The following is a 288,358-nucleotide window of genomic DNA, read 5'->3' as shown; positions in this document are numbered from 1 at the left end:
CTAACTGTCATTACAAATATCATTAATGAAAACAAATGTACACTAGTAAGAACAAGTTTGTCATCTTAGAACAATATTAAAAATGTATTCCTCCTTTCATGACATGGATATAGTTATATACGCTTTAATATCTTGCCACTTTGATTAATGCAACTCCTCACATTAGTTATCATTCATAATTCTTGCTCCCCTCTGCAGCTGGTCCAAAATGATTGGGGTAATTAAGTGTAAAACACAATGTTGAAGAAGAAGAAGAAGAAGAAGAAGAATAACTTGGATTTATTTACCTTTCATGAAACCAAAGGACACTTACATTTATGATACTATTTAATGAGAGTAGTAAATCAGTCAGATTTAAACCGAACACCATAGGAGGGAAAGAAGATGTTACAATTATTGAGAATATATATTTTTAATTTGATAAATTACCTGTCTTCCTTCATATGCGAGTTTGACAGCATATTGATTTATGTTTATGGATTATGATTGTTTTCTACTCTAGATATCCAGCGCAGCTACATTGGAGGAACTACATGCATCAATCGACAGAAATTCCAGCTTGTTGCAGACTGCAGGTTGCTTGCAGTACCCTGATGGTGTGGATGACAAAAACGCAATCATAAAGGATTTCATGCAGTGGTACATCATTTACCGCAACCATTTTGCCATACAAAGGTAATGTTTCTGCACTATTTAACCTAAGTTCAATATATTTTAATTGTTATCGAGTCAAACACATCACCATTTAGATGTTAAAGCAAGGTTATAATTTATATTAGCACCATTCAGACACAAAGCAATTCCAAGTGCTTTACACTTTCAGAAAATACAAAAATTGCATTTAAAACATCATTAAAATTATTAAAAGCAGTGTATTGTATTGAAGCTCGGAACAAACATTTAAAGATAAGAAAAGCCTAAATCAAGCGTTCTATGACCAATTGTGATACCAAGGCAATTGAGGGTTTACAAGGGTAGAGTTGCATCTATCGATTCACTGGACAATCCTGCTATTAAAGTTATTCTGACTTTATTTAATATACGTTATTGGTCTTGGTGAAAAGTAAAATATGAAACAGAAATATGTAAAGATGATTGATTGATTTACTTTACTGCATGTAAAACCCAGAGGTCATTAAGAAATGAAGTAGATCTAAAATTGGTTCTAATACTTTTTTCAGATATTGTTACTAACCTGGCGATAGGTGATAGTAGATTGATGGGTCTTTGTGTCTAATGTTTCCTAGATTCAAAGACGGACTTGAAGCCTTGGATGTGATTCATGCTTTGGAGCAGCATGGACGTGTTTTCAGAGCTTTTATGTGCTCAAGTGTGGTAGAGCTGACTTCTGCCACATTGGAGGAAGTCTTTGAGGTTCAGCACAGCAGCGAAAAAGAAAGCTCAAGACGCCATGAGGAAACCAGGGTGTTGGGATTTTGGAGAGACTATCTCCTTGAAAAAGAAGGTTTATTTGAGTTCCAACATTGTTCACATCTTAAAATAATTAGCTATTAATGGCAGTTCTATCAATCTTGATATTTAAAAAAAAACAAAAAAACGTAATACTACTTTTTCTTCTCAGAAAAACGAACAGAACTCCTCCTCAGTGACATCCTGATGTTCTCAACAGGATTAAACACCCTGCCACCGTCTGGAATCCAGCCGAGACCCCAATTGGTTTTTCACCGGACATCTCGCTTTCCAATCGGCAGAACCTGCTCAAACACAATAGAAATACCAATGTCAAGCACCTACTGTATGAACAGTTTGAAAGCAACATGGACTTTGGAATCCAAAATTCGCCTGGTTTTGGACTTTATTGAAAACTGGGCTTACAATTTACAAATTAGCCATGTTCTTCATAGTTATATAGTTCGCAACACAAGACTCCCAGGTCAAGGGTTGCATTAGACCACTCGTTCTTTGAAGGTTCTCAAAGTGTTCCAGGAAGTGGTCGTCTCCACATGGACTGTTGGTCGAGTCCAGAACAAACTGGCCCAAGTCGTCTTGTGGGACTGGGAACCCACAGTCAGTTCCACCGTACCTGGATGTGCAATATGTTCAACAGTTATTATTCACATGTACACAATTGTTCTTGAAATGTTGTTTTGTTGTTGAACTTCTTTGAAAATTAAAAAAGTTACTGTCACTTAATAGTAGACATTATTTGAGTAATAACTGACTGACTGAGGTGACACAATCTTAATTTATAGTGAAAAATGTACTTTGGGGCAACTGATTTTTTCTTAGAATTTTAGGCAGTTACTAAAAATAAATCTGAACAAAATTGAGAAATATGTTTAATTGATAGAAACAAACCTGTGTGGCAGGTTGTACATGACATCTGGTTTCCCGGATGGACAACGAGACTGGTTTACAGGTCTGATAATATGCGTGTTCCACTTTTCCCTGCATTCGTCAAGGTCCCTCTGTAGCACACCCATGAAGACAAACCGCACTAGGCATGTGTGCGCATGACTGCCACTGAAGTGATGTTTTTCTCTCAGGTCATTCATGAGATCCATCCAAAATTGAGACCTGAAGAAACAGATTCAAATGAGAGCTGTTTTTTTTATACATTGATGATTTCCATGTAAAGGGATTCAAAATAAATATAACAAATAACAGTAAACCTGTGGTATCAAATAGTCATATTTATAAGAACTGTATTAATTAAATTAAAAGGAAATCAGCAACCACATTAGGCATACCATGTTTTGGCTGTGCCTGTGGTGCAGAGTTTAGTTGTAAAACAATTATTGTAGGAGATCGGAACTAATACACTGAAAATATAATTACATACATTTTTATAGATATACTATGTTCACTGTCAAGGATGTAAAAAAAAAAAGAAAGAAGCACCACACCTCTGTTTTCTGAAGTACGACCACCAGCTTTCAATTCTTTGATTTGCTGTTGAAGAGCCATACATGTGACTGGCAGCCCCAGCAAAATGGTCAGTGTGTCTTGATCTTAAAGCACACTGGATGGCTGCCATTGTGCCGTTTTCAGTGCCGCAGTCTGTACGCAGCCTCATAGGTATGACTCCATGCTCTGTGACACAACGTATGTAATTTTGAGCAATGACCCCAGGGTCATTGTTTGTTGCTCCACACTTCAACCACAATACTTTTCTGGAGTAGCCATCAATACATCCGCTGATGGCCAAACCATAGGGCAACCCCAACCACATCTGGCATGTTGATGGCTATGATAAGCTAAAGAGCTTATCATAGCCATCAACATGCCAGATGTGGTTGGGTCCTTCAGAGCTGTATGTTCTTCGTACAAATCTTCTATTACTGCGAAGTTGAACTCCAGAGGGATCAAGCTCTCTCATCAAGTTCATGACCTCATCCCTTTTTACAGTAAGGAAGTGCTTTTGCCGCAATGTCTGACACTTCGAGCGGTAACCGTAATGCTGGCCAGGTCCATTTAGCTCCTCTTGAATGGCAGCACGTACATTAGCCAGAGGGGAGTCGTTTTTTTTCCTTGATAATGAAAGACTTTTTAATTTACTCTTTAAAGTACGCAGACTCATTTTTACATTGTGGGTAGTTTCCAGAAAATCCAAAATGTCATCGTAGCTGAAGCCATCATGAAAGTATTTACGAATGAGGTCCTCTTCTGTGGGGCTGTCAGATGCTGATTGTAAAAAAAAAAGAAGAAAACATCATGTCATGGCTCACTGTCTCAAAATCTGATTCTAAATGTATAATGTTCTCTATAAAGATAGAACTAATACACAATTATGAATGTATAATATAAGCTGTTTTGTGTATTTAATCATGCATTGGTCTACAATTTAATGATGGCTTCTACATATTTCACATAAACAGACAATGAAAAAATGTGTCCTTCATGCTGATAATTGTAAGGGAAACTTCTGTGTAGCAATGCAGTGGGAGTCACCGACTCAGGAAAGAGACACGGGAAGAGCAGGAGCTTTGATGTCAAACACTGATGGTTTATTTGGAGTTTCGGCCGGAGAATTCACATCACAAGTCACAGCAGCCACGATCTGACTGCACGGTAGAGTTGCCACGTCAATTCTGAAGAACTCTACCCCAGACCCATGTATTTAGCTAGTTCCGAGAGCATCATCAACATGCTGCATAACAAGATAGAATCATAACACCTCTATCAGCTGACGCCAGCAGGCAGGAACATAGAATCATAACACCTCTATCAGCTGACGCCAACAGGCAGGAACAGGGAGACAGAACACTGAGAGCACAGCAGCCAAGGTTACGAGGTGCGTGTGCTTAGTCAGGACAGTTTGAACTGATAAACTGGGTCAAAGTTATGGGCCTTGGAAAATATTCCCCAACAATAACTAGTGTATGCATCTGCCAATTAGTATTCTAAACAGAGTAGTGTGTTGAATCCTTATTTCTTGCATTTGAAACAGATACAATACAAAAAAGTGAACTTACTGTTGTGTTCAACTTCTGCCAAAAACTGTACATTTTTGCCACAGGAGCCACAGAACACTTGAACTGTCCCCAGATGTTGGCCACAGAAAGGACAAAACATGGCAGCCTGAAAAGACATACATTGATGTAGTAAATCCATTTAATCAAGTCAATCAAAAACACAAAGTCTATATTGTGGTTAGCTAAATAAATAGAAAGATACATCATGTTTACCATTGAAACTGTGTTTTGTCTCTCTCTCCTTGAATGTCTTCTCTATATATTTGTTCTAATGCACACTACTATCCTGTCATTACTTTGTCCCTCTTCACATTTTGTCACTTCTCTCTCTCTCTCTCTTTCTCTCTCAATTCAATAGCTTTATTAGCATGACCATAGTTACAGGTAATTGCTAAAGCTCTGTATAGTTGCAACATCTATACACAAATACAAATGTGACCTGCCCCACCGGGGAGGGGGGGGGCTGCGATAATAAAAGGGGGTTAGGATACTTAACGCTAACCTGGGTTCCCCAATACGAGCCCTTAGGACAAGTCACGCAGATAAGAATAAAAGGATGGACAGGGACGCGGCCTCAAGTTCAAATGTTTACAAACGTTTATTATATAAATAATCAAGTAAAAGTTCAGTAATATAAAATGCAGATTAAAACTTATTCAGCTTTCTCAGTCGACACACATAAGTCCCACGATTGAAGGCTGGCTCTGACAAGGAGAGAATAACTATAATAATTACAATATCACACATAATGATAGTTAAAAAGTGATTCTTCTGGCCAACTGCTGAGGGTTTCCCCAAAACCACAATATCACCACGTGTAGCTGTATTCAATCAAACACTCACTACAAATCAACCATATCTGCATGCAAAAAGTGCCCAGCAAACCACATGCTCCACTCCACAGTATGGCCAGGATCGTCACTGAAGAAGTATAAGCACAGAGACAGTATTAGACCTTGTGGGACAGAGTGGGTCGTTACAATGAGGGTGCTGTCGCTTTAAAGATTAAATCACTAGTTTGTACACAATACAACAAACTAGTCAATAAGCAAAACATAGAAGGTAGGCAAAACGGTAGCAAACTAATCCTCTGATGCAAACGCATTCACTCAATTATCACCTCACTGGACACCTCTGCAACGGTGATTCTCTGCACAGTCTCTGCTGGGGCTGTCAAGAAGCCTCGTATAGGGGGAATACACGCCTATCAGCCAGACAACGATAACTGGAACAAGAACACTCGTAATAGTCACAGCTGATTTGGGTGAGGAGTGAGTGGGCATTTAAAGTGTAGCGGGACATACAGCTGCGCGTTTTCCTTATATGGAAGGGCCAGCTGACTAAAGAAGGGGGGGTGTGTCTTAAAGGGCCAGTGGCGGCCCAGCCACGTGAAGAAATGATCTGACAGCTAATCCTCAGAAAACAGTAGCGCCGGCTACAATCTGCCCCCAATTTGTTGTATTGGCGACCCGCCGATATCACCCAGTACTATAACAGCTGATTAGTTCCAGGGTCTAAAATATGCAGCTACCATACTACTAAAACCAGGGACCCGAGAGGTTACAGCCCCAGGTAGCCTAACCTCTGCCACCTCAGGCAGGCGATGAGGGTTCGAGTGTTGACCCGCTGTTTTCCGAGCTGTTCTCCTTGGGGGCTCTGTCCCGCTTCCTGAAGCCACTGCGAGGGATGAGTTTAGAGGAGAACTATTAGAAGTGGCTGGTATTATCTGGAGCGGTCTTGATTCTTCACCAAAGGACCTGGTCACCACAAAGAGACCATCACCCGCTTCTTCCTCAAGCATGTCCCTGCTCATAGCCACGTGGTCCTCACTCTCAGTGGGGGCATTATTGGGGTCCTTTCTTGCAGATCCTTGAGGGCAAAGATTAGGAGGTACAGGTTTGATCATACATCGATGGAGGTGTTTCACTTTGTGGGGATCTTCCAAGGGGGTCACGGAATATGTGGAGCCCCCAGCACTGGGGGCTTTGATCACCACATGGATGACTGGGCTCCACCGGTCCTGGATTTTGACTCTTCCTCTTCTGCTGTGGTCTCTCACGTAGACCAGCTGTTTTTCCTGCAGGTCGCTGGCATTAGCTCCAGCGTCATGGCGTTCCTTGCGAGAGTTTGCAGCTTTCTCCATTCTCCAACGTGCCCCGTCGTAGGCCACCTGTAGTCGTTTTTGATGCTCCTGGACCCAGGTTTCAACTCTTCCATGGGAAGGTTCGGGAACTCTTCCCAGGAGGAAGTCAACAGGTAAATGAGGCTCCTGTCCAAACATAAGGTAGTAAGGGGACTCACCGGTAGATTGGTGGATGGTGGTGTTGTATGCAAACGTAACCTGAGGCAAGTATCTAGACCAATTCTGCTTCCTTTCAATTGGGAGCGTACGGAGCAAATCATGGAGAGTCCGGTTGAACCGTTCACACTGCCGGTTACCCTGGGGGTGGTATGGTGTAGTCCGGGTTTTCTGAATGTCGTAGAGTTCACATAGCTGTTGAATAAGGGCACTCTCAAAATTCCTACCCTGGTCAGAGTGAAGACGAGCGGGCACTCCAAACTTGTAAAACCACTCTGTCACCAGAACATGTGCTACTGTTGAGGCACATTGGTCCTTTGTTGCTACAGCCTGGGTGAACTTCGAAAACACGTCAGTCATTACAAGGACATTTTCTTTGCCATCTTGCGAGGGTTCAAGGAGAGTAAAGTCAATTGCCAATATCTGATTGGGTTTGGAGGCCAGGAGGTGGCCCATGGGTGCTTTGGTGTGTGGTTGAGTTACCTTGGCAAGTGTACAGCGCTCACACTGCTGGCACCACTCTTTGATGTCTCTGTGCATGTGGGGCCAGTAACATCTTTGTCGTACAAGATCCGTTGTCCTCTCCATCCCCTGGTGGCCGTGACCCTGGTGTAGCTGCTGCAGAACTTCACTCTTCAGACATCCTGGAAGGAGTAGTTGGTAGAAGTCCTCTCCTCCATCTGGCCTCTGGGTACGGCGATACAGTAGTCCATCCATCTGGGTGATCCTTTCCCATTGCCGACACAGCTCCAGGACTTGGGGAGGGAGGGTTGCTCTGTCTGCCCTGTCTGGGCGCTTGTGGCTTTCCCAGTACTGTAAAAACATCCCTATAACTGGGTCAGCCATCTGAAGAGCAGCCAACTCAGTGCTTGAATGTGATGGAAGGGCAGAAATGGCAGCTTGGATTACCAGATTATGGGCCTCTGAGCTGCAAGGTTTCTGCAAGGCCTTGGGAATGAATGTCCCTGATAGGGGCAGCTCTATGACCTCCTGGGGTGGCACAGGGTGCCTTCTTGAGAGTGCATCAGCGTTAACGTTGGCCCTGCCTGATCTATACCGAAGGGTGTAATCAAAGTCTGCCAACGCCGCGGCCCAGCGCTGTTCAGTAGCCCCTAATTTTGCTGTATTTAGGTGGCTGAGGGGGTTATTATCAGTCCAGACAATGCATTTTTGGCCCTGCAGGTAGTCCCGGAATTTCTCTGTCATGGCCCACTTTAATGCCAAGAACTCAAGCTTCATGGAACTGTAGTTGGACATGTTTCTTTCTGTGGGTTTCAACCCACGACTGGCATATGCTACAGGTCTCACTTTTCCGTCCTGCTCCTGCGAGAGAACTGCTCCTAGACCGCCATAACTTGCATCAATTTCCAAAATGAATGGAAGGGAAAAGTTTGCGTAAGCCAGAACAGGTGCACTCACCAGCTTTGCTCTGAGATCCTGGAAACTCCTGTCACTCTCTTCAGTCCAACTGTCCCCCAGAGGTTGCTGCTGCTTCCGGCTGTGGGTCCGTTGAGCTTCTGCAACTAATCGGTGAAGTGGGGCAGCAAGCTTGGCAAATCCCTCCACAAAGCGCCTGTAGTAACTAGCAAAGCCCAGAAAGGATCGTAACTCCGACACAGTAGTGGGGCAGTTCCAGTTTGCCACTGCAGAGATCTTATCCGGATCTGTAGAGACACCATCAGCAGAGATGACATGGCCGAGGTACTTTACCTCCTTTTGGAAGAATGCACACTTGCTCAGCTTCACTTTCAAGCCCTCTTGCTGCAGCTTGTTCAACACAGCCCCCAAACGGTCCAGCTGTTCATCCACTGTGGAAGAGAAGACGACAACATCATCCAAATACAACAGTAGGGATTGACAGTGCTGGGCCCCGAACATCCGCTCCATCAGTCTCTGAAAGGTGCTAGGTGCGTTACAAAGGCCAAATGGCATTCTATTGAATTCAAACAAGCCAAATGGTGTGCAAAAAGCAGTTTTCAGTTTGTATTTTTCTGCCACAGGCACCTGATGGTATCCACTTGCCAAATCCAGGGTCGTGAACCACTTTGCTCCTGAGAGTGCATCAAGCGATTCCTCGATCCTCGCCAATGGGAAGGCATCCCGGCGCGTCTTGCTATTCAGCCGCCGGTAGTCGACACAAAGGCGGATACTGCCATCTTTCTTCCGAACGATGACGATTGGAGAGGCGTAGGGGCTGCTACTCTCTCGGATCACCTGGCTGTCTAACAACTGTCGAATATGTGCCTTTACTGCCTCATACTCTGAGGGGGGTACTCTCTTATATCGCTGATGGACTGGTACCTCGTCTAGGAGGGGTATCTCATGGGTAATTAGGTCAGAGCACCCCAAATCACCATCATGTGTGGCAAACACTGTCTCATACTGCCTCAATAATGACCGGGCTTTGACCTGATCTGCAGGAGGGAGTACTGACAAGTCTACAGCTGAGATGGGGTCTACAAAGAGGGCATCTGAGCCAACCTGAGAGGATATGGTAGCCGTGACCTGCGTCATGGGGGGAACAGACACCTCAGTGATTCCTTTTGGTAAACTCACAATTTCAGCAGGGCTCAGCGTACCAACGGGGGTGCGGGGGTGAAGGGTAGCATCAGTAGCACTTACATTTACCACTGGAATATAGGCTGTCCCCCTCACTACTGTGACCATGGCTGGAGACACTAGCACACCTGCAGGGAGATGGCTTTTAGCAGTGAGTGGCTCAAAAAGACCGGCACCAGTGGCACCGAACCCACCCTGGGGACATGTGGTGGCAACTATCTTCACTGTACCAGCAGGAATGCACACTGGTCTCCGCCCCCTTACCCTGACCATGCCAATTGTAGGGATGTTTGTCTCTACCTGATGACACTGCTGGAAGGCTTTGCGCCAAGGGGAGGAAGGTTGATGAACAAAAGGGAGGTCAAACAGGGCAGCACCATGCTTTTGAAAGAGCTCATTGTAGCATTCTTTGATCACATTCATACCTAGAATACCTGGCACCTTAGGCTGGGGTAAATGTGCGGGGGGGTCCTTAACGACCAGAATTCCCCGACTAGGGACCACTTTGCCCAAAACTTCTACATCAGTCTCCAAGTAACCAACATAAGGTATTTCGATGCCATTTGCTGCATGGAGTTCAAGCCAATGACAGGAGTTGAGACCTCCCTGAAAATGCTGGGCAAAGAAACTCTGAGTGATAGTGGTTACCATTGAGCCGGTGTCGAGTAAACAATTAATCTCCACACCGCCCAGGCCAACAGTTACAGTTGGGCAGGACCCTAACAACTTTGAGACATCGATGTCATCCTCTGAGCCAGGAGCATTCCCTTCTGAGTCATGGCTCTGCAGACCAGAAGGAATTAGTTTTCCGCGGGCTGCTGGGCATTGGCTGAACCTAGCCTGGGGGCATAGGGCTTGGGGTTTTGCTGAACACGCTGATGGGAACAATTTCTAGCAATATGCCCTGGCTGCTGGCAGCGTCTGCACACTACAGGGGCATTTGGAGTGAACTGTTGCTGTCTAGGGATATTTTGTAGCTGCAACATATTCTGAGAGAGCTGATTAATTTGTTCTTGCTGCTTTCTCAACATGTCTTTTAACTGAGCCATATCATCTTGAGCCTTATCATTAGCTGCAACAGCCATCTCACCCTTGTCCTGGGAACCTTGGACTGCACAAAATGATGGCACGGAGTGACTTCTCTCTCTCACACTAGGTGACTGGCCCTCCTGTTCCCATCTAAATGCTTCTGTCCTGACATCGAGTAAGGTGTAATCTGGGTGCATGCGAACCAGGCGTTTTAACTCTCTACGTAAGGCAGGTTCCAGTACATGCTCTACAAATTGGTCCCTTATCAGTACAGCTGAATTGGTCATACCTCCGGGGTTGCTTTTAACCACTTTCTCCATGAGGCAGAAGAGGGCATGGGAATACTCCTGGAGGGACTCTCCAACTAGCTGCTTTCTAGAAAAGAAACTCTCCTGTAGAGCAACATAAGATTTAGAACAACCATACATTTCTTGCAGAATAGTTAAGATTCGTTCTGGATTTTCACGTTCACCTTGTGGCCGGTACCTAATCTCCTCTCTAGCCTCACTTTCCAGATGGTCATAGATAAAGTAAGCCTGATCTAGAGGAGAGAGGTAACGAGCCCGCATGCTGGACCGCACCTCCTCGACCCAATCACTTATCCCTATACCAGAGTTACCTCTAAACACCGGACATTTGCGTTCTCTGGGAAGGTAGAGAACACGCTCGCTGGTGTGAACCCCCCTTGAGGTGGAGGGTTGTGGTGCAGTGGATGGGCCCCCATCAGCACTGGTCGAACCTCGAGATGCAGCACGCTCCTGTCGCAGCTGCTCATTGTCAGCCTTAAGCTGGGCAATCATGTCCCTTAAGTCTTGCAGATCAGCCTCCATGGCTACTGCGGCGGGAAGAAAGAACGGTCAGTTACGGGTTGCAGGTGAATTAATTCAAGGTCCGTACAGCACAGCCAGGTCTTCACTCCCGCAGCTAGTCCGCTACCGTTTTGCCCCTTACCTCTACACAGCCTTGTCTATTTATGCCTCAGAAAAGAAATAATTAAAGCATTGAAAAAAACAACAAAAAAAATAATTGTATCGTACAAAAGAACTAGAAGCACACGTCGCTGCTTTATACCATCCTGCCGACAACGCCAAAATGTGACCTACCCCACCGGGGAGGGGGGGGCTGCGATAATAAAAGGGGGTTAGGATACTTAACGCTAACCTGGGTTCCCCAATACGAGCCCTTAGGACAAGTCACGCAGATAAGAATAAAAGGATGGGCAGGGACGCGGCCTCAAGTTCAAATGTTTACAAACGTTTATTATATAAATAATCAAGTAAAAGTTCAGTAGTACAAAATGCAGATTAAAACTTATTCAGCTTTCTCAGTCGACACACATAAGTCCCACGATTGAAGGCTGGCTCTGACAAGGAGAGAATAACTATAATAATTACAATATCACACATAATGATAGTTAAAAAGTGATTCTTCTGGCCAACTGCTGAGGTTTTCCCCAAAACCACAATATCACCACGTGTAGCTGTATTCAATCAAACACTCACTACAAATCAACCATATCTGCATGCAAAAAGTGCCCAGCAAACCACATGCTCCACTCCACAGTATGGCCAGGATCGTCACTGAAGAAGTATAAGCACAGAGACAGTATTAGACCTTGTGGGACAGAGTGGGTCGTTACAATGAGGGTGCTGTCGCTTTAAAGATTAAATCACTAGTTTGTACACAATACAACAAACTAGTCAATAAGCAAAACATAGAAGGTAGGCAAAACGATAGCAAACTAATCCTCTGATGCAAACGCATTCACTCAATTATCACCTCACTGGACACCTCTGCAACGGTGATTCTCTGCACAGTCTCTGCTGGGGCTGTCAAGAAGCCTCGTATAGGGGGAATACACGCCTATCAGCCAGACAACGATAACTGGAACAAGAACACTCATAATAGTCACAGCTGATTTGGGTGAGGAGTGAGTGGGCATTTAAAGTGTAGCGGGACATACAGCTGCGCGTTTTCCTTATATGGAAGGGCCAGCTGACTAAAGAAGGGGGGGTGTGTCTTAAAGGGCCAGTGGCGGCCCAGCCACGTGAAGAAATGATCTGACAGCTAATCCTCAGAAAACAGTAGCGCCGGCTACACATAGCCTACATATAAACAAACTGCTAAGAATTCAAATGTCCTTTTTCCGCGGTACTCACTATGGCCCGTGTTATTTGCCTGCACTTGATTTGTCATCTCTTTTAACAATGTTCTTCCCTCACTTTATCTTCTCTTCACGTGAAGCTCTCCTCAGCTGGTGTAGCAGTTAGGCACGCTAACGCTAGCTATATATATATTACGCTCTATGTATAAAAACACAACTTAACATCTTATATCTTTCTCCACTTAAATGAACTTTCTTCCCTCTCGTTCATTCTTTCTATGTCTGGTCAGACATCAATCTGTAGCGCGCCCCCTAGAGGCCTGGAGCACTTCCGGAATGTTTTTTTTTTTGTATGTGTTTTGGGATTTGTACCTGCTTTGGACTTTGCATATCGTTTTGGTATTTGCAGCGTTTTTTTGTTGCGTTTGTTTTCGGGGTTTGTGTGTTGTATTTAGTTTGCATCATTTCTGTAAATGCAGCGTTTTTCTGTTGTATTTGTTTTCAGGGTTTGTTTGTTTTTCATTTCATTATTTGCAGGTGTTTCCTGCTTATGTATGCGTTTTGGGCCGTTGTTCCGCGTTTGCACCTGCCGGCCACCGTAACGAATAGATGTAAAACACTTCAAGAGGAAAATGATGATGATATAAATAAATTCAATGATGAGATGGTTAAGGTTATCATTCGTTCAGCTAAAGAAACAATTCCGGAAAGTGCAGGAGTTAGGCGTACCTAGAGTGTACCCTGGTGGAATGGTGAATGTAGCAAATCCATTAAAGACAGAAATAAAGCATTCAGGCAACTCAAAAAACTCCATTCTCAGGAAGCTTTGAATCAGTATAAAAGGGCCCAAGCTATAGTAAGGAGAACAATAAGAACGCAAAAACGCACTTTTTGGAGGCAATAGTGCAATAGTATTGGAAGAGAAGTACAGCTTGCAGATGTTTGGGGCATGATTAGGAGAATGGGGGGAATTCGAAGGAATTATGAGTTGCCAGTTTTGAGCAGAGGGGACATAATGGCTGTCACAAACTTAGGAAAGGCGGAACTTCTAGCTCAAACATTTAGGAAAGTTCATAGTTCAGATAACCTTACAGAGGTAGCCAGGCAGTGCAGAAATAATACGCCATGGAAAACCCGAGAATATTGGATAGAGTAGAAGCGTTAGGAGATCAGTTGGACCTGCATTTTAGTATATTTGAGTTGAGAAGAGCAATTATTAGTGCTCGTCAAACCACTCCTGGGAAAGATGGTGTTTTGTTACAAAATGTTGGAACACATGACAGATAACACTCTAGTCTTTGTGTTAAGGTTGTTTAATAGGGTGTGGGATTCTGGCCAACTTCCTTCAGTGTGGAAACAAGCGATAATAGTGCCCATCCTGAAGCCAGGAAAAGACCCTTCAGATCCATCTAGCTACAGACCTATTGCCCTGACATCTCATTTATGCAAAATCATAGAAAGAATGGTTACAGAAAGGTTAACATATATCTTAGAAAGTAAAGCTCTGTTGTCCCCATATCAAAGTGGGTTCCGTAGGGGTCGGAATACAATGGATTCTATATTGTGCTTAGAATCAGACATCAGCAAAGCACAGACCAACAAGGAAGTAGTGATTGCAGTCTTCTTTGATATTGAAAAGGCTTATGACATGCTCTGGAAGGAAGGACTAATCAAGTTAAAATCATTGGGAATTGGTGGTAAAGCATATAATTGGGTTATGAATTTTTTACTGGACAGAAAAATACAAGTAAGAGTAGGTGCAGAATATTCAAGTGTTTATGCTGTGGAAAATGGTACTCCGCAAGGTAGTGTATGTAGTCCGTTGCTGTTCAATATAATGATACATGACATTTTTAATCAAGTTCATCCAAGTGGGGGAAAATCTTTGTATGCAGATGATGGGGCTTTGTGGGCAAAAGGCCGCAATGTAGCACATGTTGGAAAGAAAATACAAGCTGCAATAGTTGAAGTGGAGAAATGGACAAATAAATGGGGATTCAAACTGTCAGTAGCTAAGACGCAGGTCATTTGTTTTACAAAACGGCATAACATTGCTCCTATATCGTTAAAATTGTATGAGCAACCTCTTGAACAGGTTAATACAATAAGATTTCTTGGTGTTTGGTTTGACGGAAAGTTAACATGGAGCAATCATATAGGAAAAGTTCAAAATAAATGTAAAAAGGTCAACAATGTACTTCGGTGTTTGGTGGGACAGGAGTGGGGAGCGAGTAGGTCATCACTTCTGAATATATATTGGGCACTCATGAGACCTGTATTCGATTATGGGTGTATAGCGTCGGTTCATGGCAGCAGCAGAATCTTAAAAAGCTGGATGTCCTACAAGCTCAGGCCCTGAGAATATGTAGTGGAGCTTTTAAAACATCTCCAGTATCCGCAATACAGGTGGAAATGGGAGAAATGCCTTTAAGGATAAGAAGAGTGAAGTTAATGTTGGCATATTGGGTAAACCTTCAGGGGCATAGTGATAGTCATCCTGCGAAAAATATTTTGAAAGACTGTTGGGAGCACAATGAGTCACATTTAACATGGAAGGTCCCAATGTTTTGGATGGATTGGCGATGTTAAAGCAGCAAGTATAGATTTGAATCAAATACAGTATTGCCCCACAGTTCCAATCTCATCCATTCCACCCTGGTTGTTCCCATTGCCAAGTGTAGTCCTCAATATACGAGAGGAGTTAAAGGAAAATAAAGAACTACCAGTATGGCGCATAGTCCAGAATTATTTTGCAAGATATCACTCAGACTCAACAATCATATTTACAGATGGCTCCAAAGATCCAGAGACAGGGCGTGCAGGGGCAGCAGTTTATATCCCAGTGAGTAATACACATAAAGAAAATGGTAACAGACTATGTGTCAGTATACACCACAGAGTTGTTGGCATTGGTGTTGTCATTGAAATGGATAGAGGAGAAAGAAATACATAATAGTGTAATTGCATCTGACAGCTTTTCAGCATTATCAAGTATACGATCAGGCAGATCTTCATTTAGAATGGACTTAATAAATGAAATATTTCTAATTTTATATAAAATGCAAATCAAAGGCATAGCAACTCGTTTCATCTGGGTTCCTGCTCATGTTGGTGTGGAGGGAAATGAACAGGTGGATATTCTGGCCAAACAAACACTCAGAACATATACATAGAAGTTCCACTCAGCAAAGCGGAGGTTAAAACATTCATTCAGAAATATGCACAAACAACATGGCAAGATTATTGGGACCTTAGTGATACAGGAAGACATCTTTATAAAATTCAAAGGTATGTGGGGGGTGGAAGGAAGGTAGGGTTTAAAAGAAGGCCTTACTGCTTGGTCCCTGACAAAGGTTAAAAAGCCTATTCTGCTTCTTTTTTTACCTCTCCTATAGTTAGTGATGGCAAAATGAAGCTTTGAATGAAGCGTCGAACCACTTGGACAATTGTTTCGGAAATAGGTTAATTTCTCGAAGCTTCAGTTACAGCGACCTCTCCTGGCGAAGTGCAAGGCTGCAGTGGGTTTAACATATCTTTGCCTTGAAAAATATTCGATGCACACACTCACACTAAGACTGAATATCATGTTCTATTTGCAATTAAAGATTGATAATTGTGATTGGGTTATTGAGAAGAGACTAGAGAGTGCTGGAGAGGGCTTTTTATCAGTTAGCCTATTAAAGTTGAAAAGCAATGATTAAAAGTTTAACTATTCCAGGCTTTGAACCAGCTGCGCGGAGGACACATCCGCATCCTGGCCGCCGGCTCTATCCACTGGGCTATCTATTTCTCTTATACCATTGAAGTGTTTTTATATTACTCGTTTTCTTTTTGTTCACAACTTCTCCACATTTCAAAGTGTTTCACGAGCCAGAACGACCTATTTTACTTCCTGGCTTGCTCTATAATGATCCAATTCAAATGCAATGCCAACAACTCAACAGCAACAACGCAAACTACGACAACAACCCACACATTGTGCATTGTTTAGAGCGGTTATAAAGTGTTGAAGCGCTCAAATTTGAAACTGTTTCAACCTGTCACCTGTCAGAATCGAGATGAGGCACTGCATTGAATCGCGTGATTGGACCGCGAACCAGTCAAGTGATTCATTCAGTCACATGTCACGTGATTTGAAGCAGCCGTGTCGGAAATAGGTATAAATACATATAACTATGTATATATATATATATAGAACTATAAATAAATATAAATATGTATATATATAAATATGTATATAAATATATATATATAAACTGTATGTATCATGAATATAATTTACAAATAAAGATGGATGAATGCGTGTATTGTGTTATTGAGGAGAGGGTTCTGGGAAAATATGGCATAGGTTATGGTGTGCTTGTGTAACTTTGACAGGGGGTGTTCATGTGGGATGGGGAACACTCAAAGATTTTTATTCAGGAACATTATTTTTTCAACAGTTTTTGGATTGAGCCGATTTATTTTCTTGCTTACAATTTCCCCGCATTTTGAAAACACTCGCTCAGATGGAACCGATGATGCTGGCATGCATAACAATTGTTTCGCCAGTTTGAACAGATTGGGACACACATTTTGATGGTCCACCCAGTATGCCAGTGGGTCTTTTGATCTTTCCAGCGGTGGATCAGTCATGTACCGCTGCACCTCCACTGTAGCATCTGCTGTGGCATTCCTTGCCGTCCTCGCTTCAGAAGCATCTCTGTCCAGAGTTTCCCAAATGTTAAGACCTGAAAGACAAACAGGACTGTAATCATCAGTACTGAAAGGTTTCAATGTGTATCCTTTTTTACTTGTACTTATTTTGTCCTGCATTTTATCAATGAACTATTTATAACATTACCTGTGGATGATGGATTGTCAACATTTGCTGGTGCCGGTTGAGCTGATGTGGAGGGCTGTTCTTCGTATGTCAGGTTGTGCGTTTTTCCTCAGTTGTGTGCAAAATGCTGTCAGTCGTTTAACTGATGCCGCTGCCTGTACTTGATTGTAGAATCCAATAGTTTTGAATCTAGGATCCAGCAGTGTTGACAGGGTCAATGCAGTTTTGCATTGTTTTGCATATTTGACACCATGTTCTGTCTCAGTAGTTTTGCTGTGTCATGGCTTGTTTTTCCAATTGTGTCATACAAGTATAGCATTAACATTTTCGTCATTGGGATGATCTTGGACCCTGAGACTCTCTTCTCCTCGGAGAGTTCCACTGTTGCCTGGAAAAAAGGGGAGAGCAATTGCAGGCATGCATCTGCTGTTTCATAGTCCTCAGAGGACAGAGGTCTCACATCTGTTTTCAGCGTCGCCAGAGCTGCGCACTTCTCTGAGCTTCTCTTTTGCTGTTGTGCTGGTTTTAAAGAACGTGACTACTTTTCTAGCCCTTGTGCGTAGGTCTTGTAGGCCAGGAGTTGCATCCAGAGATTTCTTCACCACTAAATTTAGTGAATGAGCAAAGCAAAGTGCATGTCTTAGTGTAGCAGGATAGACTGTTCAGCCCTATCACCACACGGGGCAACCTTTATAAAGAGGGGTCAGTGTCGCTCTTGCTCCCTCTTGCTCTTTGGCACGAAGGCCACTTCTGGGTTCCGCTGACGTGCTTTCTCCACTGGCACCGACCCTTGCAGGGATCCTGCAGCCCATGTCTGCTGCCGCTGTAAATGAAGCTCCCCTGCTGTGTGTTTGTCTGAACTTGGCCTGATCGGCTCTGCGCTGGAAGCGTGATAAAGGACTGCTGTTTTGCCTCCACGTCTGTGTTGCATCCACGACTGCTCTGAGTTTACGAGTGTCTTGCCTGCCTGACTGTTGCCTGGACGGCTGGTCTACCCTCACGGCTGTGTCTGTCTGCACAGCCGGCTTGCCTGCCCTACTGTGCTTTACCGCTACACTACTGTCTGGCGGGTGTTGCTCTTGGCCTACATTGTCTGTACCAGCCTCTTGGTATCACTGTGCCTTTGCTCTTCATTACAGGGCCATATTTTAAACATTGTTATCGCGGACTGTTCGATTAATCTCTGTTCATGATTAGTTATTTCATTGAGTTAAGTTTGTTTTGTTTATTTAATTCAAGATTAAGTAGACTGCTAGGTTGATTTCCGTTTCTTTGGTTTAGTTTTCGACCCTGTTGCTTTACATTTGTTTTGTTTATTTCAGTTAATATCAGTTTTTTGAAATCAGTATTTTGTAGTATTCTTGACTTTTTATTGTCTTATACTTATCTTATGTGTTGGTCTGTGTATTAATTTGTGTTTACTGTTTATCCCAGTAATTGTTTATTGTTTGCCCCTCTTAGTTGCTGAGAGACAAAGGTGTGGTGCTGGTGTCCCCGGTGGTGGCGTCCCCCTTTGTGTGTCGTGCTGTGCTCCCCCCTGATTTGTGTTCCTTCGTGTGAGTGTGTAGTGATCACGGGTGCCTTAATTTACTTTGTTGGGATCCCTCTCACCCCTTGTCACCTCCATCCACTGGTAATCCTCAGCATCCCTGAATTAAGAGTTCCCCCCTTTATTTTCAATGTGTATAAGTATCTTATGGTGTTTTTAATGATATTTTAATGCCAGAAATAAAACATTTGATAAATTGGAACCACGTCCCCTGCCCCTCAGTATCACGAACCTGAGTGCCTTGTTGGTACTTGGAATAATTATTTCCTTGGGTGCAATTCCCAAGGTGGCGTTGTCTGGCTTTTAGTTGAATAGGATTTCCAACAAACACCCCCCACGTGCCGCCACAAATTGGCGTTGTCGGCAGGATTTACTGTTTGAGGGCCGAGACGTGTGTTCCAATCTTCTTTGTTTTCTCCTATTATGGCCATTGCTAAAAACTATTGTTAGGCAGGCAGAAATTGTTTTATATTGTGTTCAGAGGCAAAACAGCAGTTGGTTTCTTGTGAATCTGTAGTGAGTTACATTGTTTTTCTGTCCACATTCATAGCCTTTTCTCCACTTTTATTGGTAAAGGTGTAGCTATGGAGGGAGAAATGCAAGAATTGAGGGATTTAGTCGCTCAATTGAGAGCAGACAATGAGAGGATGCGGCATGAACAGGCTGCGGCCGTGCCTGGCCCTAGTGCTGCTCCTCTCCCTGCTGCTCTGCCACCTTCTGATCCTTCCAGTGCTAGTTCCCCTTTAGCGGAGAGACTGGTTTTTGTGCCCCGAGACCGAAAATGTCCCATGTTTAGGGGGAGGTCAGGCATAAGTTTGAATGATTGGATTGATGAAATTCAGGTTTGCATGAGAGCGCGTCGTTTGTCTGCCACCGATCAGGCCTTTTTCTTATTTGACCATCTTGAGGGAGAGGCGCGGGACGAGATAAAATATCGTTCTAGTGCAGAGAGGGAAGCCCCAGATAAGATCATATCTGTGTTACAAGAGCTCTATGGCTGTTCTGAGTCCTATGTAGCCTTACAGGAAGCTTTCTTCTCTAGACGGCAGCAGGAGGGCGAGACCTTGCAGGAGTTCTCCCTGGCGTTGATGAGTCTCATGATGTCAGTAAAGCAACGTGCACCTAGTGACATGCAGAACGCTGAGGTTTTGCTGCGCGACCAATTTGTCGAGCATGTTATTGATGGTGCACTGCGTCGTGAGCTTAAGCAGGTTGTACGACGGCAGCCTGCTGCTACGATACTTGAGGTCAGGGCGGAGGCAGTCCGGTGGAACGGGAGGGTCTGCCAGTGGGTGGGAGGGCGCGGAGTCACTCTGTCCCTTCGATTCTTGGTCTTCAGTATGGAGTCAAAAGTGTTCCTCCGGTGGTGACTAGTTCACCTCCAGTATCTGAGTGGAGTGAGATGAGAGAGATGTTAAAGCTCCAGCAAGAGCAGCTAAACCAACTGACCCAAAGCATTTCCCATTTACAGAGTTCTCAGTCTCATCAGCACAGTTGGCGCTCTCGTAGTGGCCCCGTAATCTGTAGACGTTGCCAGCAACCCGGTCATTTTGCCAAAGAGTGCAATGGGGTACTTACTGCTCCATGTGATCGGCCCTCTTCCCCTGCTCAACACTTTAGAAGGCAGAATCGCTCTGATCTACCAATCGGAAAACTAGCGCCCGCCGAATTGCAGAGCCATAGTTCGGAGGGTGTAGTCACAGGCTCAGGGTTGGTTTCAGGCTATGCAGGAGAAGCATCGAAGCTCATATCCTCCTGTCCCCACTTAGATGTGAACATGGGTTGAGTCAACATTCCTTGCTTGGTAGACACCGGGTCCATGGTGTCTACAGTCACTGAAAGTTTCTTTACTCACCATTTTGAGCCTTGGGGTCAAAAGAAATTCCAATCTTGCCATTGGTTGCAGCTCAGAGCAGCCAATGGGTTGGCCATTCCCTGCGTCGGTTACTTGGAGCTAGACATTGAGCTCTGTGGAAAGAGGATGGCAAGCTGCGGGGTTCTGGTGGTCAAGGACCCTCCTGATGGTGCCTCCGCTGCTGTCCCTGGTATCTTGGGGATGAATGTAATCCGCAGATGTTATCAGGAGCTCTTTGGCCAGCATGGTTTAGCCCTGTTCTCCTTGCCTCCTGTATCAGGTGCTCCAGAATCTATCATTCACGCGCTTCAAAAGTGCCACCAGGCCAGTGAGCAGGCCCCTCCTGATGTTGCTGGTAAGGTCAAAGTGCGTGGCCGGAAGGCTTGCCGAATTCCTGGTGGCATGATGAAAATTGTGGCAGCCACAACAGTACTCTAATGGCACTGTATTGTTCGAGCCCTTGGACTCAGGCCTTCCGGCTGGATTGCTCGTCTCTCCTGCTCTGGTTCGGGTGGAAGGAGGCACCGCATACATTCCCATTGTGAATGTAGGCTCCACAGATGTGTTGCTCTACTCCCGCACCGTGGTAGGCACCTTGGATGAGGTTAAGGTGGTCAACTTACCTGCTGGTGTCACAGAAGTTCCTTCAGTGGTGGCTACAGTGGCATCACAGGCTCTGTCTACGTCTGCACAGGACCATATAGATGCCATGGACCTATCTGCCTTGCCTGCTGAGGAGCAGTTAGAGGTGCGGTCTCTCCTGACCAGGCACACTTCCATCTTTTCTGCCCACGATGGGGACTTGGGTTGCACCAACCTGATGGCTCATGCCATTCCTCTCCTTGACGACATCCCAGTGAGGCAACGCTATAGGCGCATTCCTCCGTCTGAGTATGAGGTGGTCAAAGATCACATCAACCAACTCCTTGAAGCACAGGTTATAAGGGAGAGTAGCAGCCCCTATGCATCCCCCATCGTGCTTGTTAAAAAGAAGGATGGCAGTCTGCGCATGTGTGTGGACTACAGACAGCTGAACAACAAGACCAGGAAGGACGCTTTTCCTTTTCCTCATATTGAGGAGTCTCTTGATGCACTGACCGGTGCCCGCTGGTTTTCCACTATGGATCTAGCCAGTGGGTATAACCAGGTTCCAGTTTCCGAGGCAGACCGGCCCAAAACTGCATTCTGCACTCCATTTGGCCTCTTTGAATGGAATCGAATGCCCTTTGGACTCTGCAATGCCCCCAGCACCTTCCAGAGGTTGATGCAGCGGATTGTTGGCGACCAACAATGCCAATCCCTGCTTCTGTATCTTGATGACATTGTGGTCTTCTCCTCTACTGTCAAACAACATCTAGAGAGGTTGGAGGTGGTGATGGGGAGGCTGAAGCAGGAAGGTCTTAAGGCAAAGCTTTCAAAGTGTGCTTTCTTCCAACGAGAAGTGCTTTATTTGGGTCATGTGATTTCTGACCAGGGAGTCTCCACCGATCCCAGTAAGATAGAGGTGATAGCCAATTGGCCGCCCCCCACTACCGTTTCCAAGCTGCGGTCGTTTCTTGGCTTCGCCAGTTACTACCGGCGGTTTGTGGAGGGTTTTGCCAAATTGGCGGCCCCTCTACACATGCTGGTGGCTGAATTGGGAGGCACCAAGACAAGAAAGAGGTCAGAGCGCCTCATTGCTGAGAACTGGACTGAGGAGTGTCATGGGAGCTTTGAGGCACTCAAAAACAAGCTCACCACAGCACCTGTGCTTGCATACGCCGACTTCTCCCTTCCTTTTATCTTGGAGGTGGACGCGAGCCACTGCGGCTTGGGGGCAGTCTTGTCACAGGAGCAGGGTGGTAAAGTGAGGCCCATCGCTTATGCCAGCCGAGGTCTGAGGCCCACGGAGCGCAACATGACTAATTACAGCTCCATGAAGTTGGAATTCTTGGCGCTTAAGTGGGCCATGACAGAACAATTCAGGGAGTATCTCCTTGGCCAGAAGTGCGTGGTCTTTACAGACAACAATCCACTCAGCCACTTGTCATCTGCAAAGCTTGGGGCCACAGAACAACGTTGGGCATCCCAACTTGCCTCATTTGACTTTGAAATAAAGTATCGCTCCGGGAAAAGCAATGTTAATGCTGATGCCTTGTCCCGTCAGCTCCCGCCTGGGGTGCAAGACATGCTCCCTAGTACCTCCATCCCCAGACCTCTACAGCAAGCACTGCTAGTGCCGCTGGGCAGAGCCACACAAATGACGGTCACAGCCTTGCCTCATCATACGCCATCAGACATCGGAGCACTCCAGCAAGCGGACCCTGTCATCGAGGAGCTCTTGGTGTTCTGGAGGCGTAGGCAGCGCCCGAACCGCGATGAACGCAAGCAGATGTCTCGACCAGCCTTGGCACTTCTTCGTCAATGGGACCGACTAACTCAGACTAATGGGGTCCTCTATCGCCAGGTCTTCCGCCCTGATGGTGCTGAGACAGTGTTGCAGTTGCTTGTACCTGCTTCTCTGAGGGAGCAGGTGCTCACTGAAGTACATCAGAGGCATGGCCACCAAGGTGTTGAAAGAACCTTGGAGCTACTTAGGCAGCGGTGTTACTGGCCCGGCATGTCCTCAGAGGTTGTGCAATGGTGCCAGTCCTGTGAGAGGTGCCAGGTTGCCAAGGACAACCAATCAGGGTCTCGTGCTCTCATGGGACCACTTGCTTGCTTCTCGACCCAATGAGATTCTAGCCATTGATTACACGGTTTTGGAACCCACTAGTCATGGATTAGAAAATGTTCTTGTGATGACTGATGTGTTTAGTAAATACACGTTAGCTTTCGCCACCCGTGATCAACGAGCTGCTACTGTGGCTCAAGTTTTGGTCACAGAATGGTTCTCCAAGTTCGGTGTCCCAGCCCGGATACATTCTGACCAGGGCCGAAACTTTGAGAGCACACTGATTCAGCAGTTGTGTGGCCTCTATGGCATTGAAAAGTCCTGCACAACTCCATACCACCCAGCGGGAAACGGTCAATGTGAGCGGTTTAACCGGACCCTTCATAACCTGCTGCGCACTCTGCCTGTATCCCGGAAGCGGGAATAGAACTCCTGCTTGCCACATGTACTGTACTCTTATAACACCACCCCCCATCAGACGACTGGGGAATCTCCATTCTTCTTGATGTTCGGGCAGGAACCGAGGCTCCCTGTTGACTTCCTGTTGGGCAGAGTCCAGGATCCAGTTGGTGGTACCATCCATGAATGGATTCAGGAGCACCAGACCCACTTGCAGATTGCCTTCGAAGGGGCCAGAGAGTCGCAGCAGAGCGCAGAAAAAGGAGCCATGACCAACATGTCCGAGACACCCCATTGAAGGAGGGCCAGCTGGTGTTGTTGCGAGACTACAGTGCGAGAGGTCGCCATAAGATAAGGGATATTTGGAGCTCTGTCGTGTACAGAGTCCTAAAACCACCAAAAGAGGGAGGCTGTGTTTACACAATTGCACCTGCAGATGACTTGAGCAAAGTCAAACAGGTCCACCGAATGCGGTTAAAGGCACTGGTTGGAGCAGCCCCCTCAAGTAGTTATTCGGTCCCCGTCTCAACTCCTCATGACTGTCAGAGGACGAGCTGTCATGCAAATTGACCTGTTGGTATTGATGCCTTCACCCACCAGTACAGCGGTGCTCACCCGAAACACCCCTCGGTTGCCTGTCCCACCATCTTATCCGGAAGTTGCTGGGGCCGGCCCTTCAGGGGTTCCTGCTGCAGTTCCAGAGTTACCATCTACCCGCTTGTCTTTTCCAGCAGCCTCTTACCCTGACACTACCGAAGTGACAATACGACGTACAACACGGTCAACCGCTGGTCAGCATCCAAATGTATATCATCTTCCAATGCCTCTAGGAGGTTTGGCACCAGCGGCTAGAAACCCTCCTGGTCCAACATCTAATGCGGTTTCTGTTATTTTTAGACCTTGGAATTAGGTTTGGTACATTTAGCACTGATTGGTCCATCGTCGGGGCGTCGATGCAAACAAGGGGGGTAGATTGTAGCAGGATAGACTGTTCAGCCCTATCACCACACGGGGCAACCTTTATAAAGAGGGGTCAGTGTCGCTCTTGCTCCCTCTTGCTCTTTGGCACGAAGGCCACTTCCGGGTTCCGCTGACGTGCTTTCTCCGCTGGCACCGATGAGTTTGCAGTGGCTGCCGTTTGTTGTACATCTAGCATGACAATTAGCCTAAATACTAAATGTATCGCTGGTTGTAGACCCTTGCAGGGATCCTGCAGCCCATGTCTGCTGCCGCTGTAAATGAAGCTCCCCTGCTGTGTGTTTGTCTGAACTTGGCCTGATCGGTAGGTAGACCTTCTGCTAGCATCATTCTTCCTGAATGTTCTTAACCTGGTATTGTTATCGTAACATCACCTTAAACTTCATGTCTGCGAGGCTCTGCGCTGGAAGCGTGATAGAGGACTGCTGTCTTGCCTCCACGTCTGTGTTGCATCCACGACTGCTCTGAGTTTACGAGTGTCTTGCCTGCCTGACTGTTGCCTGGACGGCTGGTCTACCCTCCACGTCTGTGTTGCATCCACGACTGCTCTGAGTTTACGAGTGTCTTGCCTGCCTGACTGTTGCCTGGACGGCTGGTCTACCCTCACGGCTGTGTCTATCTGCACAGCCGGCTTGCCTGCCCTACTGTGCTTCACCGCTACACTACTGTCTGGCGGGTGTTGCTCTTGGCCTACATTGTCTGTACCAGCCTCTTGGTATCACTGTGCCTTTGCTCTTCATTACAGGGCCATATTTTAAACATTGTTATCGCGGACTGTTCGATTAATCTCTGTTCATGATTAGTTATTTCATTGAGTTAAGTTTGTTTTGTTTATTTAATTCAAGATTAAGTAGACTGTTAGCTTGATTTTCGTTTCTTTGGTTTAGTTTTCGACCCTGTTGCTTTAAATTTGTTTTGTTTATTTCAGTTAATATCAGTTATTTGAAATCAGTATTTTGTAGTATTCTTGACTTTTTATTGTCTTATACTTATCTTATGTGTTGATCTGTGTATTAATTTGTGTTTACTGTTTATCCCAGTAATTGTTTATTGTTTGCCCCTCTTAGTTGCTGAGAGCCAACGGTGTGGTGCTGGTGTCCCCGGTGGTGGCTTCCCCCTTTGTGTGTCGTGCTGTGCTCCCCCCTGATTTGTGTTCCTTCATGTGAGTGTGTAGTGATCACGGGTGCCTTAATTTACTTTGTTGGGATCCCTCTCACCCCTCGTCACCTCCATCCACTGGTAAGCCTCAGCATCCCTGAATTAAGAGTTTCCCCCCTTTATTTTCAGTGTGTATAATGATATTATGGTGTTTTTAATGATATTTTAATGCCAGAAATAAAACATTTGATAAATTGGAACCACGTCTCCTGCCCCTCAGTATCACGAACCTGAGTGCCTTGTTGGTACTTGGAATAATTATTTCCTTGGGTGCAATTCCCAAGGTGGCGTTGTCTGGCTTTTAGTTGAATAGGATTTCCAACAAACACCCCCCACGTGCCGCCACATTAGGTTTAAACTTCTGACAGACGCAACCATATTTGCTCCTGCATCCGTCACAATTGAGGTCACTTTGCCTTCAGTGCCCCATTCCTCCATGAGAGACCTCATTGCAGCAGTGATGTTAACCGCTGTATGAGCTTCAGGGAAAGGCAGCACTCCCAAAAGCACTGTGGCCAGCTTCGCAGAGTCATCCACATAATGGCAGGTTACTGCTAGATATGCGTCCATATTAATGGAGGTCCACATATCAGCAGTCAGGCTCACAGCCTCTACCCTCTGCATGACAGCTTTGGCCTTCGTCTTCTCCTCCTCATAGCGCTTGACCACCATCTCCTTTAGAACCCGTCTGGATGGTAGAGTGTATCTAGGATCAAGCAAGGCCACAAGCTCCTTGAAGCCACAGTCATCCACGATGGAAAAAGGCTGTGAGTCTTTTACCACCATATTCACAAGTGCCCCTTCCAGCTCACACACCAAGCACTGGACCTGTAGAGAAAGGCATTTGTAAATAAAAATGCAATTTCAGTCTATAAAGCTATAGCCTAATGGCTACATTGATCATATACATAATTGTACTTTAATGCTACTTAATATAGATTTGAGATAAACCATAGCTATAATACTGTAGTTGACCTACCTTATAATGCGCAATCAGATTGAAGTGATCCCACATCTCAGAATGACCTCTCTTCCTGACTGGCTCCATAATGATCCAAACGCAATACTAACAACTCAACAGCAACAAGGCAAACTACGACGACAATCCCACAGATTGCCAAATTGTGCATTTTTTTGAACGGTTATAAAGTGTCACTTACTAAGTGACGCTCAAATTCAAACAGTTTCAACCAGTCAGAATCGAGACGAGGCAGTGCATTGAATCACCTGATTGGACGGCGAACCAGTGAGTTGATTCATTCAGGAAATGAAGCAGTTGCTGCTTCTGACGTCATATGTCACGTGATTTGAAGCAGTTGCTGCTTCGGACGTCACATGTCACGTGATTTGAAGCAAGCTTCGAAGCATTGCTTCTATGGAATAGGAAGTCCGGGGTTGAAGCTCCGTTCGAAGCTTCAGTGTCAAACTGCCATCACTACCTATAGTGTGTTCTATAGGTTTTTGTGCATGTAAATGGTCTGCAAAGGTTAAAATCCCTGTGTTCCCTTCAGAGGGTGTTTCTCTCCCACACTGATGTTTTTGGTTTGGTTGGTTGCTGAAATATTTCTATTGATACCCAAAATGTCTAACTTTTCTTTTCATTGTTTGTTAGTTAGTGGTTTATGCCTTAGTTTGTATCCAACCAACAATATTGTCCTAGATGTAAATACTTTGTGTTCAGATTGTTCGGTCTATTTAATCTGTTGAGTTTTAATCAGTTAGTTGGTGATGCTAGGTTCAGTTAAGTTCTGTTAATTTGTTTTGTTTGTTTGACATGTTTTTTTGGCCCGGAACTTAATGTCATACTTTGTATATTATTTTGTTTCATTTTTTGGTAATTCAAAGCAAAGAATTTCACCTTATATCTGCCAGCTCTGTCCCGCACAGTCTAACTTGAACACGATTCAACCCATCCATCCATCCATCCATCTTCTCCCGCTTATCCGTGGTCGGGTCGCGGGGGTAGCAGTTCCAGCAGAGAGCCCCAAACTTTCTTTTCCCTGGCGACATCAACCAGCTCTGACTGGGGGATCCCAAGGCGCTCCCAGGCCAGCGAAGAGATATAATCCCTCCACCTGGTCCTAGGTCTACCCCTTGGTCTCTTCCCAGCTGGACGTGCCTGGAACACCTCCCTAGGGAGGCACCCAGGTGGCATCCTAACTAGGTGCCCGAACCACCTCAACTGGCTCCTTTCGACGCGAAGGAGGAGCGGCTCAACTCCGAGTCCCTCCCTGATGACCGAACTTCTCACCTTATCCCTAAGGGAGACACCAGCCACCCTGCGGAGAAAACCCATCTCAGCCGCTTGTATCCGCGATCTCGTTCTTTCGGTCATGACCCATCCTTCATGACCATAGGTGAGGGTAGGAACGAAAATGGCCCGGTAGACAGAGAGCTTTGCCTTCTGGCTCAGCTCCCTTTTCGTCACAACGGTGCGGTAAAGCGACTGCAGTACCGCTCCCGCTGCTCCGATTCTCCGGCCCATCTCACGCTCAATTGTTCCCTCACTCGAGAACAAGACCTCGAGATACTTGAACTCCTTCACTTGGGGTAAGGACTCATTCCCTACTTGAAGTGGACAGTCCATCGGTTTCCTGCTGAGAACCATGGCCTCAGATTTGGAGGTGCTGATCCTCATCCCAGCCGCTTCACACTCGGTTGTGAACCGATCCAGTGAGTGCTGAAGGTCGCAGACCGATGAAGCCATTAGAACCACATCATCTGCAAAAAGCAGTGGTGCAATCCTTAGTCCACCGAACTGCAGACCCCCTCCCCCACGACTACGCCTCGAAATCCGATCCATGTATATTACAAACAGGATTGGTGACAAAGCGCAGCCCTGGCGGAGGCCAACCCTCACCGGAAATGTGTCCGACTTACTGCCGAGGACCCGGACACAGCTCTCGCTTTGGGAGTACAGAGATTGGATGGCCCTGAGTAGAGACCCCCTCACCCCATACTCCCGCAGCACCTCCCACAGTAACTCCCTGGGAACTCGGTCATACGCCTTCTCCAAGTCTACAAAACACATGTAGACCGGATAAGCGTACTCCCAGGCCCCCTCCAGGATCCTTGCGAGAGTAAAAAGCTGATCCATCGTTCCACGACCAGGACGGAATCCGCATTGTTCCTCCTCAATCTGAGGTTCGACAATCGGCCTGACCCTCCTTTCGAGTACCTTAGAGTAAACTTTCCCGGGGAGGCTGAGTAGTGTGATGCCTCTGTAATTGACACACACCCTCTGATCCCCCTTTTTAAAAAGGGGAACCACGACCCCGGTCTGCCACTCCTTCGGTACTGTTTCCGACTTCCACGCAACGTTGATGAGACGTGTCAACCACGACAGTCCCTCAACACCCAGAGCCTTCAGCATTTCCGGGCGGATCTCATCCACCCCGGGGCTTTGCCACTGTGGAGTTGTTTGACGACCTCAGTGACCTCCCCCCGGGAGATTTGTGTTGATCCCCCGTCATACTCCAGCTCTGCCTCTAACATAGAGGGCGGAGTTGTCGGGTTCAGGAGTTCCTCAAAGTGTTCCTTCCAACGCCCTAACACTCCATCAGTTGAGGTCAACAACGTCCCATCCTTACTGTACACAGCTTGGATGGTTCCCTGCTTCCCCCTCCTGAGGTGTCGGACAGTTTTCCAGAACAACTTTGGTGCCGCCCGAAAGTCCTTCTCCATGTCTTCTCCGAACTTCTCCCACACCCGCTGCTTTGCCTCGGCCACGGATGAGGCTGCTGCCCTTCGGGCCTGTCGGTACCTTGCAACTGCCTCGGGAGTCCCCCGGGATAACAAATCCCTGAAGGCCTCCTTCTTCAGTCGGACGGCTTCCCTGACCACCGGTGTCCACCAGGAGGTTCGAGGGTTACCGCCCCTTGAGGCACCTAGGACCTTGAGACCACAGCTCCCCGCCGCGGCTTCGGCAATAGAGGCTTTGAACACCGACCACTCTGGTTCAATGTCCCCAACCTCCACAGGAATGCCCGAAAAGCTCCGCCGGAGGTGTGAGTTGAAGGCCTCCTGAACTTGGGCCTCCTCCAGAAGTTCCCAGTTCACCCGAACTACACGTTTGGGCTTACCAGGTCTATCCAGAGGCTTCCCCCGCCACTCGACCCAACTCACCACCAGATGGTGATCAGTTGACAACTCCGCCCCTCTCTTTACCCGAGTGTCCAAAACATACGGCCTCAGGTCCGATGATACGATAACGAAATCGATCATGGACCTTCTGCCTATGGTGCTCTGGTACCACGTACACTTATGAGCATCCTTATGTTCGAACATGGTGTTTGTTATGGCCAATCCATGACTAGCACAGAAGTCCAGTAACAAACCACCACTCCGGTTCAGATCAGGGGGGCCGTTCCTCCCAATCACGCCCCTCCAAGTGTCTCCATCATTGCCCACATGTGCGTTGAAGTCTCCCAGCAAGATTAAAGAGTCCCCTTCAGGAGCCCCATACAGGACTCTTTCCAGGGTCTCCAAGAAGGCCGTATACTCTGAACTGCTGTTGGGTGCATAAGCACACACAACAGTCAGAGTTTTCCCCCCCATAACCCGCAGGCGTAGGGAGGCGACCCTCTCGTCCACTGGGGTAAACTCCAACAATGAAGCACCTAACCGGGGACTTGTGAGTATCCCCACACCCGCCCGGCGCCTCACACCTTGAGCAACTCTGGAGAAGAATAGAGTCCAACCCCTATCCAGAAGTAAGGTTCCAGAGCCGACGCTGTGCGTAGAGGTGAGCCCAACCAGATCCAACTGGTAACGCTCCACCTCCCGCACAAGCTCCGGCTCCTTCCCCCCCAGAGAGGTGACGTTCCACGTCCCCAAAGCCAGCTTCTGTCGCCCGGGTCTGGTCCGTCGAGACCCTCCGCTTTCACTGCCACCCTTCTGGCAGCGCACCCGACCCCATCGATGTTTCCCGTAGGTGGTGGGCCCGCGGGACGATTCAACCCTTTTAACACAAATCCAATCACCAGACCATTGATCCTACCCCACCATCATAAGCAATAGGGTGTAGAGAAGCTGAGCCCTTGAGAAACATCCTGATGAGGTAAGGCTGTTTCCTATACGAGCAGTAAATGTGCAAGATACCAAATATGTATGTCAATGAGCATGAATGATAATCCCCTTGAGGAAGTGACTCAGGGTGCAGTTATGTCCCTGAATATGAGATATGGTTTTTGTTGAGGTCAAGCTGCACTGAAGCACTGTCAGGCCGTGGAAGATGGGAGGTAGAAGTGCATCCAGCGTGTGTCTTTAAGTGGTTTATTGATGCCTGTCAAGGGTAACCATAGCATGGATAATCACAACCAACACCCTGTCTCTGGGGCTGAGTGAATCGGCGAGACATGGAAGTGTTGGAACCTCTTAACAAGATCTATCAGCCTTGCTAATCACACTCAGCAATTTAAATGGAAACGACTTAAGTCTATAGACAATCTGTAGCGTGTTGAAAATGAAATAAACATTACACATCAGGAAGTGTTGGAAGGAAATGGAGAGATTGCTTTTCTATTCTTGGATTGTTCTTTAGTGGGGCAAAAGTTTAAAGACGTAATTAATCAGTTGTATGACAAAAGCTCCAAAACGTTAAAAATGCAATTTAACATTTCTAGAAAACTGGTATAAGACAATGCAAGTAAATACATGCAACTTACTTCTGCTGTACTGTTTTTTCAGAAATTAGGTTCATAAAGATAAATAGTCGTTGGGGTTACTTAGGGTTAGGGTCAGGCAGGTACCATTTAACTGTTGCAGAATAAGACGGTGCGATGAGATGACGAGATTAGAAAAGCACCTGTCAAACGTCAAAAGATGGAGAGCCATGTGGGAAACGTATGAAAATATGGTAATTATTTTTGTTTCATGCATTTAAAAAAAACAAAAACATTCATTATAGTTTGCTGTTCTTAGGATCAGCTGATTAATGCTATCGCTAACACGCTGCACTGACACCTGCATTTTATCTATGAGGATTAGAAAAAAGGTTTATTATCTTTAAATCTCTACCCTTCGGTGGTGCTAGATCATCCTACCATAAGAATCAATCTTTGGGTCCATAAAAAGACCAAATGTAATGACATCCATCCACTACTTGTCTGATGGATTTATCACTCTGGACCAATGTGTTAAACCAACAGACTGACTGACTGACTGATCAAACAAAATTGGAATCCAGAGATTGACGCCTGTAATGTGGTTCAAATCTGTTGAATAACATATGTAATTTAACTTTAGCGCACTTCACTGTACAACTGATTTAATACTTCTCAACGCATCATCACCTTCATCAGATACATTAGGACCTTTTAATCAGTCGGTTGAGCAAAGCAGTAAAGTCAAACACTCAAACTGTCTCATGATGATTTAAGTGAATTATTTAGGGAAGAGCTTGCCGGAGAACATTTTCTTTTTGTCTGTTTGCATGGGCGATAATCACACCATAAACAACGAGATAACCAATATAGACAATGCATCACTTTGGATTATTTTGCAGCCAAATGTGAATCACTACATACATTAACATAATAACTTTGTGCTATCATTTTACCCAGGTTTCAAACACAGCACCGATGTAGTGTGAACATTTAGCCTATATGTTAAATCTACCATAAAGTGCTACTGAAAGCATATGTGTAAAATACATGCAGCTTGAGTGTAATGCTCTACTTTCGTTTAACTTGAAATTATTTACTAATCTATATGGAGTGTAACCAGATCAGCAAATACATGCTGTGAAGGATTGGGCAACGTGTCACTTATTGCTAAATATGCATCCAGGGCGCCATCAAATCCAATCCCCACGCTGAACAAATCAGTGGCATTCGTCATCTCCAATAAGAGCGTGAGCTGTGAGTCACTACCCTCATCAGCGGTCGGAACACATGCTTGCGTAGATAAGAAACTGTGTGTCTGACAGCCCAGTTCTGACAGGTAAAATTATTCTCAAATTATGAATTGTTCAAGCTAGCAGTTTGGAAAACACGTCATCACAAAAGTGCATTTGCCTATTGTGCATAAAGTAGGACATTGGTGGGGTACAGGACCAAAACGTCTGGGAACAAACGGACAGGGGAAATGTCTTTGTTGGAGAAATTGAATGAAGGACATAATGAGGGAAGCAAATGTCAGAGCAAAGATCCTTATGATGACTCAGCATCACTCGGGAGGGTGGGATTATGTGCCAGAACTGCTATGAGGTGTAACAAATGTATTCAAATGCTCAAAAGCATGACTCACATCACTAATTACACGTTATCAAATATAAAATGTCAATCCAAAGGGAAACTGAACATGTATATGTTCTGATGTAAGAATAAAAAAGACATCATTAGTACTTTTGCTATTTTTTTTGTTGGCTTGGCCGTGTATTTCATGTTAACATTGAACTGATGGATTGGCTTAACGGATTTGAAATGGGCACTTGGGAAGGGCTTTGGTTTTAGCCTAAGGCCATTATCCAATCAATGACTGAGGCTGATATACTGTATGTCTTTATTTTATTCAAAGACGCTTTCTTCATGAGAAACAAAAAATACCCACCCCAATGAAGGCTTTCTGCATAGGGAATATTAGATGCATTCATTTAAATTACAACTACTCCTGTTTAAAATTCTGCGCTGATAGAGTGTAAACCTAAATGTAAACGGGTCTGGTGATTAGCTTTAGACAACTCACTGGTGCATATACAAGCCTTGCTTTGTTTCATGTAGGCTTTGTAGTGTGTATTTATCCTCACTACAACATGGATTTATGAATGTAAATGTAGCTTGGTTAGGGTCAGTGTTGACAGCAATTAAAATGATTTACGAAAGTTAACAGTTAACATTTTGTTCTGTGTGAAATGTTACAGCGACTATTTGATGGATTGCCATGTAATACTCATGCTGTATAAGAAGTGGATGTTTTAAATGGTTACTCGTGGTTTGTGGCCCGCTTTTTTGTGAGACAAATGGGCAGAGCAAATACTGTCAAAAGGCATCTTAGGCAACATAAATGTTACAATTTCCTTTCATGAACTTCAAATACTGTGAAATGGCTTCTTACTATTAAGTTGTAAGAAGAAAAACAAAGCAAACACTCAGACGGTCACGGGACAACACTTTGGTACCACCTGTCAATCATAAAGAAGCAACACCTTAAAGCCCCTGTCACACTGTCCCGAAATTGACACCCGATGGACACACGAATATGGAATTGTGAATTTTGCACGAAGATGGCCCCGAACCACACACGAAGGCAACATTTACATTACATTTAAGACATACAACTGCAATGAAAGTACCAAAAACAATTATGTTACAGTACTATGATACTGTACTGATATCTTCAGACTTTGTTCTTTACTTTATCCGTCGTTATATGTAGAAAATATTACGTTTTCTCCGTAATGTTGTTTCCATAGCAACAACAACTTCCTGTAAACTCTCCTTCAAAATAATATATTATATCCTTTTTAGTTTCACAGAACACAAATTGGGTTATTTACATAATATATTTACATGATTTTGTTGTGCAATAAACAACCCGATGGACACACGATAAAGGAAATATTCAAATTCGGCTGTGATCGTAGCAACATCGGGCCATTCGTGAGCAGTAGCGTGGCGTGGGGAAAATGTAGGGGAAGCCCATTTTTTGGGTCGGGGGGTGTGGTCAATAACGTAACCAGATGAGTGATTACAGCGCCCAGTATCATTTTACACACATTTGTATCACACAGATGCAGGACTTGCACACGCCTGTTAACCGAAAGGTCCGCACGCACTCTCCAGCTGAAACTCTCTCCTTATTAATTTAAGCATTTTACTTATTAATGTATGCAGACAATAACACAATCTGTGATTTTTGGATTTACCGTGCCTCTCAATTGCCCGTGACAGGTTGGCAAGGTCGATGAATCCTGAAGTTGCCCAAGGATTGTTCAGGGAGCACGAATCCTTGTCAAAAAGAAGACATGGCCAGCAAAATAGACGCTGAAGTTTAGCGCTTCCAGTTAGCCAATCCGTGCGGACATAATTGTCCTCATTGAACGTCCGATTCTCTCCCTTTTTCCTCTGTGTACACACAGCTCGAGTGCGGTCATTGGCCTGTCATCTGATTTAATTTTTAGTTGCTGCTGTAGCGGAAGTTTAGTAAAGTTATGTTTGATTAAGTACGCCAAATCTCCACCCTCCATAATGCTTCATTTGCTTGATAATTTCTAACGGCGGTGATGACAGTTACAATATTAAAACTGATGTTGATGTGATTTGATTGGATGGCAGTGTCCAATCAAATCGCCAGCCGCCAGCCGCCTCTAAAGGGAAGCAAGAGGCGGCTGGCTTCCCTTGGCATGGCCCTGACCAATCACAGGTTGGCAGGGGCATCACGTGGGCCTCATCTGATTGGTCAATCCCTCCATTTTTTTTCACCAAGGGAAGCCAGATTCGGCTGGCCTCCTCTTGCAACAGTGAGTGCAATCTACTGTTTCACCATAACATCTAGAGGGGCGCTGTTTGTTTCACTCTTTGTAAAATACTCAATGAGAATGGGGGAGAGACGGGCCGGCAGCAACACACAGCAAAGGAGAATTATCTAAACAAAACAAAGTGTTTTTATTTATTTATTTAAATTATAACTACAATCCGAAAAAACAAGGGAAGCCTGGCTTCCCTTGGCCTCCGGGAGAAAACGCCACTGTTCGTGAGGGCATCTTAAGCCTTCGTATGACCGCCGGTGGAGTTTCTCAGGCTCCGGCAGCAACTTCGTGAGCGGAGGCAAAATCTTTGGCATGCCAAAAAAATTGCCGAAGGACCTTGCGAAGGTTCATTTTCGTGTTGAATTCGTGTGTCAATGTTGCCCTTCGTAAGGCCATCGTGAGGGCATCTTGTTATAATCTGTGCCATCGGGCATTCGCCCCGATCAGAGTGAGGGTGAATGCACCGATGATAACACGAAGATGACACGATTTGACAAGATGCCCTCACGAGTGCCTTACGAAGTTGCCGCTCACGAAGCTGCTGCCGGAGCCTGAGAAACTCCACCGGCGGTCATACGATGGCTTAAGATGCCCTCACGAATGGCCCGATGTTACTACGATCACAGCCGAATTTGAACATTTCCTTTATCGTGTGTCCATCGGGTGTCAATTTCGGGACAGTGTGACAGGGGCTTAAAGCTTATGATGATTTTTATTTATTTTACTCTAAATGGGACTATCATTTACTAAATGAGTGTCTTTTTTGTGTTGAAGAAGACTTGACTCAATTATTTTTATTATATATTTTATTATTTTTTATTTTTGGTTAAAGAGTTGGAATGATATGATGATTCATACTCATGTACAGTAGGTGGCGGTATGCACCTTTTAAGTTGTTTGCAATCTGCCAAAAACGAGAGAAGAAGAAGAAGAAGATCATATTCTCATAGACTTCTATCAAAAATACTTACTATTGCAACCAGTGGTGTCTTTCCCTGCTGGGAGAGAGTACAAGTTTATTTATTTCACTTCTCTATTTGCTTCACTTTGTGAGACCCAAAGTTTGCTACGTGGAAATACCTGACCAAGTACCTGCTCAACCTGAGGTTTACCCATCAACCTCAGCTGTACATTGTGCTTATTAACAATAGCAACCTGCTTAAACTACACTCAAACTAAGATGGTGAACAATATACACATCTTTCCTGTACTAGCAGCATTTGAGCAAGCTTATTGAGAACATGTTAGCATGTTTAAAGATGAGTGTAAAATCAGACCAGTGTAAATGTTTACATCATTTTACTGAACCTTTCAAAGACATACCGCATTATACTAAAACAACGTTGTCAACACTGTTTATATTTAAGTCAAGCAAATTGTACAAACTAAGTATTAATCTCTATTGCAGTACACTGGGCCATCAAAGTGTTTGGTAAACATACAGATAAAGAAATGTTTCTTTTAAATCATGGATGAAAGATAAAAGTGTTTGGCTTTTAGTCTAAAAGCAAGACATGGGGCTTCATGATTCACATGTACAGTATAATGGGACTTCCATGTATATATACAGTAGACACAGCTAGTGTTTATCATTTGGGGTGATGTAATCACTGTTTGGCTACTGCCATTCTTGTGTATGTAGGATTCACATCTGCAAAACGCTCAATTATTGATTCAAATTTGACAGTTGGTCAATAATTGATTTGATCCTGCTGGTTTAAGATCTTAAGGATATGCTGGTATGTGGGGATTTTCAGAGACGTTTAAAGTCATCCCATCAGGGGGCCAGATAATGCCAAGATTTATTCCACACGATGGCTTTCATTTATTATAAATGGGAGGCGAACTGTGCATGTGCATAGCTTTTCGCAGAATAATTCTTTCTAAATGCTGTCATCAACCAGCTTTATTATAACCTCAAAGAATAAATTAACAACAGTGCGAGGAAGCGCACACACTCCCTAACATTTTGGCTTAACTATTTGTTTGTTAAGAAAGGTACACGTTTCTTCAGAGTTGTCTTTATTTCAGTTAAAGTTATAAAAACAGTTTGTATAGACAAATTAATAAAATGCATCTAAATAAATGCGTCAGTCTTTAAAACACACAATCACAAAGTAATCACCAATTCCTTTGTTCAGACCAGAGGCCTGTACTACGAAGCAGGATTTTCGCTTAGCCGGCTAACTTCAGGGAAAACTCTGGGTTTCCGGTCCTACGACGCTGGTTCTCTTTTTAGCAGGCTAGATCTCCATGGTAACTTATGCTGAGCGGCTAACCTGCAGACCCGGCGCCAGAACAAATCTAAAGGGAGGGCATATGATTTTCATGGGAGGGCACACAAGACTGTCATGTGCAATATACACTGAACAAAAATATAAATGCAACACTTTTGTTTTTGCTCCCATTTTTCATGAGATGAACTCAAAGATCTAAAACATTTTCTATATACACAAAATAACCATTTCTCTCAAATATTGTTCACAAATCTGAAAAAATCTGTGATAGTGAGCACTTCTCTTTTGCCGAGATAATTCATCCCACCTCACAGGTGTGGCATATCAAGATGCTGATTAGACAGCATGATTATTGCACAGGTGTGCCTGAGGCTGGCCACAATAAAAGGCCACTCTAAAAATGTTCAGTTTTATCACACAGCACAATGCCACAGATGTTGCAAGTTTTGAGGGAGCGTGCAATTGGCATACTGACAGCAGGAATGTCCACCAGAGCTGTTGCCCGTGAATTGAATGTTCATTTCTCTACCATAAGCCGTCTCCAAAGGCGTTTCAGAGAATTTGGCAGTACATCCAACCGGCCTCACAACCGCAGACCACGTGTAACCACACCAGCCCAGGACCTCCACATCCAGCATGTTCACCTCCAAGATCGTCTGAGACTAGCCACTCGGACAGCTGCTGCAACAATCGGTTTGCATAACCAAAGAATGTCTTTGCATGCTCGTCGTCCACATCGGGGTCTCGACCTGACTCCGGTTCGTCGTCGTAACCGACTTGAGTGGGCAAATGCTCACATTCGATGGCGTCTGGCACGTTGGAGAGGTGTTCTCTTCACGGATGAATCCCGGTTTTCACTGTTCAGGGCAGATGGCAGACAGCGTGTGTGGCGTCGTGTGGGTGAGCGGTTTTCTGATGTCAATGTTGTGAATCGAGTGGCCCATGGTGGTGGTGGGGTTATGGTATGGGCAGGCGTATGTTATTGACGACGAACACAGGTGTATTTTATTGATGGCATTGTGAATGCACAGAGATACCGTGACGAGATCCTGAGGCCCATTGTTGTGCCATTCATCCACGACCATCACCTCATGTTGCAGCATGATAATGCATGGCCCCATGTTGCAAGGATCTGTACACAATTCCTGGAGGCTGAAAACATCCCAGTTCTTGCATGGCCAGCATACTCACCGGACATGTCACCCTTATCCATACTCGGACGTGAGAGGACGCTGGCGTTGCTTGTTCGCCGCTTCTCCGTTTGCGTTTTAACTTCTCTTGCCTTGAAAAAAAGTGTTCGATTTGACTGCTGGATCATATATAGCCTACTGTTCTGTCATAACTGTGTGATGATCGCGTTGTTCAGTTTTTCATCCGGCTACTCACCATTTCTGTGGATCAGCTGTCTGGGGCTAGCTACCTGTCAGCTGTTAGCATCGACAGCCGCCGAATCCCGTTTTCCCCTGGGTTTTTGGCTCGGACTTCCACCTCTCTCGCCACCTGGATTATCCCTAAACCGGATTGACTGTTGCCTCGAGGGCCGAACTGTCCGTGAGTTAGCTCCAATCATTGCACCGCGGAGTGCTGTTGCCCGAGGCTCGGTAGCTAGCCGGTTAGCTGCTGTGGATATGGTGCTTCAATACTCCGCTCTCCAACTTCGGAGTTTTTTCAGCTCTGCTGCACCAGTCTGCCTGGATGCCATCAGATCATCAGGACTCTTGCAGCGCCCCCGCTACATACACAGATCATCCCGCTACAAATTTATTCACACAAATTCTAGTATTCCTGTGGTACAATCGGCTCTGTACTTCCGTGTTGCCTGTCGACGTCATCTAAACACACGTCACGTGCGCACCAGCTGTCTGAAGCCCCTGGCCTGCTCTGACAGTAGCACTCCTCCTGTCTCCTCTGCAGCCACCTTCATGCTGCTCAATACCCGCTCCCTCAATAATAAAGCATTACTCATCCATGACATCATCATTGATAAGAAACTTGATTTCTTATGTTTAACGGAGACATGGCAGAACCAGCAGGATTTCTTCGCTCTCAACCAAGCTACTCCCCCAGGCTATATTTACCTCCATAAACCTCGCTCCACGGGCCGCGGCGGCGGGCTGGCTGTTATCCACCGAGCAGGTATCCGGGTCAGGGAGATTCCCTCTCCCAATATCACATCATTTGAGTGTATTACATTCTCGCTCTCCGGATCACCTCTACTCCAGGTTGCCCTGATTTACCGCCCCCCCAAAGCTTCCACCACCTTCATGTCCGAGCTGAGTGAGCTTCTGTCCTCTCTCTGCTCTAAATCACCTTCCACCTATCTGCTGGGAGATTTTAACATCCACGTCGACTCCTCCAGCTGTAGCTTTGCCACAGAATTTCTGTCACTTCTGGACTGCCTCAACATAACACAGCATGTCCAGGGCCCCACCCACTCCAAAGGTCACACGCTGGATCTAGTCTGCTCCACTGGTGCCCCCCCCTCTCATCTGCAGCGCCTAGACCTGGCAGTATCAGACCACCATGCCATCATCTTCACCATCCCCATCCCCCTGCCCAAGCAGCGCCCCAGGCGCACAATCACCTTCAGAGACACCAAATCAGTGAGTGCATCAGCCCTATCAGACCTCCTCATAACCCACATGGCCCCGGCTCTCTCCGACACCTCGCCGGACGTGTTGGTGGCCCGCTACAACACTGCCCTCTCTCTCAGCCTGGACTCTCTGGCTCCCCTCAGAAGCCGGACGGTGTCTTTTCTCCGCCCGGCACCATGGTTCACCTCTGATCTTCGCACAATGAAGCAAACTGGTCGTCGGTTGGAGCGGCTTTCCAGACGAACTGGCCTCACCGTCCACCGTATGGCCCTGGTGGACCATGTAAGGTCCTACAAGGAGGCTCTCTCCAAGACCAAGACCGCCTACTACTCCTCCCTCATCACCTCACAACAAAATCACCCCAGATCCTTATTCTCCACCATCAACCGACTGCTCCGCCCCCTCCCTGCCACGCACACTGCTGAAGCTCCTGACCTCTGCTCCAAATTCCTCAACTTTTTTCAGGCTAAGGTGATCTCCATTCATCAACAACTCCTGGTGCCCGCCCCCTCCCCCTCTCTGCACTGGCCCCTGACACAGAAATGCACACTCCCGGCTCAACCCCTCAATCCCCAATGCTCTCTCTCCTCCTTCTCCCCAGTGGATGTTCCACTGGTCTCGAAGCTGGTGACCAATGCTAAGGCCTCCACCTGCTCCCTTGACCCCATGCCCACGGTGCTGGTCAAGGCCTGCCTTCCCACCCTCTGCCCCATCATAACAGACATCATCAACTCCTCTCTGTCATCTGGTATAGTTCCCTCCTGCTTCAAAACCGCCTCCATCACTCCCATCCTCAAGAAGCCTGGTTTGGACCCTGAGGAGCTGAACAACTACCGACCGATCTCCAACCTTCCTTTCCTTAGCAAAACCTTGGAAAGAGCAGTCGCCGCCCAGCTTCATCAACATCTGTCCAACCATGAGCTCTACGAACCCCTACAGTCAGCCTACAGAGCACATCACAGCACAGAGACCGCCCTCCTCAAGATCACTAATGACCTCCTTCTCGCTGCTGACTCCGGACAAATCAGTATTTTCATCCTCCTCGACCTCTCTGCTGCTTTTGACACTGTTTCTCATACAGTCCTCCTGAAATGCCTCTCTAACAACCTTGGCATCACTGGCACAGCTCTGTCATGGTTTCAGTCCTATCTATCAACCAGGTCTCAGTTTGTTAGCATCAGCGGCTCATCCTCCCCCTCGGCCCCAGTCAACCATGGTGTCCCCCAAGGCTCCGTGCTTGGTCCCCTACTTTTCACCATTTACATGCTCCCCCTTGGCCAGATCATACGTCAATTCGGTCTCAATTTCCACTGCTACGCTGACGACACTCAGCTCTATCTCAGCACCTCACCATCCGCCCAGCTCCCTCCACAGTCTTTGGTCAACTGTCTCCACGCCATAAAAACCTGGATGACAGCAAATCTACTCAAACTCAACAGTAAGAAGACTGAGCTCATGGTTGTGGCCCCCAAAGCACTGCTCCGGAAGGTTGGGGATCTCCTCCTCCACATTGACGGCTGTTCCATCTCCCCGTCTCCCGAAGTCCGTAACCTGGGTGTCATCCTTGACTCCACTCTCTCATTTCAGTCACACATCAAATCCGTCACTAAGTCTGCCTTCTATCACCTCAGGAACATCTCCCGTCTACGACCATCACTCTCTGATTCCGTGGCCGAGACCCTCATTCATGCATTCGTCTCCTCCCGGTTGGATTACTGCAACGGAGTCCTGTTCGGGGTTCCCAGTAAAGCCCTGGACAGGCTCCAGTATGTGCAGAACTCGGCTGCCAGGGTGCTCACTCACACCAAGCCCTGGCAGCACATCACCCCCACCCTGATCCACCTACACTGGCTCCCAGTCAAGCACCGTATCACCTATAAACTCCTTCTTCTGACTTACAAATCCCTCCATGCCCTCGCCCCCCAATACCTGTCTGACCTTCTCCGCTACCACACTCCATCCCGGAAGCTAAGATCATCTGGACAGGATCTCCTCTCCACCCCCCGCACCAGGTTGCGGACTTTTGGTGACAGAGCCTTCAGTGTGGCATCCCCCACCCTCTGGAACTCTCTCCCCCCCGAAATCCGCAGCGCCCCAACCCTGGACATTTTCAAAAAAGCCCTCAAAACGCACCTTTTTACCAAGGCTTTCGCCACTGTATAGTTAGTTTAATAGGTTTATTTTTCCGCTACTTCCACCCCCTTAACCTGTCTGCCTTTTTTCCCCTACTCTTTTCAGATTTGTGAACAATATTTGAGAGAAATGGTTATTTTGTGTATAGAAAATGTTTTAGATCTTTGAGTTCATCTCATGAAAAATGGGAGCAAAAACAAAAGTGTTGCATTTATATTTTTGTTCAGTGTATATCAAACAGCAAGGCCAACAGCATTGCGTAAAGACGCACACTTATCGCAAATACATACACAAATAAAGGGCAACATAGAAACCACTTTTGAAACATTGTGTGCGTGGCAGCACAAACACTGGTAAATCACGAGCAAGGCACACTGGTTAAGGATGGCAGCTTCCTCATCGTTGCACTCGGAGAGAAATAGTGAGACGGAGACGATGAACTGCTGTTAGTTATATTATGGCATTTTGCATGTCGTGAGAGGTGTGTGTTGCTGTGTGGGGAATGCTTTCCATTATTTTGGCCAACTCTGCATCTTTGTACTGCAGCGTATACTCAAACAGCGATAGGAAGAGCCCACTGCCTGACTCGGACATGCTGTGGAGTGAACCGTGGTCACCTCTGAGAGGGAGTTGGTTGACAGCTAAAAAAACTATAATATCAATGACAGCTGACACGTAATAACGGTTCCGTGCCAGCTGATCTGTGTGCACCAAAGTTCTCATTTCCTCATGTGTTTCCTGCGTATCTGTCTCTCTCTCTCTCTCTCTCCACAAACTCTCACATGAAATGTGTTCTTTTGATGCGGCATGTCTTAGCAGTCCTTTATCAGTCTGTAATGCGTGTTTCCAGTCGCAAAAACCTTTGACAGTAAAAGCCGCATCAGATGAAGACGTATTTACTAGGGCTGTCAAGTTAACGCGTTAATAACGCGTTAACGCAAACAAAAAATGAACGCCACTAATTATTTTAACGCGATTAACGCATGTGTATTTTTTTTCCTCGGCCGCCCCGTAGTTTCAGAGCGCATCGAGTTTAAAATACCATCTACAAGCTGATGCTGACAGCCCCGCTCCTGTCGCCCGCTTGTGGCAGACCACACTTCCACGCTCACCGGCAGGCACCGACTGGCCATCTGGAGGACCGGGAGGGTGTGTGTATGTGTGGCCCGAGCGAGCGAGAGAGAGACCTTACGTGCATTGTTGTTGTTAGCATCTGGTGCTAGCTAGCTGCGCTAACAGATATAAGGAGCTGTTTAAATGAAAACAGAGGAGCGACATTTCGCCAACAACTACGCCGAGCACTTGACTTTATGCAGGAAGCCAGACAGTGGGACATTGTACGAGAAGTCAGCACACTCAGCAAGGATAGTGCAACATGATTGCAGCGTCCAGGCAGCTCCCGTTCGAGCATATGCCTTGAGTTGCACATAGCTCCAACGAGCCATCACACACACACACACACACACACACACACACACACACACACACACACACACACACACACACACACACACACACACACACACACACACACACACACACACACACACACACACACACACACACATACACACACACACACACACACACACACACACACACACACACACACACACACACACACACACACACACACACACCATTTTTATTGTATTAGGTTCCAGGTTGAATTGAGGCGAATATTTGTAATGTTCAGAAGTTGTTGTGTTTAATATTCATGAGAATATGTAATTGTTCAAATGATAATAAACATTAGCATAAAGCATATTTGTCCACTCATATGTTGATAAGAGTATTAAAAACTTGAAAAATATTCCTCTAAGGTACATTTAAAACAGATCAAAAATGTGCGATTCATTTGCGATTAATCGCGATTAACTATGGACAATCATGCGATTAATCACGATTAAATATTTTAATCGACTGACAGCCCTAATATTTACATTAAACTGTCTACAGGGGAAACAAAAGGCTGCGTCTGCTTCTAACGAATCTTCAAGCCGGTCTGTTGTTGTACCATGCAGCGGCAAAAGTGCGCTTCTTCCCTGAAAACAATCTCCCTGGAAAACGATCCAGTTTCACCTGGCTGGGTTTATTAACCCCAAGATCATCTGGGGCTGTTGGTCTTTGAGCGGTTGCTGGCCTAATAGTACCTGTTGATGTGCTGCAAGGTAGCATCTGTAGTGGAGGCACCGACACGGAGGAGGAGGAGGAGGAGGAGGAGGAGGAGGAGGATGATGATGATGATGATGATGATGATGATGATGATGATGATGATGATGGGTGTGGTACAGGGTGTGGCCACGCAGGTGGTGATGGTAGGGGCACAAGGAGCTGTGCCTCAGAGGACAGCGTTGGTGGCGGCCGCCTTGATGAGTCAAGGCTTGGGCTCGCTAACTCAGCCCCGGGGTTTGCCGAGGTCAAGCTTGTGACATTAAGGCGTGCTGCTGCAACGGCAGGTGCAGGGTCGCCAACACCAGCAGCTGCATCGGCTGCAGTTCTTTCATCGCTATTTAGTTTTAATACATCCTTAGACCTTTTAAGCAAATTTCTGATGTCCATTTTGTAATTCAAACAGAAATGGGAGTCTACCGAATGCACAATAAACAATAAACAAATCCAGAATAGGCGGCAGAGTGTGATGCTGTGATTGGTCTAAATGTGGACAAATCACAACAGACACATGAATTTATTTGATGTAGCCTGCGATTTTTTTTGTTTTAGTTACTATCTGACATCACATACATCGTAGCATAAAAGTTCACAATTTATTTATAATTTAAAAAATATATATTAAAATATATATTTATTTTTATTTTTATAAATAATAAAAATCGTGTTCATTGGGGGAGGGCAGGAATGTCAAATGGGCGTGCGCCGGGCATGCTAACCTGACCCGGAGCAGGTTAGGTTGCAGGCTAAGAGCTCAACTCAGTGAAAGCACTGCCTGCTGACCAATCAGAGCTCAGTGTGCGGAGTTTAAAGCGATCAAGTCATATTACAGGAGAAAGGAAATACAGAAAAACTGCCGTTGCAGGAAAGACGGCCGGCAAAAATCACCGACTGTGTGAACGTGAACATTAATAGAATAGTACCTCCCATCTTCAGAGCAATCTGACTATTATAACATTAGCGTTAAGAAAGCTTGCTTAAATATCTACCACAACATAAGTAACCGGATCAAAGTAACAGTACAGTCCGCGGCATGTCACATCATAATGTATCATACATTTCCTTATCTGAGTCAGCTTCTTGAGCCGTATCTGGCCGTGCAACACTCAGTGTCACATACTGTATGCAGAAGTATTATTTTAAGCAACACATTAACTTGACGAAACACTCGAGTCAAATGTAGCCTAATTAAAGTCAGATCGTGTCTTAGACGGGGCAGTGATATCATAAACCTGTTAATGTACGCGTTCAAACACTTTTTCTTTTGCCAGCTGTATTCACCTTGCAGGTGCAGCTATGTGGCTTTTATCCTGGATAAAGTGTTTAAGTTATGGATGTTTAAAGTTTAACTTCTATAAATATGTCTAATATTATTGTGGTGGCGTCTTGATCCTTGTCTACAATTTAATAGCCACCTCTATCGGGGTTGTGGGTTTTGACACGCCTCTCTTTGTTTCCAAACAATTCAGCGGAGATCGTAGTTGAATCAGATGAGCTTTATTCATTGATCCACACGGTACATACAGGAGGACACATTTATTCGCTTCATAGTAACTAAAAAGTGTATCATTTTCCAAAGTAACAAAAAGAACACAGTCAAAAGACTTTTCCGTTTCCCCGTCTATCACCCCCAGCTGTGTCCTATCAATCTACCATATATAGGCATAGCCATGCACGTGATACTGACGCACATATAACAAATAATAAGTGAGCCTTAAATTAATGCATTTTAAACCATAATGTGACTCACAACAAATAGCCGATCATTTACAGTATAATCTAATGTATATTATTATTAAGCCCAACATTCAGACAATAATAACAAAAGGAAAAATGGCTCTAACAATTATAGTTGACTTTTCATTCAGGAAGTATGACGCGCTGCGCTGTCAGTATGCTTCTCCATGTTTGTGATTGGTCGAATGCTCCAAATACCACCCCTTTCATGTGAACGCGCACCTAACTAGATAGGACACGGCTGGCTTGAGCGATCCACTTGATAACCCGCGTCGTAGTACAGTTTAGCGAGAGCGCGTATGTTTTGGATTAGGCCAACCGGCTAACTCAAACATATCCAGGTTAGGTTGAACCAGCTTCGTAGTACAGGCCTCTGGAAGCCATCGTGTGCCAGTGCTCAAAGGGGGAGCACGCCTCCAAAGTACTCCTTGTATGTGCCGTATGAGTAGGCGGAATCTTGGACGTGATTGGTCAGGAAATGTGTGATTGTATGTGTGTCAATTAGTTTAAAAATTATCCGTTTTAAGCAGACCTTGTTGTTTTTGAAGGTACCATATTTTTGTTGATGCAATTATGAATTTACTTAAGCCTTTAGGGTTTTATTAAATGTAGACAACAGTGTTTAATTTTGTATTTAACCCTTCACTCCGCTTTCAGAACCATGACCTGATTGGCCAGGTTGGATTGGGAAGGCGGGCAGTCTCCTATAAATGTGGTTGGGAAGAGAGGGGGGCATGTGTGTTTGTTCCTTGCTGGTGAACGCAGCACCAGGCATGACGTTTTGTGTTCCTGTAAAAGAATATGGAAGGCTAAGAAATAAAATGCCTGTTTATTTTTGGAAGAAAACCCTCTCTCCACGTATTGTTTTTTCACCTGCACCTCACATTGCAACAAATAGTATGTGACAAATCTGTTCAGAGTCTTGTTAATTGAAATGCATGTTCACAATGAGCACCCTGCTGTGGAACACAGGAGTGGCAGCATTTGGGGTTTTGCTTAGATTCATCTCTGGAAAATGTTGTGGTGATGAATGTGATTTCACTGCTGGCATTGCACTTTATCTTTGTTCTCCACCTTATCTGTGCTTCTGACAAGATTGTGACAAGTGGTTATATCCTCATTAACCGTGGCTATCATCTGTGTACTGGTCCAATGATAACTCACAGAAAAAGCTCATGGATTATCACTTAATGGCATTTCTATTTCCTTTCTCAGTTAACAAGAGACCACGCCGCATTTTAGCAAAACAGTATTTATGCCTGTGAGATGACAGAGACTGAAGGGAGCTCAAATCTGCAGTTCAGTCCTAAATGGAGCTTAGCTTTTATCCATTGGATTGGATTTTAACTCACTCTTCACTTCAGTTATATTACATTCTGAGAAGAGGCCAGACTTGTTTATGTAATCCCAGACATTTAAGACTTTTTTTGTGAATATGAGCCTTTTATAGGGGGGCTCCAGCAACAGTGACAAATGTGTGGATAGAGTGAAAGTGCCCTGGTTGTTTGTCTTTACTGTAAAAGGTGCAGTAACATGTTTTCTAATGTTCTAAAACAAGTGAGAAGTGGGATCATTCTCTCATAGACTTCTATGAACCTATTCTTATTGCAACCAGTGGTGTCATCCCCTGCTGGGTGAGAGTACAAGTTTCTTTATTTCCCCTCAGCATTTGCATCACTTTTTCAGACCCAAAGTTTGCTATACTTGGAAATACCTGTTCAACCTAAGGCATAACATGACATTCTGAGAAATGTGAATATGAGCTATTCATGGGGCAACTGCAGCAACAGTAAGAGTGCCCTGGTTGATTTTCCTGGAACATACTGAATACTGTAACTATCATCACGTCTATTTGAAAAAATGTATTCTCTCAATAGGTTTTTCCTTGACCTCACATGTTGAGTGGTAAAATAACATGTTGTTCAGTCTTTATGGCCCCTCAAAGTACTTTGCTTATACAAACCAGCATTCACCCATTTCACACATTCATACAGAGACAGAGTCTGCCAAACCACTAACATTCAGACACCATTGGTCATGCCATTGGGAGCAATTTGGAATTAAATATCTTGCCCAAGGACACATGGACATGTTGACTGCGGGGCTGTGGATTGAACCACTGACCTCCAGTCGAGGACAACCATACCTTCCTGATCCACAGCCAACCCAAGCCTTGTTCTGTTTCATGTAGCCCACATCTTTATGCATATATTTTCAGATATTGATAGAATTTGATATGATTATAGCAATTTAATATATTGTAGGAATTATATTACATAGGATTATGGAGCATTAACATAGAGCCGGCGTATTGTGTTATATACTGGATGACAGCTTGGACAAACACAACATTTTTAGAGCCTTTTCATCATCATGTAGCACCATCTGTGGTGGGCAGATTGTCTGACTACTGACTTTGCGAAATCAGCCACACCCTCTTCTACCCCTCTCTTCTACTAACTTGCAAGAAAGAAAGCTTGTTTGGTCTTAATCTCTTTGGATGAGCACTGAAAGTCGGTGGTAAATTGTAACGTAGGACATTAATCAAGTAGGTACACATTCGAGATACAGTACTTGTACTCTACCTATTAATCCCAATGTTTTTGAACTATATACTTATACTCTTCTACAATAATTGTACTGTTTACTGCACTTTATTAGTCTGGCACTTCGGTTACACTTTTTCACATCATCCCTGTCCAGTAAACAGGTATCCAGATGTTTTGCTTTTAAATGTTTGTCATTAACTGAAGGATTAAGTGCTCCTTTTTCCCCACTTGCTGTCAAATCTAAAAACAGGGCGGTTTTTCTGAGCTCATTAAAGGTGGGCACTTTAGAGAAACACAGTTATCGATCAATCAATCAATGTTTATTTATATAGCCCAATATCACAAATGTTACATTTGTCTCAGTGGACTTCACAGTTTGTACAGAATATCAGTATGACAATACGACACCCTCTGTCCTTAGACCCTCACATCGTACAAGGAAAACACTTCCAGAGAAAAACCCACAGTTTTAGGGTAGTTTTACGGCCCGTACACACAGCAGCTTTTGGCGATTTGTCCACCGCTTCCAGCGCGTCTCCGCCCATTGACTTTGAATGGGGATGACGTCACTTTCCCTCGCTTGTCGCCGAACTGCATTGTGGGGGGGCGAGGCGAAGATTTCCAGGATTTCCAGGAAGTTCAGGATTCCAAAGTTGAACAATGTTCAACTTTTGAGGCTGAGCTGGAAGCGACAGCCAATCAGATCCGTTTATGCAAATCTGACAGTTCAAGCGCTAGCCAATCAAACCGCGTGCAAGCTGGGAGAACCAGACCCGCAGTTCATTTCTATATTCCACAAAAATGGAGGAGAACTTAGTTATTGCGGTAGCAAATCACCCGGTTCTTTATGACCAGTCCCTATTTACTTACCGGGATACAAACCGGAGGAACCAGGCATGGAGGGAGGTGGCAGAGGCAGTGGGTGAAACTGGTAGGTTTTCGCTTGTTTGGGGATTTTATATCCAGTTTACTTCGTTGCTAGTTTACTTCGTTGCTAGCAAGCATAGACAGTATCATTAGCCAGCATGGAATGTAGCATAAAATAGCACCATAAACATTAATCTCATAAATGTTCAAAATGTTAAAAAAATAAATGTTCATCATAGCCCTTCCTATTTGACAATAGTGTAGAAGAACCGGTTTTTTTTGCTTTGTATGTCGGGGGCGGGATATTCATGTGATATTCATGTGATTGGTTGTTGGTCGCGAAATCCCCAAACTGTCAGACACGCCCAGCTCCAGGATTTTCAAGATTTGGTCAAAGCTGCTGTGTGGACACACCGTTAGGGTAGGGTTTTTAGGGTACCTAATAGTCCGCTCTCTGGTGCGCACCAGACCACAGTTTGTTACATTGTTTCATTTTTCAGAAGGTTCGGTTTGCGTTCACATGGGCAAAACTCAAACGGACTATACATTTTAAACACAAGTCATGTGCTCGGAAATGCTGTTCAACCATTGGTCAGACATTAAGGGGGTAAAAACGCAAATCCCGGCAATTTCTAGCGGAGCCTCCGCCATGGAGCATCGGCACTTTCGGCAGGTTATTCTCATGCTGCTGTTAGTCTGGAGATCAACAGACACTAGCGGCCCGCGCATATGATTATATAATCAGACAACGTCCGTTAAAAAACATTATTACATGGCTTTGTTGAATACTCGATTCTGATTGGTCAATTCAAAACACGTGACACGTTTTTAATCCAGAACAGACAGACCGCTGTCAAGGATTTATTAACCGTTGTTAAGGACGCTCACATCTGCACAAAGAAGTCCGTTCGATTTAACTGTATATACAGTTTGACTGACAAGACAAGAGGGACAAGAAAACAGCGGAGAAGTAACGGGCAGAAACCCTCCTTTTTACGCAGCGGTCCAGACATAGACATCATACGGCGACACATATTCAGTTGCCAGTTACTTTGGCAATAGGGCAGGGATATCTAGATACTTTCCAAGGTTTGGCATAATGAATTGTGCTACTTTTAAAGCAAGCAACGATGTTTTCAAATCTGTAATCAAAAAGCTCCTCAAAAACGCTATCGAAGCAGTTCCTGCCGTTGCTACGTTAGTTCAAACAGTAACAACGGACTATTTTTCTTAGCGGATGCATGTCAATTTAAATCAATACATAGGCCTACAACTATTTTTTAAATCAATAAAATCATTTTCTAAATCCACAAAAGCATTTCAATTAATATTGGGAGTCATGTCGTTACTTTGTTGAGAATGTGGCCATGTAATAAGTGGGATAATGTGCAGCGACTTGGTCATTATGGGGAAAAGAACACCATGAGAGACGTTCTGCAGAGGAGGGGCGTTTCACCGACGACAGGTGTTCTTACTTTTATGTAGCCTAGCTGACGGAGAATTTTTACTTTACACGACACTGTTCAACACTTAATTCTGCTTCACTCTTTAACTAAACAACCGCGGATGTCTTGAAAGACTCTTTCGCTAAAGATTTTTGAAGATATCCGCGTTCTTGTGACACGTAAATACTGCGCTTCCTATGTTTTGGTGCGGACTGCGTTCACACCAGAAATGAACCGCTTCAGAGTTCGCAAGCAAGCGCTCCGAGACCACCTATTTTAGCGGACCAGAGTCCGGTTGTTTAGTTCACTTCAGAGGTCTCGGACTGCGTTCACACCGACCCAAATGAATCGCACCAAGCGGCTAAACGCACCAGGGTTCGATTCAACCGGACTATACAAGGCAGGTGTGAACGCACCCTAAAGGGGAACATGGGAGAAACCTTAGGGAGAGCAACAGAGGAGGGATCCCTCTCCCAGGACGGACAGACGTGCAATAGGTGCCGTATTTAAATCGAAGAGATAATACGTTTATCACATTACAATGACACACATACATTATGATGATTTTTTAGAACATGCATTGCTGTAGATACGTTTTATTTACAGCAAACCCTAATATTCTACAATAACCAACAGTATATACTAAATGTACAATAAGCTAAACCAAAAATATCTACAGCAGTAAAATTAAACGTACTTTATATATATCAACCTACGTTTTTTAAATACTGCTACTTATTTTCTCTACCATGGTGTACTTATTTGTTTATATTGTTAATGATAATGTGTGATTGCCTTCTTATTTAATATATAGGTCTCTTTTCCCTTTGGCTATAATCTGCACTGTTTCTTTGCTGCTGTAATAATGTACGTTTCCTCACTGCAGGGCAAATAAAGGATTATAACTAACTAAATACAATAGATACATGTATAGGTAAAAGTAAAGTAATGTAGAAGATAATATTAAAAGAAAATGTATAGATAAGGGAATAAAGAATAGTAACAGTAATACTTGTACCCATATACTCACATATGTATACCCACATATACACATACACATACGTGTGTGTACATACCCACAGACATGTACACATGCACATACATACACGTACCTACATACATACATGTATACAAAGACAGAAAAGATAAATAAATACAAATTAATATAACAAAAACAAACAGATAAAAAGAGATAAGGAAGAGAAAAAAAAGAAAAGAAAAACATACACATACATTCGTAGTTCCCCCCCTTTCTTCTTAATGTAGTGTCTTAAGTTCAGCTATGTAGGCTATCATAGAGCCCCAGACAGATTCAAATAGTTTTGAGGAGCCCCTCAGGTTATATTTAATCTTCTCCAAGTTCAGGTACAACATTAAATCTTTAAGCCATAGAGATGCTTTAGGTGGTATAGAAGATTTCCATTCTAGGAGTATTCTTCTACGTGCTAAGATAGATGCAAAGGCTATACTGTCTTTAGTTTTCCTCTTCAACATTCGGTGGCCAGGTAGTACTCCGTGTCAATACCCCGTCCAAGGCCTCAGTAAGGTGTTTGAAAATGCTTGTCCAGTATCCTTGTAGGCGAGGACAAGACCAAAACATATGAGTCATGTTTGCTGGTGACTAGGGGTGTAACGGTATCCGTATTCGTCCCGTACCGTCGCGGTTCGGACGTCACGGTTCGGACGTCACGGTTCGGCACATGCAGTCACACGGCGAATACGCCTTTTTTACGACTGGGAAAAAAGTCTGTCACTCAGGGCAGTATTACACTATATATAATCCAGGGGGCGGTATTGCGCCTAAAAGCCAGCCGCCCGTAAATAACAAATGAAGAACAAGAACAAAACACAACAAAATGAACACAATACATGAAGAAGAACAGTTAGTAGCTATGGCGAGTTCACACAACACACAGGAGCTAGAAGACCCACCTGCTTCTTTTAAATCAGGTGTGTGGGAACATTTTGGGTTCACTATGGACTACAACAATGATGGGGATCGGACGAGGACGGTGTGTCGGCGTTGTTCGACATGCTAGTGGTAACACGTCAAACATGCTCAATCACATCCGAGTCAGTCTCAGTCCCCAGCGAGAGGGTTTTCTCGACGGCAGGTGACATAGTTACCGCCAACAGATCTGCCCTCACTACTGACAACGTAGACAAACTCATCTTTTTGAAGAAAAACTTGAAAATAGAGTAAAGCTTGAGTACCTTTATTTAGGCATAATGGCCTCACACACTCACAAGTTAATTACACATGTTAGACATTGCTCCTAAAGGTACAGATTTTATTTTGTTTTATATTTATCATTGTATTTATTTTATATTTTGACATCAGGAGATGTTATACAGTTCTGTATTGCCTTTTATTGATTGTGATTGAAACACTTTCTTATTATTTATTTAAATATTTTCAAGACATTCGTTTTAGTTGTACAGCTTAGTTAACCTTTTTGTTTGACATCAGCCATTATAAATAATATGGCCATCTGAGTGTGTGTGTGTTACTGTTTGTGGTTTGTTTTTAACTGTGTAATACAGTTAATGATTCCAAATGTTAGAGTTCCTTATTTTCATACCAAAACTTGCACTACTGTTAAAAACAAAATGCATTTGGGACTTTTTTTTGCTTTTCCTTGTTGTACCGAACCCGTACCGAACCGTGACCCCCAAACCGAGGTATGAACCGAACCGTGACTTCTGTGAACCGTTACACCCTTACTGGTGACATGTGGCATCTGTTACAGGTATCAGTAACATTTGGGTATATTTTGGAGAGTTTAGAGTTGGTGTAATAGATACAGTGGACAACGTTTAGTTGTATAAGATTAAGCCTGGCACAGGACATACTAGGGGTGTAACGGTTCACAGAAGTCACGGTTCGGTTCATACCTCGGTTTGGGGGTCACGGTTCGGTACGGGTTCGGTACAACAAGGAAAAGCAAAAAAAAGTCCCAAATGCATAATATTTTTTTGCTGTTATTTATTTGTAACAGTAGTGCAAGTTTTGGTATGAAAATAAGGAACTCTAACATTTGGAATCATTAACTGTATTACACAGTTAAAAACAAACCACAAACAGTAACACACACACCAATGGCCATATTATTTATAATCTCTGTACAACTAAAAAGAATGTCTTGAAAATATTAAAAATAAATAATAAGAAAGTGTTTCAATCACAATCAATAAAAGGCAATACAGAACTGTATAAGATCTCCTGATGTCAAAATATAAAATAAATACAATGATAAATATAAAACAAAATAAAATCTGTACCTTTAGGAGCAATGTCTAACATGTGTAATTAACTTGTGAGTGTGTGAGGCCATTATGCCTAAATAAAGGTACTCAAGCTTTACTCTATTTTCAAGTTTTTCTTCAAAAAAATGAGTTTGTCTACGTTGTCAGTAGTGAGGGCAGATCTGTTGGCGGTAACTATGTCACCTGCCATCGAGAAAACCCTCTCGCTGGGGACTGAGACTGACTCGGATGTGATTGAGCCATAGGATTGAGCATGTTTGACGTGTTACTATTAGCATACCGCACCGCTGTCGAACAACGCCGACACACCGTCCTCGTCCGATCCACAACTCGCACCCCATCATTGTTGTAGTCCACAGGGAACCCAACATGTTCCCACACACCTGATTTAAAAGAAGTAGGTGGGTCTTCTAGCTCCTGTGTATTGTGTGAACTCGCCGTAGCTACTAACTTTTCTTCTTCATGTATTGTGTTCGTTTTGTTGTGTTTTGTTCTTGTTCTTCATTTGTTATTTACGGGCGGCTGGCTTTTAGGCGCAATACCGCCCCCTGGATTATAAATAGTGTAATACTGCCCTGAGTGACAGACTTTTTTCCCACTCGTAAAAAAAGGCGTATTCGCCGTGTGACTGCATGTGCCGAACCGTGACGTCCGAACCGCGACGGTACGGGACGAATACGGATACCGTTACACCCCTAGGACATACTATTGTTCACTCTCGCTAATGCGCCATCCCAGACCTCATCATCTATAGCTTGGATAGTTCCTCTTCCCAATCTTGTTTGATTTTACCAAGCGATGTTTCTGTGAGACGGGAGACGGAATTGTAAATTCGTGAAATCAAACCTTTTTCGATTGTTAGAGTGTCCAGAATTGAGTCAATTATTGAATCCGGAGGGATATTGGGGAAGGAAGGGTTGTTTAGTTTAACCCAGTTTCGGACCTGGAAGTAGCGAAATAGATGAGTGCCTGGAAGGCAACATTTGTCAGAGTTGGCTAAAGCTACCAAAAAAATTGTTAATGTAAAGGTCCCTTACTCTGATAAGACCTACTCTCTGCCACATAGAGAAGGCCCCATCAGTGTGAGGGGGGAGAAAGAGATGGTTGTTGCAAATGGGACTATGTATAGAGGATCCACAGAGTCCATGAGCCTTTCTGAATTGGGACCAAATTCTTAGGGTGGAAACAACAATCGGGTTATTCGAATATTGAGTTGGCCGGCTGGTAGATGTAAGCAAAGCCAAGAGTGAGGTATTAGGACAGGATTTGGCTTCAAGCTCACACCAACTCAATGTTGGTTCCTTAGTCCATAGAATTACTTTGTGGATATTGGCTGCCCAATAGTAGTGTTATATTTGGAAGTGCTAATCCTCCTGTAGATCTATGCCTTTGTAAAAGCTCTTTCCTAATTCTAGGAGTCTTCCCTTGCCATAAAAAAGAGGAGATTAGTGTGTCTATTTTACGAAAAACTGATTTTGGTAGGAAGACTGGCAGACATTGAAAGAGGTACAGAAAGCGAGGGAGAACGTTCATTTTGATACAGTTTACCCTCCCAGCAATAGTTAAATGTAAATTATTCCACCTTTCCAAATCATATTTGAGCTTGTCAATTAGTGGTGGGACGTTATCTTTGTAAAGGTCTGAGAGTTTTCCACTTATATTCACGCCTAAATACTTAAAATTACTCCTAGACATCTTGAAAGTGATGAGTCTATCGGGGATCTGAAGGGCCAGGTCATTTACGGGGAAACACTCACTCTTGGAAAAGTTTAGCTTGTACCCTGAGAAGATTCTGAATCGGGTTAACAGATCTATTATCTGAGGAATGGTAGATATAGGGTTAGAAATGAACAATAGTAAATCGTCAGTGTATAACGAGAGTATGTGTTCAGAGCCATATCTGGTAATTCCTTGTGTAAAGCTGGCCGATTTAAGCGCAATTGATAGGGGTTCGATTGCCATGGCGAATAGTAACGGGCTTAGAGGGCAACCCTGGGGAGTACCTCTACCTAGTGTAAAATATTGAGAACTTATCCCGTTAGTACTCACTGAAGCCTTGGGTGAAGAGTATAACAATGCTATCCACGACACAAATTTGGATCCGAGGCTGAACCTCTTAAGGACCTCAAATAGAAAGCCCCACTCCACCCTGTTGAACGCTTTCTCTGCATCCAATGAGACCACCACCTCTGGTGTCTCCTTGGATGCAGGAGAGAGGAGGATGTTGAGAAGGCGACGGATGTTGGAGAAGGAGTGTCGGCCTTTCATAAACCCAGTTTGGTCTAATGATATGATGTTTGGCGTGACTGATTCAAGGCGTATGGCTAGTATTTTAGCCAGGATCTTATAGTCCGCATTCAGAAGGAAGATGGGGCGATAGGAGCTACATTCAGAATTATCCTTGCCTGGTTTTAATAATACAATTACTACCGCCTCAGTCAGAGTTTGTGGCAACGTTCCCCGGTCCAGAGAGTCCTCGAACATTCTCAAAAGAAGGGGGGTAAATTTTTCAATAAATTGTTTATAAAACTCAATTGGATAACCGTCTGGGCCCGGGGCCTTGCCACTCTGGATCGACCTGATCGAGTCAGCTATTTCACTAGGCTTGAGAGGTTGATCCAACTCACCCTCCTGAGCAGGTGTTATGGACGGAAATTCCAGATCATCCAAGAATTTAGTTCTGTCCGCATTATCGACCGGGGCTTGTGAGGCATAGAGTCCAGAGTAAAAGGTTTTAAAGGTGTTGTTGATAACAGATGGGATTGTTGTGAGTTCACGAGTAGGGGTCCGTATTTGTTTAATTTTTTGGGAAACCGACTGGCTCTTAATTTGGTGCGCTAGGAGACGACCCGACTTCTCCCCATGTTCATACTGAAATCCACGCGATCTTAAAAGCAATTTCTCAGTCTCTTGCGTTGAAAGTAAATGTGACCTGCTCTATCGAAATCAGTCGCATTGACCCGAAGACATATTTTGAGTTGTATACACTGCTGGAAAGAGGAGATTCCTAGCTTTCTAATGATATCAGGATTGTTTTTGTACTCCAAATATTAAGCGAAATATGTCACATTATATAATGACTGTCACCGAGTCATCATTTTGAGAAAAAGGCCTTCAAAGTTTTCTCTTCTCTGGAATCCATCGATCTGATTGATTATTAGCAAAGCAAATGATCAAAATACTACGGAGGGAAGATATTTTCGTTTGGATTACTGGTCTGGGGGAAACTCGCGAGTGTGTGTGTGTATACGTGTGTGTGTGTGTTTGTGTAATTTTGCGTTTGTGTGTATTGTGTTTGTTTCCCGGGGAAAACCCTCACGAGAAACACCGGCTGTTGTTATCAGCCTGTCCTCCTACAAAAAACGACCATATAGGTCGATTGTTCAGCAGCTAAATACGACCCAGAGTCACGTTTTAAAGTGTAGCACCTCTAGTGGTCGTGTAAGAAACAACATGCTCCTGTCGATTGCAAACGCTCCGGAGGGTCGTTTATTCACAAATTACCCTCTGGAAAATCCTAAATTGTGGAATAGTTTGGCCATTAAAATGCTTTTTTATTAGATTTCTAGCGAGAAGTGTATATTGTACTTTTATAATCTACGTCCAGTGGATGTGTAGGATCTACAGTTTGATAGATATACGAAGATAATTTGAGGTCTCGCCAGGAGAACGTGTACTGTATTCCATGTAAAGTTAGCATGGGTGAAAACAGTATTTCCGGTCTCGAAGTTTTCATAATAAAACCGGAAGTATTCCCCACACTGTCAAATGATTACACAGTGATATCTCCATTACTCATCCACTAAAAAACATCAGTTTATCCTTGTTAATTACACAATATTGATTGGTTTAAATTGTGTACAATGCTTTTGTGTTTTTAACCTTCGATTCGGAGAAACAAATTGTTTTTTCGGAGTTTAGACACTACAGAGTTTCCGAAGACACTACACTACCCAGAATCCCCAGCTATCGTTTGGGACTACAACATCCGCCTTGCTTTACAAACCCCGTGATTAGCCCTCAAGCTCTGTGATTGGATGTTGGAGTGGCAGTGCGACAAGGTTACGCCGAATGTCAAACAGCTCTTTGAAATGGAATGGAACCACGCCAGACTATCCAAAACTGGACTTGGACGGGTCCAGCCCAGCCCTCCCCCCCATATTACACATGCTGGCTATTGTGTGTTTCGCAATATGTTCTATGGCACGTCTCTACTGGGAATAGTAGTTTTATAAGACGTTTTCGTATTTCCCACAATTAGAAGTTGCCAGTATTAAACTGTATACATCCCTGGAGGTTTAGGGGATATGAAACACATTGGTGTTATCAAATTTAAAACATATCATTAATACATGGGTGAAAATTGCTTGTGCCCATAATGGGCAGCATTAATATGCCCACATGACAGCTAAGGTCAGAAGAGCTTTATTTAACAGCTGGTCTTATGTCTGTGACCCCTCCTGTTGTTAATTGATAAGCCTGAAACATGCACTTGTCAAGGTTCAGATGCACATTTAGCAAATATGGCAGTAGCCATCGATCATCTTAAGATAAGATACTTTATTAATCCCAAGTTGGGAAATGTTTTTGTTATAGCAGCATGTACTACTTTGTTCTACTCCACTACAATTCAGAGGTCAACCTGGTATTTTTACTCTACTACATTTATTTTTGTTACTTTGCAGATTCTGATTAATGATGTGAAATATAAACAACCCTTAAATCAGACTTTCGTTACACCTGAGTAAAATTCAGCCTTATCAGTTTGTCTGTTTTGCACATCCTCCTGTTAATATCTTTGGATGTCCTGCACTAAACAGTTTTATTGTAGAGATCACAGTATCTTCTTGATATTTTCTATTCTATATTTCTATCATTGACCCCTATTTTGTATGTAGGCTACTCTTAATATTTAAATGTTTTCATAAAAATTAAACTTATTCAACAACTAAATTCAATAACGTGCTTTAACCACTAGGAGGTACGGTTTAGACCAGTGGTCTAGTTAATAAAACATAATAATATCAAACATAATATGACTATTCACTTTATTGTGAAATTAAAACAGAACGGTAAAGGAAAATACAGTTTCAGTCTCTCAATGTGAAGCTTATGCATTGTACCATAAACTTTTATAGACCTGTAACAGTCAACTGCATGAGGAGTTGGAAAGGTAGTTCAGAAAATCAGTAATATCTTTAAAAACTACAAAAAAATCCCTTTCTATCAGCTGTGCACCGTTATGGTGTAAATACAGACTATCTACTTATTGGATCAAATATAAAAGTCAGCCGAATTAGTGTTGATACTGCAAGGAGACGTATTGTGTGAAAAGAAATGGAAGATGTTGTTTAATTGTTGATATTTTATGGTCCACGTCACGTATTCAGTTTTGGCGGCATCTCTTCCAGTTTGTCAAAAGGTCTTCTGATCAGGGCTCTATAAATACATATCTACGGCAGATATGTAATATTTAATGCAGCCGAACCGTGTATTACAATGCCGTTATGTGATGACTTTCAAAGAGAAAAGCAAGAACACTCGGAATAAAGTATTATTATTATTTTTTTTAAATGTTTTCCGATTTCATATCACATAAACACCATATCCCGACGTGCATTGCGGCGTGATTTTAGCCTATCAAAACCTCTGAAAAAATAAATGTGTCTCTCAGAATCGAAAGAGAAAACCCTATGGGAAAAACACAAAAGCATTGTACACAATTTAAACCAATTCATGTCGTATAATTAACTAGGATAAACTGATGTTTTTTAGTGGATGAGTACTGCAGATATCACTGTTAAATCATTTGATCATTGTTTTTTTTATGAAAACGTCGAGACCGGAAATACTGTTTTCAACCCGTAACTTTACATGGAAGCTTGCCGCATATACACGTTCTCCTGACGAAACCTCAAATCATCTTCGTAATATCTATCAAACTATAGATCCTACATAACGACTGGACGTGGATTCTAAAAGTACAATATATACTTCTCGCTAGAAATCTAATCATAAAGCGTTTTAATGGCCAAACTATCCTACAATTTAGGATTTTACAGAGAGGGTTATTTGTGAATAAACGACCATCTGTAACGTTTGCATTCAACGGGAGCACTAGAGGCCGACAACTTTAAAACGTAATTATAGGTCGTATTAAGCGCTTGAACAAACAACATATTTGGTCGTAATAAGGGCTTAAACAATCGACCCATTTGGTCGTATGAGTTGGAGGACTTGTTGGTTGTTATGCCTGCTGTGACGTCAAGTTACTCCGTTCTCTGCTTGTAATTATGCCGTTACAAGCTTCAAAGTTGTATTTATCATCTGAATTTGCCGAAACAAGTTTAATATTCTGAAAGCCAAGACTTTATTTAATTGAAATCAGATGAAAACTAAATGTAACGGACCCTGCCGTGTTATTTATGATTACTATACGCGTACATTCATAATGTCAGCCGGCGGGAGGGGGGGGCGTCGCTGCGGAAGAGCAGATTGCGAATGAGAGGTGCCTGTCTTCGACCCTTTACAAGCTTCAAACATGTATTTATCGTGTGATTTTGGAAATAAAAGTTTAATATTCTGAAAGCCAAGACTTTGTTTATTTAAAATGTAAAAAAACACCCGAACCCCGAAAAAATAGTTTTTTACGCAAATCCACGTTTATTTTGAAATGAGCCGTTGCGACTTCCGACTGATTTCGATAGAGCGGGTCACAAATTGTAGTCCATCTGAAGATTTTGCCTTTCTTTATCTAGTTCAGGGGATGGACATGTTGAGAGTTGGCTATCTAGTTTTGCTATACTGCCCAAAAGTTCTAACTGTTTTTGCTTTTTCATTTTGTTTTGCCTTGCAGAGTAAGAGATAGTCTCTCCTCGGATCACAGCTTTTAACGTCTCCCACAAAAGAGATGGTGATATCCCATCAGACATATTGGTTATAAGGAAATCATCAATAGCTTTAGAGATTGTTTCACAGAATCGATCATCGTTTAATAGTGTACAATTCAGTCGCCAGGGGGGAAGTGTCTTTTGTAACAGTGTGAATGAGAGGTCAAGTAACAATGGGGCGTGGTCGGATATCACTATGGGTGAGTATACTATGTTTTTTACAGCGGGAAGAAAATAGTTATCGATAAAAAAATAGTCGATTCTCGAGAATGTTTTGTGAACCAAGGAGTAGAAAGAAAACTGTTTCGCTTTGGGGTGGAGAGAACGCCATGGGTCCACACATCCTGTTTGACTCATAAATAGTGAGATGGCTTTAGCCATTTTAGAGGGGGAGTCCCGTTTTGGGCTAGATTTGTCTAAAAGCGGGGTCCATTGTACAGTTGAGATCACCGCCCAAAATCACATGGTGGGAGCTTAGGTCTGGTAATAATGATATCACCTTTCCCATGAATGCTTCATCATCCCAGTTGGGCGCATAGGATTTTTTACTCTGATTTCAAACACATTTACACAGCAGTATAATCAGTAAACATCGACGATTTCTGGTGGCACCATGCCCACGTAAGACGCAAGGTTTTGTGCTCCGCGGATTTAGTGCCCTACCAAACAATATATGTATCAAAACTCGGCAAATGAACGCCCAACTACACTCTGAGCATGAGCCCTAGTGAAAGAACAACTAGAAATCAGAAATCATCTAAAAACAAGAAGAAATTAGTGAAAACAACTACCGCTAGCATTAGCGCGCCTAGCATGTCTGTCGTAACAAGCAAAGCAGGGGGTGCTGCTGGGACGAGCATAGAGGACATTCTACGATCAATAGAGAAATCGAACCAAGAAATACGAGAGGAAATTCAACTGATGAGAGAAGATGTAAAATAATTCAAAGGTCAAATGAGTGAGTCATTTAATAGACTGGAAACATCGGTCAGCGGTCTAAGTACACAGCTAACAAAACTGGAGAAGAGGGTCGTTGACGCGGAAGAGCGTATCGGTGCCACGGAGGAGAAGGCCGCGACCCATGGCAGAGCCATTAGCTTTCTCCTGCAACAAGAAGCTGAGCTCATGGAAATATGTGAGGACCTCCAGAACCGGACGAGAAGACAAAATCTGCGACTATATCAGATCCCCGAAGGCTCGGAGGGAAGGGATATGGTGGCCTTTATTAAGAAGCTACTTCCAACCGTGTTGCCCTCACTATCGCTGAAGGAAAATGACATCAGAATCGACCGTGCCCACAGGACACTTACCCCGAGATCGAAAGAGAATGACCCCCCTCGCCCCATTTTGGTAGGATTCAAGGAACAGATCCTACGGCAGGCCTGGACACAGGACCAAGTGAAGATAGGTGACAGGCAAATTTACTTCGACAATGACTACTCACCTGAACTGCAGAGAAAACGTGCCCAGGTTAGATATGTCATCAAAGAACTCAAGCAGAAGAATGTCAAAACGAAGTGCCTATATCCAGCTCGGCTGAGGATGATGGTGGGCTCGGTGGAAAAAACATTTCCTACACTGAAGGAAGCCGCTCCGGCGCTTCACAAAATGAACATTCAGATCCGAGTTGATGAGCGGGACAAACCTCAGAGTGAGCTGACCAGGCACCGATGGGAGAGACAGGACAACCGCAGAGGGAAAAATGGGAACTTGCTGTCGGAGGAGGACTGTAGGGTTTTCTTCCCTTGAAACAGCTGACAGGCACGATGAAGTAAGCTTGATCATTCAGTCAGAGATGAACATTTGTGAATAACGTTTTCTAGAAGGGCTCATTATTTTTATTTTTATTTTACATTAGCCTACACTATATTTTATGTTTACATTTTGCCGAGTACAGAATGTTACGTTACTAGCATAATGATCGTTTGGGTTAGGATCCGCGGTTGCGACTGACTAACAAAACGAGTGACTCACACTGGCAGCAGTATAGCCAACGAGCTGGGTCTGCTGCACTTAAACGTTGTGTGTTTATCCCAGAGAGATGCCGCCACTCTCTGGGATAAACACACAACGTTTGGTGCAAGATCTCACCTCTATTAACCCCCCGAAGAACCAGGTTCAATTAACTGCTGTTTCTATTCAGACAACTCTTTTTTAATCTGTTTAAGGGATCCCGAAGGATTTTGATATCAGTAAATGGAGTGTGCTCCTACCTAAGTGTATGTGGCAGGGTGCAATCTTACCTTTTAAGCAGGAGAGGAGAGCACAGATTTTCTTTTTAGTTGTCCCAATCCAACAGGTGAGATCAGTTTATTTGAAGAAAAATAAGTCCAAACTAATACAGGGTTTTTACCTTTTAACACATTATAATCATATGCAACATATCATGCTGGGGTTATATTTTTTTCTAAAACCTTAATTCATATTTCTCATCTATCCAAGATCTAAATAAAGCCATTAATTATACAATTCCTGTACGTCCTAATAACGCCTTCCAGGTAGATCTAAATAAAGCTATTAGGTCTAAGATTCCCGTACGTCCTATTAACGCCTTCCAGGATAGATCTAAATAAAGCTTATTAGGTCTAAGATTCCCGTACGTCCTATTAACGCCTTCCAGGATAGATCTATCCATCCATCCATCCATCTTCTCCCGCTTATCCGTGGTCGGGTCGCGGGGGTAGCAGTTCCAGCAGAGAGCCCCAAACTTTCTTTTCCCTGGCGACATCAACCAGCTCTGACTGGGGGATCCCAAGGCGCTCCCAGGCCAGCGAAGAGATATAATCCCTCCACCTGGTCCTAGGTCTACCCCTTGGTCTCTTCCCAGCTGGACGTGCCTGGAACACCTCCCTAGGGAGGCGCCCAGGTGGCATCCTAACTAGGTGCCCGAACCACCTCAACTGGCTCCTTTCGACGCGAAGGAGGAGCGGCTCAACTCCGAGTCCCTCCCTGATGACCGAACTTCTCACCTTATCCCTAAGGGAGACACCAGCCACCCTGCGGAGAAAACCCATCTCGGCCGCTTGTATCCGCGATCTCGTTCTTTCGGTCATGACCCATCCTTCATGACCATAGGTGAGGGTAGGAACGAAAATGGCCCGGAAGACCGAGAGCTTTGCCTTCTGGCTCAGCTCCCTTTTCGTCACAACGGTGCGGTAAAGCGACTGCAGTACCGCTCCCGCTGCTCCGATTCTCCGGCCCATCTCACGCTCCATTGTTCCCTCACTCGAGAACAAGACCCCGAGATACTTGAACTCCTTCACTTGGGGTAAGGACTCATTCCCTACCTGGAGTGGACAGTCCATCGGTTTCCTGCTGAGAACCATGGCCTCAGATTTGGAGGTGCTGATCCTCATCCCAGCCGCTTCACACTCGGTTGCGAACCGATCCAGTGAGTGCTGAAGGTCGCAGACCGATGAAGCCATTAGAACCACATCATCTGCAAAAAGCAGTGGTGCAATCCTTAGTCCACCGAACTGCAGACCCCCTCCCCCATGACTACGCCTCGAAATCCGATCCATGTATATTACAAACAGGATTGGTGACAAAGCGCAGCCCTGGCGGTGGCCAACCCTCACCGGAAATGGGTCCGACTTACTGCCGAGGACCCGGACACAGCTCTCGCTTTGGGAGTACAGAGATTGGATGGCCCTGAGTAGAGACCCCCTCACCCCATACTCCCGCAGCACCTCCCACAGTACCTCCCTGGGAACTCGGTCATACGCCTTCTCCAAGTCTACAAAACACATGTAGACCGGATAAGCGTACTCCCAGGCCCCCTCCAGGATCCTTGCGAGAGTAAAAAGCTGATCCGTCGTTCCACGACCAGGACGGAATCCGCATTGTTCCTCCTCAATCTGAGGTTTTACAATCGGCCTGACCCTCCTTTCGAGTACCTTAGAGTAAACTTTCCCGGGGAGGCTGAGTAGTGTGATGCCTCTGTAATTGGCACACACCCTCTGATCCCCCTTTTTAAATAGGGGAACCACCACCCCGGTCTGCCACTCCTTCGGTACTGTTTCCGACTTCCACGCAACGTTGATGAGACGTGTCAACCATGACAGTCCCTCAACACCCAGAGCCTTCAGCATTTCCGGGCGAATCTCATCCACCCCCGGGGCTTGCCACTGTGGAGTTGTTTGACGACCTCAGTGACCTCCCCCCGGGAGATTGGTGTCGATCCCCCGTCATACTCCAGCTCTGCCTCTAACATAGAGGGCGGAGTTGTCGGGTTCAGGAGTTCCTCAAAGTGTTCCTTCCAACGCCCTAACACTCCATCAGTTGAGGTCAACAACGTCCCATCCTTACTGTACACAGCTTGGATGGTTCCCTGCTTCCCCCTCCTGAGGTGTCGGACAGTTTTCCAGAACAACTTTGGTGCCGCCCGAAAGTCCTTCTCCATGTCTTCTCCGAACTTCTCCCACACCCGCTGCTTTGCCTCGGCCACGGATGAGGCTGCTGCCCTTCGGGCCTGTCGGTACCTTGCAACTGCCTCGGGAGTCCCCCGGGATAACAAATCCCTGAAGGCCTCCTTCTTCAGTCGGACGGCTTCCCTGACCACCGGTGTCCACCAGGAGGTTCGAGGGTTACCGCCCCTTGAGGCACCTAGGACCTTGAGACCACAGCTCCCCGCCGCGGCTTCGGCAATAGAGGCTTTGAACACCGACCACTCTGGTTCAATGTCCCCAACCTCCACAGGAATGCCCGAAAAGCTCCGCCGGAGGTGTGAGTTGAAGGCCTCCTGAACTTGGGCCTCCTCCAGACGTTCCCAGTTCACCCGAACTACACGTTTGGGCTTACCAGGTCTATCCAGAGGCTTCCCCCGCCACTCGACCCAACTCACCACCAGATGGTGATCAGTTGACAACTCCGCCCCTCTCTTTACCCGAGTGTCCAAAACATACGGCCTCAGGTCCGATGATACGATAACGAAATCGATCATGGACCTTCTGCCTAGGGTGCTCTGGTACCACGTACACTTATGAGCATCCTTATGTTCGAACATGGTGTTTGTTATGGCCAATCCATGACTAGCACAGAAGTCCAGTAACAAACCACCACTCCGGTTCAGATCAGGGGGGCCGTTCCTCCCAATCACGCCCCTCCAAGTGTCTCCATCATTGCCCACATGTGCGTTGAAGTCTCCCAGCAAGATTAAAGAGTCCCCTTCAGGAGCCCCATACAGGACTCTTTCCAGGGTCTCCAAGAAGGCCGTATACTCTGAACTGCTGTTGGGTGCATAAGCACACACAACAGTCAGAGTTTTCCCCCCCATAACCCGCAGGCGTAGGGAGGCGACCCTCTCGTCCACTGGGGTAAACTCCAACAACGAAGCACCTAACCGGGGACTTGTGAGTATCCCCACACCCGCCCGGCGCCTCACACCTTGAGCAACTCCGGAGAAGAATAGAGTCCAACCCCTATCCAGAAGTAAGGTTCCAGAGCCGACGCTGTGCGTAGAGGTGAGCCCAACCAGATCCAACTGGTAACGCTCCACCTCCCGCACAAGCTCCGGCTCCTTCCCCCCCAGAGAGGTGACGTTCCACGTCCCCAAAGCCAGCTTCTGTCGCCCGGGTCTGGTCCGTCGAGACCCTCCGCTTTCACTGCCACCCTTCTGGCAGCGCACCCGACCCCATTGATGTTTCCCGTAGGTGGTGGGCCCGCGGGACGGAGAAGCGGAGGTGTTGCCCACGTTGCCTTTTCGGGCTGGGCCCGGCCGGGCTCCGTGGCAAGCCCGGCCACCAGACGCTCGCCGACGAGTCCTCCTTCTGGGCCTGGCTCCAGAAGGGGACCCCGGGCTTCCTCCGGGCCGGGTATCCTCACTTTTTGTATCGTCTTTCATGAGGTCTTTTGAACCAATCTTAGTCTGGCCCCTTGCCTGAGACCAATTTGCCATGGGAAACCCTACCAGGAACACAAGGTTCCAGACAACACAGCCCCCAGGTTCATCAGGGCACACAAACCTCTCTACCACGGTAAGGTGCTGGTTCTTCAGAGAGATAGATCTAAATAAAGCTTATTAGGTCTAAGATTCCCGTACGTCCTATTAACGCCTTCCAGGATAGATCTAAATAAAGCTTATTAGGTCTAAGATTCCCGTACGTCCTATTAACGCCTTCCAGGATAGATCTAAATAAAGCTTATTAGGTCTAAGATTCCCGTACGTCCTATTAACGCCTTCCAGGATAACCTTACCGAGAACCATTTTACCCAGCTCTGAAGGACAGAGCCTACCCGGAGAGAGTATACCAGGGGTTTCCCCCTCTCTCTTTACAACATTATAATCATACTAAAAAAATAGTGCTGTGATCATGTTCAAATATGAAACTTTAATTCACAGTCTTACATTTATTACCAAAATGTTTAATTTCAACTGCCCAATTCAGTTGTGACATTTTAAAAATCTCCCGATAGAATTTAGAGGTATTTCCTCATAAAAAGACCGGTGACAATAAAAAGCGCATTCAACTTTTCATTCACCATCAATTTCATACCTTTTTTCCGACACAGACGGCGGGTACTAACATTCAAAAACACACACCTATCTCCCGCAGGTATTTCGGAGGAAGATCCTCATGGTGGCGGTTACTAATTACGAACACACTCCTATCCGACACAGATGGCGGGTACTAACATCCACAAACACATACCTATCTCCCGCAGGTATTTCGGAGGAAGATCCTCACGGTGGCGGTTACTAATCGCAAACACATCTCACAAACACATCTCCCATCAAATCATTCCACTCAGCATTCCAACCAAGAAATTCACTCAGCATTCAAAGAAATTCACTCAGCATTTCAACCAAATTCAGGAGATATTTACCAAGTTTGAGAGAACCTTACCGAGAGCTATTAACCCAGCTCTGAAGGACAAAGCCTACCGGGAGAGAGTTTACCAGGGGAAACCCCCCTCTCTCTCGCGCTCTCTCAAAAAACCAGTCTCTTTATGCTCAAAAAACCGGATCGAAACCCCAAAAAACAAACACCTCCTCTCTTCCCAACCAACATCTTTCATTGGCTATGGCCTAAGACACACCTTCCCATGTTTGTGTAGAAAACAGGACATGAACAGACATATTCTATGGCTATCATAACCACCTTTTTGAGGTCTCAATGTATTTCTCCTTCAGTCAGGAGCCCCCCTCCCTGTGAAACTGCTGTGAGAGGAGAGGGAAAAAAACGGCCTACTCTCTTATCAGAGACACCCATAACTCTTATAGGCCTTACACTCAACTTAACAAACCACTTGGTTTTGTTTATACTGTAACTATAGAAAAACCTAAAATATGAAGCATTTTCATTGTGGGTTATACAAGAATATAATTGATTATATTTCATACATTCATTACATTTCATATATGATTTATAATTAACTTTCGTTTTAAGTATTCACTTCATATGGAGATCTCAACCACGCGGACGATATAATATTATTTCTGGAAAATCCAGAGTCCTCTGTCCCGGCCCTCCTATAAAATCTGGAAGAATATGGCCTGGTATCTGGATATAAAATGAATCCCACTAAGTCAGAGGCAATGATGATCTCGGGGATGTGGCCAAGTCAACTTGATAGTACAGTGTCCTTTCACAGGTCTGGTCAGGGATTTCGATACTTAGGGATTGCACTCACCCCCAAAATAACACAGTTGTTCCAAGCTAATTATAAAAAGATATTTGAGGTGTTTAAAACTGACTTAACTAGATGGGATGTGCTGCCGTTGTCACTTTTGGGTAGAATAGAGGCTGTAAAAATGAACATATTACCCAGACTTTTGTTTTTGTTTCAATCTCTGCCTATTTGGGTCCCGGTATCTGCCTTCAATATGTTGGATAAGCTTATATCTACATTTATATGGCAGAATAAGAGACCGAGGGTGAGATATAAAACACTTACTCTTGGGAAGGACCAGGGCGGGCTCAGCCTTCCCAACATAAAGCACTTTTGGGCGGCGCAATTAACAGCAGTGGTAGCCTGGATTCGCAATGACACAGAGACAGGATGGGTTAGTATAGAGCCGAGCACATTACCAGGGATACCTTTGTCCACTCTGGTTTTTATGAGCCAAAGTCTCAAAAGAAAGTCGGAGTCCAACAAATATATGTGAAACACACCTTAAAAGTGTGGTCTGCGGTACAAAAGAGATTTAGGGGGACAGTTGCCCTCCCTCGAGCTATGCAAATTGATGGAAATCTAGAATTCCTCCCCTCAATAGCGGACAGTACCTTTAAGAAGTGGGCAGACAGAGGTCTAAAGATTATTGACCAATTATTTTATGATAATATTTTGTAGCCATTTTCCTATCTCCAGGAGAAGTTTCAGTTACCATCGTGTGACATGTTTAGGTATTTACAGATTAGGCATTACATTACAAAACATAGAGATAGGAACATAATCAAGAATTCCCCAACAAACATTGAAACATATTTTATCAATATAATTAGGTACAATATACCGACTAAGAATCATATTTCCCATATTTATAGGAACCTATTAATGGATTTACCGGATAACACCTTCCACATAAAAAAGAAATGGGAGTTAGAGTTGAATATTATAATTGAAGATGGGGAATGGGAAACTTTGTGTAAGGGCTGTCACAAAGGTATAAACAGTAATACGTGGAAGGAGTTTGACTGGAAGACAAAGACACAGTTCTTTAGGACCCCCTTGATAATTTCCAAATGTATAGACACACCCACAACAAAGTATTGCTGGAGGGAGTGCGGCCTGATTGGTGACCACTCACACATATTCTGGGACTGCCCAAAGATGGTCTCTTTCTGGCATGGGGTAAAGGAGGAGATAGACAGAATTATGGGAATTGATCTACCGCTCAACCCTAGTCACTTTATACTTGATCTGGTTGCAGAGGATGTATGTAATAGAAACCAGAAGTACCTGTTGCATACACTCCTGATGACTGCTAGGAAAATGGTAACATTGAATTGGAGGAAACCACAACCACCTACACTGGCACAATGGAAACTCAAATTAAAGGAGGTATATGGGATGGAGGCTCTGACTGCCCAATTACAATTAATGACAGACCTGTTTCAACAGAGGTGGTCTCCCCTGGCAAGGTATTTCTCTGCCTGAGAAAAATCCCACATCCTGTGATGTATGTGTGGTATTATTTTTAATATTACTACTACTCTATTGTCATTTCTTGTTTGTATTTTCCTTTCCCTGTTTTGATTTTCAAATGGATGTATAGGGTCTGCATTTTTATTTTATATTTTCCAACATTTGCTGATATGTACTGTCTTTGGTGTAGATTGATACTGATGTGCTGTAAAGTGATTTAAGGTGTTTGTGTTGTTTATTTTCTTTGTTCAAGAAAAAAAAAAGAAGGAAATCAGTAAACATCATACCTAGTAGTAAAACACTGTAAGCTACTATTTTACTGAAAGAACGTACAATTTCTATTGGTTTTGCATGTTTTTGTCATCATTGAGTCTTTATATGGTAATTTTGAGTCTCTTTGTAGACATTTTGCGTGTCTTTGTGATTGTATTGCTCCTTTTCATAGCCAATCGGAGTCTCTTTGTGTCTCATTGTAGCTGATTTCCATCCATTGCAAGCATACAAACATGTAAATAAGACTTGCAACACCACCTGTCCTACAAAGGAGCAAAGCCAAAAATACTTTATAGTCTCTTTTTGTAGTGTGTGTCTCTGTAGAAGTTACACTTTTCTCAAGGGATTTGCGTTGAATAGTGGTTATATTGTATCACTTTGTAATTTAAAAAAAAGTTGTTTTTGTCTGTTGTTGTTTAGGCCTTTGTTATCCCATATATCTTTAATATGTGTGTGTCATTTGTGGTTATTTTGTTATTTTATGATGACTTTGACTGTCTTTGTAGTCATTTTTGGTGTCTTTGAGGTTGTATCGCCCCTTGTCAGTCAATATGAGACTCATTAGGTCCCTTTGCATCTGTTTGGCATCTCTTTGCAGTTGTGTTAATCTTTTAGTAGTTGTTTGTGTTTTCTCTGGTAATTTTGAGTCTCTCTCTTATGGGGTCAGTCTCAAAATAAATAATGTGAATCTACAAGCTCTACAGTACAAGTCTCATTGATCTGACTGTTGGGAAAATTCACAGCACAAATAAATAGCACCAACTCAACCATTAAGTAGGTCAAGTAACAGGGTGAGAATCCATTCCAGAAAAAATAATTATACATTTCACATTTAAAGCAATCCCAAAGGGGGAACATTCTCTCTGAATCAGTACATTTAGACATATCCCAACTGCTTAACACATTTGCTCTAGGTCCACTGAGGAGGAGCTTCCTCTGCTGCTTTGAAATTCTGGCAGGTAGCCTAATACATGTCAATTAAACTCAAACTAGTAACCCAATGTCAATCTTAGTGAGAGCCACTGTAGTCCACACTGCCTTTGCTACTTTCTCCCCTGGCACATCAGTAGCTGTGGCCTATTTGGTTTGACCAAGTAAATTACATTTGCTCACGAGGGGCCTAATTTCTAATGATGCACTTTGAAGTTTTGAGCTGTTGCGACTACAAGCATGAAGAGGTGCTTTTTGTAACAGCATTTGTGTGTGTGTGTGTGTGTGTGTGTGTGTGTGTGTGTGTGTGTGTGTGTGTGTGTGTGTGTGTGTGTGTGTGTGTGTGTGTGTGTGTGTGTGTGTGTGTGAGAGAGAGACAGCGAGCTACATAATTCAAAAAAGCACAATGCAAACACAAACAATTGATATTAATTGAGGAGTCCGTAAACACAAACCATTTCTGGGGGAAAATGTAATAATTTTAAGAATGGAAATCTGTATAATAGACATTACAGAGTGGAGATGAATGTGTTTCCATTTTGAAACACTATGACCACTCAGTGAGATGTGGGGTAAAACTGAGCTCATGGTTGTGGCCCCCAAGGCACTGCTCGGGAAGGTTGGAGATCTGCTCCTCAACATCGACGGTTCCATCATCTCCCCATCCTCTCAGGTCCGCAACCTTGGTGTTGTCTTGGATTCAACCCTCTCATTTCAAAACCACATCAAATCCGTTTCAAAATCAGCCTTCTTCCACCTCAGAAATATTTCAAGACTCCGGCCATTACTGTCCGACTCTATTGCTGAGAAGCTGATACATTGTTTCATTACCTCACGCCTGGACTATTGTAACGGACTCCTGTCCGGGGTTCCCAACAAAACCCTGAACAGGCTCCAGTACATACAGAACTCAGCTGCCAGGGTTCTCACACGCACCAAGCCCTGGGAGCACATCACCCCCACTCTATTCAACCTCCACTGGCTCCCGGTCAAGTCCCGCATCACCTATAAACTCCTCCTCCTCACCTACAAATCCCTCCATGCCCTCTCCCCTCAGTACCTCACAGATCTCCTCCACCCATACATCCCGTCCCGCACCCTTCGATCCTCAGACTCCGGCCTGCTCTCCATTCCCCATTCACGCCTCCGCTGCCCCCACTCTCTGGAACTCCCTCCCTGCAGAAATCCGCAACGCCCCTTCTCTCAACATTTTCAAATCAACCCTTAAAACTCATCTGTTCAACATCGCCTTCCAACAATAACTCACTCCCCCCCCCCCCCAGTTACACTTCCATTTCTGCCCCCTGTTTTATGTTTATGTTTTTTTTTTATGTCTTGTCCTTGTATGTTTCTTTGTAAAGTGACCTTGAGGTTATGAAAGGCGCTATATAAATTCAAGTTATTATTATTATTTTCTTACTAGAATTCGGCCCACTTTGCGAAACACTCTGAATGAAATTAAGTCTTGAAAAATAATGTAGCAGCTGCACATACATCACAAACAATTCATGTTGAATTGGCCCGGCCATGTCCAGTCCACCTCAACATTTTAAAAAGGAGAGCAAAAAATGTGCTTGAAACAGGGACTCTAACCTTATCATCAGAAAGCCCTGCAATGCCAAGAGCTGAGCAAAGAAAATAGTCCCCTCACTTAGCTCATCCTTACATTAATTTCCCATTGAACCTGTTCTGCCTCAGGACAAGTCTGACATCGTATCAATCCGAAACAACCAGAAGTTAGAAACAAAATTATATCACTAGAAAACATCACAAAATGGCAGTGTTATCTTGGTCTAAAGAGACAGTACAGTGAGGCATATTACTTTAACACAGTGACAGACACAAAATACAGCTGTGCAAGGAAAACAAAGGGATAAAAGCACAAAAATCCAGCAACTCTGAGGTAAATATAAGCCCAAAATTCAAAGCAAACACCCTGAATATGATCACATAATCAGCATAAACAATAGGCCAATCGTGTTACCAGACTAGCAGTATAGTGTCTTTCCCTTTCACACTGGCACACAGACATTGACATTAAATTACCATACACAAACACATAATTGTTATGTTTCTTGGAAATATAGGCCTACCTGATCTTTCTATTATTACACTATTATTCTTTGTTTAATATGATTATAGCAATAAAGCCTCTTTTGAATTTGAAAGGGGACAGAGAAAGAGGGAGAGGGAAGTGAAATAGAGACACACTAAATATATATTTGTGTTAATAAAGGAATACGTGTTATCTTCACTTGTAAAGAAAACACTTTGAGTTGTGTCACCCTTTTTGTCCCATTCGTTTACCGTAGAGACCTGTCTCCGGTTGCCTAGTAACGCTCCCTAACTACAAACACGGATTGCGTATGTGTAGCTTTCCGTCGACACAGGGTTTGTTTGTTGAATACAATAATAAGTGGCATATTTACATTAACACCGCATTTACCGTACAGAGGTAGTGTTTTTTAACGGTTTAACAATGTTGCATTCGTGTTGACTAACTAGTTTCACACACCTGCACGGTTTCAATTGGGTAGCGGAGCGAGCTGAGTTAAAACTGGCGTCATCAGTTTAACGCTAACGTTAGCTAGCTAACAGCCAACCTCTTAAATTAACTAAAACGTGTTAGCTAACGCTTACTTTCCCATAGCATGGAGCTAGATATTCGGCAGTATCTCAACACGGCAAAGGAGCAACAAGGTTTGTGGTGTACTGTACTCACGTTAATTACAGAGCGAGTAGAGTTGTAAAACAGTTGTGAAAGTATTACTAAACTTTTTGTATCCTCGTGTAACGGTACTTTATGCAGACTCTGGAGCTCTACAGTCAGCCTATCGTTTAATTAACGACATGACAGCAGCTGGAGCCAGAGGACCAGCTCCTGGCAGTGCCTCAGAGCTGTACGTTGCATGTGCAGAAGCAGCTGTACAGGTGAGACTGAGGCAGAGGTTTCACTGTACTGTGCCTGTTCATGTACTTGTACTTGATACAAGCCCTTTTGTATATGTTAATTTAAATTAAAAAAACTTTAAAATGTAATTTGTAATACCAAAAGTGCCTATGTCTTACCATTGGCTTTGGCAATTAGCTTCAAATTGCACCAGAGGTAGTTTTTTTACCAAATACATATAAGTTCACTGAATAGGTATTCAAGTACATTATGTAGCCTACTACATGGCATGCAACAGAAAGGGTAGATCAACACATCATTCTAAATGAACCTGTTTAGTTCATTCATAATTATTAATAGACTACGACTGCTATATTTCATTAAACTTGTATGGCAATCGCTCAAAAGTCCAGTGCAATATCCAAATTGCAGTCAGTGCAATATTTGGTTACCTGCTGTAAAATGTATTGTGGTGGTGCTGCAAAAGGTATTATACAGTCAAACATATATTTATTTGGTTTGGATCCTTTCAATTATCCATATATATTTAAAACATGATAAATCCTCTAATCTCTAAATCATGTTAAATATTGGTTACATAATCGCAATCCTTTCTTTTTTCGTGTATGTTCACTGAAGAAGACAGTGATTGGCCCTAATACTGTCAAGCCATCAATCAGATGCTGAACCTCTGTCTGTAGTATGAATATGAGAAAACACTTTGTTGCTCTGAAGCTTGCCTCCACGTTCTGTGAAGTTTTCATGTTGTGAGGAGTTCATAACTGCTGAGATGTTGCATAAGACATGATGCTGAAGCAGCCTCCAATAAGGAACGTTTCATATCTGACTGCACAAAAAGTTGAGCTTCATTTAAATCAGTTTGACAATAAGTGTATCATCTGGGAGGTTCCTGAATGTATTACTGACATTTTTCGTCATATAGAGAGGATTCACTCGGTTTGCCTTGATACTAAAACTGAATATCTTAGGAGTTATTGGTTAATCAACCAGATATCTTTAGGTTGTGATAAAGAACCTCTGCAGGCCCCTCTCTGCTAGAAGTCTTATCACACATTATGTCACTGTTAACTTTTCTTTTTTCTTGCAAAATCTCCCTATATGCTCCCAGTAGGGGATGATAATGATTATTCATTCATATAGTCTAAATGGTCCTAAGGCAAGGGGACACATATTGAATAATGAAACATAATGATATTCTATAATGGGATTTAGTTTTATCAAACAACAGGATTTCTAAGGGAAAATGCAGCTTGCGTTGAAGTCTCAGGTTGTTTCAATTCTGAATGAGTTCTTATTTTAAACAGGAACAACACTACCATATCATTATATCTATCATTATATTAAGTGAATTCCATTTCCGAACATACATTCTGAGGCATTGTAATGTATATAACTGTTACGTTTAAGTTGTTTTATGATCACCCCCTATGAGAAAAATGATATACAGGTTTCTTAAGTACAAAAACTAATGCAAGCTTATGATATACTTCTAAGTATACCACTTCTCTACAGAATTGCCTCCCCTAACAACACTTACATTATGTGAATTAAATCTTAACAAAACACAACTGACATTCGAAGGGCAAAAAGCCGCAATTACAACCCAAAGCATTTTTCTAATGTTTTTAATAATGCATCAAGGTATACAAATGCTGACAGAATATAACAGCAGATACAGTTTAAATATTCATTTAGTTTGCCTTTGTGCTTCTCTTTTTCTGTGTTTTCAGCTTGGTGTTAGAGATAAGTACAGCGTTGTCTAAAGATGTACTTTGAAGGGAATCCGCCGGCGAATCAATTTTTGTGTCGAGCCTACCTCTGCCAGGTCCGGCTGAAGTCTCCGCCGCCCCCTGGGAGCTTGGTGAGGACAATCAATTGGACACATCTCCTCGAGGGGGCTGTGTCCTGTGTGTCTTTACCAATGAGATATGCACACAGTCACAGATATACTGCACTTATTTGCTCTAACAAAGGAGCAGACGTTCTAGCTTCGTAAAGAACTTTTCTTTGATTCTTCGAGGCTTATTGCCCTTTGTATTGTCACAGTTAGTTTTCTCTGTATTTTAACAAACTGTAGCCTTTGTTGAAGACTTTCCGCGTCTGATCTTTCTATGTTTTTACAAGGTCTAACTTTCCCCTTTTCTATTTTAGGGGGACTTAGAAGAGGCTGTGCTGTATTTTCTTAAAGCAATTGAAATCGCAAAGCATGAACCAAGGTATGTAAACGTTCAGAAGTGTGCTTGGCTTTGTTCTAACAGTGTCACTAAAGTTGATCAATGGATGCCATTTACAGTTTATCATCTGATATTGCTTGGCAAATGCCATTGTGGTGCCAAGGGGCACCTGTTAAAACACATTCAAAGAGAAATATTCACAACAGAGGATGTTTTTCTTTCTTTAATGATGGTATGATCGGTTACAAGGGTTCAGTCTGCTGCGTTAACTATATTCCGGGACATAAAGGTTTCATTTGCAAACAGCCTTGTTGAAATAAAACATGCTTCACCTCAGCCCCTTATTCAGAAGAGGATTATATAAGAGTGTTTTATTCAAAAATATTCTAACAGTATCTGTAAGTATAGTTAAAAGGATGATAAATATAGATGTATAAGAAACTGCGTTCCCTTTTTCTCACTTTGAAAGATATCTTAGGAGATAGCGGCTTAGCCTTTGCAAGCAATCAGTGCTGAATCTCTTTGGTAATGAACTCATAACTTGTCAATAAAAAAAGGGCTGAAAGAGCAATCTTAATTAGAACCAAAGGGAATACATATCTAATACATCCAGCCCAGACTAATGCACAACACAATCTCTGGTGAATAAATTAGCAGCACTCAAACAGTCTGTTCACACTATCCTCTACATCTGCGCCTCAAATTCATACATTTCCCTCCTTTGACATAGACAGGCTCACAGGACCCCCCCCCCTGAGGCTCATTGGACGTTGGTTAATCCACACACATTTGCAATTCACAGAACATCTTCATACAAAGTTGTCACTTGGTCTGAATTTAGTTGTGTTAAGAGATACAATTCCTTGCATGTGCATTATATAAATAATTGAGTGTTCTCTGTCAACTTATTTTTGCATGTGGTTTGTTTCTTACAGAGACTACTTCATAGTGTTCAACGCTTCAGTGCTGTACTTCCAGACGGTGTGTCTTTTCCTGCAGCCGGGGTGGTGCTCCCACCTCGTCCCCTCCCTCAGGCAGGTGGTCCGGAGTATGGAGGAAGGTGGCAGAGCAGGACCACAGCTGGAGGGCTGAACTCATGATGTAAGTGACCCCACCGTGTTCTCTTTGCTCGCTTTCATGAATAAGTCCAGTCCTGATTCTGTCCAGTTTCCTGCTGGATTCACAAGGGGTGACGCACAGAGGCTAATTTACCAGCTCTTCATTTGTGACCTCAGCTCTCTCGGTACCTCGTTAAGTTCTTGACATATTCTCCTCAACACAGTGGAGAATCCACTCTAAGCTGTTTCATCATGTTCTCCCATGACGCCTCAGGCTCAAACGTTTGTTATCTCTGCCCAAAGAACATTATGTACCAATCGTGTACAGTGTCATTTCAGCTAGCCAGGGTGTTCATAGGATTGGTGACGGTATGTCCTATGCACTTCATAGTTTAATGTTATCCATAAAAGATCAAGATGGCCCGACATACTGTACATGGTTTCTCACTGTTCTGCTGCCAACCATCCAATGCATGGTTGTTTGGAATATGTTGTTCCAAAACCAACCAAAGGATGAAAAACAATACAAGAAACCTTTTTAAAGCAAGTCCTATGTTAACCAAAATGGATAATTAATGAATTCCTGGTTATTGACACGTCCATGGGCATTTCATGACTACAACAAGATCATTTGCTATAATAACTTAATTAAACTGGTAACATCGGAGAGTTTTGACTAATGCCTGGAAAGTACATATATTATCCTCCATAAGGTTCTCATGCAATGGAAACAGTATTCCGCTAAGACCCTAGAACCCTTTGGCTCAGCTATGAGCCAGAAAGCTAACATTATGATTCACAGCTTTAATTCAAGTCGGAATTTTAAAGATCCTAAGAACATTACGTACAATTGGAAAATCAGTGGCGTTGACATAATTCTACTTTAAGTTTAAAAAATAAGGCTATTTAATTTGCTCCAAATAAATATTGAAAAGTCACAACCAAACAATAGGCCATGTGTTCAGTTGACCAGAGCCTTAAGAAGAGAGTGGAATATATAATTAAGTTCGGAGAAGCTTGTACAGAACAGTGGGTTTGCAGTTTTAAAAAAGGGAACTTGATATACTGTATATTTCTGCGGAGACTGCTGTTGTAAAACTCACCATCTTGATTTGACACGGAAATAGAATCATTCTCATTTGCTCTCTGTTTCTATTCAGGCATCTTATTGGATGTATTGTTGACTCTGGAATAATAGAAGATGCTGCAAGTTTTGCCAAAGAGACGGAAGAATTCATCAAGGCACATACCCCACATCTTTATCCAAGAATCTTTAAGTTACTGGTAAGCAGCATGTATTTGTGACTTAATACATTTATAAAGTAATTATGTGGTCATATTTATTTTTGCAGGTAACGTATCGAATGTAAACTGTGTATGAATATGTCCTTTTTTCAAAGAATAGGAAAAACTGCTTTGTTTCAACTTTTATAACATACATAAAAAACAGGAAAAAGCAAGAACATTGTCTGAACCCTCTTTAGAGCATTTCATATGAATGTATCTGAATTCCTACAAATCACTGAATAAGTAACTACCTGTATGTAATGGGACTGTGTAGAGATACTATAATGACTAACTCTGTAACACTTTATTAAAGTAGTTCAAATGTAATATTGACTAACAACCAAAAGGAATTGGGCTCTTTGCAGCATCTCCATACACTATCATCCAGATTTATATGGATCCTATGTTTTCACTCATTCCTAATCAGTGGACTACTGTCCATGCAATCAGTTAAGTAAATACAATGTTGCTTTGAAATATAGTATGGCTCTTCAACGACACGTGCATGATAAATAAAGAGTAACTTCTATCTTTCTCTTCTTAGGTACAACACAGGCTGACACATGCTGATGACCTCCTTGAAACAAGCACACAGAGCACTACCTTAGCAGTCATTTACAAAATACAGGAATTGAAAAAGTAAGGAACGTTTCTGATACACTAAAGTTAATGTTTATTTATTTTGCTCTGAAATGATTTGTTTTTACAGAAAGCCTTGTTTGTGTACTGTCATGATAAAAGCAAACGTTATCTGTCTGCAATCAATACCTCCACGAAACAGACTTTGATCTGCTTTATTGATTGTATGTATGTTTGCCTTTTTAGAATATTTGATGTATGCCGTGTTTTTGAAGCTGTAGGAAATACAGTACCGAGGGATTTTGATGCTTTTCTGATCCTGAGGGTTTAATGCTTACAGCTAGCTTTTCAGACTTGATCTCCTGCCTCTCAGTTTAGCTATCGGTGCCCTATAGAGGGCAGGTTAATCCGGCTCTTGCGAACAGTATTGGTATAGTACCATGGCTTCTAGTGTGGCATAGTACAAACCAACTCCCAGCCCCCCCTTCTTTTCTGCAGGCATGTACTCAACATGTCAGATCTTCTTATGGTTATTTGGCTCGGCTGTAAACGTCGGCAGCATGACTCAGTCTGACCCCGCCTTCGTCAGCATCATTTAGGTTATTTAGCCTAGGGTTAATGCACTGTTTGGTGTGAGTACATTAGGGGGCAAATGGGAATACAGATGCATGCGTAGTTTATATATGAATCTACACAGACAGGATTTTATTTGTGGTTTGTAGCAGGTTGGAAGAAATAAATGTGGATGAGCCAACAAAGGAGGAGCTCGAGCTGATTCTTCATATCCTGATGGATTGTACCAAATATTCTCCCTCGCCACTGATCTCCAGTCAGGGCCAGACACCCGTCCAACCAGCAGACAGGTCTGTGACCCAAAGTGTCCTCAACAAATCTCCTACCCAACAACATTACCTTCATAGCATCCTGTCCTCTTCTTTCACATCTTATTACCAAATACCATGACCTTGGAAAATCTATGTGTGGTGTACACATGGATATTCCAAGGTCACAACATGGCTCACACTACTGTACTGATGTGTTGGGGATTGTATAAATGACTTTTTATCTGGGATTTGCAGGGTTTCCTTCCTCCTGGAGTTGGCTCTGCTGGCCTTACAAGTGAAGCATCAGGAAGTCGCTGCTGACTGTCTGAAAGAGCTGAAGTCGGCGGGAGAGGCTGTGAGTGTCCGGTATTCCCTTAAAACCTCAGGCTGTTACTGTACATATCATAAACACATGCAAATGTATGCTGGAATTTGACATCCCCTCTTAAGTAGACACTTGACAATAGATGAGATTAATTAACTGAGCTCATGCTCAAGGGCCAAAGTGCTTGCTGCATGTATAATTACTTTTAGCAGTGTAGAATTATAACATAGAAAGGTTTGCAGTTTTTTCATGTTCCATTTTGATCTCATATACTTTGTGAATTTAGTGAAATTATTGCGTAATAAACAACATTGCATGTATACGACAAAAATAATACACATTGTAAGATGTTTCATTCTCTTCCCTAACCCTAGCCCCGTCCATGATCTGCTTGGACGCTGACTCTTTAAATTCTATGTATGTCTTTTTCTTTTAGAGTATCGGCCAACTCATACTAATTGAATGTGTCAACTGTGAGATCAACCTCCTGAAGAGAGAAGCCAAGATGAATGACTATTCCAAAGCCAGTGTGGAGGTGCTCAATCATATGTCTAAATCATCAGCCATGTGTTCCCCCCTGTATGTTGTTCAGGCAGTGGACCAATTACAGAACAAATGTTCTCTATTTTCTGTAATCGCATTCTTTGTTTAAAGGGGCCCTTTTATGCTTCTTTCTAGGTTCATTACCTCTACTGTGAAACGTTTCCATACTTTAATGTTCAAAAAGCACAGCAGCACCTCTTTTCACCCTCTGTCTGAAACCAGAGCCCAGTCTGCTCTGATTGGTTAGCTGGCCAGCTCTGTTGTGATTGGTCAACCGCTTAGAGATGTCCCGCCACTATCATGCACAATCTGTTGGAGTGCTAATTCCCTCGAAGCACAGTCAGACACAAGTGGCTTTCTCATAACGGGTTTATTCCTCTTCGAATCCACCGTGAAAACTACACATAAACAAACAGTATAAATGACAAATATAGTATCGTGTTAGACACACAATAACATGCACAGCATGTGAGATGACTAGCAAAGTAATAAACGTAAAAGTAATACAAACACAACAACATACCTCTTTGGCTGCATGCTCTGAAAACAGAGGGAAGTATTCTTCAGTCCTTACAACTTATATTACATTACATTACATTGCATTTAGCTGACGCTTTTATCCAAAGCGACTTACAATAAGTGCATTCGACCAACAAAATACAACCTTGAAGAAAACAGAATCATATAAGTACATCAGGTTTCATAGAGCCAAACATTTCAAGTGCTACTCAACTGGCTTTAGGTAAGCCAGTCCTTTATTGGTATAAAAGTGCTTCGTTAATCGTTCTAACGCTCGAAGTGGAGTCGAAAGAGATGAGTTTTCAGTTTGCGCCGGAAGATGTGCAAGCTATCTGCCGTCCTGATGTCAATGGGGAGCTCATTCCACCATCTTGGAGCCAGGATAGCAAACCCACGTGTTTTCGCTGATGGGAACTTGGGTCCCCCTCGCAGCGAGGGCGCAGCGAGTCGTTTGGCTGATGCAGAGCGTAGTGCACGCGCTGGGGTGTACGGTTTAACCATGTCCTGGATGTAGGAAGGGCCAGATCCATTGGCAGCATGGTAAGCAAGTACCAGTGTCTTGAAGTGGATTCTAGCAGTTACCGGAAGCCAGTGAAGGGAGCGGAGGAGCGGAGTGGTGTGGGAGAATTTAGAAAGGTTGAAGACCAGACGAGCCGCTGCATTCTGGATGAGCTGCAGAGGTCGGATGGCACATGCAGGTAGACCAGCCAGGAGGGAGTTGCAGTAGTCTAGGCGTGAGATGACGAGAGCCTGGACCAGAACCTGAGTTGCTTTCTGGGTCAGCTGGGGACGTATCTTCCTGATGTTGTAAAGCGTGTATCTGCAGCAACGGGTTGTAGCAGCGATGTTTGCAGTGAAGGACAGGTTGTTATCTAGGGTCACACCCAGATTCCTTGCAGTCTGAGTCGGGGAAACAACTGAGGTGCCGATGTTGATTGTTAGGTCAAGAGTGGGACAATCTTTTCCCGGAAAGAAAAGCAGTTCAGTCTTGTCAAGGTTGAGCTTGAGGTGGTGAGTAGACATCCACTGAGAGATGTCAGCTAGACAAGCAGAGATGCGTGCAACGACCTGGGTCTCTGAGCGGGGAAAGGACAGAATTAATTGGGTGTCGTCAGCGTAGCAGTGGTAAGAAAAACCATGCGGGCTAATGACTGATCCGAGCGAGTTTGTGTACAAGGAGAAGAGGAGGGGACCAAGAACAGAGCCCTGAGGGACCCCCGTAGTTAATTGACAAGGGTCGGACTCGGACCCTCTCCAAGTCACCCTGTAGGTACGGTCTTTCAGATATGAGGTGAGGAGGGAAAGTGCAGAGCCTGAAACTCCAAGTTTTGGAGAGTGCGAAGGAGGATCTGATGATCACCGTGTCGAATGCAGCAGACAGGTCCAACAGGATGATGACAGAGGAGAGGGATGCAGTTTTGGCAGTGTGCAGTTCCTCCGTGACAGCAATGAGAGCAGTTTCTGTGGAGTGACCTGCCTTGAAACCAGACTGGTGCGGATCCAGAAGGTTGTTCTGATGGAGATAACAGGAGAGTTGTTTAAAGACAGCGCGTTCAAGTGATTTAGACAGGAACGTATACATATATATATATATATATAAGAATACACTTAACTAACGGAGCTGTAAAAGTATCCGTGCTGTAAAAGTATCCGTGCATCTTACGTGCCGTTTCTGGTCTCGTTCTCTTCTCTCTAACTCACGCGAGAACAGCATAACAAGACGTGAGCTTGGACTTCAAAATAAAAGGCTAAATATTGCACGCATGAAATATTACAACAAATAATAATTATTACATTTAGAAAATACATATTGCAGTTAAATTGTGAACATGTAAAGGCTACACTTACAGAGATGTCCCGCCCCTTAGTCTATCATGCACAATCTGTTGGAGTGCTTGCCAATATCAGCGTGTGTGTTACATAGTGATGTCACTATGTTACAAAAGGAAACAAATGAGTCCAATGGAGGTGTTTCAGGCCGGGGGGGAGTATGTGTGAGAGAAACTCCCTCTGGACGGAACAAATGGATTTTAGCCTTTGCAGACCATTTACATGCACAACAACCTATAGAACACACTACAGGAAAGGGAAAGACCCAAAAGCCTAATAGGGCCCCTTTAAAGGCAGTAAATCCTCTTTCACTTGTATGTCCTTGACTTAAGAACACATATAGAACTTCTTCATCAGTTAGAAGTCACGCAGTTAGAGGTCCATTGGAGTTTAATTTACATTTAATTGCCCTAATAGTGTTTCAGGAGTTTTACCTCTAACAGAATATCTTGAGGGAAGTGGCATCATATAATCTCATTTTGGCATTACAACTGTCACATAAGAACTGGCACTACATGTTCAATCTGATTCAATCCAAGTGTACCTGCCAAATGATAGAAGCTACCGGAGAGACTCTCAATCTGCAGTTGTTATTCCACAGGCCCGGCTGAGGGAGATAGACAAGCTGGATCAGTGTCTGCAGACTGCAGTGAGGGGGGGGAGACCTGCAGGCCATGCAGGCAGTGTGCGTTACCCAGTGGAGCTGCTGTCTGCCCCTCCTGCAGCACAACCTCAAGAAACGCATACAGAGCCCTCTGCTCAGGGTCTCCCACGTTCTGGAAGACATGCAAAGGTTGCTATTTTCTTTCTTTAATTACCTCGTGATATATTTGGTGTGTATGTCAACGTCTGTCTTGATAACTGAAAAAACAAAGCTGAAAATGTGCTAAAGCCGGAAGGCAGAAAGCAAAGCTTATACAAAAATGGCCATCCTTTTAGTTATGCAATTACATCAATGACCTCAAATCTTATGGAGAATTAACTACAAACTTGATGATAAGTACGTTTCAAAATGTATTAAAACAATTATTTCAAATCTCAAGGTAAGAATTGAGTTATGTACCAGGACTGAATACATACAAAAGTAGAATATGAAGGACATACAAAAGTACATATGCAGATCACAATACAACCTTTCATAACTTTTTTAATCTTGATTTAAGTTTTAATATATTGCTATAAATTATATAAATCTAATTTTGAAACCCTTTTATGACCCTGTTTTAATATAGCTCTTTTATAATATAGCTCAGTTTGTTTTAATGCAGTAATGTATAGTTTTGATCATATTCAATTGTTTTTGGAGGTAATGCAGATTTATAGTTTTTTAGGGAAATGCATTTGGATCAAGGGAAATGCAACTCTAACGATAAATAGTAAGAACCAGTCATATTGATTGTCAGGCTCCTTTACTCTTTTGTTACAATAATGCAATAAAGAGCCAACATTATGGCATTTGGTATAAGATCAACATTATCTCCTCATTTGATCTCCCAATTTGGAATTTTGGTACCAGACATATTTCCATTGATTTATAATATATTAGTGCACTGCTTGTTATATCTGCAGTATGTTGCTGGAGATGCGCTGTCAGGTCCACTCAGAGCTGGCGGTGATTGAAGAGGAGGACGGGCGCCTTGAGGCTTCTTTGACTCATCTTCAGAAAGCCATGCTGCTGGATAACGGGACACAACAAGAGCGCCTGTCGTCAGCTGTCGGCCTCCTGCAGCTCAGAGGGACCCTCTACCAAACGACCTCCCGGGCCGAGGATAAAGCCGCTATGCTTATGCAGCAGGTTTTTAACCCCCCTTGTCAGGCGGTGATAACATTACATAATGAAAAAGCTCTTTGAACTTAACAAGGCAAAAACATACTTAGATGAGTTTTTGGTGTTAAACTGAAATCAATTTCACTCATATGCAGTGGGGTTTAATGAGAGATAATTTCATTCTGAAATCCAATCCGTTCATCTCTTCCTCAGGCCAGGGACATGCAGCCCCAAGACAGGACAGACGTTCGTCCCATCCTGGTCGCTGTGGGTCTCCTTTTGGCCCCTGATGATTTCCAGATAGTGCTGGATGCTGACAACACTTCCAAAAGTACAGATTTCTATTCTTTCTATTTCTAGAGTGGTGCTGGAATGATTCTTGAAACCCGGACATTAGTCAGCATTTTACCACCACTGTTTCTCTCGTGTCTCGTTTTTTGGTTAGATGCCCTAAAAAATATATGTGGTTTAAAATGAGTCAGTAAATACCCCACTGGTGAATGTCTGAAGCTTCTATGTGTCATTAAAACGATGGTTGCTTACAAGATAAAAGAAGAGTACATAACGTCATCACAGCCTAGATTAGCCGCCTTTAGCTTAGCGGTATAGATGCACAGCCATGGGACCATGATGTATTTAGTTTGAGCGTTTGAGGAGAAACAAATTCCCTTGCATTTTGTTGAGGGAGCTCTTGCAACGCTTACTTTGAGGACAGCCTGCAAAAATCCGCCATCACTGCACCACTCTTTTCTAGGGCATTGCTAGGACTGCTGAATTGAAATAGTCATCCACTACTCCCAAAAAGTATTTCAATAGTCGATTATTGGTGATAGATGAATTAGCAGTCTTCGATTATCTGTGCAAGGCCCTTCTCAAATGCTCTGTGATCTGATTAGACAAAACCCTCAGGCGGCTTGTCAGTGCTGGAGATACTGTTTGACTTCAGTAACAACGTGACTCTTTTTCTAGAGGGATTGCAGGAGTATTGCCTTCTCCTATTACCCTGAATTCAGTTTAGTTAACATGGCATGAAAAAAAAGATTCAAATGAATTAATGTTCAACAACAAGACGCTACATCGCCTCTACAACCACCCCAATGGTGTGCCTCAAACATCTTCTAATGCCCTCAGGGTACTGCCAAAAGGTTGGATTACATTTCATCTACAATAAATGTACTCAAGCATTCCCACAAATAACAACACAAATTCAATTAAAATGCATAATTTCAATGACAAGTTATATTTCAGTATCACCATGCCAATCACGACATCATCAGGGTGACAGTCCATGTTTTGTCACTGTTATAAAGTCGGTTATGACAAATGAAAGAGTGATTTTGGAGACAACCCTGCAACAGTAAAAGCTCCAAAGTATGTGGTGAGCAAAAATGGATTTACAATTTACCTTGCAGTCAATGACAAATCACGTTTTGACAGTCTATATTTTTCTCAGTTTTTTCATCATGTCTGTTTTTTACATTAACTTGCGAAGGTGGTCCAATCTTTTAACAATCAAAAATGGGCCTTAAGTTGAATCACACATCTATAATTACAAATCATTTGGATTGAATAATTCTTAGGTAAGATATGACGAGGCAGTTATGAAGTAACTGCTCAGGGCTTCATTGTCGCGAGCACTGGTGTTTTTTTGCTCATTATACTTGGAAATTTGGTCGAGTGTAAAATGGCTTTAGGCTAGTAATGTTATGATTTTTATAAGACATTAAGGGTGTACAGTACCTTTTCTCCACCTGCTAAACCTGCTGCTCGGTTCCACTTAGCTCTCTTTCTATCTCTCCTTCTCTGCCGTCTTTGCACTTGTTTTTTTCAAATTTTCTTTGATGATTATGGTTAACGATAATATTTAAAAAAAATGTGTACAGATCAGTAGATACATAATTGACTAATGAATAATTTGCACCTGAATGCTCTAAAAAGGCAGTGCTCAGGTGATAGTGTAATGGGCTGCTCTCAGTAAAGCAGGTGCTGATTACATGCAGATTGATTTATTGATTCTTTGTGTGGATATAGAAGACAGACCATTCATTCAGAGAAATAACATTTAAAGACTTATTTCTAACATGGTCTTATACTGTATGTACAGAATCCTTAATACAAAGAGCAAAAAAAAAAAAAGGAAATCCTTATAAATATAAAAAAAAGCATTGATTAACATTTTATTTTCATTTCAAACCTTTATTTATGCAGGTGAATCCCATTGAGATCATTGATCTCTTTTTCAAGGGAGACCTGCTGCAAACTTTCCAAGTGTCCTAGAAGCATTTCGTAATGTAAAAAAGCACTAAAATAGACGCATTACAAGCAGTAACATCGTTAATAATTTATAAAACATTTTGTATTATAACAAAACCTACAGTAATAAGATAAAAAATAAACCACATGCCCAGGACCTGCCTGATTGTGAATGCAAATGTCATTTCAAAAACCCTGAAGTGCACTCTCGTATATAAATGTGTTCCCTGGCCTTCAAGTGTGGCCAGAAGGTCTTAAAACCTTGTGTTGGGCATGACAATCTATCAGTCAAATTATTTTTGTCTCAGGGGGCTTTACAGTGTGTACAGCATATGACAGCAACTGTCACTACACCCTTGTAGCATACAAGAAAGAACTCCCAAAGAAATTATATAATTAATGAGAGAAGAATTGAAGAAACCTTGGGTAGAGCAACAGAGGAGGGATATCCCGTGATGGACAGACGAGCAATAAATGTCAAATATATAGATTAAAATAGATCATCCAATACCAGTCAAAGGATTTAAATGATAATATGAATTCAAGATTCAAAGACTCTTTATTGCCATATGCACACAAATCTTATGTCCCAGGCTCCTCCAACAATGCAACAGAAAAAAAAAAAAAAAAAATGTTTTCCAATTTGCCAAATAAAGGGAGAGGGAGAGCTTTGAATCCTTGTACATGTTATGTACAATAGCTATAAAGAATGTTTATAAAATTAAAATTGATCCATATGGACAAAAATCTTCCAGGTGCTTTCAAAAAATAATAAGGTGGATGAGACGAGGTAAAAGATGAAAGGTGAAGGTCACCCGACAGTCTTAGCCCATAGCTGCATACCTAGGGGCTGATTCAAGGTAAGCCTGAGCCAGCCCTAACTATAAGCTTTATAAGCTGTATGTGTTCCAGTGTAGCTCACAGCAAAGCCCCATCGATTGTGTGTAGTTTATCATGTGGCAGAGTCTGAACTCAGAGAGTGTCTTTGATCTCAGACGTATTGGTCCACGGTATCAAATCACATCCTGCAGTCTAATGAACCAGGAAAGAGCTGGCTCAGGCATTGGTTAAAGCTTTGGTAGAGGCACCTTTTTGTTTTTCTTCTATAAACCTCAAGCGTCCCCTAGATCAGGGGTTCCCAACCCCCGGGCGGCAGACCGGTACCGGGCCGTGGGGGTGTTACTGCCGGGCTGAAAAATAGCTGTGAGTTTATCGTAATATTTGCAGAATTATAAAAATATTTTATCATAATGTTTTTTTCAAAAAGTGTTTAATTTTCACACCTATACCAGTCATATTATATTATGTATACTAGCCATGAAATAGATACAATGTATATCTTTACTAACAGTATACAGGCCGCCCAGGTATATTAACGGCCGCAAAAGTATATTTCGCGACCCTTTTAAAAAAATAAAAAATAAAAATCCGTCCGCGAGCACGACGCCATCTGCGATCAATTAACTAGTGGACAATTATCCCTCACTCTACGCCTCCTTTACCTGTTTGCTCTGCTATCGCGTGAAGGGTCTGCTAACAAGCGACCAACAGAAAGGTTAATGTTGTTGCACGTCACAAAGCCAGCGCACCGCAAGTATATTTCAGATGTGTGGGAAACACTGGTATAAATATAGATCCACTTGTGTATTCAATGATCATCTAGTTCCCTCGGGCTGCGTTGGATCTGGAGCAGTGGCTCAGCTCTGTGCTAAGGCTCAGCATCACTCAACATCTGTGAGGAAGGCGGACAGATACCTGGCCAGACAAGGAGATGACACAGACAACACAGAGAGGTGAGTGTATTTTGTGTTCATTGTGAATATAACTGTACAAACACAACTCATAGCTTTGACTTATCATATTGAGCTGTCAGGCTTCCTAAGAACCCAGTTTGAAAATAGCAAATAGAATCACCCTTTAAGCCTTGTTGGATATATCGCTCCTCGCTGTTACTGAACATTATATACTAATGGATGTTTGATCTATTGCTGTTTAAGTTGTTGTGTGACATTTTTACAACCTTTTATTTCATCTCCTTATTCATAGCGCATATTTGAATTCCCCCTGTCTATGAGTATCAGCACATCAGAAATTGCAGGCATTATGGTCAGGAGGGAGCAGAGACTTGATTCCCCAAAGGACACGATAATTTTTTCATGGCCCTACAAACACACAATCATTATTTGCAGTGTGTCTCCGTGCTTTTGCCCTGACATCCACCTTATAAAAGAGGACAAATGATGCTCATCGTCAGGTTCATATTAGTATTAGTTAGTATATTATAAACTCCCTTTGGAGGGAACACAGGTATTTTAGCCTTTGAGACCATTTACATGCACCAAAACCTATAGAACACACTACAGGAGAGGGAAAACTCAAAAGGGCATATTAGGGCCTCTAAGTGTTCTTTATTTATGCTCTAGGGTAAAGTTGTGGGCAACACTGGTGAAGACGGCCAGGAAACAGGAAGTTTGGGATGTGTGCCGAGCTGCTTGTCGATTCTGTTTGCTTTACGACGATGGGAGATGGAAGATTTCCAAGACTGACAGTAAGAGTATCAATGATCCTAAGACTGAGGGTAGAACGACCGAAGTATTCCTCTAATATTAGAATCCTTGACCGACAGTCATGTTTGCATTAGCACAACAAAGGAGATAATTGCTTTCAATGTGGGATTTAACTTCACAGATTTTGTCAATTTAATCCAGAATGTAGATGCTCCGAGGAAGAAAGCTGTGCAGAATGTCTTCACGGTTGTAATAGAAGCCAAACATGTGTGAGGGACTTGCTGCGCCTGTTGGCTGATATCCACTTCATCAGTGCCGAGGTGTGTATCTTCTAATACACTCATACACAGCACATGTTCAACTGTATTATGTTTTCAGATGGTTCTTCTAGAAATATCTTACTGCTGGAAATTCTTTAAATTAGCACTCGCCGACTCATGGATTACTGATTATAATTCAATGGTCAAATGTCAAGGTCACTGTGACCTCACAAAACACATAACTAGGGATGCTCAGGAGATGATCAGGAGAGCCGATCACACAACGTAAAATACATGACACTTTTCTCTGTGCGCGGCAAAACAAGCTCGCCAAAATGGCTTCACCAGTCTGGCAGTATTTTAAGGTGTCTGAAAAAGACAATAAAATAGCGGTATGCAACGTGTGTGAAGCAGAAATCCCTCTTGGTGGAACGCAACAACGACAATTTAATACCACAAATCTCATTAGACATTTGAGAGTTCGTCACGTCAAAGTATACGGCGACTCGGCGAGTATGAAAGGCAAGCCAGCGCCAAGTCAGTAAAAACTCCGTCATCCACTCAGTTGACAGTTAGTGACACATTTAAACGGCAGGAACCCTATAGCAGGGACAGCAAGAAGTCAAAAGAAATAACAATAAAGGTAATAGAATAGTAAATTAATATATAATGCTATACAACAAGAGTTTCCGTTAGAAAGCTCTCCCGGATCACCTGTAGCTCCGCCCGCGGTGACACACACTTCAGGTTAGACCTAACACACTTAGCTATTTTTACAACCTAAACTAATTGTAAATATATTTATTCTTCACTGTCGGGTCACTCATTACTGGATCAGTGAGCTGCATGAGACGGATACTGACGGGCTGTCAGGAGAGAGAGAGAGGGGGAGAGAGGGAGAGAGAGGGAGAGAGGAAAAGAGAGCGCTTCCGCTCATTTCTCCCGTGTTATTATCCAAAGTTAATGTAAACTTGAATAATATACTTCATTTGAATGTAATAATGATGTTGGTTGTTATTTGTGGAAGCGCATCATGTATTCAAAAATTCATCTGAACTTTTCGATCCGTTACGATTATAAACTGAAGCAATATAAAAATGAGCCCCATTAACTGAGTTTTAAACTTCACTTTAAATGGAAGATCCCCATAGCCCCACCCAATGATCGGATCGGCGATCGGTATCGGCCGATACTGATTCCGGTGATCAGCAATCGGCCCCAAAAACCCCGATCGGAGCATCCCTAGCGATAACTCAAGATGCTAAAGATGACAGTTTTACTCAAGTTTTTAAAAGCATAATATAATAATAATAATACATTTTATTTATATAGCGCTTTTCACAACTCAAAGACGCTTTACAGTATGAGGGAGGGTAGACAAACAAGGACAGGCAAACAGGTAAGTAAAAATAAAAAGGCAGTCAAGAGGAAGTTGATTGAGAGGGGGGGGGGCTTATGGGTAGACAGAGTTGAAAAGATGTGTTTTGAGGCGGGACTGAAAGACTGTGAGGGACTCAGAGTCACAGAGATCTTGGGGGAGGGAATTCCAGAGCCTAGGAGCTGCCACTGAGAAGGCTCTGTCCCTAAAGCTGCAGAGTGTGGATGTGGGAATGGATAGGAGTCCAGCTGTGGTGGATCTGAGGGACCGTGGGGGTTGATAAGAGGCGCATTCACACCGCAGGACTTTCCCTGGTACTTTGGTTCTTTAGTTCCGTTAGTACCAATAATGTCGCGTTCACAATGCCGGGACTACTCAGTGCTGGGAACTCTTTTGGCCATTTTTAGTCCCTGCTAGAGAGGTGGTACTAACCTGGTGATAAAAGAGTGCCAATTTATATTCTATTTCTATTGGCTGGGCGAATTGCAAACCACGCCCCGTTAGACTCTGAATTTGTTTTGTTAGGCAGCCATTTTTTTCCTCGCTACAAAACCACATCCACACCTGAGCGAGTAGTTTTTTTGTACTTTAAAGCAGTTATGACCACACGTACTACAACACCGGAGCGTTGGAATGATGAAGAAGTGTCGGCGCTTCTGACAATTTACTCCGAGGACGGGATGCAGCAGCTTCTACAGAAAGCAGTTCCCAACTCCAAATGTTTTGAGCGATGTTCGCAAAAGCTACTTGAGCTGGGAATCGTGCACAGTGCACACGGATGCCGGGTAAAAATAAAGAAACTCAGGCAGGACTATAACAAAATTAAAGACCACAGTAATAAGAGTGGTAACGATTTTCTATTGTTATTATATATATTGCCACTGTTTTTTAATACTGACACCTAACTTGCACTAAGGTGTGTCTGCTGCTATTTGCCACTGTTACATTGTTTTGAAACTACTTACACTTTATTTTACATTTCACACTTTTATTTAACTTCAATTTACATGCATACGACACACCTGGAACAGCGTGATGCTGTTATTGTTATGTCTTGACTGTGCAATAAAACAAACAAACTGGCGAAGCTTTATTTATTGTGTCCCACCCCAAATGTGCAGAATAGAAGAATGTGAGAGCAGACAGGTGTCGGTGGTTGAATTTATCTACAATGTTGCAACCTTGTGCAGCAATGGCAGGGGCAGAAACACAAGTCTTACACACATAAACACAAGTCATTTATCATGTCATTTGTTTTAGATAAATAAGGGATAAACACCAAACAAGGGTTAATGTCCTTTTCCAAAATCAGCCTGAGGGGGTAATATATAATACATACATAAAGATAAAGTCCATTGTTATAATGGGGTATTTTATTTGTAAATTACCCTTATGAACTCCATCATGTCTGAGGTCGGAAAGTAAACAAACGCCTCATACGGGTGGGCTTTATACCCCCTCCCCCGTGTAGTTCTTCTTCTCTCGTTTTTTGTTGTACTCGCCGTGAAGTGGTTTTGCGGCCTGCCAGTAAACCCAGAGAAGAAGAAGACGAAGTGACGTCAGCGTAATCTTGCCTCAGGGAAAGTCCTGCGGTGTGAATGCGGCTATGGCACTAGCCCCCTGGCGGATTCAGTGCCGTGGTACTTTAGTGCCGGCACTAAAGTACCGCAAGTCCTGCGGTGTGAAAGCGGCTAATGAGTGAGAAGGTTTGTGAGATAAGCGGGGGCCAGATGGTGGAGTGCTTTGTAGGTGAGGACCAGCATTTTGTAGTTGATGCGATGGGAGACAGGAAGCCAGTGGAGGTCTTTGAGGACTGGGGTGATGTGATGCCATGATTTGGTATGCGTGAGGAGACGTGCAGCTGCATTTTGAACCCGTTGGAGTCTGTTGAGGGATGTAGTGCTGATGTCGTAAAGAAGTGAGTTGCAGTAGTCAAGGCGGGAGGAAATGAAGGCATGGATTAGTCGTACGGCTGCGGGGTGGGTGAGAGAGGGTAGGATTTTTGCAATATTGCGGAGGTGAAAAAATGAGGTTTTGACTGTTTGGCGGATGTGAGGTTCGAGGGAGAGGGTGGGGTCAAAGATTACGCCAAGGTTGCGTGCCTGATTGGAGGGGGAAACAATGGTGCCATCGATGGTGAGAGTTATGTGACCTTGCTGAGGGTGGATTTGGAGCCGATTAGGAGGAGTTTTGTTTTGTTGCTGTTCAGTTTGAGGAGGTTATGTTGCATCCAAGTTTTAATAGCTGTCAGACAGGAATCGATGTGGGTAAGGGGTGGGTTATGGAGGGATTTGGTGCTGAGGTAGATCTGAGTGTCATCAGCATAGCAGTGGAAGTCCAGGTTGAATTGGCGGAGTATCTGACCGAGGGGGAGGATGTAAATGATGAAGAGGAGGGGGCCAAGTACTGATCCTTGAGGAACACCTTGGGTGACTGAAGCTGTGGCAGAGGAGTGGTTTGGGAGGGAGATGAAGTGGGATCGTTCAGTGAGGTAGGACTGGAGCCATCTGAGTGCAATACCTTCAATACCAATGTCCCTGAGTCGGGTGAGCAGGATGTTGTGGCTCACGGTATCAAAGGCTGCACTCAGGTCGAGGAGGATGAGAATATTGAGGGAACCAGTGTCAGCAGAGGTGAGGGGGTCATTGAGGACTTTGACGAGTGCAGTTTCTGTACTGTGGTGAGGACGAAATCCAGACTGAAGGGGTTCATAAAGCTGGTTGGTTTGGAGATGGCAGTGAATTTGTTTGGCTACAATGCATTCAAGAGCTTTTGAGAGGAATGGTAGGTTGGAGATGGGGCGGTAATTAGTGAGGGAGGAGGGATCAAGACCAGGTTTTTTGAGGATTGGAGTAACGCCAGCAGTTTTGAAAGCAGAGGGGACGGTTCCATGGGACAGCGAGGAGTTGAAAAGGTTAGCAAGATAGGGGCAGAGGACGGGGAGGCAGGACTTCAGGAGAGGAGTGGGTAGAGGGTCAAGGGAGCAGGTTGTGGGATTTGAGGAACCGATCAGATGGAGTATTTCAAGTTCAATAATCAATAATATGATGAAGTGATGACATTTAGGACAACATGGATGTTAAATGCAATTATACTGGTAGTTGGAGCTGTAAAACATCAAAGCTATTTCTTATTGGTGTTGATCCATCGGTTAACGTTGTAGTCTTTTAAGGTAAACACATTAAAACCCTGTATATATAGCAGCAAACCAATGTCGCACTTTCTTATTATGGCTATGTAATAAGAATGTACAGAAATGTCGTCCTAAGCTGGAAATGAAGTCCCTCTGTGTTATTATCTGAGCTTCATTGTAATCTTTTTTTAATTTGCTGACCTTGCCACTTATTAAGGTAATGCACGAGTCCCTGTGTGTGTCACTAGGCATTTACCACTCATAACGCCCTAAGCTGCATTCACATGATACACAATTGTTACAATAAATAATATGCCTACGTCTCATTCCATTGACGAAGACAGGTTCTTCTTCCTGTTTTACCTGAGTTGTCTGCCATCAAAATAAAATACTTGCCAGCCTTTTTACTATGATCTCTTACAGGCTCCAGAGAACCTGTCATTAATACATCAGTGTTTCCCCTAGGTTTACTGCTTTGGGGGGGGTGCTGCCTGGTTGGGGGGGGGGGGGGGGATTATTGTATAGTGTTTCTTAGGGTCAAAAACACTAAACTCACAACTTAAAATGAAAGCGTTTATTTAAGAGCACATGTTCAATGTGAAAAGTGACAGTAGATATAGATTAGTTGCAATTTGGTGCTATATATATACATATATAAATATTATATATATATATATTTTTTTTTAAACACCTTGCATTTCAGGGGGGGCGCGGGGCTCCGTTGGCGGGGCGCAGCGCCCCTCCAAGACAATGGTAGGGGAAACACTGCACAGTGTGAGGTCTTCTCTTCTCCTTTATTATAGAGTTATCAAAACTGAAAGTCGCCTTTGATATCGTCTTTTGAGGTTGAGAAGTGACTTTGTTCTGTCTTGCTCAGGCCAGTGTCCAGAAGCTGCTGGCAGAGGGGGGGCAGCTGAACAGCCCTGTGGTTCCCGCAGTGGACAGTGAGACGAGTCTGTCTGAAGAGGATCCACACTGGGTTGTTTACAGGTGAAAACATAATATGAATGCACATAAAACTAAAATATGTTGTCTGTATTGGATGTCATTTGTCTACGCTCTGTATGTTGCTGCCTTGTAATGCATTTAAAACTATTCTTTTACATTTTCAAACATTTTCCATGCAATTTAAGTCCAGATGTACGATATGAACGGCTTAACATTGTATATAATCACATCAAACAACTTCAATAATGTTGTATTTGTAATTATGAATAGCTATAACAGCAATACTAGCAGCAATGGTACCTCGGAAACAGTCTGACGGAACACACTCTAAGCATTTTATCAGTGACCAAATTTCCTTTTTTTTGTTTTCAGTTTTCTATCTCTTGTTATCTTAAGATATGCTTATACAATAAGTAGTAAGACTAATTCAATACAAATGATATGTATATATGTATCTTGAGTCCTAAAAAAAAAGGACAGTTTCCTTTATCGCAATATCTATTGACAATTATTGTAAAAATGCAATCAGTTAAAGTAATCTTTAACTTTGTTTATTTTATGTTTTGGAGAAAGAGCGCTCACTCCCCGGAGCAGAGATATTACTTCCCATTGCAGGAGAGCAGCTCAGGAAAACGTCCAGTTGTTACAGCTGCTAACTGAGGCGCTGCAGTCTGGCAAAAAAGTCTCAGCATCAGGGAGTGAGCTCCTGAGACTCAAAAGCAGGAAGCAAGGGATGCTTCTCTATACAACCAAAATGAACAAGACCTTGAGCCATTTCTTTGAGCTTGTTTGAAGAAAAAAAAAGAACTTACTTGGAGTCATGTTGTGTTAATAGAAAGCCAAATTAAAAAGATCATTAGTTGCTGAATAAATATATATATATATATATATACAAGTAATATTGAGCAACCATTACTTACCACCTATTTGTGTAGCTATTAAAACTGAGTGTACAATAACTTGTACATCAGTGACTTTGCTCATTCAATGGTGCATTGATTTCGCTTCTTACATGTAAGTTGACAGATTGCATTATTTGTAAAAGAAGATGATAGGCAGTAAGGGAAAGGACACAATCAACCAAATGCTATAAAATAGGTTTTGTTTCCTTATCTTTTGAACCACTGCAAACCAGATCTATACCATTCTTATGCCAAGTACTTGGTTTGGGCATTGCTTCAAACGTCATCAATGATGCAATAATTTTTGGACCAACATAATATAGATGCACACTACAAAGCTCCGGGATCCCACTCAGTCTAAACGGCCTCTTCTCTTTATTGAGTTGACAAGACCTGACACATTACATTTGGCAGTGGAACTACACTGCTACTCTTTGCCTGAAGTTCACCTCCAGCACTTTGTAACATAATGTGGGCTGCGAGCTATCACTGTGCATCCTGCTGCTAAAACAAATTGGTGTTGAATGCCTCATTAGACAACAAATATTTGACTAATATTTAAGGTAGCGATGCACTCTGCCTTCTGCATCATGCAGACAAAACCTCTCAGCAACTATTCATGTAAAAGTCCTATGAACTAAAAGTTTAAAAAGGAAAGTTTTAAAATGTCCTTTGACTTCTTCACCTTTAGTTGTATTGGTCACTTGAGACAACACTATGTGGCCACTGTCTCTCTCAAACTCAAACTTCTTCTCTCTCTCTACTCTCCCCCTCTCCCACAGAGACTGGATCCAGGCTCTTTCTGCCTACGCCACCTCCAGCTTCTTGCGGGCAGCGGAGCTCGGGGCAGAGATCAGGGAGCCGTGGGTGGTAGCGAACGCAGCCGTTTACCTGTGGAACTACAGCAGCCACTTGTTGGCAGCTGGGGAATACCGTCGCCTGCTTCCCACCTTCCATAGCTTGGTGGCCATGCTCCAGAAGACAGAGTTCACCAGGTAGGCTGCGTAGGATACCGCATTCAAAATTGTAATAAGAAAAAGAAGAATGAAAGTAAAAAGGAAGCTCAGGCCCTACATGTACCTATAATATACTGATCTTTATTGATACATCATAATCCTGCAAGTAATCCTTGTTTTTTCTTCACTGTAAGGGAATACAGTTACTTCTTTTTGGTATTCTGATTATGTAATCCCATTACATGTAATCTGTTACTCCCCAAGCCAGATAGAGCTGTACCAAATAGTTCAAAGCTGTGAATCTTAATTCATAACGTTGACATTTGAATTTCGAAATCAACATTTTAAAGCTCCAGCCTTTTTTTGGTTGCATTTCTAACAACTGTATGCAGCATCTTTGTCTTTATTATGTTCCCATCAGCACCAGCACCAGCACCAGCATGAGCATTAGCCATTCATCCTGGGGTCCACACAAACAGTGAAACACATGCAAAAATGTATTGTACATACACACAGACACAGTTTAATCATCATTTCTGAATTGAAGACATTGTTTTAACAACATTTTGAACCAATGTTAAGTATTAAAAACATTTTAAACGGTGCAAAGGCAATGAATTCCAACTGACCATGGTTTTGTACACTACTATTTTCTGATACATTTTTGTTTGGATAACTACGTTTCACTTAGTTACGCATCATTCCGGTACTCTACTATGGCTGTAAATCAGTGAAATACATATAATCAACGCAGTTCATTGTGGATGTGTTTAGAGGATTTATGTGAGCAACCCTTAATAAAATAGGGGGGAGTAGGTTTGATATCCCAACAAGCCCTTATGTCCTGTATCCATGCCATTAAGTACATGTATATAATCAAATAGGTTATTTATTATGATGAATCACTGTATTTAAATTGAATTAGATGTTGTTCCTAAAGAAAGTGTAGGGTGATGGTTTCATATAATATGATAACAGACTAGATCACTCAGTTGCTTTTCTTAAACAGTTCTGTAACAGAATATCCCAGATGACACATTGCTGCTTTTAGACTGATGATATTTTTGAAATTAAGTTTAGAAAAGTTTTCATCAGCCCATTAATCATTTACTCAGCCCTCAGAGGACTTCGAGGCAAACATAGTTCTGATTCAGGATTTCAGCTGATACAGCATTATGCACACTTGTCCTTAGAAAATCCTTTTAGGCACGGTCAAAGTCAACTTTAAATGTATTTGCCAGGGCACTGAGCTTACTCAGACATTTAAGCTCTGCTCTTATTTCTAGCTATAAAAAGAAGCGGCGAATGCTCATGAAAACACACCAAACTATCCTTGAGCATAGAACTAATGATGTGAATGTTTGGACTCTGTGATATTCTCGTGTAGTGATGTTGCCAAATCTGTGGTGAGGGTTTTCACTTTCAGGAAGTGCTTAAAAATAAAAACAAAGATGTCTAATGTTTGTTTGCCTTCAAGGACAACTTTCAGTCCCTGTTTTCTTTCAGATAATGTCAGTTTGGAGTATTCTTTGTTTTGTATATCTTAGGAATGGTGCTCTATTTGTGCTGCTGTGTGATGCCGTAGCCCGGGGACTGATTCAGCCTCTGTGCGGACCTGACAGCATCGAGCCAGCCCCGCCGGCAGACAGGAGCAAAAACAGACCTGAGAAAGGGATGGAGAAGGCTGTCAGCGGCCAGGGGGTCTTCTTAGACCCTGTTGCCCTTCAGGATGTTCGCAAGGCATTAGAGGTATGTCAGTTTGTGTGGAAGTGGTATGTGGGCAATGAACTCCTGTGTGGCTATACAAATCCTTTATTCATCCCACAGCAGACACATTTATATTGTTGTAGCTAAGGACAGAGCACATCAAGACAAGATAAAGCCTTAGTCTAACTGTAAGAGCCATTTAGGCTTATTATAATTGATGGTAAATGTTTATGTTTGCAAGAAAGTTGTATACTATTTGAATTCAATTTAAATGATTTTATTGATCACGAGTTACAATAATACTGTTTTTGTATTTAATCCAAGTTTTTTGGATTACACAAAGGTTTAGTATTATTATTTTTTACGACCTAGTTTCATGCCAGAAAGCAGATGAGTGCGCAGGTCGAGAGGGTTTAGAATGTCAGACAGTGAAGTTTGCAAGCGTGGTACTCCTGATAGTAATAGTACTTTTTATTTATTTATTATATCCAGTTAAAGTTTCTCTAATTTAGTAGTGGACCGCCAAATGAATAAAACCCTCAAGATGTACCTGTGACTGCATGGTCTTCATTAAAGGTATCTTGACGCTTTAAAAACGTGAGTCATAGCTGGAAATCGCCTTGTCTACTAATACCTCATTCACACCAACGGTGTTTCAGGGCCGGTTCGGAGCTGGAGCTTGAAAAGCACCGGGTTTTCCTCTTCACACCGCAGCAGAGCAGCCTCTAGCTCCGGAATCCGGTTAGTTTCAAGCACCAAAAAATTGTCCGGCTAGAGCAAAAGCACCGCATTTGTCACGCTTACGTCGAGGCGGGGGCAGGGGCAGGGGCAGGGGCAGGGGCGGGATCAACTCCTGAACAACAACAAGAATCCAGTTTGTACACAACGATAGAGAAACTTAACAAGCAGCAGTGGTCCACTGAAGAGACCAGCTACCTACTGGGAATCTGGTCTTCCGAAGAGGTACAGAGGAAGCTGGAGCACAATCGGCCATTGTTGTTGTTGTCAGTGTCAGCTGTGAGGGGTTTCCGCGCGGTTTGGCTTTATGAAGCAGGCACGCAAATAATGACGCAATGACGCAACACCAGTCGGACTCTGGGCAGTGTGAAAAGAGCCGGAGCTAAACCGAAGAACCGGTTCTGAACCTGAAAAGCTCTAGCACGGAGCTTGAACCGGAGTTGCGTTGGTGTGAATGAGGTATAAGTGGACTTGGAACTATGTGTCTTTGATAATTGGCCACTAAACTAACATTAAAAAACTCCAAGACCTTTTCTTCCAATCTACAATGAAAAACACAACCCAGACACTAATCATCTTCTCATCCCAGCGTTTCAGCTGCTGCCATCAGGCTGCAAAGTGAAAGTCCCCATGGCCAGGAAAAACAATTACAAGAAATCCTTTTTTCCATCAGCTGTGACCATTCTCAATAAGACCCTGTTTGAATAAGCCTCCCCTCAATCTCCTCCACACACACACACACACACACACACACACACACACACACACACACACACACACACACACACACACACACACACACACACACACACACACACACACACACACACACACACACCACACACACACACACACACACACACACACACACACACACACACACACACACACACACACACACACACACACATCAAGAAAGCTTCTTAGACATTCTGCAACCAAACCATGACCACAACATCACTCATTTTATGTATATTATTTATGTATTGTTAATACTGCTGAGTATTGTGCTCTGTTTGGGATATTTCAATTGAGATTGCTAAGGGTGGGACATCTATAAGCGGTTCAGAGCAGACTGGGCTCTAGTTTCGAACATAGGCTAAAAAATAAAGACATTTTTGAACATTAAAGTGACATGTCACAGTGGAGGCAGGAAATACAAACATGAAAAGGAACATAATATGTCCTCTTTATCAAACAAATAAATAAAAAGTAAGAGCACATCCAAGGTAGAAAAAAACCATAAGAAGCATCATTAAAAAAGCAAGTTAACATATTATAAATATAGAGAAATATCAGAGAATAAAAGTATATACTGTATATTGCAGTGTAATTTTACAACAAGAACAAATAATATATATATATATATATAATAGGTATCATTTAGCGCTTTTACAAATAAGAATTGCATACAATTATCTGTCATTCCTAATATTTGTTTTAAATCAAACCAAATTTGGACAAGATAAGATAAAACTAGGCGTCATAGCGGCAACAGCAATAGGAGTGAGACACAGGATAAGTAGCTGTATTTACATATATAGAGATATGGGCGAGCATAATTATGAATCTGAATAAATATATAAACATGTCAAGTAGTGCTGGGGGGAAACGATTATTTTGAAAACGATTAATCGGGCGATTATTTGATCGATTAGTCGACTAATCTAACGATTATTTTTCTGTTGTTCAATTCATAAAACACGTAATGTAAAACAATTTTTTTTCACGATACTGTGTCTCAGGGGATCTTAATATTTAAGAACCTATTAATGTGTTATACCAGATTAACGGAAATAATCTCAGCTAACTGACGATACAAACCATGTTTACCAAAACAAAACACAAGTCTCATAAGAAGCATCTAAATGACCCCTGAGCGAAAAATGCTAACGGACATTGGCACAGAACTCAAGATAAAAGTACCCTTATTACTTATCGTAGCTGCACATACAATATATCCGATTAAAGCTGAGACTCCACAAATTATGTAGGTATATAGTATCATCACTGAGTGATCCGGACTCGCGACAGGGGAAGCAAATACAGTCATCACAACACGTACCTTTACAGAGCTTCTAGGGAGATCGTCTCACCACCGTAGCTGTCAATCTGATCAAAAGACGTGTTCAATGGAATTAAAATGAGAAAAAACGCGGCTGAATCGGTTAATCCATAGGTTTTTAACGTCTATGTATAAAAAAATGATTGAATTTATAATCCATAATTCCATTTTTATGTAAAAATCGGAGAGCAAATGCTAGCTACTAATGGTAGCCACCACAGCTAGCTGCTGCTTCCGGTCTAGGCAATGCAGCAGTCTCAGTGAGATATAAATATATAAATATCTTTGCGTTTTGGACTAACTTTAAAATATTCCCATGCTTTTGAAGACCTAGGGTGAGATGTTTTCGTTTGGGGGCTTCGTGCGCAATCCTGTGAGGAGGAGGTGGTAGCCGTTTCAGTCTCCATTGTGTTTGAAGTGCGATTGCGAACTGCTTGTTGCTTTGGGTGACCCACGTGTGTGTAGCGACGCGTCGACGCGGAAATATGTGGTCGACGATATTTTGAAGTCGACGCGTCGCTACAGCACTAATGTCAAGACAAACTTCCTATGTCACATCATTTGCATAAAAGCTGCACACATCAATAACCATGAGCATCAAAATGTCCTCTCTTTCCATACGTTTATTTCCTACATCACAATTTATTTGCAAAGCAGTTCATTACGTTACATTACAATTTGCATAAATATGAAAATAAAAGTCTTTAAACACAGATAACTAGTTTCAGATATCTGGTAAGTCTCCAGTGGTCACTAATTATCAACTGATTAGGTTCAGAGCGTTCTAGAATATCCAGTTTGAATGTAATTGAAAACTGGGAAACACGTTGTTCTGGAAGCTGCATGCACATCACAAAGAAAAGTAAATGTGTGGAGATGGAAGTTTGTAGATCGCCTCTATTTGTTGAAGCACACATGACTGATCCTCGGCCAAATCCCTCTGGTACTAATTGTGGTGACTTAAACTGCTTTTTTTCCCCTTTCTGATCTTTCCATTTTGAAAACAATGACATTCAAGGCATAATAATCAATCATAATCTCTGAAAGGAGTGTTTCCATAATCTCTGAATGGAGTTGCTGAATTTTCTGCGAGACATGTTAAGAAATTCAAATTGTAATCTTCTCTACAGATATACACTTTAAAGGTTTCAAACTCTTACATTTTCCTTTATTCAAACTAAAGTTTAAACCACCTTCCAACCTTGCAAACAAAAATGTATCATACAGACACCTATTTTTATAAAATAACTGGGAAGCTTTGGACATTATTTTGGAGATTTTTACTTTAATGTCATCTGACCTCGATTAAAATGTGCCGACAAGTGACCTTCTCATACATCCTTCCCAAGGGATGTTCTGTAATGCAGCACTTTGATGTATTGTTATGCCAAAAACGTCATGGGGTTCACCAAAACAGGACAAGAATGAAAAGTCAATTTTATAGGGTTCTTACACAGACATTGCATACAGTGACACATTTTAATCAATTTTTAAAGCAACTTAATGTAAGAATTGCTGGCTTTCTTAGCTTCAGTTTTAAGCATAACATTGGTGCCGCTCCCCTGTCGCCAGGATTCACCCCAGGACTAGAAACCTTCCCATCGCATTGCTTAGCTTATAGAAGTTTAAAGGTCCCATCTCTTGACCATTTCTACTGATCATAATTCCATCGTTGAGGTCTACTAGAATAGATTTACATTGTTCAATGTTCCAAAATCACATTGGTTTTCTCATACAGCATTTCTGTAAAGTATGTGTGTTCACTCTGTCCTACACGGCTTGTTGGAGCTCCTGCCCCCCCTCCCTAATGAGCCCACTGTGCTCTGATTGGTCAACTCGCCCACTCTGTTCTGATTAGTCCACCACCGTGACAGCTGAACATCAGTGTTTATGTTTTACAATGGCGTTTGTTAGCAACCAGAAAAATGACACCAGTAATGACAAACAGATGAGAATGCTGCGTGGGGTCTGGGTGCCGTGTTGGCGGGACGTATCGGGGCTCGCCGCTCCGCCCTTTAAGGCTCAAGGAGCGGACAGTGTGAGCTGGATTACTGGTGTCGTTTCCTGGTTGCTGCGTGGGGTCTGAGCTCCGCGGCTGAGAACAGATAAGGCTGAGTGAGTGTGTGTGTGCGGAGCTCCGCGGATTGGTCCATTTGGACTTAGTGACGTCAACCCGCCCCGGAAGAAAAAAATGGAAAAAGAAAAATCTCCAACGAGGCGTTCTGGGGCAGCATAGACACGTATTTTCTGTGTTAGAGTTTTACTCGCTACAGGGTGTACTTTGAGGGTTTGTGACTCTGCAGACCGTTTACATGCAGAAAAAGCTACATAACACAAGGGGACGGTTAATAACCAGAAAAGCATGACATGGGACCTTTAAAGAGAACTGGATACAGCATTGGAGACAGAGCCCCGTTCAATTGTTGTATAGCCTTATGCACTTTTTGTGGGATATTGTACCACATGCAATTCAATTGAGAACAGAGGCACCATTCACACTTTTGTTAGTTCAGTATCAAAACATTTTTTAAGGTGTTCATTAGGGTCTGAGACCAGAGGTCGGCGAAGACCCTATTGTAACAACCCTGCCAAACACACACAAAACAGGGAAAACGACCGGCAAAAGCACAGAAAAAGGTTCCGAAATCATGACGGCAGATAGCCCGCGCGCACGTCACTACAACTTGCATGATTGATATCCATAGGATGTCCATTGGATACATTTAATTTAATTGGTTAGACAACCATGCAAAACACACACAAAACAGGGAAAACGACGGGTAAGAGCACAGAAAAAGGGTCCAAAATCATGAAAGTAGGTAGCCCTCACAACCGCGCTACATAATTGATATCGATAGGATTATTAGAGTCTGAGACCAGAGGTCGGCGAAGATCCTATTGTGATCTAATCCTAAATCATGACAGTATGTAGCCCATGCGAGCATAGTGACACGGAAACGCATCCCTCGCCATTAAACACAACATGGTCGCAACTCAAAGGAAAATCATCCAAACGGCACCAGACTTCAGATGATGGTTAATGGTCTGGACCTCAACATGTCAATTGTGAGTTTTCCTCACAAGCTGTTGCCATGACAACGCATCCCTCGCTGTTAAACAAGACATTGCTATAACTCCTATGAAAATGGTCAAAACATGTGTGCTAATAGTCCAGCCCTTAAGACATAATACATTGAATTTTTTAGATTTTGTCAAATGCCGTTGCCATGGCAACACAATGCTCGCCATGAAACACAGTCTTCTCATAACTCCAGTGAACATGCTCCAAACGGCCCAAAACTTCACATGTTTGATAACAATGCAGACTTCAAGTCATCTAAGCCTATTATGGGGTGTCATCAAATGCTGTTGCCATGGCGACAGATCACCCGCCATGAAATACGGTTTTCTCATAACTCCAGTGAACATGCTCCAAACGGCCCAAAACTTCACATGTTTGATAACGATGCAGACTTCAAGTCATCTAAGCCTATTATGGGGTGTCATCAAATGCCGTTGCTATGGCGACAGATCACTCGCCATCAAACACGATTATGTTACGGTTTTACCTCCTATGTACATTGTCCGATCGGCTTGAAACTTCCCACATTTGCTCATGGCCGAGTCCGGAAAACATCTGCTCTCAGCTTTCATTTTTTATCTGATAATTTGAAGTTGCTTCAAAAGCTACATGGCTTTCCATGAAGCTTTATACCTCCTTTACATGATATCATTATAGAGCATCACTGGTGAGAAGTTGGAGCACTTATATTGTTATCCTGTTCATCCTTTGACATACATTACTCATCCAACCATGCCTGCACACACATACAGTACACACACACTCACATGAAGCTTTAATGACTGCGTGTCTTTGTGCCACTGAAGTTTAATGTGTCTGTTCTCTGAATGTGCTGCAGCTTTTTTCTTTTATATTCAAATGATCCACCATGAATATCAGCTCTAACTCCAGATGAAAGGCACTTTATCAGTGAATTATTAACTACATTTCATCGTGTCTGTTTCCTTTTTGAAGGAAAGATAAAAAATTATCCTTGCCAATACATTTTTTATAAATAGTCGACAGTACATCAGGGTCAGATAAAGTGTCTAACTTGAACAAAGTCTTACTGAATTCTCAGGCTTTTATTTCAGTCAGCCTGTCGAGTTTGCAGCTGACAGGCTGGGAGAGGGCCTTGGGCTAGAGAAGGTCCAGATTCTGCAAAGTTGTATAATACATATCTTATTCTATGGTATATAATACAAACATGAACATCTTAACATCATTTAGGATTACATGTAATCCTGACAATGTTAATGTCATGTTCTTTTCACTGAGCTTTTTTAACGCTAATAGTGTTGTAGGAATGAGTCCTTAAACCTGGAAATAACTGGAACGTGTTCGAGTTAGATGCCGAAGTTAGCTCTGTGGCTAACACAAGATTAAAAGATTTTCAAGTTTTTTTCTAAGACATCAAATAAGTCAGAAATTACCCCACTTGTTAGTGTTCAAAGATTCTGTGTCATAAAAACGTAGGTTTCTAACAAGTGACTAAATAAACTACTAAACATCATCACACCGGCACAAGTTCGCCTTTAGTTTAACTGTGACGATGTGCAGCTATTCGACCGTGATCAAGTTTGTTTATAACCTAATGCTATAGCTTTTAACTTCTGGCCATTGCATCTAAAGAACACTTCAACAATCATAAAGTAGTATTAAAATGTGGATATTATCCTGCTTAACAAAACGTGGTTAGGAACGTAAACGTGTGTGGGCCCCAGATCTTATTTTCAGCATTATTTAAAAATCTGATTGAGAAATCCCATTGCTCTTTGTCAAAGGACACATTGTGACATTAACTTCCGGTACCAAGTACTTCTAGAATGTAAGTTCATTGATGTTTTTCTGCTCTCTCTCCTAGCTGTGTGACTACGCCCTCAGCATATCCACCTGCAACACCCCAGGGAAGACCGTCCCCATCGCAGCAAGGAAACAGGTGGTGGCCACATGGGTTCAGATCAAGAGGCTGTTGCAGCAGCATATCGGCACAAAGGTCGACACTAAAGATGAGGTACTATTCTCAGCCCAAAACTACTGTATCTATGGTGCTTCATTTAATGTTGCTAATCCATGTTATTTTAAAGAATTGTTCGTTACATTTCAGTCGAGGATTGGGTTGCACCAGTCATTCATAAATCTATACTGAGCTACAACGTACACTGTACACTATCAACACTTAAGAAAAGTCTTAGCTTGTAAAGGCTTTAGTCATATGCCAATCCTTTGATAGGAAACATCTGTGGCGCTGTCCCATCGAGAGGAAATCAACTAAGTAAACTCCATCTCAAGCTTAACCCTGCCTTGCCAGATGGTTTGTCACACAGAACCATCTGAGAATCGGTCATTAGAAAATGTTTGGAAAAGGGCAGGTACCTTAAAAAAATACATGGCAGGTGATTGGATGAACCATCTGTAGATCAAACTTTGAATGAAGCTAGAAAAATAACAATATTTGCGATAAGAGCAAAAACACATTTGTCAATGAGAAAGGCCTTATTTTCTTTGAATAAAGAAATACTCTCCAGTTCTGATACCATTGATGCTAATGTAGCATTTAGGCTAACCTCACATCCGCAAGAATCCAGCTACTGTTCAAAAAACGAGCTCAAAAAACGTGTTTATAACTCTTGTAAAAAACCTATTAAATGCTTTGCTTTAGTTACATGTTTAATTTAGTAACATGTATGTGTAGCTCAGATTGTAATACTATAACTTATTATAATAGTCTTATATATTATTTAGAATAGCTATGTTGAACTGTTGGTTATATATTATTATTTTTAATTTTAGGTGTATTGTGTTATTTTTCGGGTGCACTACTGTGGCGCCCAAGATTTATATTAATGTTATACAGATGGCCGGTATTAATGCCAACTACACCTTTTCTACAAAGAAGCCATGAAGTCCACTCTATATGCCAAAGGACAGTTTACACTTGGCGTCCCATACACCACACTTTAAAAGTGTAAAGTTCTACAAAGCAGACATTTTATGCAAGAGCTGTTTGAAAAAAGGTGAACTGTGTTGACTTGTCAAAAGTCAGATGAATTCTTCAGGAGTTGAATCACTGTTGTTGCAATTTTAAAAACAGCATCACAAAAAGCTGGCTTTGAAACTTTTGTATTGCACAACTAAATATGTAAAATGTAAAGGAGGGTGATAACTCGCTGAGACAACCACATCTTCCTGTCATAACATCATCATGTCACATTCATTCTGTATCCTGTATCATGGTGTCCCCACTGCTCCTGTATAATGTGCTTATAAGTGTAGGATGATGATGCCTGACATTCTTATTAATTAACATTTGATGTGGGTAGGCGTTACATCCGCCACATCCAGATTGCAGCATTGTATCCGGATGTCATATTTACCGATTGTACCGCTTTACAGTGGGAACAAAAATGTAAGCGCTTATACAATCCTTCAGTTTTACAGACTGCTTGATTAGTCACCCTAATCCTACGACTGTTTGTTAGCCAAGTGTTCCCGGCCCTACATAAATGCCTTTAGCCTGCCTTGACTCATTTTCTCCAGTCAAGAAATGCAGCGTTATTATAGAAGGGATTTATCTTTAATCTAAATAAATAATTACTCAACTAATTTCCCACACAATAGCAAGTCATGCATTACCAAAGAGGCTGTATTTGGGACACATACAATATCATACAGCAGATCCATTTATAATTTACCAGCAAATATTAATACGTGTATGTGTGTTTTCTATCATTGAACTTGAAGGATGAGTGTTTGTTCAGCAGTCGGCTCAGTATGCTTTTTTCCCCCTTATCTGCAGTGTGAAAATGAGGAAGTGTCCGCCATGACGCGAGTGCTGGTTGCAGTGGAGATGCTCCAGTCCAACAGGAACCCGAGACATATAGAGTTCTCTGTTCCCAGCCTCTCCACAGTATGCGCTTCTTCTCTAGTCATGTTTTCCTACAGTAGCTGTTGCCCAGATGGTAGCAACAGATGCCAAGTTGGTCCCTTAGCCCTCAGACCCTGTCTTAATCTCATCATGTGTCAATATCTTCTAAATAATGTCCCTGCCTTGATCATTATGCTTTGAGAATCCTCCTCTCTAAAACTCTGTGCCCTTTATCTTTTCCCACACCTGTGTGTTTTCTCTCTTTGGTACGATTCCAAACCAACCCCTGCACCCCCCCACTCCGTTAAAAACTGCCTGTAGTCTCCCTCTCAGCTGAACGAGGCTCCATCTTCAAGGTGGAGGCTGTATAAAGTTACTCCCCTCTCCACCGCAGAATCTTTCATGCAATCAAGCAGACGGAGTTGAAGTGGGAACAGGTGTAAGATTCAAATTGTGCATGTATCTCTCTTCTGGTATTTTCCTTCCTTTTTTTCCAATTTTTTTCACTCCTATCTCTCCTAAATTGTTTTGTATTCCTCCCGTTCTTCCAACACCCTCTTTTTGCCTGCCGATCTTTCTTTTCCTCTTCCCCTAATCCTTCTAATCTTTCACTTTCTGTGTACCTTCCTCATCCATATGCTACCTTTCCCTCCATCTTGGATTAACTGCCACATTTGCTTTCCTCCTTCACTCTGTGCCACTCCTTTTCCCATGCTTGTCTTTACATTTTATTCTCCACCCTCTGCCTACTGCCACATGTATTTTCCCCCGCCAATACTTTCTTAATTTCTGTCCCTTTCCTTTCTTCTTTTTGTCCTCTTTGCCTTCCCCCTTCCATTCTCTGCTACCTATTTTACTTCACCCAATGCGTGTATGACTTCACACAATGTTTTTATGTATATTACATTACATTACATTGCATTTAGCTGACGCTTTTATCCAAAGCGACTTACAATAAGTGCGTTCGATCAGGTTTCATAGAGCTAAAACATTTCAAGTGCTACTCAACTGGCTTTAGGTAAGCCAGTCCTTTATTAGTATATAAGTGCTCTGTTAGTAATTATATCGCTCGAAGTGGAGTCGAAAGAGATGAGTTTTCAGTCTGCGCCGGAAGATGTGCAAGCTATCTGCTGTCCTGATTTCAATGGGGAGCTCATTCCACCATTTTGGAGCCAGGATAGCAAACCCACGTGTATATAGTACACAATGAATATGTTCAGTAGATTGGTATATTAGAGAGTATTCTAATGTATTATATGTTATAATGTTTAGATACTCCACTGAATATGGGTAGTTTTTACTGAGGATAAGTATATATTGTTGTAAAACTTTAATTTTTAATGTTAATCTTTATTTTATTTGTATTTTATTTTATTCTTTTTAGTAATTTCCTAATTCCTGAACATTTACTGTCAACATGTTGTATCCTCACACTTTGATGCTCTCCCTCCCTTATTAATATTGACTTCCTGCTTACCTCCCCTCTTTTTTTCCATCTCAATCCTCCCCTCTCCTCCTTCACTCCCTTCTCTGCTGTTCTCATGTACCACCTCCTCCCCCCTCACCTGAAGCTGGTGAGCATGGCGTCTGAATGCAGCTGGACTGACGCTGTGGTGGAGCTGCAGGTGTGGTGTCAGCTGGCTGCCTTCTGCCATCACACCAAGGACCACAGTACGGTGTTGTTCTGCACCAAGAGGGCTCTGCAGCTGGAGGGAGCAGCCACAAAGAGCCTCCACATCATGCCCTGTGTGTTGTGAGTGTAACTAGCTGATGACAATAGAGTGGAGTAGTGATGTATTTCTGCAGGCTGACCTGAAAGTTAGCATCTCAAAAACTGCATCTCATTCGTATGACTTACCATCCCCACAGCCAAGCTAAAGGTGTATAATGTTTGTTGTGATGACGTTTTATCTCTAAAAAAAGAAAATACTTTTCTATGAAAAATGCTGAATTTTTTATACATTTTTTATACTAAAAAAAACAAAACACTAATTAAAGAGGTGTAGTCCAGTGCAGTTTAACAATGCTGTGATTATTTGGAGTCTTTATCACATGACATGGAAGCTGTTAAAAATATAAGAAAACAAAGAAATAAAGCAGGAATGTCCAATAAATAGTCTAAATTAGGAAAAAAGTATTTAAATCCAAATAAATTAGGTGAATCCTAGTCGTCCAGTGTTGTTATGAAATGCTGCATTGATGTGGAGTCATTTGGTTACATGACATAGAAGCTTTTGAAAAAAGTAACCACATGCAGTATCCTATTTCCACCTTCTTACCAATAACACATTAAAAAAAACATTAACTTAGAGACAGGGGAACCGGAAGTGGTAAAATGCTAATTCATTTCCAGGTTTTAGGATTCATTCCTGCACCATTCTATGTATTTAAACAATCAGGAACTTAAAGTGGACCTATTATCCTATATTTGAAAAATATATTGTAGGGCCATACCTATACAAAACATGTCTGTGAAGTTTTTTGCTTAAAATACCAAACAGATCACCCGCCTCATACTGCTCAAACCCCTCTATTGCAGCCCTGTTCCAAACAGGCTGATTCTGCTTTAAATGGAACAGCTGCTGCTAGCCACGCCCCTGTGTAGCATCACGCAGCTTTCCCCTGCTAAGAGAGTTTTCTACCGTGAGAAACTCAGCTAAACGCTGCGGTGTTTAAATGTCATATTATGCGCCCAACCAGCTTTATTTCTGAAACAGTATGGAGCTCAAATGTTTCTCTCTCTCAGGGTTTACCACAAGGACATTACGTTACACATATTCTCTCCAGTAGCCTACAGCGTTAGCTCTGAGTGTTAGCATGCTTGCTAATGAAAACACACAGCATATTACTCCCAAAACACACCGGGCATTGTTTCTGAAACAGCACATACCTTGACATGTTCTTTCTTAAGTGTTTACCGCTAGAACAGTGCCATTATATGTATTATATATATATATAACAACTTTACTCTTAAGTGCCTCCTGCTGACATCCTGCTGAATACGCAGACACACAGCGACTGTATACGGAGACGATAGGTTGGGACGTGTGCCGGAGAGGATAGTTTGGGATGTGTCACGTCGGCCGGAGACGATAGGTTGGGGCGTGTCACGTCGGCCGGATGTCACCAATGACGTAATAGGAGCGAAAATTCTGGATCTGCTTATTCGCACCCCCCTTTATTTAATTTTTTTTTTTTAGAGATGTGGGTATGGAGGAAAAGAGAGAGGGTTTTGTTTTCTGACACTTTGTGAGTTCCCTGACACACCGGGGACACACAGTTATGTATACAAGACATACAAAATTGCATTTTGCATGATAGGTCCCCTTTAAGAAATGCCCAGGTACATCAGTATTCTTGTTCTCTCATTATTAAATAATGCACAGACCTCACTTGATATTCATTTAACCACTATAGGTACAGTAGGTCTAAGCAGTGGTTGAGATATTTGCTTAAAAGTCTCTTTGAGACAGGTGACATCTTGTGGAAATTCACCATTATTACAGTTGATATATATAAGCAAGCATTGCTTTCCATTCCTGCATACATTTTCAAGGGCACGTCGGTTTTAATTCAATTCATTTATTAAATAACAGTGATATGCGAATGGGACACTCTTATAGGCTACCTATATCTTGAGAAAAGAGTCCGAGAGACTAAACAGGAAGTATATCTGCGACCTCTGCAGCTCATCCAGAATGCAGCGGCTCGTCTGGTCTTCAACCTTCCTAAATTCTCCCACACCACTCCGCTCCTCCGCTCCCTTCACTGGCTTCCGATAACTGCTAGAATCCACTTCAAGACAATGGTACTTGCGTACCATGCTGCGAATGGATCTGGCCCTTCCTACATCCAGGACATGGTTAAACCGTACACCCCAGCACATGCACTCCACTCTGCATCAGCCAAACGACTCGCTGCGCCCTCACTGCGAGGGGGACCCAAGTTCCCATCAGCAAAAACACGTGGGTTTGCTATCCTGGCTCCAAAATGGTGGAATGAGCTCCCCATTGACATCAGGACAGCAGATAGCTTACACACCTTCCGGCGCAGACTGAAAACTCATCTCTTTCGACTCCACTTCGAGCAATAGAACTATTAACAAAGCACTTATATACTAATAAAGGACTGGCTTACCTAAAGCCAGTTGAGTAGCACTTGAAATGTTTTTGCTCTATGAAGCCTGATGTACTTATATGATTCTGTTTTCTTCAAGTTTGTATTTTGTTGGTCGAACGCACTTATTGTAAGTCGCTTTGGATAAAAGCGTCAGCTAAATGCAATGTAATGTAATGTATATTTACAATCTTTTACTAACTCGTCTAGAATTGGAGAGAGTTCATGTATTATTAAACACAATTCCAATACCCTAAAAACTAAACTAATCAAACCCAAACTACTAAATGGTCCCAAAACATATATTAAATCAGTCTAAACGTTGGTGTAAAATATCTGAGATATATTAAATATTGAAAATTACAAGGAAAAATAATGGTATACATGAAATCCATTTCAGGGTTCAGATTCATTTTTACTTTTTTGTTGAATTATAACATTCTTGATTGATTTAATTTGATTGACAGCTCATCGGTCCCTCATATCCGTAGGTATGGCCTGCCTGCGGTGAACGAGATGCTGAGCAGTGCTGGTTGTTTGAGGGCTTTAAGTTTAGTCCATGAGTCCAGTGGAGATCTACACACCTACAGAGAGGCTCTGAATGTGCTTCTGTCCAGCCTCAGGTACTGTTTACACTCACTTTATAATGCCTTCTGCCGCTATAAACTACTTTTAAATGTTTTATTTCTTGTCTCACTACATCTTAAGTGCTTGATATCTTTCACCATCCATAGCTATGCAGAGAAGGCTGAGAATCCAGCACTGTGTGTTGCAGCTGCCAGACATTACTGGAACACATGTCTCCCCCTGACACACACGCCTGAGGAGAGATGGCAGCTAAAGCAGCCCCTGGAGAACATCCTGACTGCTCTGCTTCACACCAACGCCAAACATGCAAACGTATGGACCCTTTATTAGCCACAGTTACACTGTAATCCTCATATATTTGCCTTTTTGTTGGTTCCATGTGTAAGCAGGGGCAGGAGTTGTTTTTCAATTATGCTAACTCAACTCAGAGAAAGATGTTCAGTAATCGGCCACCAAGTCAAGATGTAAACAAGGTGACAACTAGGCAAAACTAAATCATTTGGAGGCAGGGGCGGATCTACGGGGGACGGGCAAGGGCGGGCAGCTGCCCCCCCACTGTAGAGCCTTGCCCCCCCAGCTGCCCCCCTAACTTTTGTTTCCCTAAAACTGTACTAAAACAAACCTACACTATTTCCACAAGCTTCTCAAGCAACAAAACAAGCATTACATTAGTTAAAATTGAATCATTTTAAATATCATTTTAGGCCCGTTAAAAACGCAGCTACGGCCCTGCATTAAACTGCGGAGCGGCGTTCACACAGCCCGCGGCTCACACCGCTGCAGAGAGGGAGCGAGCTGTCCCAGCACCTATGGATCAGCTTCCCCTTGGAGCATTTCCCTTTCCACTAGTTTTGTTTTTACTAAGGACGAGAGCTTGAAACTAAATATTAATAAAACGCTTTAGTTTGAATCGATAGCGTTTAACAGACGGGCGCTGTTTGGGGCGTTACGTTACAAAATACTACGCAGACAGCGTTAGCTGGGAGATCGATCACTTTGCTAAACTACGCGGTAGCCTACTATTAAATCCACTTAAACTACACATCACAGCCATGAGGCCAGATCAATGAAACCAGGATACATCCTTTACCGTAAAAACTGGATCCAAACACAGCTGCCTGTGTGCGCTTGATCAATACTTTCTGATGTTATATTTATGATATGCTACATATTAGCTAGGCTACATGGCCCTAACGTGTACAGTTATACAAGCATTTGTACCAGTGCTTTTCACAAGTAGACTCTTGCAGGCCAGAGTATAGGGGTGATTCAACAACAACAAAAATACATATGAGAAGTGATCAGGACGAACAGAAAGAGGAAAAGGAAAAGAGAGTTCACTGAAGAGACCAGGAGGGTCAGAGCAGGAGGAAGAGGAGGAGATGAAGAGACCAGGAGGGTCAGCAGGAGGAAGAGGAGGAGATGAAGACATTAGTGAAGAAGAAGAAATATATGTGAGGAATAAAGATGAAGTATCAGAAAGTGGGACAGAGGCAGGGATCAGGAGGCAGATGAAACTCCAGCTGGACCACATGGTATGTTCTTATTCTCCTTACATATTCCATTACAGCAGCACAATCTAGCAGCTCTTAGTATTGACAAATATTGATTGAAATGTGTTGCTGCACAGGTCACCTGTAGCTCTCTGAAGAGATGGGTGATGTCATTTGTGTACTTAATTATAACTAAGTACTTACAGTATGCAGAATTAGAGTATTCTCTGAATCGGGTGCCTTTTGGGTCTTTATATCTTTGAAAAATGAAACCAAAATGTTTGGTCATAACATCTGGTAGTGGACTACTTACATTTTCCCACCTCAGGCACAAAATATAAATAATTACTAGGAATTTCCTTGAAAAAATGTAACAGGGTTGACGTTTTTGACAAAGTAGGCATGAGACCTTGTTTAGCTAAGATATGGCACCACATGGAAGTCAAGGACATTACAAAATTGTAATATTTTGCAAAACTATTGTTTATTTTGTAATAAACAATTATTTACTATTATTAATTCATATAACAGAGTTGAAATGTTGAGCTTGTCAATCTTAATCTGAAAATACAAAAACTGAAATATAGGTAAGAGAAGAAACTGACACTTTTGTGATGTAATTCCCTCAATGCAGATCACACATGGACTGATCCATTATTTTAATAGGAGGGTAAATGGTATGGCGTGACGGGGTTGAAACAAACTGAGGGACAATATTGCAATTTCATAGATAATTCAAGTATTTTTTCAGAATTGATTTTTGATCAGTTAAAGTTGACAAGCATATGATTATATTAGCAGCAACATTTTGGAATAATTGGCCATTTTGATTTGTTTAATATTAAATTAATATGTAATAATGCTTAGTGAGGACATGCAAATATGTCTGTCTAAAACAACCAATTTTTGTGTCTGTCTAAAACAAAATATATATTTAATTTTACATTGTAATGCAAAACAACCTGTTCCATTAATTCATTGCTTTAAAATACATTTTGTAGTTTCCTTTCATTTAAAATTATTGAAGTAAGCTTGGGGGACTCAAAGGGCACCCGATTGTTTGTCTGAACACCTTGTGCATTAAGAACACTTGTGTTAGGGCATGAATTAACAATAAATAGGTTATATACAGTATAAAATACCACGTACTCTCCGCCCTCCTATGCCACCCTGGCATGACCTCTTGCCTCCCCTTTGCCCCCCCATGTAAAATGTTCTAGAACCGCCACTGTTTGGAGGTATGTTTGGAATGTTTGGAAGCTCCTAGTTCTTTATCAGAAAACATTACCATGGACAATGTAGTGCACGGGACGGCAACTAAGTGTGGCCTTGGGCCAATTTTTTTCTGAGCCACTAGACAGCGGGCCGGAACATAATCAAAGTGTTATTTAAGTAATTGATTGTTAAAACATGTGACACGTTCGAATGCTTGGGGGGTGCTAGTGAACTGTCAACGGGGGGGGGGGGAGCCTCGCTGCGGTGCCGTTCTGTGATTCTACAGATGGCCAGTCCGCCACTGCTCACAAGCTTATTAAGATCCAAAGCTTTAGTGCATTTTGAATCAATGCTGAGTACAGCCAAACTTGACAGTCTCTTCTCTGTCATTGTAAACCGAATGCTTCTCGTTTTGCGCCGTCCCGTTCAAATGACAATCACATTTCCAAGCTCGCGCCAGGGCCGGGGGAGGGGTTACAAGGCTTGCGTCTTGTGCTGCATTCACTTGCACTCGGACATTAGGGATTTCTTCTCATAAATGTCGATGAGCCAAAACTTTTCTTTCAAAACAAAACTGCCAACTGGGGTGGCAGCATATACACCCCTCGCCCTCCATGATCAAGCGGCTTCTCCGATTTTGTTGTCCATGTTTTGACTGAACTTTGTTACTGTTCACATATAAGTAAACATTACGTTTATGATTTAGTGAGCTGGTGTTATTTGTTTTAAACCGCATGTTGGCTATTTCAGCACCCCGCTGCCAGATTGTGCCTGCTGTGTGTCATTCACTCTCAACATGGATACAAGTACAATACGCATTCTTCAGGTGTAGGTATCTGTGTCTCTATTCGGACATTATAGCATATATGTGCGACTGTCAGTCCGATATTGTAAAAAATAAATTAAATAAATCTCAAAATAATCTTTTATTTTTATTCTCAAAATAATGTTCCGCCTGTTGCCGACCCATGTGTGTCTGTAGCAGTCTCCAGTTACAGGACTTGGATTCCAGTCACAAATGTGATGACTCTTTAATAAAAATGAAAAAAAAAGAAGAAAAACATTTGACTCAAAAACTCAATGTATAGGACTTGGACTCAAATCCAGTTTTAAGTACAGAGACTTGTGACTGATGAGATGTTGTAGCCAAGTTGTCAGACAAATATACATCCACACACACAATGACCCCTTTTTTAACATACACAAAACATGTTGTAGAAATTGCTAAACATAACCAGTATTTGATATTTCAATGAATATTTGAGATAATTCAATAGAGGGGTACAGCATTGTGGAGTACAGACATTTGGAGCTTTAATGCAGATCCTCTCAATTTTTTCTTCACAGAATATGTTTTTCAGCTACTGGCCTAAATATAGCACAGCCCACAGCTACCTTTTCTTTGGTGTTCAACAACTAAATGGAGCAAATGAACTCCTAAGCAGCAATACAACAGCAGAGCATCGCAGGAAAGCACAGAAACACAGTCCACCCCTGGAAATGTTCCAGCCCCAGCATCAGAGAAGCCTTCACACTTTTACTCAGCTGCTGACTGAAAGTTTGGCCAAAAAGAACCAGCAACAAAATGAAGAAGGGAGCAGAACGAGAACTGAATGACAGCCAGAATGACCTTTCATGTTCTGCCATGTCTTTTTAACAACTTTCTTTGGTTACTAGAGTAAAACAGGCGGCAAAGTTCTTCATTCATCTTTAATTGATGACATAATTGATGAAAAACTTTCTTGAGGCTGCTACAGGGGAGAAATGTGAGAAAACATCTCCCAAGTGCTGCTTGCGGACATCAATCCAGCCAGGGGGGTAATCACTCATTCAAATTCAACATAACTTCAAATGTATAATTAAAGGCTTATTTGGGAATATAGAACGGTGCGCATCTGTGGTGTGCCTTCCCACTTGCCCTTATTACCACGGGAGAACCGGGAATAAACAGGGGAAACTACCTGATACAGTCTCCTCTCAACAGACCTACCATGCAAAATAAACCTGTTTTTGGTAAATTGTTCATATTTTTTGTCCAAAAAGACAAATACTCTTGTAAAGCATTTTTTGCTGAGGAAAACTAATCTTATTTTAAGAATATATATCTTTTACTTAAAATATCTCATCTTATATTGAGCTAGATTTAACCAGTAGCAATCTACAACAATTATTTGCATTTATTCACGGCAGTGGAACAGGATAATTTGTTCTTCTTTTGAGAGTAAAACCACTTACACAACTTCTTAATTTAAGAAATTTGAAATGACACCTATATTAAGGTTATTTTTGTTTATAATTGTAATTTGTTCATCTATTTGATTAATTGTCAATGAGAGCTACCTTTTCCCATTTCACATAATTACTATTAAGAGAACTGCGGTGTGGTCTACAAACAAAAACAATGCGTAAAACCTGCTGAACGTGTGTCAAAACCCACATTTAAAAATCCATATGCAGACAGCAGATAGAGCAAGTCGTTTTCAGAAATAAGACTGCAATCTGAAAAATGCCTTACTCACTGCACGCACATTCACTACCTGTCAGTTGGGGTCCTCTACCTTACGAGGATAAGAGGACCAGTGCTGGTGCTGACTCTGGGTGTGAAGGGGGACTTACAGATGGGGGGACAGGGTAATTTACAGGGCAAGGTCAGATAGCAATTTACCGTACACCAGTGAGCCTTAAGTACAACCAACCCTCCATCAAAACCAGCAACTCTGTCCTATCACTTTTATCACTTTTGTAGTGACTTATTCTTTCCCGGGTCGCCGAGGGTGCTGGCGTTGTTTGTTCGCCGCTCCTCCGCCCCAAATATTGTTCTTTAGTCCAGATCAGAACCTCTCCTGTCTGGCTTTCTACTTTTGAAACGTCAGTCATCAGCAAAAATAGCAGCATCTCTATATCGAATCGACACAGATCTTTGTGTTGTCATCTCCTACCTGCTGGCTCTTTCCTGCTCACCGGTCCCTAGCCCGCTAGCTAGCTAGCATTATCGGACCTAGCAGGCTGCTACCTAGATGCTCCTCGGCTCCCTGAAGTCTGCTGAGCTAACATTTCTGTCTCCACCCTAACTCCACGGCTCGTGTGGGTCTTCCCATCCCGCTGCGATCAGCCGGCTTCCCCGCTGACATCGTCTCTCCCTGCCGCCTACAGCCGGTGGCTATCAAGCTAGCTAACCAGCTAGTAGGCTGTTCACCCGGCTCCCACTCTGCACCAGGCTGTCAGCCCCTCCTACGATTCTCATCTGGAAACCATTGGAATTATTCCCCTGATATGCTGTGGATTATAATTCTCATTGTATCTGGACTCACACCGCTCCTTCTTCCACGGTCATCCGGCTCCTGGTCTCTGCTGCCCGGGTCCCCAGCATTAGCTAGCTCCGTGCTACCGCCACTTCACCGGATCATGCCGCCGCTCTACTCCCTGTCAGATCTCCACACCTTTAATAACCGCCTGCGTCCGGACTGCATGGACATCCTCGCAGATAATGAAATACTCCGCAAACGCCGTCCTCCACACAGAGGCTCTGGCCGTAAGTTTTTATTTCATTCCACGTCTCCACACTCCATCCCGTCCATTCGGTCCTGTCACACGCCCACACTACGCCATCACAACAAACAACACATGAATCTGACCAATCTCCTTATACTACCCCGGTCCACACAACCCCCCCCCAATGCAACGTCACCTCAGAGCAGCCCTGCTCAACACACGCTCCATCCACAATAAAAGCCACATTCTAAATGAATTAATTAAAGACAATAACCTGGACTTTCTGTATCTGACCGAAACATGGCAAAAACCCCTGGACTATTTTTCTTTAAATCAAATCACCCCAGCAGGATTCACATACATTGACAAACCTCGCCCACAAGGGCGGGCTGGTGGTATAGCTGCTATTATCAGAAAGGAAATAAAAGTTACCATAATCCCCATCCCTGATGTTTCTTAATTTGAACACCTGATCTTTAAACTCTCTGGTCCCACTCCCCTGGTCACAGCCATCATCTACCGTCCCCCGAAGCCAAACCCCTCCTTTCTCTCCGGCCTCTCTGACATTCTCACTCAGCTTTCTGCCATATCCCCATCTGTTCTCCTCTTAGGTGATTTTAACATTCATGTTGATGACCCGACCTGCAAATATGCCTCTGAATTTAAGGAAACCCTTCACTGCTGCAACTTCTCTCAACACATCAACTTCCCAACACACAGCCGTGGTCACATCCTGGTCTTGGTCTGCTCCACTGGTCTCACTATCCATCATCTGTCCAGCCTCAATCTCCACATCTCTGATCACCTGGCCATCATCATGGACATCAACATCCCCATCCCCGCCCAAAAGCAAAAACGCACAATAACCTACAGAAATCTCAAATCCATCTCACCTTCAGCAATCACTGCCTCCATTACCTGCAAGATGTCTGTCTCCCCCCCCACTTTCTGAAAACCCATCTGAACTTGTGGACTATTATAACAGCACCCTCTCCTTCTGTCTCAATGAACTGGCCCCCACAAAAACAAAAAATGTCTCTTTCATACACTCCGCCCCCTGGTATACCCCCGAACTCCGCCAAATGAAATCAAGGAAACGTCAACTTGAACGCCAACACAAGAAAACCACACTAACAGTCCATCTTCAAATCTACAAAGACTATCTCCAGCAGTACAGTAATGCACTCAAAGAAGCCCGGTCTAATTACTACTCGCAACTCATTCAGTCTGGCTCCAGCAACCCCAAACGTCTGTTCTCCACCATCAGCAAACTTCTCAAATCCTGTGACAACGCCACCTCATCCTTCACCACCGAACAGTGCAACTCCTTCCTCTCGTTTTTCCAAACCAAAATCAGCAACATTTACAGCAATCTGACACCCTCATCAGCACCCTTCACCTCACAGCCCCTGTCCCACTTCTCCCCTGTGACCCCCATGCAACTGTCCGACTTCATGACTGGAATTAACTCCACCTGCACACTTGACCCAATGCCCTCCAAATGTGTTAAAGAGAGCCTCCCTGCCATCTCCCAACTCATCGCCACCATCATTAACTCCTCCCTCAGATCTGGATCAGTTCCCCCCTCTCTCAAACTGGCTGCTGTCACACCCATTCTCAAAAGACCTGGACTCACACCTGACATCATGTCCAACTTCCGGCCCATCTCAAATCTCCCCTTTCTGTCAAAAATACTTGAACGTGTCGTGGCCTCACAACTTAAAGCCCACCTCAGCTCCAATGATCTCTTTGAGCCATTTCAATCCGGTTTCCGATCAAAACACAGCACCGAAACAGCTCTTCGCAAAATCACAAACAACCTCCTCCACTCCTCTGACTCCGGCAACCTGAACATCCTCATCCTCCTCGACCTCACCGCAGCATTCGACACCATCAACCACGCCATCCTGCTGTCCCTCCTCGAATCATCACTCAACATCACCGACACTGCACTCTCCTGGCTGAAATCCTACCTCACCGACAGACATCAGTTTATCAACATCAACAACTGCACCTCCTCCACTGCTCCTCTGTCCCAAGGTGTCCCCCAGGGTTCGGTGCTTGGCCCCCTCCTCTTCATCCTCTACATGCTCCCCCTTGGCAAAATAATTAGTCGCCACAACCTTCAATTTCACTGCTACGCCGATGACATCCAACTTTATATCTCAACAAAAACCATCACCCCCACAACACACTCCACTCTCACCAACTGTCTCTCAGAAATAAAAGCATGGATGCAAACAAACTATCTCCAACTGAACAGTGCCAAATCAGACATCATCATCATCGGCCCCCCATCCCGTATCAAAGACATCCAGAATTTCAACTTCACCATTGACAGCCACACTCTATCTCCCCCCCTCACATCCGCAACCTCGGAGTCATCTTCGACAGTCAGCTCAAATTCAACCACCACATAAATCACCTCACCAGGACCGCCTTTTTCCACCTCAAAAACATTGCCCGTCTCCGCCCATCACTCTCCTCCTCTGCTGCTGAGACCCTGATTCATGCATTCATCACTTCACGACTCGACTACTGCAATAGCATCCTCTACGGCAGGGGTGCCCAACCTTTTTTGAACCGAGAGCTACTTTTAAAGTTGCCAGTCTGCCGAGATCTACCAGTCCAAATAGAGAGGCGTAGCCATTACTGACAGCCTACTACCAGGTAAATACACACTTCTACTTGTATAAAACTGACCTTTGTACGATTAATACTCCATAAAATACTGCAGAGCCTTTATCTTACCTCTTTCTAATCTACACACATACAAGTATTTAACTGAAGTTACACAACAGTGTTGTTGATACAGAGTTGGAGTTTATTCACACGTCACTACAGTGGGTAATGTTTTCAAGAAACATTGAACAGTGCTGCCACATATGACACAGGGAAAAAAGAAAAGACACTGAACCCTTTCTTTGCCATTATATAAAAATAATGTTGCAACAAAAGTATAAATTAGGCTTACTAATAAGACAACTCAGATCTGAAGCTACACAGGAATCTGCTGCCAAAGTGCATTAAAAAAGACAAAATTAATAGTAATAATTTTTTTGTTGCATTTTAGTAGATTATAATTATACAATTTAAGTTTGCATTCTTATACCATTTTGTACAATAATTATAATGAATAAGTTCAAACAAACTAAAACTTACAGCTGATTAATAACGGTATCTAACTTGAGTTATTATTATATCAAAAAGCTGTTGAAATGCTACTGTTATTTTTACTGTCCCCCAAAAGCACATTGGCAGCCTCCAGGAATGCTTCTTTCACAACTTCGCCGTCTTTGAAAGACTTCATGTGTTTCTCAAGAACGTGACTGACACGATAAGATGCTATAGTAGCAGCCTTGCTCTTGTTGTTGGGCCTGGTGAAAATGGACTGCTGTGCATTTAGCTGTCCTTTCAGGTCCCTCCCCTTTTGGAGCGTAGTGCAGAATTAGGAGGGAATTCCGTCTCGTAGCGTTTGTGCAGTTTTGAAATGCCGCTCCTAAATTACCCTTCTTCGATAAAGCCACGCTCGCATTGCAGATGAGACAGATGGACTTTGAATTGGAATAGATACACAAATAATCTTCCTTCCACTCAGAGTGAAAATTATATATTTTGGGCTTTTTTTGCTTCTGCCGTAATTGCGGTCTTGTGTGTGTGCGGACTGTCACTCCTGTTGACACGGACAACGTCAGCTAACTAGTGCCCACTGCCCACCAGCCACGCCCCGACACATGGGGTCACGCCGGCCAATCACAAAGCTTTGATGCGTTCAAGTGCATTATTCTGGCACAGGAAGATTATGTTATAGGACATTAACGATAAAACAGAATATTGTTGTTCTATTTTTCGACACATCTCGCGATCGACTGGGAGTCTCCCCGCGATCGACCGGTCGATCGCGATCGACTGGTTGGGCACCCCTGCTCTACGGCATACCATCCAACCTAATCAATAAACTCCAACATATCCAGAACTCTGCTGCCCGCCACCTCACCCACACCCGCTCCCGAGACCACATCACTCCCGTCCTCCAGAACCTCCACTGGCTCCCCGTCCGTCAAAGAATCCTCCTCATTACTCACAAAGCCCTCAACAATCAGGCCCCCCCCCCTACCTCACAGACCTGCTGCACCACCACGCCCCTTCCCGCTGCCTCCGCTCATCAGAAGCCACCCTCCTATCCATCCCCACCCGCACCAATCACCGGACCTGGGGGGACAGAGCTTTCTCCGTCGCTGCCCCCTCCCTCTGGAACTCACTCCCCCAACCCATCAGAGACTGCACTGACCTCACCACCTTCAAAAAACTCACCTCTTCAATCTGGCTTTTAATGTGTGATTGTTTTTGTATTATTTGACTTTAACTTTAACTATATATGTATTTGTTGTTCCTTCCTTTTCTTTTCCCTTCACTATATCTGTAAAGCGTCTTTGAGCACCTGTAAAAGCGCTAACAAATTAAATCTATTATTATTATTCCCATCTATTTCTCAGGAACAGGGCAAAGTGAAAGGCTTACTGACCTTGACAGCATTGCCTCCTGGGAGATCTAAACATGAAGCAACTGGTGAGTGCTAAAAGGACCCTGACATGGTTCAAATGTGAACTCTCCTTTTACATTTTTGTAAATAGTTTTATATTTGGTTCTACCTTCATTGCGAATCCCATTGCTTTTTCTATGTATCCCAATACCATAGATAATGGATGGCATAACAATATTTTATTAATTCCACAAGTACAATCATGAGACATACTGCATATATATGAAATAGGACAACCTGATCAACTATCTGAAGCTTTAGAAAAGGGGTCCTGACACTAAACAGAACGTTTTAAAATATATATTACACACACATATTTCATTTGATATAGTTCATGTATTATATAAGAAGAAGAAGAAGAATAATTGGAGGATGAAACCTAGGAAAGCTACAGGCAGCTAGCAGTCCACACTGGTCCAATGGGGATGCAAACCGGCAACCCATTATTTTCATAGACCAGTCCCAACAGACCTTAAAGGTACCCTATTCTACAGTTTTTCATTATTTTATTATAGGTCTCAGACAGGGCCGTATCCAGGATTTCCTAAATACCGAGGTCCAAATATGCTAGGGGGGTTCGGGGGATACCCCCCTAGATTTGAGGGATTTTCATGATCTCGTTAGGTGCTTTTTAAGTCCTGTGGGGGGTCACACATTGGATAATATATTGATTTCAAACCATGTCAGTGGGCTGACAATGTCAGCATCAATTATTTTTGAAAGTGTAATACATAAGGATCAGTTGATTGTTACTATTAATGATCTGGACATGCAGAAGAAGCTAAAATGATCACAAAACATTGTCAACATTCACTTTCCATGTCTCTCTCCTTTCCATAACCTGCAGCCTCTCTTCCATCTTAATTACTCTCTGTCCTCTACTCTTTCTCTTTGTTCAATCGCTCCCTCGTTGTTCACTTTTTGCTCCTCCTCACTTGTCGCTCCTGCCAGTGAATTAAAAGCAATTCAGCAATTTAGTTCATTTAACTTGTTTGTTTGCATTCTTTTTTTACTTTAAATCTGTTTTGTTTGATTCTCAAAAGAGAACAAAGATGTAAGCAAATTGTGTTTTATACAATTGTATGTTATTATGACATCATAACTGCAATAGATGTATGTTGTTTTACAATTATGCCTATTGTCTATATTGTAAATGAAGACTATTGTTATAGATGGATGGATGGATGGATGGATGGATGGATGGATGGATAGATAGATAGATAGAAGGGGTTATTATGCCTACATTATTTTGTGTGACTGTACCTGCAGTTCCTCCCTGACTTCCATCACTTTCTCTCTCTCTCTTTCTCTCTGCCTGTCCTGTCTCTCTCTTACCAAAGCTGAGCTTCGACTGACGTAGTCTTTTCATTATATCTGAGTCAGTGTAAAAACAAAACAAAACAATGTTATATCTCCAATGTTTTACTCAAATTGAAATGAAAGAAAAGCATTACAACGTTTGTTAAAAGGTAATCCTTCTGACGTTGGATGAATGTAATTAACTGTAGCTCTCTAGCTAGTTTATTCACGCTATTTAAACCAAAGTATAGCCTATAGCTGCAATATAAGTTAGTGTGCATGTTGTCGGACGTCCACTGACTAACGTAGAGCGTTCACACAGGATCTGCTGCTCATATGATGTCCTGATGAACAGAAACACAAGTAGCCCGCTGGACTCAGATCTCTAGATACTTCATCACTCCTCCGCTGATCCGGTACAAGTCCGGGCTGCGGTGGTTTGTTGATATATGTATACCTGATGCATGTATGTTGTCTTCTTCTGTTTGCTTTAACCGAGGCTACGTACTTATGCAGCGCCCCCATCGTCAGTAAATGGAAGTACTACAAAGAACCCCGTTTACTGCAATTATTTCACAAGTTTAGTTATATACACAGCTCGAAAAAAATTACCGAGGTCCAGACCTCGGTGACCTCAATGGTGGATACGGCCATGGTCTCAGATATATACAAAACATGTCTCTGAAGTGTTTGGCTCCAAACACCAAACAGATCATTGCAGCATCACATAAACCCCTCTGTTTCAGCCCTGTTTCAAAAGTGCTGATTCTCTGTCTGTTACTTTAGATGAAAATAAGGAGCCACGCCCCTCTGAGAGATATTTGGTTAAAAATAACACAATAGGCGCTTTCACACCGGAGTACTTTTCCCAGTATAGTTCCGATATAGTTCCGAAAATGTGTGTTCACACCAAAAAAATCTGGAACTAAAATGAGTTCATGAGAACCTTTTCACTCCCCTTTTCAGTCCCTCCTAGGGAGCAGGTACTTTCGTGGGAGAAAAAGGTTCCCATTTCTGATTGGCTGGGCGGATTGCAAACCACGCCCCGTAAAACTCCCAAAAAGTTTTGTGAAGCCGCCATTTTATTTTCCTCGCATTAGCATTATTAGCATTAGCATTAGCCCAGCGCAGAAACGCAGAGAGACTAACTTATGGCAACACAAAATAAAACATGGGAGCGGTGGAGTGATGAGGAGGTGTCGGCGTTCTGGCGATTTACTCGGAAGGCTTCTGTAGAAGCCAGTCCCCAACTCTGGGGACTTCCGGCCGGGGACTTCGGGTGGCAGTTTACGCCGTGAAGTTGTTTGCGGCCTGCCAGTAAACCCAAAGCAGAAGAAGAAGTGACGTCAGCAGCTTCATTTGACTAATCCTCCCTCAGGGACTTATTCCGGTGTGAATGTGATCTGCTCTTTAGTTCATCAGAACTAAGTACGGCAAAGTACTTGGTGTGAAAGCGCCTTATGGTGCTCTAGGAGGAGATTCAGGTGATAAGGGGGGGGGGGGGGGGGGGGGTGTGTTACCTTGGTTGGTTATTGGCTAATGGTTACACAAGCCAAAAAATCATGAAGTGTAGGGACGCTCTGATCGATCGGCCGCCGATCATTATCGGCCGATATTCACTCTTAATGGTTTGATCGGTGCTCTCTATTAAGGCCGATCAGGAGAGCTGATCAGATGACGCAAAATACATGAGACTTTTCTCTGCGCGGCAAAAGAAGCTCGCCAAAATGGCTTCACCAGTCTGGCAGTTTTTCAAGGTGTCCGAAAAAGACAATAAAATAGCTAGGCCTATATGCAACGTGTGTGAAGCAGAAAGAGAGAGAGAGATCAGGATCAGCTGCTGCTGACGGTGTCACGGTGTGTGAAGCAGGTAGGACCCAAATGCAGATTAAAGTGAAATTTCCTTTATTTCAAGGCTAGGTGAACAACAAAGACAAAACAGAACACTCACCGACGAACTAGTCATGACAAAAGACGAACCGACAAAGACAGACAGAAAAAACAGAACTTAAATACACACAAGACTAATCACAGAAACAAGACACAGGTGAGGAGGGAGGAGAAAACACAGGGACACCAGGTGAACACAATCGGGTAAATTAGACACACCAGGGAAACTAACAACCGGGCAGACAGACAGAAACAGGCAAGACAGGAAGTGAAGACCTTTCAACATAAAACATGAAACAAGACAAAACACCATAAAGACAGCTCTACCGGATCACAGCTCCGCCCGCTGTGACGGGCCGGTGAGCGGAGCAAAACACACACTTCAAGTTAGAACTAAAGCAATATAAAAATGAGCCCCATTAACTGAGTTTTAAACATCAGCATATATTACCGGTCAGTCCGGTAATTACCGGCTAACGGAAACTCTGCTACACAATTCACAATACAACACTTTAAATGGAAGATCCCCATAGCCCCATAGATGTTATTGTTTCAAAAAAGACTGTATCGCTTCATCATGAATCCAAAGTTTGGTGCCCACTACAATTATAAATATAAATATTCAAAGAGTATTCTATGGTGTTTTCTGATGGAGTAAAACTCATGTTTGTTGTCCACAGCTGAGGTTAAATTTACCGCACTTCTTTCTGCAGATTGATATTACTGCACATAGTCCCCCTGATCCTCCTTAGCAATGGTCCGCTCTCCCTAGCCGCTGATAGAGCTGTTAGCAAGAATCAACAACCTCTGGAATTTAAATATTAACGAATCGAGTATTCAACGAAGTTGTGCCATAAAGAGAAATATGACGTGCCAAAGAACACCTAAAACCATCCAAATACCCTTAAAACTAAACAAATAACCGTTATTATGAAATGGTCCTGAAATATATAGTTAAGAAGTCTTAACAGGTTGGACATAATAAACACAAACACAACACTAGGGAAATTATTGCCATCAATGAAATGCATTTCAGAGTAAAGTGAACTTGTAGAGAAGTCCCCAGGCATTTAGTGTAGTCAAACTTTGACATATTTGCTCAAAAATTGCTTTAAAGACAGACACAGATTTCTAAGATGACAATTAAACTGTATGCATGGAATGTATTCTACATTGTTGCTTACATTAAGAACACACCCTTACAGTACATCACTGACCTTGATATGCATGTGATGTCTGTGTTTTTATGTCTGCTCCTCCTATGTGACGATGAAGAGGATCTTACCCTCAGAGCAGCCATTTACGGTCTGTTGCTCGACATCCACATTGATAAAACAGACTGGAAAAGTGCACTGCAGCTTCTGGACCAAGCCATTGGAGACATGCCACGCACCAAACACAGGCTGTGAGTGAAACAAAGAGGGGGGGAGCAGCTATGAGAGGGGCTGGGAGACTGATTGACAGAATGAAATCTAACTGTCCTCTGTGTTTTCCCAGACTTCTTCTGAAACACAGAATACTGATTAAAGCGCGACTGGGGGAAAGCGTGCTGATTGACATGCAGAAGATACAAGATGAAGGAGAGCAGTGCTGTTCACACATGTGGCACCAGGTGGCGCTGTGTGCTGACGACACCACCCAACAGCTCACCTGCTATCAGACATCCATCACCTCTTTGTCGGTAATACATCTGTTCTGCAGCATTTTTACATTATTACCCAGACCTCATATATCAGCAGATTCATTCATTATTCAAATGCAATACAGATACAATACAGAATGAAAAAGATTTAAAGAATTTACTCAATGACTGATAGTTGTAGAGCATGACCATCAGGGCAGAGAAAAAGTGACCTTTGAGGGCTTTTTTAAATGATAAGTGAGTGTTAAAAATATATAACTTTATAAATTAGAATAAATGTATTTATATAAACTTAAGAAGTTATAATAAAAATGTCTTATAAAATACAAATATTTATTTAAACTTAAGAAGTGTGGTTCCTTAAAATCAATCTTCTATTTATTGTCTAGAAGCAAAAAGTAATGCTTGATATCATAAACTTTAGATCACTTTTTAAATGTATAGCTTTAAGAGAGAGTGGCTTATTTTGATACATACTGATAACACTTTTCCAGGCCAAGGAAATGACATTTGTATCATCAATTTGGTGGTGTTCCCTTTTATTGTTGCAAAGGTTTGTCATTCTACAGTTTGTCTTATAAACACTTTGTGTTAGAGGCATACAGTGAGATTACAGTGTATAAAAAGAGCTTAGCTTAAGGAGTGCAGCTATTGTAAAATTCTCATCATGAAGTCAAAATGTATGTTCCTGTGTCGTCCTTTTGCACTTAGCAGAGACTCTATTTCTATCAAAAGCTCTAGCACCATCATGAGGAGCCATTGTGTTATTGCAACATTGTTTTTAAGTGTGCATTGCAACAGCAGGAAATATAGTAGTAGATCCTCTGAATTTGTTTTAAGATTAAATGAGTATGTGATACCATCCAAAGTCACTCAAATTCCAGCTCCAGGCCACATTAAGGACTATTTCCTGTTGACAATCATGAAAGATGTTTTAAATTGACATCTGTGTTTGTGGACAGAGTGCAGAGACTCAGTGGCAGAAGGCCAATCTTCTGCTGGAGTTTGGAGAGTGGCTGTACTGTCACAACTTCCCCAAAGCTGACGCCCATCACCAGGTTCAGTGGGCCATAGACCTCCTTCTACAGGCAGAAGGAGCAGGTACAACTCATTGACTCATCTTGTTCATTGGAGCATGACACTACTTATACATTTAGTCGATTACGCGACTGTGTATTCTAAAATCTAAAGGATAATTAAAAGGGATGGTTAAGATTCTTTGAAGTGTGATTTGTATGCTTATGCATAGTCAGTGTTTTACCTACAGTAGATAATGGTCGGCACACCCATATTTTGGAAAAGACAGGAGTATAAGTGGGGACAACTTTCATTATCAAATATTGTAACCACATCAAAAGCAATATCAGTTCCCAAAGACATTGATGCTGTGATGAGCGCAGAGTTTCAAGACCAGAACTAAAAATGTTTAAATTACATGTAATCACTATTATTTGTGTTGGAGGACATTTAAACTCTCAGATTGTGGGATTCAAAGGTTTGTTGTCATAACATATACACAACTACGGTGTAAATATGTAATGTATGAACAACTTAGATCGCAGGTTCCTCAACAGTGCAATTACAAGACATTAAAAAAAATCAGTATACATGTCAGTAGAGTATGAATCCCTGCAGACAAAAAGCCCAAATGTACGAGATTAACATAATGTTAGATATGGTCCGTCTATTGAGAATGAACATCTATAGATATTCAAGTTTTTCTCATACAATATAGCTAATCGAATTACTTGGCATTTATAAATCCAGTTCTGTCACTTTATTGTACATAAAAACATCTTTTTATTAAATGTGAACCTTAAACTGTAGATCAGTCAAATATACAAATGTGATTGTTCGTGCATATATTGTTATTTTTTGCAGAAACTATGAAAATGATAGTGACATTTAAACATATTTCATTACACATGTGGAGCTTTACTGTATCACTTAACCTGAGATTTTTATTTAAAAAAAACTATGATTAGCTTTGGGTTTTACAAGTTTTAAAGGTTTAGAGTGTTAGCTATTGCCTTTACTTTACTTTGTGTGTTGCTAAAGTCGGGCATTTCTTTGTTTCTAAGTAGCTGGGCTTATTTGTAATCATTAGACCTGCCTGCATTGATAAAAAAAAGCAATATCAGTTGAAATATAGTCTATATTTCTGACAATGAATACCAACGAACAAAAGCCCAACAATAACACAAACAGAGTAACTAAATGAATAAAGCAACTAAAGGTACATTCCATGATCTGCATAGTCAGTTTTCAAAGTCCTGACAAGATAACAGCTTTAGTTACCCGCCCCAAAGGGCTGTCTGAAAGCAAGGTAAAGCTCTACAAAAATCAATCTAAATACAGCATATATTTAAACTTAGATAAAGAAAAGTGGTGGCCCTCTCCACAGCAGTACATTGCTTCTTTTCAGTGCTTTGTTCCTGTCTGTTTCCAAACTGGGACCGTGCAGAGCCATCTAGGACATACACTGACTACGGATAAGTAACTCATAGAACCCCATCTCAAGAGATCAGAATTATTCCTTTAACAGATGTAGATAATTCCCTAAGAGGGGCATGAAACACAGATATCTCAGGGGTCTTTTTCCATAAGGATTCAGTTCGCGTGAGGTGTCACACGATCACATATGCCTATGTACTTTTGATTTAGGGAGGTTTCACACGGTGTTAGTCTAAGGGGAATACACTAACATGTGATCCAGAAAAAGCAATGTCACAGCTCTTTGATGGTTGCATCATCAATGGAATTCAGTGTTTGTACTTTTCAGATGTCACAATGTGATAGCATTAAACCAAGTAAGTAGCGTTCAGAGAACAAAAGGAACCGACAAAGACAGATACCACTGAGAGTAGCATAGCACTATAGAGTAATGCAGGATTGAGTGCTCAACCTGGCTATGAGTTAGCATTTTAGCCCTTACTGTTCACTTGTCTGGAAGTCAATGGTTGTATGAATCACATGGTTATCTGCCTGAAGTTAGGTCTGTGGTCAATACAAGTTTACAAGATTTTCACATGTTGTTCTTCAACATATTGTCAGTAAACACCCCACTGGTAAACGTCCAAAGCTTTTACATGTCCTCAAAGTGACTAAATGAGACTACTAAACGTCATCACACCCAACATTAGCTGCCTTTAGCTTGGCGTTCCTGGCATCTTGAAGCCATTTAACCGTGATGTAGTTAGTTTATAGCATTGCTTCAGCTATTTACTTCGGTCAATTACATTTAAGCTTATACTTTTATAAATGTAGCTTTAGATGTTATTTTCTACAATATTCCAAAATGAAATGGAAAAATCCCATTGAGCCCTTGCGATGCTAACTTCCAGGTCGGCCTACGAAAATACGTCATCATTGCACCGCTCTTTTAAAAGAGTACTGAGAGAAGTGTTTTTAGTCTACTGCTGGGTGCCCCGTATTTTGTACATTGTGTACATTACTTTAATGTTTCCTTTAAAACTTTTTTGTCGCAATATTCAATATATGTTATCCTTCCTCTAGACGATAAGTCCAACAAAAGGGATTTGAGCTCAGTGAAGTGTGAGTCTCTGCTGGGAGTCCACGGCTTGTGTTTCGCAGAAGGTTCAAATCTGAAGGAGGTGCGATGCCTCGATGGCTTGGTACGCGCTCACACTCTGCTCGCTGCCATGGCAGACAGGACTTCACCTGAGCACCAACTGAACCTGCTCAGGGCCTACACGCTTGTACTTCAAATATGGCAGGTACTGCATCTCAACCACAGCAAGGCTGATTTTCTAATACAAATGATGTTTTAAGTCGAGTATGGAACACCTACTCGCATTGTTTTTTTACTCCAGGTGTCCATCGCTGTGGCTTGTGAGCCTTCAAATGAGATAACAAAGAGCCAGACACCACAGCCTCCTCCTTCTGCTGGATCCAAAAAGGTCAAAGACAAGGGCAAGGGCAAACAAGGCAAAGATGTAAGTCCAAAACTAAAACTTTTTTTTTTTTTTTTCATTAAATGTGTAACATACAGTACTAGGAATTTACTTACTGAAGTAACTTGGCTCAAGCCTTTTCGTGTCAAAGTCTGGTAAATACCGGCTAAGGGAAACACTGTTTCCTATTAAGTTCAGCATTTAATTCTAGAAATTAAACTGGCAAGTTACCACATAATACCAAATGACACAATGCTGAAAATGTGCGTATTATTACAGTAGTAAAGTAGTAAAGGCAGTAAAGATATATTTAAAAGGTACCAAAACCTTAATTTATAACAACACAATAAACTCTGTGTGTAATCTGTTTACCCAGCCCCCCCCCACAGAGGAGGGACCCAAACCAGTTGTCTTGGATCAGGAGCTTCCCTCCAGCCTGAAGGACTGGGCTCGATTCGTCTGTCCTGACCCGGCCAGGCACATCTTCAGAACCAGCAGTAACCCCCACTGTATCAACACACACAGCATCACAGCACAGGCAAAGATATACACAGGGATACTATGTACCAAAATACATTTAGTCAAGTATTTTGACATTACTGTTATTTACTTTGCATTGTATGCTACATATTTATTCTACTCTACTAAATTTGAGGATGGAAAAAATACAGTTCTTGTGGCTGATGAAATGCCTTTCTCTAACTATTTGACTTTGCTTTATGTCAGACCGTTGACCATCCTGAACAGGCCCCACACGTGTTGGGAAAGAGCATTTTCAGGAAAAATGTTTTTGTCATTCTATCTTTTTTTTAACTGTTGGCTATATACTGTAGAATCAAAGCTCAGCTGCCAAAAACAGCAACTTTGTGTCAATGTTGCTCTCAGAAGCTGTCGCTTGTTGGTCAATATGAAGTACATTTAAAGTTATGTACTATAGTGTATTTAAACTAAGTACGGTAATCAGAATATATTCATTTGAAAAGTATTTGAAACCGCTGTATTTAAATTGAAGAAATGTTTGTATTAAATAGCCAAGCTGTTCATATGACGAGGGTACTCGTGTTCTGAAATAACATATTGAAAACAGTAAATAAGATGGTAATCTCAATGAAAAATTAATTAAGAGAAAATCAATTATATTTATAAACCACGCATAGTGATTGATTGGAGCCCGACAGAGATGATAACTTTAAACTGTATGGTGGTTCATCCAAGTACAACAACTATTTTTCATTAATAAATGTATGTTTCGCTTTGTGTTTTTGGCTTTAGACTCAGAGCCTGTTTTATCTGAACCTGCTAGAGAAAGAGCTTCACTCCCTCTCGCTAGACCACCTGACTCTACCCATAATGCATCTGGCTGAGACCATTGCTCATGACCTTTTGAATAGGAGGAGCCTCTCCGACATGTACAGACTTAGGTAAGGAAACTGATAAGTTAAACAGGAAGCTACACAGATGCATTGTGGGTAATCTAGATGGCATGCATTCAACCATGAGGGATAATGCATGCTGGTCCTGCTGCATCAGTTTTGATCATATTTGAAAATGTCACTGAATTGCAATGCTAAATCAGGGGAGTACTTTTTGGATATGTAATAGAGATATGAACAGTACTGATAATTCTTTGAACAATTCAGGCGTAAACTGTTTAAATTGTGTGCCGCTGCAAGATAATGAAAGTCAGCTGTAAAACTGCTGGTTTATTTCAACAGCCAAAGCAAGATACACCCAGAAGATTTGAGAACTGAATGCATTAATAACTTTCAGATATTAAATGAATACATGATTCAATGATGTTGTTCCTCTGTGTGTCCTGTTGCCTTTCTTCTGTATTAGAATTGTGAGGACCTGCAGTCAGCTTGGTTTGGAGACACTGTCACCATATCAGGAGAAGCTTCTGAATCTGAGCAGAATCCAAGAGCAAGAACAGATGGGGTATGTGGACTCGGCAATAAAGACTTCTGTTTGCATGTTTTGCTTTATTGACCTCTGATATTATGTTCATGATTCTAGGTGCCACAAAGCCATTGCTTCCTCACAGGAGAGGAGAGGCCTTCACACGGCTTACAATCAGGTCCGTCTGCCTTAAAATACATATATATGGGTTATAGAAAAGACTGGCGAGTTGGCAAGCAGCGACTTAAATTGATAGAGGAAATGTACTATACTTTAATTAGTACTTCTATAATGTAACACTGAGCGATAATATTTGTATTCATACATTTGACTACTGTCAAATGACTTGTATCATAAAATTGGAAGGTTCATCGACACTACGTTTTGTGAGATGAAATCATAATTGTTTTATTATAATAAAGAATTAATGAATTATCAACTTAACGTATACAGCACATCTCCTGCACAGAAAGCAGCAAACAACTGTTTAAATCAAAGCAATACACATACACAAGAAGAAAGGAAGAAAATAAGTGTTTCAACTATAAAAAAGTTAGAGAAAATAAATAACAGCAAGATGTTGGTTATTGGTAATATTGAAGGGAGACATTTTGAGTTGTCGTTCAAAACTGTCCTCTGAGACAGCGGGTCGAACATTTATTGGCACAGTGTTTTATATTTTGCGGAGTAGTGGCTTGAAGTAGAATATATGAAGGTTAGATGGTGACATGGGATCAGTTCAAAGAGTAGCAATTGAGAATCTGGAGTCTGATAAATAAATAAAAAAAGATTATACTTTGTTTTTTTCCTTTCCAGTGCACACCACTCTAATCTGTGAATTTCACATTGACTTCTAGGATGGCACATACTGTAGGGAAGGGATCTTCTTTCATGATTTTGTAAACTGATATTGTATTTCCATTTGTAAATGTTATTATTTTTTTATTAAAAACTAAACAATTTGGCAGTTTTAAATAATTGTGGACCATTTCACATTTTAGCCAATTTCGAAAATAGATGTGTTCTATTTTGTTTAGAGACTGACGGTGGATGAAGCGGCTGGTTCTGGGCCACAGAGCATGGATGTGTGTGCTCAGGACATCTGGCTGGACAAGGCGGAGGTGTGCCTCAGCATGGGGCTCTGTCAGCCGGCCAGGCAGCTCCTGGCAGAGACGCACCGTGTGGCTGTGGTGAGTCGAGCAGAAGAAGACCAGAATTTCCAAAAAAAGTTACATTTTTCTGTTAATTTTCTCCTCCCTTACAACTTTTCCTAAATGTAATCAGGAGCTTGGAGACAAGAAAGCAGTGGCTAGGAGTCTGCTCAGTCTGGCTGTTCTGGCGTGTGAAGAGCAGAACTACGCCCAGGCTCTGATCCTGCTGGACACAGCCCGGGCCCTGGGGGGGGTGGAGGAGTTCTGGTACCAGCTCACCCTCACCACAGTCAGAGCTGTAGTAGGCCAGAGAGACCCAGACGCACACATCAAGGTACAGAACCACTCCCTTTTTAGAGCCCTGTGTAGTACAATAGCATTGCTTTGAATACTTTTCCCAAATCTTCTGTTTTTCACAGGTTGATCAGATTATAAAACACAGCTGTGGAGCTCTGAAGCAGGGTTCTGGAGCAGCGGGTGAACCGAGTCCCAGAAATCTCTTTCTTCATCACTTCATTAGAGATGAGGTAACACCAAACCTACTGAATGTGTCACTATACCTGCTTAAGATGGCCATAAGCAGTGCTGTCTTTAATGCATCTTTCTGTCATTTTTAAGGTGCACTATCCAGTATGAGTAATTAGGAAGTATACAATAATCATCATTGAATCTTTATTTATATTTCAACCTCTAATCAACCTTCTGTGAAAAAGGTGATATTTACTTAGTTTTTCCCAAAGAATTTGACTTTCAATTAAATGTTTTCCTTATTTACGAAACCAATATTGAAAAAACTGTTTAAGTATTTCAAGGATTTCCTGATCAGAGACACAAAATGTGGGAGGAGGTAAGACAAAATATAGAAATTGCAACTGCATCTGTTCAGACATCTCAATGTAGTTGAGGGAACTATATGTGACATTTAATGTCTTGGAAAAGCAGTTGTTAAATCGACAACACATTTTTTTAACTGAGAGACTATAGATATAAATGGTGTTGATACAGATTATTTATATATCCTTACTTGTATCATGAAAAGACGGATTAGGATATTATTCTCAGAAATAACTCAACAAAAACAAGGAAACCTACTTTGAACATGTGTCTATGCTTGTTCAAATGTATTTCAATGTCATAAAAAGCTGAACACCGATGAGTTTTCACTCTAACAATCATTAATTTAATCTAAATGTATCGGGATGTGTTTTGTTAAAGAGGTGCCATTGAATGTGTACGTGCCCTTGGTGGTGACCCTGGAGAGACCCTCAGCAGCAGTGAGACCACCCAGAGGCTGATGTCTGCCTGTGAGACACTCAGAGAGTCTGCCAGTGGCTTCACTAAGCTCGGCTTCAGAGAACACGCTGCAGAGGCACATGTGGAGTATGCAGCCGGTCAGAGGTTAGTCGGTCTGGGCAATCCCAACTTTTTTATTGTGTTGTGTTAAATGCCATATGCAAATATTTTGCAGGTGGATGGGCATTGACAGTTAAAAAAGTAAACATAAGTTAAACCAGGGTTCAGATGGTTACTTAAAACAATTATTCCGATACAATTACCAGTTAACTGTAAACAAAAAAGTAATCAGTAACCTAATCTGAGTATCACAACATGGAAGTACAGTACCCTAATAACTTGCTGTTACTTTGCCTCAATATCAAATGCAAAGCAAATAAATAAAAGAGAAAATAAATATCTATAAGATGTTTTTTACTTGTGCTTTTAGTGTATTATGTAAGACAACAGAACAATGTGACCTTAGAAAAGAAGCCAAGATATAACAAATATCACCAACACTGAAACACATGAGCACATACTATCATACAGTTTAAAAAGCAGAAATCAAATCTGAGCTGACAGAAAATGCACCGTTTTAGTTCAGCTCACACAACTTCACAGATTTGTAGTCAGGTTAATTTAAGTTTCATATTTGATTTATTCAGATTAAGGCGATACGATTACAGGTCTTTACCACTGGAGAAATTCATGGAGGAAATAAGTAATAGGCATACATTCTGTTAATGAATCATACTTGCCACTTCAGACCAAATGTGTTCTTCACGTGTTTTCATTTCTTGTCCCACACTCAGAAAACCATACTTTGTTTGTCCTCTGTCTTTGTTTATCTCTCTGCAGACTCCTAGCCAGGCGTGCCTCCGCTGCAGACAGACAGCGCTTCCTGCTCGATGGGCTGTCCCAGATGCAGCTCGCTGTCACAGAGCAGGAACATGTGGCGCTGAACGCTCAGAGGCTGCTCCCCTCGCAGGAGGAGGTATTCATTAAATCAATTCAATGATTGTTCCCTGAAAATCAATCTTTCATTGTGACTATGCCCTTTCGCAAAACATGGGAGGATTTTCATCTATCACAGAGTTCATTTTGTCTTCCGATTTGAACGAGGCATAATGAGTTCAACTGGACCAGGGCTCTGGGCCAGTGCTTTCATGTCATTAGCCCAACACGTCTTCAACAATGTGAATGTTTACAAACATTGTTTTTCTTAAAATGAGGCTCTGCTCTAAAAAAATGTAAGCTGCATATCAAATCCAGCACTTTCTAAACATACGGTATAGCCATCAAGATGTCATATCATTAATGTTTATCTTATATTGCAACATATCTCAACCTTCATTTTGCATTGAAATTTAAAATGCTAAATGGAGGTTGAGTTTTTCTGTCATTTATTATATTGCAATACATGTTGCAGTAAAAAGTCATTTTGCATTGTCCATTTCATCTAATATGGTGCAGCCATGTTGGCACAACATTGTAGTTAAAGCAGTTCTCAGTTTATTTAAATGCGAACATGCAATAACAACGTGTTGTTACTTAAATTCATATTTGTGATCTCAATATTGATCAGAATATTACACATTTTCATTTTGCCAATAATTGTGCAGGATAATGATCGTCAGTGAGTACACATGCAGCTGCTTTTCACTTCTCTCATGGTAGTGAGGAAAGTCATTGAAAGGTTTGGATATTCCGTGTGTATATGATATTATTGTAAAACAAAATTCCTCTTTAACCCCAACCCATCAACAAAGAGCCCCACACACAAACAATCCTAATCCAACCCCTGGTCATAACCAAGCTTTTGAACTCTCTTTAGGAGAAAGTGTTCAGCAAAGAGAGTGGCTTCAAAGGGACACCCCAAACGGAGCAGCCTTTCTTATTTAAAATAAATGTAAAATTGCTGGCCCATTACAAATATTTGATCATATTTAGAGAAGTATGGGAACATGTTTTTTTAGTGTAAAAGAAAAGTCTAATTGACTGAATCACGATTAAGCTGCTGCAGGAGTTTATTACGGCCGTGTCGTGCCACAGTCATACTCCGAGCTACTCGGCTGTGTGATGTGTGTGTATTGCTGTTTATATCTCTGAGATGACACAACCAATACAGCCTCCATTACTGTTACTTGTCAACAGCAGGTGGGTGTTAGAGCCCTTTTTTATGGAGACCCTATACAAGCTGTCACTGAGATGAGGTTATCTGAAGGCTTCAGTGCCAGAGAGGGCCTGGCACAACACTGCTACATGCTGATTGAATCAACAAAGAAAATGGACTGAACACATCTCACACCTGCTGCAAGATCTACCTCTATTGAGTTTTATGTTTGGATGTTTATAGCTGATAATAAATGTTGACATCCAACCTACAAAGGAAACAAGAGACAGCTGAAATCACTTTAATCCTTCTAAAGTGTATTTATTTGTATCGGCTTAGATATGTTTTCCAATATTAGATACCATCTACACTGTAGCTTAAATTAGGTGTTTTAGTCTCATTCAGATCCTTGCCCAAGTTTCTCATTTACAACATGAACGTGATAAGAGACAAACAGGAACTCACAATCTAATCCATTGTTTAAAAAAAGTAGTTTTCAATTCCCAAGTCCAACAATAAGTAGTCGGACTTGTGTACTGTCCCAGACTGATCATATGTTATTCACCTGACTTAAATGGTTTGGTTTATTGATAGCTAATGTAACTGCAGGATCCTTGCTTTTTGAGTCTGTAACTGTATGGTTGAATGCTCCTATTGTAAGTTGCTTTGGATAAAAGTGTAAGCTAACTGTAATGTAACATGTGGGCTTAAACATGTCAGTGCTTTTATTCTTTGCTAGAGTCCTGGACTGTCCCTGGCGGCCATGAGGAGACTGCTTCGCCTGAGACTGGCTCTGGCAGAGTTTAGCCTGGCCATCATGGAGGAGCACTGTGCTGAGGAGAAACGCCAAGCTCTGGCCCGCGAGAGGAAGACTCTTGCTGAGGTCGCACTGCAGGAGTTTACACGCTGCACACCTGAGCCAGACTCAGTAGAACAGGTAAGATCTCATATCTGTGAACATATGCTAACACCGTGCACATTAATGTGCTGTAGTGCTGCTACCCGGAGTAATCTGCAGCCGCGAGCTGTTACTTGTGTGCCATCGTGACGAGCATGGTGTTATTTTGTATATATATTATAATGAAGCGCGGGCTGTGTGCTCGAGTCTTCCTGTCTGTCAGCTGAACTCTGCTGCTCCGCAACGAGGGTCTAACTTCAGCAGCTACATTACCTACGGGTGCGTACTGCGTTCGTTAATTGTAACTGTGCGGTCCGGAGTCACTGTGGCACAGACTGGTTTGTACTAGAGTAAAAGTAGAAGTACCAGAGTGTAGGAAAAATCCTGCAATCAAAATGTTCCTCAAGTAAAAGTACAAAAGTATTATCATCAAAATATAGTGAAAGTAGCGACAGTAAAAGTAGTCATTGTGCAGATTGGTCCATGTCAGAATAATATATATGATATGTTTTATAATGATTGATCATTAAAGTGTTCTCAAAGCTGGTAAAGGTGCAGCTAGTAGTGATGGGAGTTACGGCTCTTTGAAGGGAGCCGGATCTTATGGCTCTGTTTCCTTTCCGAGAGCCGTTCAAAAGAGCCGTTTATTTTTTTAAGGGGGCGGGGTTAATAGGGTTATCTGCGAAATAATCACCAGGATAATGATTATCACCTTATCACCTTATCACGTTCCCATTGAGATCAACGATCTCTTTTTCAAGGGAGACCTGTGAAGTCACTAAAGGTATTAAATACATGTAGTGGAGTCAAAGTACACCTTTTACCTCTGAACTGTAGAGGAGTAGAAGAACAAAGTAGCAAAACATTGAAATACTTAAATAAAGTACAAGTATCTCAAAATTGTACCCAAGTATAGTACTTGTTGAGTTTATGAACTTAGTTACTTTACACCAGTGGCTATACAGATAGAAAGACTAAGCCTTGCACAGAGGCATGAAAATACATTTTCAAAATGCTCAACAGTCCTTCCAAAATGATAAACTGACAGCTCCACAATTAAAATAAATGCTTTAATATATTTCTATTAGATGTAACTCTTTGGCGTTTCTGTTATTATTACCTGCTGCTTTAGTTGTTCTGACTGCTAACATCATCTGTTATTCCTCATTTTAAAGCCGATATTCCGTGGGGTCGGGGGGCTCGGATCCTTGTCACCTTTCTCATACCTGATGAGTTTGCATCCCTGATATATATATATATATATATAATACTTAGAACTTTTAAAAAACAGGATTTTTGCATGCTTAAAATGTTTCATAATTATGAACAACATGACACATATGGATGAAGTAAAAATGCTTAATTTGTACTAGATAAATAAGCAATATACATCTATCTTAATGAAAAAGCATGGAACAGATATAAACAGTGCATCCCATTCAACTCAGATTTAACCTGTGCTTAAATTATATCATATTTAATGTAGAAATTGGGGACAAAGATATCCAGGAAGTGACAAATGACACTTCCAAGAATACAAATTATTACTGCAAACAAACTAACTCTTTTAACTCTTTGAAAATCTAAATTGATAAAGTCTGGATTACCACGTAAGGCAGAATGTTAGTTGCATATTATTGCCACTTGGGGGCGCTAATATGCAATGTAATCCACAGGCTGATTTGTATTTATAAGCCTCTTATTTCTGACCTCTTCAACACAAATCACTTAAGGCAAACAAACAATTGACGGCAAATGTTTTGCTTCTTAGAGACCCATATAAACCCATATGTCTTATTTTGGGGGGACAGTGGGTAATTTCAAATACTCAGCACAGTGACAAGTGTTCTACTCATAAGATTATCTTTATACTTGAATTTGAGAGTGTATAAGGGCTTTAACGTTAGGATTGAATTATTTATTTTTCTAATAAAATAAAACACCAAGTACTGGGCATTTGGTGACTTCTCTTACTTTTTGGAAAAGGCTCAGAAACCCCCTTATTTTCAATATACCAAGAAAAACCAACACACAGAAACCGGTAGGATTTTCTGTGAAATGGCAAGATGGGTGGGAAGAGGGGGGGGCGGGGTGGCATGGGAAAGGGATTATATATATATATATATATTTTTTTTTTCTTTCTTTATTTCTTTTTGTATTGTCTATATCATTTGTATCTGTATAAGTCTCTTTTGTGAGGGCAAAAAAACAAAAAAACAACAATAAAAAGTTGGTCACAAAAAAAAAAGAAACCGGTGTTGCCCAAAACTGAATGGGATAACCATGCTTACAAATGTAATGTTGTTAGCTACACTTTGCTGCTCTACCAATTAACAAGCAAGAGGCCCCACATATGTTATAATCTACATATTGATAAAAAAAAGTTCCTCAATGCATTTAAACTAACACGTTTGTTAATTCAGTAGGAAATAGAACTATCTTCTTCAAACAACTCTCATTTTAGTATCGAGCCTAAGATTGGATAAACTAAAGCACCCGAGGGTGAGAAGAGTGTCCATTTTTTCTCTGGCTGCAGAGTTTAAAGTATCTGAAGATAAGCTTCATCTCAAGCAATGACACTGGTAAACAAGGTGTTTTTTCCATACTGAACAGCTTTCAAATCGATTTTCTTTGTAAGACTAGAAAAAGAAAAAGGATTTGCTTCCTTAGGTGCTTCTGTTCAGCAAAGTCCTGAGCATCAGGAGCTTTGTGTATTCACAAAACTGTTTGTCAGATGATAGAACAAGTAAGTATTGCTTGTCCTCAATCCGTGTCCTTATACGACCCTAACGTCCCTGTGTCTCCTCCAGGAGTGGGTGACTGTGGGCTCCACCTCGGGGCAGCTGGCTCTGGGTCAGCTGGCTGCAGTCAGGTCTCTCTCTCCGGACAGCTTGGAGAGCAGAGCGCGCTGCCTGAGTCTGATGGGGAAGTACCTCAGACTGCTGGCTGAGCAGGAGGAGCCCCTGTATCTGTGTACTCTCTGGGACTCTCACACACAGGTAGTATATTCTATTACATGTACTTTATTCATCCATAAGCGGCATGAGTTAAAAATAACACAAGATAAAATACAAATAGAATTCATAAAAAATATAAACATGAACAGTAAATATATACATACTATATTAACAAAAGTGAAGGTATATATCAATAGAGAATCTTAAGAATACACAATGTCAAATATACATAATCATTTAGAATACTCTTTAATAGACCAATATACTACTAAAACAAAAATATATAAACAGAGGGTACTTTATAAATTACAAAAGTAGAGGACACTGATGCTTATACATACATTTACACAAATGGACGGCAGTAGCTAAGTCCCTTGATTTGAGAACCCCAGGGTTGCCGGTTCAAATCCCTGAACAGAGTAAGTTTGGAATGTGGACTGGTGCTTTGAACCAATATTTGCATTTCCACATAATTTGTATGTATAGATACTGTAGATACAATATGTCTGGTAAAAAGAGCATTATAGTATATCACTGTATTCTAGTTGGAAAACGTTGTAATTCAACAGTTTATTTGGAATTGGAATATAATAAAGAGATCAGAAATAGAACCAAGACTATTGGAAATATTAAACAATATATTACTTTTACCCACTTTTGACCATTAAAATACCAAATCTCTTAGATCAGACATCCTTGAGGGCCAAATAACTTTGTTGTCTTTATCCCTTAATTCAAGAAGTTTGCTTTAGAGCCTCACGGCATGGAATGGATTTCTGAAATAGATCATAAAAAGATCAAAATTGTCTTCAAGGGGCACCTCTCCAATTGTGTAATGCCTTTCGTGGCTCTGGACCGAGTTTGATGCAGCTTACTAAAAAATGCTATTGAGTTGTTTTATTGGACATTTCTGATCCCTCTGTTTTTGTAGCTTGACTCATACCATGACATAAAACCCAGCATATCTTTTATATTTCAAATCACTTTCTTCCCATCTTTTTGAAAATGCAATACTAAATTGCTGAAGGTACAAAACATTTCTAAACAGCGGAACAAAGGTATATAAGGAATTTAAATAGTTTACTTGATGTTTAGAACATTGGGTGTTGACATCTGTTGATGTATTATCTCAGCTGTGTAGGCATGTGGCATTACCAGCCTCATGTTGCGACAGAGTAATCAGCAGGCATACCTGGGCTGCGGTTAAATTGTAAAGAAATCTGTACTTATGTTTTTTCCCAACCACTTTATCCTAACTTAAAGGTGGGGTAGGTAAGTTTGAGAAACCGGCTCGAGATACACTTTTTGTTATATTCCATGGAATGCTCTTAACATCCCGATAGCAATGAATATATTAAGTGCTTTGACAACAAATCCATTAAAAAACGTCATCTGTGGAAGCCGTAGTACTGTAAAAAGCACGACCAATCATCTGAGCCGGCCCGGCTAAAGTAACTGGATGGCCTACCTGCCTGTCAGCCTTCCATCTGTGCACAAACTTATCTCGTGCCCTCATTGGTCATGTGCGCGTTCGTGTGTGTTGGAGGAGGGGCTCTGTTAGCAAGTGGCAGATTTTCTCCGGTTGTGTATTTTCTAATTCTAGCTCACTCGAGCTGGTTCCTCCAAAAGTACCTCCCCTACCTTTAAGTGAAAAACGTCATGAGGTGAAGCTTTTGCTTTTCGGGGTTTCTCTTTCCTATAGTGTGTTATATACGTTTGTGTGCATGTAAATGGTCTGCATTGGAATTTAAAAAGGAAACGTAATGGTTTATTTCGCTCAGCATCCTGACCACTCATATTAATCAACATGAATCCGGATTAGTAGTGATCTGATCGTATGACTATTTGAATAAATAATATTTCCATCAATGAATACGTTCCTTTCTAGGCCTACACATCTACTAAATCTAGCTGTGCATGTGAGCAGTCAAACATGTTGAATAACAATTGCTTAAGAATGTCCACCGAAATCAGCAATCACAATGACTTCATTTGATCATTTTACAGTAATTAAGGTAATGTTTATAGTTTGCCTTTTGGTTTAACATGGTGTTGAGAGTTCTAAATATATACTGTAAGCACTAATAATATGGCATAAGATGGAAAATGATTAATAAGCATTGTAATTTGTGAGATCCACGTTTGTCGGTCACGGTCGTCGATACGTGAAAGGATGATTGCTGCTTCATATTAAATTAATCTTCAAGGAATTATGGGACAGCGTTATCTCCTTTGATTTCATAAGAGAGGGTCTAGTCTATCCTAAACTAAATGAGGAAACATTGGAAGAATTGAAAGTCCTTTCCTATGATCTTCTAGAGAAACAGCATTTAGGAACTTCAGGGTCATTTGACTCTGTTAGGAACTGTCATTATTAAAAGACAATTTGAACACAACCCTGGTATTTATTTACTGTTGTCTTCAGACATCTTTCCCTACCCCTAATTTGGGTTTTAACCAAAAAGCCAAATCTTAAAACTGAACTATTGAGACTCTTTATGATATAGAAATTGTGTGAGCAATACAAATAAACAGATCTCTAAAAATCCCTAGAGTTTTATATAAATTCTTCTAAACTTGTTTTCAATTTTGGGGAATCTTGAGGCCAAACTGCACACATACACACACACACACACACACACACACACACACACACACACACAGACACACACACACACACATACACACACACACACACACACACACACACACACACACACACACACACACACAACACACACACACACACACACACACACACACACACACACACACACAACACACACACACACACACACACACAACACACACACACACACACACACACACACACACACACACACACACACCTTTAATGGACAAAATAACCAGGAAAAAGTTTCTGCACTGGGTGAGAAGCTCTCGGTGATTAGTGAGATGGATGTCTGCTTACATAAAGAAGACAGAGAAGCTCAGGGTCTTCGTGCTCTGTGATCACAAGGGGATTTCATGCTAAACACGCTCATTGTTCTGTGATCTTGAAATAACTTTGTTCAGAAGGAGGCCCGGTCTGACCCTAAAGCCGTTCCCGCGGAGCAGGATTCAGAGGAAGACGGAGAGTCAAGCAGAAGAAAGCAGAGGGTGACGCCTGCCAAAAGTGCTGAGCTGCAGGTACATACCTCCTGACAAGTGACCCATCTCCTCTGACTCATCTCTAATCTGAGGTGTTTATACTCAGGTTCCCCTCACATCTTGAATCCCCCCTGAGGTACATCTCTCAGCACTCTGCATAGTTCTCATATTGCAGGTCAGCGCACAGAGATCCGCTGTCCACATCAAACCCGGCGCAGAGTAAAAAGGAGTAATGTATTATTTAAGTGGCAACATTTGGGATTATTAAGTAAGATCCAGTTGTGTTGAAAGGTATACTTGGGCCATGCGACAAAGTGTTATGAAACTAAATGTATCATCACATTTAAATCATATCTAAATAACAAGACAATATCACTGTATCTGGCAGTGATACTGAAAAGGCAATCCTGTTCCAAATATATCTCAAAATAAGCTTTAATAAGTTCATATATTGATTCCAAAAGAATTACCAGCTTTAATAGCATACTTGATAGCTTTAAGTAAAGAAATGAACTATCAACATACTCTACATATTGGTCCATATATTAAAACATTCTATGTCTTTTAATCTTTTAAAAATGTACTTCCTACCTCTCTGGATAATTTAGCTCCTGGTAAAATGCTGTTGAACATGTCTTAAGTTATCAAGCTTAACACACTTAGCCTGTAGCTCATATAATATATAGATTTTTAACATTTAACATTTATATAGTGTTTTACAAGTTTTACTTAACGGTTCTGTTTGTTTTGGAGGAGAAAGGACCTTGGTTGGTAATACGGCTCCAAGGTAAGAGTTCATAAAATATGAACAATCGAGTCATTCTTACCACGAGAAGCCGATGCAATGACAAACTCCCATGATCAACTATGCTGCCTTTTGTTGTTCTTTAAATTGAGAGCCCCCTAGTGGCAAAATTACATATTTTACATTTAAAGCAAAGGTATGCTTGTGCAGAATTGTTTCTGTGTTTTCCTTTTGTATATGAAGTTTCTGGATTAATATCACTGATGTAGATATTTAAAGTTGGATTTGAATTTCTTTACACCAAACAGCATAAAGAACAGTCAAAATCAAATATATTATAATTATGAAAAAAATGTGTGTGAATTTAGTGGAGTAATTGAGTAAAGTAGCATAACATGGAAATACTTCAGTTAAGAACAGTTTCCTACATTTATTTTACTCAGTTCAATACTAGAGTTAATGTTCTTAATGTACTTATTGTACTGCATTCCACCACTAATGTGAATAAATTACTTTTTAATATAATTCCAGTGCCAAAAGTTTGGTGCAAACCCACAGTCCTCTCTGAGAGTAAAAGAACATATTTAAGCTTAATAGAAGTTAACAAGGCCTCAGCAGTCTGATTGAGTTAATGTCTTTTTAAGATTCCTTTGCTCTTACCTACAGGAGGACACACTGTGCAAGAAAACAGAAATATCTCTAAATCCTATTAGCTGCAGCTGAATGTTGGCATGTACTTTTTATAGGAAAATAGGACAGTGGGTTTTTCTCCTGCAAAGACTATGTGTATGAGAATAAAGTCACACAGAATAGAACAAAAATAAAAAGCAATGATTTTGAGTGGAGAGAGTTTAGATACAGAGTATTTGCATGCCCCGGAAGCCAAGTGAGAACAAATATATATAAATCTAGTGATACATTTACTAAGTAAAAGACAGGTGAAAAAAGTGTATGCATTGTTGCCTTCATTTGACAGAGGACAGACTGAACCCAGGACATTTGAGGTTTTATCGCCTTCTCTGTAACTTGGCCGTTCAGGAGTAAAACAGATAGGCAAAACTTTATTTTTTCTTCAAACCTGGCAAAACTTTATTTTCCCCACGTGCGCAGCTTTTATCACCTGTTCAATTAAGAGACTTTAAACAAGGATCACCAAAAGCCTTTTTCTTTCTTTAATGTTATAACTTGTAAAAAGTGTACTGTTTATTAATGATATGGTCATTTACATGCAGTATAACCAGGATGTATCTGAACTATAAGTGCTTATGTTTGATTGATCAAGATGCAGACTTATTGAACTGGGATGCCAATCCGCCCATATGTGACCTGCTCCATCGAAATCAGTCGCATTGACCCGAAGACACATTTTGAGTTGTATACACTGCTGGAAAGAGGAGATTCCTAGCTTTCTAATGATATCAGGATTGTTGTTGTACTCCAAATATTAAGCAAAATATGTCACATTATATAATGACTGTCACAGAGTCATCATTTTGAGAAAAAGGCCTTCAAAGTTTTCTCTTCTCTGGAATCCATCGATCTGATTGATTATTAGCGGAGCAAATGATCAAAATACTACGGAGGGAAGATATTTTCGTTTGGAGGGGAAGCTCGCGAGTGTGTGTGTATACCATAAGTGTATACGTGTGTGTGTGTGTGTGTGTTTGTGTAATTTTGCGTTTGTGTGTATTGTGTTTGTTTCCCGGGGAAAACACTCACGAGAAACACCGGCTGTTGTTATGCCTGCTGTGACGTCAAGTTACTCCGTTTTCCGCTTGTAATTATGCCGTCACAAGCTTCAAAGTTGTATTTATCATCTGAATTTGCCGAAACAAGTTTAATATTCTGAAAGCCAAGACTTTGTTTAATTGAAATCAGATGAAAACAAACTGTAACGGACCCTGCCGTGTTATCTATGATTACTATACTCTTACATTCATAATTTCAGCTGGAGGGAGGGGGGGCGGCGCTGCGGAAGAGCAGATTGCGAGTGAAAGGTGCCTGTCTTCGTCCCTTTACAACAGTGTTTCTCAAACTTTTTCATACCAAGGACCACTTAACCAATAAAAAAACACTCGCGGCCCACCTAACTCCACAAATATCAAAAAACACATCGTTTTTCTAGAACAGATTACAAATTGCCTGAAAATGGTATAAACAAGTGGCAACATGTGTGATGAAGGTGTTGCGCTGGGCTATATCATGCAATCGAAAGTGAAACTTAACCTCGCTCCATTGCGGAGATATTCCCGCGAGAGTGCGGAAAACTTAAATTGATTAATTAATTTCAAATGTGAAATGTTACCAATATACTCACGGACCACTAGGGGGCGCTCACGGACCACCAGTGGTCCGCGGACCAGACTTTGAGAAGCACTGCTTTACAAGCTTCAAAAATGTATTTATTGTGTACATTTTGGAAATAAAAGTTTCATATTCTGAAAGCCCAGACTTTGTTTATTTAAAATCAAACAAAACACCCGAACCCCGAAAAAATAGTTTTTTACGTAAATCCACGTTTATTTTGAAATGAGCCGTTGCGACTTCCGACTGATTTCGATAGAGCAGGTCACATATGTTGTGTGTCTATACTGTATGTGTGTTTCTGCTCTCTACCTATCAGCAGAGGAGGCGGCGGGCCCAGCAGCTCTTGGCTCAGGCCAGTCAGGCGCTGACTGAAGCCGTCAGCCTGTGTCTCCAGCACCAGCTGCCCCCCCCCATCCTGGCTGAAGCCTCTCTCAACATGCTGGAGTGTCATGGCCAGTCTGACCCTGCAGAGGCAGGTCAATATCTGGCCCTGTTTCAGGTACTGTGCATTAGATCATATCATATTTTAAATAATCTCCTTAATTTGCATGCATTGTCTAGACTAGAGTATGCTGGGTTTTTGTAATGTATAGAAAAGACATGATGATCTTATCACTTTTATGCCCACCTACACTGTAGAAAGTCTTAACCAGAGTACAGTGTATAAAACAGGGGTCCATATGCTGCCACTGTCTGACTGCATGTAGGATGCCTTCTCAATTAAGTCAGATTGAAGTCTGTGAGAAAAGGACCTTATCATTTGATTTATTACCTCTATAAAAACATTTTGAATCCGTTTATGGACTCAAAGCCCTCCTCCCCATGGCCGCCTCTCCCAGTTTACTCTGTTTACCACCCCTGAAATACTCAAACTGATCAGCTCCTCCAAACCCACAACCTGCTCGCTTGACCCTCTACCCACCCCACTACTGAAGTCCTGCCTCCCCGTCCTCTGCCCCTACCTTGTCAACCTTTTCAATTCCTCCCTGTCCCAAGGAACCGTTCCCTCTGCCTTCAAAACTGCTGCTGTTACTCCCATCCTCAAGAAACCCGGTCTGGATCCCTCCTCCCTCAGTAATTACCGTCCCATCTCCAACCTCCCCTTTCTCTCAAAAACAATAGAACGCATCATCTCCAAACAACTCCACCGCCATCTCCAAACCAACCAGCTTTTTGAACCCCTTCAGTCTGGTTTTCGTCCCCACCACAGTACAGAAACGACACTCATCAATGTCCTCAATGACCTCCTCACCTCTGCTGACACCGGTTCCCTCAACATCCTCCTCAACCTGAGTGTAGCCTTCGATAGCGTGAGCCACAACATCCTGCTTACCCGACTCCAGGACATTGGTATCGAAGGTACTGCACTCAGGTGGCTCCAGACCTACCTCTCCGACAGATCCCACTTCATCTCCCTCAACAACCACTCCTCTGCCACAGCTTCAGTCACCCAAGGTGTTCCCCAAGGTTCAGTACTCGGCCCCCTCCTCTTCATCATCTACATCCTCCCCCTTGGTCAGATTCTCCGCCAATACAACCTGGACTTTCACTGTTACGCTGACGATACACAGATTTACCTCAGCACCAAATCCCCCCACAACCCCGCCCCTCACCCACATTGAATCCTGTCTGACTGCAATAAAATCCTGGATGCCACACAACTTCCTCAAACTCAACAGCAATAAAACTGAACTCCTCCTCATCGGCTCCAAATCCACCCTCAGCAAAAACCCAAACCTGACAGTCACCATTGATGGCACCCCTGTTTCCCCCTCCACCCAGGCACGCAACCTTGGTTATACCTTGGTTATATTTGACCCCACCCTCTCCCTCGAGCCCCACATCCGTCAAGTTGTAAAAACCTCATTTTTCCACCTCCGCAATATTGCCAAACTCCGTCCCTCTCTCACCCGCCCTGCAGCTGAGCGACTCATTCACGCCTTCATCTCCTCCCGCCTTGACTATTGCAATTCACTCCTCTACGGCATCAGCACTACATCCCTCAATAGACTCCAGCGTGTCCAGAACGCAGCCGCCAGACTCCTCACCCACACCAAATCATGGCATCACATCACCCGGTCCTCAAAGAACTCCACTGGCTCCCCGTTTCACACCGCATCCATTACAAACTCCTGGTCCTCACTTTCAAAGCCCTCCACCATCTGCCCCCCCCCCCCTACCTCACTGACCTTCTCATCCTCTACCAACCACCCCGGTCCCTCAGATCCACCTCAGCCGGTTTGCTTTCCATCCCCAAGGCCAAACTCCGGAGCTTCGGGGACAGAGCCTTCTCTGTGGCAGCCCCGAAGCTCTGGAACTCCCTCCCCCAAGACCTCCGTGAGTCTGAGTCCCTCACCCTGTTCCAGTCCCGCCTCAAAACCCACCTCTTCAACTCTGTATCTATAGACCCCCCCCCCCCCCTTCTCAACCAACTTCCTCCTGACTGCTTTTCTGTTTAGTCTTGTTTCTGTGTTTCTTTTTGGCTTTGTTTTTGTTTTGTTTGTCTACCCTCCCTCCCAAATGTAAAGCGTCTTTGGGTTCAAGAAAAGCGCTATAGAAATCAAATGTATTATTATTAAATGCATGAGTTCATTTTGAAATGATGATCACATTTAAAGTAAAATACACGAAAAACCAAGGTATGCTATGGGGGGTGGGGGGTTACCTTGTGATTGACAGCTGCAACAGTCTGGTTTGCATGTTTTCCTGGTTTTGTCATAAGACTTTAATCATTCTTTATAGTGTGTAATTACTCAAAAAAGGGCTTGTTCAGAGTTCTTTTTATACTTTGCTATAACCTCCAAAACGCAGGTGGCTCCAGGAACAACACAATTCTATGCAGTAGCCACAATTCATCTTCATGTACTTAATGGTTCTCCTCAGGACCGCCCTGCTGTAATTCTTACTATTACCAACAGCTCCTTCATCACTCTTCTATTGTTCTCCCAGAGCTGCTGCACTGTTGCCTCCGTGGCTGAGGTCCTAGGCTGTGCCTGTTCTGGCTCCGGTGTGTCCCAGTTCTCTGCTCTGCTCAACCTTCACAGGATGCTGCTCCTCTCTCAGGAGGAGAGGCCCAGCAGCATGCTGAAGGGAGTGCAGGACTCCCTCAATAGCCTCTCCAAGGTATGGGGTCACCAAACCCCCTCTCTAATGATTAATGGAGCCTGTCATACTCAGCTTTGTTTATTCCCTAGATAAGATACACACAATCCGTACTGTTATGGCCTTTGCTCTGAACGCACTCCTCAAACCAAAGTACTGGAGCTTCAAACACAATTACTTTTAAAATAAAACATGTAACAGAGGGATCCTAGATGTGTGAGCACACAAAGTCCTTGTGTACTCACACATACGACCACACACATAGCTTGACTCTGCATATTGGTACTTCATTAAAAACAGTATTTAAAAAAAAATATATATATATATTATTAAGAGCGACAACAACAATGTGTATCTGTCTGTCTGTCATTCTTTCTGTGAACATATTTTTTCCATGTAATAGTACCACAATTCGGCAACATGCAATAACTAAACTTGACAGATGTGTAGCTAAATTAAAAGCTGAGTTGGTAGACAGATGTGAGCCGGGCAAAAGCTCTGGAAGTATGAAATTTAGGAAGCAGCCACTAATGTAAATATTAGACTTTAGATTTTCTAAATCATTCTTACTCTTTTTTGAACCAACTGATATTCTGCAACTTTTCTTCGTTCTGTTCGTGGTATAATGTATACGTTTCCTGTAAATACCAAACAGGAACTTAATGACAGCAATGCTCAAACATTGTAGAAAAGCACCTGATTCTCTATTGGTTGGCATAGAATGCTACAGATTGATAAAATTACAACATTATACATCTAAAAGTTCAATCTAACATAGGCAGTAATCTTTAGAGATTAAAAAAAATATTGCTATGGAAAATTAATCTGTATCTTTACACACTACAGACATTTTAACAACAAATCTAGACATATGTTCCAAATACTACAACAAAATGGTGTTGGCATACTGTATCTCTTATGATGTTTCTCCTGTGAATTTTTTTTATTTTATGTTCTGAACTGAACTTCTAAGCATTTTAAGATTCATATAATGTACGGTGAACTTTGTGATCATGAAATACATTTCTGGTGTGCAGGCCTTCAGCCACCTGACCATCGACCCCGGCCACCTTCATATCCTCGCAGAGCTTCCACCCAACCTGAAAATTGTGCTGCTTCAGCACTCAGAAGATGGGTAATGTTTAATTTGTTATTGTCTGCTTTCTATATCACTATTCCCCTTTCTTTTCCCTGTTGTCAATGGTTCCTTATTTGACAGTTTAAAGGTGGGGTAGGTAAGTTTGAGAAACCGGCTCGAGAAACACTTTTTGTTATATTCCATGGAATGCTCTTAACATCCCGATAGCAATGAATATCTGAAGTGCTTTGACAAAAAATCCATAAAAAAAGTCATCTCTGGAAGCCGTAGTACTGTACAAAGCACGACCAATCATTTTAGCCGGCCCGGCTAAAATAACTGGATGGCCTACCTGCCTGCCTGCCTTCCATCTGTGCACAAACTTATCTTATGCCCTCATTGGTCATGTGAGCGTTCGTGTGTGTTGGAGGAGGGGCTCTGTGAGGAAGTGGCAGATTTTTTCCGGCAAATTCTAGCGCACTCGAGCTGGTTTCTCCAAAATTACCTGCCCCACCCTTAATGGTACCTGAGTAAAAAGCAGGTCAAATGTCTCAATAGGTTGAAATGAATAAGTAATACATATGTGAAGCTGTTTGGTACACCTGCCACTAGAGGGCTGATTGTTTACATTTGTATGTACTTGTGAATGAAAATGGTATGTATTTTGATTTTTTTCTAACATAATTATATACAGTTAAAGATTAAAGAAAGTCCTTTTGTTTTTTTTGTATTTAGGTCAGAACTTTTTGGTGCCTTCTATGAGATGAACAGAGCTCCAAATCAAAAGGGAAAGACAACGCAAGGAACAGGTTAGAGATTGTGCATTTCGTTTAGACCTATGTTCACAATACAAAGCACTTTCAGACTTCCCACTTTTGTGAGAGATGCGAGCTATTTCAAACAGTGTTAACTGCATATCTGTTTGTAGCATTTAAGTTTCATTACCATGTAACATTTATCTGCAAGGCAGAGGAAAAGTTCAGATTTAATGAAGACGAGAAATGCCCAATATCAAAATCAGCCCAATGTTACTTCTTTGGAACTGGCCTAAAAACCGGCTTGCATACAGTAAGTCATTCTATTTGCATACCGTATCACCTGCTCGCACGACCTCTCCTCAGACTAGTCTTACAAAAGGTCCAGAAGAAGAGGGAGGCAGTGCTCATTGGGACCAATTACAAGGTTTGTCTTTGAGTATGCAGGGCTGATTGAGTGTCAATAATTCTGTTGTTTCAGGTAGCCTGACGTGCTCTAAGGTGGCGAAGGTTTCAGTCTGCCCCCGGGCTCTGCTGGCGCTAAGGGAGCAGATCCGGGCCTTCGACCAGGAGACGAGACACGGCCTCCTAAAGCACGCCTGCTGGCATGCTGCTGAGGGAAGACCACAGCCCTCGGAGGAGCATCGTGTGTTTCCCCGTGTACGTCTTGTTGAGACCTCTGCTCTTCTTTCACTCTATTAACATTATCTATCCACTGCAAGCCTCATGAATTGGCTCACTCCACTGTTGTTATTATTATCATGTCTCTCCTTGCTTGCTGGGGAGACATGGGACAGCTGAGTTTTATACACAAGCATCATGTTGCTTCAATGTGTAGTGTGTATGAGACTAATGAGTGGTCTGCAACAATAAATACTACATCACAGATATTGAAATTCACATTTCAGACATGAAAAGAATGCAAGCATCATGTTTTCTTGTTGTCGATCGATGCTTGCCTTGAGGGAATTTCTCAAAAATGTTGCATACAAGACTCAAGGATGAACTGAATATAATTTGGTGTTCAAGAGTCAAAGGAATCCTTACTTAAGAATTAACTTGCTTTATATCAACATTTCACACAAATGTCTGTTTTTTTGGAACACTTTTGGACACATAGGATGATGGCATACATTCTTTTCTTGTTTTCCTTTACAGAAAGCTGCTGCAGAGGAAATGTTTGGACCTCACTTCAGAGAGATTGTAGAAAACATGGATGACTATTTGAAGCCACTCCTCACAAAGTTTGACTTCTCATGCTTAAGGTACATGTCATCAGATTCCCCATTTTGTCCACTTCACAGGGAATGTTTTCTGCTCTGAAATGAAAATATGCCTGTTAATCTGTGTTCACAAATGCATGCAGCAAGCTAACACAAAGCGAGTGTGACTATTTTGTACCCTTTATCACACTATCTGGTTCTATCGTATGCGCTTGTCAGTAATAAGGTAGTGTAGCCTTACTGATTCTTGCCTTCTCTTACATACCTCAGGCCGCAGACTACACCACTACCGGTCCCTGAGATGACCAAAGCCAGAGATAAAGAAGAGAAAGGGAGCTCAGGTAAAGGATGAGGATCTAAAACCCTAAGGCCCGTATGGCTATCTTTACAATGTATCACATGAACAACATACAACATCTGCTCTGATTCCTATCTGTTTTATTGGCACCGCATCAGCAGTGTCTTTCTATTGAAGCACGCTGCAATTCATCCCCCTCAGGCCAATTGTTGCTGAACCTGTGATTTAACGTGATACACGCTGATTTACACACATAACCTTTACAAGGCACAGTAGGGATGATAGTGCCACTAAACTTTTTTATAATTGTTCACTCAAAGATAGATAAGTTGGAACACTTACACTCTCTTATGAACATAAGGAGTCTAGCAATAGGTACTTAGATGTTGTTGTACAGCACCATCTAACAGATTAAATAAAAATTACTACAAAGATATTTTGTCATAATATTTACGAAACAAGAGAAAAGTGGTTTAAAAGTCTCTTTATTACTCCCCTTCAGCATTCCACAGTTAAAACGAGACATCACATTGATACAAATACAAAGATCACCAAAACAAATACATTAAAACTAATATCATAAAATATAGAAATAATTATCAGTTTTTAAAAATGTGTCCCCGCAATACAGATTGTTTTTGTGTGTGGTCCCCGCAAGTTATGATCAGAAACATGGACACCAATGCAAATCAAAACCAGTGTGTGTGTGTGTGTGCAGTGAAGTTACCAGCAGAATCAGGGGAGTATGTGGTGTTGCTGGCAGACAGGAAGTTGCTGGAGTTGCCGCTGGAAGCCTTGTCCATCCTGCAGGAGGAAAGCCTGAACTCTGTGTCTCGAGATTTCTCCCTGCAGCTCCTCCACAGCCGCCTGATCCGAGTAGAGCCAAACAAAGGTACCAGAGACACGCACGCACATACATTTACAGGATTGTCTGCAAACACTGCCACTGCCCAAGGACTCCCTAGCATTCCCATGAAAATAGTTCACCATCATTATTTATTTTTTGCAAAACTTTATGCAGACTTTTTTTGTTTTTTGTCTCCTTAATCATAAAATAAAATACCAGCTTTCCGTAAAAAAAAGACTCAGCTGCCAAGTTTAGTAAATTAAAGGATTACGTGATTTTTTTTTCAACTGCCACTAACATGTATTTAGTTGAAATAAGTATAGTTTCACACCAATCAATATGTTCACCAATATTGTCAGAACTTAAAGGTGGGGTAGGTAAGTTTCAGAAACCGGCTCGAGATACACTTTTTGTTATATTCCATGGAATGCTCTTAACATCCCGATCGCAATGAATATCTTAAGTGCTTTGACAAAAAATCCATAAAAAAATGTCATCTGTGGAAGCCGTAATACTGTAAAAAGTACAACCAAGGCTGACAGACAGGGCGGCAATCCAATCCGTTTAGCCGGGCCGGCTAAACGGATTGGATTGCCGCCCTGTCTGTCAGCCTTCCATCTCGTGCACGCACAAATGTATCTCGTGCCCTCATTGGGCGTGCCGTCATTGGGCGTGCATTGCAGCAGTACTTCAATGACTCGCCAGCAACAGGCGGCCACTTTCACCAGTCTGCTGACGTCATGTGCGCGTTCATGTGTGTTGGAGGAGGTGCTCTGTAAGGAAGCTTGAAGGAAGGGGCGGATTCTTTTCTGCTGTGTACTTTCAAATTTTAGTGCACTCGAGCCAGTTTCTGAAACTTACCTACCCCACCTTTAATTTGATATACAGCGTCACTCTGCTAAGAATATCTCCCTTTTGATTTAAATTGAGCTATCATTTTGTGTTATCATTGCCCAAAACTGTGATTGGAACAAAGCAGGTGAGCAACAAGCACAGTAGTACCCTTCTGGAAGACAGTTCTAAGAATCCATATCCACAAATAGAAGATCCCGTTCTGGTCACACATAAACCAGTGACAGTTGCACATCTGTACTTCACTACTGTAAAATATGGTCAATTGTTTTTGTTGGATTAGGAATACAAAAAGTGATGTTTTATCTTGGTGGACTGAATCTGATTCAAATCAATTTAAAAAAAATATTTATGTTAAAAAATCACAAATTAATTACATTATTTAAATGAATACAATCATGTTTTTTTTAGAGGTCTCCTATGAGCTTAAAATCACAAGAAATAAATTGATAGTTACGTATGTAACTACGGTTCTATGAATCCTGGATGACTGCCAGAAGCGGTGCTTAGCACTGAATATATTCTGTCTCGCGCATGCGCAGGTCGAATATTTATATCAACAAAGTCACTTGTGACCTCGTATGACCCTGGAAGGCATAAGTTCCGGTGTTGTCATCGAGTTCAGTCCTATGGAATCTTCTCGCGGAAACACGAGATTCCGAGTGACCAAGAACTCTGGTGGTCATCCAGGATTCATAGAACCGTAGTTACATACGTAACTATTAGGGATGCCAGTGATTATTCGATTATTCGAATATTCGTTACAGTCTCCATAATCGAATATTATTTTTAAAAATCGATTTTATTTATATATTTTTTTATTATTATTATGTATTTTTTTTTTTTTTCTGGCTTAGTTTCAACCAAAATATAGACTAATGCTAATAATAGTAATAGTATTAATAATTGTAAATGGCCATTGGTCACACCACCAGTTTGTTTTACTGTAAACCTGGAGGAAGCCTGCGGGGGGGGGGGGTCGAATAATCGATTATTATTCGCCAGGGCTGCCGAATAATCGATTTTGATCATGGTCAGTATCTGGCAACCCTAGTAACTATCGTTCTATTTCATCCTTACTGACCGCCAGAGGCTGTATGACCTATACCAACAGAGTCACGAGGAAGTCTGAATACTTACCCTATAGGGATGGCCTAGGTGGACTCTGCAGGAGGACCACACCCAGCGGGTGAGGGGCGGCAACATTCACCCTGTAGTATCTGGCGAATGTGCTCGGAGATGCCCATGTGGCCGCAGCACATATGTCCTCCAGGGGCACACCTCTCAAGGTCGCCCATGACGTGGAGACACTCCTGGTAGATCCACTGGGACAAGTGCTGTTTTGAGAGCGCACAGCCCCTTCTAGGACCACCGTAACACAGAAAGAGCTGTTCAGACTGACGTATGCCTGCGGTAGTCTGGACATAAGCTCTAAGGGCCCGCACCAGGCATAGGAGTCTTGACCTCTCTTCCCCCCTCTCCTGATGGGGGGTCAAACCGTGCTGGATGGGCCGATTAACATGAGAGCGTGCCAGCACCTTAGGGAGGAACGCTGTGTTCGGCCATAAGGTGAGACCTGAGCCATCTGAGTTCCACCTCAGACACGAGCTGTTCACGGACAAGGCCTGAAGCTCGCTTACACGCTTTGCTGAGGTGATGGCAATAAGGAAAGCAGTCTTAGCTGAGAGCCACCTCAGTTCTGCCTGTAACAAGGGTTCAAAGGGCGGCGAGCAAAGGGCATCCAGCACCAAGGGCAGATCCCATGTAGGAGCCCTTGGGATGTTCGGGGGGCGAAGCCTCAGAGCTCCCCTTAAAAAGAGGGATACCAGCCTACAACCCACTGTGTTGTTGTCAACCCTTGCGTGTTGAGCTGATATAGCAGCCACATACACCCTGACGGTAGCGGGACACTGGCCGTTGTCCAGGAGGGACTGCAGGAACGCAATGGTAGTAGGCACCGAGCAATGTACTGGGTCCTCATTTCGCCCTTGGCACCAGTCAGAGAACAGTTTCCACCTGTTTTCATACTGCTTACGAGTAGATGGTGCCCTAGCATTGAGAATAGTCCTCCTGACAGGCTCTATGCAGTCGCTCAGCAGTGGGTCGGGCCCTCCAGTGGCCAGACCCACAGCTGGAGGTGGCAGGGGTCTGGGTGCCACATCCGACCCTCCAGCTGAGACAAGAGGTCCTTCCTGTTGGGGAGACGGAAAGGTGTCCCGCAACAGAGTCTGTGCAGTAGGGAGAACCAAGTCCTGGCTGGCCAGACGGGGGCCACCAGATGAAGCCTGTGGCCCTGATGAAGCACTCTGAGGAGTGTTGGTAGGATCAGAGGAAGGAGTGGATAGGCATAGAGAAGTCACCCTGGCCATGAATGAGCCAGGGCATCCTGACCCAAAGGACTGGTCTTCTCCATCAAGGAGAATCATAGGGGGCAGTGGGTCGACATCTTCGAGGCAAAGAGATATACCTCTGCCCTGCCGAAGAGACCCCAGATGCTGGCCACCACCTCTGGATGAAGCCGCCACTCCCCTGGTAGAGGCTTGTGACGGGAGAGGAAGTCGGCGACTTGGTTCTGCTCTCCGGGCAGATACATTGACCGTAGGCTGGCCAGGCAAGGAGCTGCCCAGGTCAGAAGAGTCTGGGACACCTCTAGCAAGCATGCAGATTTGGTGCCCCCCTGGTGGTTTATGTGATACACCGTTGTAGTGTTGTCCGAGCGGACAAGCACATGCCTCCCCCTCAGGTATGGCAGGAAGTGCCTGAGTGCTAGGTGCATAGCTCGCAGCTCTAGCATGTTGATGTGTTCTGTGCAGTCCTAAGCAGACCACTGCCCAAGGCTGTCCTGTTTTGCCACACAGCACCCCATCCCGAGAGGCTGGCATCCATCGTAACGGTCTCTCTGCGGAAAGGGACGGAGCCCATGGCCACGCCCCTCAACATATACGACCTCTCCCTCCATGGGGATAGAGTGGAGAGGCACTGTTGTGACACCCTGATTTTTCTGTGCCTGGGGTCTAAGTGGAGGCCGTTCAGCCATCTCTGCAGGGGGCGCAGTGACAACAAGCCCAAGGGAACGACAGTTGAGGCAGCTGTCAGCTTGCCCAAGAGGCGGAGAAACAGGATATATGCCATAGACCTGCCCCTTTTGAAGAGGGGAAGAAGCTGGAGGATGTCGTCCAGGCGCTGAGCAGATGGACAGGCCCGCATGGTGACTGTGTCCAGAGCCACCCCAATGAAGGTTAGGCTCTGAGAGGGGTTCAGACAACTCTTCTCCATGTTCACCTTGAGGCTTAGCCGGGCGACATGAGATAGAAGGAGAGCCGTGTCCTGGGTTGACTGCAACCGGGATGGTGCACAGATTAACCAGTCCTCTAAGTATGGCAGAATCTTCATACCCTGAGACTGCAGGGGCAAGAGGGCTGCCGCGACACACCTGGTGAACACCCTTGGGGAGAGGGAGAGTTTGAATAGGAGCACCCTGAACTGGAAATGATGGCCTCTGAAGGCAAAGCGAAGAAACTGCCTGTGATGAGGCACAATAGGCACATGAAAATAAGCGTCCTTCAAGTCGACGGACGTGAACCATTCCCCCCTGGCAACAGTACGAAGAACGTCCGCTGTGCTCAGCATATGGAAAGGTAAAATCTTTAGGAACTTGTTGAGTCCCGTCAGATTGAGGATTGGGCGAAGTCCACCGCCTTTCTTCCTTACCAGGAAGTAGGTCGAGTAAAACCCCCCGGGCTGTGAGATGGGGTCCACAGGTTCGATTGCACCCTTGGCAAGGAGGACTGACAGCTCCTGGTCTAGGGCGATTTATTTTGCCGGGTCGCTTATGGTGGTCATTTTGACCCGGCTGAAGGCTGGGGGCCGGCGTCGGAACTGAAGCTTGTACCCCTGGGTTAAGGTGGAAACCACCCAGGGGTCTGAAGCTTGAGCTACCCAGTAGTTGAGCTGCTGCTGTGAGAAATAACCGACAGCCGGCCCCAGACCCTCAGTACCTTGCCCCCCGGGCCTCTGGAGGCTCTGGGGGGGCGACGGTTAGGCACCGGATACCGAGGCTGCCTTGGGGGCGTGTTAACAGGACCGTAGCGGGCCGGCCCCCTCGTGGGACGCTGAGGCTCATGGCGGGCACCGGGGTGAGCCGGTGGATGGGAGCGGCCTCGAGAGGCAGACGCGGAACCTCTAGGCTTACCGGGGGGGGGGGCATGTCTCTGCGAAGAGCTGAGAACTGTTGCCTGGTCTGACTAGCTTGGAAAGTCAGTTCGAGCACCTTTATGGCAGCTGAACCGAACAGCTCCCCCGGCTCCACATGCCTCCTACATGCCTCTGATAAGGGTGACTGTGCCAGCCAAACCTGGCGACGAGTCTGGACGAGAGTGGACATCAGGCGCCCAAGCTCTCTAGACATCAGAGCAAACGCCTGTAATGAGGTGTCACTGAGGCTGGTAGAGGAAGCGCTAAGAGCCTCCTGCTGCAGGGAAGCTGAGAGGGCGAGCATGAGGTGAGAGAGGGAATTGCCAACACGGCCCATGCGCGCCGCTGCATCGTAAGCCTTAGTGAGCAGGTCATCAGTGACCCGACATTGGGTTCAAGGGCACCTGGCCTCCGACCTCAGAGCTTCGTCAGGGGAAACTATGAGGGAAGCAATAGTAGGCTCAACAGCCGGCATGTGGTCAAGGCCGACTTTTGCCGCATGGCTGCCAGGGCTCGGCCATCGGACGTAAGACGGGAAAGAGTCTTAGTGTCCCTCCAGCATGCATGTAGCTCCCTCAGATACTCACAAGAGGGAGGAACGGCAAAGGTGGCGGGTGCCAAAGTGCGCCTGAAGAACGCACTAGCAGGCGCTGTTTCGGGCTGCTGTACATCCAGCTGCTGGTGAGCCATTGCCATGCGAATGACGGTACCCATGGAGCCGTCATCTGCCCCCTCCGAGGATGCATGAGCTGAGGTACAGGAGCCAGGCCCAGAAGCATGGGACGGGCCCTCCCCGTCATACTCATTAAATTGAGTGGCTGAAGCTGCCATCGAGAACGAGAACACATCGTCATCTGGAATCAGCTCAGCCATGGGTGGACTGGGTGAGTAGTGAGTAGGTCCACCCCTAGAGGTAGCCTTAGTCCTCTTCTTGGGCGGGGCACCCGCAGCCTCTGCTGCCCGACGCCTAGGACGGGTAGGTTGGGCTGTAGTCGACTGTGCAGGGGGAAGGCCACCCTCAGTCAGTAGTTCAACCTCGGCTAGTCTAGCAGCTCTTACCGCACGAGGCATGATGGTGCAATTTATGCACGGGTCCTCCGAAAGGCCCTCCCTCAGATGCTCGAGGCCAAGACAAGAGGGGCAAAGGTCATGGCCATCCTCTGGTTGAAGAGAAGCCATACAGGTGTTACAGCCGTTAAACATAGCGACAGTACCAGTGGCGTCGCCTGGCCTGGGCATTCGGGGCTTTTCTGTAGCCCCGGACAATTCTCCCTCAATAATATAATACATTAATTGTGCTTTACGTGAACTTCATCATGACACAAGAGAGGACGGTAGGACTGTAATTTCCCGTGTTCAGTGAATGCAACAGAGGCATGACACCAGACCAATCAGAGAGTTGCATGGAAATAAACGTGTGCTTGTGTCATTCAAGCTCGGCTCTGTGTGTGTGGCAATAGCACATTTAGTGTGATCGAGAGAGAGAGAGAGGGAGAGAGAGAGGGAGGGAGAGAGGGACCATGCCAACAGGGACCGTGTTGTTAGCATCTGGTTAGCTAGCTGCACTAACGGACATAAGGAGCTGTTTGATCCACAACAAGCTGGAGGAGGGTCCTTTCCTCTCAGACTGAGAAACTCAGGTGAGCTAAAGGACTCTCTGAGTGTTTAGACAGTTCACTTTAGTCTTGCATTCACACCTAATAGTCACTTCTCTGGTGCGCACCAGACCACAGTTTGTTACATTGTTCAGAAGGTTCGGTTTGCATTCACACGGGCAAAACTCAAACGGACTATAAACTTTAAACACAAGTCATGTGCACGGAAATTGGTGAGACATTAAGGGGGTAAAAACGCAAATCCCTGCAATTTCTACTGGAGCCTTCGCCATGGAGCATCGGCACTTTCGGCAGGTTATTCTCATGCTGCTGTTAATCTGGAGATCAACAGACACTAGCGGCCCGCGCATATGATTATATAATCAGACAACGTCCGTTAAAAAACATTATAACATAATGAGAGATGTTCTGCAGTAAGGAGGGGTGTTTCACCGACGACAGGTGTTCTTACTTTTATGTAGTTGACGGAGCATTTTTACTTTACACGACACTGTTCAACACTTAATTCTGCTTCACTCTTTAAATTAACAACCGCGGATGTCTTGAAAGACTCTTTCGCTAAAGATTTTTGAAGACATCCGCGTTCTTGTGTTTTGGTGCGGACTGCGTTCACACCAGAGATGAACCGCTCCAGAGTTCGCAAGCAAGCATTCCGAGACCACCTATTTTAGCGGACCAGAGTCCGGTTGTTTAGTTCACTTCAGAGGTCTCGGACTGTGTTCACACCGACCCAAATGAACCGCACCAAGCGGCTAAACGCACCAGGGTTAGATTCAACCGGACTATAAAAGGCTGGTGTCAATGCGCCGTTATCTCATTGGGTCTCAAACGGTTTGGTCACAAATTATTCAAAAGATTATTTCCGCGGCACACATCCATATGATCATTATAGTCTATATGGCAGTAAAACAAGAATAGAGTTTAAAAGGGGAGTGATTTGTAAAATATCCATAAAGAAAATCTGTTTACAGTTCTGTTTCATATGGGTGTTGAGAGATGTATCCATAGATCTCTTAATGTTGCTCTCAAAGTGCACCAGATTGATGCTTTTAACTTCAATATTTAAAAAAAATCTTCCCGGGGTAGCATGCCCCCAGACCCCCCTTGAGGAGGTGAGGTCCACTCCCCACTCATAACAAATAGCACTTTACCCCTGCCTATATGCCGTGAGCTGATTATCGAGCCTTCATTAGGCGCATTCACACCGCAGTACTTTTCCCACAAAGGTTCATGAGAACTTAGTTCATGAGAACACTTTAGTTCTCATGAACTAAGTACAGATCGCGTTCATACTGGAATAAGTCCCTGGGGGAGGATTAGGCAAATGAAGCCGCTGACGTCACTTCTTCTTCTGCTTTGGGTTTACTGGCAGGCCGCAAACCACTTCACGGCGTATACTGCCGCCCAAAGTCCCCGGCCGGAAGTCCCCGGAGTTGGGGGAAGCCTTCCGAGTAAATCGCCAGAACACCGACACCTCCTCATCCCACCGCTCCCATGTTTTATTTTGTGTTGCCATAAGTTAGTCTCTCTGCGTTTCTGCGTTGGGCTAATGCTAATGCTAATAATGCTAATGCGAGGATAATAAAATGGCGGCTTCACAAAACGTTTTGGGAGTTTTACGGGGCGTGGTTTGTAATCCGCCCAGCCAATCAGACATAGGCTTTTTCTCCCACGAAAGTCCCTGCTCTCTAGCAGGGACGGAAAATGGGGTGAAAAGGTTCTCATGAACTAATTGAGTTCCGGCTCTTTTTGGTGTGAACGCAACATTTCGGAACTATATCGGAACTAAAGTGGGAAAAGTACTGCGGTGTGAACGCGCCTATTGTAACAGTCGCGTGTGTACTGTGTGTGCGTGTGGGGAGTGTTGCAGTAGAAAATTCCACTGTAGCGCCGCGGCCGCCACCACTGTGGGCTAAGCCCCGAATGTTTTCAGGTCCAGGCGACGCCCCTGGACAGTACCAATGGAAAAACTCCAGACTAATTGCTGCTGGCAGCTTAAGTCAGTCTGAGGGAGCACTCAGCTGACTGTAAATAACTGGGCCAGGAAACCATATCCGCAGTGGAGGGGAGTGAGCACAATAGTAGTTAGCGTGAGCACTCTGCTAACTGGGGTGAGAAAAAATAAGTTAGTTAGTGCACTCTGCTAACTGGAGGATGGAACAGGAACCAACTGTGTGCAGTGAGAAGGGAGCGGAAACACTCTCTTCACTAGCACTGTAGCAAGTTAACTTTGAGCGAGAGCACTCAGCTAACTGGAGGATGAAACAGGAACCAATTGTGTGCCGTGAGAGGGGAGCCAAGACACTCTCTTCACTAGCGCCGTAACAGTTAGCTTGAGCGAGAGCACTCAGCTAACTGGAGGATAGAACAGTAAGGAACCAAATGTATGCAGTGAGAGGGGGGCGGAGACGCTCTCTTCACTAGTGCAGTAACAAATTATTGAGAGCCCTCGGCTAACTTGTACACAATTATCTCATTAGCTTGAGAATAGATAGCACAATCAGCAGTAAATGGTAGCGATCTCACCGGCTGACGTGCAGGAGCGTCCGCTCTTTACCGGTCCGGAACTCCTGGGGTCCGAGCGGTGAACACCGCGGTCCCCTCCCATGGGAGGGCAGACAGCTCGTTGCAGCCTTTGGAGGGCGAGCGTCTTTCAATAAGCTAGCTTGGCTTCTACTCATAAAGTAGTAACCTGTGCAGCGAGAAGATGAAAAAGGACTGAACTCGTTGACAACACCGGAACGTATGCCTTCCAGGATCATACGAGGTCACACGTGACTTTGTTGATATAAATATTCGACCTGTGCATGTGCGAGACAGAAGATATTCAGTGCTAAGCCTCTGGTGGTCAGTAAGGATTCATAGAACCAGTTGTTTTTTGGTAATGATGCTTCCATCCTCTGGGTAATAATGCACATTCATATTTTGAAAAGAGGAGGGAGTAGAAAGAGCAGTGAATCTGATGATGCAGACATCTTTACCTTTTTAAAGGTTGACTCATTTGCATAACTTGATTGAATGTTCAAAGGTTACTATTAACTTGTGTGTGGTGTGTGTGTGTGTGTGTGTGTGGTGTGTGTGGTGTGTGTGTGTGGTGTGTGTGGTGTGTGTGTGTGTGTGTGTGTGTGTGTGTGTGTGTGTGTGTGTGTGTGTGTGTGTGTGTGTGTGTGTGTGTGTGTGTGTGTTGTGTGTGTGGGTGTGTGTGTGTGTGTGTGTGTGTGTGTGTGTGTGTGTGTGGCCGTAATTCATACTGGTCCTCTCACACACGCATTCTCCTTTTACATACATACATGTTCACTCTCATACACATATATTTACACTCACACATTCATACATTTTGCTCTCATATTATCATATTTCAATGCACACATTCATACATTGTCACTCACTATATATACATTTTGCTCTCATATTCATATATTGTAACGCTCATATTTATACATTTTGCTCTCATGCACATTCATTCAATGTTTACATGTAATATTATAAATATATGCATGTCTGAAGACAATATATGCATGCAAGAGAAGAATGTATGTATGTGGGAGAGAAAGTATAGTGGAAACGGAAGGAGTATAGTTGAAACGGAAGGTAGGTCATTATCGTGCTGTGATTGGCTCAGAAGGTCGAGAGGAGCGGGCTCATGTTCAGAACTTCGGATTCAAATCAACATGATAGAGGGAGATGAATCCGTGTATCTTCCTTCGGACCATTTGTTTTTCTTTATTAAACACGTAAACGGAAGAGCGTCTGAGAGGCATTTTTGCTTTTTACCTTACTAAATGGTCTAATGGTCATTGGAGCGAGGGGCGGGGCGATACTGTTAACTGTGGCAGACTAAACAACTGGGTCGTGAAACTTCCAGAGAGGAGACTGAAAGGTCTGAAGAGTTTCCTCGAGCGTGGCGTTAAAGGTTGACATCGGTGAATATTTCTCTATTAACTCCCACGCTGAAGGCTTCCCCTGGCTCTCTCCTTAGAAAGGTCATGAAAGGATTTAGATAGCCAGCATTGTTTGTCACAAAATTACCTACAGTGCTCTTTGCTGCATGACTACATATCCAAGCTAAACCCAACCTCTTGGGAATATACATTGTCCTCTGTATTCCTCCTTCTCAATATTCTAAAAACGTACCAAAATCCTAACAACGTGTTTGCATTTACCACTGCTTGCTAGTGCCTTATTGTCCTTAAACTTGAACACCCCTCCCCCACCTGTCATAATAAATGGATGCTTACATGTATATTTACGTTCGGTTTTATTTCTGTCTGATCCAAAGACAGCATTCCCATACCCAAACAGTGGATCTGCTTAGTAAAATAGTGTGAGGAACAGCTTATGTGAATGAATTAGGGCTGTCAAGTTAACGCCACTAATTATTTTAACGCGATTAACGCATGTGTATTTTTTTCCCTCGGCCGCCCCGTAGTTTCAGAGCGCATCGAGTTTAAAATACCATCTACAAGCTGATAATGACAGTCCCCGCTCCTACTGTCCGCTTGTGGCAGACCACACTTCCACGCTCACCGGCAGGCACCGACTGGCTGTTGGGAGGACCGGGAGGGTGTGTGTATGTGTGGCCCGAGCGAGCGAGAGAGTACGTGCATTGTTGTTGTTAGCATCTGGTGCTAGCTAGCTGCGCTAACGGATATAAACAGCTGTTTAAATTAAAACAGAGGAGCGACATTTCGCCACAACTGCGCAGAGCACTTGACTTTATGCAGGCAGCCAGACAGTGGGACATTGTACTAAAAGTCAGCACACTCAGCACGGATAGTGCGTGCAACATGATTGCAGCGTCCAGGCAGCTCCCGTTCGAGCATATGCCTTGAGTTGCACATAGCTCCAACGATCCATCACACACACACACACACACACACACACACACACACACACACACACACACACACACACACACACACACACACACACACACACACACACGCACACGCACACGCACATACACACACACACACACACCATTTGTATTGTATTAATGAATGAGAGAGGTTCCAGGTTGAATTGAGGCGAATATTTGTAATGTTCAGAAGTTGTTGTGTTTAATATTCATGAGAATATTTGTCATTGTTCGAATTATAATAAACATTAGCATAAAGCATATTTGTCCACTCATATGATGATAAGAGTATTAAAAACTTGAAAAATAGTCCTCTAAGGTACATTTAGAACAGATAAAAAATGTGCGATTAATCGCGATTAACTATGGACAATCATGCGATTAATCGCGATTAAATATTTTTATCGACTGACAGCCCTAGAAGGAATACAACATTTCCAAAGTTGAACATTTTAGTGACAAGCTAAAGGGCGATGGCGATGTGAAGCAAGGATAATAGTGAAAGAATAACGTTCTTTTTTTGTTTCATAAGAAAAAAGGAAGCAAATCTAATTAGGTTGGTAAATAAATCAATGCTTTATCAACAGCTTTCATTTGCAGAGGGCAATAGATGTTGCCGCCATGAGGAAACTTTTACAACTCTTCTTTGGTCACCAATAAATGTCATTGACTTTGCAGATACTGAGACGTTTTTAAAAAAATGTTCAGTCCAAATGCCTTGTAATCTACCCTGCAGACAAGTGTATGTATTAATTCTGCCTCCTGTCTGTGGCAGTTGAAAGTGACAACAAAAAGGAGACCAAAGGTGGCAAGGGAACGAAGGGGAAGGGAGATCAAAGCCAAGCCATCAAAGTGGTGAGTTCAGTAAATGAATCTGGGCCTGCCAGATACAGACAGCAATATTACTTTTACCTGCTGTCAGCACCAGCAATTATTTAAGTTCCTCTCGCTCCCTTTTAAGTGTGCTTTTTCAATCAATTACATAATGTGCTTTCATGAAGATTGCTGCGTATTTATCCTCTGTCATACACTACATGTATTGTTTCACCAACCCCTTCCTGTTTTATTCCATATTCTCTGCATTCTCTTTCACATTCTTACCTGCAACGTACATTTGCACATGTCTGTTTACTACTGTATGTACTATTGTATACATTTTATTGTGTTAGTATTCTGGATTTCACATGCAATAACCTTGAATTTATGTATCCAGATACCTGTGTCTCATGCACTGCCCTCAAACACCTTTCCAGTGGACATGCGTCATTTGAAATGTATACCTTTTTTTTAATTATTATTCATATTTCAGTTTTTTCTTAATAGGTACAGAAACCTTTTTTCATAGATGATTATTCTCAACATTCTTTGACAGATATTGTTGACCATCACAATGAAGGCACCTTTGGTAAGTAAAGGACTCATTAATATACTTTGAGAAAGCACATTACAAACCTTGAATGACATTTAAAACTAAGATTAAAAACTAGTGTAATTATATACAGAGTTGAAATGCACTGCACTCAGACCGAAACAAATGTTATGTACTGAAAAGCTTAAACTGCTTTTCTTTTAGGTTTTGTATGGATGGTGTGTTTTGGACCGTGGGAGAGTTCTACTGAGACTCATGATGTTCTGAGTCATATAATGTTATTTGTATACCGTATTTCAGTCAATCATTGCATGACACACATTTCAAATCAGAAGGTTTAACGTCTCATTTGTTTTTTTTCAAGATTTGTAATAATTGTATAATAATTTAATAACAGGGGAGGAACGCACATCTAAAAAACAAATACCAATTACATTTAAAAAAAGAATTGCTGCCTTAAGCAGCATCTCATCTCATTGCATACCTGTGGATCTCTGCAAACCACACTAAAGCTGGTATATTTAAATGTACATATTTTTACCCGTTATAAGATTTTTCCTAGTCTAATATGTATTGGGGGAAATAGGTTGGGAAAGATTCACACAGTCTGTCACTGAGCATATTTAGTACCAGGGTTGAGAGTTTTTACTTTAAAAATGTCATCTGTTGCAATTACTAGTTACCTGTAAAAAAAAAAAAGTATAAAAATGTAAATGTCATATTACCTGATTACTTTCTGTTACTTTTGGGCTCAATATCAAATGCAATGCAATAAATACAAGACAAAATAAACAAGATATTTTTTTCTTGTATAATGTAAGACAAGAGAACAATGTGACCTTAGAAAAGAAGAAACCAAATAAGGCTTACAGAACAGTGCAGCTTACAAAGAAAAGCATTTATATTTGATCCGTTTACAACAAACATGCTCTTTTTAGTAACATTGTAATCCTGCTCGTAATCCCACGTTTGTAACAGAATCTGATTACATATATTTTTATGTAACTATTAGGCAATAGACCTTTGTTTGTATCCTAGTAGTAGTAGTAGTATTAGTAGTAGTAGAACCTTTATTTATCCAAGAAAATCAATTAAGAACAAATTCTTATTTACAATGATGACCTGACAGGAGGCAAAGGCTTCCTGAGGGGATGGGGTTTGGGAGGAAAAAAAATAAAAAGACAGACTCCGGGCACTACAGAACCCAGGAGACAACACAAGCACATAGAGCAAAGATGACAGGCATAGCAGTTAAACATATAAAAACTCTAAAACAATATTGCTGTGGTTCAATCAGTCATTAAAATCAGCATCAGGCAAAGCAGCTACATGTGTGTACCAGGGTGTCAATAATAGTGACATTGAAGGTGCGGGGGTAGACAAAGGTTTTCATTTTCAACGTTTTTTGAATGACATTCCAGCTATCTGCTGCTGCAAATTGAAAGGCGGGGGGGCCAAACGATGTATGGGCTTTGGGGATCTTTAACAGGATGCTTGTAGCTGACCGGGTGTTGTGCGTCGGGGGTGTGCGGAGTTGCAGTAATTGTGTGAGATAGAAGGGGGTGAGGCCTAGGAGTGTTTTGTAAACAAACATCAGCCAGTGGATGTTGCACCTGGTCTCAAGAGAGGGCCAGTTAGCCAGAGAGTACAGGTCACAGTGGTGTGTCCTGAAGGGGGCATTGGTGGCGAAGCGGATGGCGGAGTGATACAGAACGTCTAAATGATCGAGAGCTCCTTTACACGCCGAGCGGTAGATGGTATCACCGTAGTCGAACAGAGGAAGGACAGTCATCTGGACCAGAGAGAGTTTAGCAGATGAAGTGAATGAGGAGCGATTCCTATATAGAAAGCTGAGTCTAGCTTTAACCTTGGTCTGAATTTTGGAGAGATGTTCTAAGAATGACAGATTACTGTCAATCCAAAATCCAAGGTATTTATAAGATTGAACTATTTCGAGGTCCCGGCCATCGGCACAATAGTGCCCGTTTGGGAGGCACCACTGCGGCCAAACCACATGATCTTGGTTTTAGTGGTGTTCAGGACCAGGCCAAGGGCAGAGAGATGTGACTGGATTCTCTGAAAACTATCCTGAAGAGTTTTCAGGACAGTGTCTGGGGAAGGCCCAGTAGTGAACAGAATTGTGTCATCAGCATATAGGTGGATAGAGGAGTTGCCCACTGATTTCTCCATGTCATTTATATATATTGAGAATAGGATGGGTGCTAGAATAGAGCCTTGTGGTACTCCCTTAGAGATGGATAGGGGCTGTGTCATCAGATGTTCAGATTTTACACACTGGTGCGCATGGACAGGTAGTTTTCAAACCAGGCTATCGATTGGTGAGTGACACCAATGCATCTAAGCTTTCCCAGACGCAGTTGGTGATCTACAGTGTCGAAGGCTTTGGCAAGATCGATGAAAATGGCAGCACAGTATTGTCTGGAGTCAAGGGCATTGATGATATCATTTAGGACTTTGAGAGTCGCCGTCTCACACCCATGTCCTGCACGGAACCCAGACTGCATGTCAGATAGTATGTTGTAAGTCTTCAGAAACCATGTTAGCTGTTTGCTAACTAACTTTTCGAACACTTTCGCTATACAGGGTAGAATGGATATTGGACGATAGCAGTTGGGGTCAGCATGGTTTCCCCCTTTAAACAAAGGTTGCACTGCTAAGGACCTCCAGCACATCGTTCTCACTAACTTCCTGTAGGCAGAAGCTGTGACATGCGGCTGCGCTAGAGGGGCTGGGTGGCGGAGTGTTGGTGGGGGGCTTAGGAGGCGCTATAGAGCCAAATAGGTTCCCACATTTAACAAAGTGCGGGTTAAAGAGCTCTGCTATGCGTTCATTACCGGTGACTACTGTGTCCTCAATAACGAGGGAGTTAGGGAGATGAGAGGATGGGGGTTTATTCTCCATCTCTTTCACTGTTTTCCAGAATGTCCTTGGATTGGATCCACAGAGGTTGAATTGATTATGGAAGTAATCAACCTTGGCTTTGCGGATAGCCTGTATAGATTTATTTCTAATTTTCCTGAATGATAGCCAATCGTCGTGGGATTTTGAGTGACGAGCCCTGCGCCAGGTGGAGTTCTTGAGGTGAAGCAGTTCAGCTAAATCTCGGTTAAACCAAGGACTGCATCGGTTTTTTATCCTAATTATTTTTTTATGAGTAGTAAGTAATCCCATTACATGCTATCCGTTACTCCCTAAGCCTGTTTACTACATTATACCTGTGTATGTAATGTAATGTAATACCTCAAACAGGTATTGTTAAAAATAATACATTCGGTCAGATTTAGGAGACTGAGAGAAATAAAGGGGGTCAGTGGAAGCATCGATCTTCCACCATGATATACATGGCATGTCACTTGTTAGACGCTTTTATCCAAAGCGACTTACATACTCAATACTGTGGGCGACCCCACAGGAGCAATTTGGGGTGAAGTGTCGTTGTGCCCAGGGACACAACGACATGCTGACTGCAGTGGGATTCAAACTTGCTATCCTCTGATTCGAAGATCAGCGCACTACTCCACTGAGCCACAGCCTCCCATATAGACATCACATCTAAGGATGTCGCAGAAGGATCCTTAGAAATGTTGTGTGTTGTATACCTCACCCATTCTTCCCATCTTTGTAAGGCTTTACAATATGCCGTTGTCTCTCTGGCACAGATGGGACCAGCTTAAGCAAGAGGATGAAGGAGATTTTGGAAACCCACAGCCAGCATTGTACCCATCTGTGGGAGGGCTTCATGGGGAGCACAGGAACACCCAGGTTAGATTTCAAGTCAGCATGTTAGGGTCTTTGCACTGAGCATACTGAGATCCAACTGTATGTGCCACACTGCAACCCACCTGATAATTTCTGCAGCACTAACCCCTCTCCTATATGTGTTAAGTCTTTCCGAGGTGGAGCAGCTGCTGTGCGGGTGCAGCGCCTTCATTTATCTGGGGATGGAGCGCTTCATGGCAAACATTCCACCTGCCAAACTGACAGCCCTCAGTCTGTGTGGTAATGTAAACCATACAAGATTTGATATTTTAATGATTGTATGTTGTTTTTATAATGTTAGATGTCAGACTGAAACACTGGCAATATGCTGAACGTTTTCACATGAATACTATTGTTTATCCATACTTAAAACAACAATATGTCATTTGCTGCTTCTTAGGGGTGTCTTGGTCAATAAATAGTAGTGCTCAGTTTTTTGCCTTGTTAAATAGCATTGGATTATGGGAGTTTGTCATTTCAGTCAGCTTCTCCGAGTTAGGATTCCTTCATTGTTAATTGTTCAGGTGTCCACAGATGTCGCTTTCTCTCTAAAACAACAATGAACTAGAAGGAGTAAAAGTGCTGGATCAAATAGTGCCACATTAAAGATCTGACTTTCCTTTTCTCAGCTCTCTGATAAGATCTGATAACAAAAATCCATAATATGGTTGTAATTAGTGCTGTCATTGATTTAAAAAAAGAACATTTGCCATGGATCACATGCTTCGTTGCTTATTTAGTGGGAATGCTGATACAGCATTCCAACTATCTGTTATGCTACGCACTAAATTCTTTATTATTCCGCCGGGTTATTTTGCACCTCTTCTTCTCCCACATCGCAGAAACTCCGTTCAAACATTAAAACGTTCAACTCGTTCGGGAATCGATGGCTATTACTTTTCTTATTCATAACTTTCATAATTCCAGAGATATATCCCATAATTCATCACATTTTTAACATGGAAGTCAATGGAGAAACTCTTCAGACTTGAACAATCTTCATGCAACTTTAACTGCTAACTGCTCCTTCATACTTTCACTCAGAAACCTCATTCCAACTTTAAAATGTTACACATCTTTCTGACATTATTTGTGTAACACAACTTTTAAATCTGATTCGTACTTTTAGAGATATTAAACATTGTTCAGACCTTGGTAAAGAGGCCTTCTTCAGATTTTAGTGTGTGTGATGTCACAGCTAGAGTGGAGGACAGATTTAATGTTGCCTTCATATTTTCTTTTAAACCTGCCATAACTCCTAAACCCTACATTCCTGAGACATCATTTTTCATGACAAACGTAGGAAAACATCTCGTAGCTAGAAAAATAAAAAATAAAAATAATTAAACTAAATGCATCTTGAGGGCATGAAGTGACAAAAACTTTGAACATGTCTCCATTAAACCCCATTGTAAGTTCAGCCTCATCTTTCCCCACCACAGCAGCCACACACCTTTAGTTAATCTGCCAAAAAGGCCACATTATTAACCCAAAAGTACACAAAAAGTACACTTCAGATGCTCAAGTTCCTTGACATGCTTCACGCTTTGAAATTTCACCGATATCTGTTAAGGTTCTTCAACAAAACGTTCACATGTAAGAGGTTTATCTCTCATTCAGAACAATGAGAATGCTCTCCTCTCACTGATTACTGCACATCACCATGGAAACCTTTGATCTCTGGACACGTAGTTAGCTCAAATATAAACACCTGTGTCATGGAACACGATGATGTCATAACTCCAACTGACATGCTCAGAGCAGCAGACTTCAGATAATGGTTAATGGTCCTGCCCTCAACAGCTCTACGTTGATTATGGGGTGTCATCATATGCCGTTTCCATGGACCTCGCCATGAAAAACGATGTCGCTGTAACTCCAATGGACACGGTCCGATCGTCCCCCAAACTTCGCTTGTATATCACCGGTCCATGCCTCAACAGCTTTACGCCAAATCTGAGATCTCACATAAAAGACGATGTCGCTATAACTCATTCGCTTTCAAGTTAGTTCAAAAGTTTGCAGTTCAAATATTCTGCTGCTTTTCCAAGGCTTTTTACTTTCTTTTCTTCTCTCATCACACATTCAAGCCCCCAGTGTTCATGTATCATTTCAATCTAAATTCTTCACGTTCTTCTTACACATTACATTTCAGCATAGCAGTTTCGCGTCAGCTTTTCAGCATAAAGCATTCCCACTAGCAATCTCTTCGGGAATTGCATTCTATAGTTTCTTACTGTTGTCCAGTGGTCTCGAGTCAGTGTAATACTGTACATGTAGCTTGTGCTGATTAATCTGCTTTCTTTGCCTTTTCGCTGCCATGCGATTCATGATAAAAAACCTTCACTGGTTTTGGGGAAACTCATGTATTAATTTGCGTAATTTCAACAACTACTTTGCTGAGGAATGCGCAAAAGGGATATTAATTCAATCAGAATCAAACAGACAAGCAGACAATATTAAATATTGTACCTTCAATGTGTTGGGTCACAGCAAGTAATATAAGGGTTGTCAATAAAAGATAGAAAAGAAGAAAGACTCCATTACCACTATCACTGCATGTAGGCCCTTGCAAACTTTTAAAAAGAAGATCAATAAAGGCATCACCACCTCAACTAAAAGACATAATAATAATAACAACGATAGAGAAACAGTCTATGTTTTCAAACATCTGTAGCATCTGTGTCTTTGTTATGTTCTAGATTTTAGGAAATCATAGTTCTTTGGGTTTGTTCAAACCTTTTTTTTTTTTTGGTAACTCAGAAAAAAAATAGGTGGCAAACTGCTGTAATGACTGAGTGACTGCCTTTTGAAGCAGAGCTGTTTGTGGATTATGTAAGCCAGAGTTCCCGTTAGCCGGTAATTACCGGACTATGACCGGTAAAATATGCTGAAGACCGGCAAATCTAAATCTCTCAGGTCAAAGTGTCCGGTCAAAATAATTTCCGCTTAGTCCACATCAGTTGCGCAACTTGTGCCACTTATGTGACAGACAAAAGAGTATGTGACAGACAAGAATAGTCAATTCTAATGTCTGTATATGTCTGTATATCGTGTCTAACACTAATGTGGAGAAAGAGATGTCCTGTATGGGTTGATTGTGCGTTGATCTGTTGGTAATGCCTCTGGGTTCCGGTGGGCATGTAAACAAATGCATAATGCTGCGCTATACTTTGCGGCCTCACCCGGTTGCATAGCGATAGCGACACGTATTGTTTAGGTGTCTTTTTAATAAGCAGGTAGTCCTATCATTAGCTAGAACTAGCTAGATCTGATCGATATGGACATACACGCGAGTAAAGTCTAATCTGACGGGAGAGAGAGATCAGCTGCTGCTGACGAGTCGACACACAGCTCTGCATGTTTTAATGTCTAATGTCTATTTAATGTTTAATGTCTATTTTAATTACCTCTCAAACTACCGTAACTAGTTATAGATATGTTTAGTTTTACTGTCGGGTCACTCATTACTGGATCCGCGAGCTGCATGATACTGACGGGCTGTCAGGAGAGGGAGAGAGCGCTCCGTTTATTATTCCCGTGTTATTGTAAATTACCGTACACTTTTGAATAGTTACTATCGAATCATATCAATTTGTTTTTAAAGCTCAATAAATAACAAAGAAGACCTTTGACCGGCACTTTTCAAATTGATTGAAACTTTAACGGACATGTTGACCGGCGAAAAAATATTCTAACGGGAACTCTGATGTAAGCAGTAAATGGAGCATTAGGCCTTATCTCTTCAAACCAATCAATCTTTCAACCCCTTTGTGGGTAAATATAGAAATATCCACGTTCTGCTGTGAGAAATCAATTAGGTATTCCTATCAGATCATGCTATAACATTACCTCAACATCACTCTACTAAAACATCATAAAACTGACTAAACCTGATGAGGATTGTTTACGAATACTATTCATTTCAGTCACTCAAAAGATTTTTGTTTATTCTTTTGCTCAAATTGAAAAAAATAACATTCATTCCAGATGTAAAGATCAGCCATATAACAATCCTTCCTTTTTTTTTTTAAATGTAAGGAATTGGTTAATGGAATATAGTCTTATAGGATGGAATCACAATAAAAATACTTTATTTATTAAGTATTTTTTTAAAGAAATAATATTTTGCACCATAAAATTCAAAATATATATATTTTTATAGAATAAGATGTTAAGTTCATTTCTATGAAGTATTTTAATATATACATGTATTTAATCCTGTCAACCTTTGGTCCATTTGTCTCAGGTAGGCTAATGAATAACTTAACATTTAAATGTTGCTTTTTTCTTTGCATGATCTTTAAAGAACCCTTGGCCTTTTTAATTTATTTACATTTTGGGGACAAAAAGACTCCAAACCGCCTCCCCCTTTTTAATTTATTAGAGAAGGCCTTTTCCTTTTTAGCACTTTTTGAATAAATAATAACCTGCCCTGAGGAAACTTTAACTTCTTCACATCTTCAAAGATGGTTCACTAGTCCGCTTCATCTTTTTTATCTTCCTCCGTATTTCAGCAGCATACAGAGGTGGTGTGAGTGTGTGTCGACTTGAGGTGGACTCAGAGTGATTGACAGAGTGTCAGGTTGCCCTCAAGCCAGACATATGTGCCTCCCTCAAGCCTGGCGCTACTGCTGCTAACTATAGTGTGACTGACACCAAGGTCTGAATTCCAGCTGTTACTTCACAACAAGCACAACCCATCATGCTTAATTGGCTATCAGGATATGATAAGCCGAACGTAAGATGGCAGATTTGGGTTTCTCTGAAAAATAATGTCACCCAGCACATATCTTCTCTGGAAATTGTGGTAATTTGTCACCACTGCATTTATATGCGTTTTATACATCTCCTTTTCCAAGTGTATAGAATAACTATCGAAGAGGCAGAAGGCCCTCCTTTCCGCCCTCCTTTCCGCTCCGTCATTGCAACGTTACTTCTGGTCCCATCACCATGACTGGAGAGGGAAAATAACTCTGGATTTGGTTTTAAATTGATCCAAAATGATATACTTACTTACAGACGTCTCTTTCCCAAAGTAAATACTTGTGAAAAAGGGTTACATGTCCCAATTTATGTCACAGACTGACACATAAAGTGTATTACAACCGTTTGGCCACTAAAAGAAATGCCCAGCTCACTTCCTGAAGCCTCAAACATACTGTAGCAGACTCCCTGGAAGAGGACCTGCGTCCTATTTAGAAATGAAGGGCTCATTTACTGCAATGCACTATTCACTGGTCTCCCCAAGAAAGCTATTGGAAGACTCCAGCTCATTCAAAACCCTACAGCTAGACTACTAACGAATACCAAAAGGAGGGAACACATTAGTCCTGTCTTAGCTACTCTAGACTGGCTTACTGTAACTTTTAGAATTGATTTTAAGGTGCTTCTCCTCATATACAAAGCTCTAAATGGACAAGGACCCAGCTACATTGCTAACTCTCTAATCCACTACACACCCGCCAGAACACTGCGATCATCAGATGCAGGTCTATTATGGCGCATTTCCACTGCAACGGGGTAGCCCCGTTTAAGCGTCCCTAAGCGTCCTCGCTCAGGCCTCAGGCTGCCTCGCTGGCCGTCCGAGGCCGTGGCGCATTTCCATTACAGTTTAGGACCTGGGGTAGCAACGCAGTGTAGGCGGGGCGATCGGCTTTGTTTTTGTTCACATTTCGAGTTGTTCCGTCGAGCTCCCGCTGGATTTGATCATCCCCAATGAGATGTAGGAACGTCGTCACCTCCTCGGTCGACCACGGTGTGCTTTTCTTATTAGACGTAGCCATTTTTGTAGCTCATCCGTTTACAAAATGCTGTTTATAAAAATGCTGCAAGCTTGCTTCTAAATATATATGCGACGCTAGGGATGAACTCGCGCGCGATCTTGTGACGATTCTCTCTGACCAATCAGCAGTCGAGAGTGTTTACGTCACTAGTTCAGCCCTGGCTGAAATCGTGGTTCTATCAGACCAGGGTCTGATAGAACCACGATTTTATGGGGCCGGAAAAAGAGGGAAAAAGTACCCGCTAGCCGGTACTAGGCTATATGGAAAGGCCACCAAAAACTGGCCTGGCCGCTTGAGGACGGTTAAGGACGCTTAAACGGGGCTACCTGCTGCAGTGGAAATGCGCCATTAGAGGTGACCAGAAAGAGTCATAAGAAGATCGGTGATGCAGCCTTTGTAAACTACGCCCCCACTGTGGATCACGTTACCCAACAATATTAGGGAAGCCAATACATTAGGCATTTTTAAAAGGCAGCTTAAAACCTCTCTTTACCAAAGCATTTTACTGATTTTACACTATTATACTGCACTATTCTCTGTGATTGACATTGCATTATTTCTCTATGTTTTATTCCCCATGTTTTTATGTTTTATTATTTTATCCCATTTTATGCTTTGCTCTTGCTGCTTGTTTTACACTGATTTTATGTCTTATTTTTTACTGATGTAAAGCACTTTGAACTGCAATCCCCTGTATGAAAGGTGCTATACAAATAAAGTTATTATTATTATTTAAAGCCAATATGTTTTGGTTTCAGGTGTAGGACTGGGAGATATATCCAATATACTTGATGTATTGTGGCTTGTCGTGTGTGGGTTGTAGTAAATGACAAAATATAAATATACATTGTCACATTATATCCTTCTAAGTGGCCAGCATTAGACACGCAGACGCATCCTCCTTGGCACGAGAGATTTTGGTGTATCAGGCGTTTTTTTGTATATCTGAAGGAAGTGAGGAAACAAGGAGAGAGACTGTCAAGCAAAAAATGTTTCATGTTTCAAATTTTATTTCAGAGAAAAAATGTTGTTTGTGTGAATAATTACTCAAACATAATAACAAATAATACATTTCAAAAGACCATTCTCACTTCAGAATAGAGTTTCACCACCTTGGTGTTCATATTAGCTAACTGTTGGTTGTTAATTGTTATTTTTAAAGAAGATAGGAAATGTCAAGGTGTATTATCTAACTAGACATAGCCTTAAAATAGCAACATACTATTAATAAGCCAGATATTATTACTAAGCCCAGCACTAGTTTCAGGTTATTATACACTAATGAAACATGTATTTCTGCCTATTCTCCCTGGATCCTACACATTGCTCTTTTTTTAATAACAATAAGATTGCTTCTAAATTACTTCTTAACATGATTCTTTAAGGGACAAAGCTTGAGGACTTGGCTCTGTTGTGCCAATGATTAGATGATTGATATCTTAGTGGACTGCTGCTGTGGCCCCAGGCCGCTCAGTAGCAAAGGGGGGGGGGCAGCCTGCAATGTCTTGCCACAGACACGTTTATGATTGTAAGTGTAAAGGAAGTGAGCTCAAATAGCTGCAAGGCAGTGCCCATCCTCACTGCAGCAGATAATATACACTGAACAAAAATATAAACGCAACACTTTTGTTTTTGCTCCCATTTTTCATGAGATGAACTCAAAGATCTAAAACATTTTCTATATACACAAAATAACCATTTCTCTCAAATATTGTTCACAAATCTGAAAAAATCTGTGATAAGGCACACCTGTGCAATAATCATGCTGTCTAATCAGCATCTTGATATGCCACACCTGTGAGGTGGGATGGATTATCTCGGCAAATGAGAAGTGCTCACTATCACAGATTTTTTCAGATTTGTGAACAATATTTGAGAGAAATGGTTATTTTGTGTATATAGAAAATGTTTTAGATCTTTGAGTTCATCTCATGAAAAATGGGAGCAAAAACAAAAGTGTTGCGTTTATATTTTTGTTCAGTGTAGTAAGATGACCTCACTGACACACACCTGGTGTCTCCAGTTCTCTCACACCTACAGGTCTACTCCAAGAGCTGGTACAGTAATAGCCAGTCATTTGTGTATTAACAAATAAACTGACCTTTATCGTAACAGGATTTCTCTCTAGTTGAGTCCTGCTAATAGCATATGTTGCTGTGTGGCATGACTGATTGCCACATAGCCACAGGTGTTTCCAGTTCCAATGTGTAAAGTACAATAACATTCTGATGGGACGGGTGGCGCAGTGGTCTGTGCATCCGATCATCAGATCAAGGGGGGTGCTGGGGAACTCCAGTTCGAAACCCGCTGCCACTGCGTCAGGCCGTTGTGTCCTTGGGCAAGACACTTCACCTGGATTTGCTCCTGTGGGTATTGTCCACAGTACATGTATAATACTAATGTGTACTTGTAAAAGCACCTCGATGACCTCGAGGCGTGAAGATGGACGGTGTGGCGCAGTGCGCTGTGCAATGATCATCAGATCAAGGGGTGAAACCCGCCGCTGCTGCGTCTGTAAAGCCGGTGTGTCCTTGGGCAAGACACTTCACCTGAACTTGCTCCTGTGGGTATTGTCCACAGTATCTGACCATTGCATGTATGATATATGTGTAATGTGTGTATATGTAAAGCGCTTTGAGTCATTGAAAAAGCGCTATAATAAATGTAAGGAATTATTATTATTTGATGGATGCTTATGGCTTGAAGAGATGTATTGCCTCTATCTTCCACCTTAAAGTAATTCAAGGAAATTATGGAAAATTAAGGCAGCAAAAAAAAGACAAAAAGATCCCATGTTCATGAATTCAATTATTTACAATCATACCCTCATATATATTATTCACATCTCAACTCCAACTCAACTATTCATACACAACTAACAGAACACAATTGATCCATAGTTATTTAAAGAACTGTAAAGAAAGAGTACAAAACATGTGAGAAAATTCATCACTGAAACTATATACTAATAGCTGGCATTTTTTTAACTATACCTTACTTTCATAGTAGATATTTAGTCAAAGCTATTTCTCACCTTTAGTCCCACACCTTTTCACACCATGCTCCATGATGTGTTTTGGAATAGAAAGTCTTTTTAATAGAGCGATTATTTTGTTATTCTTGAGTGGCTTGGCTCTATACTTAGAAAATCTTAAAACAGAATCATAATTAAAGCTGCAAGCAGCGTTGAGCGGGTCTTCGACGCTCCGCAGGCTGTTGTCCGCACGTCGACATGTCACGCAGGTGTTTTCCGGACTCGGCCGTTGGCAAAGGTGGAAAGTTCCAGGCCGATGGGACAACGTACATGGGAGTTACAGCAGTAATATAAACATCGTGTTTGATGGTGATTGATCTGTCGCCATTGCAACGGCATATGATGGCATCCCAGAATACGCTTAGATGTGTTAATGGCTGTATCATTACAAAACCTGTGAAGTGTAGGGCCGTTTGGAGCAATTTCACTGAAGTTATGAGAAAACTGTGTTTTATGGCGAGAATTGTGTTGCCATGGCAACGACATTTGACGAAATCTCAAAACTGACACGTAGATGTCTTCAGGGCTGGACCGTTAGGACACATATGAAGTTTGAGCACTTTTTGATCATTTCTTAGGAATTATAGCAATATCGTGTTTTACGGCGAGGGATGTGTTGCCATGGCAACAGCTTTTAAGGAAAACTCACTATTGTCATATTGAGGTATTGAGGGCCTGACCATTAACCATCATCATAACTCACTCCCCCCCCCCCCCCCCAGTTACACTTCCATTTCTGCCCCCTGTTTTATGTTTATGTTTTTTATGTCTTGTCCTTGTATGTTTCTTTGTAAAGTGACCTTGAGGTTATGAAAGGCGCTATATAAATTCAAGTTATTATTATTATTATTATTATTATCTGAAGTCTGGTGCCGTTTGGACGATTTTCCATTGAGTTACAACAACAATGACAATGGCATATGATGACACCCCATAATTGACATAGAGCTGTTGAGGGCCGGACCATTAGCCATAATTTGAAGTCTGGTGCTGTTTTGACCATTCTCATAGGAGTTACGACAACATCGTGTTTTTTGGCAAGGGATGCGTTGCCATGGAAACGGCATATAGTGAAATCTCAGATTTGACGTAGAGCTGTTGAGGCATGGACCGGCGATATACAAGTGAAGATTGGGGGACGATTGGAGTTACAGCGACATCGTGTTTTATGGCGAGGGATGCGTTGCCATGGTAACGCCACATTATGTAACATCATAGTTGATGTAGAGCTGTTCAGGGCCACAGTGTTAACCATCATGGGATGCTTGGTGGCGTTCTGAGCATGTCAGTTGGAGTTATGACATCATCGTGTTCCATGGCGAGTGAACGCCTAGCATCGAGTGAACGTGAAATTTGGCGCCAAATCATGGAAAAAGTAAAGTTTCGTGATATCGTTTTTTCGCCGATGTCTCAATACGCTACCCAACTAATTTGCAGTCGATCGGGTAAAGTCCCTTGGAGGAGTTCGTTAAAGTACGGAGGACGAAAAGGATAAATCGCGTTTTTCCAACGCCAACTGTGTGCAGTCCAGTAAGTGAAGGAGACGGATCCCTGCAGACTGCAGATGTACTGCCACAGATGGCTGAGAAAACAGTTTGAACCTTGTTCAAAACCTCATCCTGATTACATGGTGTGTGTGTGTGTGTGTGTGTGTGTGTGTGTGTGTGTGTGTGTGTGTGTGTGTGTGTGTGTGTGTGTGTGTGTGTGTGTGTGTGTGTGTGTGTGTGTGTGTGTGTGTGTGTGTGTGTGTGTGTGTGTGTGTGTGTGTGTGTGTGTGGTGTGTGTGTGTGTGTGTGTGTGTGTGTGTGTGTGGTGTGTGTGTGTGTGTGTGTGTGTGTGTGTGTGTGTGTGTGTGTGTGTGTGTGTGTGTGTGTGTGTTGTGTGTGTGTGTGTGTGGTGTGTGTGTGTGTGTCCTCTACTTCCTTTTAATACTTGTAAAATACAACTTTTGGCCCGTAATTTCAATTCCCCATTGTAGCGACCACAGAGGGGGGATACATTATATCCAGTCTCTGAATGTGTTACGTTATTATGAGAGTGCTCTCATACGTGTACGTATACATATATGTGTGTGTATCAGAGGTCGCGTTAACCGAATATTTTCCGTCTATGTTTTTTAACAATGACGGACAAATCTGAAAGCAGTCCGTCATTTTGACAGATTAGAACAAACTGGGAACAGCGCAAAGTTTCCCCGCAGCGAGGCTCCGGTGTTATGCCGTGTTATGCATGCCCTCCAAAAAGGAAATTATACCGTTTCCAAACCTAACTGTGCCGTGCAAATCATTGAAATGTCTGTGAGTTTTGGTTTTAGGCTGTGCACCCTCCCGCAAGGTGCAGCAGCCATGCATAACACGGCGCATGTGAACTGTCCCTCCCCCCGTTGACAGTTCACGAGCATGCTTTCCCCCCCCCCTCGTCAGAGTTGTGTAAAGGCCGACGGGTAATTCTGGATTTTGACGGAAGTTTTACGATCCTGTCCGTCAAAATGACGGCCAGCGAAAAAGTCTAGCGCAACCTCTGGTGTGTATATATGTCCGCATCTGTAGCCTGTTATTGTCTCATTATACCGCACTGCGAATTAATTAAAAGTAAATATATAAGTCGTCATGAACACAGTTCTGTCCAACAGACAGAGGGCTACTGTGCCTCCTGTCATCATTAATGGACTTCCCCTCCTCTCTCCTCGGTTCCCCTCCTCGACTCCTCCGCTCGCATCTCCTGTGGGCGGGACTAAGACACGAGGATAGGAGTTGAGGAGAAATGAGAAACCTTCAGTGAGTTTGACGTCAGATAAATTAACAGAATAAAACAGACAGGAAGTAAACACTAACGGGAACAGAAGAAGAAGACAGACAAGAAGTAAACACTAAAGGGAATAGCAGAAGAAGAGGTAGTAAAATAGGAACACGGTATGTGCTCTGGAGTGTTTAAAGACTGGTTAATGGAAAAGAAAATGTGAACAGACTTGTACAGTTACAGAAAACTTCGATCAGTGCTGCTGTCATTTTAAGTTACAGGGCTATCGCCGCAGTTCCGGCCGTTGGTACACAGTAGATCGGACGTTTTTTTTTTTAGCAGAAGAAATACAACCATTTTCAAATAAATACAATCATTCTCTATCAGTATTGTGAGTCAAGTCATTGCATTATTTAGGTTGTTGTTGTGAGTTGGGATACAGGTCGGGATCCTCCTCATCCCATCTGTGTTCTTTTTTATTTTGCACATTATCCCCTTATTTATTATTCAAAACGCCCATTTGAACTTTTTTGCAACTTTGTTCTTCACCTTAAGGCACGGACACACCAGGCCGATTATCGGCATCGGTAAGCGTCAGGCCAACGATGAGCGTCAACACGCCCTACTCAGATTGGTGTGTCCCGCACCGCACCGTTCAGCCGTGCCGACAACTTTTCGGCCGACAACCGCATTCGGCCAAAGGCAGTCGGCAAAATAAATCCCTCTGATTGGCTGTTCAGCTTAGCGAATCAGTGCATGAGAAGCGAAACGGAAGTGAGGGACCCAAACAAACTATTAAGAAGGCAAATCTGAGATTTCATTTAACTCCAGCTCTCGACACAGGTTCGGGAAAGCCCCATGAGCTTCTCGCTGTAGAGTGAAAATGGAACGCACAAGCTATTTGTTGTTTGTTTATATCACGCAGTCTGTTCTTCTTCTCTCGGTTATCACGCAGTCTGTCTTCCGGTTGTTGCCTCTTTTGAATGACGAATACACACTACCACCGCCTGCTGGTAAGGAGAGTTATTGCCACTCACACATGCGCAGTTCGTACATGCTTCTTGGCCGTCGGCTGAAGTCTTTGCGGTGTTTTCCAGTGCGACACATGGCCAAAACGCAGAAATGCAAGGCGACGCAACAGTCGGGGTCCATCTGTGTCAGTTCTTTGTTGTCAGATTTGTGTGTCCGGGTCTTTGCTCTTCTTCACACTTCAATCTGCCCACCAAGATACTGGCCTTACTCCATCGTATCGCTTAACTCATTGTGTTCAGATGGAGCTGAAGAAAGTTAATATTGTTTACACACACACACACATGACATCTAAAACAATATATGCATTCTATGTGACTCTCTGTGATGTGTATTTTGTTGTCAACAGTTGATTGTATACAGTGTTTATTCTGGAGTTGTTGTATTAATCCTGTTGCCAGATAATGATGCTGATGTTTCCTGTACTCAGAGTGCCGCCTTGTTCTTCTCTTTGACGTGGTTCAGAACAATGCCAGTGTTCTCCGCCAATCCAGCCTTGACAAGCACAAGAGGTAATAACATAAATTATAAGAATAAAACACAAAAGTATTGTCAGTCAATCTGGTTATTTTTCAAAGCTGCACTACAATAGAGCTTATTCCTGGCATCTATTAAAGAACGAGCCACAAACTGTTTATTTAGCACTAATTTAATCAGAATCAGAATACCTTCATTAGATAAATGTATGTTGTTACAGCAGAAAAAGAGCCACAGACAGCTTAATGTTACATATGGTGCATGCATTAAAAAGTATTAAAGTAAAAAAAAGTTATGATATAATACAAAATATAATAAAAATTAAAAGTTACACAATTTACAAAATTCACATCCTGTAACAGTTCTTAGGATTTAGCAGCCAGGTATGTATTGCACAGTTATTAACGGCATATATATATATTGCACATAGTGGGTTGGTATTTAACAGCAAGGTGTGTTATAGTCAGGGGTGCACATAACTGGTACGCAGGTACGCATGCGCGGCAAAAATCTGAATTGCGTAACGTCACTTGTGTCACTACGCACCTTTGCGTACCTCAACAAAACATCAAAACAAAACACATATTTAGTCTACACGTGTTTCTTGTCAACACTCAATGGAGTAAACTACAAGACATGTCAAAAAACCCAAAGACATTAAGCAGCTACGTTGCCGTTTCGCTCCCTGCAAAAACTCTTCGGACTTTCTGTGACTGATTGAACTGGGTGCTGGCCGAGCCGCGCAGGACATAACCGACGGACCTGTGAAGCTTTACAGGAGGCAGAGGCTTATGGCGCATTTCCACTGCAGCGGGTAGCCCCGTTTAAGCATCCTTAATCGTCCTCAAGGGGCCAGGCCAGTTTTTGGTGGCCTTTCCATATAGCCTAGCACTGGCTAGCGGGTACTTTTTCCCTCTTTTTCCGGCCCCATAAAATCGTGGTTCTATCAGGCCAGGGCCAGGGCTGAACTAGTGACGTCAACACTCTCGACTGCTGATTGGTCAGAGAGAATCGTCACAAGATCGCGCGCTAGATCATCCCTAGCGTCGCATATATATCTAGAAGCAAGCTTGCAGCATTTTTATACACAGCATTTTTGTAAACGGAGGAGCTACAAAAATGGCAACGTCAAAGAAAAGCACACCGTGGTCGACCGAGGAGGTGACGACGTTCCTACATCTCATTGGGGATGATAAAATCTAGCAGGAGCTCGACGAGACAACTCGAAATGTGAAAGTTTTCCAGGATGTCACTGCACAGATGCCCCGCCTACACTGCGTTGCTACCCCAGGTCCTAAACTGTAATGGAAATGCGTCATGGCCTCGGAGCTGCCTCGCGAGGACGCTTAGGGACGCTTAAAACAGGGCTACCCTGCTGTAGTGGAAATGTGCCATTAGATCACCGGACAACAGAGTTGGTCGCCGTGTGCACAGACAGGGTTAACGTCGGTATGAACAACAGAATTGTGCCAAAACTCCGCCAACTGGCTGCAGTGGGAGACTCCCCTGTGCACATTTTGTGCCCCGCGCACACACTGGAGAACTGCGCAAAATCAGCTGATCACAACATTCACGCTCTATGCTGCTGCAGTTTTATTTACACCAAAGTGGAGTAAAACCAAACACACAGTTGCAAACTTCCTCAGGGTGTTATGGAAGAGTTTGAAATCAGACTGAGGTGGAAGAAGTACTCAGATCTTGTACTTGAATAAAAGTAGCCTACCAGAGTGTTACTCAGTTACAGTAAAAGTCCTGCATTCAAAATGTTACTCAAGTAAAATTAGAAAGGTATTATCATCAAAATATAGTTAAAGTACCAAAAGTAAAAGTAGTCATTGTGCAGATTGGTCCATTTCAGAATAATATATCTAATATGTTTTATAATGATTCATCATTAAAGTGTTATCAAAGCTGGTAAAAGTGCAGCTAATTTTACAAATTAGATCAAAGTCAAGTAAAGTACAAATATCATATAAGTACAGTACTTGAATAAATGTATAGTAACTGTTAGAGCCAGTATTTTTGATTTGATAAGAAAGGCCACCTAATTGTGACGTCTGTAGTCAACGCACTATAAAGGACTACAATTCCCACGGCGCCTGTGCTAACGCCACAATGATGGGCAACCTGTTGAGTGTCGCCGTCGAGGAACAGTTTTTAACCGTACTCAACTGTACTCGTAACCGTACATACAAACCGTACAAGTACCCTTTAAGTTGTGAAGTTATAAGCATTATCACGAAAGAAAGAATACCTAAGTTGTGTTGTTTTATTTGAGTTTTGCCTATTTCTTTTGAATATTGTAAAGGCCTATTTTTCTTTGTTGCATGTGCAAAAGTTTGTTATTTTATTTTTGAGCAAACACATCGCAACATCTTCTAAACCATCGGAGGCCAAGCAACACTTCAAACTGTGAGTAATTTAAGGAGAGAAACGAGTTAGAACTGTCTGTTTAAGACGTCTAGTGGCTTGGTGGAAAAACAAGGAAGGAAGCCACGACATTGTTAAAAACTCTCGTGACGGACAAATCCGTGTGGAATTAAATGGTTGCTACCATATTATTATAATGAATGAAATACTCTTGGAAATGAATGGATACGAGCGAATGTGAATCGTGAGTTTACAAATCACGGACTTTATAGTGAACAAGGAAGGACCGCATTGACTTTCTGGATTGTGACAACGTGGATTTCTGTGGAAAAAGGCTTGTGCCGCATGTTGTGGATGTTGCAATACAGTATAATCTAATGCTGGAAGTGGAATAAATTCGATTATGAATAAAGTGTGGAACGTAACTCAAGGAGCGCATCTTGAAAAGCGCTTTAATAAGTTTGTTTAACTGGCTTACTGCCGCGGATCCAAGCCGCACACTAACAAAGCGCAACATTAAAATAAGGACAGCTGTTTACGAGTGGAGGTTTAATGACAATAAAGCATAACAATGGCTGAAAAGGAAAATGTGGAAACGAATGAAAGTCCTATGGACCCAAACGGGAATGAACGTGAAGTGCCCGTGGAAAATGCTGACGTCAGACCAAAAAGAACAATAAGACCTACAGAAAAGGCTTTAGAAGATAAGCTGGCGCAGTTAATTAAAAAAAGGAAAACGAAATTGGGTCAAGTCTCAAGGAAAAAAAATTAAATTGATTCACTCATGATTGATTATGGGAATATCATTGAGATGCAAGGTTGTCGCGGGGTTTTTCAAATACTCTCCAAAGAGTTTTCAAACTCACATTACTCAGTGCAAGAAATGCTCTCGGAGCAAGGACAAGAAAGTGATCATGTTGACTTGTATCTCCCAAAAATTGCATATTTCAATGAGTTTCAAGATGTGATGAAGAAATGGTTAGCTAGAGCTGCCTCCTTTGAGCATGTGCCTCCTTCTGACCATGGCTCATATACTGCACATATGTCAAGTCCACATAAAGCAATATCAGTGGGCATGATAAGCAAAAAAGGTAAAAGTTCTAGTGGCAGCAATAAATCTTCAACAGCTTCATCAGTAAGAAGAGAGGCAGAGAGAGCTGCGCTCAGATCACGCGCTGCTGCCTTATCACAGAAACACTCACTTGAAAAACAAGAAGCTGACCTGGAAGCAATGAAAGCCAATATCAGAGCTAAAATGGAAAAGCTTGAGCTTCAAACTGATATTGATGCTGCAACAGCCAAAATTAAAACATTGGAAGCTTCTGAGGATGATGACTCTGATCCTGACGCTTGTGTGGGAGAGGAGCAGTATGACACGGGTCAGCCAGATGAAAATGATGATTTCCAGGATGAAGAGAACCAAGGAAAACCTGTGGGGAAGGACAATAAAAAGAGTTTCATATACTCAAATTCAATGAACTCAAATCATGCAGCCCCTAGTGGTCATGTCCAAGTATTACAACCAGGGCCCACAACAAGGACAGCAGCATCAGCACAGCAGCATCACTCCATCCAAGTCAGACAAAGCTCTCGTACAGAAAGCAATGAAGTAATGCAGCGGCAAAACGAAATCACTGAAATCTTAATGAAGCAGCAACGCTTAACATTACTCCCATCCAGAGAAATACCCATATTTAAAGGAGATCCATTACAGTACCTTTCATTCATCAGAATGTTCGAGCATACAATAGAAGATAAAACTGACAATTACAAAGACAGGCTGTTCTTTCTAGAGCAGTATACAGAAGGCCAAGCTAAAGACTTGGTCAAAAGTTGCCAATACATGGATTCTAAAAAGGGCTTTTTGGAAGCCAAAAGACTGCTCCAAGAGAACTATGGACATCAACTCTTAATCGCAGCAGCTTGTTTGGACAAAATGTTGAACTGGAATGCCATCAAGAGTGAAGATAGAAAAGCACTGCATTATGATGCTATCTTTCTTCGTGGATGTTGCAACACAATGGAAGATGTTGAGTTTTTGGATGAAATGAATAGCACATCAAACATGAGAAATTTGATCATGAAACTCCCATTTAAAATAAGACAAGAGCAAAGTTTCCAATATTGGTCGACTTCATTGAAAAGCATGCACGCATTGTATCAGACCCCATGTTTGGAGACATACAGGATGTCATGCCAAAAAGGGATATTAAAGTGTACAAATCACCCAGCAATAAGCCTGCTCATGGTTATAAGGGAAGTAGTTTTGGTACTGTGACAAGCCCAGGAGTCAATGAAGAGCAAAAACCTTTCCAAAACATCAAATCAGACCATAAAGGCATTACTGTTCAGAAGCGCTGTGTATTTTGTGCAGGAGAACACACCTCTGAAACATGTAAGATGAACAAAACATCTCACAATGAAAAGATCGACTGCTTAAAAGCACAAGGAATTTGCTTTGGCTGTCTAACGAAAGGACATCCAAGCAAAGACTGTCAGAAAAGAATGAAATGTGAAGTTTGTTCAATGAAACATCCAACAATATTGCACATCTACAAGAAAAGGATTGAACAAAAAGACAACTCTGATAAATACATCCAAGCAGCTTCTGTAAGCAGTGCATTAGTCTCTTTCAATGGCAGAAACCACACTGGGGCCGGTGGTCAACAAACCCTACCAATTATCCCAGTTCAAATATAGTTGTCAAACTCGAACCAGACTGTGCAGACTTACGCATTTATGGATCAGGGAAGCACTGCAAGTGTCTGTACTGAAGCCCTTCAACAAGATTTGCATGCCAAAGCCAAGAGAACAAAAATCCTCTTAAAAACAATGGTTCAGGAGAAAATGATTTACACTTCCTTTGTCAAAGGTCTTGAAGTGAGTTGCATCGAAGGCAATGATTTTTATCAGCTGCCTAAAGTCTACACACAAGAGGAAATTCCTGCTGGAAAAGAGCACATTCCCACTCAAGAGACCATAAATAAATGGAAATATCTAAGAGAGATTAAGTTGCCTGAATTGGATTGTGAAATCGGGTTGCTTATAGGAACAAATGCACCAAAGCTAATGGAGCCGTGGAAAATAATAAACAGTCAAAATGGAGGACCCTTTGCTGTTAAGACAGTCCTAGGTTGGGTTGTGAATGGACTGAATCAGGAAACCACTGAATCTGAGAATACTTCATGTGCTGTTGTTAATCGGATATCAGTGACAGATTTAGGTGAGCTGCTGGTGCAGCAATACAATCATGACTTTCCAGAGAAAGGTTGTGATGAGAAGAAAGAGATGTCAGTTGAAGACAAACCATTTTTAAAGATCATGTCAGATTCAGCTCAAATCAAAGATGGACATTATCAGCTTGAACTTCCATTTAAACAGAAGAATATCTTGATGCCAAACAATCGAAAACTTGCAGAGCAGAGCAGAATCATTAAAAAGGAAATTCAAAAGGAACAAAGTTTTCCATGATGAATATAAAACATTCTTGGAGGCTGTGATAGCTAAAGGTCACGCTCAGCTACTGCCCCAAGAGCAGCTCAAACCCGAGAGTGGAAAGGTGTGGTACATACCACATCATGGGGTTCATCACCCAAAGAAGGGCAAGATTCGTGTAGTGTTCGATTGTTCTGCATCTTATCAAGGATATTCATTAAATGACAAGCTTATTCAGGGTCCCAATCTTACCAACACGCTACTTGGTGTGCTCATTCGATTCAGACAAGAACAGATAGCTTTCATGGCTGATGTGGAGGGGATGTACCATCAGGTCAAGGTGGCTCCTGCCGATCAAGATTATCTTCGCTTTCTTTGGTGGCCAGGAGGAGATGTCAGTTTACCTCTCGCTGAGTACAGGATGACGGTACATCTACAGATGTAGCGCTTCATTTCAGACGCCTACCCGTGCGGGTCCGTGATCTGCACGGGGTGGGCCCCTGCTGAAAAGGAAAACCCCCCCCGCAGGACTTGATACGCCCCCTTGATAAATACATGTAATTTTAATGAAACCAGCTGCAATGGATCATGGATCCACCAGGGGGAGCCGTGAAAAGCTGCCACACTGGAACTCATATGAAATAAACAGCTGATAGATCTACAGGTATCTGATCGGATATTTGTTAAGATCCATGTCACGGATAGGATCATATTCTGTGCTAAATAAGAGACATGTAATAATTTACAAAACATCACCATGTTTTTATTTAACAAAATAATGTTGTTTAATTCACGTTGGCGTAAGTACAAAACCATCGCTATGTTTTTAATCATATCATATCATATGTTCGCGAATTGAAATGAATGCACTAATTCATGTAGTTGTATCCACGTGAGTTTACAACAACAAAAATAATCGCTTTGTTTTTGTATATCACATCCGACCGGAGGAAATGCAGCACGGCTCTCACTACCGATCATCCTAATCCCACGGGCAAACAATAATATGTACAGTGTTAATAGTTTACTGTATTATTAGTGTCTAATATTACTGCTATAACAATCACACATTGAGTTGTTAAAATCAGACCGTTGTTTTTTTTTAAACAGTCTGAATGAAAAGGCAGCTCTCAGGTGATCAGGTGTGTGTTTACCAGTGTTGGTACTAACGTGTTACAAAACTAACGGATTACTGTAACGCAACTACCTTTTGCGGTAACTAATAGCGTTACTAGTTACTTATTCCCATTCAGTAACGCCGTTATAGTTACTGGGATTTAAATGGGTGCGTTACTGCGTTACATTATGTGATGGAACTGAACCGAATCTCCCTGCGGATGTAGCTTACAGGCGAATACAGAGATGTCCTCTCACAGCACCATGGAAAAGTGAAAGTGACCAGAGAGGAGTGATGATTGGTTAACGCGGGGTAACATTTCAGGGTAAGCCAATCAGAGACAGAGTTGGGCGGGTCTTGCCTTATGGGGAAAATACACAGACACACAAACACTTGCTAACACACACACATACACAACAACGCCCACCACCAGCACACACACTATGGCAGATGCAAGTATCAGCGAGAGCAGCAGCGCATTTACAACTTGGAGATATAACCACTATTTTAAATTTGTGGGGATAAAGGACGCACAAAATATTATGGTCAAATGTAAACTGTGCAGGACAAAAAGCATTGTCCACATCGAATAACAGCAATGCCAATCTCCTGAAGCACCTAACTAATGTACATTGGGCTATAAAACTAGTCGCCAAAGACCCCACCGTCTCAACCACCGGCAGTGACCCAGATGGAGCAACACCATCTAAACAGCCAAAAAACGATTTTTTTAAATCACCACATGTCACTCAGAGTCAACTAAACAGATTGATTGCTGAAAATAGTTTGTTTGTCTTCAGTGTCAGTCTGATAGTTTATTATTTATCTAATTGTTACTGCCAAAAGAGTGTAGTTCTTGTTTAATTGTTACACTGCCAAAATAGTGTAGTTGTTGTTAATGTGTACACTGTGGTGATTGACATTATTCACCCACGGATCTATGGGTTGGGGTATTGTTCTGCACGGACATTTTAGTGAACCGGACTTCCTGTTTCTGCCGGTCTTCGCTTCCCGGTGTAGGTGTCACTACCCGATCCGTCCCCCTGCCCGATCGGTACTGCGCATGTGCGAGATGGTCCGCCATATTGGACAACTCCGGACGGCAACCCAAGATGGACACTTGACAAATTACATTACATTGCATTTTGCTGACGCTTTTATCCAAAGCAACTTACAATAAGTGCGTTCGACCAACAAAATACAAACTTGAAGAAAACAATCATATAAGTACATCAGGCTTCATAGAGCAAAAACATTTCAAATACTACTCAACTGGCTTTAGATAAGCCAGCCCTTTATTAGTATATAAGTGCTTTGTTAATAGTTCTATCGCTCGAAGTGGAGTCGAAAGAGATGAGTTTTCAGTCTGCGCCGGAAGGTGTGTAAGCTATCTGCTGTCCTGATGTCAATGGGGAGCTCATTCCACCATTTTGGAGCCAGGATAGCAAACCCACGTGTTTTTGCTGATGGGAACTTGGGTCCCCTTCGCAGTGAGGGTGCAGCGAGCCGTTTGGTTGATGCAGAGCGGAGTGCACGTGCTGGGGTGTACGGTTTAACCATGTCCTGGATGTAGGAAGGGCCAGATCCATTCGCAGCATGGTACGCAAGTACCATTGTCTTGAAGTGGATTCTAGCAGTTATCGGAAGCCAGTGAAGGCAGCGGAGGAGTGGCGTGGTGTGGGAGAATTTAGGAAGGTTGAAGACCAGGCGAGCAGCTGCATTCTGGATGAGCTGCAGAGGTCGGATGGCACATGCAGGTAGACCAGCCAGGAGGGAGTTGCAGTAGTCTAGGCGTGTGAGATGACGAGAGCCTGGACCAGAACCTGCGTGGCTTTCTGGGTCAGCTGGGGACGCATCCTCCTGGAGTGGAGTGCACCAGCTGGGCGTACAAAAGTAGGGCTTAACTCTAACGTCGGGCTTAGCTACGTCCGACGTAGTGATTCGAATTTACACCGAGTGCACCAAGCCTGACTAGTCTCGGGCGTAGCTGCGCCTGGTCTTAAGATGCGCGTCCACGTGAATACACGCGAAACAGTAATTGTTGCCAAGCAACGCCATTTTACCATTTTACAGACTCAGAGGACCGCAGAGAAGAGGGAATTCCCACACCCACAGTGTCAGCGATGACTCAAGGGGAATCCCAAATGGCCACACCCCGAAAGAGAAAGAGGGATTTGTCAGAGCTACAGCGGGAACTGACGGAGAAATAAATCGTTCGTGTGGAGGTGGAGACCGTCAAATTGAGAGCGGAAGACGAAAAAATGTAGCTGGAGAAGGAGAAATTGAGACTCTTCTTAATGCCCTTTCATTGTTAAACATCTAGGCCTAAACAAGACGCCCTGCCATCGTTAATGTCCTTCTTGCCTGTTTTACGTTACTATGGATACTAGTCTGTCTTTCCGATTTACGCCTGCTCCATACTAGGCGTAAAAGTTGCACCCGGGTGCAACGCATACAGGGCTTAAGTCTAAGTGGTGCACTAGTCATAACTTTAGTTTGGTCTCAACCTTCGGTTCTACGTCGGACGTAGAGTTACGCCCAGCTGGTGCACTCCACTCCTGATGTTGTAAAGCGTGTATCTGCAGCAGCGGGTTGTAGCAGCGATGTTTGCAGTGGCTTTTAGCAAAGCTCAAAAAGAAAACGCGAGAGAGATGAGTTATTGTTATTACAATAACGCACATCTGGCAGAGCTGACTGTCACTACCCGATCCGTCCCCCTGCCCGATCGGTACTGCGCATGTGCGAGATGGTCCGCCATATTGGACAACTCCGGACGGAAACCCAAGATGGACACTTGACACAGTAGCTTTTAGCAAAGCTCAAAAAGAAAACTCGAGAGAGAGATGAGTTATTTTTATTACAATGTGACTTCACTATTATTTAACAACTCTTTTTATTGGGTTCTTTTATTTGGGGTTAAGTACATTGTCAGAATAAGTGAGGAATGAATTTAACTTCTGTTAGACAGCTATATGACATACATTTTTGCACACATTCACAGTAAATATGTATTCAGTATGATAGCTGTCTAACAGAAGTTACAGTAAATCCATTGTTGCTTGAGAATGTGAACTCCCTTTTCAGCTTTCCCATTTGACTGTGGATAATGAGGACTTGAGGTCACATGCTTAAAGTCATACTATTTTGCAAATTCTTGCCACTCTCTGCTGTTGAAACACGGTCCGTTGTCACTCACTACTGTGTTAGGTATGCCATGCCCTATCATGGGTTCTTTAGTCTGTTTGTTTCTGTGTGTCTGGCATGTGTCACACGTACCAATCAGTCTCTCGATGTCTTTATTTACTCCAGGCCAGAAAACACTGTCTCTCGCCCGTCTTTTGCATTTTTCAACACCCAGATGACCTTCATGTATTTTTTTTAGTACTTCCTGTCTCAATGCGCGTGGAATGACAATCCTGTGTTGTTTCAGTAATAGTCCATCCACGACACTCAGTTCACCTCTGATGTGGTAGAAGAGCCATCCATTTTGCATATTTGCAATGACACACTGCAGCTCTGTGTCTTTTGCTGTTTCTTCAGCTATCTGTCTGGACTTTGTGTCTGATTCAGGAAGCGCAGCAGACACCATGTTCAGATGACTTTTCACATCCTCTTCAGTTGTACTCACATAATCCACTGTAGGTGCTCGTGAGAGAGCGTCAGCAAGTATCAGGTGCTTTCCAGGTGTGTAGATCAGCTCAAAGTCATATATCTGCATCTTCATCATGAGACGCTGTATCCTTGGTGTCATTTCACTTAAATTATTTTTAATGATGGATACAAGTGGACGATGATCTGTCTCTACTGTGAATGAAGGTAGGCCATAAACGTAGCTGTGGAACTTCTCCAAGCCATAAACCAGTCCCAGACATTCTTTTTCTATTTGAGCATATCTGCACTCAGTCTGTGTCATTGACCTGGATGCATAGGCCACTGGTTTCCAATGCTCGCCTTCAACTTGTAGGAGCACTGCGCCTATTCCATCCTTTGAAGCATCTGTTGACACTTTAATCTTCTTTGTTGGGTCAAAGAATGTCAATACAGGTGCAGTTGTGAGTGTCTGTCTGAGTGTTTTCCACTCTTGCTCATGTTTGACTGTCCATTTAAACTAATTTTCTTTGTGCAGGAGCTCACGGATGCAAGATGTCTTTGCAGATAGGTTTGGAATAAATTTACCTATGAAGTTGACCATCCCCATAATGCGAAGTACACCTGTCTTGTCTGTGGGCCTTGGCATATCCTGTATGGCTCTGATCTTTTCTTGGTCAGCTTGTACACCTTGTGCAGAGAGCTTGTCTCCGAGAAAGACAACTTCTTGAACTCCAAACTCGCATTTGCTCTTGTTAAGCTTGAGTCCATACTTGTGTATGCGCTCCAGTACCTTTTTCAGCCTCTCATTGTGTTCTTGTAGTGTAGAGCCCCACACAATGATGTCATCAACATATGCTCTAACACCGTCCAGCCCCTCAATTATGTGCTCCATCGCTCTGTGAAATATTTCGGATGCTGAGATGATCCCAAAGGGCAGTCTGAGGAAGCAATATCTGCCGAATGGTGTATTAAAGGTGCAATATTTGGTGCTGCTTTCATCCAGTTTCAGCTGCCAAAAGCCTTGAGACGCATCAAGCTTTGTGAAGAAGCTGGCACCTGCCATTTCACTTGTGATTTCCTCACGCTTGGGTATCTGATAATGTTCACGCTTGATGTTTTCATTAAGATCTTTTGGGTCCATACACACTCTTAAATCACCACTTTTCTTCTTTACACAGACCATCGAGTTAACCCAGTCTGTTGGCTCCTCAACTTTTTTTATCACTCCGAGCATTGTCATTCTGTCGAGCTCTTTCTTTAAGCGATCTCTGAGTGGCGCTGGAACTCTTCTTGCAGCATGCACAACTGGCTGTGCATTTTCTTTGAGCTGGATTTTGTATGTGAAGGGCAACACACCAAAACCCTTAAACACATCTGCATAACTCTGTACTATACAATCGAGTCATTTGGTGTACTCACAGTTGTGTTGATGCAATACACTCTCTTGACAAGTTCCAAATCTTCACATGCTTTATCACTCAGCAGTGAATCAAGTCCATCAGTGACAACAGAGAAAAGTAGGTGGTGCACTTTATCTTTTGAGGTTACCTTTAATATGCACACACCCAAACTGTTGATTTTCTTTCCATTATAATCTTTTAGTGCCTGTGTTCTTTTTTTAATTTGTGGCTTATCTTTCATTGCCTTGATGTCAGACAGGCTCATCAGGTTTGCTTTTGCACCAGTATCCAGTTTCATAGTTATTATTGTCCCGTTAATCATCAGTGGAGCTATCCATTTATCTTCTCTGATTGCATTAACCTCTTTTTGCTCAGTTTCACAGTTCACCATGCCAACAAAACATTTCTCACTTAAATCATCGTCTTCCACTATGTTTACAGACTTTCCTTTCTTCCTCTCATTTCCTTTTGAGAAGCACTGCTTAGCAAAATGGTTCTGGCCCTGGCAATTAGAGCATTGCTTACCAAATGCCGGACACTGTCGTGGTTTGTGCTTCGAGCCGCAGCGCTTACAGCTGAATGTCCCTTCTTCCGACCGCTGTGTAGGCCGCGTCTGTGCGCGCCATTTGCCTTGGCTGGAGACCGCACCAACTGCTGCGCCATCACTCACGTTAGCCGCGCCCGCCATCTCGCTGAAAGTCCTGACGTGCATTTGGGACAGCTCTCTTGCATAGCAGATTTTTATAGCTGCTTCACATGTCAGCTCCGTTTCCCTTAGCAGCCTTTCTCTGACCTCTTTATCCTCCACGCCAAAAACGATCTGGTCCCGTATCATGGAGTCCCTCAGCGTAGCAAAGTTGCATGACTGTGCTTTTAGCTTCAGGTCAGTCAGAAAGCTATCAAAAGGCTCATGCTGCTGCACACGTGAACGGAATACATATCTCTTGTATGTTTCGTTCTTTTTGGGAGAGCAGTGGGCATCACATTTCTCGAGCACTTTATCCAGTTTGTCTTAATCAGCCTGCTCTTCATACACAAAAGTATTGTAGGCCTACACTTCTATCGCCTGTGGGCCTGCTATAGTTAGCAGTAGCGCTACCTTCCTAGCATCCGGCTTAGTTTCCAGTCCCATGGCCGTGATGTAAAGCTGGAACTACTGCTTGAAGGTCCGCCAGTTGCTGTCGACATTTCCCGAAAGTTTTAGCGTCTCCGGTGGCTTTAATGAATCCATGTCGCTTGTCACAACTCCTCACTTAATGTGGATTTAAACATAGGTCACAACTATGTGGCGACACCTTGTGGTAGGAGTGTGTATCTATCTAATCAAACACAATCTACAGATCAAGACGAAGCGAATGGAAGTACTCCCATACTCCTAGCGTGAAAATGTTTGTGAAAACGTGTGCAAAGTCTCAGAAAATCCTAAAATAAGCTCATATTTGAATTTGCCATAAAAAAAACACATCATTCAGTAAAAACAAGGCCCCACTGATCATCTACTCTCTGAGACGATTCCAGGGATGTCTGGCTTGAGTTTCTACCACCAGGGAAAGTGGACAAAAGTGCCCGAGATCAGCCTCTTAATTTACCCAGGGCCTAGTGCTTGGCTTTGGGCATGAAAATTCAGGAAACTCCCCTGAGTATTTTATTAAATATCTGAACTTTGGAGAGGAGTTGGGGGACACACGACACATCAAATCACATCTACAGATCAAGACGAAGCGAATGGAAATACTCCTAGCGTGTGAAAATGTTTGTGAAAAACGTGTGCAAAGTCTCCGAAAACGGAGCAGTGACTGTGATGCTAGCTTTGCGGCTAGCGATTAGTTGTTCTTGTTTGAAGTTGTTGCTATGGAAACAACATGACGGAGAAAAAATGTATATCTTCTACATATAATAACGGACAAAGTAAAGAATGAAGTGTAGGCTATGCCTGTTTGAAGTTGTTGCTATGGAAACAACATGACGGAGAAAAGTATAATCTTCTACATATAATAAGGGACAAAGTAAAGAATGAAGTGTCAGCTATGTTTAAATGTTCGGAATGTGACCGTGATGGCCCTCTTGAGTTGCCGTAAAATATGACGAATATGACGGATGCGACGGAAATACACCCGAACACATCTGGTACCCCGAACACATCTGGTACCTACACCGGGAATGACGTTGTTTACAATGGTTTTCAGATGCTAAATAAAAGTCTAGCTTGTACCTTTGATACCCCGCCTCCGACTCCCATCTCTCGGCACCACAACACTGCCAAAAGAGTGTAGTGGTTTTTAATTCATATTGCACTATTTAGAACTTGATTGTTGAGGCTACAATAAAGATGCCTGCTTTATTGTTATTGCACAGATTACAGGTACTGAGACAACGAAATGCAGTTTAGCTTCTAATGGTGCAACAAGCAGTAAAGTGAAAAGTAATGTACACAATCTACAGAATAAAATATAGAATGAATTGAATGATGAATAAACAGTGAGGGGTATGAATACACTAGCAGCCTGTGAGCAGTATTAACAGTGTGTATGAATATTCTAAGATATATAAAGTATGAAAACGGTAAGCAGTGCAAGTATAGTATAAAATATATAGATATTAATTTCATGATAAACATTGTGGAACAATGATGAAAAATGTGAATGGAAGTGGCGACGTAAAACTGACACAAAACAACAACAAACTTTTGCCGAGCCAATTGAGAGTTTCATCAGCAGCACGGGGTACAAACCACCAATGAGCGCTCAGCTCGAGATACCAGCGAGTCGAGAGAGTGAATTATATCTGCATTTTATCTTTTGAGAAGCCCCCACCCCCCATGTTGCCTATGCTGTATGCTGCAAACTCTTTGTTTAAAACTAATTGGCCATCGGAATGTGTGGAGTAAGTCTCCCAAGCACATTCCACAGCTCTCCCCCTCCTCCTGTGATCTCCCAACCCCCAGTCTGTAGGTTTGTGTTTGCATATTTCAGTATTAATTGTGGCAGCTGTTTTTGATTTAGTCTTAGTCTTTAGATAAAAATGGTTATTAGTTTTAGTCACATTTTAGTCATTCCTATATCCTTCGTAGTTTTAGTCTAGTTTTAGCCGACCAAAACTCAAAACGTGTTAGTCTAGTTTTAGTCGACGAAAACTCAAAACGTTTTAGTCAACTTTTAGTCGATGAAAAATTACATTTTAGTCAACTTTTAGTCAAAATGTGTCTCTATACTCTCTGAACGCTCCGTCCCCGGCAGATCTCTGTGTCCGCTGCAGCATATCTGTTAGGCCTCCCCCCCGCACACAGAGAGACACAGGGAGATCGCTCTTCTGGAGTGAAGAGAGCGGAAATAATGATATTGCAAGTTAGAAACGTAAGATGCATTTTGACAGACAAGATGGACACTTAGGGGAAAATATGCTGCATTTTGAATGTCCGATAGTCCACCATTAACACCTTAGTCCCGTCTCGTCAACGAAAACTAAATATATATTTCGTCATAGTTTTCGTTATCAAGAATCTATTTTTAGCTCGTCATCGTCTCGTCTTAGTCAAAATGTAAAAAAGGTTGTTGACGAACATTTTTCGTCATAGTTTTCGTTGACGAAATTAACACTGGCATATTTAAACTGTCGCACTTTCTGATGTTTCTATCGCGCATTGCCGGTATGAAAGGGTCTGTGCCGGAAATATCAAACATTTAATAAAAGTGAAAAACAATGAACAAGACTTAACGTATTCATCATAATTAATTATATTTATTCCGTTTGGATGTAGGATTTTTGACTTTGTTTAGAGCAGTGATCTTATCTGCAGCAGAGAGCTAAGCGCTGTCAGAGCGGACCTAACCCTGAAAAGTATTATCATCTGAAATTAATCATTATGTTATTAATATTAAATACATATAAGTATTTTTACAACTTGTATTTAGAAATACTCTGTTGTAATTATTGATGCATAAATGTGTTCATCCATTCAATGTGGCATCTTCTATAATGGGGTTAATGTATGATATTAATTAATAATACAATACATTATAATATATGATATGATAATTATATTTTAGTTTTATTAATTTCTTATTACATAGTTTCTCATTATTATTATTTTTATCGCTCATCTTATTTTTGATTTTATTAATCTGTGTGAATCTGTGCTATTCTGTTTTTCACTCTTACCCTGTTGCTGTTTGAACTGAATTTCCCCACGGGGATTAATAAAGGTCCATCTTATCTTATCTTAATGTATAAGTTGATTTACTTCAATCTACTGTACTGTGTAAAAACACCCCAACAATATTACAAAAAATATACTGCATAAAGCAAACTATATACTTTATTTGATCTAAAACATTGATGTTTTTTCATTATAGTAGCCTGTGAAAACCATAATAAATAAGTGATTAAATGCTACAGTATTCAACAAACACAACTGCAGAGCTGCAAACTTTGCAAACAGACTAAGTTCTACAACACCCAGTTGTCTTTGTGTATTTGTGAATGAAGCACCATCTCATGGTTAAATCCTGTAATTGAACAAATGGGGAAATTTGGCAACGCCCTCTAACAATTTGGCAACACCCCCAGCCACTGGGATCCGCTGGGCTTTTGACTGGGACACACCCATGTGAGTCCTATCTGGAGTGCTACATCTGTATTTGGTGCCACTTCATCAGCAAGTTGTGCAACCTATGCTCACTAAAACCGCTAAAGACAACAAAGATGATTTCTCTGCAGAAGCTGTTGACACTGTCGGAAGAAATGTCTATGTTGATGACTGCTTAAAATCTGTCGCTTCTGCTGATCAAGCTGTGAAGTTATGTGAAGAACTCAAGGATCTTTGTGCAAAGGGAGGATTTAATCTGACAAAGTGGACAAGCAACAGTAAAACTGTGCTGGCATCCATCCTAAAGAGTGAAAAACCCAAAGAGGTAAAAAACCTGGACTTAGAGACCCAAGACAATCTTCCAATAGAAAGAGCCCTAGGGATACAGTGGCATGTGGAGGAAGATGTTTTCAAGTTTCAAGTATGCTTAAAATCTCAACCAGCCACAAGGAGAGGCATCCTTTCAACAGTCTGCTCTGTGTATGACCCACTTGGATTTATTTCACCATTTATCTTCACTGCAAAGCATGTCTTACAAGAGTTGTGCAAACTCAATTGTGGGTTGGACAAAGAAATCCCGGAGGCTCTCAAGAAACAGTGGCAAAGATGGCTCATGGGATTAAAGCAGATAGAAAGCTTCGAGATTGATCGATGTATCAAACCAAAGAATTATGGACAAATTAAATCTGCACAATTGCACCATTTCAGTGATGCAAGCGAGATTGAATATGGTGTTGTCACCTACCTTAAGATGACAGATGAAGATGAAGACGTTCACATATCCTTCATGTCAGGAAAGTCACGTGTTGTGCCTCTGAAAAAAGTCACTGTCCCAAGATTGGAGCTCACAGCAGCAGTACTGGCAGTACGCATGGACAAGATGATCAGAACCGAGCTGCAAATCCCATTATACAAATCTGTCTTCTGGACTGACAGTACATCTGTTCTGAGATACATCATGAATGAAACGCTAAGGTTTCAGACATTTGTAGCCAACAGAATAAGTCTGATCAGAGAAGCAACAGCAACATCACCGTGGAAATATATCAACACTAAACTGAATCCAGCAGATGATGCATCTCGGGGATTGGCAGCAGAATCGTTCTTGAAATGTGAGACTTGGATAAATGGTCCATTGTTCTGAAAGAACCTGAAGACAAATGGCCTGAGTTTCCGGACGCGCTTAAAATGTTCAACGACAGCTATCCTGATGATCCAGAGGTGAAGAAGGAACAATTCAACGTGAACCCAACCATTGCAACTGGCCTAAATGCCACAAGCAAGCTAGTGCATCACTACTCTGACTGGAGGAAACTGAAAAGAGCAGTTGCATGGTTCCTTCAAATAAAACAGCTCTTGCTGCTTTCAAGTAAGAAGAGGAAGGAAGTTACTTCTACTCAAGCAAAAGAACCAAATCGAATAAAGCTGATTGAGAAGGAGATGAGAGTGTTTAAAGACTCTATGAGAGGTCTCGCACTCTCTAAGGATAACTTGGATAAGGCTGAAGCAGCAGTGTTGTGTTTCTGTCAAAAACAGTCTTTTCCAGAGGAAGTGGAAACTTTGAAAAGGGGAAAACCTATCAAAGGAAGTAGCACACTGTATAAATTGGATCCAGTGTACGAGAATGAACTGATAAAGGTTGGAGGAAGGCTAAATCAAATGGCAATGCCTGAGGAAGCAAAGCACCCAACCATTCTTGGAAAACACCACCATGTCTCTAAAACCATGCTTCAAGATATTCATCAACAAGTTGGTCACAGTGGAAGGAATCATATGTTATCCAGGTTAAGACAAAAATACTGGATACCATGTGCCAATGCATTAGCCAGAAAAATAATATCTGAATGTACTGTGTGCAGACGCATGCATGGCAATGCAGGAGAACAAAAAATGTCAGATCTGCCAAAAGACAGAATTACACCAGACCAACCACCATTCACATACGTTGGAGTGGATTACTTTGGCCCACTGGAAGTGAAAAGAGGACGAAGCATTGTGAAACGATATGGAGTTATCTTTACCTGTCTAACAACCAGAGCGGTGCACTTGGAAGTAGCTCATTCGTTAGATACAGATTCATGCATTAATGCCTGCAGACGTTTCATCAGCAGAAGAGGACAAGTATTGGAGATGAGGTCAGACAATGGGACTAATTTTGTTGCCATTGAAAGAGAGCTGAAGGAATCTATAAAAGAGTGGAATCTGAGCAAAATAGAACAAGCCCTCCAGCAAAAGGATGTGAAATGGACATTCAATCCTCCTTACGGAGCACATCATGGCGGAGTATGGGAAATACTAATCTGGCTTGTAAAGAAAATTCTGCTATCCATCACAAAGCAACAAACACTTGATGACGAAAGCCTTTCAACAGTTCTGTGTGAAGTTGAAGGAATTCTCAACAGCCGACCAATAACTACAGTGTCAAATTATACAAATGACTTGGAACCTCTCACACCAAACCATTTGCTGCAGCTCAAGGTCAAACCTTTGTTGCCCCCAGGCTTATTCCATCAGCAAGATACATACTCAAGACGCCGCTGGCGACAAGTGCAGTATATAGCAAATTGGTTTTGGACCAGATGGATCAAAGAATATCTACCACTTTTGCAAGAAAGACAGCAATGGAATCGCATTAAAAGGAACTTCATACCTGGAGACATCGTAGTAATCATGGATTCAAAATGCACCTCGTGGATCCTGGTTAATGGCAAGAGTTATGGAGCCGCATCCTGGATCTGGAGGACTGATTCGGAGTGTTCTTCTTAAGACAAAAACCAACACGCTGGAAAGACCAATAACCAAATATGCCTACTGGTGCCTGCCTTAGAATAAGGAAATAACTGAAGATGGACAATTAAGACACCCTGTCTATCTCAAATAGAATATGAAGACTGACTTTGTCTGGCTCTTTTTGAATTTTTGTTTATTGTTATTAAATATGCCCATAACAATAGGGGGCGGTATGTTAGAGCCAGTATTTTGATTTGATAAGAAAGGCCACCTAATTGTGACGTCTGTAGTCAACGCACTATAAAGGACTACAATTCCCACGGCGCCTGTGCTAACGCCACAGTGATGGGCAACCTGTTGAGAGACGCCGTCGAGGAACAGTTTTTAACCGTACTCAACTGTACTCGTAACCGTACATACAAACCGTACAAGTACCCTTTAAGTTGTGAAGTTATAAGCATTATCACGAAAGAAAGAATACCTAAGTTGTGTTGTTTTATTTGAGTTTTGCCTATTTCTTTTGAATATTGTAAAGGCCTATTTTTCTTTGTTGCATGTGCAAAAGTTTGTTATTTTATTTTTGAGCAAACACATCGCAACATCTTCTAAACCATCGGAGGCCAAGCAACACTTCAAACTGTGAGTAATTTAAGGAGAGAAACGAGTTAGAACTGTAAGTTTAAGGCGTCTAGTGGCTTGGTGGAAAAATAAGGAAGGAAGCCACGACAGTAACTTCCCACATCTGAAATCAGATATGACTTCAAGTCATGTGATCATTTCTTAGTATTTGATCCTTCAACTTGGTCTCATGAAATGCAAGGACTTCACAGTTTTGGCAACAAGTTTTGGAGAAAGCAAATCGGAGGCTTAAAAAGAGACAGGGAGGTGCATCTTCATCATCTTCATCAGCTATCATGCAAGAAGTGTAAATAGAGGACAGTGAAGGAGACACTGAGGAGGACCACGCTTCGTGTGGGGTGAGTACCAAACGCTGTCTCCTGGTACTCATCTGAGTAACTCACTCAAAAAGTTATGTGCACCCCTGGTTATAGTCTGTGTTCTTGTGTGTGTGGGGGGGGGTCTACTAGGGACTGTGCTGGTTGTATAGTCTGACCGCTGCAGGAAGGAAGGACCTGCGGTATCTCTCCGTGAGACAGCGGGGGTGCAGCTGCCTGTCGCTGAAGGAGCTGCACAGTGAGGACAGGGTGTCCTGGAGGGGACAAACACATTGTCCAGCAGGGAGGATAGCTTGGCTGCCATTCTCCTGTCTCCCACCACCTCCACAGTGTCCACAGGACTCCCCAGGACAGAGCTGGCCTTCCTTACCAGTCTGTTCAGTCTCTTCCTGTCAGCAGCCGAGATGCTGCTGCCCCAGCAGGCCACACCATAGAAAATGGTTGATGCCACAACAGAGTCAAAGAATGTCTGAAGGAGTGCCCCCTGCACCCCGAAAGACCTCAGTCTCCTCACCAGAAAGAGTCTGCTCTGTCCCTTCTTGTACAGAGCTGCAGAATTATCAGTCCAGTCCAGTTTATTGTTCAGATGAACACCCAGGTATTTGTAAGATGTCACGATCTCAATGTCTGCTCCCTGGATGTTCACTGGTGTCGGGGGGGAGTGTTGGCGCCGCCTGAAATCCACCACCAGCTCCTTGGTCTTCCCTGCGTTGAGCTGGAGGTGGTTCCTGTGGCACCAGAGGGTGAAGTCCTGCGTCAGCTCCCTGTAGTCCCTGTCGTCCTCGTTGGTGATGAGGCCAACGATGGCGGAGTCATCAGAGAACTTCTGCAGGTCACAGGTTGCAGTGTTGTGGGTGAAGTCTGCAGTGTAGAGGGTGAAGAGAAACGGTGCCAGCACCGTCCCCTGGGGGACCCCCGTACTGCTGATGATGGTGTCTGATTGACACTCCCTGGTCCTCACGTACCGTGGACGGTTGGTGAGGTAGTCCAGGATCCAGGAGGTGAGATGGTGATCCACCCCTGAGAGCTGCAGCTTGTCCCCCAGGAGCGGGATGGTGTTGAAGGCACTGGAGAAATCAAAGAACATGATCCTCACAGAGCCCACAGCCTTCACCAGGTGAGAGAGGGACCTCTGCAGCAGGTAGATGACGGCATCATCCACCCTGATGGCAGGCTGGTAGGCAAACTGCAGGGTGTCCATTGATGGTTTCACAAGGGGCTGAAGCTGTGATGTCAGCCCCACCGGCCGGCTGTTGAAGTCCTTGGGGTGAAGGGTCTTTGGCACAGGTACCACACAGGACGTCTTCCACAGTTGTGGTACCCTCCCTTGCTTCAGGCTCAGGTTGAATAGAAGCTCCACAATCCCACACAGCTGGTCTGCACAGGATTTGAGGAGCCTCAAGCTGATGCCATCTGGACCCGCTGCCTTCCTCGCCTTACACTTCTGCAGCTCCCTCCTCACCTGGTTGGTTGTGAGGGACAAGGTGTCGTCAGCGGGTGGGGGAGAAGAAACAGGGGCTGATGTGAGAGGTGTTTGTTGCACCTTTCACACCAACGCGGTTCCAGGGCCGGTTCGAAGATCGAGCCTGATAAGCACCGTTTGTTCCTGTTCACACTGCAGCGGACCAAAAATGGTCAGTCTAGAAGCAAGAACTGCAAACGTCACGCTTACCTCGGAGGCGGGGGCAGGGTCGGGTTCAACCAGAGCAATAACAGTTTTAGGCGAGTACGGCAAATAAAAGTTGTAAGAAGCAGTAGCGCTGAGCAAAGTGACTAGAACGCAACCACACACTTATACAAAGAACTCATGACTGATCAAATCTATTGAAGAAGTTATTCAAGTTGTTTGCCCAATGAGATGATCATTAGTACTTAGCTCTTTTAGCACTTAAAAAAGTCTGTTACCATACTGTGCTCTGCCAGTGCTGCTGTAACCTGTCTATCTTGTTTCTTTTCATATGTTTTTATTTTATCTTTTGGTTTATTTGGCATGTCCTCTATCGTGAACCTCCAATGTATGTTGCACATTTTGTATGACTTTATTAACGTTTTGGATTTGTTTGTATAATTGGATGTAAGGGCGACTTTGAAACATTCCAGGCATTATAGACAAAAAATTGCGACCCAATTATTGTAATTTTTGTAAATGTGCAATGTCCCTTTTTAAAATAAGCTAATACATAAATAAATACTTTTGTAGAATACATTTGTAATAAACTTTCTTTACATTCCTAAGGTTTTTCACAAGATCATCTTACAATAGTGTAACAATAATGTTGTTGTCTTACCTCTTTAAGTATATCGGCTGAGAAAATGAACAAAGACTTAAAAAGTGTATTGTGGGATATGAATTCAACCAGATTTAAACTGACATTTTAAATGAATATTAAATACCCTCAATAGCAATCAATAGTAATCACCCCGGGATATTCTGGTTACCTAAATGTTAGGTTGTATTTACTGTTAATGACACAACTCTACTGTCTGTTTTTGGGACACATCAAGTAAAATGTCCATTAGAGTTGTCAATTGAAAAATAGCAAAATAAAAACGGATATCTTTGATTAATGATTTAAATTAGGGCTATTCAAGTGTTCGTACTGGGAAATTAATCTAGCTAATACTCTTAGAAATAGACCAGAGTTCCCGTTAGAATATTTTTTCGCCGGTCAACATGTCCGTTAAAGTTTAAATCTTCCGGACAAAATGAGAAAAGTACCGGTCAAAGTTCTTCTTTGTTATTTATTGTGCTTTAAAATAAATTGATATGATTCGATATTAAACAAACTAATTATAGTAGATTTAGATTAACTACATTATTCAAAAGCGTACAGTAATTTACAATAACACGGGAATAATAAACGGAGCGCTCTCTCCCTCTCCTGACAGCCCGTCAGTATCATGCAGCTCGCGGATCAGTAATGAGTGACCCGACAGTAAAACTAAACATATCTATAACTAGTTACGGTAGTTTGAGAGGTCATTAAAATAGCTACGTGTGATATTCTAACCTGAAGTGTGTGTTGCTCCGCTCACCGCTGCATGTGATCATGCAGAGCTGCGTGTCGACTCGTCAGCAGCAGCTGATCTCTCTCTCCCGTCAGATTAGACTTCACTCGCGTTTATGTCCATATCGATCAGATCTAGCTAGTTCTAGCTAATGATATGATACCTGCTTATTAAAAGACACCTAAACAATAAGTGTCGCTATGCAACCGGGTGAGGCCGCAAAGTATAGCGCAGCATTATGTATGAAGGGCCGTGTAGGCCAAAATTCAAACTCACCTCGCACACACACTACTGAAAACATCTGGCCTTGCACACACACTACTGAAATCCTCTCACATTCACTACTGAACACCTCACACACACACTACTGAAAACATCTGGCCTTGCACACACACTACTGAAATCCTCTCACATTCACTACTGAACACCTCACACACACACTACTGAAAACATCTGGCCTTGCACACACACTACTGAAATCCTCACACACACACTACTGAAAACATCTGGCCTTGCACACATACTACTGAAATACTCTCACATTCACTACTGAACAACTCACACACACGCTACTGAAAATGAACGTCATACACACACTATTAAAATCCTCTCACATTCATTACTGAACACCTCGCACACACACTACTGAAAATTAACCTCACACACACTCCTGAAAAACATTTTACTGAAAGGTTCTCAGTAGGGAATGCGCATGTGTTTCACCTATGTGTGTGTGAGGGGATTCTTGCTGTAACGGAAGTCATTCTTGCTGTAACGGAAGTCATTCTAATGTAACGGAAGTCATCTGCTAGTGGTCTCTTTGCTAGCCCCGTTAGCTTCATTAGCTCCAGGCTGCTACTCGGACGTGTTTGTTGTGTTGATGCCTGGTGGAGTATTCTTCATTGAAATATCGCACTTATCTTATGGCTCTGCGGTTCAAACAGACCGTCCATGAATGCAGTTTATTCGGTAAGTGAAATTCAAGCACTTTATTTCTTACTTGTCTTTTTATTCAGCTAACAAGCGAGACGAAGCTACATCTGTGCTAACGATGCTATCCGTAGCATACAAGTTAAAACATAATGGAGAAGTGTAAAACATTAAGAAGGATTATACTGTAAAACATAAGGCTTCTCGGTGAGGTTGGTAAAATAAGGTCATGCTTGTACATTAGTTAGTTTGCTAGTTAGGTAACTGTATGCATTGTTATTGTTAATTTAAAATAGCTATGCTCGACGATGCAGACAGCTAGCGTCACATTAGTGTTGAAGAGCAGAGTATGAGATTAACCTCACTATAAGATCTGTGTATCTTAAAAATATGAATCTCACATTTCCAGTTGGTTCCAGAAATAACGTTAACGTAGATATTGCAATATGGTTTGTTGAGCTGGAGTTGATTGTTGAAGCTTACTGGTTAACGTTCATCATATTAAACGAACGAACCCAAACGTTGTTGTTTTTATTAATATTATTACCAATACTTACTTAGCATTTTATTATCATTACACTGGAGAAACCGACTTATTGTGGCAGCAGAACGTGAACATGTAACTTAATGCCTGCATTTGAGGACGAAAAATAGCTCAGTCAATGCTTTAGGGACAAGGAAATGATTTGTTTAAATATTAGATATGACGTTATGTGTGCTTCTGTGACAATGAAGCTTATTCATTGCATTACATTTGTTGAAGATGTTTGTCTGTTACCCTTACGTGTGTGTGGGCTTTGATATCCAGCACTTTTTTTAAGGATAACAAAAAGATTATCACATGACGTTTGCATATAAAAAAAAGTCTGTGACCAACACATTGTTACTTTACATATACATCTGTTTGTTTAAAGTTTCCAGGTGATGCAGACAGACCAGAGGATGCTGACCACGAGAGACAGACCTATTCCTAACATCAGTGAACTTCAGCATGGACTCAAAGGTACAAAGACTCCTTTCATACTGTACAAAGAATCGAGAAACGTTCTGGTTTAAATAGATAAAGTAACAACTATAATCAGCTTTCACATTTCAATGTATTTAAGGCAATTATTATTTTACATTGTGAGAATTGCTACCATTTGTCTCTACATATTGTCTGTAAAAGACGTGGTAAAAGTGGTTCTTGCAGCGAGACAACCGAGCAGTTGAATATTTAATAAGATATTTTAATGTTGATTAACTGCAGACTGTTCATTCATAATCTGATTATCTTTGTAGTACAAAGTGACGAATTAAAAAAACACATTCAAATTAAAAAAATACATTATTTCTACAGCCGCTAAATAAACAAACCTTTCATAAATAACACACTTGCTCTGCAATAATGTCATATGTTTCTTGTCATTTCTGTTAGGAAAGGACATACCTGAAGGACACAACTGCCTCACCGTTTTCTCAGAGGGGCAAGAAGAAAATGAAAAGCTGATTTCAGATTAAAGACCAATACAGGACATTCACTAAGAAACTACACTTTTATTGTGAACACAAAGTCAAACAGGACCATCATTTGTTTGTGACAGCTGAGCCCAGTATGTGCTCACAGATGCAGTGAGGGGGTTTCTTCATCAGGCCTGGTCCTCCTCCATCAGGCCTGGGCCTCCTCCCAGAGAAAGACCTCTCCACCTCAGTCCTCTCCAGCCAAACCCACAGACAGGACATCCGTCATGCTGAGGTTTCTCCCAAAATCTCTGCACGCTGTCTCAATTGATCCACACTGTGAATATGAGGGGGAAATGTGTGTCATAAATGCTTTAGACAATAAGAAATATGAAGTTAACTGTAAGGAATGGCTCATTCTTTTTTAAATAGACAAAACTATTACTGTATTTCAATATCTCACGTCTGAAAGTTTAATTTAAAAGAAGAAGAGGCCCCAAAAATAAAGATTGGTATATCAATAAATGTAGTTGATTTTGTCTTTTTAATTGTTTAAAGTAGATAGAACTGGTACTTAAGAGTTTGAATACAGTCTGGTTGCGGAGGAGGCACACAGAGAGCATATAGCTACCATCACATGTAACTAAGCTTGACTTGAATTTATTAAAATTAAGTAACAAATCAATAACAAATCATGCAAAAATGTGAATCTTTGCTGGGTCCACTGTTGAATTTACCACATATTGTATGTTTTAGAAACCTTAAGGCATTTATAGATTTGTATGCAAGTAACATCCCAAAACTCAATACCTTAGATTATTATTGAAAGTTTTGCTGACTCACTTTGGGGTCCTTTTTATTTTAGAATCGTTTTTCATGAGACAGTCAATTTAAATATTTGTACTATGCCATATTCACATTCATTTGTAACACACACGTAAGGGTAAAAGACACACAACTTCAACAAATGTAATGCAATGAATAAGCTTCATTGTCACAGAAGCACACATAACGTCATATCTAATATTTAAACAAATCATTTCCTTGTCCCTAAAGCATTGACTGAGCTATTTTTCGTCCTCAAATGCAGGCATTAAGTTACATGTTCACGTTCTGCTGCCACAATAAGTCGGTTTCTCCAGTGTAATGATAATAAAATGCTAAGTAAGTATTGGTAATAATATTAATAAAAACAACAACGTTTGGGTTCGTTCGTTTAATATGATGAACGTTAACCAGTAAGCTTCAACAATCAACTCCAGCTCAACAAACCATATTGCAATATCTACGTCAACGTTATTTCTGGAACCAACTGGAAATGTGAGATTCATATTTTTCAGATACACAGATTTTATAGTGAGGTTAATCTATGGGTTAATCTCATACTCTGCTCTTCAACACTAATGTGACGCTAGCTGTCTGCATCGTCGAGCATAGCTATTTTAAATTAACAATAACAATGCATACAGTTACCTAACTAGAAAAATAACTAATGTACAAGCATGACCTTATTTTACCAACCTCACCGAGAAGCCTTATGTTTTACAGTATAATCCTTAATGTTTTACACTTCTCCATTATGTTTTAACTTGTATGCTACGGATAGCATCGTTAGCACAGATGTAGCTTCGTCTCGCTTGTTAGCTGAATAAAAAGACAAGTAAGAAATAAAGTGCTTGAATTTCACTTACCGAATAAACTGCATTCATGGACGGTCTGTTTGAACCGCAGAGCCATAAGATAAGTGCGATATTTCAATGAAGAATACTCCACCAGGCATCAACACAACAAACACGTCCGAGTAGCAGCCTGGAGCTAATGAAGCTAACGGGGCTAGCAAAGAGACCACTAGCAGATGACTTCCGTTACATTAGAATGACTTCCGTTACAGCAAGAATGACTTCCGTTACAGCAAGAATCCCCTCACGCACACATAGGTGAAACACATGCGCATTCCCTACTGAGAACCTTTCAGTAAAATGTTTTTCAGGAGTGTGTGTGTGAGGTTAATTTTCAGTAGTGTGTGTGCGAGGTGTTCAGTAATGAATGTGAGAGGATTTCAGTAGTGTGTGTGCAAGGCCAGATGTTTTCAGTAGTGTGTGTGTGAGGTGTTCAGTAGTGAATGTGAGAGGATTTCAGTAGTGTGTGTGTGAGGCTTAATTTTCAGTAGTGTGTGCGTGAGGTGTTCAGTAGTGAATGTGAGAGTATTTCAGTAGTGTGTGTGTGAGGTGAGTTTGCATTTTGGCCTACACGGCCCCTCATAATTATGCATTTGTTTACATGCCCACCGGAACCCCGAGGCATTACCAACAGATCAACGCACAATCAACCCATACAGGACATCTCTCTCTCCACATTAAGTGTTAGACATTAGAGTTGACTATTCTTGTCTGTCACATAAATGGCGCAACTGATGCGGTATTGCGCTAAACGGAAATTATTTTTAACGGACACTTTGACCGGAGAGATTTAGATTTGCCGGTCTTCAGCATATTTTACCGGTCGTAGTCCGGTAATTACCGGCTAACGGGAACTCTGAAATAGACCTAGAGAATGCACCAAAAATACAGTAGATGTATATATATATATATATATTATAACAGTTTTTGGTAGGTACAGTATTAATAACTAGAAGCTCTCTGAACATTTTTTTAATTCTCTCCTCTCCAGTGCAGGACAGTTGGACCTGGAGAAGCCCCTGCAGACTGCACTGCTGCTGAGTTTGGGTGGAGTCGGCTCCATTGTGCTAAACCAGTGGCACAGCAGCATCCAACAGAACACACACAATCTGGCCCATGTACTAGACAGTATGTTTTGCATTTGCCTTTAAGTAAATCAACCTTATATATTGCAAGTTAGCCTCTTTAAACATTTACTTTATGCCTGTGGGGATTTTCATGAGTTACAATTATATAATGTGTGTGTGCAGATCTGCTGAGGGTCAGACAGACCTCTGGCCAGAGCATCCAGGCCCTGAGGAGAGGGGACCGCTCAGCGACACCACAGCACAAGGTTACAGGATCCTATGGTACTGTATTTCAAACTCATAACATCATTTAGCCTATTTACTATACACACACTAAAGTCCATGTGTGTTTTATAATTGGTGCTTTACAGACAACACTTTCTCTGTATGTTAGGCTGTGGTCCCTTTGCTTTCTGAAAAGAGCACATAGTGCATTAGGATGGTAATCATAGTGAAATATAAAGCTTCAATAATGCTTTATGAATACACACATAGCGTTCTGGTCAACTGTACTAAAACAATATTCATGTGACTTATACAAAAGTATAAGAGTCCTATAGATGCTCTTGATTTGTTTTAACTAACGGGTTGACTGATAGCTTATAAAACATAATGACTATCTATACTGACCTAAACACACCTAGAAAATGTACTGTAAGGACTCATATAGGAGCTCTTTATATACAAAAAAAAAGATAACAATGATATCTGAAAAAGGAAATAGTGATAACAATTAAAGTACACATATACAAATATTGTGTAACTATTCTAACTTCTTCACTATGTATTTTGAGTACAATTCATTTGCAAAGAAGGCACAACACGCACCGAAAACAAAGTTAAAGAGGCCTTTTTATGCATATTGTAATTTCCTTTTCCTGTAGTGTGTTATATACACTTTTGTGCATGCAAATGGTCTGCAAAAGGCTAAGATCCCTGTTCCCCTACATAATGACATCACTATGTAACACTCTGGCTTATATTGGTTAGAGCTCCAACACATTGTGCATTATTTTCTAAGGGGTGGAACATACAGTATCTCGAAGCAGTTGACCAATCACAACAGAGCCATCTAGCAAACCAATCAGAGCTGACTGTGCTCTGGTTTCAGACAGAGGGGGATATGTCAAATTATTGAACCCATCCAATAATAACTTATTATTCTGCATGGACTACTATACATCATGACTGCAGTTGATTATTAGCTGTAACTATTATTTTGTGTGTATATATATATAAATATACACACACATACACATAGTGAAAAGAAATACAATAATAATAAAGTGACAATCAAATAAGAAATAAAATAAGATTAATAAATATAAAATACAATTCAGTTAAAAGCTAAATTAAAAAGGTGTTTCTTGAATTTGCTCTTAAAAATGTTAACGCTCACTGCTGCCCAGTTCCTCTGGGAGGCTGTTCCACAGTCGTGGGCCGTAATAATAAAAAGACGCCTCACCACGGGTCTTCTTTGGGATAATTAAAAGGTACCAGAAAACCTCAGGGCTCTAGAGGGCGCATAGGTTAAAACCATATCCCATAAATAGCTAAGCCCAAGACCATTAAGAGCTTTAAAAACCAATAAAAGTATCTAAAAATGGATTCTGTTGCTCACAGGGAGCCATTGCAGAGACTTTAAAATCGGGGTGATGTGTGCTCTGTTTCTGGTCCTTGTTAAAACACGAGCAGCTGAGTTTTGCAGTAGCTGTCGCTTTGTAGTATAATTTTTAGGCGGACCAGAAAGTAGTGCATTGCCGTAATCGATCCTACATGTTATAAAAGTGTGCATTAGTGTCTCTGTACTGGCCTGAGAGAGAAACGGTCAAACTTCATGGCAATATTCATGAAATAATAAAATGCTGTTTTTGTTATATTTCTGATATGTCATGCTCAAAGCTCTGATTAAAAAATATCACTTTGTTCTCAACTTGTTGGCAAGGTTTTACATTTAATTTATGAAGTGCTGAACCAAATGTCTCTCTGAGCTCTAGAACCAACAATTAAGAGCTCAGTTTTTGGTTTACCTTGGTTGATTGAGCTCTAGAAAATTCTCAGTCATCCAATGCTTAATATCAAAAATACAGTTAAAAATATGTCATCAGCATAACTATGGAAATGTATGCCGTCTTCCCCGATGACATGTCCAAGTGGAAGCATGTAAAGATTAAAAAGTGTAGGACCTAAAATAGAGCTTTGGGGAACACCAGTCATTGTCAATAAAAGTGTATTGAGAAACCCCTAGAGTTTATTTTTGAGTATAGGTAGTCACAAGCTCCATCGGTCAATCCCTAGCTCATAACTAGTCATGCGCATTCATAAGCCATGTATTATTATTAATAAGAGTTGCAGTCATGTCATGAAAATGAAATGCACTCAAATTTACCCTAAAGCACTAAAGATGTGGTCTCCACAAAAATGGATCATTCAAAGTATCAATCCTGCACAGCTGGATTGCAGTATAACCCTCAGATATTGTTATTGATTTATTCGACTCTCCTCTGCAGATCCAGCTCTCCTCACTGACTCAAAGGAAGATGATGATGTTCACCACCAATTCATTCTCACACCATCAGCCTTCAACTGCATTCTATATGGATTACCTAACCTAATAGTCTGGTAATATACTGGCTTTGCAATAGTACTGTATGCAAAAAAGCTAGTGTAGTGAGGGGGTTAGATATTTCATTAAACATGATCCTTTATTCTTCGTTTCTAAAATAAAATACTGACTTTACACTTGTTTTGTTTTTTTAATACTGTTGATATCACACAGCACACGCAAGTTATGCAACATGCCTGACTCGATAACATAAGGCGAAAGCTCTCGGAGAGGGTAGCTTACGGAGATTCACCCGGAACATGTCTTGTATTATTAAAATAGCAATGTTACCACTGTAATCATCCTGACAAGTTGTACCTTTGGGATCTAAGCCTGGCAGAAAACACTGAATCTAATGTTTAGAGTGTAGGGCCCACCTCGGTCACCATGAATATTTCATTGATGTGGGTACTATTAGACATTACAAAATTAATAAGAAATCTTAAATGAGAAATGAATACATGTTAAAGAGCAACTTGCAGGTTTTTTTTTTACAAGATGTATGCTTAACCTTGCCTGAAAATTACAATAAAAAAAGTTAATGCAGGATTTGAAATGTTTTACGAGACATAAGGGCAGGAATTCAGAGGGGAAAGGAGCCGTTTTGAGCTCTGCTACCAAAAACTGCTTTTTTTTAACGTCATACGTCAAACGCGTCATATTACGTCACATGGGGGAGCAACTTTCTCGGACTACTTCTCTGCCCAATCCGCGGTAGTAGTTTGTAGTTGGTTTGAGGAGTTGTGATTTAGTGAGCTGGTATTTTTTCCGTAATTTTACATTGCATTTCACCATTTGTAATCATGGTGAGCTGGAGTTTGTGCAGGTTGCACAAACTCCAGCCTGTCAGGACATCAAGTCCACAGTTTCCATAACAGGAAAAGGACCGGAGCTAGCGTTCGTTCCTGGGTGCGTTGTGCGAGGTGCATCCGCCTCGCTGCAGCACATACTCTCCACAGCTGAGGCCTATCAAACAAAACGTTTATCAGGAAACCGTATTACATCTCTCTCTCCCCTTTCGCTCCTCTCTCTCTCTCCCCTCCTTCGCTCCTCTCTCTCTCCCCTCCTTCGCTCCTCTCTCTCTCTCCCCCCTTTCGCTCCTCTCTCTCTCTCCCCTCCTTCGCTCCTCTCTCTCTCCCCTCCGGTACACAGCACCGTAAGACGTAGTGTGGAGTTGCATTAGGTAACGCGATATGCGGCTGATACCTGCCCATTAGTTTCTGTTATGGATCAGTATCAACAGTCCTGCCAGTAACGTTACTATATTATCAATACTACTTCAGTTATAGCCTGATATATGATAGCTAACTTTACAATGTCGTGATGTGACTAACTTTAGCTAACATTAACTTTAGCTAACATTAACTGTAGCTAACGCCGGTCACTCACCAAGACAGCTGCCCTGTTCTCCACTGGTTCTCCTCACACCACAGCTCCATTTCTTGCCGATGGCCGTTATTTGTTCAAATCCTTGGCTGCTCCTGGTCTCTTGCAGCAGGCTCATAATTATATGGTATATATTATATGGTCATATGCATTCGAATATACATTTTCAACCTCTTCTGTGTCAAAACTAATTGTGATCCATGTTTATTAATACGTTAGACCGGCCGCTCTCCCCCATGTGACGTCACACGCGGGTGGTCTTTTTTTATGCAGGAGTAAAAATGTCTTACAAAAACTACGCCAGATGTCACTAGTGTATATGTATGTATATTTTTATGAAAATCTAGTGTATACATCATTTTCCTACACATTTATTCACTGGTGTATCTAACCTGCAAGTTGCTCTTTAAGTTAATACTCCCAGCAGCCCTACAGTAACACAGGAGGAATGGAAGATTAAATGGATTTGCAGGTATGCTTTCAGTGAATGAGCTTCAGCTATGACTGATGCCCCCACAATAGTAGGTGCACTCATTGTGTCAATCTGCATCAACATGCTCTTTTTCATTTGCGTTATTAAGATATTGCAGTACACATTTAATTCTTACATGTATTTGTAAAAAAAAATGTAAAACTGTTACCTGAGGTTATAGATGAAATCATGTATATTGTTAGTAAGGTAAACCAATTGGAGGGTGGAAATCATCAACACCATTTCCATGCTTTGTTCCTCAATATATTTGGATGTGTAAATGCTAGTGCTGTAGCGACGCGTCGACGACGCGTCAACTTCAAAATATCGTCGACGACATATTTCCGCGTTGACGCGTCGCTACACACACGTGGGTCACCCAAAGCAACAAGCAGTTCGCAATCGCACTTCAAACACAATGGAGACTGAAACGGCTACCACCTCCTCCTCACAGGATTGCGCACGAAGCCCCCAAACGAAAACATCTCGCCCTAGGTCTTCAAAAGCATGGGAATATTTTAAAGTTAGTCCAAAACGCAAAGATATTTATATATTTATATCTCACTGAGACTGCTGCATAGCCTAGCAAAAGCAGCAGCTAGCTCTGGTGGCTACCATTAGCAGCTAGCATTTGCTCTCCGATTTTTACATAAAAATGGAATTATGGATTATAAATTCAATACTTTTTTTTATACATAGACGTTAAAAACCTATGGATGCACCGATTCAGCCGCATTTTTTCTCATTTTAATGCCATTGAACACGTCTTTTGATCAGATTGACAGCTACGGTGGTGAGACGATCTCCCTAGAAGCTCTGTGAATGTACGTGTTGTGATAACTGTATTTGCTTCTGCTGTCGCGAGTCCGGATCACTCAGTGATGATACTATATACCTACATAATATGTGGAGTCTCAGCTTTAATCGGATATATTGTATGTGCAGCTACGATAAGTAATAAGGGTACTTTTATCTTGAGTTCTGTGCCAATGTCCGTTAGGATTTTTTTTCGCTCAGGGGTCATTTAAATGCTTCTTATGAGACTTGTGTTTTGTTTTGGTACATTTGTATCGTCAATTAGCTGAGATTATTTCCGTTAATCTGGTATAACACATTAATAGGTTCTTAAATATTAAGATCCCCTGAGACACAGTATCGTGAAACAATTTTTTTTTACATTACGTTTTTTATGAATTGAACAACAGAAAAATAATCGTTAGATTAGTCGACTAATCGATCAAATAATCGCCCGATTAATCGTTTTCAAAATAATCGTTTCCCCCCAGCACTAGTAAATGTACTTAATTTCAGATCAGTTTTCACCTGAACATGTGGAAGAATAGAGAGCTTTTATTATGCTTTGGTAAGAAAAGTATCTTCCGATTGTCACACACAAACCCACTACTGTAGAAGCCACAGGGTGTTTCTCAATGTCGAGAATGCTTCTTTGGTAGGACATGTTCTTCCTAGTCAGGTCCTTCAGAGGCTAGGCAAGAATCCTTCCTAGCATCGGAGAACGAAGAATGGAACAGGCTAGCAAGTGTGCAGGTGTGCGTCATAGGCAAGGCCCCACGATTTGTTTGAAGACTCATACTGTAAGTGATTTGCGAAGATGTATTTGAGTAACTGTATTTGGTCAAATGATCATCTCTCCAGGACAGAACCACTAAACTAACATAAAACGTTCTCCTTCTGTTTCCAGCCTTGAAAAAGACCTGGAGGATAAGCAGCCATAAGAAAATCATAAAATCACCATCACCAATCAATAATACAATGTGTATTTCATTTCATTTTTCATTTCCATCTTTATTTCGAACAGATTAAAAAAACGAATAAAAAAAACAAATGTGAAAAACAGAATACCGTTTGTTAGAATACAGTATTTATCAATATTCATAATAATATTTATATATTGAACAAAAATGTTCATATTAATATGTATATATTCAACAACAATATTCATAATAAATCATATGTGTCCGAAAGGGAGCAGGAGGAAGCAAATGCTTGTAATTCTCACCCCTTACTTGCTGCTGACCAATGATTATCCTTTAAATAGTTTCTGCAAGTAATTCCTACTTACTTACACGTACATTTACTATAATTTCTCATCTTCAATCACCTTTCTTCATTCTCATAGTTTTCCAAAAAAGTCTTTCTGTACATCCTTTCCATTCATATATCATACTTGATGTCTGCAAACCTTTTTTACACATATTGGTGCACATTGTAGCATAACCCACAAATATAAACAAAAGACGCAAAGTCAAAACAAGGTTCATTTGAATTATTTATTTAGGTGCAAAACGCTCTAAGGTCTCATTCAAACCTAATAGTCTGCTTCTCTGGTGCGCGCCATACGACAGTTTGTTGCATTGTTTCATTTTTCAGAAGGTTCGGTTTGCGTTCACACAAAACTCAAACGGACTATAAACTTTAAACACAAGTCATGTGCACATTTACTACGCCACTGAACATACTTACATTTAAATGTGTACTGCCTGGATTCAGCCATTTTCCACCAAAGATGTTGGAAATTGGTCCATGCGCAAAGCATTGTGGGGCTTTTAAGACCGCGGAGGATACACATGTGTATCCTCGAAATTTCCTGCAACGAAGGACTCAGTCCTCGGTAGAATTCCAAGGATCCTGGACACAGTGGCGCCTCCAGAGATTGTTCATAGGGGTGGCCAAATGGGGCCACTGAAAATCTTGGGGTGGCCCACTAAAACCAAGCATTTAATTGTTGTAAAAGTATAGACTAGATGAAAACAATGGCAAAGAGAATCACCTACTGATATATTTTGGTTTCTTATTTTACATTTTCTGATACTATTCATCTGAAGTGAATATAATACGGATAGTTAACATTTTACTTCAAACAACATTTAAAATAACCTTGTTTTGTGTTATGATGTGTTGGTGATTTATTGTTTTGTTTTTTATATATGCTAGTTGTTCTTTACTTGTAAAAAGACAAATACAGCTTAATTTAAACAAGTTCCTTTATTGTAAGGCACAAAATGTTCAGCATTCTCAACACATACAATACACAACAGCAACACAACATGTTCTTCAGTTATATTATGTCTCTAGGTTATAAACAAAGCTGTTTGTCACACTGGGATCAAAGATGATTGACATTACTTTATTAAATCAAGTTTTAAAACATGACTATTTTATTTCAACAGGACCCAAAAACACAAGGGGTAAAATGGTAAATACATACTATGATTGAACACAAAAACACCATCTATTATTGACCTTTATAGCAAATTAAAAACATTATAAATGATACAAAACACCGACAGTGTGTTAGACAGAAAATAGGTGACGAGACATATTTCTATTTTTTTAGTTTAGTCCACTGTGGGGAGAGAGTAATACATATAGCTTGTATTCCATTTGTTTTGAAAATGTATATATTTTATAAACAAACTGGTTACCCTTTTTTTGAATTAGCATACAGAACATTATGAAAACAAACTTGACTAATGGTCGGCTCATAACCTCAGAACACAGAAGAGGAAAAACTGCATAGATTCTCGTTTCATTTTGAAGGAGCTGCAGACCTAAAGTGTGTAGAAGACTTAAATGATTACAAAGGTCACAATCACATTAATAAAACTGTACTTAGGTTTTAGTTTCACTTTTACAAAAGTGTTCCACATGTACTTTCTAGCATGTATGGCCATCTCCTCACTAGCCCTATGCTGCTGCTCCCCTGCCAGCTCTGTCTCTCCTTTACTCATCTTCTTCTTCAAATAAGAAGAGATGTCTGTTGACTTTCTCTTCATTTTCTGCAAATTGACATTACACACAGCAGTGATTAATAGTAGCCTACGCATTACACCAGCCCAGCATACCGACATCAGCTAACGTTAGCTTAGCAAGCTAAACTAACGCTAACTAGGATAGCCGCCAAAGTGTGTTTACAGACGAATTATACCTGAAGCCAATCCAGCCTTTACTGAGCCCCGAGCCTGTTTTCCAGGTCTTCCAGCGTTTTTCTCGTTTTAATGCCATTGAACACACATTTTGATCAGAATAACAGCTAAAGGTAGGCATATCTCCGTTTTTTGCTACCTAAAGCTAACACACTAAAGCCTAAAGTGTTGTAGGGCTTAACAGGCAACGAACAAATATGACTTACCTTCTAGAAGTCTGGTGGATTTTTGTCAACTCCAGTCCAGTCAGTAGAAAGAAACATTTGCTGCAACCTGCTGCTGTCTGTGCGAATCTCAGAGTGGTGCGCGCGAGTATCAGAGTGGTGCGCCGAGTATCAGAGAGTTACCATGGTAGCAGAGGGAGAGGGAGGGGCTGCAGTGTGAGCGTTGGAAGCTCAAATCAAGCGACTCGCTGGCTGTGTATTTGTTGTTAAATATCAGATAAACTAATACGCATACGTGACTGGCGAGGCGGTGTGTGTGGTGGGGGGGGCCAGTGGGGGGGGCCAACAAATATATCAGGGTGGCCATGCCACCACCCCCCCCTGCTGGCGCCACTGCCTGGACATTGGAACAGTCCTTCGGCGAGATTCGATGACGTAGCATCCTTGAAATAGTGGCTCTGAAGGATCCTTCCTCAACATTGAGAAACACCCACAGTCTCTCAGAAAGAAAGATGAGGATCAAGACACCTGCAAGCAGTTGGTTAGCTTAGCATAAAGCAGGAAACTGCATATTTTTCAGGGCATAGGAACTGAACCTGGCCTGAGGAACTTGGGGATGTCCTGGGCAACTAAATTCAGATTAAGAGAAAAACAACCCAACCAATGCATTAACCAAAGTAAGTGTTGCATCTCTACAGTTAAAACACCTAATAGATTAATCTATATTTAAATATGTCCTCAACACTGCAGTGGGTGACCAATCAATGAACTGACCAAACAAAAAGGAAAGCTTGATGTATGATGTGCACAAAACAGATTGTTTTCCTGGTCCATGTGTTTATCTAACAGGAAGGCAGATGTCCACAGAATGTAGTATCATGGTTATTCAATAGCTAGGTTTTATGTGTTAACACGAAACCTCCTGTTTACTTAACTGGTCTTAACTTCAATTTCCATACTGGCTCAGCGCAATCTAAGTAATATGTAGCAAAATGCATTAGGGAAAAATAACAGTAAGATTTCAATAGTTCTCAGAGTAGAAAAGCTAGTTATTTAGTTAATTCAAAACTGGACATGTTATTAGCAGATGCTCCCATAAGCGCTTTTCAAAAGCAGATAAAATATATTTATGTAGGATTATTGGAAAGGCTTTACATTAAGTATTCGTTTTCGACCCTTTATTTTCCCTAGTTTTAAAAATAAGCAATGGAATAAGGTATCTGTCATTGACAGTGTTGGGACTAACGCGTTACAAGTAACGCGTTACTGTAACGCCGTTATTTTTGGCAGTAACTAGTACTCTAACGCATTACTTTTTAAATTCAGTAACTCAGTTACCGTTACTACATGGTGCGTTACTCCGTTACTGCGTTAGTTTTTTTTATATAGTCAACAGCCAGGCGAACAGAGATGAGAACTGTACTTAAGTACTTGAGTAAATGTACTTAGATACTTCCTGTGTCACATGCGGAGACGGGCTGTGGGCGTGTTTGTGTTGTTTACTAACAAGACTATCATGGCAGCGGCGGAGCTCAAGTCTAGTTTCTCCACCTGGAGATATTCTCACTATTTCACTTTTGTCGAGCACAAAGAAAAGAAAGTTTCTGTTAAATGTAAGTTGTGTCCTGGCGGGTCAAAGATCCTATCTACTGCCCAAACCAGTAATTCAAATCTCTTAAAACATCTGCAAAAACAACATGCTGGGACGAAGCTAGTAGCTAAGACCACAGAGACTCAGCCGACGCCACTCCACCTCCACCTAAGCAACAGCGGCTGGATTTTAACCAAGGGACTGCTGGCCAGGGAAAAGTCGATAAAGCCATCGCACGGTATGTTGTAGAACACATGCAGGCTATTGCTACAGTGGAGTCACCCGCTTTCAGGGAGCTAGTTAGCATGATACCATGTCCGGGCGGCACACGGCATATGGGACGGAAAACTTTTTCCAACTACCTGGAGAAAGAATATACAAAAATGGAAAGCCAGCTAATATCGATGCAATCCAGATTGCATATAATGCATGTCAAGTTGATCAACAGATTGTATTATTCTCCAATGCAATGACAGTACTGAAATGAAGGCTATAAGGGCATTAATGGGAGCCCTTTTTTCAAGTAACGAAAACGTTACTTTTCACAGTAACGCATTACTGTTGGGTTTAAGTAACTAGTAAAGTAACTGAGTTACTTTTGAAATGAAGTAACTAGTAATGGTAACTAGTTACTGGTTTTCAGTAACTAGCACAACACTGGTCATTGAACATATTTACAAAATTATACAATAGACGGGCATTGTTAAAAAAAGAATACACTCTGTAAGCTTCGGAAGCCTGTAGCTTATTTAACCTTTTACCCAAAACGGAATTTGATTAACTTTACTCTCTCAATATCTGGATATTGATACAAACATAACGATATTTTGTTTTCCTTTTATAGTGAAAAATAATGGAGTTCACAAATAATTTCTTGCATTTAAGTTATGTGTAGATCATGTAATTAGGTACTTATTGAGACTATTTCCAAGAGCATTAAGAATGTGCAACCATACCTTTTGTAGAATGCAGAAGAAATTACCAAAATAACTCAATATACAGTATAATGGGCAGTGGTCCTAAAATGGATGCCTGGGGGATGCCATATTGAATGGTTTACTTTGAGATTTGTCACATTTACATACAAAATGGTTTCCTCTTAATCTTTTGCACCCTGTCTCTAACACCGTGATATTGAAGCTTCCAGGGAAGAATTTAAAAGTCATAAGTGTTAATTGCTTTTGCAGATGCATTCATCAATAGCATCATTGATTTTCTTTCTTTGAGGAAATCGAGAATGGCCATGCAAGTGAGGCTCCTTTTTCTTAAGCCCTACTGTGAATGGAGACGAATTATTTAATTATTGATTTATCTAGGTAAATACTACAAAAACGTTGAATACTTTAAGTAGGCAATATAGGTATAGGGTGGTTTTGCATAATAGTTTGTATCACCAGGAGCTTTTATATACTCTCTAAACATAGCTCCCTTTGGTTGGCTTATTTTGCTAGAGAGATTGTCACATACAAACAGATACTGTTATTCTGTTTAATTTGTTTAATTTTGACTTCTTGTAAGCCATCATTTCTGATCAGTAGCACCACGTTTTAATAATTGTCCCAGTTTGGTGTGATGAATGGAGTCAATAATGTCATTAATTAAAACCTGATACGCAGTGATAGTCTCTCAATCTTTTATATCTGAGGTTTTTGGTTACAGGTTTTTACATTCATTAAATGACTAGGACAACCAATCTAAGAACTCACCTCACATAGTGCAATGCGGACTGAACTTAAGGATAACACTATCTGACCACTGCTGGATGGACATCTCGGAAGGAGGTAGTTTGAATATGTTTAAACTTGAAATGTTAAAGGTATTGCAAGTTTCTGACAAGGTGCAGAGTTGGTTGTATTAATTCCCATTCCCATCCCAACTTTTCTGTCTTGAGGTTGCTTGCCTGTTTCTCTCTTCCGTCAAATTTCTCATATTTTCAGTTTTTGTGATAGAAACGCAAAAACACGATTCAAGCCCGTCAGATTTTAATGAATGGAGGATGAATGTTGGCCTAAGGTTTGGCTGTGATCTAAATAAAAAGAAGTTTGCACAAAGCCAAAGAGAACAGCGTTAAGGATGCTTCTAGTATGCAAAACAAAAAATCCCAAAACGTTGCCAAGGAAAGGTGGCTGTCAAATAAAGCATTGCCATAAATCAGAGCTTTGTCTCGGCATCCATGGTTAACAAGAGAGCGCTCAGGCCTTGAATAAAGAAGCAGAGGTTTCATGAATACTTCACAGGGCTATCAATAAACCTTGCCTGTCAGAATGGCTGTGTGTCACAGTCATGAAAACTCAACACTGGTTGCCGCAGTTTTCCTAAATGCAACCTCAAGTGCCCACAAAGCTCACGTGGGAGGCATGGTTAAGTAAATTGGAGATGGTGGGGGAAGGAACCTACAGTATGGAAAGAAAACACATATTTTCAAAAGTGATATCACACTAGAACCAATGTACTTGCACATTGTGGCCAGAAACATGGAAATTGTGTGGGCAAGGTTGCTAGCCAACCCAGTATCACGACATTTTGTGTTATAGTTACGAAATTAATTTAATCTGTTTTATTTATTTATTTTATTTCGTATTTGTTTTGTGTCACACAGAACGATTTTAAAAGGTAGTATGTTTCGTGCCTGCACCACGTCTTTTTGTCCGGTCGGGTCTTGGAATACCAGAAGCTGTGTGGTTCATAAAAAAAATGTCTTACTCAATATTTAACCCTAAACCTAACCCTTTTATTTTAAATTGTATAATGTCGGAGTTTTTTTTGCCATCCGTGAGGAAAAGAAAGGGGGAAAAGAGCCTCAGAATACGGAAATCTGTATTTTTTGTCATCTTTTTTTCCTTCTAATTTGTCATTATTTACATTGCTTTTAAAATAGTTCTGTGTGACACGAAAACAATTGCGAAATCGTGGTGAACACGAATCAATAGATTAATTTCGTGACTATAACACGAAATCCCGTGAGACTGTGTTGTGCTAGCATCGGCTGTTAGCGGTAGCAAGAGAACTTGCCAAAACGATGCATCTTATCACGTAGCTTACTCAACTATATTTACTCTTTATCTCTGCCAGACATGCCCCCCTCATCATAATGCAGCTCGTGAAAAAAGAAAGAAGAGATGCATATTATTTAGATTAGATTGGAAGGACAGACAGCTTTTTTCTTTCTCAGTTTGAGAAGCAAATGTAATGGACCATAACATTTGGTACAATGGTCCAAGACGATCTTGCCTAATTACAGACCTACATTATTTAGCAGTTCAAAATGTTATTTTATCATTCATGAGCAAATACCAAAAAAAACTGATTGTCATTGTACTATCCTCAGTTGTGTTTTCTGATTATGCTATTTAGCTAACGTAAGCAGAATAACAAGCTAAACTCAGCAGCTGAAAATGACAACTTGGTAACTTGGTCCTGTTTCTGCTGATATCACTATGATAAACTAAAGAGTGCAAGTCGGACAGCAGATGTGAAGGGGATGAAGCTGGATGATATTCAGGGTACCTGGTTTCCAGTTCTTTGCCATAATGACACTCAGATACATACTTAGAAAGACTATGAACGCACTGCTGATATGTTATATTTTCAATAATTACAACCGACAAACTTTTTGACCAGAACAATATTCTGGCAGTGGCTCAGTCAGTAGGGACTTGGATTGTGAGCCGTAGGGTTGCCGATTCAAGTCCCCAACCAGACCTAAATATGGAGTGTGGACTGCTACTTGGAGAGGTCCCAGTTCACCTCATGGGCCCTGCCGTGGTGCCCTTGAGCAAGTCACCGGACACCCCCCCACCCACTCCAATTGCTCCCCAGGCGCTGTACAATAGCTGCCCACTGCTCCTAGTACTAGACTCCTGGTACTAGGATGGGTTAAATGCAGAGGCCACATTTCACTGTGTGTGCAGTGTGCTCTGCATGTGTGACCATTACAGAGGGTTTCATCCCTCCGATTCTATTCTATTCATTGGTTTAGGTTATTACAGTATTTTCATCTCCTTTTTGCCCAGATGGAGGAGATTAAAAAGAGCCAGCAATCAGGCATAATTGTATTAACAGCAAATCCCCCTAGTTTCAAACATGCCAAGATTTGGGCTTTCCACATTTGGTCTCAGTAGACATAATCATATTATCCATGCTGCAAAATGCAATTAGGTGGTATAATCTTAACAGCAAGGATAGTAGCTCTGAGCACACATGCGTATAGATTGTATAATTGAATGTGTTGAGAGATGCTGTGTACAGTGATGCTGTGTTCTGTGTCACATGTAGAGCCATTTCAGGACTCCATTTGTATTACAAATTAGGATTAAAGGAGTAAAGAGAAAGTAGTTACATTACAGTACAAGTGATTATTATTATATATTACGCTTCAGGTCAAAGACAATGTAATTTCCCTCAGTGCACAAGGTTTTAATGTTTTTGTAGATTACTTGGATCATCTGCAAATCAAGATTGTCAGTTTTATTTAAACTTCAGGTGTACACAGACATTTAAAGCCAGTTAAACAAAGTCATATTAGCTGAATTACTGCTGCGCAATAACAGTGACGTTTTAAGATAATAGAACTATAAATGAGTCTGTTAACTATAGTACTTAATTGAGATAAGCTTTGAATCAGTAGAATTGTTGAGGTGAAATTTCCGAATTGCAATATAAGCAGAGGAATTAAATACATAATACATTGTACATGTACACATATTTGTAGAACACTGAACCAACCAGATTTTCATTACTCATGCTATGTCATGGAACCCCTTTGCTGAATAATGATTTTATTTGTGTATTTGTTCCATGTTTTACAGGTATAGTAAAGGTGCAATATATGTCCTAATATATATGTTGCACTGTTGGAGGAGCCTGTGACCTAAGTTGTTCATTGACATATCTACACTGTAGCCAATGCACAAAAGACAATTATGCCTTGAAGTGAATTTCATATATGAACACGGCATGTTTTAAAGGTCACCGATTATGCAAAATCCACTTTTTCTTGAATCTCATACATCAACATGTGTCCCCTCTGCGTAAAGAGATTCTGAAAGTTTCAGGAAAAGATATTCGCTCACTTTTGTCCTGATCCATTTAGTCTGAAAATGAGCTGATCCGATTTTGGCTACTTTATGATGTCATAACGATTTTTTGGCTTGTGTAACCATTAGCCAATCACCTAACAGAGTAACAGACAGATAATCAGCACTTTTGAAACAGGGCTGAAACAGAGGGGTTTATGGCATGCTACAATGATCTGTTTGATATTTGGAGCCAAACACTTCAGAGACATGTTTTGTATATATATCTGAGACCTATAATATATTGATGTAAAACAGTATAATAGGGGACCTTTAATAATTATCTGATAAAAACATTTAACAGACATTACAAGGACTACCTCTGTGTCAAACACAAGTGCATGATATGTTCACGTTTAGTTCAGCAGGATGATCTCCTCCTATTAACACCACTTTTATAATAGCTGAAGCATCAATGCAACTACCAGGAGTAAATAGATAAAGTAATCCTACATGAGGTCGCATGACTTCCCGTCACCACCAATCAATCATACAAATAAATGTTAGTTGTGGTGTCAATTCCGTCTTGAGAGGATGAGCGCAAATGCTCTGTGCATCCCGCTTTTTTAACACTGATTTGGGTGACTTGTGTAATTCGTGGAGAACCGAAGAGTTTTCGTTTTGGGGGGGGGGGGGGGGTCCGTCAGTCCGACTCATGGGGTGTTTCTCAATGTCAAGGAAGGATGCTCCAGAGCCACTATTTCAAGGATGCTACGTCATCGAGTCCCGCTGAAGGACTGTTCCAATGTCCAGGCTCCTTGGAATTCTACTGAGCCCGGCGTCCTTCGTAGCGAGAAATTTCGAGGCTGCACATGTGTATCCTCCGCGGTCTTAAAATCCCCACAATGCTTTGCGCACGGACCAATTTCCAAATCTTTGGCGGAAATCGCGTTCCATTTAAGGCGGGCCTCGCATATGATGCACACCTGCACACCTGTTAGCCTGTTCCACCATTCTTCGTTTTCCGAGGCTAGGAAGGATTCTTGCCTCGCTTCTGAAGGAAGTGACTCGGAAGACATGTCCTACCAAGGAAGCGTCCTCGACATTGAGAAACACCCACGGACTGACAGACAACTTCTCACTTCAAAAAAGAAGAAGAAATCTAGACCGCAAAATAATTAAACAAGGGAGTACCTGTTTTTCCTGGCCAAGGACAGGTTCCTTGAACACAACACGAGCGTAACGTGATTTCACGTGGTATATGTGCTGACGGAGAGCACCGGTAGTCCGCTCCAGCTCTTCAAATATTGCAGTACCAGATGATGTTGCTTATCTTTCTTACAGTGCAGACGCTTTTCCGCTTGCTCTTGCCTCTGCTTACTTTTTATGCTGATTTTCCTATTCTTATTCTCTGAAAACTTCGAGCAGCGGCTCCTGGACATTAACTTATCACTGGGACAGTTAATCTTCGCAAATAGACGGAGGGTTTCAGCGATATTTCAACATTTTTACGACGACCTCAGTCTTACAGTAGCGTGGCCTAGCAACAGCTAAAGCCTGGTAGGCTACTGCATGCTATTTAGCTTAAGCTAGTTGGTAGCAAAAAACCTCTGTTCTCTACAGATGACTTCCACAAACTTATACAGAAGATGGCTGTGTTGGAAATGAAAATGCAACGGTTGGAAGTTAACGTGGAAGTGAATGGACTATGTTGTGGGAATAACACCACTTTACCAGTGTTGCAAAAATAATGGAAAAGGGTATGCTAACTCACAGCTAGTTAGCAGCTACAAGCAGCACTCGAGTTGAGGGGGGATGAGGGGGGATGGCATCCCCCCTGAAATAAAAACGGTCAAAATCATCCCCCTTCTAAAACTGCCATCCCCCCTTTCCATCCCTTATGTAATTTTATCAATGAACGTTGCACTGGTATTACTGCTATTTCAACATTAATTGTGCGCATTTTGAGTAAAATACTGTGAGCGAGGGAGCATGCACACACGCAATGACATTTTTACCAAGTCACTGACGCTATATTATGCGAGTGCCCTAGAGGGCGCCAGAGCGCCGTGATGCGCCTGTTTGATCGATGCCAGAAGCGCAGGTAACGGTCATCACAATGGCCAAGCAACCAGGAGGACAACACGATCTGAGGGACTTCATATTTAAAAATACTAAAAATAACATTTCAGGTAAGTCAAGAGTCAGTAATCTTAGTCATTACTCATTACTTTAGTCACCAAAGGTGGAATCTATGGACATAAGCAGCAATAACAACTTAGTTTGGAGTTTAGCTACGTTTTTCTCTCATGTTAGCTAGCTGGTCAGACTCAAAACTGTTGATGAAATGATACCACCAGCACCAGAATAACTGAAACCCCTCCTTCAAGCAGTGAACACTTTGGTCATCTCCACAGCTGAGTGTGAACGTGGGTTTAGTCTTAAGGCCCTGACACACCAGGCCGATTTCGGCTGTTTTAGTAAGTCGGGAGACGAAGCGTGTCCTGTCGCCCAAACTCAATTTGGTGTGTCCCGCACCGTCGACCGTGACACGCCTTATTTGGACTGCCTGCCAGTCGGACCAAACAATCACTCTGATTGGCTGTTCAGCTAGCGAATCAGTGCATGAGAAGCGAAACGGAAGTGAGGGACGTAAACAAACGATTTACGAAGGCACACACAGACTGATATTCATTTTCATCTCATCATGGCGATCTGGAATGACGCAAACGAAGACCTGCTCATCAGATTGATCCAGGAGAGGCCAGCTCTGTACGACATCACAGAGAAAAGGTACTCTAACCGAGTAGTGAAAACCGGACTCTGGCGAGAGATTGAAACGCAACTTGGTTTCTCGGGTAAGATTATCTTTTTCATCAATTGAGCTCTTTAGCAGATACTGTTGGCTTTTTATTGTTTGCCAGCGTACAGTGACGTTAACGTGAAATGTAATTTGTTATTTCAACCTTGTGTTTTGTTGTTATCTTGTTGCTAGCTGTTGTAGATATGAATTGGACATGCTAACTAGCCACAATGCTTACATCGTTTATTTGTGTGCTTCAGAGAAAGAGCTGAGGAAGAAGTGGGATTCTCTGCGAACCCAGTACACCCGGTACAGGAGACTTGCCCCTTCGGGTAGTTGTGGAGCACCAAAGACGGGCAGACAGCAGTGGATCATAACCAGGCTGCAGTTTGCACACGCTATTTGTTGTTGTTTATATCACACAGTCTGTTCTTCTTCTCTGTCTTCCGGTTGTTGCCTATTTTTAATGACGAATACACACCACCGCCGCCTGCTGGTAAGGAGAGTTATTGCCACTCACGCACTGAAGTCTTTGCGGTGTGTTCCTGTGCGACACATGGCCAAGACGCAGGAGAACACCGCGACGCAACAGCCGACGTCGGCGAGTCCTCTGGTGACTGTTTGGTGTGTCAGGGCCTTTAGTCAGATGAACATTTTAACCACAACTAGAAGCTCCCTGGAGGTAAAAAGCATGTCAGCCTTGCTTTTCATCAAGTGTGTTGGCCCTCCAATGAACAAGTTCAGACCAGAGGTATATGTCAAGACTTGGGTTCAAAGCCATTGCTTAGCTAACAATCCGAAAGCAAGAGCCAGAAAAATTGAGACCAAAAAGCATGATTATGAAAATCTTTGGAAACTTCTATGAGATGGGGGAGAGTGGAGTAGGCAGCCATTGACAACATTGGTCCTATTTTGTATTATCTGTATAATCTTTTAATATATTTTCATATTTCGTAAACAATTTCAATTTGCACTTAATGCGCTGTTCCTAAAAAATTTCATGAAGAATTTACATAATGATTTAATTAATTACGATACAAATGTAACCCTTTAGATACCAGTTTCGATCGTATACCAGTAACTGCTTTTTTGAAAAAATACACTATAATTCAATATTCTAAAAACTGTTTTGACTTTATTATTAGTATAATCAGTTGATCCATCTGAATAATAAATTAGGGACTGTTAACCTACAAGATGTGTACCATATACTTCATTATAACCACATTTTGTATTCCCTTCCCCCCCTTTAAATTAAAGTGAAAACAATATTTTGCCCTAATTGTACTCTGCATTTGACCCTAAATGTTATTCTACTCTAATTCTGAGGTGACTTGGTCAAGAGCAATGAAAGGGGTATCTGAACATCCATAACATGCATGTTGTTTTAGGAGTATAATAATTATCTTTATGCCGGTAGGTCTCCCACCCTCGGCGGGTTATCAGCACAAATTATGTCCCCATATGATAAAATCCACCATCCCCCCTGATTTTTTTTTACAACTTGAGTACTGGCTACAAGGATTCCAAGGTAATAAATCTACAAGTGGTAGTCCTTCCTGGAACTCTGAGTGCAAGGCTGAAGAGTAAATCATTTCCATGGGATTTGGGAGGACGAATAACAGGGAGAGCCCAGCGCTCTGAAATCTGTGATGCGACCGGCTGGCCTGCATTTTTATCACCCAGGAAGAGCACCTCTTCAACCCCTGTTCATACTAGGAAACAGCCGTGGACAGCTGCTAAAGCAGGGTTGCCAACTTTGGGTAACTGGCTGGAGTGAGATTTTGATATCATGGGTTTAATTACACATGCGCACTAAATGACTGCTATCGTGTCAGCAGCGGGACCTTCGCATATATATGATTTATATACAATATATACAAATACACAATATTGGACACAGACTATAAAGGGCACAAAGTTTCATTCACTAATGAAAGTCAAACACATGTTTGTTTCCACTGTTTTATTGTGTGCCTGTCGCGATAAGCAATTAATTGACTTATCGTACGATAAATAAAAATCAACTCCATAACTTTTCTGACCGCGATAAATTTACATTTACATGAGGATGTGACTAGCAGTTTGAAAGGATGTACTTGAATTATTATTATATATTATCATTATGTCAGTGGTCTAAAATGGTCATACAACGGTGCCGACAATATTATCGTTTATCGCAATAATTTCCGGGAAAATGTATCCAACAAAATTAATTATCGTGAGAGGCCTATACATGAAACACACACACACACACAAATCTACAGACTTACTCCAAACTGCCAAACATATTAATTTAACCAGGGACGTGCACAGACATTTGGAGGGGCTATTGCTCTAAACTAGAAAAAGGGCCTCTCCCCCGAAAACGTAAGAACTTGTTTAAAAAAAAAAAAAAAATGAAAACCAGGGGAAAAAAAATGTTGCAGTCCATATCTCATTAACATATCTAATGTTAGTGACTATTAAAGACAAAATGCGGACAATTCTGTTTTAATGTAGTTTGACCATTGTAACTGCTGTGCCTTAAATAAACTCACTAATTAATGAAACCAGTTCAATACGCATTATTCTTATTCTTATCATTCTTTATGAGCGCAGTAACGGTAAGGTATCTAATTACTTATTTATTTAGTATTCCATAACTTAATAACAGAAATGGTCAAACTAAAGTAGAGACATGGCAGAAATCCTACAATGAAGCGGGACAGTGAAGTGTTCTCCTGTGAGAGGGCGATCAATAAAAGAGAGCGAGCGGTGAGGGAGTTTACGGAGCAGATGAAAAGACACAGAAAAACAGAAGCACAATAACAAGTATATTTAGGTGTTTTTTTGTAAATAACCGATGGTGTCAAGAGGAAGTAAAGTCCCCTGGTTTGTCCCCTATACTCTAACTGTCATGAGAAAACTCAAAATCAATTTAAGCATATTTAAAAACGGGAACATTTCCGGTGACAGATTGACCCGAGGATTGGCCACCAAAGCCAGGTAGGCACATGATCACCATAGCCATATGACACCGGACCGGACTCGGAGGGCTTCCCTTTGCTTTCCAGCTGTCAGATTGTAAACAAAGTCACGTGACTGGGGGCAGATGACAGCGCTGACAAGGTGTGTTTGCAGCGAGAATCTACAATACTAATTGTGGGCTTATCATGTTTATTCGGCCACAACAGAAAAAAAGACTTTCGCTCTCTCCAGAGGGGCAGGTCAGCCAAAAAGTTAAAAAGGGCCGGGCAACATTAGCCCGTACCTGTGCATGTCCCTGAATTTAACACACTCTCACTCTCATATACTCTTTGACTCTATTTTGGTCTAGTAGAACAATAAGCAGCAGACTTTTACTTTTTTATCATTTCTACTGGATCTTAGATCTGCGCATGAGCAGTACGGGTCGGGGATTAACTAACCGGCTCCCTCTGCTCTGCTGTCTGTTAACGTTGTTAAGAGTGGTGGGGGCGGGGAGGGAGCGGATCGACAGCTTGAGCAGCTGTCAACTCAACATTGTAAATAACCAACCAAAAACGATCGCCGGTTCATCTTGTTTTTGGCGTGAGAATAGTTTGGGCAGCGTGAGATTGAGAGTGAAAGCGTGTGTCACACGCGAGATGCGTGAGAGTTGGCAACCCTGTGCTAAAGGGAGAATTACAAACAATCCTCCTAAACCACCGAGTGTGCCAATCCAGAACAGATACGTTCCGCTGACCGAGAACCGGAGATCTCTTTCTGATGACCTGGATAACCTGTCCTCTTCACACAGCAGGGTAAGGACTGGGTCCAGGCTCAAGGGCGTATGGCACTCTCAACTCTTTCCAGGACATGCCGGGGCCCTGCCTGCCTGTAGCTTTGCCGATATCTGTGTTGATAGGTAATAGATTAAGAGCGGTGAATCATCTTAGAAACAGGAAGCGCTCAAACGTTTGTGTGAGTTTATCAATTATCTCGATTTTATGTTTTTAACAAAAACTTGGATTGAACAAAATAACAGTGCAGCTGTTCTTATCGAATCAACACCTCCCAACTTTAGTTTTATGAGTCAGGAAAGAATGCATAAGAAAGGGGGTGGAGTTGCTATTCTGTTCAATGATTCCCTTTAATGCAGGAAGATATCTTATGGGAACTTTGCTTCTTTTGAATATGTGGCCCTTCAGCTGAAATGCTCCTCTCGAGCTCTGTTCCTAAATATCTATAGACCACCCAAATACTGTGCAAGCTTTTTTGATGATTTTACCGAACTGCTGTCTATAGTGTGTATTGACTTTGACTGTCTGGTCATTGTTCAAATCAAATCAAGTTTTAAATAGCCTACAGTAGAGACACTTTACAGCAAATACAACAGCACAGATTGTTCAGAATATCAGTATGAGAAAAAACGACACCCTCTATCCTTAGACCCTCACATCGTACAAGGAAAAACTTCCAGAGAAAACCCACAGTTTAAGGGGAAAAATGGGAGAAACCTCAGGGAGAGCAACAGAGGAGGGATCCCTCTCCCAGGACGGACAGACGTGCAATAGATGCCGTGTGTAAATCGAAGAGATAATACATTTTACAGCATATAGACCGAATGTTAGGAAATGCATGTGTCTGTAATAAGAAGATGAATCCACGAGGATGTCAGCTACAATCCTGTGGAAGCCATCAGGGAAGCAGCATGACGAGACCCAAGGCAGGACCGCAGAGACAGGTTCAGCCACGACCCGAACGTCCACGACTTAATCCAGAACTCGGGATAGAGGATCCAAGACACAGGACTACAGCAAGAGGATCAGCCTCGACTCCGGATCCCGGCGTAGATATAGATACAAAACAAGAAAAAAGATTTGGCTGGGTTAATCAGAACAAGAGAATACACCGACACAGACAGAGAGGGAAAAGGTCATTGGATAAAAGTTATTCCTGATAACCCTCTAGAAAGATCTCATGAACTTCCCCACTCAATCTATCAAGACCCGAGCAGTTCTATTAGAAGTCCAAGGTGAAGGCACAGTGGAAATTATGAAGACCCAAATTATGAAGAGGGGACATGGGATACTAGAGAAAAGGGACAACAGTGAAAAGGCCCAACGTATCCAACGTACTAGCACTCTCCAAAGAGACAGAAAGTCAAAGTATACGCCGAGAGACACAACGTGACTACGTAAATGCACTCTCCTGTATAAATTAGTTCAAGGGAAAGGGGGTGAAAAACTAAACTAATCAAAAGAAGGAAGTAGAGAGGCCTAAATGCCCTCTCCTAGATTCAGTTAAAGGAAAGAACTGGGGAACAAACAAGTACAGGAGGAAAGGCCCAACGAGTCAACGTCAACACACTCTCCTAGAATAGTTCAAGGTAAACGGGGTAGGAAGAATATAGTAAGAAACAGAGCTGAAAAGGCGTCCAAGAACGCTTTCCCTCTAGTCCAGGGTGAAAATGTAGGATAAGAAACAGAGATAGAGAGCACAACAACCTATCTCTTCGTCAGATGCACTCCCCCGCCTGGATAAGCGACTCTGTGCCCCATCCCCCTCTACCGAACCTTAGATCCGCAGAGGGAGAGGGGAGGGACCAACCCCAAGGGGGGGGGGGGTTAGGGTTTTAAAAGAAAACCCCGCAGAGATCCAAAAATGGATGAAGAAGTAATTACAAAACGGTTTATAAAACCAAGAGGTTATTCCTCATATTTCTAAAATGTTCTAATCTAATTCAGGGTTATACCAACTCAGCTCCAAGCAACCAGACGTAGCAACCAGTCAGTCTAGTCAGAACCTTCTCTAAGGTCTCCCCATCCCCAACCTACTAATCATAAAAAACTGAAACCCCATAAAACCCCAATAATATTAATAACATTTAATAATATTAAAAATAGTATCAATTCTGTGGATAACTAAATAAATAATTAAACAAAAGCCAGAGAGAAAAAGTGAGTTTTAAGTGTTGATTTAAAAAACCCCAGGGTCTGGGCCGACCTCACATGGAGGGGCAAAGTATTCCAGAGCCTAGGGCCAGCCGCTGCGAAAGCTTGATGCCCTCGGGTTTTAAGCCTGGTCTTAGGCACTATCAACAGCAGCTGATCAGCCGACCTTAAGGCTCTGCCTGGGGTGTAGCGATGGAGGAGTTCGGCTATATAGGCAGGAGCCAGCCCATTTAGGGCTTTGAAAACAAATAAAAGGAGTTTAAAATCTATTCTGAACCGAACTGGAAGCCAGTGCAATGAAGCCAGAATTGGGATGATATGGTCACGCTTTTTATGGCCAGTAAGAAGACGTGCAGCTGCATTCTGAACTAGCTGGAGGCGTCTAATTGAGGCCTGGTCCATACCAACATACAGAGCATTGCAGTAATCCAGTCTTGAGGTAACAAAGGCGTTAATAACCCTTTCTAGGTCTTTAAAAGATAAAAACGACTTGGTCTTAGCCAATAGTCGTATTTTGAAAAAAGCAGGTCTTGACTACAGTGCTAACCTGCTTATCAAATGTAAAGGCGCTGTTGAAGGTCACTCCAAGGTTCATGACAGAGGGGAGGATATTTGTATTGAGGGAGTCCAGAATATCAACCGGGGAGACTGTTGGTTGGGGTCCAAAAAAGATGACCTCGGTCTTGCTCTCATTGAGGGTAAGGACGTTTTGGCTCAGCCAGGATTTAATCTCTATTAAGCCGTCCTTCAACTGCTGTAGTGAGTTGGCATTGTTGGTGATTTTAACATCCATGTTGACAACCCCCAGGACAGTGGGGCAAAATAACTGTTTTGTGTTCTTGATAGCTATGGACTGACTCAGCATGTGACGGAGCGCACGCACAATAAGGGGCACACTCTGGACTTTATTATCTCAAAGGGTCTAAATATCTCAAAAGGTTGTGGTGACTGATGTTGCACTGTCTGACCATTCCTGTGTTTTCTTTGAGAGCTCTATTTAACTGAAAATACTAGGGAAATGTTTACTCAGAATTTTTCTTCCACACTTGCCCCTGCTAACATCTCAGTAAATGAGCTAGTAGATCATTTTAATTCAAAAATTAAAAATGTTATAGATGCCATTGCTCCAACTAAGGTAAAGGAAGTGTCTGGCAAGAAAATATCTCCATGGAGAAAGGCCATGACCGTGAAAACAGAAAAAAGAGAATGTCGAAAAGCTGAACGCAGGTGGCGAAAAACAAATCTCCAGGTTCACTTTGAAATCTATAAAGAGAGACTTGGCCTTTATAATTTGGAATTGAAAAACGCACGACAATCGTTCTTCTCTGACATCATTACCAAAAACAAAAACAACGCACGTGCCTTGTTTGCTACCGTCGACAGACTAACTAACCCCCCAGTGTCAGTAGCCTCTGAATTTCTATCCACCAGGGCGTGCAATGATTTTGCCTCCTTTTTCACTGACAAAATTCAGAAAATCAGACAAGCAGTCAGTGCCTCTGCATCAGGAACAGCAAATGTGTTGTCCCTATCTCCACTTAACATCAATTCAGACATCATGACACAATTCCATCAGATTAATGATAAAAACCTAGAGGACATTATACAACATCTGAAATCCTCCTCCTGCTGCCTTGATATTATTCCAACAGGATTTTTCAAAGATGTTTTGCCTTGCATGGCCTCAGATCTACTTCATATAGTAAACAAATCTCTTCACTCAGGTATTTTTCCACAGGCCCTGAAAACTGCAGTCATTAAACCGCTCTTAAAAAAGAAAAATCTAGATGCTTCAGTAAGGAACAATTACAGGCCCATATCAAACCTCCCATTTCTAGGTAAAATCATTGAAAAAGTTGTTTTTCAACAGTTGAGTAATTTCTTGCATTTAAATAAAATAAAATAAAATCAAGTTTTATTTATATAGCACATTTATAAACGATTTTTGGTCGAGCCAAAGTGCTGTACATATAATAAAAATAGCCTACAGTAGAGACACTTTACAGCAAATACAACTAACTACTACAAAATAACTGTTTTGATGTGTTCCAGTCAGGCTTTCGTCCAAACCACAGCACTGAGACTGCTCTTGTAAAGGTCTTCAATGACATCCACTTAAACACAGACAGTGGCAGAACTTCAGTGTTAGTATTATTAGATCTCAGTGCTGCGTTTGACACTGTTGACCACAGCATATTACTAGACCGACTGGAACACTGGGTGGGACTTTCGGAAACAGTTCTAAATTGGTTTGAATCCTACCTAAAGGACAGAAACAACTTTGTTTCTATAGATAAATACACATCTGAGTTGACAAATATGACATGTGGGGTTCCTCAAGGCTCCATCTTGGGGCCTCTTCTGTTTAACATCTACATGCTACCACTGGCTCAGATAATGAAAAACAACAAAATAAGTTACCATAGCTATGCAGATGTCACACAAATTTACGTAACAATTTCACCAGGAGACTATGCTCCAATTCAAACACTGAGTAAGTGCATTGAACAAATCAATGACTGGATGTGTCAGAACTTTCTCCAATTAAACAAAGATAAAACTGAGGTAATGGTTTTTGGAGCAAAGTCAGAACGTATAAAAGTGAGCGCTGAGCTTCAGTCTGCAATGTTCAAAACAACAGATAAAGCCAGAAATCTAGGTGTAGTCATGGACTCTGACCTGAGTTTCAACAGTCACATTAAAACAGTTACTAAAACAGCCTACTATCACCTAAAGAATATATCTAGGATTAAAAGACTAATGTCACAGCAGGATTTGGAAAAACTTGTCCATGCTTTTATCTTCAGTAGACTCGACTACTGCAATGGTGTCTTCACAGGTCTCACTAAAAAATATATTAGGAAGCTGCAGCTGATTCAGAACGCTGCTGCTCGAGTCCTCACTAACACTAAGAAAGTGGATCACATCACTCCTGTTCTGAAGTCTTTACACTGGCTTCTTGTGTGTCAAAGAATAGATTTCAAAATACTGCTGCTGGTTTATAAAGCACTGAATGGTTTAGGTCCAAAATACATTTCTGACCTCCTGCTAAATTATGAACCATCCAGATCTCTCAGGTCTTCAAGGACTGGTCAGCTTTCTGTCGCCAGAGTCAGAACTACACATGGAGAAGCAGCGTTCAGTTATTATGCTCCAAATATCTGGAACAAACTCGACAGACTGAGAGGCTCAAATAATCTCAGCTCAGTGAGGTTAAGGCACACCTTGATATGATCATTACGGCCCGTCCACACGGCAGTGTGTGTTGAAGCTTCAACGCAGCTTCCCATTCACTTTGAATGGGGTGACGTCAAGCTTTGCCGAACTGCAATGTGATTCTGTTGCTCGCTTCAGAAGTTGAGAAAAGTTAAACTTTTCAAGCTTCGACGGAAGCGTCAGCCAATCAAATAATATGCCAGTACAAGCTCTAGCCAATCAAACCGTGTGCTTGTGTGGCCGGGGCGGGAGATTAATGTGATTGGTTGTTGGTCGCGCTCCAGACACGCCCACCGGCAAGCTTCAACGCACGCTACTGCGTGGATGTACCGTTATAGTTAAAAAAATAAGAGACTAAATGAAAAACAGGTATAAAATACTATATGACAGTAACAAAGAAGTTGTTAAAAATAACAAGAATACAGTTTGAAAGGGGAGTGATTTGTAAAATATCCATAAAAAAAAAAGAAAAATCTGTTTACAGTTCTGTTTCATATGGGTGTTGAGAGATGTATCCATTGATCTCTTCATTTTGCTCTCAAAGTGCACCAGATTGATGCTTTTAACGTCAACATTTAAAGAAAAATCTTCCCGGGGAAGCATGCCCCCCCGGACCCCCCTAGAGGAGGTTAGGTCCCCCCCCCAACTTAAATCATGTCCACATGGATAGGAAACTAAATACATTTGCACACATCTTGTGTCCATATCTTTCTGTTTTGGTGGTCATGCCACACCGTGCACATGCATGCATGCGCGAGTCATGGTAAGATATCTGGATTAAGAGGTTGCTTTTTCTTTGCACAGAATGAAAGAATGGCCAAATGAATGGGCTGTGATTTTAGTTTTTTTAAGCAGAGGTAGAGTTCAATAATTGTACGGCCCTTGGAGAATGTTGTAACAATGTAAATGACCCTTGAGAGGAATAAGGATCCCCACCCCTGCTGTAAATAATAATAAAAACCCTTGATTTTTAACTTAACGTCTCTGTCTCTATTGATCTGGGTATATTATAAAGAATAGCCAGTTAATTGAAGCATTATAGCTCAGGCCTTTGTCAGATGGTATAGCACGCTGTTTTTTTTCTGCTTCCAATAGTTCTCTCTTTTTTCACCATACCTGTGTTTGCATCCCTGATAACAAACCAAATCCAGCACCAGACGCTTTGTTACGCTGCTATGGACAGTCTTGCACTAATGTACATTTCTCAAAAAGTGACTGTTATTTTGTATATATTGATTGTTGTGCTTTTATTTATGTTTTAATGTGTGCATATGTATAAATGTGTCTGTTGATTGTGTATACATACATATGTTTATACATATTTATTTTTGAATTCGGGATTGTGGGAAACGGTATTTTGATCTCTCTGTCTGTACACACAAACTGAAAGATTAACAATAAAGTTGACTTTGATAAGGTTCAAGTCTAAACCATGTTAGCATGCTAAAATAAGCTCTATCTGTGATTAATGAATGTCTGAACAAATGATGCTACAATGTATCTAAATGTCCAGCTGTTTTAATGAAGTAGAACAAGTCTGAGCTGCTGGTGGCACTAATCCAAATATATAAAAAAGTCCTCACTAATTACCCTCTTGGCGTCTTCAATTAATTGCAACAGTGATGTTCATCAAGGACATGTCATTGTTGTGGCTGAAGTACATATGTCACAAAGTAGACTCTTCCCAGATACCTTCAATATCCGATACACACACAGACAAGTTATTTGGTTTTTAAAATTTATTTTATAAAAGGTTTAAAACATGCAGTAGCAAAATTACACTTTGATTTATTCCTAATGAATATTAAAAGAGTCACAATAAGATAGTACGTAGCTTTAAATGCACAGGATGGGATTGAGGCTTTTTTACCCAGCTGCTGGCTGTAGGCGAGGGGGAGAGAGAGAGAGGCGCAGCGTCCGCGTGCGCCTCCAGTTACCAGGACGCTCTTCCTGGTTGAGAAGGCAGTGCTGGATTGCTGATGCGCTTAGTGATCTTGTTCACAGCGTTCGATCTGACAAGGACCACGTCTCTCCGTGTTTCACTGTCCACTGTTTGTTCTCCGATGCTTCAAACACCCGCACCACATCAGGTCCCTGTCACGTCTCCCTTCTTCTTTATCCGGAGTCCTTTTGTTCGTTCTTACCTAATTATTTGATGCACTTCAGGTGCGTCCCCAGGTGCCTCATTAGTGTCCAAATAGCCTGCCAGGTGAAGCACACAGAAAAACAAAACAAAAGCACCGCACTCCAATAATATTTAAGAAACACAACAACTAATATTAATATATAAACATGCAAAAGCTGTCTTTCTGGCTGACCTTTGTGACACATACACTGTCCATCTACTCCACAGCTGAGTGGATTCAACAATAATAAAGGGCAGGGCCCAAGGTCACATGAACACGTAAGGCTCGTCAATTTCACATTGTCCTAACATGTTCATTGGTAAACTACAAAAAGCATGAGAAATTGGTGACACATGACAAAAGCAGGAAATAAAGGAATACAAATTAAATTCAAGCCTTCATAGACTCCATATCCCAACGTGAATAAAAAATGCAGAACAAAGACTTTCTTACAAAGAAAACAGATTTAGTTTGATTGTGATTACACTCTCTCCGCCGGCGGGGGCAAACACAATAATATTGCACAAAACTGTGTCTGAGGGCTTCTTAACATTTAACAACCTGTTAATGTGTCATACCAACTTAACGGGAAGAAACTCAGCTACCAGACAATATTAACCATTTGTACCTAAACAAAACACAAGGGTAACACCAAGCGCCCTTTCTCATTTCATCAATTCCCCCTCCTCGACTCCTCGGTCCTCCGGTAGTGACCCGGAAATGAATTTCAGCGCGCCATGTTGAAGGACATCTCATTTCTCTAAATGCACATCGAGGACCGAGGATCGAGGAGGCTCTCTGGAGGAGCTCTAACCGAGGATACACTGATGGGTCCTCCACGGCTCCTTCGTGGATGCATTTCCGGGAACAGAGATGTTTCAAAGAGTCGTGACGCACAGCCGGACTTATCTGCCAATGAAAGCTCTGCATGCATCCCCTGGATATTATTTTTAGGGCCGGGACTCGATTAAAAAAATTAATCTAATTAATTAGAGGCTTTGTAATTAATTAATCGAAATTAATCGCATTTTTAATCATATATAAATATTTGACCTGAGAACAGTGAGAAGCAATTTTTTTCACATGGATTTTAGTATACCATTAGGCGCATTCACACCGCAGTACTTTTCCCACAAAGGTTCATGAGAACTTAGTTCATGAGAACTCTTTGAACCTGGGGGTGGATTAGGCAAATGAAGCCGCTGACGTCACTTCTTCTTCTTCTGCTTTGGGTTTACTGGCAGGCAGCAAACCACTTCACGTCGTATACTGCCGCCCAAAGTCCCCGGCCGGAAGTCCCCGGAGTTGGGGACTGGCTTCAGTAGAAGCTGCTGGGAGTCCCAGCAGCCTTCCGAGTAAATCGCCAGAACGCCGACACCTCCTCATCTCCACCGCTCCCATGTTTTATTTTGTGTTGCCATAAGTTAGTCTCTCTGCGTTTCTGCGCTGGGCTAATGCTAATAATGCTAATGCATGGATAATAAAATGGCGGCTTCACAAAACTTTTTGGGAGTTTTACGGGGCGTGGTTTGCAATCCGCCCAGCCAATCAGAAATATAGCTCTTTTCTCACAAGAGAGCCGTACGAAAGTCCCTGCTCTCTAGCAGCTCTCTGCTCTCTAGCAGGGACTTTCGTGGGGGTAAAAAGGTTCTCATGAACTAATTTTAGTACCGGCTCTTTTTTGGTGTGAACGCGATAAAAGAGGCTAACGTCCACACTAGCTGCTATATGTTTTGCATTGAGGTGATACTTGAGGCTTGATGTGCTGCGGTGATATGCGAATTCCTTTTTGCATAATTTGCACACAACCGTGCTCTTATCGACGCTTCCATCCGTCCGTTTTTTAAAACAACATTTCCCACTGTTGTTCACTGTGGTTTGTTGTTGTCTGAAGTCATGAACGTTAGTTGGTGCTCCAGTATAATCGGTACGCCTGAAACCCATCCAGTGAGAAACGTTCCGCGGTGCAAAAATAAGTGCGATTAAAATGCGTTAATTTTTTTAACGCGTTAATTTTTGTGTAATTAATTAATCTTAATTAACGCGTTAAAGTCCCGGCCCTAATTATTTTATTAACTGCTTTCATCGCGACGCGATGTTTACGGTGAGAACAGCTGTGAGGTCCGTGCAGAAAGCAGAGCAGTGTGTATAATATACACTGAACAAAAATATAAATGCAACACTTTTGTTTTTGCTCCCATTTTTCATGAGATGAACTCAAAGATCTAAAACATTTTCTATAGACACAAAATAACCATTTCTCTCAAATATTGTTCACAAATCTGAAAAAATATGTGATAGTGAGCACTTCTCCTTTGCCAAGATAATCCATTCCACCTCACAGGTGTGGCATATCAAGATGCTGATGAGACAGCATGATTATTGCACAGGTGTGCCTTAGGCTGGCCACAATAAAAGGCCACTCTAAAGATGTCGCAAGTTTTGAGGGAGCGTGCAATTGGCATGCTGACAGCAGGAATGTCCACCAGAGCTGTTGCCCGTGAATTGAATGTTCATTTCTCTACCATAAGCCGTCTCCAAAGGCGTTTCAGAGAATTTGGCAGTACATCCAACCGGCCTCACAACCGCAGACCACGTGTAACCACACCAGCCCAGGACCTCCACATCCAGCATGTTCACCTCCAAGATCGTCTGAGACCAGCCACTCGGACAGCTGCTGCAACAATCGGTTTGCATAACCAAAGAATTTCTGCACAAACTGTCAGAAACCGTCTCAGGGAAGCTCATCTGCATGCTCGTCGTCCTCATCGGTTCGTAACCGACTTGAGTGGGCAAATGCTCACATTCGATGGCGTCTGGCACGTTGGAGAGGTGTTCTCTTCACGGATGAATCCCGGTTTTCACTGTTCAGGGCAGATGGCAGACAGCGTGTGTGGCGTCGTGTGGGTGAGCGGTTTTCTGATGTCAATGTTGTTAATCAAGTGGCCCATGGTGGTGGTGGGGTTATGGTATGGGCAGGCGTATGTTATGGACGACGAACACAGGTGCATTTTATTGATGGCATTGTGAATGCACAGAGATTCCGTGACGAGATCCTGAGGCCCATTGTTGTGCCATTCATCCACGACCATCACCTCATGTTGCAGCATGATAATGCACGGCCCCATGTTGCAAGGATCTGTACACAATTCCTGGAGGCTGAAAACATCCCAGTTCTTGCATGGCCAGCATACTCACCGGACATGTCACCCATTGAGCATGTTTGGGAAGGAGATGTGTTGCACTGCGTGAGGCAAATGGTGGTCACACCAGATACTGACTGGTTTTCGGACCCCCCCAGACCCCCCCAATAAAGCAAAACTGCACGTTTCAGAGTGGCCTTTTATTGTGGCCAGCCTAATCAGCATCTTGATATGCCACACCTGTGAGGTGGGATGGATTATCTCGGCAAAGGAGAAGTGCTCACTATCACAGATTTTTTCAGATTTGTGAAGAATATTTGAGAGAAATGGTTATTTTGTGTATATAGAAAACAATTGAGATCTTTGAGTTCATCTCGTGAAAAATGGGAGCAAAAACAAAAGTGTTGCATTTATAGTTTTGTTCAGTGTATTATCATTACATATGAGTCAGGAGTTCTTTTCTGAAAGATAAATCCCTGATGATCTATACGCAAGTCATTTCAGTGCATTTTATCTGTTGTGGTCAAGTTAAAATCACAAATAATAAATACTATATAAACATGGTATGATTTGCTATGTGGTGAGGACCACAGAGTGTGAAGACAGGCTCCTCATCACCAGACCCGCCCTGTGCATGAACTGCAGACCCTCGACCAACTGCAGCAGCACCGACAGCAGCCACCTGAGAGCAGAGTCCTGCATCGGGTCGGGTACCCGCGGGTAAAATAATAATAATTTAGTTTAATGTTTAAATCCTCAGACCTCTCCCCCGCGGGACCGCGCATAATCATAACCTCTGCAGCGCATCAATCTGCTGCTGTGTAAATTCTCCACATTCGAAATGGCTGAGGTGAGGCTCTCTAGCAGAGAATACAGCATTTTCAATAACACTTCCTCAAGAGCGAAATCCAACGTCTGGGAGGCTTTTGGTGTCATCCTAGATGGAGAAAATAACCAACATCCCACGCTTTTTGAGACAAATATGCAACTGCGTGTGTTAATAATTGCACGTTTTCACTGCTCATATGCTATGCGGGTTCGGGTCGGGTTGCGGATCTTGTGCCGACGGGTCGGGTCGGGTTGCGGAACTAATTGGCAATATGTGTGGGTAACGGGGCGGGTTCGGTATTGTACGTCGCGGGTGCGAGGCGGGAGCGGGTCTTGAAAATCAGACCCGTGCAGGACTCTGCCTGAGAGTACTCACCGCTTGACCGCTGGGAAGTGAGGGACCGCTGGCAAGTTGCTGCCGCGCCTCCTCCGTTGTCTGTCGATTGTTTCGTGCTGTTTCTGTTGAATGTTGTCTTGTGCAACTGGACTCCAAATCCGTCAGCTACAAACCCGTCTGTCCCATCTAAGATTGTGACGATTAATTTAGCCGTTTAACAATCCGTACACGCGCTAATGCTACTGTGCTACTCGGTAGCTTGAAGCTAGCCGCGCCGGTACACGGCTCACCGCACTGGACTACTTGGGCTGTGCTCTATTTCACCTGATAGCCTGATCTGGTGCGCCCTGCAAAGCACACCTGTTCGGATCTGTCCGCTGCCATTCTGCCAGCTCTCCTGGGTGCAAATATCCCCCTGTGGATTGCTGCCAACACGAAGGCCGCCCCACACAGGTTAGCTACTACCGGCTAACCTGTCACGCGTCCCCAGCGCCATACGTCTGGTTTCTCCGCCTCGAGAGAAAACCTGCGGCTACAACCAACATGACTACTCGCCCGCCTCAGCAGTGCAGGTTTGTCGCTTCACTTCAACCAATTGGATCATCAAACCGCTGGATTACATTGTTTTTGTTTTTAACTCATGATGTGGATTTTTAAACTGCTCATACGGAGCGCTCTGTGTCTCACGGTAACGAGCACATCTCTTCCGCTGCGTTACTCTGCAACGGAGCTGCTACGTCTCCGGTCTTACTCCAGGACCCCTCCAGCTCTGCTTGCCCAACACTCTACTATTCTCAAACGACCAAGATACATTCACCGTGGATCTGGACGAAACTTTGAGTACACAAAACACAGCAATAACAAAACATCCGCTCTTTCTGGTCCACTGAGCCACGCCCCCCCTCGCACTGCCCGTGCTGTCAATCACAGTGTGTTATCCCCCTGTCTAAAGCATCCACATACGCACAACTTACCTGTCTGAAACTATGTCTGTTTAACATAAGATCCCTCACCAATAAGGCCCAGCTGGTTTCTGACTTCATTATGGACAAAAAGCTTGATTTGTTATGCCTCACTGAGACCTGGCAACAGTTTGATGACTTCTCCCAGCTTAATGCAGCTGTCCCTCCGGGTTATGCTTTTATTAGTAAACCCCGTGCCACTGGGAGGGGGGGGGGGCTTGCTGTGTTGCACCATGAAAACATTAAAGTCATTGCTGTCACTGTCCCCCATCACTCCTCTTTTGAATGCTTAGTTGTAAAACTCACTGGCCCCAAACCCATCATCATTATTTCCATCTACAGACCGCCGAAGCCCTCTGCTGTTTTTCTCACTGAATTTTCATCATTACTAACATCTGTATGTGCAATGTCCCCTACTGTTATCCTTAACATCCACATTGACGACCCATCCAAAGTTTTTGCAAATTATTTCATCTCACTCCTGGACTGCCTCGATATCACACAACATGTCAACCTCCCAACACATAACAAAGGTCACATACTGGACTTACTCTGCTGCACTGGCATCACTCCCATTAACCTTGCTGTCATTGAATTCCCAATTTCTGACCATAAAGCTGTAATTTTGTATATCCATGCCCCCCTTTCCAAAGCCAAAGAACAACGGTCCATCACCTTCAGAAACATTAAACACATTAACCCCATAGATCTCACCACTCTGATTAATTCCTACCCCAATCCTCCAACATCCATCCACCCTGCTGACCTGGTGAATCACTATAATAACTGTCTCTCCTCTTCCCTCACTGCCCTGGCTCCCCTGAAAACTCGCAAAGTTTCATTCACCCACTCCGCCCCCTGGTTCACCTCTGAGCTACGTCAGCTCAAAACAACTGGCCGCCGACTGGAGCGGCTGTGCAAGAGCATCGGACTCTCAGTTCACACGCAAATGTACTCGGATCACCTTCACCTCTACAAGAACGTGCTTTCCAATGCCAAGTCCTCATATTACTCCAACCTCATCAGCACTGGTAACAACAGAGTTATTTTCTCCACAGTCAGTCACCTACGTCAGCCTCCTCAAACCCTCACTCCAGATATCTCCATTGACCAATGTACTGAATTTCTGCCAGTTTTTCACTCCAAAATTAACACCATTCACCTAGAGCTGGCCTCAGCATGCACCTCCTTATCGTGATCCACCCTGGATGTCTACCACTGGTCCATCACTCATCAGCTCCCTCTCCATCTTCACCCCAGCATCGGAATACACCCCAGCATCGGAATACACCATCTCAGAGCTCAAGCTAAAACCATCACCTGTCAGCTTGATCCTCTTCCCACCACCCTGGTCAAGGCTTGCCTACCAGCCATATCACCCATGATCACTGACATAATTAACTCCTCCCTCACCTCTGGAATTGTACCCACCTCCCTCAAACTGGCTGCAATCACTCCCATCCTCAAAAAACCAGTACTTACCCAGCCGATCTAAACCACTACAGGCCCATCTCCAACCTACCCTTCATTTTCAAAACCCTTGAGAGGGTGGTTGCCGCACAGCTTCAGTACCATCTTGACACAAACAATCTCCATGAACCCTTCCAATCTGGTTTCCGCCAAAAACACAGTACTGAAACAGCCCTGGTTAAAATCACCAACGACCTCCTCCGTGCAGCTGACTCCGGACTCCTCACCATCCTCATCCTCCTTGACCTCAGCACTGCATTCGATACCATCTCTCACCCACTACTCCTGGACCGCCTGGCTGGCATTGGGATCACTGGTGTTGCACTCTCCTGGTTCTCATCATACCTCACTGACAAACAACAGTTTGTACAACTCGGTAATCACAAGTCACAAGAAAGTGCTATTTCACTGGGTGTCCCCCCTGGGTCCACTCCTATTCATCATATATCTCCTCCCCCTGGGCCAAATCCTCCGTCACCATGAGGTTAATTTTCACTGCTACGCCGATGACACATAGGTCTACATTTCCTCTAAACCCACCACTGCCCTCCCCCCAACCTCCCTCACCACCTGCCTTGAGGACATCAGGAGCTGGATGAGCAGGAACCTCCTGAAGCTTAACGTTAGCAAAACTGAGGCCCTGCTCATCGGCTCCAAATCCACCCTCACCAATTCACATATCACCCCAGCATCAAACATCATCATCGACGGCTTCCCCATATCATTCGCTGCCCAAGTGAAAAGCCTCTGTGTCATTCTGGACGGCTCCCTCTCATTCGCACCACACATGAAAAACATCACCCGCACCGCCTTCTTTCATCTTCGGAACATCTCCAGACTCCGCTCATCTCTGTCTCAACCCAGCACTGAAATCCTGGTCCACTCATTCGTCACATCCCGGATTGATTACCGCAATGCACTTCTGACTGGCCTTCCCATCAAGCTCCTCAATAGACTGCAAATAATTCAGAACTCTGCTGCCCGGATCATCACCCGCACCAACTCATCCGACCACATCACCCCCATTCTCACTCAGCTACACTGGCTTCCTGTACGCTACCGTATTGACTACAAAAACATTCTACTCATATACAAAGCTGTCCATAACCTTGCCCCCATCTACTGTACATCACTGACCTCCTTCAGGAGTACACCCCCTCCCGCACCCTCCGCTCTTCGTCCGTAGGACTTCTCACTGTCCCAAGCTATCGCCTCAAAACCATGGGTGCTCAAGCTTTCAGCTGCTCGGCTCCCAGACTCTGGAACTCCCTGCCACTACACATCCGACAGTCTGATTCCATAACAACATTCAAAACCCAACTCAAAACCCACCTGTTCAAACTGGCATTTTCTTTATAATCTGTACCCTGTGTCCTTTTGTGTCCTTTTTTAGTCAATTTCCTGTTGTTTGTCTTGTCTTACCCCGGCTGATACTTCACTAAATCCACTGTTTTAATTTGTAAGGTAAAATTGTAAATGTAAATTGTAAATCTGTAACCTTGTAAGGTGTCCTTGGGTGTTATGAAAGGCGCCCCCCAAAATAAATGTATTATTATTATTATTAACTTACAATTGCCATGTATCTTGTGTCTTTGCCAAAAATGTTATTGCTTTCTTATGTGACATGATATGTGAAAATGTAATCTTGTTGGCTTTGGATTATAAATTAAAGTTTGTTAATATTATGAATGAGTTATCTTAAATGGTTTGTGAGCTTTAAGATAATACTGTATGATACATAAAAAAAAGTCCTAACTTAATAATTTATAATTGAAATGAAGTCCAATTTGCATTTGTAATATTGCCAAATACATGATGCCTAAATAGACATAAGGGCTGACTTTATTTAAGGGATCACAAAGATGATTGATGCATGAGCACCAAATGGTTAATAAAGGTGATTTCACATAGGCCATTAATCACATGTTATTTGTCAGTGTAAATGACGGAACAGGTCACCACTTTATTTGAAGGATCACAAACATGATGAAGTAATGACAAAATAATGCTGTGACGGTGTGAGAGAGTGTGTGTGTGTGTGTGTGTGTGTGTGTGTGTGTGTGTGTGTGTGTGTGTGTGTGTGTGTGTGTGTGTGTGTGTGTGTGTGTGTGTGTGTGTGTGTGTGAGAGAGAGAGAGAGAGTGTGTGTGTGTCTGTGTGTGTGAGAGAGTGTGTGTGTGTGTGTGTGTGTGTGTGTGTGTGTGTGTGTGTGTGTGTGTGTGTGTGTGTGTGTGTGTGTGTGTGTGTGTGTGTGTGTGTGTGTGTGTGTGTGTGTGTGTGTGTGTGTGTGTGTGTGTGTGTGTGTGTGTGTGTGTCTGTGTACTTCTCTCTGTTCTGAAGAAAGATCCGGATGTTTGAAGGATTGAAGGTTGAAGGTTGAAGGAGCACGCCCCCCAAATGCATGGACTGCACTGTCTCATCCACCAGAGTGTCCTTTGCGCCAAACTCAGTGGTGAGCTAAAGGAAGTTATGGACAAAGTGATGCGTGTCATTAATTTTGTCAGGGGTACATCAAGCACCCAGCATCGGCTTTTCCGACAACTTGTGGCTGAGTCAGAAGAGGCCACCCACGATGACCTGCTGCTTCACAATGACGTGCGCTGGTTGAGCAAAGGGAAAGAGTTGGACCGCTTCTGTGCGCTACTCGAGGAGGTCAAGGCGTTTCTTAGATTGAGCAAGATTAGGGCAGCAACTGACCACCTTGCCCTTCTGGGAGACGAAAAGTTCATGTCCAATGTAGCATTTTTAGCGGAAATATTTGGCGACCTAAACCAGCTTAACCTGCAGCTACAGGGGAGAGGCAAAACCATAGTGGACATGGTTGAAAAGCTTGAATCCTTCATGAGGAAGCTGGAGTTGTTCAAGTCAGACATATCCACTGGCAGGCTCCTCCATTTCAGTACACTAAAATCACAGGCACTGGGACAAGTGACAGAGCATATTACATTACATTACATTGCATTTAGCTGACGCTTTTATCCAAAGCGACTTACAATAAGTACATTCGACCAGGAAGACACAACCTTGAAGAAAACAGAATCATATAAGTACATCAGGTTTCATAGAGCCAAACATTTCAAGTGCTACTCAACTGGCTTTAGGTAAGCCAGTCCTTTATTAGTATAAAAGTGCTTCGTTAATAGTTCTAACGCTCGAAGTGGAGTCGAAAGAGATGAGTTTTCAGTTTGCGCCGGAAGATGTGCAAGCTATCTGCCGTCCTGATGTCAATGGGGAGCTCATTCCACCATCTTGGAGCCAGGACAGCAAACCCACGTGTTTTCGCCGATGGGAATGGCATATGGTGGACTTCATCAAGCAGCTACGGGCCAACTTCATGTCAAGGTTTGAGGACCTTACTCCATCCCAAAATACATCATTGCCTTTGTACGCGATCCTCTCACAGTCCGACCAAGTGGAGACTTCACCTCCCAGGCGAAACAAATGATCCCCTCCTTAGACGAGGCTGCATTAGAAATGGAGCTAATTGATTTTCAAACAAGCTCCCTGGTCAGCGATGCGCTCAGAAGTGCAGAGTTTGTGAGTGCCTTTTTATCTTTTAAAGACCTAGAAAGGGTTAAACGCCTTTGTTACCTCGAGACTGGATTACTGCAACGCTCTGTATGTGGGTATGGATCAGGCCTCAATTAGACGCCTCCAGCTAGTTCAGAATGCAGCTGCACGTCTTCTCACTGGCCATAAAAAGTGCGACCATATCACCCCAATTCTGGCTTCATTGCACTGGCTTCCAGTTCGGTTCAGAATAGATTTTAAACTCCTTTTATTTGTTTTTAAAGCCCTAAATGGGCTGGCTCCTGCCTATATAGCCAAACTCCTCCATCGCTACACCCCAGGCAGAGCCTTAAGGTCGGCTGATCAGCTGTTGTTGATAGTGTCTAAGACCAGGCTTAAAACCCGAGGGCATCGAGCTTTCGCAGCGGCTGGCCCTAGGCTCTGGAATACTTTGCCCCTCCATGTGAGGTCGGCCCAGACCCTGTTTTTTTTTTTTAAATCAACAGTTCACTTTTTCTCTTTGGCTTTTATTTAATTATCTATTTATTCATTTATTTATTTATTTAGTTCTTTATTTATAACATAACATAGGATTTCATAAAGTATTTTTAAAATAGTTTATACATTATTCAAATATAGGAATAGTAGATAGGATTACTTAAAATATAGTACCTTATATTTCATATTTTTCTCCTTTAGACCCTTGCGGTTTATTCTTAAAAATCCTTACCCTTACACACCCCCCATTTTCCCTCTGCTGGTCTATGGCCTTGTAGAGGGTAACGGGGTACAGAGTTGCTTAGATAAGCGGGGGAGTGCATCTGACGAAGAGATAGGTTGTTGTGCTCCCTATCTCTGTTTCTTATCCTATATCTAATAGAACTGCTCGGGTCTTGATAGATTGAGTGGGGAAGTTCATAAGATCTTTCTAGAGGGTTATCAAGAATAACTTTTATCCAATGACCTTTTCCCTCTCTGTGTCTGTGTATTCTCTTGTTCCGATTAACCCAGCTAAATCTTTTTTCTTGTTTTGTATCTATATCTACGCCGGGATCCGGAGTCGAGGCTGATCCTCTTGCTGTAGTCCTGTGTCTTGGATCCTCTATCCTGAGTTCTGGATTAAGTCGTGGACTTCGGGTCGTGGCTGAACCTGTCTCTGCGGTCCTCACCTATGTGTGTGAGAGGAAGTCATTGTAATGAAACGGAAGTCATTGTAATGAAACGGAACTAACAAAGAACAATGCTGCAGTGATACAGTAGTTGGCGATAATGCTCGTCTGGTTGCAAGTTAAAGAAGAACGAAACAGAAGGTTCAATTCAGCATGGATTTATAGAGAAACTGGGGTTACGTACTGTAACCCAGTTTATATGAGTATAGGCGCAGCCCTCTAAGGCTATCGCTATTGGGTAATCCCCACTGCACGTGTGCAGCACTGACAGACTTATTCCACGCCCACCTATGACGTGGGCCCCACCTCCGGGCTCACTTCCGTATAAATAGGAAGTAGGCCCTACAATCCATTCCAACAGCTTTTCTTCAGATATTCGCAGAGCCAGTGGGGCCGAACCTTAGAGGGCTGCGCCTATACTCATAGAAACTGGGTTACAGTACGTAACTCCAGTTCTATATCGTATAAGGCTTCGCCCTCTAAGGCTATCACTATTGGATTAAGGGCGAAGCAGGATGTAGTCTACGCCCCACTGGTTCCGTCCGTTACCAGAAGCACAAAACACACTCAGTTAATAACCCATGTCCATTTCGCCATGCGTAAATGGAGCACCACATTCCCAGGGAATATAGCATTAAAAAATGAATATTCTCGATCGGGGAACGAAGGTAGGCTTACTCGGGCTACCTGTCGTTTATAAAAAGTAGAGATCGAGTCTCAATTGTTAAAAACGATCAAGAGAGGGGGGAAAAAAGGCAGCTCTCTAAGTGCCGACAGGCAGGAGAGAGGGCATGCAATTGAAAAACCCCGACATTACTCATTCTGGCAGGCTATTCAGTACTGAATGTGTCAGAGAGGAATGGGAGACATCCCTCAAATACAAACGAATAAAAGAACAGGGGGAAGACCAAGATGCAGCAGTGCAAATGTCTTTCACTGTCATTCCTCCGTGCAACCCCGTAAAGGAGGTGAGGAGGAGGAAAGAAGCCATCCAAAGTTATCACTCTTGATCTAAACGAGCTTGTGATAACCTTTGGCATAAAAACCGGGTTAGGGCGCAAAACAGCTAAGCTGCCATCTCCAAGAGCCAAGAGCAGAGCTACTTTGGCTGACAAAAACTTCAGGGGAACCTGATCTGAAGGTTCAAATGGAGATTTACTCAGTGCGCATAACACTAAAGCCAAAACCCATTGTGGCGCGAGGGGGGCCTCCACACACTGTATCTCACACCAGCTCTCATCCTGTCTCTGTTTAGGAGAAGGCTCGTAAACTGGACATTGAGGCGCGTTCACGCTCAAACCTGCTGAGGAATGAGCGGGATGGATGTGAACCTCCCTGGTGAACACACTCCAGCACCTGTTTGATCGTCAGCATGGGAAAAGGCCATTCCCTTGTTGGACACTGACAGATCGAGGATGGGTCTCATTCTCCCCGCCCCGTCTCCTTCGGGACCAGAAAATAGCGGGAGTAAAAACCCCTGATGTTCTTCCCTTTGAGGAACCCTGGGAAAAGGCTTTCTTTAACCAGAGTTCCTGCTGCTCTGCACGGAGCGCGAGACACTGTTCCTGGGATGACAGGACTTGCTGTATCCCGTAGAACTGCGGGGGGAGAGGCGAATTGCAGAGACTACCCTCTGCCCATCCGCCTGCTCATCCATCTGTCCATCAGACACACTCGGTGTCGTATTGTCATACTGATATTCTGTACAAACTGTGAAGTCCACTGAGACAAATGTAACATTTGTTATATTGGGCTATATAAATAAACATTGATTGATTGATTGATTGACTCGCCGCCACCCTGAGTACCATACAGTACTCTGATAGCGCCGGGTGTACATTCTCTGGATGTGCTGTGGTTGGTGACAAACCATGCCAGAGCCCTCCACACGCTGCATTTCACACAGGCTCTCAATATGTCGTCGTTTAGGAGAATACTCGTAAACTGCGCATTCACGCTCAACACCACTAAGGGATGAGCGGAGGTGTGTGCAGTGCTGCAATCGATGCTGCCTAAACCCAAAACGTTTACGGTAAACGGATTTGAATAGCAAGCCCAGCTGTTTTATTAACCGATAAGTTAAAGGAAGGCTCCAGTCAATCAAAACTGCAGTATTTAGTGAAACATTATGTTTAAACCATACCCTGAAGAAATCAGCGATATTCCCCGGTAAATAATGATTTTATAGCTCTTTTTTATCAAAACCTGTATATTCTGTCAGGCAGCTGCCATTTTGGCCATTTTCAGTAGTCACATGATCCGAAAAACTAGGTTGTGACGTCATCTATGCGTTCACTTTGTAAACACACGACGAAAACATGGCGGAGTATTTGAGTTCGGACTCGTCAGCCGAGGAAGAAGTTTAGAAAAATAAAGTCCAGGCGTACTTACTTTGAATTATCACTATAGGTATTCATTCCATCCAAATACAACTGTAAAAAAAATAAAAACATACTCTGTTATCCTCTTAGGCCCCACGGACCCGGTTCCGGGGCCGAAATCGTGTCATTTGCAGGAAACAACGTCTAAAGAACCTTACTATTTAATAAACTATGAATATATTATATCCATATAACGGGAAAAAAACTAATTTAACTGATCTTTTTAATTTGTTTCTTAAAAAAAAACACACAATGCTAACAGTGAGCCTCTGAATTAGCCCCGAGAGAAAAATGCTAACCTATTACTGCACCAAAAATCACTCCTAGCTCCCTTACTTATCCTAGATGCACATCCAACACATTGTTTATGATCGTAAAGACACAGAATCTAACGGTGCCCACCTCAACACTGAAAGATACAAACTCGCGACGTTAATAAACAAAAATGTACATTAAAACAAGTGGCGGTAAGTACTAACATGCGCTAGGCTAACATGGCTTACCTTGGTCTTTGTCTGGTTTAAACTGGTCTTCAATGGCATTACGACGATAAAAACGATGATGTAGTTAATCCATAGGTTAATATCCAATGTGACTGTGTCCCCTTTGAAATGTTCTGATAATCTATAAGCAATAAAACTGCAATTCCGTTATCTGCTGTCCGCTCTGTGCTCCGTGCGCTCTGGGTCCTGCAATTCCTGCTTCCTTACGTAGTAAACAATAAGTAAAGTCTGCTGAGTAATGTGCTTACGCTGGCTGGCATTGGCAGTGCACTGCATCCCCATTAAGTAATGGTTGATTAATAAATCCCATTTTATGTTTCATCATACTCTCAGAGTAGTCGTCCGGAAACTTGAAATGTTCACTGCATACATGCGCCTGTGGATCTTTCGGTTCGGGCCGAGCACATTTCGCTAGCCACTGCCTCCGAACGTACTTCCTACGCTTACCCGTTGGCAATAGATGGAACCGAGCATTCCGTGGATTGTTCCTATCCGAATTGTGGCAATGTTTATACAATGATATATATACAACGATACAATGAGGCATATTTCTAAAGAATTGTGAGAGTAACTAGAGTAAACAACATGAACAAAGCACATCCGTCAATTTGTCCTCGACACCAAACGCATAGTTCACGTCACTTCCGGTAAAATAAGTCATGTGACTCGTCAAAATGGCACCGCCGACAGGGTTGATGTTATTTCGGCAATTAATCAGTTTAAAATCACTGATAACGTCATCGGATTAAAAAAAAAAGTATTGGATGATAATTATTTAAAAATGCGTGTCATGAGCATTCCCTCCCTTTAAAAAACCCAGCCGGCTTAGGCAGCGAGCCATGCTGCCAAGTAACCAATAGGCTATTGGCAGCTGGCTTAACCGGGGAGCCTTGCTGCATATTAACTTCCCTCTGTCCATCTAACCCACGCGCCGTCACTCAAGGCGTGAACCTGCTCTGGATGTGCTGTGGTTGTCATGGTGACGAGCCACGCCAGAGCCCTCCAGACGTTGCATTTCACACAGGCTCTCCTTATGTCGCATTTAGGAGAAGGCTCGTAAACCGGACATTTAAGGTGCGTTCACGCCCCTAAGGGATGAGCGGAGGTGTGTGCAGTGCTGTCCACACTGTAATAATGGCACTCGTGGCTCATTACGACCGTGTGTAGGAGGTAGGTTTGGGACAGAGGAAAAAAATCCGAGCCGCCTAAAGACCAACAGGTTTTAAAGACAGCCGGTTATGCAGCGAGCCATGCTGCCTATAACCGACAGGTTAGGGGCAGCCGGCTTACCCGGTGGGCCTTGCTACTTATTATTATCCATCTGTCCATCGAATACACGTGTCGCCACTCTGAGTAATACTCTGAGAGCGCACGCATGTTTTGGATGTGCTGTGGTTATCATGGTGACGAGCCACGTCAGAGCCCTCGCCGCCATTGCCCGTGAAGCAGCCCAAGAGGGGCCCGGACCGAAAAGCTGTGAGGGGCCTTCCACACGCTGCATCTCACACCGGCTCTCATCCTGTCTCTGTTTCGGAGAAGGCTAGTAAACTGGACATTGAGGCGCGTTCACGCTCAATCCTGCTGAGGGAATGAGCGGAGGTGTGTGCAGTGCTATTCACACAGTGCGTAATAACAGCCCTAGGCTCATTACGACTATGTGTAGTATAGGCACATCTGGGACAGAGGAAAAACCGTGCTGCCTATAACCGACAGGTTAGGAGCATCAGGTTTGACCGTCAAGCCCTGCTGTCTAATAACCGACTGGTTAATTACAGCTGACTTGTGCCGCGAGCCCCGCTGCCGCGCTAACCAACAGGTTACAGCCGGCTCAAACGGCGAGCCCCGCTGTCTGTTAACCGACAGGTAACAAACAGCTGGCTTATGCACCTCCACACGCTGTATTACACAGCGGCTCTCCTCATGTCGCCGTTTAGGAGAAAACTCGTAAAACGGACATTGAGGTTCACGCTCAAACCTGCTTGAGGAATGAGCGGAGGTGTGTGTAGGAGGCACATCTGTGACATAGGAAACAAACCCGGGCTGTCTAATTAACCGACAGGTTTTAAAGACAGCTGGTTTGAGCCGTGAGCTCTGCTGCCTAACAACCGACAGGCTGTGAGGCAACCGCTTATGCAGCTTTTTTTATGTCATCCGGAGGAGAGCTCTCCTGAACCGGGGGAACAGGGAGATCTCATTAGGCGGCTGCCTTTCCGATGATCTCCGGGAGTTCCTGGAGAATACCGCCTATCGACGGCAGAGCCGTGATGGCGGATAGAGGGACCCGTTGTCAGCCCGGCAGCCGAACCTAGGCTCGGCTACCGGGCTGACCCAGGGCCCCCGCCGGAGGAGAGGGAGACAGGGCGGGCGAACCACATAGTGATCCGTGAATGGAGGGGAAGGAGTCGCCTGACTGCTGCCCGCCACTCGGATCCAATAAATAAAGGGCTTGGTCCACAGAGTAAAACTCCTGGACTAGCCAATCATCCTCGGCCACAGCAGCGAGAGCGCCCCCTCTCTACTGTCTATGGGCCAGAGGGAGACGGACACAATGAGTGCACGACACCTGGGGAGTGAGAGCCGCGTTTGCGTGCTCTAATCCCCGGCAAAACTCACACCGTGAGCTCCGGTCGTAACTCATATGTCGGGTTGACACCGGGCCCCCACCCTGTTTCCCCCGTCCGGAGGAGAGGGAGGATGGGCCCAGGGGAACCAGGAATGTTTGCTTTTTAGTAAGTAGCTCTTAAAAGAACTTGTTTTGCCTGTCAATGCTTCTGCAATGGAGTGCTGAAGAAAAGTAGGAGTGGATTGTAGGGCCTACTTCCTATTTATACGGAAGTGAGCCCGGAGGTGGGGCCCACGTCATAGGTGGGCGTGTGCAGTGGGGATTACCCAATAGCAATAGCCTTAGAGGGCGAAGCCTTATAGAGTGGCGAAGTCACGCCCATCTACTTCCGGTCCATGGGAAGCGGAAAATTATACATTGAAGTCAATGGAGAGAGAAAAATTATCTTTTGATCCAGTTTGAATTGTGCCACGAATGACACATATGATGTTTGTCAATCTTAAAAAATAATTTCCATGTAAAAAAAGTCACAATTTGTCGTAAAACCGTTGAAATATAAGACTATGAAAAATACGCAACTAGAAAGACTACAAATCCCAAATCCCATTCTGGGTCGCGTAAGTGATGTCATTGGCGATAATGCTCCAAGACTGGTTGCGACTCGCAATTAAAGCAAAGAAGAAGAAGAAGATCTCATAACTGATTTATTCCCTCCAATAAATATAAGAGATTGCTCCAATAAATTCACTTTTATAAGATGCCTGTGTGCTTTGTACCAGGTTGGAATCACAAAAGTGATCATACCACTTGCTAGTTCTATCGCTTCCCGTCTGATGAAAGGACCAGGAGTCGTTCGACCAAACATATCAGGTAATATACATGTTTTGCATGGAACATAGTCAAGTTAGCTACCTAGCTAGTAGCGAGCACGTTAGTTAGCATTACATTACATTACTTAGCCTTGTCATTTGTATTAGCCTTAACATGAAGTAAACCCAAATGTTAAACAGTAAGAGTAGTCATGATGGTAAGTATTTTGTGAAACATTTGAAGAGTAGCCTATCGCCCCCTCCACCAGGTGCTAAGGGGTCAGGAGGTAGGCTAACGGCACATTAGCATCAGCGATCTTTTCTACTTAATGCTATCTGCACAAATGGTTAACATTGAACATTAAAAGATCAGGCAGTGCAGGGAGAGTCGAAGGAAGGCAGGCAGGCAGCTTTGCATGACATTCTTCTGGACGTGTTTCATTGTGATGATAGTGAGGGTGAGTCAATCTGTTTGTTGGAAAGACAGTAGTTGAGTGATTACTGAGAGAAAATTATTAAAAGAGATAATTATTCAAAGTGTTGTTACTTTAAAGTGTTGTTACTGACCTTTTTCTCTTTTATTTTCTTTACCTCACCTGTAACAGCTGAGACCCTGAGGAACATGCACACTGGACTGACATGCTCTGGCAACCTGATTTCCACTGTACGTAATAGTATTTGGTTATGGTATATTATTTATATACATCAAAGGCACAATGCACCCCCCAGAGACACACATGTATTGAGTGTGATATTTTGCATAGGTCATGTGAAATCATCTTTACATACTAGAAAACTGTAGGAGCGGCAACTTGTTTTGAAATTGAATTTTTAATATCCGATAATAAAGTTGATCTGTTTTCTTTATTCTTCTCTCTTCCCAGCTCCATCCATCACCATTCTCTGTTCCTGCAGGTCCTGCTTGCTAATCAATGCCCATTTTTTTTTACACAATTACAAATAAAGTCAATGTATTGTATGACATGAAGTTGTGCTTTATTCTGAGTCAATAATAAATTAATTCTGCCTTCAACTGCACAATGATTGTGGACTGCACCAACATCCATGTAGCTGCCCCCCAGTAAGATGAACCAAGCAAAGTTGACATACTCAACATACAGCTGTGCTCTTAAGTTTACATGAAGAATTTGTGAAATATTGGTAATAACAGGTTTAAATGATTATTAGTAATTAATTATATACTTTTCTCATTGTAGACGAGCAGACAGGGAGCCAGATGAGAAAAGCAGAATATGCAGCTTCCATTTTCCACATGGAAAAGAGAAAGGGCCAAGTGTATGGACAAAAGAGAAAGGGAGCTTAGCTGTTTTCCAACTGGTTCATGTATCACTTAGTTTACTGAACCGTGATGAATGAAAGAAATTAGTGAGGTAGTGGTTTACTGAAGTTACAAAGACATTAATATATGAGTAACAGGTCAGTGTAAACACAAGCTTCTGTCAATTATGGATCATTCAAACTTTATAAAAATATGTAATAAAGTTATAAAACAAGTATTCAGTATATTCCTTGATAGCTTTTGGAGAAGGTTGTTTTTAAGTTTACTAAAATCTATCGTTTCAACTGTTTCACTTCATAAAAAGGGAACAGGTGAGTAGAGCATCATTGAGTTTCTTATTCTGTCAGTAAATTATCCAAATGAATGTTTTTCATTATTTTAGTCAACCCTAAACAAATTGATTGTACCTTTTAATAATGACCTTACATGGTGCCAAAGTTAAATTAACTTCAAAAAATCAAATCTGTTCTGAGAAAAAACTAATAAATGTTTAAAGATAGGAACTTGCCATCCCACTGAAAAACAGTCCGTAGAGATTTAAAGGTGTAGTTGTAGTTCAGTCCAACGTTTCATTTGGATTCATTTCTCCAACAGTCAACTATTTTCATAAAGAATATATATATTTTTCAAATTCAAAGTCAACTTTATTGTCAATCTTACTCAGTTTGTGTTTATAGACAGAGAGATCAAAAAGACGTTTCCAACAATCCCAAATACGAAAAATTAAATTATACAATTTACAGATATGTATACAAATATATATATCCTATATACACCATCATGTATAATGATGGTGCATGATGTAGAAGGAAGTGTGGTAGATAACAAGTAAATAGAGTTACATACAGATCCATGTTACAGTAAAAGATGGAATAACTAAGAAGCACGCAGTATAATAATAATTACATGCAACAATTAAATAACTGCTCAGCATCTCCACCACAATCCCAATCTGCTGTGTCCTGTTTTCCTCCCCTCTGCATAACACCCCATCACTAGGGTTGGGTATCGTTTGAATTTCCACGATTCTGATTCCGATTCTACTTTTCGATTCCGGTTCTTAACGGTTCTCAATTCCGATTCTTTGAGAGGCAGGGTAAAACAATTATAAATTGCTTCTTCCACCAAAAAAAGTACATTTATTCGAGAAACTTTTACACAGGTTAGTTTACAGTAATATTCACATTAATCAGTCTGTTTATATTCACTGCTATGTAACTGTAACCTGAGAACCACTGAAGCTACGACGGTGCAACAGTCCAACTTTTAAAGGAAACCCCCCCATTTAAAAACAGTTCTTGTTGAGAAAAACAAGCATATCTGCCTTCTCAGGTATACCGGGAAGAAATGTTTGAACATTTTAAAGTAAAATGCTTCAATCTGGTGCACTTTAAGCAGAATTACTAGAGACTAGATCTAGGGGGTACAACTCTAAACACCTATATGAAAAAGATCGGTTTACATTTTAATAATCAAATAAGTATGTGAACATAACCAGTAACCTACCATAGCCAATAACAAATACATGTAACGTATTTTATTTTTGTTGTTCATTCATATCTTATTTTACTATTTTATTTATGCATATTTTTGTATCTCTCCAGTTTAAAACGATATGTTTGGTTACTGTCCTATAGTATACATTGGAATGATTTCAAACCTGTTTTATCCCAATAATTATAAAGGAGTGCCTTGGAAATATGTGTTTACATAAATTGTGATCAAAACGATTGAGACCCACTGAAATAACTTAGACTAAAGTGAACTATCTAAACACTCAAGAGTCCTTTACCTCACTGAGCTGTAGTTATCAGCCTCTCAGTCTGACTGGACTGGAGAGGGCTCTCTCTCCACATCATTGTAGAAACATCTTCTTCTTCCGTTAGAGCAGCTAGCACCAGATACTAATAACAACAGCGCCCTCACTTTCTCCCTCGCCTGCTCCCACGCTCACTCGCACTTTTTGGCTGTGAGCTGCGGGTGCCAGATAAGCCAACATCCCCCATTTTCATCACTTACAGCGCCCATCGTACAGGGCAAATTAAAAGTATAACAGGGATGAAAAGGGTGTTACATTTACTTAATTATGAATGTTGTTACATCAAGGCCGAAAATTAGGATGAGCACCAACAGTCAACACATTTTGTTTCCCTCCCAGAGCTGTCAGCACAGCGCCTCCACAGATCTGGCACCCTAGGCATCTATAACGCCAGGGCTACGGGCCAGCCCTGGTCTCAGGTTACGCTGTAGGAAGTGTAGGTACAACGCTACATTTCCCGCCCCACCGCAGTCATACAGTAAGCTACGGAGAGCGGCGAGAAACATTTCCTCAGGCATCGAAAAGCGGAACCGAAATTCACATGTCTAAATGATGCCGTTGAAATCTAAATGTTGAAACCGGTTCCGAACCGGTTCTCGGTACCCAACCCTACCCATCACACATACGAAACACAACGCAGAGTCCGAGGGTGTTAAGAGTATGTTTATTTAAATGTCCTCCTCTCTACTGGCCAACACAGTCGTAGGCAGCTACAGCAGCTGTAGGCTGGACCCCGGGCCGAGCGGCCTACAAACTGAGACGGTCTAGTCTATGGAGTTGTTCTTGTTTACATCACCTGGCGCAGCTCGTGAGGTGGCCTAGCAACCCGCTAGCAACATGCAGAGCTGCAATAAGCTAACAAGCTAACTAAGCCGAAATTGAGCCAGAACCTTTCCTTTTTTTGTTTACCATTTATTGAAGTGATTGATATTTTAGGCTGACAGGATAATGGCCTGTTAAATATGGTTGATTAAGCTGTGTACTTCTAGCCGACAGTTATGTTAGCATTAGTTAGTTAACAGTAAGTAAATATAAGACTAACCTATGTATGTACTCCAGCTAGCCGGCTAACCTACATCTGTTGCTCCCGGTCTTTTACGTTGCTTAAGGTAAGTGAACATGAAACTATTCAGCAAAACTTTCTATAATAATCTAAGGTATTGAGTTTTGGGATATTACTTGCATACAAATCTATAAATGCCTTCAGGTTTCTAAAATATACAACATGTGGTAAATGCAACAGTGGATCCAGCAAAGATTCACATTTTTGCATGATTTTAGTTATTGATTTGTTGCTGTTACTTAATTATACTTTTAATAAATTAAAGTCAAGCTTAGTTACATGTGATGGTAGCTAGTTAGTGCTCTTACCTGTGTGCCTCCTCCACAACCAGACTGTATTAAAACTCTTAAGCACCAGTTCGATCTACTTTACTTTAAACAATTAAAAAGACAAAATCAACTAAATGTATTGATATACCAATCTTTGTTTTTGTGGCCTCTTCTTCTTTTAAATTAAACTTTCAGACGTGAGATATTGAAATACAGTAATAGTTTTGTCTATTTAAAAAAGAATGAGCCACTCAACAGTTAACTTCATATTTCTTATTATCTAAAAGCATTTATTACACACGTTTTCCCCTCTCATATTCACAGTGTGGATCAATTGAGACAGCGTGGAGTCCAGAGAGCTGCAGAGACTTTGGGAGAAACTTCAGTGTGACGGACGGTCTGTGGGTTTGGCTGGAGAGGACTGAGGTGGAGAGGTCTTTCTCTGGGAGGAGGACCAGGCCTGATGGAGGAGGACCAGGCCTGATGAAGAACCCCCCTAACTGCATCTGTGAGCCCATACTTGGCTCAGCTGTCACAAACAAATGATGGTCCTGTTTGACTTTGTGTTCACAATAAAAGAGTAGTTTCTTAGTGAATGTCCTGTATTGGTCTTTAATCTGAAATCAGCTTCACATTTTCTTCTTGCCCCTCTGAGAAAACGGTGAGGCAGTTGTGTCCTTCAGGTATGTCCTTTCCTAACAGAAATGACAAGAAACATATGACATTATTGCAGAGCAAGTGTGTTATTTATGAAAGAGGTTTGTTTATTTAGCGGCTGTAGAAATAATGTATTTTTATTTGAATGTGTTTTTTAAATTCATCACTTTGTACTACAAAGATAATCAGATTATGAATGAACAGTCTGCAGTTAATCAACATTAAAATATCTTATTATTAAATAATATTCAACTGCTCGGTTGTCTCACTGCAAGAACCACTTTTACCACGTCTTTTACAGACAATATGTAGAGACAAATGGTAGTAATTCTCACAATGTAAAATAATAATTGCCTTAAATACATAGAAATGTGAAAGCTGATTATAGTTGTTACTTTATCTATTTAAACCAGAACGTTTCTCGATTATTTGTACAGTATGAAAGGGGTCTTTGTACCTTTGAGTCCATGCTGAAGTTCACTGATGTTAGGAATAGGTCTGTCTCTCGTGGTCAGCATCCTCTGGTCTGTCTGCATCACCTGGAAACTTTAAACAAACAGATATTATGTAAAGTAACAATGTGTTGGTCACAGACTTTTTTTTTACATGCAAATGTCACGTGATAATATTTTTGTTATCCTTAAAAAAAGTGCTGGATATCACAGCCCTTACTGTATCTTATCAATTGGATTGTGTATTATTGTCTAGTTGGGGTCCTTTTTATTTTACTGTTATTTTGGAATCGTTTTTCATGAGACAGTCAATTTAAATAGTTGTCCTATGCCATATTCACATTAATTTGTAACACACACGTAAAGGGTAAAAGACAAACATCTTCAACAAATGTAATGCAATGAATAAGCTTAATTGTCACAGAAGCACACATAACGTCATATCTAATATTTAAACAAATCATTTCCTTGTCCCCAAAGCATTGACTACGCTATCGTCCTTAAATGCAGGCATTAAGTTACATGTTCACGTTCTGCTGCCACAATAAGTCGGTTTCTCCAGTGTAATGATAATAAAATGCTTAGTAAGTATTGGTAATAATATTAATAAAAACAACAACGTTTGGGTTCGTTTGTTTAATATGATGAACGTTAACCAGTAAGCTTCAATAATCAACTCCAGCTCAACAAACCATATCGCAATATCTACGTTAACGTTATTTCTGGAAACAACTGGAAATGTGAGATTCATATTTTTAAGATACACAGATCTTATAGTGAGGTTAATCTCATACAGTACTCTGCTCTTCAACACTAATGTGACGCTAGCTGTCTGCATCGTCGAGCATAGCTATTTTAAATTAACAATAACAATGCATACAGTTACCTAACTAGCAAACTAACTAATGTACAAGCATGACCTTATTTTACCAACCTCACGAGAAGCCTTTTGTTCTACAGTATAATCAGTGGCGGCCGGCCCATAGGGGCGCTAGGGGCGCCGCCCCACCTCTTCCCACATACAAAAAAAATTATTTAAAAAAAAATTAAATAAAAAAATATATATTTAAAAAATATTTATTTAAAAAATATATATATTTAATATTTTTATTTTTAATGAACAAGGTAAATATCATACAATTGGTATCAGTAAAATGTATAATCTACAATAAAATCTCGTTTAAAATTGTTTTACGATGTCTAAAGTTACTGATAAGTCACATGTTTCCTGCCTGGCCTTGCCCATGGCATTAGTTTATCATTACCGGGCGGAGCCCCCGAGCCAAACAGCAGCAACCAGCACGTTGCAAAAGTCTCAATAGTAAACTGCCGCCGAAACATAATTTCAGCCAATCAGCGCCGTCAAATATTTTGGTCATGAGGGCGCTCACGTTGGCGCCCACGTTGCTTACGTGCGTTGACGTGAGTTGTTTTTTAGACTCGTGAGTGACCAAGGTGACGCAGTATTTGGATGAGAATGGTGTGCAGGTGGAGTCGCCGGACCTCGGTCCGCACCCAATTCCGTGCAAGAGCTACTCTCCAATCCTTTCGAAAGGAGAAGTTTGGGAGTTAAATTGATACTTAAAGACCTTGGACCGGACCAACCCGATTTGTATAGCAAGCTCGTTAAAAAGACAAAACGTATCAACGAAGCTGGTACACCAGAAAGGCATGGCTAGCTGGGTGCAAACAGGTAAATGCTATCTTTTGTTTCCCATGCTTGCTCTTCAAACAGCCGGGGACAGATACGATCTGTTCAGAAACTAGACAAAAGTTAAACAAGTACAAACCACAGACTGTCTGTGTCATGGAGAATACAGTCGCTGGTTTATTTATGTCTGTATAGGCCGTTGTTGTGAGTGTGGACGGTCGGAGCCTATATAACGTTAGCTTAGCCAAGCTCCATTCAGAAAACAAGCATTCTAAAAGGTTTTTCGCCTGCCGTCTGTCTGCAGACTTGTCAAAGCATTAATTCATGGTTTTTACTAACCGGTATCAGTATGTTGTTACGTCGGCATCATTTAGAAACGTGTATTACAATTTAATCACGGTAAAATATGTTCATTTTGTTGTAGTTGTAGCTCCCGAGCCAGCGCGTCTTGTTTGAATGATGCGAGTAAACACAGCTGGCAGCCGCGGTGACACTCGAGCGACTAGAGCAATGCGATAGGAGCGTTTAGAGCGAAGCGAATATTCGCATCACGTTCGGTCTGAACGCAGCATTAAAGCGAGCTCCGCGCTGCACTGGAAACGCGCCATTACATCACCAGAAGTCCTAATTTAAGGGGTCATTCCTCCCAAAAAAAAAGTGTTTACTCACTATATCAACAGCCCCACCAAAAATATTTTCCACCAGCCGCCACTGAGTATAATCCTTCTTAATGTTTTACACTTCTCTATTATGTTTGAACTTGTATGCTACGGATAGCATCGTTAGCACAGATGTAGCTTCGTCTCGCTCGTTAGCTGAATAAAAAGACAAGTAAGAAATAAAGTGCTTGAATTTCACTTACCGAATAAACTGCATTCATGGACGGTCTGTTTGAACCGCAGAGCCATAAGATAAGTGCAATATTTCAATGAAGAATACTCCACCAGGCATCAACACAATAAACACGTCCGAGTAGCAGCCTGGAGCTAATGAAGCTCACGGGGCTAGCAAAGAGACCACTGGCAGAGCAGTTTGGTACTTCCGTTTCGTTACAATGACTTTCGTTTCATTACAATGACTTCCGTTACATTACAATGACTTCCGTTACAGCAAGAATTCACACATGCACATTCCCTACTGAGAACCTTTCAGTAAAATGTTTTCTGTGTGTGTGTGTGTGTGTGTGTGTGTGTGTGTGTGTGTGTGTGTGTGTGTGTGTGTGTGTGTGTGTGTGTGTGTGTGTGTGTGTTGTGTGTGTGTGTGTGTGTGTGTGTGTGTGTGTGTGTGTGTGTGTGTGTGTGTGTGTGTGTGTGTGTGTGTGTGTGTGTGTGTGTGGTTTTCAGTAGTGAATGTGAGAGTATTTCAGTAGTATGTGCGGGAGGTTAATTTATAGTTGCATGTGTGAGGTTTAATTTTCAGTTGTGTATGTGAGGTGTTCACTAGTGAATGTGAAAGTATTTCAATAGTGTGTGTGTGAGGTTAATTTTCAGTTGTGTGTGTGTGAGGTTAATTTTCAGGTGTGTGTGTGAGGTTAATTTTCAGTTTTGTGTGTGTGAGGTGTTCAGTAGTGAATGTGAGAGTATTTCAGTAGTGTGTGTGCAAGGCCAGATGTTTTCAGTAGTGTGTGTGCGAGGTGAGTTTGAATTTTGGCCTAGACGGCCCATATGCGAGTCGTCCTTTTCTTCAATGAATGCGATAAAGACGCAGGAATTGGTTGACGCATAAAAACCTTGAAAACTGCCTGCGGATTAAAGTGACGTCCATATCACCAGATATCCAAAAAATAGCGACCGATGGGAGATGTCAGCCTGTTGCCGACCCATGCACTATAGCGTCTCCAGCGCTTTCGAACAGCAATGGCCGTGGCTGTCTCCTCCTGATAGGTGGAGAGTTGCCCATATTGGCAGAGCTCCTCGTTTCTGACGTCAGAGATATTTCAAATCTGTATCAGTCTGTATCAGATCCGTTGCAGCCCAGTTTTTAGAGATTTGGGTATGGAGGAAAAGAGAGAGGGTTGTGTTTTCTGACGCTTGGTGAGTTCCCTGACACACCGGGGACACATATTCATGTATAAAAGGTGTATTTCGCATGATCGGTCCCCTTTAAGTTTAGATTGACTGTATTTAGTTTTCTTCTGCGCTGGTTCTTCTGACATGTTTGCAAGTGTATCTATTCTTTCTATCTGGTTAACGGCTGACACACACAGAACAATGTAACAAATAAACAAATCTAAGCTTTTTTATTGGTTGTTATTTACATGGATACATTTGAATGGTGTGACAATGTCCTATTTGATTGGGTTAAAATGTACATATTCTTCCTGTTATGTCTGCCTGCTTTATTGTACCTAATGCAAAGTGACCTGCTCCATCGAAATCAGTCACATTGACCCGAAGACACATTTTGAGTTGTATGCACTACTAGAAAGAGGAGATTCCTAGCTTTCTAATGATATCTGGATTGTTTTTGTACTCCAAATATTAAGGAAAATATGTCACATTATATAGACCCTCTAGAAAAACGCGGGCAAAAATCCTTGATTATGCGGGCTAAAATCCTTCATTATGCGAACAAACATGCGGGGTTTTATGTGATTTTATGCGGTGAAATTGCGGGAAGTTGCGAAATATGCGGAAAAAATAAATATTGGGCTGTCTTATTTATTTATTCTCTCTCACACACAACCTGCCACTAACGTTAAACCCCTTTACTATTCAATTAAACACATTCAATGTTTATTTATTGTAAAAGCAATTGGGCTATTTTAATCACACTCTCTCACATACACACACACTTCTCCGCCTCATTCTGTTTTCATTTACTCGTTCGTTATCTGACCAGCTTCAATCTTCTAGGCTTCTCACTTCGTTTCTTGTAGCCCTCGAAAGGGTTTTGGAGGTTGATGCCTCGGTGAACGCGAGTTGTTTGGCTTTCTTCTCCGCAGCAGCAGAAAGCATTTTCGAATCTTTGAATGAATCAAAGTGGGTCGTCACCGTCGATGTTCTCTTATGCTCCAACACACAGTTGCACGGGGTGCAGAATAGTTTCCCCCCACTTTCATGCAAGACATCGGGGTACTGCTTTGCCCGGTCTTAGCAGAAATGTTCGTCGGTAAATGAGATGGATTAGATTTTTTCATCTTGGTGAAGAGAAACTCTTGTGTGAGCTCCACACGTTCACTCTACGGTGTTGTTTACCTTCTGTGATGCGCGAGCTGATGACGTCGCGCATCATCATCACTTCACGTCAAGACGAGTTCACTTTTTTTTTTCTCAATTTTGTGTGGAAAAATGCGGGGATTATGCGGCCTTTTGATAAATATGCGGCTTTTTAAAAATCTGCGCTATTTTGCTGATTATGCGGTAAATTCTGCGATCGCAGAATCGCGTTTTTCTGGAGGGTCTAATTATATAATGATTGTTACAGAGTCATCATTTTGAGAAAAAGGCCTTCAAAGTTTCCTCTTCTCTGGAATCCATCGATCTGATTGATTATTGGCAAAGCAAATGATCAAAATAGTACGGAGGGAAGATATTTTCGTTTGGATTACTGGTCTGGGGGAAGTGTGTGTGTGTGTGTGTATTTTGCGTGTGTGTAGGCTACATGTGTGTATTTTTGCATGTGTGTGTGTGTAGGCTACATGTGTGTATTTTTGCGTGTGGGTGTAGGCTACATGTGTGTGTTTTTTTGCGTGTGTGTAGGCTACATGTGTGTGTTAGTGTATTTTTGTGTGTGTATAGGCTACATGTGTGTGTTAGTGTATTTTTGTGTGTGTATAGGCTACATGTGTGTGTTAGTGTATTTTTGCGTGTGTGTGTATAGGCTACATGTGTGTGTTAGTGTATTTTTGCGTGTGTGTGTGTGTATAGGCTACATGTGTGTGTTAGTGTATTTTTGTGTGTGTATAGGCTACATGTGTGTGTTAGTGTATTTTTGTGTGTGTATAGGCTACATGTGTGTGTTAGTGTATTTTTGCGTGTGTGTGTATAGGCTACATGTGTGTGTTAGTGTATTTTTGCGTGTGTGTGTGTGTATAGGCTACATGTGTGTTTTAGTGTATTTTTGCGTTTGTGTGTATTGTGTTTTTTTCCCGGGGAAAACACTCACGAGTGACGTTAAGTTACTCCATTCTCCGCTTGTAATTATGCCGTCACAAGCTTCAAAGTTCTATTTATCATCTGAATTTGCCGAAACAAGTTTAATATTCTGAAAGCCAAGACTTTGTTTATTTGAAATCAGATGAAAACAAACTGTAACGGACCCTGCCGTGTTATCTGATTACTATACGCCTTACATTCATAATTTCAGCGGAGGGAGGGGAAGTGGCACTGTGGAAGAGCAGAGTGGCGAGTGAGAGCTGTCGTCTTCCCTTTACAAGCTTCAAAAATGCCTGTAGTTAATGAGATTGAATATAACAATACAAAATAACAAAATATACACAGCTAGATCAGATCGTGTTTTAGATGCGACTTTAGAGTAGGGGAATTATTGAAACAGGATTTGTGTTCGCGGCTGCCGCCGCTGCAAAAATGTGGAGCTGAAAAGTTGGGGGGCCCCCTGGCCCACCCGCTTCCGGCGCCCTCGATGTGGACTGGAGGGTGAGGGTGACAAGCATAAGTTTCACTTTCCTTTTTTATTTCAATTACAACCTTGTTCATGAAGAATTTATGTTTCTCTGTTGTCCACGTTCATAAGGCATAAAACAACACCATAAGAGTACGGTGCAGAGTCTCTAGATGAGTTTAAAGTAGTCCGTCGTTCTTATTATACATCCAGGTAGTCCGCTCTATAAAAAACGGTAGTTTAGTTTACGGTAGTTTAGCAGACGCATATTCATGACGCCCGCTGGCACATCATAAATACGTCGGAAAGTGAAAGTGCAGTCGGGTTCTCAAAGCACCGCAGTCTCTTCTCCTAAATCCTTTTCAATTCTCCTATCCCTTAACCCCGTGACGTTTCACACAGAGGTCAAGGAATAGTGGGATAGACGATAGGGGCTGATTTTTGGACTATTCAACTGCAGCCCTGGTCTCTTGCAGTAGACTGGGTCCTGGGAGGAGGACCGCCACTTTCCCAGCCACAGTGGCGGTTCTAGACCAATTTGACTGGGGGGGCCACTGTTTATTGTCAGTTATTTTCTGAGGGGGGCACAATAAATGCAGGACGAAAAAGAGAACTAGACAGTATGAAGTAATTGCGCATAAGAAAACAATGCAATACAGTTATTGGTATTTGTTTCAGTACACTTATTTATTTCAGATATATCAGTTATTACTGTTAGCTTCAGCTTAAGTTATAGTGCAATGTTTGCACTAACACCATATTTATATAAAAATAAAGGCAATGAACAGTTACATCTCTACTTTACATAAGGGTGTCTGCACAATCTCACATTACAGCAACAAAATCCTGCAGTTTTTGGCAAACAGAGTACCAGAAAATATACATTTTAATAAAAATAAAAAAAAAGTCATTGTTAGGGGGGCCACAGGGTGGTCAGAGGTCATTGTTAGGGGGCCCCCCCTAGAACCGCCCCTGCCCAGCCACCTCGGGAAACAGAGGAGCAGGCCGGGGTCCAGAGAAGCCTTTTTGTGTTTACACCCGCAGTTTGCAATAAACTCTGCTTGTTTCCAAAACCGTCCTTTTTCCGTCATTTTTATCCCAGTCGTGAGCTGGAACGCTCACACATAAATTAGTAAATTGTCTCCTGATGAAGACATGATGAAGACTCAGCCTCCTGATGAAGACATGATGAAGACTCAGCCTCCTGATGAAGACATGATGAAGACTCAGACTCTTGGTGAATACATGATGAAGACTCAGACTCATGGTGAAGACTCAGGCTCCTGATGAAGACATGATGAAGACTCAGACTCCTGATGAAGACATGATGAAGACTCAGGCTCCTGATGAAGACATGATGAAGACTCAGCCTCCTGATGAAGACATGATGAAGACTCAGCCTCCTGATGAAGACATGATGAAGACTCAGCCTCCTGATGAAGACATGATGAAGACTCAGACTCTTGGTGAAGACATGATGAAGACTCAGACTCATGGTGAAGACTCAGGCTCCTGATGAAGACATGATGAAGACTCAGACTCCTGATGAAGACATGATGAAGACTCAGGCTCCTGATGAAGACATGATGAAGACTCAGCCTCCTGATGAAGACATGATGAAGACTCAGCCTCCTGATGAAGACATGATGAAGACTCAGACTCTTGGTGAAGACATGATGAAGACTCAGGCTCCTGATGAAGACATGATGAAGACTCAGACTCATGATGAAGACTCAAGCTCCTGATGAAGACATGATGAAGACTCAGGCTCCTGATGAAGACATGATGAAGACTCAGACTCATGATGAAGACTGTGGCTCATGATGAAGACATGATGAAGACATGATGAAGTTTCCGGCTCATGATAAGGACTAAGGCTCATGGTGAAGACATGATGAAGACTCAGGCTCCTGATGAAGACATGATGAAGACTCAGACTCATGGTGAAGACATCATGAAGACTCAGGCTCATGGTGAAGACATGATGAAGACTCCGGCTCATGATAAGGACTAAGGCTCATGGTGAAGACATGATGAAGACTCAGGCTCCTGATGAAGACTCAGACTCTTGGTGAAGACATGATGAAGACTCAGACTCATGATGAAGACTCAGACTCATGGTGAAGACATGATGAAGACTCAGACTCTTGGTGAAGACATGATGAAGACTCAGAGTCATGATGAAGACTCAGGCTCTTGGTGAAGACATGATGAAGACTCAGACTCATGATGAAGACTCAGGCTCTTGGTGAAGACATGATGAAGACTCAGACTCATGATGAAGACTCAGGCTCTTGGTGAAGACATGATGAAGACTCAGACTCATGATGAAGACTCAGGCTCTTGGTGAAGACATGATGAAGACTCAGACTCATGATGAAGACTCAGACTCTTGGTGAAGACATGATGAAGACTAAGACTCATGATGAAGACATGATGAATACTCCGGCTCATGATGAAGACCCAGGCTCATGATGAAGACCCAGGCTCATGATGAAGACATGATGAAGACTCCGGCTCATGATGAAGACTCAGGCTCATGGTGAAGACATGATGAAGACTCAGACTCATGGTGAAGACTCAAGAGGCTTCTCAATACTCAAATTTCCCCTCCTCGACTCCTCGGCCCCTTCTCACTTCTCTTATTTTTCATTTCCTTGCTCCTCGGTCTCGGTCTCACCGGAAGTTGATTTGTCTGCGCCATCTTGAGTAGCGTCCCAATGGCCTTATTTTTGCCGGAGGAGCGATAATGGAGGAGCTATAACCGAGGAACCACCAGACCATCCTTCGATGAAATCCTCAGACACTCGCCCCGCCCCCTTACTGTGTATCGCTCACTGATTGGACGATGCAGCGCATGCACTGATCTGATGCTTCTTGACATGAGCGCAGTTTCCCAGCGGAGTGAAGAAAACACATGAAACTCACGAGAGTCACTCCTCAGTTTATACCGTGTTTTGTTTCAATTCATGTATCATTTAGTTACAAATATGTGATATATCTGAACAACAAAGTGGTCAAATCTTTTTATTAATTTATTGGAAACATTTTCATGATCGCTTTTTTCGTTTCACATTTTCATTTATTGTCATTTCCATTCAGTCAGTCATTAAGTGCTATTGAAATGTTAATTTGCTACATATCCACACAAACAAACAAAGTGTGCAATCCAATGAATGTTAATCTAACTGGGTTTTGATAGATAATATATCTCTTTTTTTTCTCATTATTTTATTTCTATTGTGCATTCTAATCAATATTAATCAAACTATTGTTCGTTTATACATTTTAAGAATGGCGTTTATCTTTTTTGAGAATGAGTTCTTATTTTATTTCATGTATTTGGATCTACAACAGATGATACTAATGTTTATGTCAGTAAATGTGTACTAACAGAGGCGGGGGTGTGTGTGGAAATAACGGGGACAGAGCTGCTGTCAGACGATCAGCTGTGCAGCGTCATCACAAACGGAAGTCGCTTCACGTGACGCTCCGGAGGAAAGGACGTCCCATTGCTCTTAAAACTAATTTCCCTGCTTCTCGTGGTTTCCTTGCGTCTCTCCATGCTTCCCTGGTGGGAGGGACTAGTCGCAGGGAAACGACGCAAGTGAGGGACGCAAGGAATCCATTTAACCGAAGTGAGAAGGACCCCTCGACTCCGAAATGAATTTCAGCGCCCCATTTTGAAGGACGTCTCATTTCTCTAAATGCACACCGAGGATCGAGCGTCGAGGAGGCTCTCTGGAGGAGCTCTAACCGAGGATACACTGATGGTTCCTCCGCGGATGCATTTCCGGGAACGGTGGAGGCGTGACGCACGGCCGGACTTATCTCAGCCAATGACAGCTCTGCATGCATCCCCTGGATATTATTTTAGAAACTGCTTTCATCGCATTGCGATGTTTCCAGAGAGAACAGCTGTGAGGTCCGTGCAGAAAGCAGAGCAGTGTGTATAATATATATCACTCAGTATAACAGGCCTACTCTTTATTTGCTTTAGTTTAGTAGATAACTACAAACAAAGAGTCGATATTTTTCTAAGACCATTTAGTGCTTCACATAATAAAATCAACCCGGTATCACGGCAAGACGTGAACATGTGACGATTTACCATGCTGGGAGACGTGAAGATGTCACGGTTTCGTCCCCTTCAAACGTGACAGCTACACGGTATTGTTAACCCATGTTAACCAGTGGAGAAATAACCGGAAATACCAAGCAAATGCTACCCCGACCTAATGATTTATTTTGTAATAGTCACACTCGATTACAGCGATTTTCTTGTTGCCCCAGCTGGTCGACACCTCTTTTAGCATAAACAAAGGCTACATTAAAATAACTGACATAACAGACACCATACTATAGGCCTATCTGCTGCGGAAACCAGGACGAGCTATTTCGGGATCTGTTTTTCGGGGGCTCCTCAGTCTCTCATTTACCCGGCTCCTGATCTTATGCCACTGGTCAATGTTCAGATTTGGGAACCAATTGGAAACATAGGACTCAATCTTTTTCAACCTCTTGACGGGAAAAAAGGAAGGTGTAAATGGTTGAATGATGAATAAACAGTGAGGAGGGGTACAGTATGAATACACTAGATATACACAGCAGCCCAGCCTGTTAGCAGTATGAACACCAATGAGCGCTCAGCTCGAGATACCAGCGAGTCGAGAGAGAGAATGATATCTGCATTTTCTCTTTTGGTTTGATTAGGACACATCCTGGGGATTGTGTTTACAAACATTGACCATACCGTTCACCAGCCCCCACCCCCCATGTTGCCTATGCTGTCCTGTGTTGCGAACTCTTTGTTTAAAACAAATTGGCCATCGGAATGTGTGGAGGAATTCTCCCAAGGGTCACATTCCACAGCTCTCCCCCCCCCCCCCCCACTCCTGTGATCTCCCATCCCCCAGTCTGTAGGTTTGTGTTTGCATATTTCTATGCCGTAATTCATACTGGTCCTCTCACGCACATACATTCTCCTTACAGTATACATACATAGGCTATATGAGTCCGTGTATCTACGGACCATTTGTTTTTCTTTATTAAAAAAGTAAACGGAAGAGCGTCTGAGAGGCGTTTTTGCCCTTTTAGACCTTACTAAATGTTCTAATGGTCAGTGGAGCGAGGGGGGAGGCCCACGAAACTCGCGGAAGTGATTTCAAAACAAAAAGCACTCGTTTGCTTGGAACAAAGAAAACGGCCAAGACACACATTGAGTCCAGAAAATGAATGTTATTAAGGGCTGTAAATATAATAAGCCTGTGTCTAAAATTGACAACAGGCTTATTATATTTACAGCCCTTAAGATACACTTGTGTGTTTAACAGCTGACCACTACCATGACATACTTTGTTTTAGTAGATTTCGCATGAGAGCAAAATGTATAAATATGAGCATTACATTATATGAATATGAGAACAAAATGCATGAATGTGTGAGTGACAATATATGAATGTGTGCATTGACAGGGTTGGAAGGGTTACTTTGTAAATGAAATCAGTTACTGATTACTGATTACATGGCTCTGAAAGTAATCCGAATATGTTACAGTTACGTGTCTTAAAAAAGTAACGTAATCAGATTACTTTTAGATTACTTTTGGATTACTTTCTTTTTCCATCACAGATGGGTATGTTTTGGTGAACAGGAGACACAAAAAGCTAAAGGAAACTGAACGTGTTTTTACTGTTTTAATGGCTTATCAAGAGCACAACTGAAACATAACATCTGAAACGATGTAACAACATAATAAACTTTTTGGGGATGCAGCTTGGGATGTGAGGAGTGAGGGACACGGCTTAGAACGGGCGTGTCGCCTTCTGTCCTGCCAGTGTTGGCAGGACATGAATTAAAATGTCAAACTCGGATTTCATTTTAAGGACATTTCGGCCAGGGGTGTAGAGCTATATTTGTTTAAGCACCGGATTGGCAAAACAGGAGAGTGTGTGCACCAGTCTGCCTTGATCTATGTATTCATGTCTGTGACACTCACAGTATCTGCTGCCCACAGCTGTTTTATACAGTAGAAGGAAAACCTCCTTCACTTCATGAAATCTCTGCAGCACCAGGAGGCAGCGGGAGGGTTAACTCAGCCTCTGAGAAGAGGAGCGCGCAGTGCCTTTCACGCACCGCCTTCACTGTGTTTACCTTCAGAAATAATCATTAGTAAGGCTAAAGACCGACCGCAGGCTGATGTATTTTAACCACACACACACGCGATTTAAACGCAGACTTTTGTTCCTCCATGTTTCGTTGTTATTGTTTCACTGAGCGAGCGGACCCGCGATTTTTTTTCAAACGCTTTTTTGGTCCATCTGCGGCGGTAATAGGTTTTGTGGGCTTTGATGATTCGGCTGTACCTTTAGTAATGAATATTAAATGTTATGAGGAAATCTTTCCACCAATAATTCCAATAAGTAATCCAGAATGTATTCACTTCAGGTTTACGAAAGTAACTGTAATCAGATTACTCGTTTTTCAAATGTAACGCGAGCTGAATACAGTTACTTGATTTTTGTATTCTGATTATGTAATGCCGTTACATGTATTCCGTTACAACCCAACCCTGTGCATTGAAATATGATAATATGAGAGCAAAATGTATGAATGTGTGAGTATATATACGTGTGAGAGTGAAAATGTATGTATGTAAAAGGAGAATATATGTGTGTAAGAGTGAAAATGTATGTATGTAAAAGGAGAATATATATGTGTAAGAGTGAAAATATGCTGCATTTTGAATGTCTGATAGTCCACCATTTCCACCGGAAATATCAAACATTTAATAAAAGTGAAAAACAATGAACAAGACTTAACGTATTCATCATAATTAATTATATATATTTCGTTTGGATGTAGGATTTTTGACTTTGTTTAGAGCAGTGATCTTCTACTATATGAACATTTTGGACCCAAAATCACAAAAAAAACGTAAAAACAGATTTTGAAAATGATATTATTTTTCATATAGGTAACACAAACATACACAACGAAACCATTTAAAAGCTGGAAATATATACATGGGATGTCACTATGATAATGTGAAAGTTTGATTGAGGTAGCATGGGATTTCATTCTGATAAGGCAAAAGTGTTATTATAAATATAATACAAATATATATATACACATTATGTACAAAAATCAGTTTTTTCTGTCTTTATCTGTGCCACACTTCAAAGCGGTTTCTGTCAACTACGACACAGAGGGCAACATCACAGGTTCCTCCTCCTCCATGTCAAAAAACAAGCTTAAAGCTTGACTCACGTTCAGAGTTCTCTTCATCATAGTTGAATCTTCAAAACTCTAAATCTATCTAACTATATCTAAATTCTCAATGTTTGTCTGTCACTTTACTTCAATCGCAGTCTCCCGCCGTCTCTCTTCGTCTCTTTTCGTCTCGTTTCGTATCACTCCGTTTACCTGATTACCTCACCCCCTCCCTGGTAAATACATCCTGTTGAGCAGAATCTACAGTTTCCAGTATTTTCCGTTTCGTAAAATGATAAAATACGGCGAAGATATTCAAATATGTGCTTCCATTATTCATACTTCTGAAATATATCTGTATTAACTTTATATCATCGTATGTCCGTGTTTATTGGGTCTTTTTGCATGAAACAAAGACTGGCATATAGTTTCAAGCCAGTACTTTCGACAGAAATACACATATACATCCTGTTGAGCAGAATCTACAGTTTCCAGTATTTTCCGTTTCGTAAAATGATCAAATACGGCGAAGATATTAAAATATGTGCTTCCATTATTCATACTTCTGAAATATATCTGTATTAACTTTATATCATCGTATGTCCGTGTTTATTTTTGTCTGTTTATTGGGTCTTTTTGCATGAAACAAAGACTGGCATATAGTTTCAAGCCAGTACTTTCGACAGAAATACACATATACATCCTGTTGAGCAGGATCTACAGTTTCCAGTATTTTCCGTTTCGTAAAATGATCAAATGCGGCGAAGATATTCAAATATGTGCTTCCATTTTTCATACTTTTGAAATGTATTAACTTTATATCATCGTATCTCCGTGTTTACTGGGTCTTTTTTGCATGAAACAAAGACTGGGATATAGTTTCAAGCCAGTACTTTCGACAGAAACACACGGCAATGTTGTCCGGACTGTTGTTTTTATGCGGCACCGGATTGAACAGGTCATGTGATCTGATCACGCCGGCGTGACGGTCGACTCCAAAGGGTTAATATTAAATACATATAAGTATTTTTACAACTTGTATTTAGAAATACTCTGTTGTAATTATTGATGCATAAATGTGTTCATCCATTCAATGTGGCATCTTCTATAATGGGGTTAATGTATGATATTACTTAATAATACAATACATTATAATATATGATATGATAATTATATTTTAGTTTTATTCATTTCTTATTTCATAGTTTCTAATTATTATTATTTTTATCGCTCATCTTATTTTTGATTTGATTAATCTGTGTGAATCTGTGCTGTCCTGTTTTTCACTCTCACCCTGTTGCTGTTTGAACTACTGAATTTCCCCACGGGATTAATAAAGGTCCATCTTATCTTATCTTAATGTATAAATTGATTTACTTCAATCTACTGTACTGTGTAAAAACACCCCAACAATATTACAAGAAATATACTGCATAAAGCAAACTATATACTTTATTTGATCTAAAATATTGATGTTTTTTCATTATAGTAGCTTGTGAAAACCATACAGTAACAAATAAGTGATTAAATGCTACAGTATTCAGCAAACACAGCTGCAAACATTGCAAACAGACTAAGTTCTACAACACCCAGTTGTCTTTGTGTATTTTGTGAATGAAGCGCCATCTCATGGTTAAATCCTGTAATTGAACAAATGGGGAAATTGGGCAACGCCCTCTAGCAATTTGGCAACACCCCCAGCCACTGGCATCCGCTGGGCTTTTGACTGGGACACACCCATCTGAGTCTGATCTGGAGTGCTTCATCTGTATATGCGCAACTCTCCACCTATCAGGGCATTGAGAGGTTGCGTGACATGGTAACAGCATGGTAACATGACACTCGTGCCTCGCCCCCCTCCTTTGCAGGGGGGCGTGGTCAGCTGCAGCGCATTTGCTACAGAATCAGCCCTTGTGAAGACAGGGCTGGAATAGAGCAAATAGAGCGAAATGAGGCATGGCTAAAATGCATGATCTGTTTGGTATTTTTAAAAAAAAAACTTCACAGACATGTTTTATATAGGTATGGCCCTACAATATATTATTCAAATATAGCATGATAGGTCCACTTTAAATAACAGATGAAGAGATTTATTTCGCTAATTCCACTAGATATATTCTTTTTTTACAAGCAGACACAGAAAACAAAACACTGGCCTAAAGCCAAGAGGAAGGCACATGTTAAACAAATACAACTTAAACACTAAGATGTCATTTGTAACATCACACTGAGTTAGTTAATTTTGCCATTTAGGTATCAGGTTAATGTTATATGTTTCATGTTGAGTCCATTTTTTTATTTAGCTGTTTATGTTTAGTCATGTCTTGTTCATGTGTTAAATTACAGTCCCTTATGTCTAGTTTTTAATTTCACTTTCTGTTTTATTTTGTACTTACCTTTTTGTCTACTTGTTTCAGAGCCCTTCCTGCCTTTGTGTGTTTTCCCACCCTTGATTTGTGCCACCTGTGTCACATTAACTGTTCTGTAAATAGTCCCCATCCCTTTGTCCTGTGCCAATTCAAATTGTTCCATGCCATGTCAAGAGAGCCAGCAAAGTCTTTTATTTTGTTAATACCGAGAACCACGTTTATTTTGTCTTGTATTTTTTTAATCTTTTGCCTTTGCCAAGTTTATTTCTCTTAAAGAGTGATTATTTGTTGTACTTTGTTTCCTGAATTTGGTAAAAATGTATGTTGAGGCATTGCATTTGAGTTCCAGTCATAAAATCATTTTAAATGCGAAAATGATTAGATCTAAATCATGAAATGAGAATTGAGTCGACCAAAAGTTGACAAAGAAGATGCCGTTTTTATCTGCTGTGATTGAAGATAAAATATCATCAAGATCACCACTCTATGCTATATTCTGCTCTGGTTTGCCATTTTTAAATGCTTCATGTGGCATAGTGTTAATTTTGTCAGCTATTTTTGTATTTAGTCGTAGTCATGTGTCAAATGTCCTTTTTAGTTTTAGTCATATTTAGTCACCGTCATCCTGTTTTTAATTTAGTCAAGTTTTAGTCGACAAAGTCTGAGCATTTTAGTCTAATTTTAGTCAAAGAAAACAGTAACTATTTTAGTCAAGATTTAGTCGACTAAATTCTGAGTATTTTAGTCTTATTTTAGTCAAGATTTAGTCGACTAAAAGTCTGAGCATTTTAGTCTTATTTTAGTCAAAGAAAACTATTTTAGTCTACTTTTTGTCAATGAAAACTGTTTACATTTTTGTCTTTTTTAGTCATCAAATTATATTGAACATTTCAGTCCAACTAATCTAGCCAAAACCAATAAGTTGCCATTTTAGTCAAACTTATTTCACAATAAGATTATATGTTATCCTTATTTGATGAAAAACACAGGTTGAATGATTAAGAATGCAGCTTTGGAGAGAGCATCTGGTCTAGTGGTTTGATGGTATCAATTTAAGGAATACATCCAGACATGGAACATGTTCGGATTTGCATATTTATTTTAAATATATAACACACACAACTCAACAATACAGGGTAGTGTACACACACACACCAATTGCAAAATAAAATAAATAGATACATTAAAAAGGTTTAATAAATTAAAGTTTAAACAAGGCATGGTTAGAATAACAACCATGGAAAGGTGCAAATAAAAAGTATGCGTCTGTATTGTTTTTGTTGTTGAAACTTGAAAACTGAAAAACATGGATTTTGAACCAGTGAGCTACAAAAACTTTTATAAAGACTGAGCCCAACAACTCCTGTACCAACTGCATTTTGGAAAAAGACTGCACTCTGTTTATAACATTAAACATATATAATAATTTAATGTTATTTTGGGAGTGTGTGGGTTGGTGGCTTAATTGGCCTCACCCGGCTCAGCTAGAGGCTGGGGTGGGTCTACAAACCTGTGGGGCATTGGTTAATCAGTGCACCACAGGTTAAGTCAGCCACCAGCACACACACTCGGGAGAGCGCTAACATGTTAGCAAGGACAACCTGCTCTGCTTCATGGCATGTCATTCATTCCTGTCATGTCTTCACCTTTGCAATAAACCAGACTATTTGCAACCACTACTGGCATTGTAGTATTGGCACTGCTACACGGCTTCTTTTGGGGCTCCTCCAAGAACCAGGCAAAGAGTCTGGTTTATTGCAAAGGTGAAGACATGACAGGAATGAATGACATGCCATGAATGAAATGTGTTATGTTATTTAAGTGAAAACTGAAAAAGACCATAACAACCATAACAATCTCTGCTAGCCATCACACCGTTTAGACCTGGTTTAGCTTGAGAAAAGCACTTCTTTCCAATGTGGTTCTTGCTCTGTTGCGGCGGCCGCTTGTGAGGTCACCGGTTACACTGAAGACACGTTCGCAAAGGCTTGTGATGCTGGCATTGCCAGAAGGTCCAAGGCCAGAGGTTTCAGAAGTGTAAATACAGTGCTACTCTGAGAGATCCAAAACTCCATCCCAGATTCCTCAGTGTTAGCAGCATGGGACAGCCCTTCTTTGTATTTTTTTATTTCCTGCCTGATACTAGAGGCCTCAGAGGTCCTGGGCCTCGATGGACGACTGGGGCTGAAAAACCTCAATCTAGGCCGCTTTGGGCAATGGGTCGTCTCTGGAGCCACTGTATCCACAATCTCCTCTTCCTCGTTTTTACTCACCTGCTCTTCCACTTGAAGTCTTGGTGGCACACTGTGAGTGATGTAGTCTTCCGCCACTTTTAGAAGATTCTGAATTCCCTCATCATTGTTTTCAACAATGGCTTCAGCTGATACACCGGGGTCAACAAAACATGCAGCTGCAGCAAGGGGAGAGAACTTGTTGGCCGTGACATAGAAGCTGAAGCGTTGCTTCATATTTGCACTCATCTTCTGTGCCAGTGTAGCTGCGTCCCTGTAGCTCCTTGCATGCGCTAGGGAGAACTCAGACAGGTGATTCCTCAAGTCCAATAGTGCAGGCACAACAAGGGATAGGGAATTTGTGTCACTTTCAAGCACCTTTGTGTGTTCTGCAAATGGAAGGAGCAAATCTTTGAGAATGGCTACCTTCTGCCATTCGTACCTAATGAAAATTGGAACACAGAACACACAGACTTTTCATATTACCCAATCCATGAAGAATGAATTTGATATTTCAGCACATCATTTATCACCACATGGAATGTTAAAAATGCTGATTGCAGATCACATTATAGGAGAAATATCTAAAACGGTGAATAGTCACAGTATGTGGGAAGACTGCATTGGGTTTTCTGTTTGGCACACACGTCACATGTATAAGCATTATGCACACTGCAGACTGACCTTTCGTCTTCTTCTCCCTCCTCATCACTATCCTGGAGATTTTCCTCTTCAGAACTGGAGTCCTCTTCAGCGTTGCAATGAAAAGCAGCAACCATGTTGATTCCATTGTCCGTAATAATGGTGAGAATATTTTCTTTTGGGATCCCCCATTCTTCTTTACTCTCCTCCACAAGAGCAGCGATCGCCTGAGCAGTGTGCGGGTGAACCATTTGCTTTAGGTTCAGGAGTATGTGTTCAGCCTTATTATCCTGGGGGCTAAAATAACAAGCACTGACTGCAAGAAAAGATGCTGTGAGCTCCTTTTTAGTCCATATATCTAAGCCAATAGTTATTTTGCGTGCCATGGACAGTCTGTGCTTGAATTTCTCCTTTTCGGCCAGGTAAATTTTTTCCACCAGGTTTGTGATCTTAGTTTTTTTCGGCACGGTGAGTCTTTTATCAATTTCCATCATCTTGATGAAACCCACGTCTTCCACTGTCCGTGGTGGGAGGGCTGTCCGGCCTATCCATTCAGCTATGGCAGGAGTGGCCAACCCGCGGCTCTCGAGCCGCATGCGGCTCTTTGCCGAGTCTCATGCGGCTCCTCAGTTCATATCGAATTGTAATTTTTTTTTTTTTTTTACGCATATGTATCCCAGTTCACAAAGGGTTAACAACACACAAAGAAGTGCTTTAGCCAATCAGAATGCAGATCCTGCAGTACTGGAGGCGGGCTTTACTGCACTCGCGATGTGACAGTGAAGGGAGAGATCTGCTTCCGATCGGCAGAAATATAACTCAGATAAAACCGTAATAACTCAATATAATGTTGTCAAATCAAAATGGTAACAATTTGCAGTGGTATATGTGTATGTGAGAAGGCCTGCTCCCGGAAAGCTGGCAACTGACACAGAAGGACTCCCGAATTTGGTGATTCGCGGTAAAAAAATAAACAAGAGAGAAAGTGCATCTCTGTCAGCAGAGCTTCTGTCAGTCAGAGGGTTAGGTAAAAGTTGAGATGTCATGTGAGGAGAATTAACTAAAATACACGTCATTTATTTACATTTATTTTTAAATGACGGTCATGAATGTGCGTGTGAGATACAGGCAGAATAAAGGCCAGGCATATTTTTATTAAATGATGTGCCCTTTCATGCATTTAAGCCCCTTCCACATCCTCTGCACGTTTCAAAGAAGCAACATGCATAGTAAGATAACTATTTTTTTCAAATGTTTTGAACTGAGAGTTTGTGTGTGAGACACAATATTAATGATTGACAATAACTGGCCTCTGGTCGGAGAGGTTTAAGTCAATTTCTGTCAATATCATGCACTGTGACATTTATAGGAAATCTGGCTGAGCTGTGTGTGTGTGTGTGTGTGTGTGTGTGTGTGTGTGTGTGTGTGTGTGTGTGTGTGTGTGTGTGTGTGTGTGTGTGTGTGTGTGTGTGTGTGTGTGTGTGGTGTGTGTGTGTGTGTGTGTGTGTGTGTGTGTGTGTGTGTGTGTGTGTGTGTGTGTTCATTTTAGATTTTCATTTTGTATGTGTGAGAGAGATGTCGGGGCACACAGAAAGGCTGAGAGCAAAGGAGAGAGAGAGGTCGGGGACATACACCCAGCATGTGTGTATGATGTGGCTCTTTGCAGTAACACAGTAAAATGATTGGCTCTTTACCTCTGATTGGTTGGCCACCCCTGAGCTATGGCCTCCTCTTTGTGGCATTGATCCTGCGATTCTTGTTTGTACTTTGTGTAAGTCAGGAATGCACCTGTTATAGCTGGCCTCTCCTCTTTCCTGGGTGGTTCCTTTACTGCAGCAGGTCTGTCTGGAATCTAGGACAGGAATACAAACAATGATATCAGGAGTCAGGACTGATGCAACATCAGGAAATCATTGCTATAATTTTAACTTAACGCAAACAAAGTATCTGTAAAATGAAAACTCTACACAATTAAAACTAGGTGGTATTATACTCACAAAGTAAGTATGTATGCAGATTATGCAGGCATATTACTGCAGACACCTTGTGAGGTATGATTTTGTATATAATTAATAGTTATAACATATTATCATATGACAAATCAAATGTAATGAAAGCAATGTGCCGTTGTTGTGAAATAACGTTAACAGTTACT

The 288,358-nt window shown here is 42.2% G+C and overlaps 2 protein-coding genes across 2 annotated transcripts in view; both read left to right on the top strand.

The window, feature by feature from the left end:
- LOC117550328 (G2/M phase-specific E3 ubiquitin-protein ligase-like) overlaps window positions 1-679 on the top strand; it is a 2,151-nt gene extending 1,472 nt beyond the window's left edge. Inside the window, exon 5 of the mRNA XM_034222722.1 lies at window positions 503-679. Coding sequence (XP_034078613.1) covers window positions 503-679 — 177 coding nt within the window. The remainder of the gene's footprint in view (window positions 1-502) is intronic.
- Window positions 680-76,033: 75,354 nt separating this feature from the next.
- LOC117550317 (cilia- and flagella-associated protein 46) lies at window positions 76,034-217,819 on the top strand. Its single transcript, XM_034222699.1, is given in 61 exon segments — window positions 76,034-76,043; window positions 76,151-76,263; window positions 76,554-76,618; window positions 77,512-77,635; window positions 77,637-77,677; window positions 78,795-78,918; window positions 79,466-79,560; window positions 80,223-80,363; window positions 80,580-80,679; window positions 81,086-81,184; window positions 84,143-84,208; window positions 84,210-84,334; window positions 85,111-85,336; window positions 85,523-85,640; window positions 89,226-89,355; window positions 89,986-90,110; window positions 90,271-90,389; window positions 95,718-95,830; window positions 97,473-97,685; window positions 99,194-99,395; window positions 107,082-107,231; window positions 109,017-109,127; window positions 110,657-110,838; window positions 113,693-113,824; window positions 113,936-114,101; window positions 124,486-124,558; window positions 128,997-129,126; window positions 129,219-129,402; window positions 130,326-130,464; window positions 132,880-133,100; window positions 133,197-133,319; window positions 133,654-133,815; window positions 134,550-134,698; window positions 135,117-135,215; window positions 135,294-135,354; window positions 136,214-136,366; window positions 136,461-136,661; window positions 136,747-136,785; window positions 136,787-136,854; window positions 137,543-137,725; window positions 138,461-138,596; window positions 140,455-140,652; window positions 143,424-143,612; window positions 146,607-146,720; window positions 150,050-150,232; window positions 152,683-152,856; window positions 153,873-153,970; window positions 154,649-154,722; window positions 155,150-155,328; window positions 155,827-155,933; window positions 156,162-156,232; window positions 156,908-157,081; window positions 169,332-169,411; window positions 169,770-169,830; window positions 169,929-169,961; window positions 173,606-173,708; window positions 173,833-173,945; window positions 186,724-186,805; window positions 215,004-215,140; window positions 215,263-215,361; window positions 217,590-217,819. Coding segments are annotated over 61 exon segments (7,596 nt in total). The 3' UTR covers window positions 217,706-217,819.
- Window positions 217,820-288,358: the final 70,539 nt, after the last annotated feature.

The sequence above is a fragment of the Gymnodraco acuticeps genome, unplaced genomic scaffold (genome assembly GCF_902827175.1).
Source record: "Gymnodraco acuticeps unplaced genomic scaffold, fGymAcu1.1, whole genome shotgun sequence".
Lineage (NCBI taxonomy): Eukaryota > Metazoa > Chordata > Actinopteri > Perciformes > Bathydraconidae > Gymnodraco > Gymnodraco acuticeps.
The sequence above is the reverse complement of the archived record's forward strand: the minus strand, read 5'-3'. Positions and strand labels throughout refer to the sequence as shown.